The sequence below is a fragment of the Pelodiscus sinensis genome, chromosome 30 (genome assembly GCF_049634645.1).
Source record: "Pelodiscus sinensis isolate JC-2024 chromosome 30, ASM4963464v1, whole genome shotgun sequence".
Lineage (NCBI taxonomy): Eukaryota > Metazoa > Chordata > Testudines > Trionychidae > Pelodiscus > Pelodiscus sinensis.
In genome coordinates, this window is record NC_134740.1 from 13,797,440 (window position 1) to 14,076,157 (window position 278,718).

General features: G+C 49.5%; 24 protein-coding genes and 1 long non-coding RNA gene across 27 annotated transcripts in view; 15 read left to right on the forward strand and 10 right to left on the reverse strand.

The window, feature by feature from the left end:
• The first annotated feature begins 2,777 nt into the window (after positions 1 to 2,777).
• On the forward strand, positions 2,778 to 9,726 carry LOC102463938 (olfactory receptor 10A4-like). Its single transcript, XM_075912188.1, has 2 exons — positions 2,778 to 3,396; positions 8,711 to 9,726. The coding sequence occupies exons 1-2, from the start codon at positions 2,778 to 2,780 to the stop codon at positions 9,724 to 9,726; spliced, it is 1,635 nt and encodes a 544-aa protein (XP_075768303.1).
• A 6,534-nt stretch (positions 9,727 to 16,260) lies between these two features.
• On the forward strand, positions 16,261 to 17,226 carry LOC102443449 (olfactory receptor 10A4-like). Its single transcript, XM_006112286.2, has one exon. It carries the CDS (start codon positions 16,261 to 16,263, stop codon positions 17,224 to 17,226), a length of 966 nt encoding a protein of 321 aa, XP_006112348.2.
• Positions 17,227 to 27,726: 10,500 nt separating this feature from the next.
• On the forward strand, positions 27,727 to 28,695 carry LOC102443701 (olfactory receptor 10A4-like). Its single transcript, XM_006112287.2, has one exon. It carries the CDS (start codon positions 27,727 to 27,729, stop codon positions 28,693 to 28,695), a length of 969 nt encoding a protein of 322 aa, XP_006112349.2.
• Positions 28,696 to 35,723: 7,028 nt separating this feature from the next.
• On the forward strand, positions 35,724 to 38,074 carry LOC102443939 (olfactory receptor 14A16-like). The gene has a single exon (XM_006112288.3). The coding sequence runs from the start codon at positions 36,908 to 36,910 to the stop codon at positions 37,850 to 37,852; it is 945 nt and encodes a 314-aa protein (XP_006112350.3). The 5' UTR covers positions 35,724 to 36,907; the 3' UTR covers positions 37,853 to 38,074.
• Positions 38,075 to 44,143: 6,069 nt separating this feature from the next.
• LOC142821313 (olfactory receptor 14I1-like) lies at positions 44,144 to 45,314 on the forward strand. The gene has a single exon (XM_075912189.1). The coding sequence runs from the start codon at positions 44,331 to 44,333 to the stop codon at positions 45,312 to 45,314; it is 984 nt and encodes a 327-aa protein (XP_075768304.1). The 5' UTR covers positions 44,144 to 44,330.
• Positions 45,315 to 51,947: 6,633 nt separating this feature from the next.
• LOC102444169 (cytosolic phospholipase A2 gamma-like) lies at positions 51,948 to 141,347 on the forward strand. 3 transcript variants are annotated; one of them, XM_075911983.1, is made up of 17 exons: positions 51,948 to 53,081; positions 55,530 to 55,634; positions 55,971 to 56,084; positions 57,814 to 57,956; positions 59,408 to 59,606; positions 61,443 to 61,560; positions 64,967 to 65,107; positions 66,194 to 66,247; positions 66,758 to 66,820; positions 67,910 to 68,029; positions 68,481 to 68,606; positions 69,614 to 69,733; positions 70,126 to 70,248; positions 71,825 to 71,920; positions 72,898 to 73,049; positions 138,957 to 139,125; positions 140,265 to 141,347. In XM_075911983.1, the coding sequence occupies exons 1-17, from the start codon at positions 53,019 to 53,021 to the stop codon at positions 140,432 to 140,434; spliced, it is 2,076 nt and encodes a 691-aa protein (XP_075768098.1). In that variant the 5' UTR covers positions 51,948 to 53,018; the 3' UTR covers positions 140,435 to 141,347. The 3 variants fall into 3 exon arrangements, with proteins under 3 accessions (XP_075768098.1, XP_075768099.1, XP_075768097.1); XM_075911982.1 differs by lacking the exons at positions 138,957 to 139,125; positions 140,265 to 141,347 and adding exons at positions 73,679 to 73,853; positions 75,410 to 76,065 and having other exon boundaries at positions 52,411 to 53,081; XM_075911984.1 differs by lacking the exons at positions 69,614 to 69,733; positions 70,126 to 70,248; positions 138,957 to 139,125; positions 140,265 to 141,347 and adding exons at positions 73,679 to 73,853; positions 75,410 to 76,069 and having other exon boundaries at positions 51,950 to 53,081.
• LOC102456630 (cytosolic phospholipase A2 gamma-like) lies at positions 80,210 to 105,169 on the forward strand. Its single transcript, XM_075911859.1, has 19 exons — positions 80,210 to 80,553; positions 83,428 to 83,573; positions 83,911 to 84,024; positions 86,427 to 86,569; positions 87,943 to 88,141; positions 90,092 to 90,200; positions 91,338 to 91,478; positions 92,754 to 92,807; positions 93,236 to 93,298; positions 94,273 to 94,396; positions 94,994 to 95,115; positions 96,110 to 96,229; positions 96,617 to 96,932; positions 98,132 to 98,225; positions 98,430 to 98,516; positions 99,105 to 99,177; positions 99,890 to 100,044; positions 100,716 to 100,884; positions 102,516 to 105,169. Exons 2-19 carry the CDS (start codon positions 83,490 to 83,492, stop codon positions 102,683 to 102,685), a joined length of 2,337 nt encoding a protein of 778 aa, XP_075767974.1. The 5' UTR covers positions 80,210 to 80,553; positions 83,428 to 83,489; the 3' UTR covers positions 102,686 to 105,169.
• Positions 113,798 to 130,187, forward strand: LOC112547289 (cytosolic phospholipase A2 gamma-like). The gene is made up of 12 exons (XM_075911860.1): positions 113,798 to 114,136; positions 117,389 to 117,500; positions 117,838 to 117,951; positions 119,773 to 119,915; positions 122,150 to 122,348; positions 124,343 to 124,460; positions 125,647 to 125,787; positions 127,764 to 127,817; positions 128,310 to 128,372; positions 129,107 to 129,145; positions 129,733 to 129,903; positions 130,147 to 130,187. Exons 2-12 carry the CDS (start codon positions 117,405 to 117,407, stop codon positions 130,185 to 130,187), a joined length of 1,179 nt encoding a protein of 392 aa, XP_075767975.1. The 5' UTR covers positions 113,798 to 114,136; positions 117,389 to 117,404.
• Positions 130,373 to 133,172, forward strand: LOC142821172 (uncharacterized). Its single transcript, XR_012898104.1, has 3 exons — positions 130,373 to 130,387; positions 132,547 to 132,758; positions 133,053 to 133,172. It is a non-coding gene; the product is annotated as an uncharacterized LOC142821172 (long non-coding RNA).
• Positions 141,348 to 145,647: 4,300 nt separating the features above from the next.
• On the forward strand, positions 145,648 to 147,444 carry LOC102444643 (olfactory receptor 6N1-like). Its single transcript, XM_006112291.2, has one exon. The coding sequence runs from the start codon at positions 146,042 to 146,044 to the stop codon at positions 146,990 to 146,992; it is 951 nt and encodes a 316-aa protein (XP_006112353.2). The 5' UTR covers positions 145,648 to 146,041; the 3' UTR covers positions 146,993 to 147,444.
• An 8,051-nt stretch (positions 147,445 to 155,495) lies between these two features.
• Positions 155,496 to 156,449, forward strand: LOC102444874 (olfactory receptor 6N1-like). The gene has a single exon (XM_006112292.2). The coding sequence runs from the start codon at positions 155,496 to 155,498 to the stop codon at positions 156,447 to 156,449; it is 954 nt and encodes a 317-aa protein (XP_006112354.2).
• A 3,732-nt stretch (positions 156,450 to 160,181) lies between these two features.
• Positions 160,182 to 165,517, reverse strand: LOC102445114 (olfactory receptor 6N1-like). Its single transcript, XM_075912190.1, has 3 exons — positions 164,576 to 165,517; positions 161,572 to 161,646; positions 160,182 to 160,256 (listed from the first exon to the last, which is right to left on the reverse strand). Exons 1-3 carry the CDS (start codon positions 165,515 to 165,517, stop codon positions 160,182 to 160,184), a joined length of 1,092 nt encoding a protein of 363 aa, XP_075768305.1.
• Positions 165,518 to 173,620: 8,103 nt separating this feature from the next.
• LOC106732628 (olfactory receptor 6N1-like) lies at positions 173,621 to 175,008 on the reverse strand. The gene has a single exon (XM_014578081.3). The coding sequence runs from the start codon at positions 174,943 to 174,945 to the stop codon at positions 173,995 to 173,997; it is 951 nt and encodes a 316-aa protein (XP_014433567.2). The 5' UTR covers positions 174,946 to 175,008; the 3' UTR covers positions 173,621 to 173,994.
• Positions 175,009 to 184,689: 9,681 nt separating this feature from the next.
• Positions 184,690 to 185,616, forward strand: LOC102445369 (olfactory receptor 6Y1-like). The gene has a single exon (XM_006112294.2). The coding sequence runs from the start codon at positions 184,690 to 184,692 to the stop codon at positions 185,614 to 185,616; it is 927 nt and encodes a 308-aa protein (XP_006112356.2).
• A 7,415-nt stretch (positions 185,617 to 193,031) lies between these two features.
• Positions 193,032 to 194,170, forward strand: LOC102453658 (olfactory receptor 9S13-like). The gene has a single exon (XM_006122745.2). The coding sequence runs from the start codon at positions 193,244 to 193,246 to the stop codon at positions 194,168 to 194,170; it is 927 nt and encodes a 308-aa protein (XP_006122807.2). The 5' UTR covers positions 193,032 to 193,243.
• A 3,740-nt stretch (positions 194,171 to 197,910) lies between these two features.
• LOC102453900 (olfactory receptor OR9H1-like) lies at positions 197,911 to 199,124 on the reverse strand. The gene has a single exon (XM_014573445.3). It carries the CDS (start codon positions 199,072 to 199,074, stop codon positions 198,127 to 198,129), a length of 948 nt encoding a protein of 315 aa, XP_014428931.3. The 5' UTR covers positions 199,075 to 199,124; the 3' UTR covers positions 197,911 to 198,126.
• An 8,924-nt stretch (positions 199,125 to 208,048) lies between these two features.
• On the reverse strand, positions 208,049 to 208,996 carry LOC102454139 (olfactory receptor OR9H1-like). Its single transcript, XM_006122746.2, has one exon. The coding sequence runs from the start codon at positions 208,994 to 208,996 to the stop codon at positions 208,049 to 208,051; it is 948 nt and encodes a 315-aa protein (XP_006122808.2).
• Positions 208,997 to 216,969: 7,973 nt separating this feature from the next.
• LOC102454373 (olfactory receptor OR9H1-like) lies at positions 216,970 to 217,914 on the forward strand. The gene has a single exon (XM_075912239.1). The coding sequence runs from the start codon at positions 216,970 to 216,972 to the stop codon at positions 217,912 to 217,914; it is 945 nt and encodes a 314-aa protein (XP_075768354.1).
• A 10,651-nt stretch (positions 217,915 to 228,565) lies between these two features.
• On the forward strand, positions 228,566 to 231,362 carry LOC102454621 (olfactory receptor 6B1-like). The gene is made up of 2 exons (XM_006122748.2): positions 228,566 to 229,467; positions 231,206 to 231,362. Exons 1-2 carry the CDS (start codon positions 228,566 to 228,568, stop codon positions 231,345 to 231,347), a joined length of 1,044 nt encoding a protein of 347 aa, XP_006122810.2. The 3' UTR covers positions 231,348 to 231,362.
• Positions 231,363 to 235,892: 4,530 nt separating this feature from the next.
• Positions 235,893 to 236,906, reverse strand: LOC102454884 (olfactory receptor 12D1-like). Its single transcript, XM_075912191.1, has one exon. The coding sequence runs from the start codon at positions 236,904 to 236,906 to the stop codon at positions 235,893 to 235,895; it is 1,014 nt and encodes a 337-aa protein (XP_075768306.1).
• Positions 236,907 to 243,578: 6,672 nt separating this feature from the next.
• On the reverse strand, positions 243,579 to 244,520 carry LOC102455142 (olfactory receptor 12D1-like). Its single transcript, XM_006122749.2, has one exon. The coding sequence runs from the start codon at positions 244,518 to 244,520 to the stop codon at positions 243,579 to 243,581; it is 942 nt and encodes a 313-aa protein (XP_006122811.2).
• Positions 244,521 to 249,667: 5,147 nt separating this feature from the next.
• On the reverse strand, positions 249,668 to 250,609 carry LOC102455388 (olfactory receptor 12D1-like). The gene has a single exon (XM_006122750.2). The coding sequence runs from the start codon at positions 250,598 to 250,600 to the stop codon at positions 249,668 to 249,670; it is 933 nt and encodes a 310-aa protein (XP_006122812.2). The 5' UTR covers positions 250,601 to 250,609.
• Positions 250,610 to 259,033: 8,424 nt separating this feature from the next.
• LOC102455632 (olfactory receptor 12D1-like) lies at positions 259,034 to 259,975 on the reverse strand. The gene has a single exon (XM_006122751.2). The coding sequence runs from the start codon at positions 259,973 to 259,975 to the stop codon at positions 259,034 to 259,036; it is 942 nt and encodes a 313-aa protein (XP_006122813.2).
• Positions 259,976 to 268,200: 8,225 nt separating this feature from the next.
• LOC102455874 (olfactory receptor 12D1-like) lies at positions 268,201 to 269,142 on the reverse strand. Its single transcript, XM_075912077.1, has one exon. It carries the CDS (start codon positions 269,140 to 269,142, stop codon positions 268,201 to 268,203), a length of 942 nt encoding a protein of 313 aa, XP_075768192.1.
• Positions 269,143 to 277,984: 8,842 nt separating this feature from the next.
• LOC102456126 (olfactory receptor 6N1-like) overlaps positions 277,985 to 278,718 on the reverse strand; it is a 1,092-nt gene continuing 358 nt past the window's right edge. The window contains exon 1 of the mRNA XM_006122752.3: positions 277,985 to 278,718. This exon is cut by the window's right edge and continues 358 nt beyond it. Within this exon, the coding sequence (XP_006122814.2) occupies positions 277,985 to 278,718 (734 nt within the window).

The following is a 278,718-nucleotide window of genomic DNA, read 5'->3' on the forward strand; positions in this document are numbered from 1 at the left end:
AGAATCATAGGACTGGAAGGGACCTCGAGAGGTCATCGAGTCCAGCCCCCCGCCCTCAAGGCAGGACCAAGCTCCATCTACACCATCCCTGACAGATGTCTATCTAACCTGTTCTTAAATATCTCCAGAGAGGGAGATTCCACCACCTCCCTTGGCAATTTATTCCAATATTTGACCACCCTGACAGTTAGGAATTTTTTCCTAATGTCCAATCTAAACCTCCCCTGCTGCACTTTAAGCCCATTACTCCTTGTCCTGTCCTCAGAAACCAAGAGGAACAAATTTTCTCCTTCCTCCTTGTGACACCCTTTTAGATATTTGAAAACCGCTCTCATGTCCCCCCTTAATCTTCTTTTTTCCAAACTAAACAAGCCCAGTTCATGAAGCCTGGCTTCATAGGTCATGTTCTCTAGACCTTTAATCATTCTTGTCGCTCTTCTCTGTACCCTCTCCAATTTCTCCACATCTTTCTTGAAATGTGGCACCCAGAACTGAACACAGTACTCCAGCTGAGGCCTAACTAGTGCAGAGTAGAGCGGCAGAATGACTTCACGAGTTTTGCTTACAACACACCTGTTGATACAACCTAGAATCATATTTGCTTTTTTTGCAACAGCATCACACTGTTGACTCATATTCAACTTGTGGTCCACTATGACCCCTAGATCCCTTTCCGCCATGCTCCTTCCTAGACAGTCGCTTCCCATCTTGTATGTATGGAACTGATTGTTCCTTCCTAAGTGGAGCACTTTGGGATGGGTTTCCAGGACACGGCAAGCGAGGGGTATGGAGAGGAGGCACCATAGCACAGACTCAACACGGGGGGCAGCGGGTGCAGGGAGCAGCGACACTACAGAGCGACCCCTCAGGGCAGTTGCCGCAAGAAAACAGTGGCCACCTGCAGATGGGGCTCTCCACCCTGCTGCCCACCAGACCAGGAAAGTGCCCCCCTACCTCAACCTCCGCACCCCCAACCCTCGGCCACATTGCCAGACAGGGTTACCCCTGCCACCTCCCCCTACTCCTCTATACACTGACCCCAGTTGAATTCTCCTGCCCTCAGAGTCAAAGTCCCCTATCCTGGACTAAGGAAAGCAACCCACTGCCTCCCCAACACCACTCACAGGTGCCGGGGCTCAGGACAGAGGATTGGAGATGTGGGAGGGTCATGACAGGGATTGGGCTGGTCAGGAGGTTGGTTCTGGGGGGCAGGGTCTCTGGCAGGGCAGTGAGGTGTAACGGTTAGAGCTGCTGGGAGAGTCAGAATTCCTGGGTTCTCAATGCAGCTCTGGGATAAGAGTCTGGGCATCAGGGAGCCATGAACTCTGAGGGTTGTTCCTGCCCCTGCCCTTGGCTCTACGTCGTGTTGCCTGGGCCAAGCCATTCCTACTTCTAAATGGGAAAAATGGTGCTGCACTTTACAAGAGTAAGTAGCACTCCAGCTTCCATCTGGAAACACACATGGCAATTGCGATGCTGACACAGTTTCCTGAGAAATGACGGAGCTAGTGACTGTTGGTTTGTTGTCATTCCAGTCCGGGCTGTTCTTCCTCCAAGGAACGAGATAAAAAATGTCCACCCGGGTCTTGCCTTCAGCAAGTAGATGGAACGACTCTTCCCAAACAAGGCAGACTATCAATGAATGTCTTAAACTGCCAGCTGTTCTATCAGTGATGTTTCTGGGTGTTTTGCCAAGTCTGCAATTGAAGCAAGTTCATGTTGTAGGTTTAATCATTTGATTTTTCCATACATGAGCAGAGAACCTGTACAAATACACAAGCTGAGTGAGTGGGTTCACATACCTCTCTCTCCCTCTCTCTCTCTCTGTCCATCCCATTTTGTCAAATCCACCTCACCAGGCACCTATCGGTCGATCTGTTGGTCTCTGAATCGCTCATTCTGAATTCAAACAATTTACCGAGCATTGGCCAGATTATGAGCTTCTCATCAGGGTGGTTGCATGTGTTCACACCAGGTGAAGTTCTGGTCCCATAATTTCATGGTGCCCACCAGAGTGATAGATGACCCCCAAATGTGGCTACCACCATGCCATGACTCTAGTCATTGTTTGTGGTGTTCTGTCAGTTTTCGTGTTTTCTCCTTCTCCCTCCTCTTTTCCTTCCTGCCCTCTGTTCTCCAACTCTCATTGTCCATGGAATGTGACTGGAAACATGATTTCTTATGGTGGGTCTTGTATTTGGATTGGAATAGACTCCTCTCAGTAGGTCTCATCTCTTCCAATAAGAGAGTCCATGCATTGTATCCCGCCACAGAGGAGCAGAATTTACCTCAACCCCTTCTCCACGGAACGTTCGCTCCTTTAATTCCTTCCATGTTCTCCTGTATCTAAACAGGGAGTCCAACTGCTTTGGAGAGCTCTGGAAATATCACTCACCTGCCCGCGAAAAGAATCTACAAGTGTCATGGCTGAAGTTGCGTAGCTTAATTCTACTTTTGCAGTGTAGACGTGCCCTTATTGTACACTGAGGGAAACCAAAACATTTTGGATGGGGGGATGAGAGAGGCAGGAATGGGTTTAGTTATTCACTAGTGCTTATGGGAGAATAACGTTTAATATTACACAGAAGGCCAAAATACATTCTTGTTTTCATCCTTCTGCAGGCTTCCCATTCCTCAAAGAGCTTCGAAAAGGTGGCTGGTTTTAGTTACAAGCGTCCCAAGAATAAGGAAACCAGGATGAATGGTTTGATTCACATCCATAGGTTTGGCAGATGTCAGATTCATCTCCAGTGTCTCTGTCTTTCTCCCACTTGCAGATGGCCTATTCTGAAAGCGACCCTGGCGAGAACCGAACCATCTCCAATGAGTTCATCCTGGTGGGGCTTTCCTACCTTAATGAGCTTCAGATCTTTCTGTTTCTGCTACATCTGGTTCTCTACCTACTTGCCCTGATGGGGAACCTGCTCGTTATCCTCCTGATAAAACACAACCCGTCCCTCCACATCCCCATGTATTTCTTCCTACTGAACCTGTCCTTCTTGGGAATCTGCTTCACCAACAGTATTTTCCCACAGCTGCTAGCTCACTTCCTGGTGGAGGAAAAGACCATCTCCTTTATGGGCTTTATGGCCCAGTTGTACATCTTCACAACCATGGGCCTCACAAAATGCTGCCTCCTCGCAGCCATGGCCTACAACCGCTACGTAGCCATCTGCCACCCCTTGTACTACATGGCCATCATGAGTGGCCAGGCATGTGCGCAGCTCATGGGAGCTTCATGGTTCATCGGCATCTCAGTGGAAGTAGCTCAGACCATGTGGCTCTTCAGCCTGCCCCTCTGCGGCTCAAACCACATCCACCACTTCTGCGACATCTCACCATTGTTGACGATAGCCTGCACCGACACATCCAAAAACGAGATCATGTCTTCGCTGGGTTGGTTGTGTTCATATTGGGCCCTTTTCTATCGATAATCCTGTCTTACATCCTCATTATCTCCACCATCCTCAAGCTGCTGTCGGCAGAGGGGAGGCGTAAAGCCTTCTCCACCTGCTCCTCCCACCTCATGGTGGTGACTTTGTTCCATGGACTGGCTCTTATCACCTAACTCGGGTTCAAGTAGAGCTCCAGCCCAGAGATGGATCAAATAATTGCCCTAATGATCGCAATTGTTATTCCACTGTCTAACCCCATAACATAGTCTCTGAAGAACAAAGAGGTGAAGGGAGCCATGAGAAAAACAATGTCAAAGAGCATCTCTGCTCACAACCAGAGATGTTGGAGAAGGAAAAGTTATTGAGAACATGGGGACTGAGGGAAAGTCATAAACATTTTGTCGAATATCTCTCAATGTCCCGCACTTTGGCAATAGAAATTTCACCGTTCAATGAGTTTCACCTACAGAGACCTGGTGGGAAAATGGAATGAGGTTCTTTGGCTGCCAAATGAACCCATATTTTAAATATCTGTTCTGTGCGAAAACACGATAAAAACTTCTGACCAGATTTAAACGTCATTGCTCAATCAAATGGGGGAGCACTTAGCCAAAGTCATGTCCCAATTCTACGGCTTTGGAATTTGATATATCAAAGTAAAATAAATAACTGGAAATAGGAGACATTTGGTAAGACGTTCACCTCAGTTTATTCAAATACAAACCTGTTTACCAGAATTCAAAACCAAGAAGATTTGAACCTGCTTCTTCTTTTCCTGCTCTGGGTGTCTTTGGGTTGCACCCATTTCCCCAAGACTCTTCAGTATAATTGGCTGATTTATTTAAGATGATGATATGGGCAAGATTTGTAACATGGCATGTGGCTGGTTTAGTTTAGCCCTGCCCCATTGCTCACCGCCCCTTAGTGCCAGGCCGGGTCATTGGGATCCACCCGCACAAGACCGTCCTATTGCGCCCTCCCGGCCCATCCCCTCAGCGCCCCCTAGTGCCAGGCTGGGGCATTGGGATCCACCCACCTGAGACCGTCCTACAGAACCCTTCTGGCCCAGCTTTGTCAGTCAGTGACCCTATGGTGGGGCATTGCCAATAGCATTGGTCAAGTCACATCATGGCTCTGAGCTAAAAGGGGACACAGTCAGAGACACAGGGACTTAAAGCCATGATCCCTGGGGGTTGTTCTTGCTTCTGCCCCTGACTCTGTGTATTTTGTTGCCTTGGGCAAATCATTCCTCCTCCTAGAAGAAAAGAATGCCATTCAGTTGAGCATTCGGTAAATCCCTTCACGATTTTCATCCAGGAAACACACATGAGAATTGTGCTGGTGGAACAACTCCCTGTGACATGACAGACCGTGGGGAGTTGTGCTTTGTTGCTGTTTCAGGCCATGTGCTTCCTCCTCCGAGGAAAATTACGAGACCTGTCCTGTGGGGACTAGGTCCCAGAAGGTCTTGAATGCAATAAAAGCCCCTTTGTTGCCTTCAGCACATCCAGCGCCTGCAGCGAGGAGATGGAGCCGCTCTTCTCAAACAAGGTAGGCCACGGATCAGTAACGAAACCCCCCAGCCATTCGCCAAGAGACACCGATTGGCATTGGGCCCCCCTTCTCGAAAGGGAGTCAGGTTCTGTCATTGGTTTCCTTATCTGAATTTCCCATACATGAACAGAAAACCTTAGTGTGTGTCTGAAGTCATGGGCTGTGTGTGTTCATATCTGTCTGTCTCTGTCTATCTATCTGTGTCTCTGTCTATCCCCATACACCCCCTCTGTCTGTCTGTCTGTCTGTCTGTCTGTCTGTCTATCCCCATTCACCCTCTCTCTCTCTCTCTCTCTCTGACTGTACATCTGTCTGATCTATCTGTCCATTAGTATATCTATTGATTTCTTGGTCTCTGAAACTCTCATTCTCCATTCAAATCATGTAATAATCATGGGTCAGCTCGAGGTCTTGAATTTGGGGTTGTATGCTAATTTACTCTTGGGGAAGTTTAGTTCCCATAATTCTATGCCCCCCCCCCCAGCATGATAGAGGAGCCATAAACCGGTGCTTATCACATAAGATGTTTCTTTTTTGTAGTTGTGCTGGTAGTGGTGGTGTTTCTTGCTTCTCCCTTCTCTCATCTGTACTTACCTGCCCCCCACCACCCCTGCCTCCTCAACCCTGCTCCTCATCTGTTGAATCAGTGTGGCAATGGCTGTTTCTTGAGGTGGGTCCTGTATTTGGACCTGAATACAGTCGGCTGGGTGCGCTCAGCCTGATCTTTTCTAATAGAGGTGTCCCCACCTACAATCTATCCAGGCACATTCTCTGCCCCAACAGGTAAATGTCATCTCTTTTACCTGAGTTTACCTCAGCTCTACATGGATTGAGTTTAACTTTCTATCCCATGCTTCTGTTTATACATAGAGTAACCTGAAGCTTTGAAGAGCTCTGAAAATATCCCCAGGCTGCCCTCAGCAAGAGTCAAGACAGTCCTCACTTCCTAATGGTGAGTAAATTTCTCCATTTATTCAGAGCTGGTCGAAATGTCAGCCAATGGATGAAGAAATAAACCAAAATCCATTCAGAAAAATGTGAATATTTTCCATGAGAGAACATGGATGCTGACGGCAGCTTTCACTCTCCCAGTCGATTTTATATTGACGCTACTGAATCGAAATGAGGATTGTTCCCTGTTTCCACCTAGTCATCTCTAACCTGATTCTGGCCTGCATATTTATACCTGCCTCTGGAAATTTCCACTACATGCATCTGACGAAGTGGGTCTTTGCCCACGAAAGCTTATGCTCCAACACTTCAGTTAGTCTCTAAGGGTACGTCTAGACTACAGGCTTACATCAACATAAGTTTTGTCAACAGAATCTGTCGACAAAGCTTCTGTTGACAAAGAGCGTCTACACTACATTCAGTTCTGTTGACAAAGCAAGCTGCTTTGTCGACATAACAGTGTGGACGCAAAGGACAGTTTAGATGCAATAATGAGGTTTACCAGCGTCGACAAAACTACTGAGTTCTGTCGACGTTATGTCGACAGAACTCAGTGGTAGTGTAGACGCAGGTTTAGTTTTGTTGACAAAAGTCCACTTTTGTCGACAAAACCCTGTAGTCTAGACACACGCTACGGTGCCACAGAACTCCTCGCTGCTTTTGCAGATTCAGACTAACACGGCTACCCCTCTGATACATAATTCCCTTTTGTTTTACAGTGTTCTATGCACCACCCATAGCATGGTGCATCACCAGAGTTTTCTTTGACTGTTTTATTTAGTTTTCTTGCATTGATTGCATTGGAATGTGTGTGTGAGATTGTGTTGTGTGTGTTGTGTGTGTCATTTAGAGGAGAAATGTCCTTTGGTTCTGACAGGGTTTCAGATAGCAGGCGATCTCAGGTTCCATGTCTGGAAATGCTGGCTTAATACGTATTTTCTCTCTGTCGGTCCCATGTTCCCATTCAGTAGCTCACTATTATTTGACACTTTCCATTGGGAGCCCCACTCTGAAGGAGCTAAAGGTGTCAAAATACAATATTGGTTGTTTCTGAGTTTTTGTTTTCACTCTGTCACTTCACTGTCATGCCCGTTATCATGAAATTTTCCCTTGGCAAATGACCTTGAAGTAAAACCTCTGTGGAAAATGTCTCTTGTGTTGTAAGATCTTCCTTGCTGTAAAATTCTCTATATCAAAGTCAGAGGAGAAATACCTGGAAACAGTGTAAACCAGGAGAAGTTTGTCTATACCTATTAAGGTGTTAAGATTTATATCAGCTAAAGAACTAGCCCTATGTCTACTTTTTCGTATCTTGAGAGATACCAGTGCTATGATAGAGGGATGACTTGAAAGGTTCGGTAACATTTAGGGGACGACGAACATGTAATGATGCACAAAATGCCTCAAATCCCTCATTGTTGTCAACATTCATGATTCTTCTCATTCTTCAAGGGCTTCAGACATATTGGGCTCAGAAGGATGCGGTTACTTATATGAGTTGTTGCTACCATGGGAAAACTTGCCTTAGTGCTGTGTAACATTCAAATGAAGGTAGAATTTGCCCTTCTTTGAGAAATCGTATTTTGTGAATGTGGCTATAGATTATCAGAAGGAAGGAAGGAAGGAAGGATTGATTGAAGGTGTGTGAAGAAAGGAAGGAAGGAACCTTCAAGAATTTTCAAATAGATAGAAGGAGAATGTGTTTGAAAAGGAAGACTACTGTCCTTGATATGGGAAACTGGTAGACCTCTAGGCTGCATCTAGACTGGCATGATTTTGCGGAAATACTATTAACGGAAAAGTTTTCTGTTAAAAGTATTTCCGCAAAAGCGCGTCTAGATTGGCACAGATGCTTTTGTGCAAAAAGTGCTTTTGCTCAAAAGCATCCGTGGCCAGTTTAGACGCGATTTTGTGCAAGAAAGCCCCAATCACCATTTTAGCCATCGGGGCTTTTTTGCACAAAACAGTTCTTCTCTGTCTACACTGGCCCTCTTGTGCAAGTGTTCTTGTGCAAAAGAGCTTTTTCCTGAGTGGGAGCATGAAAGTATTTGCGTAAGAAGCACTGATTTTGTACATTACAAGGTCACTGCTCTTGCGCAAATTCAAGCGGCCAGTGTAGACTGCTGGGAAGCTTTTGCACAAAATCTTGCCAGTCTAGATTCACCCCCTATGTTGCTATAAGCTGATGTGACACCTTTAGGCCTGGTCTACACTAAAGGAGAAAGTTAATTTCAGATCCTAGAATCACAGAACACTAGAACTGGAAGGGACCTTGTGAGTTCATTGAGTCCAGTCCCCTGCCCTCACAGCAGGACCAAGCAACTCCAGATACATTAATTACATAGGTGGAGTCAAAATATTTTACATGATGCTTTGGCACCATTCACACAGCGGGAGGTCTAGGGGAGCACATGATCCCATCATTTCTCTTTGTCCTTGTGAGGAGCAGGCGTACCAGTGCCAATGCGAGTGCCCTCTCAATTCGAATTAGCGTGTCTTCCCTAGGCCTGCTAATTTGAACCCAGGAAGATCGACTGTGGTGGCATTAATCTCCGTAGTGTGGACAAGACCTTAGCATCAGTTCATTAGATCCCCATCTGTAATAAATCAATGGTAGTTCATCTCTTCAGCGGATCGACTTGGCCAAAGTTCATGGACATCTAGCAACACCAGTGTGCACTTGATGTTGATTGGGTGCTGGTACCTATTTCTATACAGAATTGTCAGCAGGTTTTTGTCAGACGCGTGGGAACAGAGAGGAAACCAGTGTGCATTGATTGGTTCACATGCTCATGTTCCATATTACTTAGATTCAACTCCATCGTCTCTTTCTTTGTCACCCCTACAGACGACCAGCTCTAAGAGCGACCCTGGCGAGAACCAGACCATCTCCGATGGGTTCATCCTGGTGGGGTTTTCTTACCTTCATGAGCTGCAAATCCTTCTGTTTCTGGTGCTTCTGGTCCTCTACTTGGTCATCCTGATGGGGAACCTGCTTGTTATCCTCCTGATAAAGCTCAACTCCTCCCTCCACACCCCCATGTATTTCTTCCTGGTCAACCTGTCCTTCTTGGGAATCTGCTTCACCACCAGTATTTTCCCACAGCTGCTGGTTCACCTCCTGGTGGAGGACAAGACCATCTCCCTTGCTGGCTGCGCAGCCCAGATGTATGTCATGACCATCATGGGCCTCACAGAATGCTGCCTCCTCGCAGCCATGGCCTACGACCGCTACGTAGCCATCTGCCACCCCTTACACTACACGACCATCATGAGTGGCCGGGCATGTGCGCAGCTCATGGGAGCTTCATGGTTCATCGGCATCTCGGTGGAAGTAGCTCAGACCACATGGATCTTCAGCCTGCCCTTCTGTGGCTCCAATCGCATCCACCACTTCTTCTGCGACATCCCACCAGTGTTGAAGATGGCCTGTGCCGACACATCCAAAAATGAGATCATGGTTTTGACTGTGACAGTTGTGTTCATATTGGGTCCTTTTCTATTGATAATCCTGTCCTACATCCTCATTATCTCCACCATAATCAAGTTGCCGTCGGCAGAGGGGAGGCGTAAAGCCTTCTCCACCTGCTCCTCCCACCTCATGGTGGTGACGTTGTTCTATGGAGTGGCCCTTATCACCTACCTGGGACTCAGGTCGAGTTCCAATCCAGACAGTGATCAAGTGATTGTCCTAATTAACATAACTGTGGCACCTCTGTCAAATCCCATAATATATACTCTGAGGAACAAAGAGGTAAAGGGAGCCTTTAGGAAAACAGTAGAGAAGATCATCTTTTCCCACAGCTGGAGGAAGAATGAAAACTAGAGTTAGATAAATGGGGGGGGGGGAATGTGAGGGAAATTCATAAACATTTTATTGATTTAATCTCAATGACTCTTTAACCTGCTGGAAATCGGTTGGGAAAATGGAAACGAGAATCTTCTGGTTGCAAAATAACCCAAATATGAAATATCTTTTGACCAGACTCAAGTCTGTTTAGCGTCCTGTTTCCATAGCTTCCAAATTTGTATTTTGAAAGCCAAAACAGAGCTCAGAACGAGAAACATCACATGAATCGTTCACCTTGGTTTGTGGAAATTTAACAGATTTTATCAATATCCCTAAACTTGAAAAATGCCAACTCTCCAGAAAAGTCCATTTGGGTGTTTCCTTCTTCTCATCTGGCTGTCCAGGGCAGCATTTTAGGTTTTGGGTTGATTGGTTTCGGGGTTTTTTTACTGTCTCTTCATTGCTGTATGCAAGTGTTTTCTCTGGTTAATTGTTAGTAACATTCCGCATAGGAATGGCTTCCTATATAAGACTTGGACAGACCATTCAATGCTTCGCTTCATCAGGTCACATGCCAGGTCTGGGAAATGGTTCTTGGCTTCCATGGCATTTTGCACAGGTGTGGAGGGTTATGCTGAACAATTTGGGCCGGCCCGGCCCCAGGCACATGGCACATGTGCTGTGCCGGTCCCAGGCACGTGGCGCATGGGTGGCCCCTGTCCTGGGTTTGCGGCACATGCCGGTGCCAGCCCTGGGCGTGCGGTGCATGTTCGGCCCCACCCCAGGGTGCGTGGCCTGTGCATGGCCCCCCCTGGGCGCCCAGCCCATAAGCGGTCCCACCCTCATGCGCCCGGCAGCCCCAAAAGGTTGGGGACCACTGTGCTAGCAGATCAGGGTGCGTTGTGTAGATTTCCTCTGGGGCACTTGGCATTGGCCACAGTCAAAAGCCAGGACACAGGGATAGATGGATCTTTGGTCTGACTCAATATGGCTGTTCTTTTGTTCTTAGTCATTGATTAAAAGGCTGTAAGGGACCAGTTTAATAATCCAGCGTAACACAGGGCAGAAAATTTCACCTGGGGACTCCTGAGGCAGAGAAGTGCGGTGCGTATTTTAGATGACACCTGTAAAATAAATGTTGTGTTAAAGATTCATATAGCAACAATATGATCCATCCATGTATGATAACACTGCACCCAATGCATTCGTGTATGGTACATATCGGTATGACTAGATGATGATAAAACACATTTCTATATTCTGGTCATGACAAATACGACTCTATTTGCTTGTCTACCTATCTTCCTTCCTCTATATAATAAATGACCTTGGTCTCTAGGTCAGCATTTTCCTGATGATATGCCCTCTTTCCCTGAATAACCCTATAGTCTCTCTCACTCTTAGAGTGTGTCTGTGAGTCTGTGAGTCCATTGGTACAAGAAATCCTCTTAAACAGTAAGAGCTGGAGCCACCACATGTGGAAGGCATCTTCCTCTTACCCTAACTTAAACCAAGGCTGGGGTTTGGCTGCAGCAGGACAATGGGAAGTGCCTGGAATGGGATGGGTTTCCAGAACATGGCCAGGGTGGGGCCGGGAGAGGAAGCGCCATACTACAGATGCACCACTGAGGGGCAGAGGAGGCAGGGAGCAGTGACCCTGTAGAGCGCCCCCTGGGGGCAGGTGACGCATGAAAACGGTGGCCACCTGCAGATGGGGCTCTTCACCCTGCTGCCCACCGGACCAGGAAAGTACCCCCATTCCTCAACCTCTCCTCCCCGGGCCTCAGCCACACACCAGATAGGGGAACCCCTGCTGCCACCTGCCCCCTGCACTGATCCCAATGGAATTCTCCTGCCCCATAGCTGGGCCAGGGAAATCAACCCACTGCCTCCCCAACACCACTCACAAGTGCAGGAGTCAGGGCAGGGAGCTGAGAGGTGTGGGGGTACTCAGGGCAGGGGGTTGGATGTGTGTGGGGGGGGCTCATGACAGGGAGTGGGTCGTGTAGGAGTCAGGGCAGGAGGTTGGGTCCTGGGGGTAGGGGCTCTGGCAGCACAGTTGGGTGTAGTGGTTAGAGCCGGTGGAGCTGGGAGTCAGAGCTCTTGGGGTCTCATTGTGGCTCTGAGACAAGAGTGGGGCCCGAAGTTGGAGTCTCAGGGAGCTCTGAGCCCTGCTAGACAAACACAGGGCCCCACTCCTGACCCTTCCCAGTGAGTCCCACCGCAAGGTCCAGATGGAGAACACACAGTGGTGGTGGTGTTGGTCAAACCGTCCTGTGACACGATGGGCCCTGGTGACTGTTGTTTTGATGCAGTTTCGCTGGTCTTCCTCTGAGGAACATGCCGAGAAGTTTCCTGCAGGGACTTGATCCCAGAAGCCTGCGAAGGAAATAAAAACCCGTCCGATTCCTCCTGCCGTCCAGCGCCGGCAGCGAGCAGATAGAATTGCTCGCCTGCAGCAAGGTAGGTTACACATCCAGGCCTTACGCCCTCAGTCAGTCTCTCCTGAACTGAGGCCCATCGACGCTCTGCCCCCGTCCACTCAGAGAGCAACTCCTGTCAGTGGGTTCTGCGTTAGAATTTTCCATGTGTGCATAGAGAACCTCAGTGTGTGAGTGTGTGTGTGTGTGTGTGTGTGTGAGTGAGTGCGTGGCTATCTATCTATCTATCTATCTATCTATCTATCTATCTATCTATCTATCTATCCCCATACACCCCCTCTATCTATCCATCCCAAAACACCCCCTCTATCTATCTCTCTCTCCCCATACACCCCATCTTATCTATCTAGCCCCACCCCCATCTATCTATCTAGCTATCTCAATACACCCCCTCTATCTGTCTGTCTGTCTGTGTAAAGCAACTTGGCAGTCCATCTATTAGTATATCTATTGTCCAAGGCTACATCTAGACTGCAAGCCTCTTTCGAAAGAGGCTTCTTCGAAAGATACTGTCGAAAAAGTTTCTTTCGGAAAAGAGCATCTAGACAACAATCAGTACTTTCGAAAAAGCAAGCTGCTTTTTCGAAAGAGATCCCCTAGGCAGTCTGGATGCTCTTTCGAAAAAGCACAGTTTGCATTACATAGCGCCTTTTTTCGAAAGAGCACTTTTGAAAAAAGGTGTTATTCCTCGTGAAATGAGGAGTACCACTGTCGAAAGAAAAGTTGCGTTCTTTCGATTTACTTTTGAAAGAACGCGGCTGTAGTCTAGACACAGGGGAAGTGTAGACCCTGCAGTCTAGACACAGCCCTAGTGGATTGGGGATTTATCTTTCTGAATTCAGCTAATGACACAGTCCTGGGGCAGGTCATGAATTGGACTTGAGGGGTGCGATGCTCATTTACACCGGGTGAAGTGCTGGTCCCGTTTCCACTGTGCCCACCAGAGTGTCGGAGGAGCACCCGACAGACTCCTCGCCGTGCCATGGGTCTGTTTGGTATGTTCCTTGGGGCCGGGCTATTCTCGGTAGCTTCCCCCTCTCTCTTCTTTATTGCCCTCTGATCCCCCATCCTCATCCTTTGCAGCTGAGTAGAAATGATGGGGTGTTTTTAGTTGATCCAAACCCAGTTGTTTGGGAGGTCCAGGGTCTGTTCACTTCTAATGAGACAGTCCTGGATCCTGCCACAGCCCATGTCCTGTACCTGATGCCTAAGAGGGACAGTGAGGCCTCCTTCAGCTCAATGTATCTCAGCCCTCTCTCTTTCCCTGATTCCAGAGGGGAGCCGTGTTAGCCTGTTTCACCACAAACAAAGAGGAGTCCAGTTGCATTTTAAACACTAGGGCTAAGTCTACACTGGCATGATTTTCCGAAAATGCTTTTAACGGAAAAGTTTTCCTTTAAAAGCATTTTCAGAAAAGCGCGTCTAGATTGGCAGGATGCTTTTCCGCAAAAGCACTTTTTGCAGAAAAGCGTCCGTGGCCAATCTAGACGCGCTTTTCCACAAAAAAGCTCCGATCGCCATTGGGGATTTTTTGCGGAAAACAGTCCTGTGCTGTCTACACTGGCCCTTTTGCGCAAAAGTCTTTCGGAAAAAGACTTTTGCCCGAACGGGAGCAGCACAGTATTTCCGGAAAAGCACTGACAATCTTACATGAGATTGTCAGTGCTTTTGTGGAAATTCAAGCGGCCAGTGTAGACAGCCGGCAAGTTTTTCCGGAAAAGCAGCTGATTTTCCAGAAAACTTGCCGGCTGTCTACACTGGCCACTTGAATTTCTGCAAAAGCACTGACTTCCTACTGTAAGAAATCAGTGCTTTTTGCGGAAATACTATGCTGCTCCCGTTCGGGCAAAAGTCTTTTTCCGAAAGACTTTTGCGCAAAAGGGCCAGTGTAGACAACAGAGATTTCTTTTCCGCAGAAAAGCCCCAATCGCGAAAATGGTGATCGGAGCTTTTTTGCGGAAAAGCATCCTGCCAATCCAGACGCTCTTTTCCGAAAATGCTTTTAATGGAAAACTTTTCCGTTAAAAGCATTTCCAGAATATCATGCCAGTCTAGATGTAGCCTAACAAATGTATTCGCTTCAGAGGGGGAGCTAAGAGAGCCTGTAACTGGAAAAACGTAAGCAACAACAAATAATCTGGCAGCACCTTAGAGACTCACAACACATGTAGATGGGATTATGAGGGCGCAGCCCACTTCTTCAGATGACTGGAGTACTAAAAGTATTAGAGCGTCAATGCCACCAGACTCCTTGTTGTTCCTTCACAAAAGGTGCCCTTCTTTAACTGCTTTTGTATTCTCCTGACTATAGATAGAGGGGCAGACGCCGTGACGAGCTCAGAAAATATCACCCTAAGTGGCAGGGACAAGAATTGACACAAACCATATTGCTAAAGGTGAGTGAATTTCTCCATTTTTTTAGACCTTGGCCAACGGTCAGCCCACAGAGAAATAAATCAAAACCAGCTCTGAAAAAAATGTCTTTGTGTCTGTCCCCGCTGTCCAGGATAAAACACTGATTTCAATTTTCCTTTCAATGTCGTTTTGACTCGTGTGAATCGAAATTTGTGGGGTTCGTATTTCAACTTTTTACATCGATACCGGGTGAACACAAATATCGGAATGTGAAAAGTTCCCAGGAGATGGAAATTTAATTTCCCAGCCACATCTCGTGTACCAAAATGGTTGTGGTGAAGTACTCACAGATGTCAACATAGGTCAGACTAAAGGTCCATCCAGCCCGGTGTCCTGTCTGCCCACAGCGGCCAATACCAGGAGCCCCAGAGGGAGTGAACAGAACAGGGAATCATCAAGTGATCCTTCTCCTGTCACCCCTTTCCGCCTCCGACAGAGGCTAGGGACACCATTCCTACCCATCCTGGCTAATAGCCACTGTTGGATCTAACTTTCATGAATTTATCTAGCTCTGTATTGAATCCTGTTAAGGTCCTGGCCTTCACATCCTCTGGCAAGGAGTTCCACAGGTTGACTGTGCGCAGTGTGAAGAAACACTTCCTTTTGTCTGTTTTAAACCTGCTACTTATTCATTTCATTTGGTGATCCCTAGTTCTTATATTTTGGGAACAAGTCAATAACTTTTCCTTATTCACTTTCTCCGTACCAGTCATGAATCTATAGACCTCTCTCCTATCCCCCCTTAGTCTCCTCTTTCTAAGATGAAAAATCCCAGTCTTTTTAATCTCTCTTCATATGGGAGCCGTTCCAATCCCCTCATCATTTTTGTTGACCTTTTCTGAAATTTTTCTAATGTTAAGATATCTTTTTTGTGATGAGTCGATCCCATTTGTACGCAGTATTCAAGATGTGGGCATATCATGGATTTACACAGAGGCAATAAGATGTTCTCTGTCTTGTTGTCTAGCCCTTTTTCAATGATTCCTAATGTTCTCAAACATTTAGTGAAAAACATCATTTTACAACATTCATTATGCTTTTCATTCTTCAGTACCAACATTTCACACGTGTGAGTCGCCCTCACTTATGTGAGTTAGACGAGAATGCTTGTGTTCGTCTACCTGTTCTGGTGATCAAGATACAGGGGAAATCAGAATTCACCCTAGGAAGGAAGTATGGAAGATAGAGGCAGTGTATGTATGTAGATAGATAGATAGATAGAGGAGGTGTGTGGGGAGTGATAGAGGAGGTGTGTGGAGAGAGAGAGAGTGGAGAGGGTGTATGGGAATGGATGCATAGATAGATGGAGGGAGGAAGGGAGGGGGAGTGTGGGGGAAGGAAGGTGAATTTTTATGTACATAGAAAAAGATTGTCTATAAAGAGGACACTGGGATACCTGCAGTGCTAGCGTACATTAACATAGCTCCTTGTGTGTCAATGTGTACTGTTGTAAATTAAATGTTGTTTCCCTAGTAACACACTAAAAATGTCTCAACGTGATCCTCATTGGCATCGGTTGATTGACAGCAGAACGACTGCAGCAGTTTCTGCATGTTGGTGATTGGGCCCGGTTACACGTTTACGTACGGAATTGCAGACGGTTTAAGCCAGAAGCATCCCAACGGAAAGGAAACGGGCAGGAATTGAATTCACGTGCACAGGTTGGGTATTCAAAAGACTCCATCAAATGTCTCTGTCTTTGCCACCCCTACAGATGACATCTTCACAGAGCGACCCCGGCGAGAACCAGACCATCTCTGGTGGGTTCATCCTGGTGGGGTTTTCCTACCTTTACAAGCTTCAAATCCTTCTGTTTCTGGTGCTTTTGGTCATTTACCTGGTAACCCTGATGGGGAACCTGCTCATTATCCTGCTGATAAAGCTGCACCCCTCCCTCCACACCCCCATGTATTTCTTCCTGGTCAACCTATCCTTCTCGGAAATCTGCTTCACCACCAGCGTGGTCCCTCAGCTGCTGGTTCATCTCCTGGTGGAGGACAAGACCATATCCTTTGCGGGCTGCGCAGCCCAGATGTACGTCTTCACCATCATGGGCCTCACAGACGGCTCCCTCCTTGCGGCCATGGCCTATGACCGCTACGTGGCCATCTGCCACCCCTTGCACTACACAACCATCATGAGCGGCCGGGTGTGTGCACAGCTCCTAGGAGCTTCATGGACGATCGGCATCTCGGTGGAAGTAGCTCAGACCACGTGGATCTTCAGCCTGCCTTTCTGTGGCTCCAACCGCATCCACCACTTCTTCTGCGACATCCCACCCGTGTTGAAGATGGCCTGTGCCGACACATCGAAACACGAGATCATGGTCTTGACTGTGTCTGTTGTCTTCATGGGCCCTTTTTTCTTGATAATCCTGTCCTACATCCTCATTATCTCCACCATCCTCAAGCTGCCCTTGGCAGAGGGGAGGCGTAAAGCCTTCTCCACCTGCTCCTCCCACCTCACGGTGGTGACTTTGTTCTACGGAACAGCCCTCATCACCTACCTGAGACCCAAGTCTAGCTCCACCCCAGAGAATGATCTAATGATTTCCCTCATGAACACGGTTGTGTCACCAGTGTTGAGCCCCATAATATACACGCTGAGGAACAAAGATGTGAAGGAAGCCTTTAGAAAAACTGTAGCAAAAAGTATCTTGTCCCACAACCAGACAACTTAGAAAATTAGTTAGTTAATAAGGGCCATTCATAAACTTTTTGAATTCCTCTCTCTGTCCCTCACTTTCTAAATTTAAATTTTGACATTTGAAAGATGTTGACCTGTTCAATACATGTTGAGGAAATGGGAAGAGAAACATTCGTTACCAAAAATCCTACAAATTTTCATTCTCGAAATTTTCATGTAAATTTCACACAAACTTTTGGCCAGATTTAAACTTGCTCCCTAAGTCAAGGGAGAATATTTAGTCCAAGAAGTGTCCTGATTTTAGATCTTCAAAACTTGAAAAGTGAAAGCAAAGAATGAGAAACTTTTCATACAATGTTCACCTCCGTTTCTGCAGAATTTTAATACTTGGAAAAATTCCAGTCGGTTGTATAGAAAATTCTATTTAGCTTCTCCTATTCCTTTTCTGTCAGTCCAGGGCATCATCTGAGGTTTGTTGTTGGGTAGGGTTGATGGGGTTTTTTTTTTTTACTCTTTCTTGATTGCATTTCCTTAATTCTCAATCTGACCTAATTTTCTGTAACGTTTCTCAGCACTTATGAAGGACTTCCTACAGAAGACTGTGGTAGGTCTTTCAATGCCTAACCTGATCAGGTCACAAATGGCTCCCGGAGACGGTTCTTGACTTCATTGGCATTTTTCTTGTGTCCCAAGGTCCATGCTAACAGATCAGATTGTAAAATCAGAGTAGATATCGTAGATTCATTGATTAAATGTCCATAAAAGAGCATTTTGATGATCTAGTTTGACATGGTGCATAACACAGGTCTGTTAATTCTTGACTCAGAAAGGCACTGAACCTACTTTGCATTACATCCATAAAATAATAGCTACGTTAAAACCAAACCTAACTACAGGACGTTCTCTCAATGTACAACCCTATCTATCCATCCATCCATCCATCCTTCCTTCCTTCCTTCCTTCCTTCCTTCCTTCCTTCCTTCCTTCCTTCCTTCCTTCTTGTAAAGCCATGTGACGAAATGCCTTTCTATATCTTTACAGTGAGAAATATTATTCTGTTTGCCTCTATTACTGGATGTTTATAATACATACTGGCTGTGTCTAGACTGGAATGATTTTCCACAAATGCTTTTATTTCCATTAAAAGCATATGCGGAAAAGAGCGTCTAGATTGGCACGGGCGCTTTTGCGCAAAAGCACTTTTTGCGGAAAAGCGTCCGTGCCAATCTAGACGCGGTTTTGCGCAAGAAAGCCCCGATCGCCATTTTCGCCATTAGGGCTTTTTTGCGCAAAACAGTTTTTAGCTCTCTACAGTGGCCCTCTTGTACAAATACATTTGCGCAAGAGGGCTTTTTCCCGAACGGGAGCAGCATAGTATTTGCGCAAGAACACTGACAATCTTACACGAGATCGTCAGTGTTCTTGCGCAAATTCAAGCGGCCAGTGTAGGCAGCTGGCAAGTTTTTCTGGAAAAGCGGCCGCTTTGGTGGAGAAACTTGCCAGTCTAGACGCAGCCCTGGTGTCAGGGTCAAGCCAGAGGAGTACACAAGTGTGGTGGAGGGGAAATATATTAGCCCTAGATTGCGTAAGTCTCTGTTCCCGGTGTATACTAACAAGGGTGAGTCCAGAACCAGCCAGAACTTTCCAGAACCGATCAGGGCCATTTGCACCTGGAGACAGTAAGGAAGTTTCCAGAGTCAAATGAGTCAGACTCGTCAGAACCAGTTTCAACTGGTTAAAAGACACCTTTTCAATGAGCTCAGGTATGGAGCTTTTTCCTTGTGCTTATGAGTGTGGCCTGGGCCTTGGTCCTTCTCCATTCAGCTCAGCTCACAAACAGGCTCCATTTGCAAAAGGGCTGAGGTCTCCCTGACATCCGTGGGAGACGCAGGTCTCAGATGCTGCTGTAAATTAGACCCAAAGGTTTGACCCATGTCTGGAGAGGGAACAAAACAATCCCTCAGTGGGAGCAGAACTTACACTCCTGAAGGGACCTTCCATGGAGCGCAAAACGATGCTGTAATCCCTTTAGATGTTACCTCGCAAGATTTCCCCACTGAACTGGCACCGGAGTTTTCATCTTTGGAAGAACCCCCACAAGATAATCACTTCTGCTCCTCCAGGGCTACTTTGCTCTTAGAAGCTTTGTCTTTGCAATTCCAAAACAGGAATGATTTATATTGTTCGGATAAGAATGGCCAAAGGTCCATTCATCCCAGTGTCCTGTCGTCCAACACTGGCCAATGCCAGGTGCCCCAGAGGGAGAGAACAGAACAGGGAACCATACAGTTACCCCTCCCCTGTCACCCATTCCCAGCCTCTGACACACAGAGGCCAGGGAAACCATTCCTACCCATCCTGGCTAATAGCCATTGATGGACCTAACCTCCATGAATGTATCTAGTTCTTTTTTTGAATCCTGTGAAAGTCCTGGTCTTCACAACATCCTCTGGCAAGGAGTTCCACAGGTTGACATAAGAACATCAGAGGGGCCAGGCAGCATCAGACCAATGGTCCATCTTCCCAAGGTCCTGTTTGCTGACAGTGGCCAATGCCAGGTGTCCCAGAGGGAGGGAACAGAACAGAGAATCCCTCCCCTGTCACCCATTTCCAGACAAATCATTTCTGTGTTTGCTTTATCCCAAGCACTCATGGTCACCTCTCACTGGTGGGTTTCATGTTGTCAGGTCATCACAGAGTTTCGGAACGAAAAGGGACCTTGGCATCGTCTCTTCTACGTTCCTTTGTCTCATTTTAGCCGTGCAGCGAATCGAACATAAAAAAAAAAAGAATTGGACTTGGGGTTCCGGACCACAGAAATGGAGGCATGTCTGGGATGTAGGATGTATGTATGTAACACTTTCAAATGGATGATTAGGCAGGAAGGCAAGAACAACTTATGCAAATAGCAACTCAATACATCTGTGAGTGTACGTACATAATCAGGCAAAAATGATCGTAAAATAGAAGGGAAAGGATCAAGGGGTGAGAAATTGGTAACAGGAACATAGGAGACCCACAGGTCTAGACTTAAAAAAATTGCTTAGAAAGACCATGTGGATGAGGTTTATTTTATTATTGGTGAGAGAGGCAGAAATTGGTCCAGCAAAAGATATCGCCTGATTCGCTTTGCCTCTCTAGTGTCCATGGACCTAGACAGCTACAACAGCCCTGTGTACAAGAATAGCTTGAACAGTTAGCACCAGTAGGAGTCCTTATTACATGAGGAGTAATTGCTCAACGAGTTGGCATAAAGAACTAAACCAACAGTGACCTCACGTCCTAAAATATCACTCGACTCCATTTGTTTTTGACACAAACACAAGTGTTGCAAGCAGAAGAGAGGCAACCCCAAGGGAAGGAGGTATGTTCTGCATGTGTGTGTATGTGTGTGTCCCTCACCCCTTGCTGGAAGGGAAGAGGCACACTCATGTGTGTGTATGGGCCACTGCTTCTCTTGTGAAGACCTCCATGGACTCTTCAGTGACCAAGGGAGGTCTGGAAGGACCTTTCAGAGGTTCAGGTCAGCATCACGTCTGAGGGCAGAGCGCCTCTTCCTCTTCCCCCTCCCACTGCCCAGGGTCCCCCGAGCACCATGCTGGGCCCTGTGCTAACCAGCGATTCTGATGGGCGCAGGCCCACAGCCGAGCAGGTGGGGCTGGGAGTCAGAGCTTCTGGGGTCTCGGCACGGCTCTGGGACAAGATGGGGCCAGAGTCTGAGCCTCAGGGACCTGTAGCCAGGAGCCCTGGAGGTTCCCCTGCCCCTGACTCTGTGTGTTGTGTTGCCTGGGGCAGATCGTCCCCCTTGCTAGACACAGAAATGACCCCAGTGAGTGAATCCCAGGGTGACGGTCCCCTAGAAAACACACAGGCTGGTGACACAGTTCCCAGAGAAACAACGGACCCCAAGGAATGTTGTTTTGCTGCAGTGCCAGGCGGGGCTGCTCTCCCTCGGCAGCATGTCACAAGTAATTGCCTGCCGGGACTAGGTCCCCGAAGCCATTGAATGAAATAAAACCCCCTCTGGTGCCTTTACAACACACAGGGCCCGCAGCCCGGGGATGGGACCAATCTCCTCCAACAAGGTCGGCTAGAAATGAACGGCTCAAACCCTCAACCGTTGTCCCGCTGTGGTGTGTCAGGCTTTGGACCCCGACTCCAAAGGGAGAAAAATCACGTCATTGGGTTAGTCACCTGAATATTCATCATGTACAGAGAAACTTAGTGTGTCACTGGGCATATGGGTTGTCTTTGTATTCACATCTATCTATCTACCTATCTACCTATCTATCTACCTACCTACCTACCTTATCTACCTACACATCCAGCTAGCTAGTCAAATCGTTCTGGTAGTCTATCTGTTATAATATCAATTTATCTATTGGCCTCTGAATTTGTCCCAGCCGTGTGTGTGTGTGTGTAGGGCGGAGGAGGGGGGGAGGTCATGAACTCAACTTCAGGAGTTTGATGTTAATTTGCACCGGGGGAATTTTTGGTCCCAGATTTCTATGGTGGCCCCCAGAGTGAGCGATGAACATCAGATATGTTCAAAAGCGTGCCCTGGTTCAGTGCATCGCATTTGTTGTTGTGTATTTCTGACTTCTCCCTCCAATCATCCTCTGTTCCCCAACCACGCCCTCCTCCTTTGCCCCTGAGTGGAAATGGTGCTTCTCGAGGTGGGTTTTGGGTATGGGTCTGAACTCTGGGTGGAGTCAGTGGAACCTCTTCTAATGAGGGGGTTTCGGGTCAGGATCCCAGCATGACCCACACTCTGCACCCAGTCCTCGCAAGTTTAAAGGTGGCTCTTATAGCTGAGTTTACCCCGAACCTCTCTCCACAGAACGTATTCTTAGCTGCTGTCCTGTCCTCCTCTGCACAGACGGTGTGTCCACATGCCGTGAAGAGCGCTCTAAGTAACCTATCACTGCCCGTGGCATGAATCAATAGCGACTTTATTCCTAAAGGTAAGTCAATTTCTCCCGTTATTTAGAGCCAGTCCACACAGCCACCAAATAAAAATAAAAATCCCTTCTGAAAACAAGGTTTTACCCAGATGTTAGCAGGTTTTATGTCCTCCCACCTCCTTTGGGGCCCTGTATTTTACTTTATCTATAGTTATTTATTGTGTTTTAAAAAATGTTGTCACCCGCCTCGAATATTTCTCTGTAGAGAGGCAGGGTAAAAATGTGTCTGTTCTCATAGGGTATGTCTAGACTACAGGGTTTTGTCAACAGAAGTTTTGTCGACAAAAAGCATCTAAACTACATCCAGTTCTGTCCACAAAGCAAGCCGCTATACTGTATAATGGGCATTAGGGGGCAGCAGAGGGTGGGATGGGGAAGTGGCGGCTATACTGTATAATGGGCACTAGGGGGCAGCAGAGGGTGGGCGGGGGAAGGGGCGGCTATACTGTATAATGGGCACTAGGGGGCAGCAGAGGGTGGGTGGGGAAGGGGCGGCTATACTGTATAATGGGCATTAGGGGGCAGCAGAGGGTGGGATGGGGAAGTGGCGGCTATACTGTATAATGGGCACTAGGGGGCAGCAGAGGGTGGGGAGGGGAAGGGACGGCTATACTGTATAATGGGCACTAGGGGGCAGCAGAGGGTGGGCGGGGGAAGGGGCGGCTATACTGTATAATGGGCACTAGGGGGCAGCAGAGGGTGGGTGGGGAAGGGGCGGCTATACTGTATAATGGGCATTAGGGGGCAGCAGAGGGTGGGATGGGGAAGTGGCGGCTATACTGTATAATGGGCACTAGGGGGCAGCAGAGGGTGGGGAGGGGAAGGGACGGCTATACTGTATAATGGGCACTAGGGGGCAGCAGAGGGTGGGGAAGGGGCGGCTATACTGTATAATGGGCACTAGGGGGCAGCAGAGGGTGGGGCGGGGAAGGGGCTATACTATATGATGGGTTTTGGAGGTACCTGTGGGTACATCTACACTACTTCGTTATTCTGAAACAATAAGGGGAGTGTCCACACAGCAAACCTGTTATTTCAACATTATTTTGAAAGAACGGGTTTCTTATTCCAGAACAATAAACCCTCATTCCACGAGGAATAACAGCAATTTCACAATAACGGCAGTATGGACACTCCATTGCTGCTATTTTGAAATCGCTCCTCTCTGGGGCCTCTCAAAGTAATTACTTCCCAGTGCCACCTGGATCTCTAAATCGAGGTAGTGCATCCACATTTGGGGAGCCTGCCTTGGACTCATTTTGAGGCTTCCCTGTAGTGTGGCCGTGCTATTTCGAAATATCTTTTTTGGGCGTTATTGTTCCTAAATAACTTATTTTGAAATACCCTTGTAGTGCAGACACACCCGGGGGGAGGGAGGGGGGAGAAACGGGCAGGGGGCGGCTGCATGTGGGAGCAGCTTGCTTTGTCAACAGAACTGGATGTAGTCTAGACGCTCTTTGTCTACAGTATCTGTCGACAAAGCCTGCTTGTCCACTAGACAAGCGGGTGTCGCAGACCTTCCCACCGTTAGCAAAGCTGGCTGCTATGTTCCTCTGGAAAGCGCACAACAGGATGACCGCCCAGCTTCCTAGGAAGTGACTCGCCTCATTAATTTGCTAGAGCTGCAGTGTGAGGCAGCATTGCTCTTCCTCTGAGGACTATCATAGCCAATGCCCTCCAGGGACTGGGTCCCAGCAGCCAGCGAGTGCAATAAAAACCCTTCAGTCCCCTCAGTACGTCCAGCGCCTGCAGCGGGAAGGTTGCATGGCTTTTCCCCAGCAAGGTGGGCGATCAATGAGTGACCGAAGCCCCAAGCTTGCAATGGCACGAAAATCATGTCGGTGGGTTCTTCATTGCCACCCTCGGTGCTTGAATAGAGAACCACGTTGTGTGTCTGAGCACACGGGTTGTGTGTGTGTTCACATGCATCTGTCTGTTTATCTGTCCCCACACACCCCTCTGTCCATCCATCCATCCATCCATCCATCCATCCATCGCCACACATCCTATCTAGCTATCTATCTCCATTTATGTCTTGTTCTCTGAATCTATCATTGTGCATTCTACTAATTTCACAATCATGTCTCAGGCCATGGGTTTGCTGGGCTAACTGTCCTAGGGGACGTGCCTAATTCTACTGTGCCCACCCGAGCGGTAGACGAGTGCTAAACTTGCCCATCTCCATGCCGTGACTCTGTTCATTACTTTTGTTGCTGGCAGTGTTCTTGCTTCTCCCTTCTCTCCTCTCTTCCCCAATCCTCCTCTTCCTCCACTGAATCAAAGTGGAAGTGTTGTTTCTTGAGATGGGTCTAGTGTTCCGATCACAGTACGGTCGGTTGGGTGGGTTTTCACTGGTCTGCTCTTGCGGCCACACCTCAGATCTGACCATGGTGTATGCATCTGGTCAAGATGTAGTCTCTGGTCTCTTTTACCCAAATTTACTGTAATGTGTGCTTCTCTAACTGCCTTCATGTTCTCCTGTTTATGAACAGAGTGTCTAGATGCCTTGAAGAGCTCTGGAAGATATCAGTCCATTGCCGGTGGCAAGAACATATAGAGAGACCTCATGCCTAAAGGTGAGTAAATGACTCCATCTATTTAGGGCTGGTCCCAATGTCCGCCAACAAATCAACTATATAATTGGGGGAGTCTGTCTGTGTGTCCGTCTGTGTCTGATTGGTCAAGAACTGCTTCTAAATGGGAAGAGCTGGGACCGCCAAATTCGGTAGGCAGCTTTCTCATATTGTAACGTACAGCGCGGTCAGGGCTTGGTTGTGCCAGGACAAAGGGATGTGGCTGGAATGGGATTGTGTCTCCGAGAACCCTACAGAAAAGAGACAGAACCACCAAGCAGGCGAAAGGGGCTGGCTGGGACGTTCCCTCCCCCCCCTCCAGGACTAACCTAGCCTCCCACCCCCTATGCTACCTTCTTGAAGAGAACAGGGGCTAAAACGCCAACCTTTCCCCACCAATTCGTATGGGACATTACTGGCTGTTCCCTTTCAGGGAACGAGGGGAAAGTGCCCAGTTTGCTGCATTCCTCATGCTAGCTCAGGAGCCTAAGAGGCAGAGGAACCTGGACCTGCTCCAGCTGGGGAAAGTGCACCACTCCCCTGGCTTTGCCTGCTGCAGTGGCCCTGGAGAGGCGCGTCTCACCTGTCCCCAAGCTGCTGCAGTGAGAGAAGGCTGGAGTGGTTCTCTTTCCATGGGGCAGCCTGCATCCTGAACCCCTCCTCCCCCTCCCCACCCCAGAGCCACGCAGCGTGTAACTTTTCATTTTATTTAAAAAAAAAATCCACCAAAAATGAATTGAGTTAAATTAAATTAAATTCAATCTTCTAGTAAATCAATCAATCCAAGTCCCTTCCCAGTCAATGATTGCCTCTATAGCACTGGTTGCTACGAGAAAACACGGATGTGGGCGGCATTTTTCAATGTTCCGTTCCATTTCGTATTCCCTCTTCTGAATCGAAACGAGGGCTCTCGGTGTGGCAACTTTTTCCAGACAATTCAGGCGGAAACCAAATTTCAGACTATGGGAAGTTCCCATCAGGTGGGAATTCTATTTCCCAGCCAGCTTTGCATTCACCCCAATGGTTGCGTCAAGCGAGGCATTCGCCAACATCAATGTTGCTTCCCCAAATTAGCTCTTACGAGAGACCGAAGAATTCCCACCTCTTCTCCAGGTCTCCCTGCTTGGAGAATGTCACTGCCTTTTATTTTACGTGCTGTGCCCTTTGCAAAGTGTACTGCCCCGTTTGGCTTTGGTGGTTCGATTTTATTTTCGCAGGGGTGGGGGGTGTCTGCTGCACCCAGTTTGAGGGGATGAACCCTTTCCTCTGTGTGTGTGCGTCCATCCGTCCGTCCACAGGAGCTGTGTGTTTAATCTGCCAGAAAATGGTCCTATGGTTATGACAGAAGTTCGGGGATCGGGAGATCTCCGTTCCCATTTCTAGAGAGGCTAATTCAGTGTGTAAACACAGTCTCTTCTCTCAGTCATTCCCACTTTCCCATGATTATTTGACACATCACATTGAGGGCTCCATTTTGAAGGCGCGTAAGGTGTGCAAAATATTATCTACGGCTTTGCTCTGTTTTGTTTCAACTCTGTCACTTAAGAACATCAGAGCACCCAGACTGGTCAGACCCAACGTCTATCCTGCCCAGTGTCCTGTCGGCCCACAGTGGCCAATGCCGGGTACCCCAGAGGGAGGGAACAGAACAGGGAACCATCCAGTAACCCCTCCTCTGTTACCCATTCCCTGCTTCTGGCAAACAGAGGCCAGGGACACCATCTTTGCCCATCCTAATTGCCATTGATGGACCTATCATCGATTAATTTATCTAGCTCTTTTCTGAACCCTGTTAAAGACTTGGTCTTCACAACCTCCTCTGGCAAGGAGTTCCACTTCACTGTCATGCCAGTTACTATGAAGTCCCTTGCTAACAAATCACAAATGCCTTTTTTTAACCATAGAACTGGAAGAGACCTCAGAAGGCCATCAAGTCCAGCCCCCTGCTCTAGGCAGGACCAATCCCAACTAAATCAACCCAGCCAGGGCTTTGTCGAGCCAAGACTTAAACACCTCTAGAGATGGAGACTCCACTACTTCCCTAGGGAACCCATTCCAGTGCTTCACCACCCTCCTAGTGAAATAGTTTTTCCTAATATCCAATTCTTACTTTCGAGGACCTTCCTTCCTGTGAAATTCTTTCAAGAAAGGTCATAGATCAATGACCAACAACTGGTCACAGCTTTTTCTGTGACGATGGAATTGTTTGGATTTGCAAAAGCTAAGGCCGCTAGGTCTTTTTGGTAGACTGAGTGAAAACAATTCATTTAAGATGATGATATGAAAAAGGAAGGAACAGTTTAAATGTTTCTTCACTATTTAGGGATGGATAATAGTTGGTAGTACCGTTGTAAAGTGATTGGTAACTGCAGTGAGAATACTTGCATTAGTGGAACTACTGTGGTGATTAGTACAAGTGAGATCAGACTGTGCCGTCGTTTGTGAAATTATATTTGGGGAACATGGCTGTAAATATTCCCTGAGGGAGTGAGAGAGGGAGGGAGTAAGAAAGGGGGGGGAGTTAGTCAGTTACTTAGTAGGCTGTTTAGTTGGCTGTCTAGTTAGTTGTTTAATTAGTTTAATTAATTTTTTCCTTTCTGAATGTTCCTGGAAATAGAAAGAAAATGTGTTTGAAAATGAAAAAATAGAAGTCCTGAAATGGTGAATTATTATATCTCTACTACTGGGATAAACTACTGTAGCTTTAAAGTCAATGTATCTGATTCCCATCTGTTCTAAATCAGCTGTAATTCCACTGGTATCAAAATGGTCATTTCTCCAACTCATGCACACTGGCCTCGCTTGACTGACATAAAAACTGCTCGGCTGGTTTTTGCTTGATGACAATTGGGCTCCGTAACATATTTCTATGCACATTCACAGCCTGTTTTGGTTTGAAGCATCTGAACCGAACTGGAAACCAGTCTGGATGGTTGGATTTGCATCCAGATGGTTGGTATTCCAAAGATTCAGACTCTGTCTTTGCCACACCTACATATGGCCCGTTCCGAGAGCGACCCTGGCGAGAACCAGACCATCTCCGGTGGGTTCATCCTAGTGGGGTTTTCCTATCTTCACAAGCTGCAAATCCTTCTGTTTCTGGTGCTTCTGGTCACCTACCTGGTCATTCTGTTGGGGAACCTGCTCATTATCCTCCTGATAAAACTGAACCCCTCTCTCCATACACCCATGTATTTCTTCCTGGTCAACCTGTCCTTCCTGGAAATGTGCTACACCACCAGTGTCTTCCCTCAGCTGCTAGTTCACCTCCTGGTGGAGGAAAAGTCCATCTCCTTAGTTGGCTGTATGGCCCAGATGTTCATAATCCATATAATGGGCCTCACGGAATCCTGCCAGCTTGCAGCTATGGCCTACGACCGCTACGTGGCCATCTGCCACCCCTTGCACTACACGACCATGATGAGCAGCCAGGTGTGTGCATGGCTCATGGGAGCTTCATGGCTCATCAGCATCTCGGTGGAGGTAGCTCAGACCACATGGCTCTTCAGCCTGCCTTTCTGCGGATCCCACTGCATCCACCACTTCTTCTGTGACGTCCCACCCCTGTTGAAGCTGGCCTGCTCCGACACATCCAAAAACGAGATCATGCTCTTGACCGTGTCAGTGCTGTTCATCATGGGCCCTTTCTTGTTGATACTCCTGTCCTACATCCTCATCATCTCCACCATCCTCCGGCTGCCGTCGGTGGAGGGGAGGCGTAAAGCCTTCTCCACCTGCTCCTCCCACCTCATGGTGGTGACTTTCTTCTATGGAACGGCCCTTTTTACATACCTGGAGCCCAAATCTAGCTCCAGCCTAGAGAATGATCTAATGATTTCCCTCATAAAGACAATTGTGATATCATTGTCAAACCCCATTATATACACTCTGAGGAACAAAGAGGTGAAGAGAGCCTTGAGAAAAATCTTAGAGAAGAGCCTCTTTTCACACAATTGGAGAAATTAGAGAATGAAATTTAAATTCTCCCATTTAAAACAAGGGAATGACGGAAGCGTATAAACATTTTGCTGAGTTTTGCTTGATAACCATTACTTTAAATTGAATTGTTTGCCATTTGAAACACTTTGGCTTGTTGTAAACCTGTCCAGAAAATGGGAAGATAAACTTTTGTTAAATAAACTAGCCCTAATTTTACATGTCTAAATTTTCATGGACATTTGATAGAATCGTTTGATCATATTTCAACTTAATTGAAAATTCACATTGGAATATTTAGTCCAAGTAGTGCTCTGATTTTGCATCTTCAAAAATTGAAATATCAGAGGAAAAATGCTTAAAATATTTTTATTTTTGTGCAACAGTGTTACACTCGACCCCAAACCCCCCGGATTTCTTTCCGCGGTACTCCTTTCTAGAAAGTCACTTCCCATTTCATATGCGTGCAACTGACTTTTCCTTCCTACATGGAATTTGTCCATTACAGTTACTTGGTCCTTATTGTATTTCATCCTATTTACCTCAGATCATTTCTTCAGTTTGTCTGCGGCAGTGTAGACACAGGTATAGTTTTATCGACAAAAGTCCACTTTTTTCAACAAAACCCTGTAGTCTAGATACACCCTTAGAGACTAACAAAAGTATATAGTATCATGAACTTTCATGGGCAAAACCCACTTCTTCAGATGAACTGGAGTAAAAATAACATAACTGGGTATTTTATAACAGATAAGAAAGAAGTAAAAAGTGCCTGTCAATTGTAGGGCTGGTGCTAATGAGGCTAATTAAGAGGGCTGGAAAAGTCCCATTCTTAACGTTTGATGTAAAAATGAAGTGTTAAAAGCAGGGGAGATTGGCTTTGTAATGTGACATTCAGTTAAAGTCTTTGTTCAAGCCCAGGGAAACAGTGCCCAATTTGCAGATGAATGTAAATTCTGTGTTCTCTCTCTGTGTGTCATTGGCTGGTGAAATTCCTTTGTAGACGAATGACTCCATTTCAATCCATGTTTCAATGCCCAACCAAGTTACAATGTTCCCGTCCGGGTTTCTCTGTGTGACCATTCCTGATGTCTCATGTATGTCCATGTATCCTTTGCTGCGCAGATGGTCCGGTTTGGCCAGTATCCATGGCAAAGGGGCATTGCTGGTGCTTGATAGTGTAGATCACATTTGAGGGTGTGCAGTTGTATGAGCCGTTGATGGGGTTGGGTCCTCTGATGGTGTCGCTTGTGTAGATGTGTGCACAGAGTTGGCAGTGGGGTTTGTTTCAGGGGTAGGTTCCTGGGCGAGTGTGTCTGACCTGTGGTGTATGGCTGCTGGAAAAGACTTGTTTCAGGTCAGGGGTGAGGATTGGCCTGTCTCCCAAGGCCTGAGAGAATGAGGGATTGTTTACCATAATACAAAAGGGAGAAGAAAACAAGAACGTAAAAAAACCCAACAACACTGAGTCCCGTGGTTCCTTATAGACTAACAAATGTATTTGGGTAACAGCTTTTGTGGGTTGGAACCTGCGTTGTCTGATTAAGTGAGTTCCAGCCCATGAAAACTGGTGCCCAAAGAAATTTGCTAGTCTATAAGAGTGTGTCTAGACTACAGGGTTTTGTCGACAAAAGTGGACTATTGTCGACAAAACTATACCTGCGTCCACACTGCCTTTGAGTTATGTCGACATAACGTCGACAAAACTCAGCAGTTTTGTCGACGTATGTAAACCTCATTCTACGAGGAATAACGCCTTTTATCGACAGAGTTCTGTCGCTAGAAGGCATTATTGCATCTACACTGTCCTTTGCGTCCACACTGTTATGTTGACAAAGCGGCTTGCTTTGTCGACAGAACTGGATGTAGTCTAGACGCTCTTTGTCGACAGAAGCTTTGTCGACAGTATCTGTTGACAAAACTTCTGTCAACAAAACCCTGTAGTCTAGACACACCCTAAGGTGCCACTGGACTCCTCCTTGTTTTTCTCAAAACAGACTAACACTCTGACCCCTCCAGAACTTGTTTATGCTTTTTATTGCTGTCATTTATTAAATTTGCAGGAAAAATGGAAGGACACAAAATAGACGTCAGCGACTCTTGCTGTTTCGTTTCCTCTCCCCAAGCAGAACTATCTCATTCTATGAATGCATCCTCCAGATGTTCTTCATCGCCAGCGCTCTAGTTGGTCTCCTCCTGGTAATGGCTGCTGATTGGTACATAGACATCTTTAAGCGATTACAAAACTCAATTTTTATGAAGCAGGGTGTGCCCGGGGCTGGTGATCAGGGCATGGTTGGGTGGATTAACTCACTCTTTTGCTCAGATTGGATTGCTCCTCTCGTTAGCATTCTGTAGTCCAAAAGTCCTGGGCAATTTTTACTGTGAAGTCCCTCAAGTTATCAAACTGGCCTGCACCAATAGTCACATGGTTGAGTGGCTGGTGATCTCTGGTGGTGGGGTGTCAGACACAGTAATCGCTATCCTCTTTTTCATTCCCTGTACCATCATCTTAGTCAAGATAAGCACACGCGTCACAGAAGGGAAGGACAAGGCTGTGCCGGACCGAGGAGCTCAGGTCATAGTTGTGAGCTTAATACTCATAACTTTGATCTCCATCTATGCTTGGCCCTTCCAGAAATTCAGCTCAGAAAAGTTGGCCTCAGTCATCACCTCAAAGCCGAACGCAATGAGCTACAAGTTGGACCTCCCTGGTCCGTCTCACTCAGGACCTGGCCAGTCCTAGATGAGGGAGTTTTCTGGACCAGGGAAGACCTGGGAGAGGAGGCACCTCTCCATGAGCTCCGGCAGCCCCACCAGCCCAAGAAGATCCAGGAGCAGCCCTGTGGATGCTTGCGGCCTCACTAGCTGTGAGCTGTGCAGCCACCCTCTTCCTGGCCCTGCTGACTGTTGTGGAAGCAGGCTCTTTGCTGGCCAGGCCTCTCGCGCGTATTGCCATCCTAGCAAAAGGTCAACTTCCCCTTGATGAAAACCCTTACACTATGTAACTTAGAGGTCAGCGACAAACAGGAACCAAAACCAGACATAAAAAGTTCATGTAAAGTTCATGCTGGTTGTGCTGACTGTGTCATGCCCGATAAGGCAGAAAAGGAAAAACAGGAAACCATCTCACCCCTGTCACTTAGCAGACAGGGTCACAAAAAGTGCGCAAAAGCTCTCTCTATAAAACAGCTTCCCCTCCTGTATCAAATTGAGGAATCCCAAATAAACATTGGATGGCGGAATATGAGCCAGGTCCGAGGACTGATCACCCGAGGGCCACCTCCCGCTCACCGAACCAAACGAGTTCCTGTAGAGCGTAACGTATCCCAAACATAACGAATAGCAAATATGTTGTTGTTGTAGTTTGTGTGTCTGTTAAATGTAAGTATTGTTATCTGACATTGTTTAGAGGTATTGTTAAGTAGTAGTGTTAAAAGTTTTAGGTAAACGATTAGTCTTATAAGTAAGACTGATGTAAATGTAAGTGTTAATAAACCCTAGTCCCTTGTTAACAACTATTGGGATTTAGAGAAATCTCAAAGAATTTTCTTCACTGTATTGCATTTTGCTTATTGGACATTCTAATAATTATTTAGTGCCTACGTATGTAAGAAATTGATAAAATCATAATTTATACGTAGAAGCCCTTTAATAAAAGTTTAAAAGATATTTAGTAATAGTTTGCCTGTTTCTGCGCCTTCCTGGGACTAGCCACATTTCCGAACCTTTTACTTTAAACCAAAGCTGTGTACTCTGGTGCCCTTTGGGCTCTGCTGCCCTGCCGGTCCCACCAGCTGGCTTTGCTCCCAGCAACCTCTGTGCTGGGGCCCTCAAGTCCAGCAACATCTGTGACTGGTCTCACAAGTTCCCAGCCTACAGGGAACACTGGTTCTCACTCCAGAATGTAACTAGTCAATAGTTGGTCATGGGGTGGCATTAAAACCAGAGCATGGGGGCTTTCGATTGGCCGTGGCACCCATCAATCTCAGCGACCTCAGGGAAGGTGGATGGGAAAATGAGTTGGAGGCAGAACGGACCGGATGGGGGGGAATGGGAAGCTAGATACTTCTTTCTCCCTGGGGGCACAGAAGAGACCAATCTCCCTCCCCAGGGCTGTCAGCAGCCAGATTTCTCCAATGTGGTCTGTCTTTGGTACGCAGATGCCTGGGGTCTCATGTCAGGCCTGCCTCTTCCCACAGGGGAACCAGTGACCAGCTCCTAATGGTCTGCGCCATTGAGGGATCAGACCTAGGCCCATTCATTAAAGCTTCCCTTAAGTGTTTTCACCTGATCCTCCTGGGTGTGAATGACTTGACTTTAATGGAGTTACTCCTGTTTGGTACCATATCAGTGAGATCAAAATCAAACCAATGTATTTCCACGTTCCAACGTGTCACGTATAGCTCCTTGTCCCACACATGTTGGGTTTCATTTTCCATTGCCTGGCATCTCAGGGAATTGCTTGTATTGGTGTAAAATTATCTGTAAAAGGGGTATCAAAGGCTCCCCTTGTGACCCAATAGCTTTTCACACCTACTTGGCACAGGTGAGAGAGTCTAAGATTGAGCGGAGCCATTCTTCGAAAGAACACTGTGACCTCACTGCCTAATTTTGTGTAGTGGTCAGGAATTATTATCTTTTGCCCACATTCTCCCCCATGTGGTCTGCCAGGAAAGGGCAGGCAACCTTCCCTCTTATGCTGAGTATTAACCATAAAGAAAGCCACACCACAGAAATAATTTTATCTGGAATGAATAAGAGATGCTTCATGGGACCTGCATCCCAAAGGACTGTGACGGAGCATTACTACAGGGCCTTGCAGAGGAGCAAAGACAATATATCCCTCTTCTCACCTCAGCCTCTCTCTCTGATGTCACTCCTTTGTCAGAAGCAAATAAAGATGCAAGTGAATCCGTTCATGGACTGCATATTTTGTTTATGTACTTGATAAAAATTCATGGGTTGCAAGGTGGGACAGGCATCCTGCGGAACATCACGGCACCCGAAAGTCGCTTATTTTTCCTGGTACGATTTCATATTCATTATGGGATGGGGGATTTTCAAAGTGGGATTGGAGCTTAACTCTTATTTGAATGGTAACACAGATTGAAATGTTTTTTGTTGATAGTCCAGGATGTAGAGTGACTTTAGTTAGTGATTACTAGTGATGGAGATCTGGATAGGTTTAGCAGATAGATAGAGGGGGATGTATGATAGATAGAGGAAGTGCATGGGGATGGATGGATGGATGGATGGATAGATAGATAGATGGGGTGTATGGGGATAGATAGATAGAGGGGGAGGTGTGGGGATAGATAGATAGAGGGGGATGTATGATAGATAGAGGAAGTGCATGGGGATGGATGGATGGATGGATAGATAGATAGAAGGGGTGTATGGGGATAGATAGAGGGGGAGGTGTGGGGATAGATAAAGGGGGAGGTGTGGGGATGGATGGATGGAGAGAGAGAGAGATGGGGGTGTATGGAGAAAGACAGTGTTTTTTAGAGAGAGAAAAGAATAAAAACTACTGTTAAAAATGCCTTAATTACAATTAATTTGATTTCCTACAATGTGTTCTTCGTGTACCCTATCTCAAGGGTTTCTTGCTCATGTGGGTAGCTCTGTGTGAACTGGCTTTTGCCGCAGTACTTTATTGTTCAGTGATCAGTAGAACCCAGCAATAAATACAGAAATTTGGGCCTCATGCTTAAATTTTCGAAGTGGAAGGGAAATACAGAGCCTGATTCATCCCAGGTGTAAACCTCCTTAGTGACTAACACTAAGGCTGCATCTAGACTGGCAAGTTTTTCCGCAAAAGCAGGCGCATTTGCAGAAAAGCTTGCCAGCTGTCTACACTGGCTACTTGAATTTGTGCAAGAACACCGATGATCTAATGTAAGATTGTCAGTGTTCTTGTGCAAATACTATGCTTCTCCCGTTCAGGAAAAAGCCCTTTTGCACAAATGGTGCTTTCTTGCGCAAAACCGCGTCTAAATTGGCATGGACGCTTTTCTGCAAAAAGTGCTTTTGCGCAAAAGCGTCCATGCCAATCTAGACGCTCTTTTCTGCAAATGCTTTTAACAGAAAAACTTTTCAGTTAAAAGCATTTGCGGAAAATCATGCCAGTCTAGACGTAGCCTAAGGGTATGGAGAAACTTTAAAAACAACCACTAGTCCAGTAGCACCCTAAAGACTAACGAAACATGTAGATGGGATCATGAGCTTTTCGTAGCTACGATATACCTCTCTGAAACTAAGGGTATTGTTTGTTAACTCACTAGTTTTGTGCCAGACAGTGGGGTTATTACTAAATTTTGACTTTCAAGGAAAAAGCAAAAATTCAAAATTGTTTAAAAAGTTAAGAGGTCAATAACCCACCCATCCTCATAAAGCGATGACATCTACTAAATATTTTGGAGGGTTTGTCTGGTTCATCAAGAACTCTTCTTGAGTGGTAAGAGCACGAAATTCAGCACACAGCTTCCTCTGACACTATCTTATAGCAAGGTCAAGGTTTGGTTGTGCCAGGAATACAGGGTGTGCCTAGAATGGGATTGCTTGTCAGAAAGCCAAACAGAAAAGACAGAATCACCAGGCACAGTCCTCAAAACTGAGAGAACTGAGCGAATGTTGAAAGAGACTTGAATGAAGATGAGCCAGGAAAATAGGATGACGCTGGAATAGGATTGCTTTTCATTAAACCTTACAGAAAAGAGATAAAGTGGAGAAATTTAGAGGGGGGCTCCGTTACAGCTAAATGAATACTTGAGATTTGAAAATGAGAAATCAATGTTGTTGGAAACCAAATTGACTTTAGCTCCTTTTTTGTCAAAACATAGCAAACGGAAAGGAAAAAAAACTGGATGGAATTCCCATTTTAAATAATTTACTAAAACAAAAGTACAAATTTTAACAATCTCTTTTTCAAGAAATCGAAAATAAAAATTAATGTCATCAAAAGAACACCGTATTTTTGAACAATGCAATCATTGAAATAACGCGTGTGCGTTTTCCCCAAAAAATACGTAAGTGAGTTAAAGACCCGAGCAATGCTGAATAAATCTGCTAGTAACACAATACACACATAACAAATTTACAAATAAAAATAAAATAAAGGTTTATTCAAAAAATGCAGGGTGGGAATTTTTTACCTCTCCTACCGATCAGCTTGAAGCAAGGCTGTGTTTTCAGAGAATAAAAACTCCCATGAACCGACCAGTCCAGCATTGTCTACATTTTTTTGACAATCTGCTCGCTCCCTCTGGGTCCACTGGTATTGGCCACTGTCAGCAGACAGGACACTGGACTTGATGGACCATTGATCTGACCGAGTCTGGCCATTCTTATGGCTTCATCCTTTAAGTATCTAAACAGGAGATATCAGATGCTCATCTTTTTTGTAAATCAGATATAGAGTATTTTTTTGAGATTCGGTGGCTCTTCTAAACCTAGCTGTGAGCTTGGATCTCAGTGGACCATCATAAAGTATCATGAATTATTCTTATTGAATCGTGGACTCATAGAATACTTCCACAGAGAACTGGAAGGGACCTCGAGAGGGCATCAAGTCCTGTACTCTGCCCTCACGGCAGGACCAAGCACCATCTAGATCATCCGTGACAGGTTTCTATCTAACCTGCTCTTAAACATCTCCAGTGATGGAGATTCCACAACCTCCCTGGGCAATTTATTCCAGTGTTTAACCACCCGGAGACGTAGGGAGTTTTTCCAAATGTCCAAACTCAACCTCCCTTGCTGCAATTTAAGCCCATTGCTTCTTGTTCTATCATCAGAGTTCAAGCAGACCTTGTAATACGCTTTTGGATACTTGAATGCTGCTATCACGTCCCCTCTCAGTCGTCTCTTTTCCAAACTAATTGAACCATTTTTCTGTTCAAAAGCTTCAGTAGCCCAGTTAGTCTGTACAGAAAAACAACAACAAATGGTCTGATAGCACTTTATAGACAAACAAAACACGTAGATGGTATCATGAGCTTTCGTGGGTATAGCAGTGGGAATATTTTAAGTTTCTTTTTCATTTAACTTCCTTATGAGCGTTCCGTGAAGATAACAGACAGCAGGTTATGACCTTTGTTGGCAAAGTACCCCATAAAAGTCAGGTTCTAGGACATACTTCATCTACATTGGGATGTTGAAACAAATATCAACACTTTTCCTTCTACCTGCACTTTCCTGATGGCTTTTCCTCATCTCACCTTTTCTCACCAGATCAGACATGGCCAACCAAACCTCTGTGACAGAGTTCCTTCTCCTGGGATTTTCCAACATCCACCAGCTGCAGATTTTACACTTCCTTTTCTTCCTGCTTGTGTATGTAGCAGCACTCGTGGGGAACTTCCTCATCATCGTCATTGTGACCCTCGACCACCATCTCCACAGCCCCATGTACTTCTTCCTCAAGAACATGTCCTTCCTCGACCTCTGCTACATCTCCGCCACCGTTCCCAAGTCCATGGCCAATGCCGTCATGCAGCGTCACTCCATTTCTTTCCACGGTTGCTTCCTACAGTTGTTTTTCTTCATCACGTTCGGGACAGCAGAGTTGGCTTTGCTGACAGTCATGGCATATGACCGCTACTTGGCCATCTGCAGCCCACTGAGATACAGGATAGTCATGAACAACAGAGTATGTGCCCAGATGGTTGCTGGGTCTTGGCTTAGTGGGGCATTGTATTCAGTGTTGCATGTGGGTAACACGTTCCACTTACCCTTTTGTGGGCCCAATATTGTCCATCAGTTCTTCTGTGACATCCCACCCCTCCTGGAGCTCTCTTGCTCTGACACACAACCCAACAAAGCTCACAACATTGTCCTGGCCCTCTGTTATGGCTTTATCTGTGTCGCCTTTATCCTGGTGTCCTATGTTCATATTTTCAACACTGTCCTGAGAATCCCCTCTTTGGAGGGCAGGTCCAAAGCCTTCTCCACCTGCCTGCCCCACCTGTCAGTGGTCTCCTTGTTCGTTGGTGCTGGATTCTTCATGTACATGAAGCCAAACTCTAGCTCCCCTTCCGTTCAGGACATGTTGGTTCCTGTGCTCTATGCTGTCGTCCCACCAGTCCTCAACCCTGTTATCTACAGCTTCAGGAACAAGGAGATCAAGGCTGCACTGAGAAACGTGAAAAGACGGGGATGGGATCTAGCTGCACGTTTCCGGTAACCTGCTCCAAAAAATTCAGAAAAGCATCGCAGAAGGGAACCAGATACTATAGCGGACACATGCACCCTGCTCTAAGCCCCCTTGCCAACTCTGCCCACACATCTACACAAGCAACACCTGCACAGGACCAACCCATGTCAGCCACCACGTCAGGGCTCATGGAACGGCACATCCACCCATGTGATCTGTGCCATCAAGCAGCAGCAATGCCCCTCGGCCATGGATAGCAACCAGACTGGACAATCTCTGCGCCAAGGAGAAAGGGACACACACAAATCGGACATCAGAAATGGTAACACCCAGAAACCTGGAGAGGAACCTTTTAAGCTATCTGGACACTCAGAGTGCATCTACGCTGCACCGTTATTTCAAGAGAACTAGCGTTGTTTGGAAATAACAATGCAAGCGTCTACACAGCCATTCCATTATTTTGAAATAATTTCGAAATAATGGCCGACTTATTCCAAAATCTGTAAACCTCATTCTACCAGGAATAATGCCGTTTTCAAAATAGCTATTTCAAAATAAGGTGTGTGTAGACACTTAGCTGCGACTATTTCGAAATAGAATGGCACTGGTGAGGGGCTAAGTTATTCCTCTCCAGTGCCTTCTGGGGCTTTAAATTGAGGTAGCACCTCTACATTAGGGGAACCTGCCTCGGACTGATTTTGAGGCTTCCCTGTAGTGTGGACGTGCTATTTCTAAATAAGATATTTGAGTATGTCTAGACTACAGGGTTTTGTCGACAGAAGTTTTGTCGACACATACTGTCGACAAAGCTTCTGTCAACAAAGAGCGTCTAGACTACATCCAGTTCTGTCGACACAGCAAGCTGCTTTGTTGACATGACAGTGTGGATGCAAAGGACAGGGTAGATGCAATAACGCCTTCTATCGACAGAACTCTGTTGACAAAAGGCGTTATTCCTCATAGAATGAGGTTTACATACGTCGACAAAACTGCAAATCCAAAGTTGTTGACATAACTCAAAGGCAGTGTGGATGCAGGTATAGTTTTGTCGACAAAAGTCCACTTTTGTCGACAAAACCCTGTAGTCTAGACACACCCTTTCAGAATAACTATTCCAAAATAGCTTATTTTGAAATTGATGTGCAGTGTAGACATACCCTCTGTGATGGATTTGAAAGTAGCTACCCTGGTACAAAAAGAATTTCAAAACCCAAAAGGCGACAGCTGAAGTGGAAATCCTTTGCCAATCCAACACTATCATTGCCAGATTGAATAAGGCTCTCAACTGGTCAACACACTACAAAGGCCATTTTCCCTCTCTGAATAGTCACATCTCCATGCCAAATGAAAGGAATGACCCACTTCCAAATCTTGACTTCATTAGCCTCATTCACGCAAGAAACCACTTCCTTATAGAAACCCCTGATATGTATCCTCCACTCCAATTCATCCGATGAAGTGGGATTTTCCACGAAAGCTTTGGCTGAATAAATCTGTGAGTCTCTAAGGGGCTACAAGGTTCCTTGTTGGGTTTTTTTTTCCAGACACAGATTAACAGGGTGACTTGTCTGTGACTTTTCACCAAGGGAAGGATGAGGTTGAGTTTAGGACAGGGGTGGGCAATCGTTTTCAGGGCGGGGGGCACTCCAAGGATTTTGTAGGTGGACAAGGATGGCGCTTTTCTGGGACAGAGGGTGGGTGCAGCAGGGAGCTCAGGGTAGGAGACTGGGATGCAGGAGAGGGAGTGGGCTCCGAGAGGGAATTGGTGAGAAGGAGCCGAGCTGTGATCTAGGACAGGGGATTGTGGTGTAGGGTCCGGGAGGGGGCAGGGTGCAGATGTGGATTGTGATGGGGGGGGCACAGGTTCTGGGAGGGAGCTGTGACCTAGGGGAGGAGGGGTGCAGAGGGTTTGGGCGGTGGCCTGGGGTAAGGAGTTGGGTAGCTGGAGGAGGTGGGTGCCAGCCAAAACAGCTGGGGGCTCCCTCCATGTGCTTCTGGGCTCCACACATCCCTGGACAGAGGGGAGGGAGACTCTGCATGCAGGCCCCACCCCCTGGCCAATCACTGCAGCTCCCATTGGCCAGGGGAGCATGGTGGAAAAAACTGTTTTGAGCTGCATTGGGCTTCAACTGCCCGGTTCTTTCCTTCCCCTCTCTGTCTCTGCGTGGGCTGGCCCCCAGGGAAAGCACAAAACCCTCTGGCCTGGAGGAGCCATGCCCTGCGTGTGTCAAAGTCCCGCACAGCTCTGGCCTGGGGAAGAGTCTCTGCCCCTCAGCTAAGCTCTGCAGTGGTGAGGGGGAGCTATTCCCAGCCTGTTTGTGCCCTCTCCCCACAGTGCCCCAAGCAGCGGTGCTTAGCATCCTCTTCACATGCTGCCCCCATCCTAGATCTTTTCTGGGAGATGTATGGGGCGGTTCTGCCCCCTACTCAACTTCCTCTGCGGAGCCAGCTCTCTGGCCGGGCTCTTGGATGCCCTGAAGGCAGGGTCCTGCTGCTCAAAACGAGTCATTTAATCAGGCGTCCCGTATTCAGGGTAGGGAAATACAGCCACCCCACATGCGAGTGAGAGTCCCCTCTCGGCCTGTTTGCTTTGGGTGCTCTCAGACCACGAATCCCCGGGCTGAGAATATGCCCCATGCAAACTACACGGTGGGCTGAGAACCAATTGTGTGGGAAATAGTTTGTCCTAATCTCCATCCTAGACCTCCCCCCACTGCAACTTGAGCCCATTGCTCCTTGTTCTGCCCCCACTGAGAACAGCCTCTCTCCAGCCTCTTTGGAACCCCCCTGCAGGGAGTTGCAGGCTGCTCTCAAATCCCCCCTCACTCTGCTCTGCAGACTGAACAAGCCCCAATCCCTCAGCCTCTCCTCGAAGGTCGTGTGCTCCAGCCCCCCCCAATCATTTTGGTCGCCTCCGCTGGACCCTCTCCAAAGCGTCCACGTCCTTCCTGTAGTGGGGGGCCCAGAACTGGACACAATACTCCAGGGGTGGCCTCCCCAGTGCTGAATAAAGGGGAGCAATTGCATCCCTAGATCTGCTGGCAACACTCCTCCTAATGCACCTCGATATGCCATTAGCTTGCTTGGCTACCAGGGCACCCTGGTGATTCATCTGCTCATGGGACCAGGGTGTGAATTGTGTCCTCTTGCCCTTTCAAATGCCCAGTTGGGCCCTGGGCCTGTCAGGCCTTGTTGAGACAATGGTGTGTTTTGGATTAACAGCTGGGGTTTCACCTCTGGGCCCCTGCTTCCGAGCGAGGGAGTCCCTCCTGCCCTGAACAATTAGCCGAGGATAAATCCCCAGCCCAGCCCGTGGTGCTGAAAGCCAGCGGCACACGGCCCGGCAGCAAAGAGCAGCCAGTGGGGCCCTCCAGCATGGTGCCCACACACCAGAGCCATCCTGCGGAGCAGGCTCAGCTGCAGTGGCAGAAGAGGGGTTCCAAGCCCTGACAGGTATCTCCAAGTCATCTTACTGCAGCTGCATCGGTGGGAGACACACCTCGGTGAGGCCACTCTGGCAGGGTGGGGATCTTACAGCCTGGAGAGGGGAACTGAGACAGCTGGGCCTTTGGCATCACAATACAACAATGATGTAGATAGATAGATAGATAGATAGATAGATAGATAGATGGGGTGTCTGGAGATAGATAGATAGATAGATAGAGGGGGGTGTGGAGATAGAGGGGGTGTGTGTGGGGATGGATAGATAGATAGAGGGGGTGTATGGGGATAGATAGATAGATAGATTAGATAGAGGGGGGGTGTGGAGATAGAGGGGGGTGTGTGGGGATAGATAGAGGGGTGTGTGTGGGGATAGATAGATAGATAGATAGATAGATAGATAGATAGATAGATGGGGTGTATGTAGATAGATAGAGGATATGGGATAGGAAGATAGGCTGGCTGGCTAGCATTGGAAGACGGAATGCATCACAACTGGAAAGAAGAAGACTTCCTGCCCAGTAAGTTTGCTATTCCAATTACATCTGCTTGGGTATTAATGTAGAAGAAAAATGTATGAACCTCAATATGAATTATGATCTGAGGTCTTTGTCTTGAGTTTAATCAAATGGCTCGACCAGAAGATTTCCAGCCTTCTGGGAAATGCTGAGTTTTGAAACCCGTTGGGGACAAGTCAAGTTCTTCCGCTGAAAGCCGCACATGTGTCGGTGCCTCTTAGGTGTTAGTAGGGAAGCAGGCACCTGGTGAGACCCAAACTCTGTAGCGGAAACAGCCAGAGCTCTCTACACATCATCAACAAAATGTCATGATAAGCCTGAAACATGCAAGGCAGCGGGGGGGATATGGGCACCACCTAACTAGAACACCTTTTCAATGGGCGTCTTCCGACCGCCACCAAGCCCAGTTCTGTGTCAAAGCAAGAGTGGTCCAAGTTGAAATGTTGCGAGGGGGCCCAGATCCTGGAAGGGTGGGTGAGACCGGCCTAAGGAAATCAAGCAGGTCAGGGAGAGAGTCAAGACAGGATTCCAAATCCACAGGTAGCCGAGGCAGATGGAAACACGGCGGGTCCTGGGTACTGTGAATCTGTTTGTAGCTGAGGAGCAGGCTCTTTGGGGGGAGGGAAGCGGGGGGAAGAAGCCAGCGATATGGACACTGGGTGGGTCCAAGAAGCATTGTCTCGAAGGGTGGGGATCGGGCGATGTGGGTGTATTTTAGTGCTTCTGTTTCCTGCCCCTGTTGTCCACCAGGGACTGGGTTAGGTTGGGATGGTAATTTGCTCCATCCGTTATACAACGCTGGAAGACTTACCCGGCGTGGCTCGGGTCCTGGCCTCAATTCCTGTTGGGTTTTTTGGAGGGAAAACAAAATGCAAATGTCTTGGCTTCCTTTGAATGACTGCTCTGGGGCAGGGCTGGGGAGGAAGGGTGTGGGACGCAGACGAGAGACAACCACCCTGGCCACTCACGGCAGCAACTCGGGGCCGGGGGGAGAGAAGTACCTCTCCATGGCTACCGCAGCTCCAGCGGGCACCACTTGGGCAGGGGGGCATGCCCCCAGCTGGGGCAGGCCTAGGTTAGGCTGGATGGGGACACGGAAGGACTGCTTGTCCCCCAGCACCATTTCTGGGGCAGCTCTGGTTGGGTGCCATGGCTGGGACAGGAGGCATCCCCTCCTGGTGTCCTAGCATGGAGAAGACGCAGTGAGGGGAGGGGGCAGAGGTGGAACCCATGCTGCGCCCCTGCCCTCCCTCCAACCCTGACTCAGTTCTGCCGGTTTTGAGGACGGCGCGCGCTCTGGGGATTGTCATAGAACTGTAGAATGCAAGAACTGGAAGGGACCTCGAGAGGTCACCATGCCCCGTCCCCTGCCCTCCCGACATCTCTTTTCTGTTTGGTTTTAGGAGACGCCGTCCCATTCCAGGCACCTCCCAATGCCCCGGCACAATCCTCACCCTGGCTTTACGTTTCGATGCGAGCGAAGATGCGTATCAAGTGTGGGTAGCCCTCGCTCATACCATCATGGGGATGGGGGCGTAGTGGGACACCCAGGGGGGCGTAGTGGGACACCCAGGGGGGCGTAGTGGGACACCCAGACAGGCTGTGATGACGTGGGGATTTCATTCACTCAGTTCTGTCGCATGTGAGTGTTACTGTCCTGTGGTAACCCCGGGGGCGTGCCTCAGTTTCCCTGAGTGCTTTACTAATATCTAGATGGTGGTGGGAATGTCAGTTGGACAGATTCTCTCACAAAATGGGCAACACCTTTCTAACTGGAGCCTGGGAGGGGGGGCGATCAGGTAGTATCCTTTGTCCTGGAAGCAGAACAAAAGCCTGGGGCCAGGGCCAGCTCGAGCCATTCCTGCGCCCTGGGCAGCAGGTGTGCGATGCTTGCACAGCTCCACCCCTGGGTGCACAGCACATGTGCGGCGCCCCCCCCCCCCCCCCGGTGCACTGCACACCTTATAGCTGCCATCGGGCTTCCCCCATAGGTTGGCACCCTCGGCAGCTGCCCGGCTAGTCCCCCTCCTTAATCCAGCCCTGCCTGGAGGAAGGGCAGGGCTGGGACCAGGAGCTGCATGGATGCCACTCTTGGCTGTCTTGAGGGGCAGGGTCAGGGCCCCTAGTTCTCAGCCCCCCTCTTCCCAAGATGGATGGTACAGGATGCTCCTGGTTCCTGTGCTGACAAGTCTGTTCTACGCCGTGTCCCTGTCGACTAATTACCCTCCTGTGCTCCCAGCCAGCTGAGAGTCCCGTCTGGCTACAGATGGACGGACAGGACCTGTGGACACCCCCGCACTTTGGTGACACAGACAGACTCAAATGTAGAGTAGATTTCCTCAAGCCAATCCCTGGGCCAGATCCTCAGACGGTGTAAAACCACCCAGAAATGTTGGGAGCGACGGCCATGTGCGTTGATGGGCTAACATGCCTGACTAATGGCCTGGTTGTCAGAGGAGAGGTGCCGTCACCTCGGGTAAGACGGGACCCTGGATCCCAGTCTTTGTTTTTTCCCTCCGCAGCCATCCCACCATGTGCTGAGGGAGAAAATGTCCAACCAAAGCTCCATGGCTGAGTTCCTGCTCCTGGGGTTCTCCGACATCCGGGAACTGCAGATTCTGCACTTCGTGCTGTTCCTGGTTCTTTACCTGGCCACCCTGGTGGGGAACCTTCTCATCATCTCAGCCATTGCCGTCAACCGCCAGCTCCACACCCCTATGTACTTCTTCCTGGGGAACCTGTCCCTCCTTGACCTCGGCTCCATCTCCGTCACCGTCCCTAAGTCCATGGCCAACTCCCTCCTGGACATCCGCTCCATTTCCTATGTGGGATGCGTCGCCCAAGTCTTTCTCTTCGTCTTCTTTGCTGCAGCCAACTTTGGCTTGCTCACCGTCATGGCCTACGACCGGTACGTGGCCATCTGCCAACCGCTGCACTACGAGCGCGTGATGAACCGGACAGCGTGTGTCCGCTTGGCCGCCGGCGCCTGGCTCACTGGTCTGGTCTACTCTGCTCTGCACACCGGGAACACCTTCTGGTTGCCCCTCTGCCAGTCCAACGTCATTGACCAGTTCTTCTGTGAACTCCCCCAGCTCCTCAAGCTCTTGTGCCCCGGCGCGTACCGCAGCGAAGTTGGCGTGCTGGGCTTTAGCGCCTGCTTGCTATTAGGCTGCTTCGCTTTCATCGTCGTGTCGTACGCGCACATCTTCTCCGCGGTGCTGCGAATCCCTTCCGGGCAGGGCCGGCACAAGGCCTTCTCCACCTGCCTCCCCCACCTCATCGTCATCTCCTTGTTCATCTGCACTGGCACCTTTGCCCACCTCAAGCCCCGCTCCAGCTCAGCCCCAGGACTGGATCTGGCGGTGGCTGTGGTCTACGCCGTGGTGCCGCCCATGATGAATCCAGTCATCTACAGCATGAGGAACAAGGAGATCAAAGCGGCATTGAGAAGGCTAACAGTATGGACATTATTCACCAGAAATAACATGCTCTGGCTTTCTCCCATGCCCGTGACTTTATTCTGGCTTTTGTAATAGCAGCATTCAAGTATGAGAACATTCATTCTCTGGGAAAATCACATGCAAGGAGCGTACATGATCGCGAAACTCCAGTCCAACTCCGATTAAGTCAATGGACTCTCGGTTGAGTTCCACTAGTGCGTACGCGATACTAGCACTCCAGTCCAACTCCACTTAAATCAACAAAGTTTGTCGGGTTCCAGCAGGGTAAATAAAGTCAGGACAGATCCATTAATCCATTGTGAGGGTTGTATTGGTACCATCATCATGTTGTGAGAGCCCCTTGCACATTAAATTGGTAGCTAACGCAATGTCTTGAGTCACCTTTGTTGAGTGTTTGCTTTTCTCTTTCCGGGAGTGGAAAGTTTAATGTTTTTGTTTGGAATCTGTGATGTTTTCTTTCCTTGATTGTCTCTGCTTTTTTGTTTTGCTGGTGGAGCTGTTTGGGGTGAATTGAGAAGCGTGGGGTATGTTTGCTTAGAAAAAAATGTTTGTTCTTGCCATCCACTAGAGGGTGTTGAGATGTAAACACTTTGATAGGACTTTCCATGAGAGCTCAATTTTTCCCATACTGACCAAGGGACAGGAAAGGGAATCTGCAGGTGTAGGAATGGTTGAATTCCAGCTGGAATGATGATTTTAATAAGAACATGAGAAAGTGGGTCAGACCAAAGGCCCATCCAGACCAGTGTCCTGTCTGCCCACAGTGGTTAACGCCAGGTGCCCAGAGGGTGTGAATAGAACAGGGAATCATCCAGTGATCCCTCCCCTGTATCCCATTCCCAGCCTCTGAAAGAGATAGATGGAGGGGGTGCGTGTGGATGGATGGATGGATGGATAGATTAGAGGGGGTATGTGGGGATAGATAGATACATAGATAGAGGGGGTTTATGGGGATGGATGGATAGATAGATAAGAGGGCATGTGTGGGGATAAATAAAACAAAAAATAGGACTATGTAGCACTTTAAAGACTAACAAGATGGTTTATTAGGTGATGAGCTTTCGTGGGCCAGACCCACTTCCTCAGATCAAATAGTGGAAGAAAATTGCCACAACCATATATACCAAAGGATACAATTTAAAAAAAATGAACACACATGAAAAGGACAAATCAAATTTCAGAACAGAAGGGGAATGGGGGAAGGTAAATGTCTGTGAGCTAATGATATTAGAGGTGATAATTGGGGAAGCTATCTTTGTAATGGGTAAGATAATTAGAGTCTTTATTGAAACTTAGGCGTAAAGTGTTGAATTTAAGCATGAATGACAGTTCAGAGGATTCTCTTTCAAGTGTAGTCTTAAAAGGCCTTTGAAGCAGGATGCAGGTAATCAAGTCATTGAGACAGTGTCCTTTCTGGTTGAAATGGCAAGAAACTGTTTTTTCTTTGTGATCCTGTCTGATATCTGTTGTGTGGGCATTAATCCTTTGGCGAAGACAGATATTCAAAATTAAGTTTTCCTGAATCCAAATGTAGTGTCTGGCTGTTTCTACCTGGGAACCTCTGACTCATTTTGGAAATCAAAATTAAGACACCAAGCCATATCCTTAGATAGTCACTGCCCCCCTTATACCCACACTCCAGTGACTCCCTGTCGCCCATTCCCAGCTCCTGACACACAAAAGCCAGGGACCCTTCCCTGCCCAGCCTGGCTAATAAGTATTGATGGGCGGATCTAGTGAAGAAGTCCATGGATTTACCTAGTTCTCAGTGGAATCCTGTTCTAGTTTTATAGTTTGGGCCCTTCGCCCATCTCCTCAGAAAAAGGTCCAAAGGTTGATTGCAAAGAAATCATCCCATTTGCTTGTTTAAAACCTGCAGCCTATCAGCATCTGTGTGTGCTTTCCTGTGCTCCATTAGTGCTGGAATGAATAACATTTCCTTGGTCTCTTTTCCCCACACCATTCCTGATTTTCTAGCCCTCTAACAAATCCTTCCCCCACCCCCCATCCCGCCCTTTCGTCATTTCTTGTCCTAGCTGAACAGTCCCAGTCTTGTTAGTTTCTCCTCCGATGGAAGCTGTTCCTCACCCCTCCTCATTTCGGTGGCCCTTTCTGCATCTTTTCCAAATCCAACTTTTATACTTTTAAATGGGGTGACCGTGTCTGTACACAGTATGTGGGCGCCGTGACTTTACAGAGAGGCGGTTTGATATTTTCTGTCTTATTATCTATTCCTTTCCTAATCACAGAATCCTAGAACACGAGAACTGGGAGGGACTCGAGAGCCATCGACTCCAGTCCCCTGTCTGCACGGCAGGACCAAGCACCGTCTAGACCATCCCTGACAGGTGTCTGTCCAACCTGCTCTTCAGGGGAGATTCCACAACTTCCCTGGGCAATTTATTCCAGTGATTAACCACCAGGACAGGCAGGAAGTTTTTCCTAATGTCCAACCTCAATCTCTCTTGCTGCAGCTTAAGTCCATTGTTCCTTGTCCTGTCCTCAGAGGCCAAGGAGAACAAGTTTTCTCCCTCCTCCTTGTAACACCCTTTTAGATACCTGAAAAGCGCTCTCATGTCCCCTCTGTCTTCTCTTTTGTAAACTAACCAAGCCCAGTTCTTTCAGTCTTCCCTCCTAGCTCATGTTCTCCAGACCTTTCATCATTTTTGTTGCTCTTCTCTGGACCTTCTCCAATTTCTCCACCTCTTTCTTGAAATGCAATCCTCCAACCGAGGCCTAACCAGCGCAGAGCAGAGCGGAAGAATGACTTCTCATGTCTTGCTCACCCCACTCCTGTTTATGCCGCCCAGAATCAGGTTTGCTTTTTTTGCAACAGCATCCCACTGTTGGCTCAAATTTAGCTTGTGGTCCGCTAAGGATTCCCAATATTCTGTTTGCTTTCTGACTGCCATTGCACACGGAGCAGATGTTTTCAGGGAACTAACTACAGTGATTCCAAGCTCTCTCGATTGAGTCATGGCAGCTAATTTGAACCTTATCTTTTTTGTTTGTACAGCAAGGATTGTATTTCCCCAAGTGCATTAATTTGCATTTATCAACACTGATTTCCATCTGCCCTTGTGTTGCCCAATCACCCAGTTTTGCGAGGTCCCTTTGTAAACTCTGCCCAGGCAACTTTTAACTATTTTATGTAATTTTGTATCATCTGCAAACTTTGCCAACTCTCTGTTTACTCCTTTTTCAAGACCATTTATGATTCGTTGAGCAGCTCTGGTTCCACTACAGATCCCTGGAACCCACCACTAGTTACCTCGCTCCACTAGTTATTCCTACCATTGTGGAATGCAGTGTAACAGTTAACTTGAACTCAGGACTTAGTTCGAGTTAACGTTTGACTGCCGCCTGTAGCCGTGGGCTGTTAGTTCGGTCTAAGGGGATTTAAAAATGACGCCCGGACGGGAAGATGCAAATAAAGCCCGGGGTATGTCTACACTACAAAGTTAATTTGAACTTACAGCCATTATTTCTAATTCACTTTAATAGCATTTACACAGGCAAACCGCTATTTCAAAATAAATTCGAAATAACGGAGCCCTTATTTTGAATTTGGTAAACCTCATTCTGCAAGTAGTAACGCCAAATTGGAAATAGCTATTTCGAATTAAGTATTGTATAGACACTTCATTCGAAATAGGAGGCCTCCGGCCCTTCCCAGGGAGCCCTGGTGGCCACTCTGGGCACAACCACGAAAACTTCCTCTCCTCTCCCCCAGCCCCGGAGCCATTAAAGGGGTAGACCCTGGCCACAGGGCCTGTGCCAGCTCCAAGCCTGCCAGCCCAGAGCCAGCAGTGACCAACGGGGCCCAGTGGCCCCAAAATAGGAGCCAGCAAGCCACTGGCAGCCAGCCCTCCACCGCTCCCCAGGAGCAGTCTGCCAGCTCCCAGGAGCCTGCCAGGGGTCGGAGAAGGTGGGCGCCTTCCTGGTGCAGGGTGGAGATCATCGACCTTATTCAGGTTTGGGGGGGATGCCCCCAATGTCCATGATCTCCGCACTAGATGGAGGAACGTGGCCGTCTATGGCAGGAGAGCTGCCAGCCTGGCCACCAAAGGCCACATGCAAACCCAGGAGCAGGTTTGCATGAAAGTCAGGTTGGTCCGCTGAGACCCCCAACCCTGAGCTTCCCCTCCCCCATCTTTCCCTTGCTTCCCCCTTCCAGCTCTCTCCTCCCAGGTTTCCCCCTCCCCTCTCCCACCCTCTCTCTTCCCCTCTCCCACCTCCTTTTCCCAGTCTCCCCAGAGGTCCACCCGCCCCCCAGTTTTGTTCAATAAACCCAGTTTCTATTTTTGAACATACGTGTCTTTTATTTGACATCAGGAAGGGGGCTAGGGAGGGGTAAGTGGGAGGACGTGAGGGAGGAATGGGGCAGGAGACCCCAGTGGGGAGGGCCAGGGAGGCTCTGAAGGCTCCTCGGGGTGGACGCTCTCCCTCAGGGCCTCCTGGATCCTGACAGCCCCCCGATGAACCCCCCGGATGGCAGCCTGTGTCAAGTGCAGCTGGGCTGATGACAACGACCACACGAGATGCACCGGCGTGCCCAGGGGCAGCTCTGGCTCCATGTGGCCGAGTGCTGTGGTGTCCCGAGTGCGGGCGCTCAGGGCATTCCAACACAGGACTGCTTTGCTGTCCCTCATCGAGGCAGACAAGCAAGCAGGGAACCCTGAGAACTGTCTGTCTGGGGTGGGTCCCTTTAAGCACGGAGCTCAGTTAGCCTCAGGCAGCAGCTCCACACACTAAGTCCCAACCTGATGCCCTGCTGGCACTGGTTCCAGCCAGCCTTAACCCCGGTTCAGGGTCCGCTCAGTGTGGACGCGCTATTTTGAAATAGCAAAATGCTATTTTGAAATAGTTTCTGTGTGTAGATGTGTTATTTTGAATGAGCTTAATTAAGTTAATTCGAAATAGTGCTGTAGTGTAGACATACCCCGGGATATTTAAATCCCGGGCTTCATTTGCAACTTCAAATGCCTCCATTAGCCTCCTTAGTTCGAACTAGGGGGCTGGTGTAGACATACCCTTAGACTCTAAGGTGCTGCTGGACTATTTGTTTTTTTTTGTGAGTTGTTCCAGTTACTGACTAGCTCCCCCTCTGAAGCGTCTGCTAATTGTGCTAGGGCTGGATTTCTTCTACCCTGCTTGCTAAGAGTTAAAACTGCGAGTTGGGGCTGGCCATGTGGAGGAAGCATTTACCTTGCTGGACTTGAGAACCTGAGATGCAAAGGAAATTGCCCAACCGACGTGAGAAGGGAGGGTCACTTGTGGCTTTGTTTAGGAGCATTGTGTGGGGTGTTTTCCCAACTCAACGCCACGCAACTTCCTTCCCCTTTTGTTAAGGGTTTTTCTCTGCTCAGACTTCCTGCTTGCAGGTGGGGAGGCATTGCCTCTCGGACGTGCCCGGGACTGCGTGTGAATTTCCCAGGTTACTTGGTGGGGCTTGTGCCAGCTCTGTGTTGGATGGATGGAGAGGAACCCCTAAATATTGGACCCAGCTCTGGCTGCTGCTGGTGCTGCCTGGCAGAAGGGTTACACAAAGCCTCCTAAGAACAGGGAGTAAACTTGGTTCCTGAGAACTGGCCGTCCGGACCCTGACCTCCCTATGAACACACCTCCTTCATGTGGTTTACAACAAAACGACTCTTTTGTTATTAAACATTAACAAAGGTAGTCAGGGGGAGGGAGGCTGAACTGGGACGGGGGATTAGGACTGGGAGGAGTGGTGGGGCAGCTTGCTGAGCCCCATTGGGGCGGGTGGGGTGTGGCTAGGGACCCCATAGGGGTGAGCAGGAGGGGCAGCTGGAGCCGGGGTCAGGGCCAGCGGGGAGGCATGAGGAGTGGCCGTAAGGGGCCATAGGCGTGGCCGTGGGGAAGGGAGGGAGCCGGCGGATGACAGGGTGGGCAGATGGGTGGGCCGTGGGTATTGGAGGGGGGTAAAAGGGTGAAAGGCAGGAGGCGGCTGTTCCCTCACCAGGTCACTCCAGGTCTGTGTTCAGCCGGTGGGCCAGGGTGGCATGGATGTCACGCATCACCCCGATGTGCTGACGCATCAGCTCCTCCCCAGGCCTGGCTTGTCTGCGGATCCCTTGGACTGTGGAAGGTGGCTGCCGTGGCGTGGTGCGGACCTCCGTCCTGGCTGGTCCGGCTGTGGAGAAGACACAGAGAGCAGCGGTCAGTCCTCCCTGCACGCACATGCCCCGTGGCCATGGCCTCCTATGTGAGCAGCCACCGCACCCGTCCACAGCCCGCAGGAGAGGATGCCCCGGTGGAAGGCCGTGTGTGGTCGGCCCAGCCCTCCCCGTGTCACAGGGGCCCCGAGGTGGCCAGAGAGCCGTGCTACCCTGGTTTTCGCACAAAGACGGCCATGTTTGCGCAAAATCTTTGTAGTGTAGACGTAGCCTGAGTGTGTTTCAAGAGAAGAAAAAAACCTCTCTCAGAAAATCATAGAACACTAGGACTAGAAGGGACTTCGAGAGTCATCAAGTCCAGTCCCCTGTCCTCATGGAAGGACCCAGTACTGTGTAGACCATCCCCGATAGACATTTATCTAACCTGCTCTTAAATATCTCCAGAGATGGGGATTCCACAACCTCCCTGGGCAATTTATTCCAGAGTTTGACCCTCCTGACAGTTAGGAACTTTTTCCTAATGTCCAACCTAAACCTCCCTTGCTGCAGTTTAAGCCCATGGCTTCTTGTTCTGTCCTCAGAGGCCAAGATGAACAAGTTTTCTCCCTCTTCCTTGTGACACCCTTTTAGATACTTGAAAACTGCTACTATGCCCCCTCTCAGTCTTCTATTTTCCAAACTAAACAAGCCCAGTTCTTTCATTCTTCCCTCATAGCTCATGTTCTCTAGACCTTTCATCATTGTTGCTCTTCTCTGGACCCTCTCCAATTTCCCCAATCATGTGGCGTGTTTTAAAGCTTTCTTTCTTTCTTTCTTTCTTTCTTTCTTTCTTTCTTTCTTTCTTTCTTTCTTTCTTTCTTTCTTTCTTTCTTTCTTTCTTCTGGGAAAGGAAAGAAGGGGAAAACCTCACAATGAAAAAGGCAAACACAACCTCTAGACCTTTAACCATTCTTGTTGCTCTTCTCTGGACCCTCTCCAATTTCTCCCCCTCTTTCCTGAAATGTCTGAACCCACAAAATGGAATTCAATGACGTCCAGAGCCAAACCCTACCCACCACTGAAATTCACTGGCAAATTTCAACAAACACCAATTTTCTCCTGGGGTCTCTTCCCCACTCTCCTGGAGTTGTCCAGCCCCCTCAGGATGGGAGTCAGATCGGACGGATGCTGGGCGTCCATCACGCCGCTCATCTGGAGAAGTGGGCTGTGCCCACGAAAGCTCATGGTCCCAGCTCCATGTTCTTTTTATCTTTAATGTGCTACCAGCCCATTGGTTGTGAAGTTTTCCTGTTCTAGTTACAGACTAACTCGGCCACCCCCTGAAGCTCTAGTCTAGAGGGAAACATCCTTCTCCTGTACCTTGCTCTTTGGCAGCTCTTGTCTAGCGAGACGTGGGCACCAACACCTCCCCCTCCCATCTGTGCAAAAAGCCGACCCATTCTTCCAACTTGTGATAACAGAAAAGGAGCAGCACTTTACAGCTCCTTGCATCTCTACTCCCCACGACCCTGGCTGATTATCTCTCTTCACTCCCAGTTCCTAGGAATTGCTTGTGACTGGCTCCATGGGCTGAGTGCCAGATCCACCTGCCCGACCAAACCAAATATAACTGGTCCCGGAGCAGGACAAGGCTCAGATGCTTCCATCCCTGCAGGGATCCCCGTCCGTCTCTTCCACCGGAGTCCCAGCCCAGCACACGGTGAGTGAACGACCCTGTCGGGGGGCCAGGAGAAATTCCCAATGGTCGGCCTGAGGGTCGCCTAAAGTTCTGAATTCTAGAGGCTCAAGGTAAAGCGGCGAGGAACCGAGAGTCCTGGGCTCTCTCGCAGGGGGCCCCTAGACGACCCAGACTATAGGAAAAACATTTGCCAAATGGCTCTGCGTCTTGTGCCTTTTTCTCATTGTTTTGTCGGACGAGGCTTTTCTGAAATTTCACCCGTCTCCACGGGGCCGAGTTTGGGAACAGCCTCCTCTGTCGGAAGGAATGAAGAAAATAGGGGCTTCCCCCCCCCCCCCCAAAAAAAGAGGAAGAGCAGATGCTTTTTTCTGGATGTGGTGGAGTTTTTCTGGGATGCCTCTGGTATCCCGGAAAAACTGCGTAATCTAGACCCAGCCTGGGAGAGGAGCAGGCTCGAGTGGTTAGAGCAGGGGATGGGAATGAGGACAGACCATGACACTGGCAGTGGGAGTAGAGGGCTCAGCTGAGCCCTGTGGCAGGAGTTCCCAGTGGTTGGGCTCTAACCTACGGGCTCAGGGACTCTCAGCACTGGGCGCGGGCGGCTGGCCCAGGCCACATGGGAGGGAGACGCGGGCACATGGCAAAGTGCCACCGTACCGGGGACGGAGCCAGACTCAGCAGGGATGGTCTCAGGGCGACTCTCAGCCTCCCTAGCTGGGCAGAGCTGGAGCGACTCCCCCCAGAGCTCCCTGGGTCGCTGGGGGACACACAGACACCTGGGCTGCGCCGGCTGGGGGCCGCTGGCTGGGCTTGCCATGGGACCGGGGGAGTTAGGGACCCTCTGGGATTTGGGCACCTTCCTCTGGAAGGCCCTTCGAATCCTAGATCCGAGCCCAGCTACCGACTTCGAAAACTCCAGGCAGGGGCTGCGGGGAAGGGCAGCAGCAACAGGGAAAGATTCAAACGCAGGTACTCAGGGTTGAGGGGGACCCGTCACTGGGGCCAAACAGCAGCCCCTCCTCCACTCCGCCCCTCAGTGCCCTTTATACAGATCTCGCAGTGATGGCTGAGGGGCTGGGGCAGTGGACGGGCAGTGGGTGCAGGTGATACGGGTGGGAGGGAAACAGTGACCCCGCGGGAGGGCAGGCGGGCGGGCAGGGGAGGGGACTTCCCACCCACCCTCTGCTGCCCCCTAGTGCCCCTTACACAGTATAGCCGCCCCTTCTCCACCCCACCCTCTGCTGCCCCCTAGTGCCCATTATACAGTATAGCCGCCCCTTCTCCACCCCACCCTCTGCTGCCCCCTAGTGCCCATTATACAGTATAGCCGCCCCTTCTCCACCCCACCCTCTGCTGCCCCCTAGTGCCCATTATACAGTATAGCCGCCCCTTCCCCCCACCCTCTGCTGCCACCTAGTGCCCATTATACAGTATAGCCGCCCCTTCCCCACCCACCCTCTGCTGCCCCCTAGTGCCCATTATACAGTATAGCCGCCCCTTCCCCACCCACCCTCTGCTGCCCCCTAGTGCCCCTTACACAGTATAGCCGCCCCTTCTCCACCCCACCCTCTGCTGCCCCCTAGTGCCCATTATACAGTATAGCCGCCCCTTCTCCACCCCACCCTCTGCTGCCCCCTAGTGCCCATTATACAGTATAGCCGCCCCTTCTCCACCCACCCTCTGCTGCCCCCTAGTGCCCATTATACAGTATAGCCGCCCCTTCTCCACCCCACCCTCTGCTGCCCCCTAGTGCCCATTATACAGTATAGCCGCCCCTTCCCCCCACCCTCTGCTGCCACCTAGTGCCCATTATACAGTATAGCCGCCTCTTCCCCACCCACCCTCTGCTGCCCCCTAGTGCCCATTATACAGTATAGCCGCCTCTTCCCCACCCACCCTCTGCTGCCCCCTAGTGCCCATTATACAGTATAGCCGCCCCTCCCCCTCCCACCCTCTGCTGCCCCCTAGTGCCCATTATACAGTATAGCTGCCCCTTCCTTCCCACCCTCTGCTGCCCCCTAGTGCCCATTATACAGTATAGCCGCCCCTTCCGCACCCACCCTCTGCTGCCCCGTAGAGCCCATTATACAGTATAGCCGCCCCTTCCCCCACCCTCTGCTGCCCCCTAGTGCCCATTATACAGTATAGCCGCCCCTTCCCCACCCACCCTCTGCTGCCTCCTAGTGTCCATTACACAGTAAAGCCGCCCCTTCCCCGCCTCTCACTCTTGTTCTCCTATTTCCCATATACTACATTTATATTTGGAAAGTGGAACCTCTAAACTCACCGTGGTTGGGGCTTGCTTTCCAGTTTGAGGTTCAGTAGGATTTGGGCTCCTAGCTCTTTTATTTCCCCTTTTCAATTCCCGCTCAATATCCCAATGTTCCTATATTCAACATTCCTTTTCTATGAAATAGTTACAGACAGAAGAAAACAGCGTTCTGATTTGTCCTCTGCCCTTTCTTCTAGACGCTCCTTAAAGAGACCGTTTGTCTCTTCCAGAAGAATTCCACCTCCCCTCAGGGTCCTCAAGGAAACCTAGAAGAAGCAGTGAAAATGTCTGAGTCAGGGAAGGTAAATTATTTGTCTGATGAGAAATGTGTTGTGTTCAGCCCAGAGTTGCTTTTGTTCTATTTGACCAAATTTTTACAATTTTTAGACTGGGTTCAACTCAAACTGGTTCCCTCTCCCCTCCTCCCCGCAACTTCTCAGAATGTCCAGTGAATGGGAAAATTGATCCTTTGCCCAGTTCTGCCTGGGATCTTGGTGAGGTCTCTAGGCATGAGGCGAACATTAAGAGGGAATTTCAGAGGCACCTGTGCCAGCTGCACCCATCCCCCATATCTCTACTCTCTGGCAGCCTTTGAAGAGATCAGTTGGGGGATTTTTTTGTCTTTTTATTTTTGGCAGGATGACGCTGTCCGGTTCTCCCTGGAGCTGTCAGCGGGCGAGAGGGAAGCCAGTGGGAACAGAATGGGGCAAGTCCGGAGCTATCTCCAGAGCCTTGGTATTGCCTGTAATGAGGTAGGCCTCCGTCATGCCCTACAGCGCTAAGGAGAACGCTCTAGCCCGTCAGGCAGGGCTGTGGTGATTGAGGTGCCTGGTTCAGTGGCAGGAAATCCCTCACAAATCAGGCCCCATGGAGGGGCTCCCCATCCAGCGTGACACTCCCGAACCGCAGGGGGGCAGCCCGTGGCCACAGACATCCACCGCTTCTATCCTTTGGCCTTCACTGCTAGAGGCACAAGCCCTGACACATGCCGCCAGAGGGGTCACATGCTTGTAAGTGCCATATCGGGCTTTTGGGAAACCAGGGGAGACAACAGCCTCTGCAGGGCCCTTGGCAAACTGGGATGGGGTGGAGCTGGCTCTGACCCCTCAGAAGGGGCGGAGCTTTTGGCTGAAGGGGCAGGGGCAACCTCCACTCAGGACCTCCCAGAATGCATTGTTCCACCCAGAGGGCCATTCATGCTCCCCTGCCCTTGACCTCCCTCCCCCATGAAGCTTCAGCAGCTCTGTCTCTCCAGGCAGCCCTAAGCGCTACCCAGGGCTCCGGTGGCGCTTTAAAGGTCCCAGGGCTCCGGCCACCCTGCTGTCACGGTATCAGCAACAGCAGCCAGCAGCACTGGGCCCCTTGGAATCACCAGGCCCTGCCATGTGGCTGTGAAGCCAGACCATGCCTGCAGCAGAGGACAGATGGAAAGGGGCCATTAGAGCCATCCCGGGGAGCATAGAGGGACAGGGAGCTGGGTTGAGTGCGCTATTGCTCCCTGACTGATTGCTCAGATCAGTAATGGATGGGGATTGTGTAACATGCTTCCTGCATGCATCACAGCGCCCTCTGCTGGTTGAACTGCACGGAGGGTAAAAGCCAACTACTGCTGCCTACCTGCTGTGGTGCCTCTCTTACTGACATGGTGGAGCTGTGGGGAACCCCCCAGGAGAGTTACCTAGCATTACAAAGTGGAGGCCCTGGAAGGAAGGGAGCTCTACACACCCGACATACCTGAGGGACGTCTCCTCTCTTTGGGCCTTGCAGATCCAGCTTAAGAAACTTTCCCTGCTTCCTCCTCACAGCCGTCTTCTCAAGGGAGAGTGACCTGGAGTTTTTTTGGTGCTGAAGAGTCGGTCTCTCTCTAGTGCTCATTGTCCGTTAGCGCATTAGTGTCGCAACGGGCTGACTTTGCATTCAATGCCTCTTGGATGAACAATTTCTGTGTTGTGAAAAAATGTCCATCATGCACAAAAAATTAATTTCAACACAAACATTTTGAAATTGAGGGGGGTAGGCAGGCAACGGGGGAATCATTTCGGAGGGAGGGAGGGTTTGAAGGTGGATACCTCCTAACTTTTGGATGAATAGTTCAGTCCCTCCAAGAAAGAAAGAGCCAAATTTAGAGCAACAAAAATCATTTCCTGAGCAGCTGCCCTTCCTCCATTTTGGGGGCACAGAGACGAGTCCTTCTACATGACACATTTGTTTCAAACAGATAGACAGCTATGGCGCCTGTAAATCATGGGGACCAAAGGTCATAGCCACAGAGGACACTAAAAAGCTCTAGTAAATCTGAGCCAGATTCTATGTCTAATGGAAACCAAAGGGAGTTAGGAACCCGCATTGCTGAGGGGTTTTCAAGCGCCCTCCAAGCCCTCACATGCATCCCTTTCTCGAACGGGTCTGTAACCAGAGCTGGGTACCAGAGAGGCCTCGGTGTTCTTCCTTCATTTGTCGTTTTCTCTTCCCCTTTCCCAGGAGACCATGCCCAATATTGCCGTGCTAGGATCGGGCGGGGGTCTGCGGGCCATGATCGCCCTTCTGGGAACCTTGGCGGAGATGCAGAAACAAGGCCTGCTGGACGCCGTCATGTACCTGTGCGGGGTGTCGGGATCCACCTGGTAGGTGCCGGTCTGTAGAAGGGTGAATGAACCACTCTTCCTGAAGAGTTGGAACATTCTTATGATGATTTAGCCCTGAACGTTTTCCATGTGTTGTGAGTGACGTCTTCAGAAGCACCTGGGGTGTGTCTATTCTATACTCCGGGAGCATGGGGGTAATGCATTCAATTCCGGCCCCCACCCTACAGAAAGTATGTGGGGGGGGCAGATCTGGAGTATCGTGTCCAGTTTTGAGCTCCACATTACAGAAAGGATGTGGGTGCACTGGAGAGGGTGGAACAGAGAAATGCAGAAATGATTTGTGGGCTGGAGCACAAGACCTATGAGGAGAAGCTAAAAGATCTGGCCTTCTTTAGTCTGCAGAAGAGAAGAGTGAGGGGGGATTTGAAAGCAGCCTTCAACTTCCCGCAGGGGGGTTCCAAAGAGGCTGGAGAGAGGCTGTTCTCAGTGGGGGCAGATGGCAGAACAAGGAGCAATGGGCTCAACTTGCATAGGGGGAGGTCTAGGTTGGATAGTAGGAAAAACTAGGTAGGTGGGGAAGCACTGGGATGGGTCCCCTAGGGAGGGGGTGGAATCTCCATCCCTAGAGGTGTTTAAGTCCCGGCTTGACCAAGCCCTGGCTGGGGTGACTGAGTTGCGATTGTCCCTGCTTTGGGCAGGGGGCTGGACTCGGTGACTCCCGAGGTCTCTGCCCACCCTGGGATTCCATGATTCTCCATCTGAGCACGCTTTACTTTTAGTAGCTAGGTCATCGACAGCAGCAATCATTTTGGTCGCCCTCCACTGGACCCTCTCCAAATGCACCCACATCCTTTCTGTAGTGGGGGCGTTTGGGAGGAGCGGGGACAGAACTGGACACAACACTCCAGATGTGGCCTCACCACAGCTGAATAAAGGGGAATAATCACTTCTCTGGATCTGCTGGCAACGCTCCTCCTAATGCACCTCGATATGACATTAGTCTTCTTGGCTACAAGGGCGCCCTCTTGACTCATCCTCAGCTTCTCCTCCTCTGTCCCTCCCAGGGCCTTTTTCTGCCAAATTGCTGCTTAGCCAGTCATTGTCCACCCTGTACCAATGCCTGAGATTCTTCCGTCCCAAGGGCAGGACTCTGCCCATGTCCTTGTTGAAGCTCGTCAGATTTTTTTTGGCCCAACCCTCCAATGTGTCTAGGTCACTCTGATCCCTTCCCTCCAGCGTATCTACCTCTCCCCCCAGCCTTGGCTTTCAGCAGAGGGTCTTGGCTCTCTCCCTGTGACTGGCATGAATTTCCTAGTGGCCATGGTGACAGGCAGCCACGGATGGATTTCTTGTGAAGTCACAGCAGTGTTAGAACTTGCCCGGATGATCGTTCTGCCTGGGAAACAGAAGGTTGGAGATGAAAAGGGGGAGGGAGGTGCCCTCTTCTACGTCCTTAGTCTCAGCCGCACCCCTCTCTGGTTCATTCCAAGGTGCATGTCAACTCTCTACAACGAGAACAACTGGGCAAAGAACATAGAGGGCTTGGAAAAAGAGCTGTGTGAAAAACTTTCCAAGGATACCTGTCATATTAGGGAAGAGTTTCGTTTGTTGAAACAGGCAGCTGAAGATGAACTTTTCTCTCTGACCGATGTGTGGGACACTTTCTTTGTCTATAGTGTATTGAAACTGGTAGGTTTGCATGTAAATCCAGAGTCTCTCTCTCTCTCTCTCTCTCTCTCTCTCGGCAGTACTTGGGATTCAGGAATAAAAGAGTGGAAGGATGAATAACTCCTGCTCACATTTTAAATTTTTCTGACCCCTCCTGGTAATTTTGTAGGCCCCAGCCTCTTCCCTGGAGCTGCCAAAGATCACTGTGGTATTTCCATTTCTAAAATGAGGCCTTCCAGTCTGTTTAAGGGATTTGGAGACCCATTTCCCAGTAAAACTCTTGGGAATTTGGCCCTTTGGTTGTTTGTGAGAATCTAACCCTGGCATCTGATCCCCAAATCCGTGGCTTTCTGGAATGTAAATTGATATAAAAAAGAGCTAAAAGGAATGAAATTCTCAATCATACTCTTGAATTTTGAACAAAGGGTTCTTCTATCTTGCAGGGAAAAAAATGCTTAAATTTCAGGTCACTTTTTGGAGATGGGATTTTTTTCCCCATTAGCTAAACTTCCCAACAAAATCCCATTGCAAAACAACAAGTTGAAATGTTTCAGTTCAAACAGGCCCAAACAAAGCATTTCAACTTATTTGCTTTTTTTTACCTCAGATCAAAGAATTTGCCACATTGGACCCGAATTTTTGAGTAATTTCAGAACTCCAAAAATATTTAGTGTTGGTTGAATTTACTACTCACAAAAAAATGTTGTGACTGGATTTTCCACTCCCTAATTCCTAGTAATTTGAATGTAATTTAAGTAATGGAGCTGGAAGTGTAGTTCTTATATGGAGGAGACTCACCTATGTGAGGTTTGAGCCTCTCCCCTTTGCCACGCCAGCTACACTGATATACTTATAGTCTTAACACTTGGTATTTCCTCAAAGAGATAAGCAAACTGTTTTTTTCCAGCGTAGTCATGTCCTAAAGCAGTGTTTCTCAACCAGGGGTCTGAGTACCCTTAGGAGTACTTGACAGATGTCTGGGGAGTAAATCAACATAACTGACATTTGGAGAAAACTGAATTTTTGTTTTAAGTTTTACAGCGCTTGATTATTTTTGTATTTTTTACACTCAAAAATTTCATCACTCCCCCAGCTATGATTAAGTTGTTCAAACAAATGTGTTGCAATGGTAGAAATTTTTTGTATTTGTCTGAAAACTATAGGTACAGGGGGTACTTTTTTTTTAAGGGTACTTTATATATATATATATATATATATATATATATATATATATATATATATAAAGGTTGAGAAACACTGTCCTAAGGCACTGACCTTGCTTAGCTGCTTTTGAAAAGACCTTTAGGTTCTGCTTTGCATCGTTAGGTGCCAAATACTTTCCAAACTCTGGATCTAATTCAGTTAGGCCCATTTGAAAATCTCCACTATGGTCTATACAGCCTTGCTTGTTTATCTGCACAGCGCATGTTAGAAGGAGGGAAAAATGATGAAGACAATGGTAGTCTTGGTGAAAAGGGTTTAATTGGCAGCCTGAACTAATTACAGGTTGACCCTCGCCAGTCCAGAACCCCTAGCTGGATGTCCACTTATCATAGGTGGGGCCAAGTTTCCAACGGTCTCATCAACTTTGTTTACAGCTACCAAGCCTGGCTCTCAGTGTTCTGTGCTGTTGTTATTTAGCTCTAATTTACCTCAAAATGTTTTCTAAGAGCTTAGCAAGCAGAGGAAGTGTTGTTCATGCTGCTAGACCATATTGACCTCCCATGGTAAGGAAAATTCTCTGGTTCGGAACCAAGCGCCAGACTACAGAGGCTCAATCTATAGCAAGGAACAGAATTTCTAGCAACTTCACCAAAACTTTTCTTTTTCGGCACTAATCAATTCTCACCTTTCCAGCATGATCCAACCAAGTTATCTCAACACAATGATGCCTCCACAAAAGGAACTAACCCTTACCCCATCTATGCAGCAGTAGAATATAGCAAATTGAGTAAAGAAGGTAAAACAAGCTCAGGTAAAGAAATGTGGATTTTTTTCATACACCTCTCCAGTCTCTCTCCCTAAGTTTCAATCACATTTTTATTACCCCCATTGCCAGAATGGTTATTGATGTTCTTCAATAAGTCAAAAAAATGGAAATTTCCCATGATTATTTCAACAGTGACGTTGAAAACAAAGCAAATGTCTATTAAATACACTTTTTATAAATGGCCCAATGTGTTTAAGAAAAGAATCTGGAAAAGGAAAAGAAGTTGGGAAACTTCAGAAAATGTGACATTGTTTTCCCCTTTTCGATGGGCTCTACCGTTAAACGTATCGTTTTTAGATTTGACTCGTTATGATGCGTTTTCCCTTTCCACCTTTCTATGGAGTGAGGGATGGGTTGGTGAAGGGGCCCCACACCAAGAAGGATTCTGGGATGTGCAAGGACAGGACATGATGGCTTAGGAGGGAAACACTAGGAGGAGGAGGTCACAGGAGAAAATGACCATGGACGAAAGAAAAGACTGAAAAATGGAATGGAGTAAATAGATCAGAGAGGAAGGGGGATTGAGAACTTATTGCCCTCGGACAAAAAGGGAACAGAAAACTGGCCCTTCAAAGGGGCCATTTTACATGCCACTTGGAGAAGTTTCAGAAAAGGGCAACCAAAATACTTAGGAATTTGGAACGGGAGCCATATGAAGAGAAATTAAAGAGATGGGGCCTTTTCAGCTTAGAGAAGAGGAGACTATGGGTGTGTCTAGACTACCTAGTTTTGTCGACAAAAGTGGACTTTTGTCGACAAAACTATACCAGCGTCTACACTACCGCTGAGTTCTGGCGACATAACGTCAACAGAACTCAGCAGTTTTGTCTACGCTGGTATACCTCATTTTACGAGGCATAACGCCTTCTGTCGACAGAACTCTGTCGACAGAAGGTGTTATTGCCTGTAACACTGCGTCCAGACTACGGAATTCTGTCGACAAAGCAGCTTGCTTTGTCGACAGAACTCAATGTGTCTGGATGCTCTTTGTCGACAGAAGTTTTGTCGACAGTATCTGTCGACAAAACTTCCGTCGACAAAACGCGGTAGTCTAGACGTACCCTATAGGGGAGGTCTATAAAGTCATGACTGCTGTGGGGAAAGTGAATAATTATTTACTTGTTCCCATTACACAAGAACTAGGGGTCACCAAATGAAATTAATAGCAGGTTTAAAACAAACCAAAGGAAGTTTTTCTTCATGCAGCGCAAAGTCAACCTGTGGAACTCCTTGCCAGAGGAGGTTGTGAAGACCAGGGGTCAAATAAAGAGCTAGGGTATGTCTACACTACAAAGTTAATTCGAACTAACAGACGTTAGTTCGAATTAACTTTGCTAGGCGCTACACATGCAAACTGCTAGTTCGAACTTAATTCGAACTAGCGGTGTGCTTAATTCGAACTAGGTAAACCTCATTCTACAAGGACTAAGCCTAGTTCGAATTAAGTAGTTCGAATTAAGGGCTGTGTAGCCACTTAATTCGAACTAGTGGGAGGCTAGCCCTCCCCAGCTTTCCCTGGTGGCCACTCTGGGCACCACCAGGGAAATTCTTCTGCCCCCCTCCCGGCCCTGGAGCCCTTAAAGGGGCACAGGCTGGCTACGGTGCCCGTGCCAGGTGCAAGCCTGCCAGCACCCAGCCAGCAGACCCTGCATCTGGCACGGGATGAGCCAGCCACCCGCTGCCACCCAGCCCTCCGCCTCTTCCCGGGACCAGGCTGGCGGCTCCCGAGAGCCTGCCCAGGTCTGCAAGAGGTCGGAGCCCGCCTGGGCTAGTGCGGACATCATGGACCTCATCCATGACCTCCGCACTAGGCACAGGAAAGCGGCCGTCTAGGGCAGGAGAGCTGCCAGCCTGGCCATCCAGGAGCAGGTTGGCATGAAAATCAAGGGGGTCCACTGAGACCCCCCGACCCTGAGCCCTGAGCTTACAATGGCCGTCCTGGGTCAGACCAAAGGTCCATCTAACCCAGTAGCCTGTCTGCCGACAGCGGCCATCCCTAGGGACCTTGGAGGGGGTGGACCGAAGACAGTGACCAAGCCATTTGTCTCATGCCATCCCTCTCCAGCCTTCCACAAACAGAGGCCAGGGACACCATTTCTACCCCCTGGCTAATACCACACCATGGACCCAACGTCCATGACTTGATCTCACTTCTCTTTAAACTCTGTTCTAGTTCTAGCCTTCACAGCCTCCTGCAGCAAGGAGTTCCACAGGTTAACTATTTGCTTTGTCAAGAAGAACTTTCTGTTATAAGTTTGAAGCCTGCTACCCATTCATTTCATTTGGTGTCCTCTAGTCCTTCTATTATGGGAACTAATGAAGAACTTTTCTTTATGCACCCTCTCCACCCCACTCATGATTTTATAGACCTCTATCCTATCCCCCTTCAGTCTCCTCTTTTCTAAGTTGAGAAGTCCCAGTCTCTTTAGCCTCTCTTCATATGGGACCTGTTCCAAACCCCTGATCATTTTAGTTGCCCTCCCCTCTCCCACCCTCTCTCTTCCCCCCTCCCATCTCCTTTTCCCAGTCTCCCCCAGTTTTGTTCCATAAAAAGAGTTTCTATTTTTGAACACATTTGTCCTTTATTTTGTACATCAGGAAGGGGGGCTAGGGAGGGGTAAGTGGAAGGAGGTGAGGGGGGAATGGGGTACGAGCCCCCGATGGGGAGGACTGGGGTGGCTCTGTGGGCTCCTCGGGGTGGAAGCTCTCCTGAAGCCCCTTGATTGACCCCCCCATCCGGATGGCAGCCTGCGGCAAGTACAGCCGGGCTGATGGCCGAGTGCTGTGATGTGCCGAGTGTGGGCACTCAGGGCACTCCAAGCCAGGACTGCTTTGCAAGCGGGGAACCCCTGAGAACTGTCTGTCCGGGATGGGGGTCGGGTCCCTTTAAGCACAGCCCTCAGCTAGCCTGAGACAGCATCTCCACGCTCTAAGTCCTAACCTGATGCCCTGCCGGCACTGCTTCCAGCCATCCTTAACCTCGGTTCAGGGTCCACTTAATGTGGACATGCTAGTTCGAATTAGCAAAACGCTCATTCGAACTAGTTTTTAAGTCTAGATGCGTTAGTTCGAATTAGCTTAGTTCGAATTAACTAATTTGAACTAAGTTAGTTCGAATTAGCGCTGTAGTGTAGACAGACCCCTAGATAGATTCATGGAGGTTGGGTCCATCAATGGCTATTAGCCAGGACAGGCAGGGCCTCTGTTTGACAGGGGCTGGGAATGGGTGACAGGGGAGGGGGGTCACTGGATGGGTCCCTGTTCACTCCCTTTGGGGCACCTGGCGCTGGCCATTGTTGGGAGACAGGACACTGGGCTGGACGGGCTTTTGGTCTGACCCCCCCCGGCCGTTCTTACTTTCTCATGTTCTTTCCCTCTCTCTATTTCCTAGGGCCCTGGTTTGAATACACCCCCCATGAGTCTGGCCTCTCTGGCCTGGGGGCATTCGTGAGCACTAAGGCCTTGGGAAGCAAATTCCACGGTGGGACTCTGAGAGAACAGAAGGAAGAGAAACACATCGGCTACTTGCAAGGTGAGTCGCGAAGTCCCTTGATTCCCACCTGTCAGGTGGAGCTGGCAGTGGGAAGGGCTCGGTGCAATACCTGGGGCTCCTGTTTCACAGTGGGACAGAGAACCAGCTCGAGTCTTTACCCTGAACGTTACACAGCACCCCTGGGTGCAGCTCAGAGGCAAAACGTCCCCTCTCCCATGCACCCAGCCGGTGTCGAGCAGAGAGAGCCCCACTGTCGGGATTCGAGCACATCTGACCACAAGCAAAACTCTCCCTCCAAAGTCCATGGGGGGTCCTTGGGCACCGATCCCCACCCTGTCCCACAGACCGATGTCCCTCTAACGCACCCCTCCCTCCTCTTCCTCCGCACCCCGCTCACAGCCACTGCCCGTGGCCATCGGAGACCCAGAGTTCAGTGGTGCACCCGCACGAGTTCCCCTCCCCCTGAGAAGGGGCAGGAGGAAAATGCCAGGCCATGTTCACCCCGTCGCACTGCTGTCACCTCCTCTTTCCAATGGTCCTTTTCATAGAATCAATTTTGAGGGGGAAAAAGTATTTGTGGATGCAAAGAATCCCAGAATCCTAGGGCTGGCAGAGACCTCAGGAGTCATCAAGTCCGGCCCCCTGCCCAAGGCAGGACCAACCCAACTCAACCATCCCAGCCAGGGCTTGGTCACGCCAGGACTTAACCACCTCTAGGGATGGAGACTCCACCCCCTCCCTAGGGAACTCAGCCCAGCGCTTTACTACCATCCTCGGGAAATAGTTTTCCTAGGGGATATAATAAAGTCATGACCTGTATGAAGAAAATGAAAGAGTTTTTCCTAATCTCCAGCCTAGCCCTCCCCCGCTGCAACTTGACACCATTGCTCCTTGTTCTGCCACCTGCCACTACACAGGAAAACGTTTGCCAACCTCTACTTAAAATAACCGATTTCAGTCAGGACCAATGAGTGAACCAAGTTGCAAAAGCACATAGCCCATCGGAGTTTGATCTGCCAGCGCCCACTGGGCTTTTATACCAATGGTCCACCATCTCAGGAGAGCCCTATGATGCCATCGTAACTCCACAGAGGCAAAATCAGGACTTTTCCTTTTTATTTTCAGGTCTCTGGGGAAGTGCCCCTGGAAACATGAAGGAAAACATACACTTTTTACTAGGTACTGACATTTCTGCCTATTGAAGGTAGGGTCGGGCCATCCGTTGAGTTGGAACAGGTCCCTCATGGAAGAGCCACCCCACCATTCTGTAGCAATGGTCCCAGTTCCTTACCATTCACCCCAGTGACCCCGTCCGCTGCCACCAGTCACTGCATTGGTAGCAGCATGATTATGAGCATTCAGAGCTGGAATATTTCCATTTCAGTTCAAAATCTTGACTTTTTTTGAACTCCCGTTTGAGATGAAAACAAATTTCAGAATGTCCAAAATTTCCCATGCAAGTTCTGTTCTCTTGGCTGCTCTCCTTGTTTCCAATGGAACCAATGGTATTCAGTTACACCAGCAGAAGCCAGATCAAAATCAGGTCCTTGACACCTAGATTGAACACAAGCACAACTCCGTGCTGCATTTCAAACCCCTAATGAGATTTCCTAGATTACACGGTTCAGTAACTCACAGTAGTTGTGAGAAACAACTCCTAACGCGTGTGTTTTGTTTTGTTTTTCTGAGATCTTATTAAGAAAAAATTCCAAAGTCTGAAAAAAACCCGGAAACATGCACATTTTGCAGCAGGTAGGTCATTGCATTTCTGGCAGGTTTTTCTTTAGCCTGAGGACTGCTCAAGGTCCTTTCTAGTTCGAGGGCACTATGGTGAGAGAGACTCCTTAGCCCTATCAAACTAGGGGTTGTGAGTTCAAATCTCACTAGGGGCTGCTCTTTGGGAGGTTGTGTCATCTCCATCGTTATTGATATTTAAGAACAGATTAGATAAATGTCCTCACTCAGCATGTTCCAAATTACCGTCAAAATTCATCCATTCCAAAAGCTTGTCAACAATTTAAATAGTGATCAACTGGCAGTAAGGAAAGTATCGTCAGGCCTACTGGGAAGTCATGACCAGCCCTAATCCCGAAGTCCAGTTATTAACGTCTGCCCGCCACACAACTTGTACCCAATGGAACCGAATTCTTCAGGCGCACTGAGAGTCTGCAAGATGAAAATCCTTTCCTTGGCGAGATCCAGCCACTGCAGCTGGATACGTGGATTGATCCCACCGTGCACAAATTCCCTCCCTAGAGCGGGCTCAGCTGCCGAACCCAACCGAGCTCACAGCTGAGCCTGTGCGGGGAATCCCTCCCTTCCCGTCACCGCTGGGAGCTCTGGGAAACCCAGCAACGGCAAGTCGGGCAGCGGGGCTGTGGTTATGTCTCCCCCGCCGCCGCCTGGCCGAGGGAGGGGGCATTTCCTGTAGAGCTGAGGGTCCAGGACCAGACGGGGGTGTGGCTAGTCGTGGTGGCTGCATTTACTCCAGGCTGCCCACACAACCTCTTCAAAGCTCAGACCCCATCAAGCAGCACCGGCCCCGATCCGTCCGAACTCCCTTTTTTCATACAATAAATGCAATTGGGAGCTGCTCTGGTCAGCCCCAGGTGGCTGGCGCTGTAAGCCAGGGGTCAGGGACAGGAGAGCTTCCCTGGGTGTGCCTGATGTACCACGTACAGACACACTCAGCAACCAGGGCTCTGACCCTCCACGGGCTGTTGTATCCTGGCGCCCAGGGGACTTTGGGGTCTGGCGGCATCAGACTTTCCCCTCTGCACCTCTGGGACCACCAGGATTAACAGCAGCCTGGTGGCCACATCATGTCCTTGATCCTTCCAGCTCCTCACTCTCCTTCTGACCATTGCGAGGGCGCTGGCCTCCTCCTGGAGCTTTACAAACAAGGCTCAGCCGGGGAAAACTGCGAGGAAGTCTTCAGGGAGCTAAAGCAAGTGCTGAAAGGCAAGTGGATCGACAGGGCTAGATTGATCCCCGTTCCTGTGTCTAATCATGTAGATGGGATTTTCAAATCAGGTTGAAAGTCTCTTTCCTTTGACGCCTTAGGTAATGTCAGATAGCATGAATTACTATGAATGAATGAATGAATGAATGAATGAATGAATGAATTAAATGCTGAATGAATGGATTGCTGAATGAATGATTGAATTGCTACATGCTGACAATATCCCTGTTTGCCCATATTTCCAAAAATTCCCATGGCCACTTGGATACACACAGGTTCAGGTTTGCAAAAGGGCCTGAGAAAATTTGACCCCTAAATTCTATTGCTTTTTAGTGACCCCCAAAACTGCATTTGCACCCATTGAACATCCTGTTGAGCTCTAGAACATATTGAATGAGCCTCCCATTGCTCATTTCAAATCTAACCTAATTTTTCCCGTTCTCTGAGCAGTTAAGAAAACCAAGAATTCCTACCTGAAGTGCAGTCAGGTGCATGAGGCCTGGAAATTTAAGACGTGGGAAGAAAGAAAGGCAGAGTTCACTGCACTCATCAAGGATTTTAAAACTGATCTTCAAGGTGAGTTTTACAGACTCTGCTGTCCCTTAGACGGGGCACTCCAAAGACAGACAGCATCTGGACTTTGCAAATTATTCCTCCAGATGTGGGAGCCAAAGCACCAGATGTGTCCCACGTGGGAGAAAAAAATGGTCATTTCACTATTTCATCTTTCTGAGTGTTTCAGTTCTTACTTCTTCTCTTCCTCCCCCCCTCCCCCCAACTTTAAGAGGTAAAGGCAAAAAGTGATGCTCATTCGTCCAGTAAAATAGCGGCCTTTCAACATTGTGCCCGGCCATGAAGAGGAAAGTAAATCATTTTTCATCTTCTAGGAATACGATTTTAAAAAGCATTTATTCTGCATTTATTTATTTTGATTTCTGTTAGGAAACAGGAGTCTGAGCACCTTTGCAATCATCTAGCAATGTGGGGGCCATTCAGCCCAGCTCTTTGGCCGGCCTGGGGGGCGATAGTGAAACCCATACTAGTGACCGAGCCAAGTCCATTGTCATGGGTTCAAACACATCGGGGCTCTGGGCTGTCTGGCTACTGACGACTATTAATACACTTTGTTTTACAATACACCTGGTGCAGTTTTTTATCGCAGCCTGTGCACTTTGGGGGCTTCCGTGACATATATTGTGCTAGCTCCCTGCGCTGAGCCAGCATGAGTTACTGAGGGAGCCTACAAAAATGCACACAGCCGAACGTTTATCATCCATGATTGAGCAGGATTAGCCTGAATTTAGTACATCCCTGTCCCAACCTACTGCCCTGGTCAGTCCCAGGTGGCTGGCACCAAGTGTTGGGAGAGGGGAGCTCTAACCATTACACTCCTCGCACGGGTGTGCCTGAAGTACCACGTACAGACACACTCAGCAACCAGGGCTCTGACCTCCACGGGCTGTTGCATCCTGGCATCCAGGGGACTTCGGGGTCTGGGAACATCAGACTTTCCCCTCTGCACCCATGGGGCTACCAGAATTAACAGCAGCCTGGTGGCCACATCACGTCCTCGTTCCTTCCAGCTACTCACAGTTCTTCTGGCCACTGCTGGGGTGTCGTCCTCTTCCTGGAGCTTCACATGCAAGACTCCGCCGGGAAAGACTGTGAGGGAGTCTTCAGGGAGCTAATGGAAACCCACAGAGGCAAGTGGATCGGCGGGACTAGATTTACTGCCTGTTCCTTTGTCTAATCATGTAGGACGGGATTCTCAAAGCCTATTGGCTGTGGCGTCATAAGTAATGTCCCAAGTCATGAATTGCAGAATGAATGAATGAACCGCAGAATGAATTGCTCCATGCTGACAATATCTGTGTGTTTGCCAGTATTTCCACAAATTCCCGTGGCTGGTCCAGTACACACAGGCTCAGGTTTTCAAAAGGGCCTGAGGAAATTAGAACCCTAAAACCTATTGCTTTCTAATGGCTGCCACACCTGCCTTAGCCCCCTTTGAACATCCCTGTGCCCCGAAACGGATCCAATGAGCCTTCTATGACTTAGCTCCCATCTAAGCTCATTTCACCCATTATTTATGCAGAAGGTATCAGAAATCATCACCTGATGAGCTGTGACCTGGCTTCATTCCCATACTGGAAGATCGTGACAGAAGGATTTTGGGAGATAGCTCACTTCATCTGGGAATGTGAACAGGAAGCTGCAGGCAAGTCTTGTACAAACGTTGGTCACTTAGATGGGCTTCCAAATTTCCAAATTCCTGCTTCACATGCAGGAGCAAAGAACCAGAGGTGTCTAAAAGGGAGAAAATTGATGGTTTCACTATTTCCCTGTGTAATTCAGCATTTCAGGCATTTCAGTTTTCTTCCACTGGTTTCCCCCTCATATTAAGGGGTAAAAATAAAATGCTAAAATCACCACGATCTGGTTAAAGGGTAGGATACAAAGATTCATAGAATCACAGAACACGAGCACTGGAAGGGCTCTTGAGAGATCATCAAGTCTAGCCCCTGCACTCACAGCAGGACCAAGCACCGTCTAGATCAGAGGTGGCCAACCCACTTAACAGAGAGCTGAAACAGCTGGGGAAAAAATGCAAAGAGCCGCACCAGAATTGTTGAGCAAAAAAACCCCAAAAAACAGGAGACTGCCCCTTTAAGAAACAAACTCAGGCGCCATTTTGAATTGACGCCCCAGTGAATACAAAAGCTGGGGGAGGGGGCAGAAGAGGCTTTGCGAGTCACAGGTTTGAGGGAGAAGAGCCGCATGTGGATCATGAGCTGCGGGTTGGCCACCCTGGTCTAGATCATGCCTGACAGATGTTTATGTAACCTGCTCTTAAATATCTGCAATCATGGAAATTCCACAGCCACCCTCGGCAATTTATTCTGGCAAGGAGTTCCACAGGTTGACTGTGCGCTGTATGAAGAAACATTTCTTTTCATTTGTTTTACACCTGCTACCTCTTATTTTCAATTTGTGATCCCTAGTTCTTATGTTATGGAAACAAGTAAATAACTTTTCCTTACTCATTTTCTCCATACATGTCCTGATTTTACAGACCTTTATTATATCCCCCAGGAAAAGCTATTTCCCTAGGCGGGTGGGGAAGCGCTGGGCTGGGTTCCCGAGGGAGGGGCTGGAATCTCCATCCCTAGGGGTGTTTAAGTCCTGGCTGGACCAAGCCCTGGCTGGGATGATTGAGCTGGGTTGGTCCTGCTTTGGGCAGGGGGCTGGACTCGATGGCTCCTCCAACCCTCAGACTCTATCGTTCTATGAAATGTTACCACCTCTCTCTTTCCCCACTCTCGATGACTCCCGAGGTCTCTGCCAACCCTGTCCTTTCTAAGCGGACAAGTCCCATCACCGTTTGTTCTGACTCACCTCACTTCCCCCCATGGGGCTGCAGCTGGGCAGAGGCGATTGTGTTTCCTGGGGGAAGGGAATTTAAATGTCCAATTTCTTGGGAAAAGACCCTGCCCCCTCAAGTTCCCCCTGACCCCAAACAGATTTCGGCCCTGTCTGGTCACTGCTCACCCAGCGAGCCCCTCTCCCGAATGCTGCTCTTTCCTCAAACCTGCTCCCCATCCCACAGCCGCTCATCTCAAAACTGGCCCTCAGTGATACCAGTGGAAATACAAAGAAATGCCTCTGACTTTGCCCCTCCCACCATCTAGCGTCCATGTGGGGGAAAGCCAAATGTGTCCACAGATTCCTTCCAGCTTTTTGTTTGACTTGACGTTCCCCTTTGGGTCTCTTTCCCCTTGTTCTTGACTTCCCAGGATTCATATGGAGCGTGGCGAATCTCTTGTGGAAAATGGCACGTTGCCTCTGCACCTGGACGTGGGGCACCACCCCCAACTTCCTCTACGGAAGCGGTGAGAAACCTCCATTGGACTGGCCCTTTCCACGTGGGGCCCTACCCCCGTGGCACCATGACTGTGGGCAGCAGAGAGTGGGGTGTGGGGGGGAGAGTGCTGGGAAAGGCCTGGGGGAGGGGCAACAATCTTATAGCCCCGAAAACTCTATGAAGATAAGGTCATGAAACGTCTCACAAATTTTGTCTTGTAACCTACCTATCGCCCCATTTCTGTGGCCATACGATCCGAGGGCCTGTTGACAGCTATGAACAGCCCGCAAGGCCAAGCAATGTTTTTATTTCCGTGTTACTGAAGGTGAACTGAGGTGCCAAACCACAAAACGATCGTGTTTAGGTCACAGAACAAGGTGGGTGAGGGCTACAGCAGGTATCACAGATGTCTGGACGTCCCTGAGCTCCAGAGCGGGAAGAGAAGGGTGGTAAAAAGGGAATTTCTGCTTTTGGTGCCAGCGAACTTTTCTGAATATTGGGTCTGGTTTGGTTTGCATTCTCCTGAGAGCTGGGGTGGAAATGTTATTTTCCTGGTTTTATTAGAATGAAATGTCAAAGTGTCCCCCATCCTCTTTAAGGCAGGAGAGCACTGGTCCATGAGTTACAAGGTGGGCAGAACAGGAGCATCCCAGTGATTTGCTCTCTGTTTATTCCCCAAAGGAGACACTCACTCAGCTTCCAGACACTTCCTGGAGCTTTGAAAGGGGAGGGGCACAGGCCTGCAGGGCAGCAGAGATCACAGAACACTGAGCAGAGCCAACAGGGTAGCATTGTGGGATACTGGCGGAAGCCAGTTCTCTTGACAAAACAAACAGCAGAGTCCACACTGGCTCTTTAATGATGATAAAGGGAGGGAGACAGACATCTCTCATGGGGATGGAAGTTTTTTGTTGCAAAACTGGGTGTTTTTCCCAACAAAAGTTGCATGTTTTCAAGGGAGTTTAATCCTTACATGAAAACAAGACCTGGATGCATTTTTCGCAGATAAGGCCCATGTCACTGGCTTGACCAACAAATTAATCTACTTGATCGATGCCGGCCTTTGTAACAATTCTGCCTACCCGCTGGTGCTGCGCCAAAAGAGGAATGTGAAACTGATCCTCTCCTTTGACTTCAGCTCGGGGGATCCCTTTGAGGTAACGTCTATAGTTTGTGATGTCGCCCAAAGCCTGAACTGCGATACAGTAGAGCACAAGCCATAGAATCGTAGAATCCTGCAACACTAGCGCTGGAAGGGACCTTGAGAGGTCATTGAGTCCAGTCCCCTGCCCTCACAGCAGCACCAAGCACTGTCTAGACCATCCCTGACAGGTGTCTGTCCAACCTGCTCTTAAATATCTCCATCCACAACCTCCCCAGGCAATTTATTCCAGTGTTTCACCACCCTGAGAGGTAGGAAGCTTTTCCTCATCTCCAACCTCAACCTCCCTTGCTGCAGTTTCAGCCCATTGCTTCTTGTTCTATCTGCAGAGGCCAAGGGGAACAATGTTTCTCCCTCCTCTTTGTGACACCAGCCTGGGAGGTTTTGAATCCCACAGCCATAGTGTAAGTGCTGTTACACAACGATTCTGGCTACAGGGATGTGGCAATTGGGTCGTGCCTGGGGAGGTCCTGTTAGTCAGTTCCATAGAGGCTCCTTGGAATGCTTGTGTCTCTCAGGTTAGGTGCACCTCTAACGCTCTAGCCTGGCCACAGTAGCGGGATCATACGATGCGAGTGGAAATGCTGATGGTTTATTTTACAATCTCTTTTCCCTCCTCCCCAGACCATCAGGAGAGCGTCCGAGTATTGCCAGGAAAATCAGATCCCATTTCCCCCGGTAGATGACAAAAAGTTTGACAAGAAAGACCGAGACAAGCCCTCCAGTTGCTACATCTTCAAGGGCAAGACAGGTCCCACCGTCATGCACTTCCCGCTCTTCAACACAGAAAACTGCCCTGGTAAGTGAGTCGATCTTGTGTTCTTCTGCCACTCTGCGGGCTGGATTCCCTAAGGAACGAGGTGCCTCATTGCTGGGTTAGCCACCGCCAGGACAGAATCCCTGCTCAGAGGGGCCACCAGACTCTGCTGTCCCATCCCAGGCTTCCAGAGGTGCGAGCGGGGGAAGGGGGACAGTTCTCTGCCTCCCCTGGCTGCAGGAGGATGTGCTGAGTGGAGGCCAGGAGGATCGGCCCTGGGCCTGTTATCAGACAAATGCTGGAAGATTTCCCGGCGTTGCTGGGTACTTCAGGGCAGGGGGCTATGGCTGCGGGGGTGCAGGAATCAGGGCAGGGTGGGTGGGCTCAGGGCAGGAGTCTACGAGATGTGGGGAGGCTCAGGGCAGAGGGTGGGGGTGCAGGCGTCAGGGCGGGGGGGAGGGCAGAGGGCAAGATCCAGGACAGAGAAGGGAGATGTCAGGTTGGGTGGCTGAGACGTCATGGGGTGGTGGGGGAAGGGTTACTGGGGATGCCCATGGTGCCTTCTCTTGGAGGCCAGCACTGTGCTACCTTGGCAGGTCTTTGTTAGCGGAAGGTGCAGGGCTGGGCTGGCTGGTCCCCCTGGGTGACTCCCCATGGTGGGATGGGGCTGGGCTGGCCGCCCCCTCCAATCAGCAGCTCCTGCGGGGGGCAGCACTGCTGCTTGAGGGGGCTGTTGGCCAGTGGCCCCCCCCCCTTTCTGGCACTGTGGCCGAAAGCTGGGGAGGGATTTGGGGGCAGGACGCCACTTACCCAGGCTGGGGGTCTGCAGCATGGAGAGCACCGACCCCAGCTGGCCCCTCACTGCCGGGTGCGGCCGCTGCCCTGTGGTCACTCTGCAGTGTAGCTCTCCCCTGCGCTCGCTGCCCCCTGTGGTCAAAACCTGTCACTGCTCTCAGGCCCCTCCCTTTCTGTGTTGGGGAAAACAACCCCATTCCAGGCACTTCCCATTGTCCTGGCACAACCAAACCCTGCCCTTGCTGTACAGTAGGATGAGAGTAAACTGCCAACCACATTTGGGGATCCTAACTCTTATAATTTAGGAGGAATTCCTGAACACACAGACTCACAGACAGCTGGAGTCACAGACAGACGGACAAATATACAAACTCTCTAAAATACATAGAGAGATGATAATGTCACTAGTTCTCCAGTCACATGTTTCTTTCTTTGTTTGTTTTGTGTGTGTATGTGTGTGGGGAGGAGGGGAATTAGGAAAAACCTTTTTAACATCCTGGTAGTTTTGCTGTGGAATGTCTTCCATGGGATGTAGGAGAATCCCCAAGAGCTGGTTTAGGAACAGGTTGGAGAAACCACCCTTCAGGGTTGGGCTAGATTCAGTTGGTCCTGCCTCAGCGCAGGATGCTGGAAGAGATGTCTCCCAAGCTCCTTTTCAGCCCCACATTTCTGTGATTTTACGAAAATATCAGGAGTTGCTCCCCCGCCTCTTCATGTGCGTGGTTCTATGCTGTTGGGTGCCAGTAAAGTATATAAAAAAAACCGCTGTTCTCCTCTCTTCTGCACTTTCCCACCTCTTTTAGGAGAAAACGAGATAGAGCAGTCCAGACAGAAGTTTGCCACCATACATATGTCTTACAAAGAAAACGATATCAAAGAACTCCTCGCCAAAGCGAAGAATAACGTATCCTACAACCAGAAGACGATTCTGGAGGAAATCAAGAAGATTGTGTCCTTGCCTCCCTCTAAAGAAAGACAGGAAACTTAGAGAGAGAGAGAGAGAGAGAGAGAGAGAGAGAGAGAGAGAGAGAGAATGATGATTATTAGGTGAATAAATATATCAATAGTAGTTAACGGTAACATAAACGGATCATCTCAAGGTCATCCCACTTGAAGAAGTAGGTTTTGCCCAGGAAAGCTCATGATACTATATATCTACGTACATGAATTTGATATTCTCTAAGGTGCAACAGAACTACTTGATAGAAATGTAGCCATGTTACTCTGGTGTAGCTGAAACAAAAGTTCTGTATTTTGTTACAGAACTATTTGTTATTTTCTAAATAAATTCATATGCAAAAGCTATGAAACGTAGATAGAATTTACATGTTGGTTTGTCAATGTTCACACACCAGACACATCGTGATGCTGCCGAGACCATTCAGATATGAAGGGCTTTTTCTTCAAATGTATCCTCACCCCACACTCCAAAAAAGAGTTCAGCTCCTTCACGCTTGCTATCTGGTCACCCTACATCCCTTTCACGCAGACACTGTCACTGTGCACAATGTTAACATTGCAGCTGCCTGGCAAGTACATGTCTCTGCAAGATCTCTCTGTGGTTTCTCATAGTTTACAGAAGGAAATAAGAAAGGAGTTTTGTGGTGAGTGGCGAGGCATCTAACAATCTCATTTACACCCTGGGTAGATGCGGAGTAACTTCACGGCAGCTCACAATGTTCCTCCATCCCCAGAGGTGTTCAAGTCCCAGCTTGACCAAACCCTGGCTGGGATGGTTGAGTTGGGTTGGTCCTGCTTGGGGCAGGGAGCTGGACTGGATCAGCAGGAGCAAGAATTCCTGCAGGACCAGGGAAGGGAGCGTGAACGTGTCGGACCATGGGCTGTAGGAGGAGAGGGAGAGAGTCCAGCGCCAACGGGCCCCAGGGCAGCACTGAGAAGACATCCCTTTCTATGGCCCTGGGACGTAGCTGGGAGAACCCACATCCTCTGGCTACAGAAGGCAGAGAAAGTGCTCTTCCAACGCCAAATTCAGATTCCTGCGCAAGGCCCTGGCCCCTGCCCCTCTGCGCCCAACACCTGTGCCCAGGCTGCTGAGTAGAACCATGATGTCCAGATCCCACAGGAAGCTCGAGGAGACATCAGTCTGTCGTGGAACCCAAATGCCATGGCAGCCGTGAGCGAACCACGGGCGTCGGGAGCCTGCCCCACAGCTCTGGGGGTCTCTTGCAGCCAGCACAGGACCATGGCCGGGGGGGAGTGATGGGGGGGGGATATCTGGACACCAGCTTTTCTGGGAGCCAGTTCCGGAGCTTGTCTCTGACGTGCACGAGGGGACGGGCAGAGCCCAGGGCAGAGGGGACAGAGATGGCAAATTGGAGCCGGGTCCTTGAGAGACGCTGTAACATGAAATCTCATCGGGGCCATTCTGCGCCGTGAACGGGACCAGAATGCACCAGCCGCTTGGCCCGGGTGTCGTTTCAGATTTTGGTGGGGGAGGGATGATGTGTCCATATAACCCCGTCCATGCATCCCCCTCCACATCTCTTCCCAGGGGTCGCTACGGCCCTTGAGAATGCAGGTAGCACGGCAACTGGCTGGCAGGAGCACGTTATCTCATTCCGTTATCACAGAGAGGAAAGGAAATAAACATGAGACCCACTCAGCCCTACCCCCGATGTGCTCTGACGGCCTGTGGCCAGTCACTTCAGGGGCACTGGTTAGGCTTAAAATTGTAATGGGAATTCTTACTTTTTGGAGAGAGAGACAGACCCTGTCAGGAAGGGCAGCAGGGTCTAATGGTTACAGCGAAGTGGGGCAGGGGCAGATACGTCTGGGTTCTATGTCAGAACATCAGAGCGGCCAGACGGGGTCAGACCAAAGGCCCATCCAGCCCAGTGTCCTGTCTGGACACAGAGGCCAGAGCCAGGTGCCCGGAGGGAGGGAACAGAACAGGGGACCATCCAGTGACTCCCTGTCGCCCATTCCCAGCCCCTGACACACAAAGGCCAGGGACCCTCCCTGCCCAGCCCGACTAATAAGTATTGATGGGCCGATCTAGTGGGTAAGTCCGTGGCTGCATCTACTTCTTACTGGAATCCTGTTCTAATTGTATAGTTTGGGCCTTTCCCCAGCTCCTCGAAAAAAAGTCCAAAGGTTCACTGTAAAGTAACTTATAAAGTAAGTACTTATAAAGTAACTTATTAATTAACTATAAAGTAACTTAGTAATTAACTATAAAGGTTAACTATATAAAGTAACTTATTAATTAACTATTAATTAACTATAAAGTAACTTATTAATTAACTATAAAGGTTAACTATAAACAAACTTTTGTTTGTTTAACACCTGCAGCCCGTACATATCTGTGTGTGCTTTCCTGTGCTCCATTAGTGCTGGAATGAATAACATTTCCTTGGTCTCTTTTCCCCACACCATTCCTGAATTTCTAGCCCTCTAACAAATCCTTCCCCCACCCCCCATCCCGCCCTTTCGTCATTTCTTGTCCTAGCTGAACAGTCCCAGTCTTGTTAGTTTCTCCTCCGATGGAAGCTGTTCCTCACCCCTCCTTATTTCGGTGGCCCTTCCTGCACCTTTTCCAAATCCAACTTTTATACTTTTAAATGGGGTGAGCGTGTCTGTACACAGTCTGTGGGTGCCGTGACTTTACAGAGAGGCAGTTTGATATTTTCTGTCTTCTTATCTATTCCTTTCCTAATCACAGAATCCTAGAACACGAGAACTGGGAGGGACTCGAGAGCCATCGACTCAAGTCCCCTGCCTGCACGGCAGGACCCAGCACCGTCTACACCATCCCTGACAAGTGTCTGTCCAACCTGCTCTTCAACAATATCTCTAGGATGGAGAGTCCACAACCTCCCCAGGCAACTTATTCCAGTGTTTCACCAGGCAGGAAGTTTTCCCTAATGTCCAACTTCAACCTCCCTTGCTGCAGCATAAGCCCATTGCTTCTTGTCCTGTCATCAGAGGCCAAGGAGAACAAGTTTTCTCTCTCCTCCTTGTGACACCCTTTAAGAAACTTGAAAGCTGCTCTCATGTCCCCTCTCAGTCTTCTCCTTTCCAAACTAACCAAGCCCAGTTCTTTCAGGCTTACCTTCTAGCTCATGTTCTCTAGACCTTGAATTATTCTTGTTGCTCTTCTCTGGACCTTCTCCAGTTTCTCCACAGCTTTCTTGAAACGCGGTGCCCAGAACTGGACACAATACTCCAGCTGAGGCCTAACCAGCGCAGAGCAGAGCGGAAGAATGACTTCTCGTGTCTTACTCACCACACTCCTGTTCATGCTGCCCAGAATCAGGTTTGCTTTTTTTGCAACAGCATCCCAGTGTTGGCTCCTATTTAGCTAGTGGTCCGCTAAGGATTCCCAATTTTCTGTTTGCTTTCAGACTGCCAATGCACACGTGTTTTCAGGGAACTAACTATAGCGGTTCCAAGATCTCTCGCTCGAGTGGTGGCAGCTAATTTGAACCTTATCTTTTTTGTTTGTACAGCAAGGATTGTATTTCCCCAAGTGCGTTACTTTGCATTTATCAACACTGATTTCCATCTGCCCTTGTGTTGCCCAATCACCCAGTTTTGCGAGGTCCCTTTGTAAACTCTGCCCAGGCAACTTTTAACTATTTTAAGTAAGTTTGTATCATCTGCAAACTTTGCCAACTCTCTGTTTACTCCTTTTTCAAGACCATTTATGATTCGTTGAGCAGCTCTGGTTCCACTACAGATCCCTGGAACCCACCACTAGTTACCTCGCTCCACTAGTTCTTCCTACCCTCCCCCCATCTTTCAAGTGGGGGACCTGGCCATGTTTTCATGATGATCTGATGAGCCCTTAGTTGATTGAATGACCAGCCCTTTGAAATCTTGCTCGCTCCTCTGCCTGGACTGGTCTGACCTGTTTCTCCCCCTACTCCACTGTTCAAAGAGTGGAGCTAAGAAGGCTTCCTTAGGTGCCTCTGTCTTATGTGAATTGTCAAATAGTCCTGTAGCACCCCAAAGAATAAGAACACTTGTAGACGGGATCGTGAGCTTTCGTGGACACTCAGATGAACCCTCTGGGCATCTGAAGACGTGGGCTGGGCCCATGAAAGCTCGTTTTCCCATCGACATGTGTTGTTAGCCTTTGTTAGGATGTTGTTAGTTAGGATGTAAGAACCTGAGGGGCAAAGGACAGTGCCCAACCGACATGAGCTGAGATGTTTACTTGTGGCTTTGGTTATGAGCCCTGGGTGGGGTGTTTTCCCAACTCAGTGTGTAGTCAACCTGTGGAACTCCTTGCCAGAGGAGGCTGTGAAGGCTAGGACTATAACAGAGTTTAAAGAGAAGCTAGATAATTTCATGGAGGTTAGGTCCATAAAAGGCTATTAGCCAGGGGGTAAAATGGTATCCTTGACCTCTGTTTGTCAGAGGCTGGAGAGGGATGGCAGGAGACAAATTGCTTGATCATTGTCTTTGGTCCACCCTCTCTGGGGCACCTGGTGCTGGCCACTGTCGGCAGACAGGATGCTGGGCTAGATGGACCTTTGGTCTGACCCAGTACGGCCGTTCTTATGTTCTTATGTAGTGTCCCGGCCCACCATACCCAGAAGAATCTGGAGGCTGGAGACTAGCTCGGCGTGGTGGGACGGGCTGGTCCTGGAGCGGTGGGACGACCAGCAATGGGTGCAAAACTTCCCCACGCAGAAGGTCACCTTCCAGGAGCGCTGTGGCTGGCTTGCCCCTGCCGAGCAGCACTTCATAGCCGGTTCCATCTCCGCTCTCCACCACCCCCGGCAGGTGATCTCCTTTCACTCCCCGCTCTTAGAAACCCCGTGACTGGCTTTGTTGGCCGTGTGCCACATCCTGTATCCCTCTGGCTGCCTGCCCAGCCAACCCCATATAACTGACCACGGCGCAGGACGAGGCTCGGCTGCTTCCACCTCTGCAGGGATCCCCGTCCGTCTCTCCCGCTGACGTCTCACCCCAGCACACGGTGAGTGAACGACCCTGCCAGGGGGGCAGGAGGAATTCCCAATGGTTGGTCTGAGGGTCGCCTGAAGTTCAAGGCTCAAGGCAGAGCAGCGAGGAACCGAGAGTCCTGGGCTCTCTCGGAGGGGACCCCTAGACTACCCAGTTCTACAGGGAAAACATTTGCCAAATGGCTCTGCATCTTGCGCCTTTTTCTCATCGTTTTGTCGGACGAGGCTTTTCCGAACTTTCACCCGTCTCCACGGGGCCGAGTTTTGGAACAGCCTCCTCTGTCGGAAGAGCCCTTCTCCCCTGCGCAGCGAGGAAGACTGGGGCTTCCAAAAGAGTGAGTCTGCTCTTCCTCAAAAAAAACAAAGCAGAAGAGCAGATGCCTTCCCTGGACGCAGTGGAGTTCTGGTATCCCCGAAAAACTCCAAAATCTAGACCCAGCCTGGGAGAGCAGCAGGATCTAGTGGTTAGAGCAGGAGCTGGGAATCATAACAGCCCATGACGCCGGAAGTGGGAGCAGAGGACTCAGCTGAGTCCTGGGGGAGGAGTTCCCAGCTGTTGGGCTCTTACCTGCCGGCTGCAGATGCTCTCGGCACTGGAGGGCGGGGAAAGGGGCAGGCTGGGCCAGGCCCTATGGGACGGAGACTCCCAGCTCGGGACGCCGGCACATGGCAAAGTGCCACCGTACCGGGGACGGAGCCGGGCTCGGCAGGGATGGTCTCAGGGCGACTCAGCCTCCCGAGCTGGGCAGAGCTGGAGCGACTCCCCCCAGAGCTCCCTGGGTTGCTGGGGGGGGGACACAGACCCCCCCGGAGCCCAGCGCCTGGGCTGCGCCGGCTGGGGGCCGCTGGCTGGGCTGCCACGGGACCGGGGGAGTTAGGGACCCTCTGGGATTTGGGCACCTTCCTCTGGAAGCACCTTCAAATGCCAGCTCAGAAAACTCCAGGCATCGTCTGGGGGCCAGACGGGGAGGGGAAGCAGCAACAGGGAAGGATTCAAACCAAGGGGGACCCATCACTGGGGGTCATTGACATTTCTATACAACAGCTGCCCCTTCCCCCACCCTCTGCTGCCCCCTAGTGCCCATTATACAGTATAGCTGCCCCTTCCCCCCACCCTCTGCTGCCCCCTAGTGCCCGTTATACAGTATAGCTGCCCCTTCCCCCACCCTCTGCTGCCCCCTAGTGCCCATTATACAGTATAGCCGCCCCTTCCCCCACCCTCTGCTGCCCCCTAGTGCCCATTATACAGTATAGCCTCCCCTTCCCCCCACCCTCTGCTGCCCCCTAGTGCCCATTATACGGTATAGCCGCCCCTTCCCCGCCCCCACCCTCTGCTGCCCCCTAGTGCCCATTATATATATTATACAGTATATAGAAGCACTGAGAATCATAGAATCAGAGAATCACTCGGGTGCGTTTACACTGCAGGCTAATTTCGTAATGAAATCTTCTGGAAGAAATCTTCCGAAATAGCTTTTAAAAGGTTTGTTCCTTTACGAAGCTTAATAGAATTTTACATGTGTTTGTTAAAACACAGGAGGGAGAAATAAACTTCTCTCTGAGCCACCGCTGTACAGAATAAGGGGAATATAAACCAGCGGTTACTCACCATTGGAGGTGTTTCTGCAAGTTAATATTGAAACCACTCTGGAAATGTTTCTAGTGCATGTATCTTCAGATGGGCTTGTCTTTTAAGTACTCATCCCTGTGCAAAATGTCACCTAGCTTTCACCTGAATTTGTTAAACCATGAGGAAGAAGCAGCCTTCTTCTTTCTGGCCCACACATGCACAGATGTTATTTCTGCAAACACCCACATTGCTGTAAAAGCGCGCAGCTTCCAGTTCTCCCCCCTAAGAAATAGAGAGAAACATTTCTAGACATTGTTTGATTGGTAGGCCCTTCTTTTCATGTGCCTGTATATTTATACCTGCCTCTGGAATTTCCACCTCATGCATCTGACGACGTGGGTCTTTGCCCACGAAAGCTCATGCTCCAATACATCTGTTAGTCCATAAAGTGCCACAAGACTCCTTGTTGTTCATATATAGTTTGTTACTGAGGTTTTGACCGTGGTCTGTCTGTCTGCAGGTTTTTCACTGAAACGCAGATGTAAAAGAGCTAAATCATGGGGAAATACCTGGGGACTGGTTTTTTAGATAAGAACAAGATGGTTCAAGGGAGGGGAGGGGGCGGAGTAGAGGGAGACAGTTCTGGTTTTAAAAAAAGACGTGGGTATTGTGATGCAGATTGGTCCAGCACACAGGTGGGATAACTACCCCCGTGGTGCTGTGAGCCTCTGTCTTTCCCCGGACGGCCTCAAGGGTAAGTTAGCTCTTTGTCCCTCCTTCCCTGCCCTGCTGCTTTTCTGTACTTAGCAATTTTTCACCCACAGCCCCTCTTTACCATCTGGCCTTTCCTCTCTTTCAAGGCCCTTTTTAAATGTCTTGTGCTCTTTTAATATTTCAAAAGAACTCTCTTCTTTACCTTCCCTCATACGGACGAGTGAAAGTTTTTGACGTGTTTCTCTACCTGCCTTGACATAAGACTCCCCGATGAAGTTTTCTATCGAGTGCTTTCTAAACAATCTCCACTTCATAAAATAGTTTAAATATTTTCTTCTGTCGAGGGAGGGCAGAACATAAGGGGGCATTAAAACCTTTCAAAAGCTGTAACATGACGCATGCTGTCAAGCTACGTACTACCTTTATATTTGGAAAGTGGAACCTCTAAACTAACTAAGCTCAATGTTAGTTTGTTTTCTTTTACTTTTCCAGCTTGAGGTTCAGTGGGATTTGGGCTCCTACCTTCTTTATTTACTTTTTCAATTTCTGCTCAATATCCCAATGTTACTATATTCAATGTTCCTTTTCTATGAAACAATTACAGAAAGAAGAAAACAGCTGTCTGATTTTGCCCTGTCCCTCCCATCTAGACACTCCTTCAAGAGTATGTGCTGCCGGAAGAAATCCATCTCCCCACAAGCTCTGCAAGTAAACCTGGAAGAAGCGGTGAAAATGTCCGAGTCAAGGATGGTAAAGTATTTGTTCGACGAGAAGTGTGTTGTGTTCAGCCCAGAGTCGCTTTCTTTCCATTTGACCAAACTTTTTACCATGTTTGAATCGGGTTCAACTCAAACTGGTTCCATCTCCCCTCCTCCCGCAATTTCTCAGAACGTCCAGTGAACACAAAAATTGATCTTTTGCCCAGCTCTGCCTGGGATCTTGGCTGAGATCTCTAGGCATGAGATGAATATTAAGAGGGAATTTCGGAGGGTCCTGTGCTAGCTGCACCCATCCCCTGTATCTCCACTTCCCGGCAGCCTTTGAAGAGATCAATTGGGAGATTTTTTTGGCTTTTTATTTTTGGCAGGATGACACTGTCCGGTTCTCCCAGGAGCTCTCAGAGGGCGAGAAGGAAGCCAGTGGGAACAGAAAGGGGAAAGTCCAGAGCTGTCTCCAGAGCCTTGGTATTGCCTGTAATGAGGTAGGCCTCCGTCATGCCCTACAGCACTAAGGAGAACGCTCCAATACAGTGGTCACCAACCAGTCAATCGGGATCAACCAGTAGATCTTGGAGCCTCTGACTGGGGATCCTGGCTGGTTTAGCCAAGAGGCTGTCAAGTATCAATACTTCAGATGCCTCTCCCGCTCTGCGGTGCGTCTCCTGCCCTTTGCCTTGGAGCTGCCCTCAGGAGCCTCCTGCTTTCTGTGCAGGGGAGGGAGAAGGGGGTGCTGATACCAGGGTGCCCTGTCCCTCTCTGTATCCTGTCTCCACAGAGCAGAGGGACTCGGAGGGAGTTTGCTGGCTGCTTTGGGGAGTGGTGTGGAGCCTGCCTTAGCCCACCAGCCGGGAACCACCTGAGATAAGCAGGGCCCAGCTGGAGCCCACATCCCGAAACCCCAATCCAAGTCTAGAACCACTCCTGCACCCCAAACCCCTGCCTGAGCCCCCAGTACACCTTCCTCCAAACATACTCCTAGAGCCTGCACCTAGAACCCCCCCCATGCTAACTGCCTGCCCCAAACTCAGCTCAGAACCCCTCTCTCACTCCAAATCCCTTAATCCAAGACCAGAGCCTGCACCCCAACCCTCTGTCCCGCCTGGTGAAAGGGAAGGAGGATGGGGGAGGGAGGGAGGATGGATTGAGCCGGGGAGGGGCCTCGGAGAAGAGGCACAAAGCAGGCAGGACAAGGGTATCTTGGATGGCTCTTACATTCAAAGAGTGATCTCGTGCTTGAAAAGGTTGGAGACCGCTGCCCTAGTACCTCAGCCAGGGGTGCAGTGATTGAGGTGCATGGTCCAGTTTCTGCAGGGCCTTCGGTGAGCTGGGATGGGGTGGGGCTGGCTCTGACCCCTCAGAAGGGACGGAGCTTCGGGCTGAAGGGGCAGGGGCAACCAGCACTCAGGACCTCCCAGAATGCATTGTTCCACCCAGAGTGCTGTTCATGCCCTCCCTCCCCGCAGCCCTCAGCAGCTCCATCTCTGCAGGCAGCCCTAAGAGCGACCCAGAACACTCTGCACAGGGCTCCGGTGGCGCTTTAAAGGTCCCAGGGCTCCGGCCACCCTGCTGTCGCTGTATCAGCAGCAGCAGCCAGAATCACTGGGCCCCTTGGAATCACCAGGCCCCAGGGAAATTCCCCCCTTTGCCCCACAGGCCTGTCTGGGGCTGAGGGCTCCAGGTGCACAGGTATTCAGTGAGTGCTCATTGAAGACTTTCTGCTGTGTGATTGTGAAGCTTGACCATGTCTGCAGCAGAGGACAGATGGAAAGGGGCCATTAGAGCGAGAGAGAGCTGGGTGGAGTGAGCTATTGATCCTTGACTGACAGATTGCTAATACCAGTAATGGATGGGGATTGCGTAACATGCTTCCTACATGCATCACAGCGCCCTCTGCTGGTTGAACTACACAGAGGGTAAAAGCCAACTACTGCTGCCTACCTGCTGTGGTGCCTCTCTTACTGACATGGTGGAGCTGTGGGGAACCCCCCAGGAGAGTTACCTAGCATTAAAAAGTGGTAATCCTGGAAGGAAGGGAGCTCTACACACCCGACACACCTGAGGGACGTCTCCTCTCTTTGGGCCTTGCAGATCCAGCTTAAGAAACTTTCCCTGCTTCCTCCTCACAACCGTCTTCTCAAGGGAGAGTGATCTTAGTTTTTTTGGTGCTCAAGGGTCAGTCTCTCTACTGCTCACTGACCCTGTTAGCGCATTATTTCCACAACGGGCTGATTTTGCATTCAATGCCTCTTGGATGAAACCTTTCGATTTTGTGAAAAAATGTCCATTACGGACAAAAAATTAAAATTTCAACCTTAAAATGTTGATCTTAAGGGGGTAGGTAGGCAACAGGAGTATCATTTTTGGGTTTTGGAGGTGGCCACTCCCTAACTTTTTGATGAACAGTTTGGTTCCTCCAAGAAAGAAAGAGCCACATTTTATAGGAATAAAAATCATTTCCCGAGCAGCTGCCTTTCCTACATTTTGAGGGCACAGAGACGAGTCCTTCTACATGACACATTTCATAGACTCATAGAACCATAGAGCTGGAAGAGACCTTAGAAGATCATCAAGTCCAGCCCCCTGCGCTAGGCAGGACTAATCCAAACAATTTGTTCCAAGATACAAACAGTTATGGCTCCTGTGAATCATGGAGACCAAGGGTCATAGACACGGAGAACAGTAAAAAGTTCTAGTAAGTTTGAGCCACATTCCATGTCCAATGGAAACCAAAGGGAGTTAGGAACCTGCATTGCTGAGGGGGTTTCAAGTGCCCTGTAGGCCCTCACATGCATCCCTTTCTCGAACAGGTCTGTAACCAGAGCTGAGTACCAGAGAGGTCTCGGCGTTCTTCTTTCATTTGTCATTTTCTCTTCTCCTTTCCCAGGAGACCATGCCCATTATCGCCGTGCTAGGATCGGGTGGGGGCCTGCGGGCCACGATTGCCCTTCTGGGAACCTTGGTGGAGATGAAGAAGCAGAGCCTGCTGGATGCTGCCATGTACCTGTGCGGGGTGTCGGGATCCACCTGGTAGGTGCAGGTCTGTAGAAGGGAGAATGAACAACTTTTCCTGAAGAGTTGGAGCATTCTTATGATGATTCAATCCTGAACATTTTCCATGCGTTGTGAGTGACGTCTTCAGAAGCACATAGGGGTGTGTCTACACCATACTCTGGGACCATGGCGTAATGCATCCAATTCCGGCCCCCCACTACAGAAAGGATGTGGGGGCATTGGAGAGAGTCCAGCAGAGGACAACAGAAGTGAAGAGGGGGCTGGAGCTCATGACCTACAAGGAGGGGCTGAGGGATCTGGCCTTGTTTAGTCTGCAGAAGAGAAGAGCGAGGGGGGATTTGAGAGCAGCCTTCAACTTCCTGAAGGGAGGTTCTAAAGCAGCTGGCGAGAGGCTGTTCCCAGTGGTGGCAGGTGGCAGAACAAGGACCAATAGGCTCAAGTTACAGTGGGGGAGGTCTAGGTTGGATATTAGGACAAACTAGGCGGGTGGGGAAGCACTGGGATGGGTTCCCTAGGGAGGGGGTGGAATCTCCATCCCTAGAGGTGTTTAAGTCCCATATTGACCAAGCCCTGGCTGGGGTGACTGAGTTGCGATTGTCCCTGCTTTGCGCAGGGGGCTGGACTCGGTGACTCCCGAGGTCTCTGCCCACCCTGGGATTCCATGATTCTCCATCTGAGCACGCTTTACTTTTAGTAGCTAGGTCATGGACAGCAGCAATCATTTTGGTCGCCCTCCACTGGACCCTCTCCAAATGCATCCACATCCTTTCTCTAGTGGGGGCGTTTGGGAGGAGCGGGGACAGAACTGGACACAACACTCCAGATGTGGCCTCACCAGAGCCAAATAAAGGGGAATAATCACTTCTCTGGATCTGCTGGCAATGCTCCTCCTAATGCAGCCCAATATGCCATTAGCCTTCTTGTTGACTCATCCTCAGCTTCTCCTCCTCTGTCCCTCCCAGGGCCTTTTTCTGCCAACCTGCTGCTTAGCCAGTCATTGTCCACCCTGTACCAAAGCCTGAGATTCTTCCGTCCCAAGGGCAGGACTCTGCACTTGTCCTTGTTGAACCTCCTCAGAATTCTTTTGGCCCAACCCTCCAATTTCTCTAGGTGACTCTGATCCCTACCCTCCAGCGTATCTACCTCTCCCCCTAGCCTTGGCTTTCAGCAGAGGGTCTTGGCTCTCTCCCTGTGACTGACATGAATTTCCTAGTGGCCATGGTGACAGGCAGCCACGGATGGATTTCTTGTGAAGTCACAGCAGTGTTAGAACTTGCCCGGATGATCGTTCTGCATGAGAAACAGAAGGTTGAAGATGAAAAGGGGGAGGGAGGTGCCCTCTTCTACGTCCTTAGTCTCAGCCACACCCCTCTCTGGTTCATTCCAAGGTGCATGTCCACCCTCTACAAGGAGAAAGACTGGGCAGAGAACATAGAGGACTCGGAAAGACTCTTCATTGACCAAATTTCCAAGACTTCCTGGCATATTAAAGACGAGTTTGATTTGGTGATAAAGGCAGCTGAAGATGAACTCTTCTCTCTGACCGACGTCTGGGTCGCTTTCTTTGTCTGTAGTGTATTGAAACTGGTAGGTTTGCATGTAAATCCAGAGTCTCTCTCTCTTTCTCTCTCTCGGCAGTACTTGGGATACAGGAATAAAAGAGTGGAAGGATGAATAACTCCTGCTCACATTTGAAAGGTTTCTGACCCCTCCTGGTAATTTTGTAGGTCTCAGCCTCCTCCCTGGAGCTCCCAAAGATCACTGTGATATTTCAACATTTCTAAAATGAGACCTTCCAGGCTGTTTTAGGGATTTGGGGAGACATTTCCCATTAAAACTCTTGGGAATTTGACTACTCAATCCTTTGGATGTTTGTGACAATCTCACCCTAGCATCTGATCCCAAAATCCTGGGCTTTCTGGAATGTAAATTGATGTGAAAAAGAGCTAGAAGGAATGAAATACTCAATCACACTCTTGAATTTTTATCAATGGGCTCTTCTATCTTGCAGGAAAAAAAGGCTTCACACAGTCCAGTAAGTGGGAGTTGAAGTTAGAGAAATTCAGACTCTAAAACGTCTATTTTTGACAGTGAGGGTAATTGACTATTGGAACAATTTATCAAGTTTTATGGTGGATTCTTCAGCACTGACCATTTAGGATTCATTATTTATTTTTTTCCAAAAGATTATTTAACCTAAAATTATTTTCATAAATTTCAAGTCACTTTTTGGAAATGGGATTTTTTTCCCTATTAGCTAAAGTGGCCAGCAAAATTCCATTTCAAAATACCAAGTTGGAATGTTTCATTTCAAACAGGCCCAAAGAAAGCATTTCAATTTTTAATTTGCATTTTTTTCTCAGATGAAAGAATTCACCACATTCGACCGAATTCATGAGTAATTTCAGAACTCCAAAAATATTTGTTTTGGGTTGAATTTACTACTCACAAAAAATGTTTCGCCTGGATTTACCTAATTCCTATTAATTTGAATGGAACTTAGGTAATGGAGCTGGAAGCGTAGTTCTTACTTAGAGGAGACTCATCTATGTGAGGTCTGAGCCTCCCCCTCTGCCACTCCAGCTACACCGATATTCTTATCATCTTAATAAACGGTATTTCTCTCAATCGGATAAGCAAACTGTTTTTCTCCAGCATAGACATCTGTTAAGGCAGGGTTTCTCAACCAATGGTATAAGTACCCTTAGGGGTCCTTGAGAGACATCTCGGGGGTACGTTAACACAACTGAAATTTGGAGAAAACTGAATTTTTGTTTTAATTTTTACAGCACTTGATTATTTTTGTACTTTTTACACCCAAAAATGTCATCACCCACCCGGCTACAAATAAGTTGTTTAAACAAATGTGTGGCAAAGGTAGAATTTTTGTGTGTGTGTCTGAAAACTGTAGGGACTGGGGGTACTTTATGAAAAAAAAAGGTTGAGAAACACTGTCTTAAGGCACTGACCTTGCTTAGATGCTTTTGAAAAGCCCTTTAGATGCTGCTTTGCATCGTTAGGTGCCAAATATTTTTGAAACTGGGTCCAATTCCCTTAGCCCATTTGGAAATCTCCAGCATAGCCTGTAAAGACTTGCTTGTTTTTTCAACACAGTGCATGCTAGAAGGAGGGGAAAATGATGAAGATGATGGTAGTCTCGGTTTAAATGGTAGCCTGAACCAATTACAGGTTGACCCTCGCCAGTCCAGAACCCCTAGCTGGATGTCCACTTATCATGGGTGGGGCCAAGTTTCCAACGGTCTTATCAACTTTGTTTATAGCCACCAACCCTGTCTCTCTGTTCTGTGCTGTTATTTAGCTCTAATTTACCCCGAATTGTCTTCTAAGAGCCCAGCAAGCAGAGGAAGTGCTAGTAATGTGGATAGACAATATTGACCTCCCGTCGTCCGGAAAATTCTCTTCTTCGGAACCAAGTGTGTTGGACTGGAGAGGTTCAATCTATAGCAAGGAACAGAATTTCTGGGAACATCACCAAAACTTTTCTCTTTCGGCACTAATCAATTCTCACCTTTCCAGTATGATCAGACCAAGTTATCTGAACACACAGATGCCTCCACAAAAGGGATTAACCCTTACCCCATCTATGCTGCAATAGAAATTAGCAAATTGAGTAAAACAAACCCAGGTAAAGAAATGTGGATTTTTTTCATACCTTTCCAATCTCTCCCTAAGTTTCAATCACAATTTTATTACCCCCATTTCCAAAATGGTTATTGACGTTCTTCATTGTCCACAAAAAAAAGTAAAAAAACCAAAAATGTCCCATGATTATTTCAACAGTGACGTTGAAAACAAAGCAAATGTCTATTAAATACACCTATTATAAATGGCCAAATGTGTTTAAGAGACGAAGTTGGGAAACGTCAGAAAACGTGACATTGCTTTTCCCTTTTCGATGGGCTCTACCGTTAAATGCATCGTTTTTAGATTTGACATGTTATGATGCATTTTCCCTTTCCACCTTTCTTTGGACTGAGGGATGGGTTGTGAAGGGGCCCCACAGCAAGAAGGATTCTGGGATGTGCAAGGACAGCACATGATGGCTTAGGAGGGAAACACTAGGAGGAGGAGGTCACAGGAGAAAATGACCATGGACGAAAGAAGAGACTGAAAAATGGAATGGAGTAAATAGATCAGAGAGGAAGGGGGATTGAGAACTTATTCCCCACGGACAAAAAGGGAACAGAAAACTGGCCCTTCAAAGGGGTCATTTTACACACCACTTGGAGAAGTTTCAGAAAAGGGCAACCACAATGGTTCAGAATTTGAACGGGAGCCATATGAAGAGAAATTAAAGAGATGGGGCCTTTTCAGCTTAGAGAAGAGGAGACTAAAGAGGAGGTCTATAAAGTCATGACTGCTGAGGGGAAAGTGAATAATTATTTACTTGTTCCCATTACACAAGAACTAGGGGTCACCAAATGAAATTAATAGCAGGTTTAAAACAAACCAAAGGAAGTTTTTCTTCATGCAGCGCAAAGTCAACCTGTGGAACTCCTTGCCAGAGGAGGTTGTGAAGACCAGGGGTCAAATAAAGAGCTAGATAGATTCATGGAGGTTGGGTCCATCAATGGCTGTTTGCCAGGCTGGGCAGGGCTGGTGAATCGGATCACTGGATGATTCCCTGTTCTGTTCCCTCCCTCTGGGGCACCTGGCGCTGGCCACTGTGGGCCGACAGGACACTGGGCTGGACGGGCCTTTGGTCTGACCCCCCCCGGCCGTTCTTACTTTCTCATGTTCTTTCCCTCTCTCTATTTCCTAGGGCCCTGGTTTGAATACACCCCCCATGAGTCTGGCCTCTCTGGCCGTGGGGCATTCGTGAGCACTAAGGCCTTGGGAAGCAAATTCCAGGGTGGGACTCTGAGAGAACAGAGGGAAGAGAAACACATCGGCTACTTGCAAGGTGAGTCGCGAAGTCCCTTGATTCCCTGCTGAGCGAGATGTAACCGTCCTGCCATGGGGGTTGGCAGTGGGAAGAGCTCGGTGCAATATCTGGGGCTCCTGTTTCACAGTACAACAGAGAACCACCTCGAGTCTTTACCCTGAACATTACACAGCACCCCTGGGTGCAGCCCAGAGGCAAAACGTCCCCTCTCCCATGCACCCAGCTGGTGTAGAGCAGAGAGAGCCCCACTGTCGGGATTCAAGCACATCTGACCACAAGCAAAACTCTCCCTCCAAAGTCCATGGGGGGTCCTTGGCCACCATTCCCCACCCTGCCCCACAGAATGACGTCCCTCTAACGCACCCCTCCCTCCTCTTCCTCCGCACCCCGCTCACAGCCACTGCCCGTGGCCAGAGGACACCTCTGTCCTGCTGTCTCCTCTGCTTCCAATGGTCCTTTTCATAGAATCAATTTTGAGGGAAAAAAAAGTATTTGGAGATGCAAAGAATCAGAGAATCCCAGGGCTGGCAGAGACCTCAGGAGCCATCGAGTGAAACCCCCTGCCCGAAGCAGGACCAACCCAACTCAACCATCCCACCAGGGCTTGGTCAAGCCAAGACTTAAACACCTCTAGGGATGGAGATTCCGCCCCCTCCGTAGGGAACCCAGCCCAGCGCTTCCCCACCCTCTTAGGCTGTGTCTAGACTGCAGGCTTCTTTCGAAAGAGGCTCTTTCGAAAGATCGCGTCTAGACAGCAGGCGGATCTTTCGATAGAGGAAATCCGCTTTTTCGAAAGAGAGCACCCAGCGAGTCTGGATGCTCTCTTTCGAAGACGGCCTCTTTACATTGAAGAACGCCTTCCTTCGAAAGAGGAACTTTCGAAAGAAGGCGTTCTTCCTCGAGAAACGAGGTTTACCGCCATCGAAAGAAAAGCCGCATTCTTTCGAAATAATTATAATAATAATTTCGAAAGAACGCGGCTTGAGTCTGGATGCAGGGGAAGTTCTTTTTTCGAAAGAACCCCTGAGTGTGGACACGGCTTTAGAGAAATTGTTTTTCCTAATCTGCAACCTAGACCTCCCCCATGGGAAAACGTTTGCCCACCTCTACTTAAAATAACCGATTTCAGTCAGGACCAATGAGTGAACCAAGTTGCAAAAGCACATAGCCCATCGGAGGTTGATCTGCCAGCGCCCCCTGGACTTTTCTACCAATGGTCCACTGTCTAGAGAGGGTCTTGATGCCATTGTCACTCCACTGAGGCAAATCAGGTCTTTTCCTTTTTATTTTCAGGTATCTGGGGAAGTGCCCCTGGAAGCATGAAGGAAAACATAAAATTTTTACTAGGTACTGACATTTCTGCTTATTGAAGGTAGGGTTGGGCCATCCGTTGAGTTGGAACAGGTCTCTCATGGAAGAGCCACCCCACCATTCTGTAGCAATGGTCCCAGTTCCTTACCATTCATCCCAGTGACACCGTCCCCTGCTACCAGTCACTGCATTGGCACCAGCATGATTTCAGAATGTCCAAAATTTCCCACAACGTGGAAATTCTGTCCTCTTGCCTGCTCTCCTCCCGAATTACACCAGCGGAAGCCGGACCAAAATCAGGTCCTGGACACCTAGCTCAAACACAACCCCAAATTTAATGAAAAAAATGACTCCACCTCACATTTCAGACCCTGAAGAAGATTTCCTCAATTACACAGTTCACTAACGCACAGTAGCTGTGAGAAACAACTCCTAACGCATGTGTTTTGTTTTGTTTTTCTGAGATCTTATTAAGGAAAAATTCCAAAGTCTGAAAAAAACCCGGCAATGTGCACATTTTACAGCAGGTAGGTCATTGCATTTCTGGCAGGTTTTTCTTTAGCCTGAGGACTGCTCAAGGTCCTTTCCAGTTCTAGGGTGCTATGGTGAGATAGACTCCATAGCCCTGTCAAACTAGGGGTTGTGAGTTCAAATCTCACTAGGGGCTGGCCTTTGAGAGGTTGTGGAGTCTTGTCAGAATGATCAGTTTCTTGTGGAAAGTTTAAAGGATGACCAGCTGGCAGTTTTTAATGCAGGAAGTGCTGTTAGGAAAGTATCGCCAGGCCTGCTGGGAAGTCATGACCATCCCGAAGTTCAGTTATTAACGTCTGCCTGCCACAGAACTTGTATCCAATGGAAGAGAATTTCTGAGACGCACCAAGAGTCCGCAAGGGGAAGAACCTTTCTCTGGGGAGATCCAGCCACTGCGCATTGGCAGGGTAGAGTGAGCTCCAAGTTATCTACCCACCATTGCCATCTGACCCCAGGTGGAGTTTCTGGGAGAGGACCCTGAGCATCTGCTGGAGGTGGAGTTATGGGAGAGGAAGAGAAATGTAATGCCAATGCAAGTGAGGGCTGGGGGGAAACCAAACAGGGTGCTAAATAATGAGGCAGACAGGTGAGGAGGACTGAACATCTTGGCAGGCAGGGTGGGCCTCAGGGCAGGCCAGGGCAATTAGATGGTTCGAATGGGCTGTTTGCATCTCCCAAGAGGTCTCTCAGGTTCTGTGGTTCTCGGACGTACGTGGATTGATCCCACCGTGCACAAATTCCCTCCCTAGAGCGGGCTCAGCCGCCGAACCCAACTGAGCTCACAGCTGAGCCTGATGTACCACATACAGACACACTCAGCAACCAGGGCTCTGACCTCCACGGGCTGTTGCATCCTGGCGCCCAGGGGACTTGGGGGGGTCTGGCAACATCAGACTTTCCCCTCTGCACCCATGGGGCTACTAGGATTAACAGCAGCCTGGTGGCCACATCATGTCCTTGATCCTTCCAGCTCCTCACTCTCCTTCTGACCATTGCGAGGGCGCTGGCCTCTTCCTGGAGCTTTACAAACAAGGCTCAGCCGGGAAAGACTGCGAGGGAGTCTTCAGGCAGCTAAAGGAAGTGCTGAAAGGCAAGTGGCTCAGCGGGGCTAGATTGATCCCCTGTCCCTGTGTCTAATCAAGCAAGACGGGATTTTCAAACTGGGTCCAAAGTCTCCTTCCTTTGGAGCCTTAGGAAATATCAGATAGCATGAATTGCTTTGAATGAGTTGCTAAATGAACGAACGAACGAAGTTAGTGGGCGAATGAACGAATGAATGAATGAAGTTAGTGGGCGAATGAACGAATGAATGAATGAATGGAGTGGGCAAATGAACGAATGAATGAATGAAGTGAGTGGGTGAGTGAATGAATGAACGAATGAATGAATGAAGTGAGTGGGTGAATGAATGAATGAATGAATGAATGAATGAATGAATGAATTGCTGCATGCTAACAATATTCTGGTGCTTACCAGTATTTCCACAAATTCCCGTGGCCATTCTGATACACATGGGTTCAGGTTTGCAAAAGGGCCTGGAAAATTTGACCAGTAAATCCTATTGCTTTTGAGTGGCCACCACAACTGCATTTGCACCCGTTGAACATCCCTGAGCTCCAAAGCATATTGAATGAGCCTCCCATTGGTCGTCTCAAATCTAACCTAACTTTGCCCATTCTCTGAGCAGGTAGGAAAACCAAGAGTTCCTACCTGAAGTGCTGCGAGGTGCATAAGACCTGGAGTTCAGCGACGTGGGGGAAAAAAAAGGCAGTGTTCACTAAACTCATTGCGGTTTTTAAAACTCAACTTCAAGGTGAGTCTTCCAGACTCTGCTGTCTCTTAGACAGACGGTGTCTGGACTTCCCAAATTATTCCTCCAGATGTGGGAGCCAATGCGCCAGATGTGTCCCATGTGGGAGAAAAAAATGGTCATTTCACTATTTCATCATTTCGAGTGTTTCAGTTCTTTCTTCTTCTCTTCTCCCCTCCCCCACTTTAAGAGGTAAAAGCAAAACATGATGCTCATTTGTCCAGTAAAATAACGGCTTTCAACATTGTACCCGTCCATGGTGAAGAGGAATGCCAGGAAAGTAAATCATTTTGCATTGTCTTGGAGTAAGTTTTTAACAAGCATTTATTCTTCATTTCTTTATTTTGATTCCTGTTAGGAAAAAGGAGTCTGAGCACCTTTGCAAACATCTAGCAATGTGGGGGCCATTCAGCCCAGCTCTTTGGCCGGCCTGGGGGGCGATAGTGAAATCCATACTAGTGACCGAGCCAAGTCCATTGTCATGGGTTCAAACGCATCAGGGCTCTGGGCTGTCTGGCTATTGATGACTATTAATGCACTTTGTTCCACAATAAACCTGATTCGGTTTTTTATCAGAGCCTGTGGTCTTTGGGGGCTCCCATGACATGTATTGTGCTAGCTCCCTGTGCAGAACGGGCATGAGATACTGAGGGAGCCTAAGAAAATGCACGCAGCCAAATGTTTATCATCCCTGACGGAGCAGGGTTATCCTGAATTTAGTACACCGCTGTCCTGGTCTGCTCCAGGTGGCTGGCGCCATAAACCAGGTGTTGGGGGAGGGGAGCTCTAACCATTACACACCTCCTTCTCCAGGTGTGCCTGATGTACCACGTACAGACATATTCAGCAACCAGGGCTCTGACCCTCCACGGGCTGTTGCATCCTAGTGCCCAAGGGACTTTGGAGTCTGGGGACATCAGACTTTCCCCTCTGCACCCGTGGGGCCACCAGGATTAACAGCAGCCTGGTGGCCACATCATGTCCTCGTTCCTTCCAGCTACTCACTGTTCTTCTGGCCACTGCTGGGGTGTCATCCTCTTCCTGGAGGTTCACATGCAAGACTCACCTGGGAAAGAATGCGAGAGAGTCTTCAGGGAGCTAATGGAAACCCAGAGAGGCAAGTGGATCGGTGGGACTAGATTTACTGCCTGTTCCTTTGTCTAATCATGTAAACCTAGTGCCTGTGATGCCGTAGGTAATGTCTGATGTCATGAATTGCTGAATGAATGAATTGTTGTCAACAAATGAATTGTGGAATGAATGAATGAATTGCTGCATGCTGACAATATCTGTGTGTTTGCCAGTATTTCCACAAATTCCCGTGGCTGGTCCAGTACACACAGGCTCAGGTTTTCAAAAGAGCCCGAGGAAACTAAAACCCTAAAACCTATTGCTTTTTAGTGGCTGCCACACCTGCCTTAGCCCCCTGTGCCCTGAAACTGATCCAATGAGCCTTCTATGACTTATCTCCCGTCTAAGCTCATTTCACCCATTATTTATGCAGAAGAAAGTATCAGAAATCATCACCTGACGAGCTCTGACCTGGCTTCGTTCCCGTACTGGAAGATGGTGACAGAAGGATTTTGGGAGATAGCTCACTTCATCTGGGAATGTGAACAGGAAGCTGCAGGCAAGTCTTGTACAAACGTTGGTCACTTAGACGGGCTTCCAAATTTCCAAATTCCTGCTTCACATGTGGGAGCAAAGGACCAGAGGTGTCTAAAAGGGAGAAAATTGATGGTTTCACTATTTCCCTGTGTAATTCAGCATTTCAGATGTTTCAGTTCTTTCTTCCACTGGTTTCCCCTTCAGATTAAGGGGTAAAAATAAAATGCTAAAATCACCACGATCTGGTTAAAGGGTAGGAAACAAAGATTCATAGAATCACAGAACACGAGCACTGGAAGGGATCTTGAGAGGTCATCAAGTCCAGTCCCCTGCCCTCACAGCAGGACCAAGCACTGTCTAGATCAGGGGTGGCCAACCCACTTAACAAAGAGCTGAAACAGCTGTGGAAAAACTGCAAAGAGCCGCATCAGAATTGCTGAGAAAAAAAAGAGGCTGCCCCTTTAAGAAACAAACTGAGGCTTTTTGTTCAATGGCTGCCATCCTGGGCACCATTTTGAATTGCCACCCCAGTGAGCACAGGAGAGCCGATTGCTGGGGAGAGCTGGGGGGGGGGCAGGGGTCATGCGGGGGAGCTCAGGAGAGGATTTGAGAGTCACTCGTTTGGGGGAGAAGAGCCGCATGTGGATCATGAGCTGCGGGTTGGCCACCCTGGTCTAGATCATGCCTGACAGATGTTTATGTAACCTGCTCTTAAATATCTGCAATTATGGAAATTCCACAACCACCCTCGGCAATTTATTCTGGCAAGGAGTTCCACAGGTTGACTGTGCGCTGCAGGAAGGAAAACTTTTTTTTATTTGTTTTTAACCCGCTGCCTATTATTTTCAATTTGTGATCCCTAGTTCTTATGTTATGGAAACAAGTAAATAACTTTTCCTTACACATTTTCTCCATACATGTCCTGATTTTACAGACCTCTATTATATCCCCAGGAAAAACTATTTCCCTAGGCGGGCGGGGAAGCGCTGGGCTGGGTTCCCGAGGGAGGGGCTGGAATCTCCATCCCTAGAGGTGTTTAAGTCCGGGCTTGACCAAGCCCTGGTGGGATGGTTGAGTTGGGTTGGTCCTACTTCGGGCAGGGGGCTGGACTCGGTGACTCCTGAGGTCTCTGCCCGCCCTGGGATTCTCGGATTCTCCTTTCTAAGCTGAAAAGTCCCATCACCGTTTGTTCTGACCCACCTCACTTCCCCCCATGGGGTTGCAGCTGGGCAGAGGCGATTGTGTTTTCTGGGGGAAGGGAATTTAAATGTCCAATTTCTTGGGAAAAGACCCTGCCCACACAAGCTCCTCCTGACCCCAAACAGTTTTTGGCCCTGTCCGGTCACTGCTCACCCAGCGAGCCCCTCTCCCGAATGCTGCTCTTTCCTCAAACCCCATCCCCATCCTGTAGCGGCTCATCTCAAACCTGGCCCTCAGTTTTACCCATGGAAATGCAAAGAAATGCGCCTTGTTGTGGGGCGGAGGGAGAGAGGAGGGTTCTCAAAGTGCTGAGTTCAAAGCAGTTACTCTGCCAGGGGCACTAAGCTACCTGGGGGCCTTTGGATCCACAAAACCCATCTCTGCCCACCCACCGATGTTCAAGGGGGGAAAGGCCGAATGTGTCCACAGAGTCTTCCCAGCTTTTTGTTTGAATTGACGTTCCCCTTCGGGTCCCCTTCCCCTTGCTCTTGCCTCCCCAGGATTCATAGGGAACATGTCGAATCTCTTGTGGAAAATCGCATTCTGCCTCATCACCTGGACGTGGGGCACCACCCACAACTTCCTCTACAGAAGCGGTGAGCAACCTCCTTTGGACTGGCGCTTTCCACGTGGAGCCCTACCCCCGTGGCACTATGACTGTGGGCAACAGAGGGTCAGGTGCGGGGTGGGTGAGAGTGCTGGGGAGGGCAGCATTCCTGTAGCCCTGAAAGCTCTGAGAAGATGTCATGAAATCTCTCACAAATTCTGTCTCTTTTAACCTACCTAACGCCTCCTTTCTGTGGCCATATGCCCCAAGTTCCTGTTGACAACTCTGAACAGCCGGCAAGGCCGAGAAATGTTTTTATTTCCGTGTAGCTGAAGGTGAACCTCTGGGCACAGTTCCGGTGCCTAAAAATGTCAATAGACACGGAGGGTTAATGGGAGTTAGACACCTGGGCTCAGATTGTTAAAGGTATTTAGGCGCTGCATCCAAGCAGGTTCGGCACCTAACTCCCACTCATTTCGCTTGGAATGAGGGGCTTGTCGGTGACCGGAATGGGGCAGCCCTGCCTACATAGGGTTGCCAGGTGTCTGGTTCGGTAATTGCACCTTCCATCTGATAAAAAACAACAGAAAATACCGGACATGTAAAATGTTGGGTATTTTCTGTTTTCCTCTGCCAGAAGGCCAATGGGGACATTTCCCACCACCATGTCTGGCAAGGGCGGGGGGACCGAGGAGTGTGGGAATTTAAAGGTACAGTGACTTTTTTTTCTTTGCTCAACAAAATTTTTTCCCAGTGTGTTTTTTTTTGGGGGGGGGGTTCAGTATATTTTGTTAAACCATCTGGCAACTCTAATGCCTAGTGGTTGGAGCAGGAGTCATGCCTAGTCTGAGCTGGTGTGAAAAGCCCGGGGCCGGTGTTGAGGGTTGAAAGCAGCGTCAGAGGCCAGGCATCCGCGCCGGTGACCTGGAGCAGGGCAGGATGGCTGCCAGGCTGCGGCTCTTAGGCTGTATCGACACGGAGAACGTTTGGAGACGAAGATGCTGTCAACAGGCAGAAGTGAAAATCAGGCAACCTGGTTTTTTTGCCTCCCATTGTCGGCATTTCCTGGCCATGTGGCTAGCTCCCCTGGTGAGAAAGCAAAGCATTGTGGGTAAGCATCTCACAGGGCAATGTGGAAGGAAGGCAGATCTCATCCCTATGCTTCTAGGGATTCCCTCCTAGCTCTGCGAGCTCTCAGTGCTGGGAAAGTCAAGGCAGCCCAGCTGTCTCCCCAGCCCCCGCCTAGCAGCAGCAGCCGGCCTGTCGCTGAGTTCCTAGACAGGCAGAACAGGAGCATCCCAATGATTTGCTCTCTGTTTGTTCCCCAAAGGGAGCTGCTCACTCAGCTGCCAGACACTTCCTGGAGCTTTGAAGGGAGTTTAATCCTCACCCGAAAACAAGACCTGGGTGCATTTTTTGCAGATAAGGCCCAAGCCACTGGCTTGACCAACAAAAAATTAATCTACTTGATCGACGCCGGCCTTGCTATCAACTCCGCCTACCCCTTGGTGCTGCGCCCACAGAGGAACGTGAAACTGATCCTCTCCTTTGACTTCAGCTCGGGGGATCCCTTCGAGGTAACATCTACAATTTATGTGATGTCGCCCAAAGCCTGAACTGGGATAGAACAGGGCAGAAACCACAGAATCGTAGAATCAGAAACTCATAGAATCGTAGAAACCTAGAACACTAGAGCTGGAAGGGACCTCGAGAGGTCAAGTCCAGTCCCTGCCATCCCTGGCTTCACGGCAGGACCAAGCACTGTCTAGACCATCCCTGCCAGGTGTCTGTCCAGCCTGCTCTTCAATATCCCCAGAGATGGGGATTCCACAACCCCCCTAGGCAATTTATCCCAGTGTTTCACCACCCGGACAGGCAGGAAGTTTTTCCTATTGTCCAACCTCAACCTCCCTTGCTGCAGTTTCAGCCCCTTGCTTCCTGTCCTGTCCTCAGAGGTCAAGGGGAACAATGTTTCTCCCTCCACCTTGTGACACCAGCCTGGGAGGTTTTGAATCCCACAGCCATAGTGTAAGTGCTGTTACACAACGATTCTGGCTGCAGGGATGTGGCAATCGGGTCGTGCCTGGGGAGGTCCTGTCAGTCAGTTCCATAGAGGCTCCTTGGAATGCTTGTGTCTCTCAGGTTAGGTGCACCTCTAACGCTCTAGCCTGGCCACATTAGTGGGATCATACGATGCGAGTGGAAATGCTGATGGTTTATTTTACAATCTCTTTTCCCTCTTCCCCAGACCATCAGGAGAGCGTCCGAGTATTGCAAGAAAAATCGGATCCCATTTCCCCCGGTAGATCCCCAGGTGATTAAGGACAAAGACAAGCCCTCCAGTTGCTACGTCTTCAAGGGCAAGACAGGTCCCACCGTCATGCACTTCCCGCTCTTCAACATGGAAAACTGCCCCGGTAAGTGAGTTGTGCTCGTGTTCTGCTGCAACTCTGCGGGGTGGATTCCTCATGGTACTTAGGTGTCTGATTGCTGGATTAGCCACCGCCAGGACAGAATAACTCTGGGCATCACAAAATCCCTGCTCAGAGGGGCCACCAGACTCTGCTGTCCCATCCCAGGCTTCCAGAGATGTGAGCGGGGGAAGGGAGACAGTCCTCTGCCTCCCTTGGCTGCAGGAGGATGTGCTGAGCAGAGGCCAGCAGGATCAGGCCCCGGGCCTGTGCTCTGACAAACGCTGGAAGATTTCCTGGCGTTGCTGGGTGCTTCAGGGCAGGGGGCTATGGCTGCGGGGGTGCAGGAATCAAGGCGGGGTGGGTGGGCTTGGGGAATGGGGTCAGGGCAAGTGTCTAGTAGGTATGGGGGGCTCAGGGCAGGAGTCTACGATATGTGGAGAGGCTCAGGGCAGAGGGTGGGGGTGCAGGAGTCAGGGTGGGGGATGGGATGTGGGGAGAGGGCTGAGGGCAAGATCCAGGATGGAGAAGGGAGATCTGAGGCCGGGTGGCTGAGAGGTCATGGGGGGGGCACTACCAGGCCTGCCCATGGTACTGAGGGTGGTTCTACTCCTCCTCTTGGAGGCCAGCACTGTGCTACTTTGGCAGGTCTGTGTTAGTGGAAGATGTGGGGCTGGGCTGGGCTGACTGGTCCCCCCAGGTGACTCCCCATGGTGGGATGGGGCTGGGCTGGCTGCCCCCTCCAATCAGCAGCTCCTGAGGGGGCAGCACTGCTGCTTGAAGGGGCTGTTGGCCAGTGGCCACCCCTTTCTGGCACTGTGGCCGAAAGCTGGGGAGGGATTTGGGGGCAGGAGGCCACTTACCCAGGCTGGGGGTCTGCAGCATGGAGAGCACCGACCCCAGCTGGCCCCTCACTGCCTGGTGTGGCCGCTGCCCTGTGGTCACTCTGCAGTGTAGCTCTCCCCTGCGCTCGCTGCCCCCTGTGGTCAAAACCTGTCACTGCTCTCAGGCCCCTCCCTTTCTGTGTTGGGGAAAACAACCCCATTCCAGGCACTTCCCATTGTCCTGGCACAACCAAACCCTGCCCTTGTGTTAAGTTAGGGTGAGAGGAAGCTGCCTCCCACATTTGGGGATCCTAGCTCTTATAATTTAGGAGGAATTCCTGAACACACAGACTCACAGACAGCTGGAGTCACAGACAGACGGACAAATATACAAACTCTCTAAAATACATAGAGAGATGATGATAACAGCACTAGTTCTCCAGTCACATCTTTGTTTGTTTGTTTGTTTTTTGTGGAGGGGGGAGACTAGGAAAACCTTTTTAACATCCGGGTAGTTTTGCTGTGGAATGCCTTCCAGGGATGGAGGGGAATCCCCAAGAGCTGGTTTAGGAACAGGTTGGAGAACCACCCTTCAGGGTTGGGCTAGATTCAGTTGGTCCTGCCTCAGCGCAGGATGCTGGAAGAGATGTCTCCCAAGCTCCTTTTCAGCCCCACATTTCTGTGATTCTATGAAAACGTCAGGAGTTGCTCCCCCGCCTCTTTAGGCGCAGGGTTCTGTGCTTTTGGGTGCCAGAGAAGTGTACAAACAAAACCGCTGTTCTCCTCTCTTCTGCACTTCCCCACCTCTTTTAGGAGCAAACGAGATAAAGCAGTGCAGAGACAAGTTTGGCACCACAAATATGTCTTACTCAGAGAAAGATATGGAAGAACTCCTCACCAAAGCGAAGAAGAATGTATCCAACAACGTGGATAAGATTATGGAGGAAATCAAGCAAATTGTGTCCTCACTCACCCCCAAATAATTTTAAAAACACATCTCTTTTTGTTCGGGAAAGACAGAAAACTGGATGCAAGGATGGATGGATGGATGGATGGAGCGTGGGGATAGATAGTATATGATGATTATTAGATGAATAAATATATCAATAGTAGTTCATGGTAACATAGATGGATAATTTGAAAATCATCCCACTTAAAGATGTGGGTTTTGCTCAGGAAAGCATGTTATACTATATATCTATGTACATGAATTTGTTAGTGTTTAAGGTGCCACAGGACTTCTCATTAATTCATAGATAAATTCATATGCAAAAGTTATGAAACGTAGATAGAATTTGTAAGACACTTACACATACATGTTGGTTCGTCAGTGTTCATGCACCAGCCTCCTTGGGTGACAACACAGCGTGATACTGCTGAGACCATTCAGATACGAAGGGCTTTTTCTTCAAATTTACCCTCACCCCACACTCCAAAAAAGAGTTCAGCTCCTTCACGCTCGCTATCTGGTCACCGTACATCCCTTTCACTCAGACATTGACGCTAGCAAGTACCCGTGTCTGCAAGATCTCTCTTTGGTTTCTCCTAGTTTACGGAAGGAAAGGAAATAAGACAGGAGTTTTGTGGTGAGCAGTGAGGCATCTAACAATCTCATTTACACCCTGGATAAATGTCGAATAACTTCACTGCAGCTTATGATGTTTCTCCATCCCCAGAGGTGTTCAAGTCTTGGCTTGACCAAGCCCTGGCTGGGATGATTGAGTTGGGTTGGTCCTGCTTTGGGCAGGGGGCTGGACTGGATGACTCCTGAGGTCTCTTCCAGCTCTATGGTTCTATGATTCACAGGGAGGTTAGACCCTGGACTGCTATTTACAATGCTGAGGTTTTTTATTGCTATTAACTTCCAAATTATTTTTTGTGCCATGTGTAACAATAACCCTTGGCAATCCTCTTCCTTCTGCGTGATGAATATTCAATAAATAAACTGGAATGCCCTGTCATTTTTCACCCCATGTGCCTCATCGCTAGCAATAGCCAACCCTTGCTCTACCACCTTCGGAGGGCTGCCCAGTAAGCGAGAGCACAAAGGACTGCACTCCGTTTCGGATCCCCTCGCTCACACGGACTTGCTGCTTTACACCACAAGGCCTTTCAGTGGCACTGTTACTCGAGGACAGCGCGAGGGGCGGAAGTCCGTGGGAGTTGCATCAAACAGGGAGGAACCCTGGGGCAGTTGCTACAGGGCAGTGAAATACTCAGGCTGCTGTGGAGAGAGATGGACACGGGAGAGAAAGAGGCCTCAGCTCTGGTCAATAACTGTATCTGGGATTTTTATCCAGCTTTGGAGGGTGTGACACGGCCACAGAGACAGTGGTGCTTGTGAGTTACAAGGATCCTGCAGCAGAGGTTTTGTAAGAATGCAAGTGTGTTGTCGAGTCCAACCCCTGGCCCAACGCAGGATCAGAACGTTGTATCAGGGTCTTCTTAGAATCCTAGAATCCCAGGGCCAGCAGAGACCTCAGGAGTCATCCAGTCCAGCCCCCTGCCCCAAGCAGGACCAACCCAACTCAATCATCCTAGCCAGGGCTTGGTCAAGCCAGGACCTAAAAACCTCTAGGGATGGAAATTTCACCCCCTCCCTAGGGAACCCATCCCAGTGCTTCCCCACCCGCCTAGGGAAAGAGATTTTTCCTAATCTCCAACCTAGACCCCCCCACTGCAACTTGAGCCCATTGCTCCTTGTTCTGCCCCCACTGAGAACAGCCTCTCGCCAGCCTCTTTGTAACCCCCTTTCAGGGAGTTGAGGGTTACTCTCAAATTGCCCCTCACTCTTCTCTTCTGTGTGAAAGGATGTGGTAAAGCCTACCCAGAATGCCAAATGAGCACTAAGTTAGTGGTAAGCAAAGGAAAGGAAGCATTGGTAGGATACAGGAGACAAACAAAAAACCAGAATTTGATTGGATGACCAATAATAACCCCGCTTTTCGGGAAGTAAAGTAACACAGTCTGCAATAACCCCAAATGGAGCAGATAAAAGTCTAAAGGGCAAAAATAGACGCAAAAAGACTGATGTCAGCATAGTCAGGCAAGTGGAAAAATGTATATGAGGTTGGACGGAATCAGATTTGGATGGATGGGTTGAGAATCCCAAAAGCCGGGTCTGATCAACCAAGTGGTTCCCTCCCAGGGGAACACCAGTCATAAGTTGCAACCAAAAATCTGAAAGGAAGAATAAAGAAAAGAATATCTCCTGAATCTAAACAACGCTTCTCTCTGTCTGACTGTGAGTATTATATATTTGACAACTCCACTAACTGTTAAAAAGGTACATCTGGAGGGTTTTAGCTGCAGGAGGAGTTATTTCTTGCTTTTTAACTGTACTGTTTTTCGATTTGTATATGTATGTTATGCTGTCTTAAAAGAATCAAAGATAATGGATTGTTTTCAATGAAAAATTACTTATAAAAGTAAATTGGAAAATAAAAATCTTTGTTTAACCCTAAGAAGAAGTATTCCTGTCTGTGGTTTGAAATCCTTCAAAGAACCAAACACGGGTTACTGAGATTCTGCTGAATGAACAAGCCCCAATCCCTCAGCCTCTCCCCATAGGCCATGTCTTCCATGTTGGTTGTCCTCCTCTGGACCCTCTCCAATGCATCCACGTCCTTTCTGTAGTGGGGGGCCCAGAATTGGACACAATACTCAAGATGTGGCCTCACCAGAGCTGAATAAAGGGGAATAATCATGTCTCTGGATCTGCTGGCAATGCTCCTCCTAATGTCGCCTAATATGCCGTTAGCCTGCTTGGCTACAAGGGCGCCCTGTTGACTCATCTCCAGCTTCTCATCCACTGTAATCCCCAGGTTCTTCTCTGCCGAACTGCTACCTAGCCAGTTGGTCCCCAGCCTGTATCAGTATTTGGGATTCTTCTGTCTCAAGGACAGGACTCTGCACTTGTCCTTGTTCAACCTCCTCAATTTTCTTTTGGCCCAATCCTCCAATGTGTCTAGGTCACTCTGATCCAGGTCCCTCCTTTCCAGTTTTTTCTCTCTGCTCCCTCTTCTCCCCTGCGAGTCACAATTTGCTTAGGGTAAAAACAAAATGCTGCCGTCCCAGAGTCCTCTGAACTCAGCGCTGCCAAAATTGTCCACTTCTTCAACGTGTGGCACCCAAATCTGGCTGATTCATCTGCTTCCTCACCCATGGCAGAGCAGACCAATCCACCTCCCAGCTATGAGAAGACGCTGGTGACCAAGTGGGGATTTCTGAAATATTTTCTGAGGCCTAAGTGTGACTGTGGTTTCCTTCCACACGAGAACAACCCCATTGGGGGGGAAAAGATGGAGTTGCTCTCAGGACAGCGCATACAGCGAGCGTGTGTGTCGCATTCTCTCTGGAATGGATGGTTATGAAGAAGCTAACAGAAATGGATCCAGATCGAAATGGGCCAGAGAGTCCTGGGTTTCTCATCTTGTCTCTCAGGGGCAGAACACCCTTTCCAGTTGGCTGTCATCTGCAAACGTTACAACAAATAGCATGCAAGATGCCTGTGTATGGATGGGCCTTCTCCCTCCCTCTCTCCCTCTTTCCCACCTCCTACACTCCCTCAATGTATCGATGATAATAACTTCAGAATAACATGTCAGAATAAATCAGGCCTATGCATTAACATAAAGGAAGAACAGCTGCACATGTAACGAACTAGGGGTCACCAAATAAAATGAATAGGTAGCAGGTTTAAAACAAACAAAAAGAAGTTTTTCTTCATGCAGCAATCTGTGGCACTCCTTGCCAGAGGATGCTGGGAAGAACAGGGCTTTTACAGGGTTACATAAAGAGAACTAGATACATTCATGGAGGATAGCTGCATCAATACTTATTAGCCAGGATGGGCAGGGATGTTGTCCCTGGCCTCTATTTGCCAGAGGCTGGGAATGGGCGACAGGGGAGGGGTCACTGGATGGTTCCCTGTTCTGTTCCCTCCCTCTGGGGCACCTGGCATTGGCCGCTGTGGGCCGACAGGACTCTGGGCTGGATGGGCCTTTGGTCTGACCCAGTCTGGCTGTTCTGATGTAATTTAGCAGCAGGCTGCTCTATGTGCTTGGTCCAGACTCCTGCAGGAGCTGGGATCTTCTGCACATCACTGGTGTCAATTCCCAGGCAGGCAGCTGTCTGAGGAGAGCTGGGTGCCCACAAGGTAGCCACCTGCCCAGAAATGCCCATTTCTAGCACTGAGCGATGTCACACCTGGGCCAGGAGCTAAGAGGATCTCAGGATACAGAGTTGAATTGTCCACGCAGTGGCTCAGACGTGGTGCCCAACTAACTGCACCAGAAACTGGCGTGAGAGAGATCTCAGCGAGTCCCTCTTTGTGCGGCACTGACTTCTCCAGGGCTTGGGAATTGCCGTACACGGCTGACGTGGGGAACACGGTTGGACAGACCCTTCCGGGACTGTGGGAGCATTGAGGACACATGATGGTGGGCTGGCAAAATCCCCATCGTCAATGCCAAAGAACCAGAACAGCTCTCCCCGGATCCCAGCTGGCGCCCTGTTCTCTCTGCCGGCCGCAACGCACAGAACATCGTGAACCATTCAGGTACAGCGGTAGAAGGGTCACCCCCCAGGAGAGCAGAGGGAAATGAAGAGGGGACACACAGCCAGGAGGAGGAACCACCTGCCTCCTCTCCAGAGTGAAGGAGAGCCTGTTCTGGAGGAACAGGGAAGAGTCGCTGAAGGTCTCACCTCATCAAAGCCAGGGGAGGTACAGGAGGAATGAGTGTGCTCCACAACGGGCGTGAAGGTGATGGAGAGTCACCTCTAACCCCAGGGCCTTGGCTGGCTGCCCTGACACCAGCACTTGGAGGCTACAGCATCACGTCCACCTCCTGCGGCAGCGTTGCTCCATGCTACCGCTCCATCCTGGCAAAGCAACACCCGGGGGAACCACGGTCACATGGGGCCTCTCAGTGGATCTGTGCCAAGAGCAGCCCACCCACTCTGCACGGACCCACACCCCGAGGGTCGCAGCTGTCTGCTCCCAACCCAGCCCTCTCCTTGACGTGGGAGGCCACCTTGGGTTGTCTGGAAGGACGACCTCTTTGCCATGTGTTACCACGGTGGATGAGGTTAGCTGGCAACGTTGACTATAGGTTCTCTTTGGGAACCAATCCCATGGGGCTACCAAACATATAGAGGTGACTACGACACGGCACCCGGAGAACCGAGATGGGAGGCGGGTAATCTGTGTATCGGGCAGGAATTCATATTGGGACATTAAACAGAAGACCAAGAACAAGGTGACAAAAGCGAAGAAGAAAATGACGACCCCTCTCTCTCTCTCTCTCTCTCTTGGTGTCATTCTCCTCTCGCGTATCCAGTTTTCAAGCCGTGCATCGCTATTGGCTGCAGCCCAGCTATTCCTGATTTATTCCGCAGTAAGTCAGAGCAGAATTGTTTCCTAATTAACTCCTCAAGATGCTGAAATCTCTGTTTGATTTCCTGTGTTACCTCCAGTACTGTAAGTCGTTAGTAAGTGTGTAAATTTTCTAATCTTGGGGAAGTGGAGGAAAGGGAGAACAACAGACGGTGGAGGATCTGGATTGGAGGGGGACAGGGAGGAAGGTGGGCAGGGACGGCGTACAAGAGCTGCATCCCAGGCATTCATGGACAGTTTTTGAAAATTACACTTAATCTTTCCGAATGTGTGAGGTCCTTCTGTTTCTGCATCTTCCCTGCTCCCTTGCTGGCCTGTCAGCCAGGACGCTGAGCCAGGGCAGTTTGGGGACTCAACTGTGCTACAAAGACCAGAAAGAGCCAACAACTTACACACTGGGCAGGAACGGGCTGCGAATCCCAGTGATTGTGGAACCAGAGGACACGCTCACGAGAAGGAGCTTTCGCTACCAATGGATGTTCTTGTGCGTGGGGTGCTGGCTGGAGTTTGTGGGTGCTGGCTCCATTGTCTGTCTGTGTTGGTTTCTGTGCAGATCGTGCTGTGCTGGGACATGTGTGCAGATAATTGTGTGTGGTGCACAAGGGATGTGTGTTCTGCTTGGGGACTGGAAGTGGCTGGGGGTGGTTGAGGGCAGCATGAGAGGTAGATACGCTTTGGGTGGGGGTTGTCTTACACTGACTGAAATAGGTTGGTCGGGGGCTGTGCTATTGGAATTATTGTGTGAAATGGTTGTTATTGTGAAGGGGGTTGTGTTGATTTGTTCCCCTTCTGGATGTTCCCTTTTTTCACGCCCCCAGCAAATGTCATTCCTCAGCTCATTGGGTTTTCTGTCTCCTGCTAAGTGTCCTTCACTCCCTGCCTCAGCCTTTCGGGTGTGGTCCCGATGTGTCCGAGCTGTTCTTCTGTCCCCTTCCTCTGCTCTTTGCCCGGGTCTCCATCCTGCGCGGGATTCCTTCGGGGTTTGCAAGCTGCAGAAAGAGACACCATCCCGGAATGGTATTAGAGTGAATTTCACCAAGTCAGTCCTGGGCACCGTTTGGAATTTCGACCGAGCCTGCCCTGGTTTTCCACTGAAATTTTCTCTCAGTGGCTATTCAGCGAATACACCCCTTGAAATTTCTGCCAGCATTTCACAATCCTGACCTGCTGCACTCTGTATGAGGTCATAATTCTCAGATGGGCTAATTATCTTCTTGACGGGTTAGTGTCTGTTAATTCCATTAGGTGAGCCCTACTTCTTGGGTGCGCGTAGACAGGCAAGATTTTGTGCAAAACCGGCTGCTTTTGAGCAAAATCTCGCCAGCTGTCTAAACTGGCCGAGAATTTGTGCAAGAACACTGACACTCTCGCTTGGGAAAAAGCCCTCTTGTGCAAGAGAGTCCAGCGCCAATGGCCCCAGGGCAGCACCAGGAAGACATCCCTTTCTATGGCCCTGGGACGTAGCTGGGAGAACCCACATCCTCTGGCTACAGAAGGCAGAGAAAGTGCTCTTCCAACGCCAAATTCAGATTCCTGTGCAAGGCCCTGGCCCCTGCCCCTCTGCGCCCAACACCTGTGCCCAGGCTGCTGAGTAGAACCATGATGTCCAGATCCCACAGGAAGCTCGCGGAGACATCAGTCTGTCGTGGAACCCAAATGCCATGGCAGCCGTGAGCGAACCACGGGCTTCGGGAGCCTGCCCCACAGCTCTGGGGGTCTCTTGCAGCCAGCACAGGACCATGGCCGGGGGGGGGGGGAATTGATGGAGGGGCTGGGATATCTGGACACCAACTTTTCTGGGAGCCAGTTCCGGAGCTTGTCTCCGACGTGCACGAGGGGACGGGCAGAGCCCAGGGCACAGAGGACAGAGATGGCAAATTGGAGCCGGGTCCTTGAGAGACGCTGTAACATGAAATCTCATCGGGGCCATTCTGCGCCGTGAATGAGACCAGAATGCACCAGCCGCTTGGCCCGGGTGTCGTTTCAGATTTTGGTGGGGGAGGGGTGCTGTGTCCATATAACCCCGTCCATGCATCCCCCTCCACATCTCTTCCCAGGAGTCGCTACGGCCCTTGAGAATGCAGGTAGCACGGCAACTGGCTGGCAGGAGCACGTTATCTCATTCCGTTATCACAGAGAGGAAAGGAAATAAACATGAGACCCACTCAGCTCTACCCCCGACGTGTTCTGACGGCCTGTGGCCAGTCACTTCAGGGGCACTGGTTAGGCTTAAAATTGTAATGGGAATTCTTACTTTTTGGAGAGAGAGAGAGAGAGATCCTGTCAGGAAGGGCAGCAGGGTCTAATGGTTACAGTGAAGTGGGGCAGGGGCAGATACGTCTGGGTTCTATGTCAGAACATCAGAGCGGCCAGACGGGGTCAGACCAAAGGCCCATCCAGCCCAGTGTCCTGTCTGGACACAGAGGCCAGAGCCAGGTGCCCGGAGGGAGGGAACAGAACAGGGGACCATCCAGTGACTCCCTGTCGCCCATTCCCAGCCCCTGACACACAAAGGCCAGGGACCCTCCCTGCCCAGCCCGACTAATAAGTATTGATGGGCCGATCTAGTGGGTAAGTCCGTGGCTGCATCTACTTCTTACTGGAACCCTGCTCTAATTGTATAGTTTGGGCCTTTCCCCAGCTCCTCAAAAAAAAGTCCAAAGGTTGATTATAAAGTAATCGTTCCTTTTGTTTGTTTAACACCTGCAGCCCATACATATCTGTGTGTGCTTTCCTGTGCTCCATTAGTGCTGGAATGAATAACATTTCCTTGGTCTCTTTTCCCCACACCATTCCTGATTTTCTTGCCCTCTAACAAATCCTTCCCCCACCCCCCATCCCGCCCTTTCGTCATTTCTTGTCCTAGCTGAACAGTCCCAGTCTTGTTAGTTTCTCCTCCGATGGAAGCTGTTCCTCACCCCTCCTCATTTCGGTGGCCCTTCCTGCACCTTTTCCAAATCCAACTTTTATACTTTTAAATGGGGTGAGCGTGTCTGTACACAGTATGTGGGCGCCGTGACTTTACAGAGAGGCAGTTTGATATTTTCTGTCTTATTATCTATTCCTTTCCTAATCACAGAATCCTAGAACACGAGAACTGGGAGGGACTCGAGAGCCATCGACTCCAGTCCCCTGTCTGCATGGCAGGACCCAGCACCGTCTACACCATCCCTGACAGTGTCTGTCCAACCTGCTCTTCAGTGGAGAGTCCACAACCTCCCCAGGCAACTTATTCCAGTGTTTCACCACCCTGACAGGTAGGACGTTTTTCCTAATGTCCAACCTCAACCGCCCTTGCTGCAGCATAAGCCCATTGCTGCTTGTCCTGTCCTCAGAGGCCAAGGAGAACAAGTTTTCTCTCTCCTCCTTGTGACACCCTTTAAGAAACTTGAAAGCCACTCCCAGCCTGGCCTGCAAACACCCCCACTCTGAACCCCCTTCTTCTGCACTGGGGATGGAGAGGGGCCCCGTGGGCAGGGTAGGGGGCTGGGAGTGAGGGCTCCTGGGGTCTGTGCCCAGCCCTGGCAGGGCAGTGGGGTGTAATGGTCAGAGCAGGTGGGGCTGGGAGTCTGAGCTCCTGGGGTCTCATCACGGTTCTGAGACAAGAGCGGGGCCCAGAGACTGAGCCTCAGGGACCTGCAGCCATGAGCCCTGGGGGTGTCCTTGCCCCTGCCCCGACTCTGTGTGTTGTGTTGCCTGGGACAGATCATCCCTCCCGCCAGACAAACAAGAGTCACAGAATGTACCACAGCCAGTGAATCCCAGGGGGACTGTCACCTAGAAACACACGTGGGGACAGGGGGGATGATGGTGCAATTCCCTATGAGGTGACTGGCCTGGGGAACGTTGTTTGGTTGCAGTTCCAGGCGGGGCTGCTCTTCACGTGGGTACTGGGCAAGACACGTCCACTGAGGACTTGGTCCCAGAGGCCCAGGAGTGAGATAAAACCCCTGCTCCCTTCCGCAAGTCCAGCGCCTGCCGAGAGCAGAGGGAACCGCTCCTCCTAGGCTCCGCACGAGCAACTTCAACCCTGGATAACTCTCTCTTGGAAGCCACTCGGTGCTGTGCCCAGGGTTTGCAACTGGAGCACAGTCATGTTATAAAAATATAAGAACATAAGAACGGCTGTACTGGGTCAGACCATCTAGCCCAGTATCCTTCCCTTCTAGCTCATGTTCTCTAGACCTTGAATCATTCTTGTCGCTCTTCTCTGGACCTTCTCCAGTTTCTCCACAGCTTTCTTGAAATGCGGTGCCCAGAACTGGACACAATACTCCAGCTGAGACCTAACCAGCGCAGAGCAGAGCGGAACAATGATGTCTCGTGTCTTGCTCACAACACTCCTGTTCATGCCGCCCAGAATCAGGTTTGCTTTTTTTGCAACAGCATCCCACTGTTGGCTCCTATTTAGCTTGTGGTCCGCTAAGGATTCCCAATTTTCTGTTTGCTTTCAGACTGCCAATGCACACGTGTTTTCAGGGAACTAACCATAGCGGTTCCAAGATCTCTCGCTCGAGTGGTGGCAGCTAATTTGAACCTTATCTTTTTTGTTTGTACAGCAAGGATTGTATTTCCCCACGTGCGTTACTTTGCATTTATCAACACTGATTTCCATCTGCCCTTGTGTTGCCCAATCACCCAGTTTTGCGAGGTCCCTTTGTAAACTCTGCCCAGGCAACTTTTTACTATTTTAAGTAATTTTGTTTCATCTGCAAACTTTGCCAACTCTCTGTTTACTCCTTATTCAAGACCATTTATGATTCGTTGAGCAGCTCTGGTTCCACTACAGATCCCTGGAACCCACCACTAGTTACCTCGCTCCACTAGTTCTTCCTACCCTCCCCCCATCTTTCAAGTGGGGGACCTGGCCATGTTTTCATGATGATCTGATGAGCCCTTAGTTGGTTGGATGACCAGCCCTTTGAAATCTTGCTCGCTCCTCTGCCTGGACTGGTCTGACCTGTTTCTCCCCCTACTCCACTGTTCAAAGAGTGGAGCTAAGAAGGCTTCCTTAGGTGCCTCTGTCTTATGTGAATTGTCAAATAGTCCTGTAGCACCCCAAAGAATAAGAACAATTGTAGACGGGATCGTGAGCTTTCGTGGACACTCAGATGAACCCTCCGGACATCTGAAGACGTGGGCTGGGCCCATGAAAGCTCGTTTTCCCATCGACATGTGTTGTTAGCCTTTGTTAGGATGTTGTTAGTTAGGATGTAAGAACCTGAGGGGCAAAGGACAGTGCCCAACCGACATGAGCTGAGATGTTTACTTGTGGCTTTGGTTATGAGCTCTGGGTGGGGTGTTTTCCCAACTCAGCGTGTAGTCAACCTGTGGAACTCCTCGCCGGAGGAGGCTGTGAAGGCTAGGACTATAACAGAGTTTAAAGAGAAGCTAGATAATTTCATGGAGGTTAGGTCCATAAAAGGCTATTAGCCAGGGGGTAAAATGGTATCCTTGACCTCTGTTTGTCAGAGGCTGGAGAGGGATGGCAGGAGACAAATTGCTTGATCATTGTCTTCGGTCCACCCTCTCTGGGGCACCTGGTGCTGGCCACTGTCGGTAGACAGGATGCTGGGCTAGATGGACCTTTGGTCTGACCCAGTATGGCCGTTCTTATGTTCTTATGTAGTGTCCCGGCCCACCATACCCAAAATAATCTGGAGGCTGGAGACTAGCTCGGCGTGGTGGGACAGGCTGGTCCTGGAGAGGTGGGACGACCAGCAATGGGTGCAAAACTTCCCCACGCAGAAGGTCACCTTCCAGGAGCGCTGTGGCTGGCTTGCCCCTGCCGAGCAGCACTTCATAGCCGGTTCCATCTCCGCTCTCCACCACCCCTGGCAGGTGATCTCCTTTCACTCCCAGCTCTTAGAAACCCCGTGACTGGCTTTGTTGGCCGTGTGCCACATCCTGTATCCCACTGGCTGCCTGCCCAGCCAACCCCATATAACTGACCACGGCGCAGGACGAGGCTCGGCTGCTTCCACCTCTGCAGGGATCCCCGTCCGTCTCTCCTGCTGACGTCTCACCCCAGCACACGGTGAGTGAACGACCCTGCCAGGGGGGCAGGAGGAATTCCCAATGGTTGGTCTGAGGGTCGCCTGAAGTTCGAGGCTCAAGGCAGAGCAGCGAGGAACAAAGAGTCCTGGGCGCTCTCGGAGGGGACCCCTAGACCACACAGTTCTACAGGGAAAACATTTGCCAAATGGCTCTGCATCTTGTGCCTTTTTCTCATCGTTTTGTCGGACGAGGCTTTTCCGAACTTTCACCCGTCTCCACGGGGCCGAGTTTTGGAACAGCCTCCTCTGTCGGAAGAGCCCTTCTCCCCTGCGCAGCGAGGAAGACGGGGGCTTCCAAAAGAGTGAGTCTGCTCTTCCTCAAAAAAAACAAAGCAGAAGAGCAGATGCCTTCCCTGGACGCGGTGGAGTTCTGGTATCCCCGAAAAACTCCGAAATCTAGACCCAGCCTGGGAGAGGAGCAGGATCTAGTGGTTAGAGCAGGAGCTGGGAATCATAACAGCCCATGACGCCGGAAGTGGGAGCAGAGGACTCAGCTGAGTCCTGGGGCAGGAGTTCCCAGCTGTTGGGCTCTTACCTGCCGGCTGCCGATGCTCTCGGCACTGGAGGGCGGGGAAAGGGGCAGGCTGGGCCAGGCCCTATGGGAGGGAGACTCCCAACTCGGGACACCGGCACATGGCAAAGTGCCGCCGTACCGGGGACGGAGCCGGGCTCGGCAGGGATGGTCTCAGGGCGACTCAGCCTCCCAAGATGGGCAGAGCTGGAGCGACTCCCCCCAGAGCTCCCTGGGTCGCTGGGGGACACACAGACCCCCCGGAGCCCAGCGCCTGGGCTGCGCCGGCTGGGGGCCACTGGCTGGGCTGCCACGGGACCGGGGGAGTTAGGGACCCTCTGGGATTTGGGCACCTTCCTCTGGAAGCCCCTTCGAATGCCAGCTCAGAGCCCAGCTACCGACTTCGAAAACTCCAGGCATCGTCTGGGGGCCGGACGGGGAGGGGAAGCAGCAACAGGGAAGGATTCAAACAGACGGGAACCCATCACTGGGGGTCATTGACATTTCTATACAACAGCTGCCCCTTCCCCGACCCTCTGCTGCCCCCTAGTGCCCATTATACAGTATAGCCGCCCCTTCCCCCCACCCTCTGCTGCCCCCTAGTGCCCGTTATACAGTATAGCCGCCCCTTCCCCACCCACCCTCTGCTGCCCCCTAGTGCCCATTATACAGTATAGCCGCCCCTTCCCCACCCACCCTCTGCTGCCCCCTAGTGCCCATTATACAGTATAGCCGCCCCTTCCCCACCCACCCTCTGCTGCCCCCTAGTGCCCATTATACAGTATAGCCGCCCCTTCCCCACCCACCCTCTGCTGCCCCCTAGTGCCCATTATACAGTATAGCCGCCCCTTCCCCACCCACCCTCTGCTGCCCCCTAGTGCCCATTATACAGTATAGCCGCCCCTTCCCCACCCACCCTCTGCTGCCCCCTAGTGCCCATTATACAGTATAGCCACCCCTTCCCCCCACCCTCTGCTGCCCCCTAGTGCCCATTATACAGTATAGCCGCCCCTTCCCCACCCACCCTCTGCTGCCCCCTAGTGCCCATTATACAGTATAGCCGCCCCTTCCCCACCCACCCTCTGCTGCCCCCTAGTGCCCATTATACAGTATAGCCGCCCCTTCCCCGCCCAACCTCTGCTGCACCCTAGTGCCCATTATACAGTATAGCCGCCCCTTCCCCGCCCACCCTCTGCTGCCCCCTAGTGCCCATTATATATATTATACAGTATATAGAAGCACTGAGAATCGTAGAATCAGAGAATCACTCGGGTGTGTTTACACTGCAGGCTAATTTTGTAATGAAATCTTCTGGAAGAAATCCTCCGAAATAGCTTTTAAAAGGTTTGTTCCTTTACGAAGCTTAATAGAATTTTTCATGTGTTTGTTAAAACACAGGAGGAAGAAGTAAACTTCTCTCTGAGCCACTGGTGTACAGAATAAGGGGAATATAAACCGGCGGTTACTCACCATTGGAGGTGTTTCTGCAAGTTAATATTGAAACCACTCTGGAAATGTTTTCAGTGCATGTATCTTCAGATGGGCTTGTCTTTTAAGTACTCATCCCTGTGCAAAATGTCACCTAGCTTTCACCTGAATTTGTTAAACCATGAGGAAGAAGCAGCCTTCTTATTTCTGGCCCACACATGCACAGATGTTATTTCTGCAAACACCCACATTGCTGTAAAAGCGCGCAGCTTCCAGTTCTCCCCCCTAAGAAATAGAGAGAAACATTTCTAGACATTGTTTGATTGGTAGGCCCTTCTTTTCATGTGCCTGTATATTTATACCTGCCTCTGGAATTTCCACCTCATGCATCTGACGACGTGGGTCTTTGCCCACGAAAGCTCATGCTCCACTACATCTGCTAGTCCATAAAGTGCCACAAGACTCCTCGTTGTTCATAAATAGTTTGTTACTGAGGTTTTGACCGTGGTCTGTCTGTGCAGGTTTTTCACTGAAACGCAGATGTAAAAGAGCTAAATCATGGGGAAATACCTGGGGACTGGTTTTTTAGATAAGAACAAGATGGTTCAAGGGAGGGGAGGGGGCGGAGTAGAGGGAGACAGTTCTGGTTTTAAAAAAAGACGTGGGTATTGTGACAGAGATTGGTCCAGCACACAGGTGGGATAACTACCCCCGTGGTGCTGTGAGCCTCTGTCTTTCCCCGGACGGCCTCGAGGGTAAGTTAGCTCTTTGTCCCTCTCTTTTGAGGCCCTTTTTAAATGTCCCGTGCTCTTTTAATATTTCAAAAGAACTCTCTTCTTTACCTTTCCTCATACGGACGAGTGAAAGTTTTCGACGTGTTTCTCTCTCTACCTGCCTTGACATAAGACTCCCCGATGAAGTTTTCTATCGAGTGCTTTCTAAACAATCTCCACTTCATAAAATAGTTTAAATATTTTCTTCTGTCGAGGGAGGGCAGAACATAAGGGGGCATTAAAACCTTTCAAAAGCTGTAACATGACGCATGCTGTCAAGCTACGTACTACCTTTACATTTGGAAAATGGAACCTCTAAACTAACCAAGCTCAATGTTAGTTTGTTTTCTTTTACTTTTCCAGCTTGAGGTTCAGTGGGATTTGGGCTCCTACCTTCTTTATTTACTTTTTCAATTTCTGCTCAATATCCCAATGTTACTATATTCAATGTTCCTTTTCTATGAAACAGTTACAGAAAGAAGAAAACAGCTGTCTGATTTTGCCCTGTCCCTCCCATCTAGACACTCCTTCAAGAGTATGAACACTTGTATGTGCTGCCGGAAGAAATCCATCTCCCCACAAGCTCTGCAAGTAAACCTGGAAGAAGCGGTGAAAATGTCCGAGTCAAGGATGGTAAAGTATTTGTTCGACGAGAAGTGTGTTGTGTTGAGCCCAGAGTCGCTTTCTTTCCCTTTGACCAAACTTTTTACCATGTTTGAATCGGGTTCAACTCAAACTGGTTCCATCTCCCCTCGTCCCCCAATTTCTCAGAACGTCCAGTGAACACAAAAATTGATCTTTTGCCCAGCTCTGCCTGGGATCTTGGCTGAGATCTCTAGGCATGAGACGAATATTAAGAGGTAATTTCAGAGGGTCCTGTGCTAGCTGCACCCATCCCCTGTATCTCCACTTCCCGGCAGCCTTTGAAGAGATCAATTGGGGGATTTTTTTGGCTTTTTATTTTTGGCAGGATGACACTGTCCGGTTCTCCCAGGAGCTCTCAGAGGGCGAGAAGGAAGCCAGTGGGAACAGAAAGGGGAAAGTCCAGAGCTGTCTCCAGAGCCTTGGTATTGCCTGTAATGAGGTAGGCCTCCGTCATGCCCTACAGCGCTAAGGAGAACGCTCCAGTACAGTGGTCACCAACCAGTCGATCGGGATCTACCAGTAGATCTTGGAGCCTCTGACTGGGGATCCTGGCTGGTTTAGCCAAGAGGCTGTCAAGTACCAATACTTCAGATGCCTCTCCCGCTCTGCTGTGCGTCTCCTGCCCTTTGCCTTGGAGCTGCCCTCAGGAGCCTCCTGCTTTCTGTGCAGGGGAGGGAGAAGGGGCTGTCTGGGGCTGAGGGCTTCAGGTGCACATGTATTCAGTGAGTGCTCATTGAAAACTTTCTACTGTGTGATTGTGAAGCTTGACCATGTCTGCAGCATAGGACAGATGGAAAGGGGCTATTAGAGCGAGAGAGAGCTGGGTGGAGTGCACTATTGATCCTTGACTGACAGATTGCTAATACCGTAATGGATGGGGATTGCGTAACATGCTTCCTACATGCATCACAGCGCCCTCTGCTGGTTGAACTGCACACAGGGTAAAAGCCAACTACTGCTGCCTACCTGCTGTGGTGCCTCTCTAAGGGTACGTCTAGACTACAGGCTTCTGTCGACAGAAGTTTTGTCGACAGATACTGTCAACAAAACTTCTGTCGACAAAGAGCGTCTACACTACATTCAGTTCTGTCGACAAAGCAAGCTGCTTTGTCGACATGGTAGTGTGGACGCAAAGGACAGTTTACATGCAATAACACCTTCTGTCGACAGAAGGCGTTATGCCTCGTAAAATGAGGTTTACCAGCGTCGACAAAACTGCTGAGTTCTGTCAACGTTATGTCGACAGAACTCAGCGGTAGTGTGGACGCAGGTTTAGTTTTGTCGACAAAAGTCCACTTTTGTCGACAAAACCCTGTAGTCTAGACACACCCTTACTGACATGGTGGAGCTGTGGGGAACCCCCCAGGAGAGTTACCTAGCATTAAAAAGTGGTAATCCTGGAAGGAAGGGAGCTCTACACACCCAACACACCTGAGGGACGTCTCCTCTCTTTGGGCCTTGCAGATCCAGCTTAAGAAACTTTTCCTGCTTCCTCCTTACAGCCGTCTTCTCAAGGGAGAGTGATCTTAGTTTTTTTGGTGCTCAAGGGTCAGTCTCTCTACTGCTCACTGACCCTGTTAGCGCATTAGTGCCACAACGGGCTGATTTTGCATTCAATGCCTCTTGGATGAAAACTTTCGATTTTGTGAAAAAATGTCCATTACGGACAAAAAATTAAAATTTCAACCTTAAAATTTTGATATTAAGGGGGTAGGTAGGCAACAGGAGTATCATTTTTGGGTTTTGGAGGTGGCCACTCCCTAACTTTTTGATGAACAGTTTGGTTCCTCCAAGAAAGAAAGAGCCACATTTTATAGGAATAAAAATCATTTCCCGAGCAGCTGCCTTTCCTACATTTTGAGGGCACAGAGACGAGTCCTTCTACATGACACATTTCATAGACTCATAGAACCATAGAGCTGGAAGAGACCTTAGAAGGTCATCAAGTCCAGCCCCCTGCGCTAGGCAGGACTAATCCAAACAATTTGTTCCAAGATACAAACAGTTATGGCTCCTGTGAATCATGGAGACCAAGGGTCATAGACACGGAGAACAGTAAAAAGTTCTAGTAAGTTTGAGCCACATTCCATGTCCAATGGAAACCAAAGGGAGTTAGGAACCTGCATTGCTGAGGGGGTTTCAAGTGCCCTGTAGGCCCTCACATGCATCCCTTTCTCGAACGGGTCTGTAACCAGAGCTGGGCACCAGAGAGGTCTCGGCGTTCTTCTTTCATTTGTCATTTTCTCTTCTCCTTTCCCAGGAGACCATGCCCAATATCGCCGTGCTAGGATCGGGCGGGGGCCTGCGGGCCACGATTGCCCTTCTGGGAACCTTGGTGGAGATGAAGAAGCAGAGCCTGCTGGATGCTGCCATGTACCTGTGCGGGGTGTCGGGATCCACCTGGTAGGTGCATGTCTGTAGAAGGGAGAATGAACAACTTTTCCTGAAGAGTTGGAGCATTCTTATGATGATTCAATCCTGAACATTTTCCATGCGTTGTGAGTTACGTCTTCAGAAGCACCTAGGGGTGTGTCCACTCCACACTCAGGGAGCATGGGGTAATGCATCCAATTCTGGCCCCCCACTACAGAAAGGATGTGGGGGCATTGGAGAGAGTCCAGCAGAGGACAACAGAAGTGAAGAGGGGGCTGGAGCTCATGACCTACAAGGAGGGGCTGAGGGATCTGGCCTTGTTTAGTCTGCAGAAGAGAAGAGTGAGGGGGGATTTGAGAGCAGCCTTCAACTCCCTGAAGGGGGGTTCCAAAGAGGCTGGCGAGATGCTGTACTCAGTGGGGGCAGATGGCAGAACAAGGAGCAATGGGCTCAAATTGCAGTGGGGGAGGTCTAGGATGGATTTCCCTAGACGGGTGGGGAAGCACTGGGATGGATTTCCTAGAGAGGGGGTGGAATCTCTATCCCTAAGGGTACGTCTAGACTACAGGGTTTTGTCGACAGAAATTTTGTCGACAGATACTGTCGACAAAGCTTCTGTCGACAAAGAGCATCTAGACTACATTCAGTTCTGTCGACAAAGCAAGCTGCTTTGTCGACAAAACCCTGTAGTCTAGACACAACCCTAGATGCAATAACACCTTCTGTCGACAGAACTCTGTTGACAGAAGGCGTTATGCTTCGTAAAATGAGGTTTACCAGCGTCGACAAAACTGCTGAGTTCTGTCGACGTTATATCGACAGAACTCGGCGGTAGTGTAGACGCAGGTATAGTTTTGTCGACAAAAGTGGACTTTTGTCGACAAAACTCTGTAGTCTAGACACACCCTAAAGGTGTTTAAGTCTCGGATTGACAAAGCTCTGGCTGGGATGATTGAGTTGGGTTGGTCCTGCCTTGGGCAGGGAGTTGGACTCGATGACTCCTGAGGGCTCTGCCAACCCTGGGGTTCTCTGATTCTATGATTTTCAGTGCTTCTATATCCTGGGAAATTTCCCGAATTTGGGGAGTTTTTGAGTAAAATGTGTCAAAATGGGAAATTGAGAATTTTCTTGAAATCTGTTAAATCCTGGGAAATTTTCAATGAAATTAAATTTTTGGTTCATTTTGTCGTTCCTTTGGAATAAACATTTGCGGACAAGTCAAATTCATCTAAATATGCTCTCAATTGGTCAACGTTGTCACGTGACTTTTACCCTCTGTCATTTTGTCTAAAAAGTTCAGCTTTAATAAAATTATATTTTTAATTATAGGGAGCATCATGTAATCATTAAAATTATTGTCATATATTTCGAGTTAATAGTTATATATGTCAAAATAAAAGTAATAAAACCAATGACTTAACTATACATAAAATAGCCTTTATTACATATAAAAAATAATCTGGGAATTTTTCATCAGATTTGGGAAATTTTTAGCACTGGCCTGGGAAAAGTTGGCAACACGATATAGAAGCACTGATGATTCTCCATCTGAATAATCTTTAACCTTAGTAGCTTTGGTCATCGACAGCAGACATCAGTTTGGTTGCCCTCTGCTGGACCATCTCCACTGCATCCGCATCCTTTCTGTAGTGGGGGGCCCAGAACTGGACAGAATACTCCAGATGTGGCCTCACCAAAGCCGAATAAAGGGGAATGATGACACCTCTGGATCTGCTGGCAATGCTCCTCTTAATGCACCCCAATGTGCCATTAGCCTTCTTGGCTACAAGGGAGCCCTGTTGACTCATGTCCAGCTTCTCATCAATTGTAACCCCCAGAGCCTTTTTCTGTAGAACTGCTTCTTAGCCAGTCGGTTCCCAGCCTGTACCAATGTTTGGGATTCTTCCATACCCAGGGCAAGACTCTGCACTTGTCCTTGTTGAACGTCGTCAGATTTCTTTTGGCCCAACCCTCCAATTTCTCTAGGTCACTCTGATCCCTACCTTCCAATGTATCTATCTCTCCCCCTAGCCTTGGCTTTCAGCAGAGGGTCTTGGCTCTCTCCCTCTGACTGGCATGAACTTCCCAGTGGCCATGGTGACAGGCATCCATGGATGAATTTCTTGTGAAGTCTCAGTGGTGTTAGAACTTGCCCGGACGATCGTTCTGCATGGGAAACAGAAGGTTGAAGATTAAAAGGAGGAGGGAGGTGCCCTCTTCTACATCCTTAGTCTCAGCCGCACCCCTCTCTGGTTCATTCCAAGGTGCATGTCAACTCTCTACAAGGAGAAGGACTGGGCAGAGAACATAGAGGGCTTGGAAGGACGCCTGCGAGACCAACTTTCCAAGAATTTCTGTGATATTATAAAAAAGTTGAATTTGGCAATACAGGCAGCTGAAGATGAACTCTTCTCTCTGACCGATGTGTGGGAAATTTTCTTTGTCTATAGTGTATTGAAACTGGTAGGTTTGCATGTAAATCCAGAGTGTGTGTCTCTCTCTTTCCCCCCCTTCCCCTTCCCCTTCCCCCCAGTACTTGGGATTCAAGAATAAAAGAGTGGAAGGATGAATAACTCCTGCTCACATTTTAAAGCTTTCTGACCCCTCCTGGTAATTTTGTAGGTCTCAGCCTCTTCCCTGAAGCTACCAAAGATCACTGTGGTATTTCAACATTTCCAAAGTGCGGTCTTCCAGGCTGTTTATGGGATATGGAGACACATTTCCCATTAAACATATTGGGAAATTGACTACTGAATCCCGTTGGTTGTTGGTGACAATCTCACCCTAGCGTCTGTTCCCCAAATCCTTGGCTTTCTGGACTGTAAACTGATGTAAAAAAGAGCTAGAAGGAATAAAATTCTGTCATACTCTTGAATTTTTAACAGTGGGCTCTTCTATCTTGCAGGGAAAAAAAGGCTTCACACAGTCCAGTGTCTGGAAGTTGAAGTTAGAGAAATTCAGACTCTAAAACATCTATTACTGACAGTGAGAGTAATTGACTATTGGAACAATTTATCAAATTTTATGGTGGATTCTTCAGCACTGACCATTTTTAAATCATTATTGAATTTTTTCCAAAAGATTATTTAACTCAAAACTATTTTGATATATTTCAGGTCATTTTTGGAGTTGAGATTTTTTTTCCCCATTAGCTAAACTTCCCAACAAAATTCCATTTCAACACAAGTTGGAATGTTTCATTTCAAACAGGCCCAACAAAGAATTTCGACTTTTTATTTGCATTTTGACTCAGGTGAAAGAATTCACCACATTTGACTCAAATTTACAAGTAAATTCAGAACTCCAAAAATATTTGTTTTGGTTGAATTTACTACTCACAAAAAATGTTTCGCCAGGATTGACCACTCCCTAATTCCTAGTAATTTGAATTTAATTTAAGTAATGGTGCTAGAAGTGTAGTTCTTATATGGAGGAGACTCACCTATGTGAGGTTTGAGCCTCTCCCCTCTGCCACTCCAGCTACACTGATATTCTTATCGTCTTAACACATGCTATTTCCTCAAAGAGATAAGCAAACTTTTTCTCCAGCATAGACATGTCTTAAGGCAGTGTTTCTCAACCAGGGGTACGAGTACCCTTGGGGTACTTGACAGATGTCTGGGGGCATGTCAACACAACTGAAATATGGAGAAAACCGATTTTTTGTTTTAAGTTTTACAGCACGTGATTATTTTTGTACTTTTTACACCCAAAATTTAATCACCCATCTGGCTACGATTAAGTTGTTTAAACAATGTGTTGCAATGGTAGAAACAGTTTTGTGTCTGAAAATATAGGTACAGGGGTACTTCTTTTTATTTTTATTTTTATTTTTGATAAAAAAACGGTTGAGAAACACTGTCCTAAGGCACTGACCTTGCTTAGATTCTTTTGAAAAGCCCTTTAGATGCTGCTTTGCATCGTTAGGTGCCAAATATTTTCAAAACTCTGGGTCCAATTCCCACAGGCCCATTTGAAAATCTCCACAATGGTCTATACAGACTTGCTTGTTTGTCTGCACAGTGCATGCTAGAAGGAGGGGACAATGATGATGACGATGGTAGTTTCGGTGAAAAGGGTTTAATTGGCAGCCTGACCTAAGTACAGGTTGACCCTCACCAGTCCAGAACCCCTAGCTGGATGTCCACTTATCATGGGTAGGGCCAAGTTTCCAACGGTCTCATCAACTTTGTTTGCAGCTACCAGGCCTGGCTCTCAGTGTTCTGTGCTGTTATTTAGCTCTAATTTACCCCAAACTGTCTTCTAAGAGCCCAGCAAGCAGAGGAAGTGTTGGTGATGCTGTTAGATAATATTGAGCTTCCATGGTCAGGAAAATTCTCTGGTTCAGAACCACGTGTGCCAGACTGGAGAGGTTCAATCTATAGCAAGGGACAGAATTTCTGGGAACTTCACCAAAACTCTTCTCTTTCAGAACTAATTAATTCTCACCTTTTCAGCATGATCCGACCAAGTTATCTCAACACACGGATGCCTCCACAAAAGGGACTAACCCTTACCCCATTTATGCAGGAATAGAAAAGAGCAAATTTAATAAAGAACATGAAACAAGCCCAGGTAAAGAAATGTGGATTTTTTTCATACACCTCTCCTGTGTCTCTCCTTAAGTTTCATTACCTCCTTTACCAAAATGGTTATTGATGTTCTTCATTGTCCAAAAAATATTTAAAAAAAAATTTCCCATGATTATTTCAACAGTGACTTTGAAAACAAAGCAAATGTCTATTACATACATTTTTGATAAATGACTCAATGTGTTTAAGAAAAGAATCCTTTCTGGAAAAGGAAAAGAAGGTGAGAAACTTCAGAACGTCTCATTGTTTTCCCTTTTTTGATAGGCTCTACCATTAAATGTATCATTTTTAGATTTGACTCGTTATGACACGTTTTCCCTTTCTACCTTTCTTTGGCTTGAGGGATGGGTTGGTGAAGGGGGGGGCTGGATATGCAAGGACAGCACATGATGGCTTAGGAGGGAAACACTAGGAGGAGGTGGTCACAGGAGAAAACGGAATGAAAATGACCTTGGATGAAAGAAGAGACTGAAAAATTGAATGGAGCCAATAGATTGGAGGAGAGGTTGGATTGAGAACTGATTGCCCTCAGATAAAAAGGGAACAAAAAGTTAGCACTTCAAAGGGGCCATTTTACACACCACTTGGAGAAGTTTCAGAAAAGGGCAACCAAAATGGTTAGGAATTTGGAACGGGAGCCGTGTGAAGAGAGATTAAAAAGACTTGGACTTTTCAGCTTAGAGAAGAGGAGACTAAGGGGGATATGAGAGAGCTGGTGTGGACAAAGTGAATAAGGAAAAGGTATTTGTTTGTTCCCGTAACGTCACAACTAGGGGTCACCCAATGAAATTAGTAGGCAGCAGGTTTAAAACAAACCAAAGGAAGTTTTTCTTCATGCAGCACGCAGCCAACCCGTGGAACTCCTTGCCAGAGGATGTTGTGAAGACCAGGACTTTAGCAGGGTTCAAAAAATAGCTAGATAAATTCCTGGAGGACAGGTCCATCAATGGCTATTACCCAGGATGAGCAGGGAGGCCTCTGTTTATCAGGGGTTGTGAATGGGCAACAGGAGAGGGATCATGTGATGGTCCCTGCTCTGTTCATTCCCTCTGGGGCACCTGGAACTGACCACTGTGGGCCGACAGGACCCTGGGCTGGATGGGCTGTTGGTCTGACCCCACCTGGCCGTTCTTACTTTCTTATGCTCTTTCCCTGTCTATATTTCCTAGGGACCTGGTTTGAATTCACCCCCCACGAGTCTGGTTTCCCTGGCCTGGGGGCATTTGTGAGCACTAAGGCCTTGGGAAGCAAATTCCAGGGTGGGACTTTGAAAGAACAGAGGGAAGAGAAACACATCGGCTACTTGCAAGGTGAGCTGCAAAGTCCCTTGATTCCCAGCTGAGAGAGATATAACTGTTCTGCCAGGGGGGGCTGGCAGTGGGAAGGGCTCGGTGCAATACCTGGGGCTCCTGTTTCACAGTACGACAGAGAACCAGCTCAAGTCTTTACCCTGAACATTACACAGCACCCCTGGGTGCAGCTCAGAGGCAAAACATCCCCCCTCCCATGCACCCAGCTGGTGTCGAGCAGAAAAAACTCCACTGTTGGGATTCGAGCACATCTGACCACAAGTGAAACTCCCCCCAACAAAGTCTATGGGGTTTCTTCGGGCACCATTCCCACCCTGTCCCGCAGACCGACGTCCCTCTAACGCACCCCTCCCTCCTCTTCCTCCGCACCCCACTCACAGCTCCTGCCCATGGCCAGCAGAGACCCAGACTTCAGAGGCGCATCCGTACAAGTTCCCCTCTTCTTGAGAAGGGTCAGAAGGAAAACGCCAAGCTGTGTTCACTTCATCTGTGACGGACCGGGCCGGATCTGGGCACAGCTGAGGGCGTCCACTCCGGGCGAATTGGTCAAATTCGGGGCTCCTTACAGCCCCAGACTGGAGACCATTCCAAACAGGGCACAAAGCAGTCCCACAGAGCAAAACCCCTCGGACATCCCAGCTTTCTCCATGCCCCAAAAAGCCCCAGGTCTGACCACAGGTGAGGGGTTATAGAACCCGATCTCACCTACCCCAAACGGGTGGTCCAGCTCCCAAAAGACCAGCCACACGTAAGACCAAAAGACCAGCCAGCTCCCAAAAGACCAGCCACCAGTCAATTTCACTTTGGATCTTACCCACAAGATCATGCTGAGGCAGTCCTTTAGAATCTAACATCTAAAGGTTTATTAAGAAGAGAAAGAAATGCATGAGAGTGAGGTTGTGAAGGAGAATACATTACAGCCATCGAATCCCCCAGTTCTCGATACAGGCTCTTCGCAGAGCAGTTATAACTGCTGGCTTAAAAGTCTCTGGTGTACATCCGATGTCAGGATGGGTCCATGGTTCTTTCTGACCCGCTGTTCCTCGCAAGGCTGCATCTGGGATCAGGAGCTGAACTGAAGACAAGATAGAGATTGCCACATGGCATTTTATATCCATCCTTGGTCTCTTCCAAGTTGGAGCAGGTGACATGGCCCATTGGCCTATCCTTCTGTCCTAAGTCAGCAATCACTATTCTGGCTGGTCTGCAAGTTCCAGACACATTCCTCAGGTGTGTGTTGGCACCTGGAGATTCATTGTCCCGGGAGCCTTGCTAATTAGCACAGTCACTGGCTGAACATACTTTGCCCATTGCTCTGCCTCAGACAGAGAATTTTCCAGTATCAACACAGAGTCCATATTTATAACTCCACAGACAGAAACTATACAAGTACATGACAAGCATATACAGAACCAGTAGATCATGAGCTTTCATTTAACACCTCCCATGGCCCCCTTGGGATAGACGTTGGGGCAAACAGTGATCTTTAAAATCCAATAACGTGACCCCATCACACTGCTGTCTCCTCTGTTTCCCATGGTCCGCCCCCCGCCCAAAGCAGGACCAACCCAACTCAACCATCCCAGGCAGGGCTTGGTCAAGCCAGGACTGAAACACCCCTAGGGATGGAGATTCCACCCCCTCTCTAGAGAACCCATCTCAGTGCTTCCCCACCCACCTAGGGAAAGAGTTTTTCCTAATCTCCAACCTAGACCTCCCCCACTATAACTTGAGACCACTGCTCCTTGTTCTGCCACCTGTCACTACATGGGAAAACGTTTGCCCACCTCTACTTAAAATAACTGATTTCAGCCAGGACCAATGATTGAACCAAGCTGCAAAAGGACATAGCCCATCGGAAGTTGATCTGCCAGCGCCCACTGGACTTTTCTACCAATGGTCTGCCATCTAGAGAGGGCCTTGATGCCATCGTCACTCCACTGAGGCAAATCAGGTCTTTTCCTTTTCATTTTCAGGTCTCTGGGGAAGTGCCCCTGGAAGCATGAAGGAAAACATAAAATATTTATTAGGTACTGACATTTCTGCTTATTGAAGGTAGGGTTGGGCCATCTGTTGAGTTGGAACAGGTCCCTCATGGAAGAGCCACCCCACCATTCTGTAGCAATGGTCCCAGTTCCTTACCATTCATCCCAGTGACATTATCCCCTGCCACCAGTCATTTCATTGGCAGCAGCATGATTATGAGCATTCGGAGATGGAATATTTATATTTCAGTTCACCAAGATCTTTTGAAATTTTGACTTTCAAATGTCCAAAATTTCCCACACGGTAGAAATTCTGTTTTCTTGGCCACTCTCCTCCCGAGTTACACCAGCGGAAGCCAGATCAAAATCAGGTCCTTGACACCTAGATCGAACACAACCCCAAATTTAATGAAAAAAAAATGACTCCGCCTCACATTTCAGACCCCGGACGAGATTTCCTAGATTACACGGTTCACTCACTCACATTAGCTATAAGAAATGACTCCTAATGCCTGTGTTTTGTTTTCCTTTTCTGAGATCTTATTAAGGACAAATACCAAAGACTGTGTAGAGAACGGCAATATGCACAGTCTATAGCAGGTGAGTCATTGCATTTCTGGCTGGTTTTTCTTTAGCCTGAGGACTTCTCAAGTCCTTTCCAGTTCGAGGGTGCTATGGTGAGGTAGACTCCATAGCCCTGTCAAACTAGGGGTTGTGAGTTCAATTCTCAGGAGGGGCTGCTCTTTGGGAGGTTGTGGCATCTCCATCATTAGAGATATTTGTGGGCAGGTTAGATAAATGTCCTTAAAATCAGCACTCATCCATTCCAAAAGCTTGTCAAAATTATCTGTTTCTTGTGGAAAGTTTAAAGGATGACCAGCTGGCAATTTTTAATGCAGGAAGTGCTGTTAGGAAAGTATCGCCAGGCCTGCTGGGAAGTCATGACCAGCCCAAATCCCAAATTTCAGTTAACACCTGCCCGCCACACAACTTGTTGCAACGGAAGAGAATTCCCAAGATGCACCGAGTGTCCACAGGGGGAAGAGCCTTTCTCTGGGGAGATCCAGCCACTGTGCATTGGCAGGGTAGAGTGAGCTGCAAGTTATCTACCCACCATTGCTGTCCAACGCCAGGTGGAGTTTCTGACACGGGGACCCTGAGCATCTGCCGGGGGTGGAGTTATGGGCGATGAAGAGAAATTTTAACCCGATGCAAGTGAGAGCTGGGGGGAAACCAAACAGGGTGTTGAATAATGAGGCAGACAGGTGAGGAGGATGAATATTTTGGCAGGCAGGGCAATTAGATGGTTCTAATGAGCTGTTTGCGTCTTGCAGAAGGCCTGCGAGGTCTCTCAGGTTCCGTGGTTCTCAGAGGTACGTGGATTGATCCCACCGTGCACAAATTGCCTCCCTACAGTGGGCTCAGCTGCCGAACCCAACTGAGCTCACAGCTGAGCCTGTGCGGGGAATCCCTCCCTTCCCGTCACCGCTGGGAGCTCTGGGAATCCCAGCAACGGCAGGTTGGGCAGCGGGGCTGTGGTTATGTCTCCCCCGCTGCCGCCTGGCCGAGGGAGGGGATATTTCCTGTAGAGCTGAGGATCCAGGACCAGACGGGGGTGTGGCTAGTCGTGGTGGCTGCATTTACCCCAGGCTGCCCACACGACCTCCTCAAAGCTCAGACCCCATCAAGCAGCACCGGCCCAGATCCGGCCGAACACCTGATGCCAGAAGCCAGGTGCCAGGGGGAGAGTTGACCATTCCATGCCTCCTCCCACAGGTGTGCCTGATGTACCACGTACAGACACACTCAGCAACCAGGGCTCTGACCCTACACGGGCTGTTGCATCCTGGCACCCAAGAGACTTTGGGGTCTGGCGACATCAGACTTTTCCCTCTGTGCCCATGGGGCTACCAGGATTAACAGCAGCCTGGTGGCCACATCATGTCCTCGTTCCTTCCAGCTACTCATTGTTCTTGTGGCTACTGTCGAGGCGTTGTCTTCTTCCTGGAGCTTTACATGCAAGGCTCAGCCGGGAAAGACTGCGAGGGAGTCTTCAGGCAGCTAAAGGAAGCGCTGAAAGGCAAGTGGATCAACGGGGCTAGATTTATCCTCTGTCCCTGTGTCTTATCACGTAAGCTGGGAATTTCAAATGGGATCCAAAGTCTCCTTCCTTTGGCGCATTAGGTAATGTCAGATGGCATGAATTGTTTTGAATGAGTTGCTGAATGAACGAATGAATGAATTGCTGCATGCTAACAATATCCTGGTGTTTGCCAGTATTTCCACAAATTCCCATGGCCATTCAGATGCACACGGGCTCAGGTTTGCAAAAGGGCCTGAGAAAATTTGACCCCTAAATCCTATTGCTTTTTAGAGGACACCATTATTGCATTTGCACCCGTTGAACATCCCTGAGCTCCAGAACATATTGAATGAGTCTCCCATTGGTCGTCTCAAATCTAACCTAATTTTTCCCGTGCTCTGAGCAGGTGAGAAAAGCAAGACTTCCTACCTGAAGTGCTGTGAGGTGCATGAGGCCTGGACTTCAAAGACGTGGGAAGAAAGAAAGACAGAGTTCACTCAACTCATCGTGGTTTTTAAAATTGAATTTCAAGGTGAGTCTTACAGACTCTGCTGTCTCTTAGACGAGGTGTTCCAAAGAGAGATGGTGTCTAGACTTTCCAAATTATTCCTCCAGATGTGGGAGCCAAAGCACCAGATGTGTCCCACGATGGAGGAAAAAAATGGTCATTTCACTGTTTCCCTGCATAATTAATCCTTGGTGAACTTCAGCACAAAAAGGAAGCTTACAAAAAGTGGAAACTTGGACAAATGACCAGGGAGGAGTTTAAAGGTCTAGCTCGAGAATGCCGGGGGGTTATCAGGAAGGCGAAAGCGCAATTGGAATTGCGACTGTCTAAGGATGTGAAGGAGAACAAGAAAGGTTTCTACAGGCATGTCAGCAAGAAGAAGGTGATCAGAGAGGGTGTGCGGCCCCTACTGGATGAAGGAGGTAACCTAGTGACAGATGATGTGGGGAAAGCTGAAGTACTCAATGCTTTCTTTGCCTCTGTATTCACGGACAAGGTCGGCTCCCGGACTAATGCGCTAAGTGACGCAAGATGGGATGAAGCTGGACAGCCCTTGGTGGGTAAAGAACAGGTTAGGAACTATTTAGAAAAGCTAAACGTACATAAATCCATGGGTCCGGACTTAGTGCATCCGAGGGTACTGAGGGAGTTGGCAAATGTCATTGAGGAGCCTTTGGCCATTATCTTTGAAAAGTTGTGGAGATCGGGAGAAATCCTGGATAATTGGAAAAAGGCAAACGTAGCGCCCATCTTCAGAAAAGGGAAGAAGGATGATCCAGGGAACTATAGACCACTCAGTGTTATCTCAGTCCCTGGAAAAATCATGAAAGGGATGCTTAAAGAATCCATTTTGAGGCATTTGGAAGAGAGGAAAGTGATTAGGAATAGTCAGCATGGATTCACAAAGGGCAAGTTGTGCTTGACCAATCTGATTAGCTTCTATGATGAGGTAACTGGCTCGGTGGACATGGGGAAGTCAGTGGATGTGATATATCTTGACTTTAGCAAGGCTTTTCATACGGTCTCCCACAATATTGTTGCCAGCAAGTTAAGGGAATGTGGATTGGATAAATGGATGGTAAGATGGCTAGAAGGCCAGGCCCAGAGGGTAGTGATCAACGGCTCGATGTCAGGATAGCGGTCTGAGAGGGGATATGATAGAGGTCTATAAAATCATGAGTGGTGTGAAGAGGGCCGATAAAGAAAAGTTATTTATTAGTTTCCTAAATAGAAGAACTAGAGGACACCAAATGAAATTAATGGGTAGCAGGTTTAAAACTAATAAAAGAAAGTTCTTCTTCACACAGCGTGTAGTCAACCTGTGGAACTCCTTGCCAGAGGAGGCTGTGAAGGCTAGGACTATAACAGAGTTTAAAGAAAAGCTAGATAATTTCATGGAGGTTAGGTCCATAAAAGGCGATTAGCCGGGAGATAAAATGGTGTCCTTGGCCTCTGTTTGTCAGAGGCTGGAGAGAGATGGCAGGAGACAAATCGCTTGATCATTGTCTTTGGTCCACCCTCTCTGGGGCACCTGGTGTTGGCCACTGTTGGCAGACAGGATACTGGGCTAGATGAACCTTTGGTCTGACCCAGTACAGCCGTTCTTATGTTCTTATGTTCATTTTGTATCTTCTCAGAATATGTTTTTAATATGCACGTATTCTTCATTTATTTATTTTGATTCCTGTTAGGAAAAAGGAGTCTGAGCCCCTTTGCAATCATCTAGCAATGTGGGGGCCATTCATCTTAGCTCTTTGGCCAGCCTAGGGTGCAATAGTGAAACCCATACTAGTGACCGAGCCAAGTCCATTGGCATGGGTTCAAACGCATCGGGGCTCAGAGGCTGTCTGGCTACTGATGACTAGTAATGCACTTTGTATGACAAGAAACCTGACTCGGTTTTTTATCAGAGTCTGTGGTCTTTGGGGGAACCCATGGACTGTGTCTAGACTGGCAAGTTTTTCCGCAAAAGCAGCCTGCTGTCTACACCGGCCACTTGAATTTCCACAAGAACACTGACTTCCTACTGTCTGAAATCAGTGCTCCTCCCACGGGTGTGCCTGATGTACCACGTACAGACACATTCAGCAACCACGGCTCTGACCTCCACAGGCTGTTGCATCCTGGTGCCCAGGGGACTTTGGGGTCTGGCAACATCAGACTTTCCCCCCTGTTCCGTCCAGGTACTGATTGCGCCTGTGGTCACTGCCGAGGCGTCATCCTCTTCCTGGAGCTTCACATGCAAGTCTCAGCTGGGAAAGACTGCGAGGGAATTGTGAGGAAGCTAATAGAAATCCAGAGAGGCAAGTGGATCGGCGGGACTAGATTTACTGCCTGTTCCTTGTCTAACCATGTAAGCCGGGAGTCTCAAAACCTACCGGCTGTGGTGCCGTAGGTAATGTCCAATATCATGAATTGCTGAATGAATAAATTGCTGAATGAATGAATGAATTGCTCCATGCTGATAATATCTGTGTGTGTGCCAGTAGTTCCACAAATTCCCGTGGCTGGTCCAGTACACACAGGCTCAGGTTTTCAAAAGGGCCCGAGGAAATTAGACCCTAAAACCTATGGCTTTCTGCCACACCTACCTTAGCCCTTTTGAACATCCCTGTGCCCCGAAACGGATCCAATGAGCCTTCTCTGACTTATCTCCCATCTAAGCTCATTTTGTCCTTTATTTATGCAGAAGAAGGTATCAGAATTTCTTACCCGAGGTGCGATGATAAAGATTTGTTCCAGTATTGGACAATCGTGGCAGAAGGATGTGGGGAGATCATTGAATTCATCTGGGAATGTGAACTGGCAGTTGCAGGCAAGTCTTCTAGAAACATTGGTCATGTAGACGGGCTTCCAGATGTTCAAATTCCTGCTTCACATGTGGAAGCAAAGAACCAGATGTGCCTAATAGGGAGAAAATTGATTATTTCACTATATCCCTGCGTAATTCAGCATTTTAGACATTTCACTTCTTTCTTCCACTGGTTTCCCCTTCAGATTAAGCGGTAAAAATAAAAAGTTAAAATCACCACGATCTGGTTAAAGGGTAGGAAACAAAGATTCATAGAATCACAGAACACGAGCACTGGAAGGGCTCTTGAGAGATCATCAAGTCCAGTCCCCTGCCCTCGCAGCAGGACCAAGCACCGTCTAGATCAGGGGTAGCCAACGCACTTAACAAAGAGAGCAGGAACAACTGTGGAAAAACTGCAAAGAGCCGCATCAGAATTGTTGAGGAAAAAAAAGAAGGCTGACCCAGGGATGGATTGCACCCTCAGCAAGTTTGCGGATGACACTAAGCTGGGGGGAGAGGCAGATACGCTGGAGGGCAGGGAGAGGGTCCAGAGTGACTTAGACAAATTGGAGGATTGGGCCACTAGAAATCTGATGAGGTTCAACAAGGACAAGTGCAGAGTCCTGCCCTTGGGACGGAAGAATCCCAAGCATTGGTACAGGCTGGGGACCAACCAGTTAAGTAGCAGTTCTGCAGAAAAGGCCCTGGGGGTTACAGCGGATGAGAAGCTGGTGACGAGTCACCAGGGCTCCCTTGTAGCCAAGAAGGCTAATGGCATATTAGGTTGCATTAAGAGGAGTATTGCCAGCAGATCCAGAGATGTCATTATTCCCCTTTATTCGGAACTGATGAGGCCACATCTGGAGTATTGTGTCCAGTTCTGGGCCCCCCACTACAGAAAGGACGTGGACGCATTGGAGAGGGTCCAGCGGAGGGCGACCAAAATGATTAGGGGGCTGGAGCACATGACCTATGAGGAGAGGCTGAGGGAGTTGGGTCTATTTAGTCTGCAGAAGAGAAGAGCGGGGAGAGGGATTTGAGAGCAGCCTTCAACTATCTGAAGGGAGGTTCCAAAGAGGCTGGCGAGAGGCTGTTCTCAGTGGTGACAGATGGCAGAACAAGGAGCAATGGTCTCAAGTTGTGGTGGGAGAGGTCCAGGTTGAATATTAGGAAAAACTATTTCACTAGGAGGGTGGTGAAGCACTGGAATGGGTTCCCTAGGGGAGTAGTGGAGTCTCCATCCCTAGAGGTGTTTATGTCTCGGCTTGACAAAGCCCTGGCCGGGTTGGTTTAGTTGGGATTGGTCCTGCCTAGAGCAGGGGGCTGAACTTGACGACCTTCTGAGGTCTCTTCCAGCTCTGTGGTTCTATGATTCTATGACCCTTTAAGAAGCAAGCTTAGGCTTTTTGTTCAATGGCCACCATCTTGGGCACCATCTTGAATCACTGCCCCAGTGAACACGGCGTGGGGGGGAGGCAGAGGCCGTGGGGGGTCCCAGGAGGGGCTTCTCAAGCTGCATTTTTGGGGGAGAAGAGCTGCATGTGGCTCATAAGCCGCAGGTTGGCCACCCCTGGTCTAGATCATGCCTGACAGATGTTTATTTAGCCTGCTCTTAAATATCTCCAATTATGGAAATTCCACGATCACCCTAGGCAAGGAGTTCCACAGGTTGTCTGTGTGCTGCATGAAGAAAAGCTTCTTTTGCTTCTTTTAAACCCGCTACCTATTATTTTCAGTTTGTGATCTCTAGTTCTTAAGTTACGGAAACAAGTAAATAACTTTTCCTTACTCATTTTCTCCATACATGTCCTGATTTTACAGACCTCTATTATCTCCTAGGAAAAACCATTTCCCTAGGCGGGTGGGGAAGCACTTGGCTGGGTTCCCTAGGGAGGGGGTGGAATCTCCATCCCTAGAGGTGTTTCAGACCCGGCTTGACCAAGCCCTGCATGGGATGGTTGAGTTGGGTTGGTCCTGCCTTGGACAGGGGCTGGACTCAATGGCTCCCAAGGCCTCTGCCAGCCCTGGGATTCTAGGATTCTCTTTTCTAACCTGAAAAGTCCCATCACCGTTTGTTCTGACCCACCTCACTTGGGCTGCAGCTGGGCAGAGGTGATTGTGTTTCTTGGGGAAGGGAATTTAACTGTCCAGTTTCTGTGGGAAAAGACCCTCTCTCCACGAGTTCCCCTTTACCCCAAGCAGTTTTCGGCCCTGTCTGGTCACTGCTCACCCACTCCTGAATGCTGCTCTTTCCTCAACTCCGCTCACCCTCCTGTAGCCATGGGAACGCAAAGAAACGCCTCTTGTTGAGCCGGGAGGAGGACTCCATAGTGCTGAGTTCATAGCAGTTACTCAGCTAGGGGCACTAAGCTACCTGGGGGCCTTTGGATCAATAAAACCCGTCTCTGCCCACCCATTGACTACTGTCCATGGGGGGAAAGGCCGAACCTGTCCACAGATTCCTCCCAGCTTTTTGTTTGAATTGACGTTCTCCTTCGGGTCCCCTTCCTCTTGCTCTTGCCTTCCCAGGATTCATATGGAGCGTGGCGAAACTCTTGTGGAAAATCGCATGCTGCCTTTGCTTCTGGACGTGGGGCACCACCCACAACTTCCTCTACGGAAGCGGTGAGCAACCTCCTTTGGACTGGCCCTTTCCACGCGGGGCCCTTCCCCCGTGGCACCATCACTATGGGGAGCAGAGAGTGGGGTGCGGAGGGAGACCTCTAGGGAAGGCCTGGAGGAGGGGCAGCATTCTTATAGCCCCAAAAGCTCTGTGAAGATAACATCATGAAACATCTCACAAATTCTGTCTCTTGTAATCTACCTATCGCCCCATTTCTGTGGCCATATGATCCAAGGGCCTGTTGACAGCTATGAACAGCCCGCAAGGCCGACCAATGTTTTTATTTCCGTGTAACTGAAGGTGAACTGAGATGCCAAACTACAAAACGATCGTGTCTAGGTCACAGAGCAAGGTTGGTGAGGGCTACAGCAGGGATCACAGATGTCTGAATATTCTTGTGCTCAAGAGGGAGAAGAGAAGGGTGGTAAAAAGAGAATTTCTGCTTTGGGGTCCAACAAACTTCTCTGAATATTTGGTTTTCTTTGTTTTGCATTCTCCTGAGAGCTGGGAAGCTGGGGTGGAAATGTTATTTGCCTGGTTTTATTAGAATGAAATTTCAAAGCATTCCCCATCCTCTTTAAGGCTGGTCCATGATTGTCAAAAAGTGTTTTATTTTCAGCGGGAAAAGATTGTTTGTGAAAATCAACGTTTTCACACACACAAAAAACCCCAAACCAAACCAAAACTCTGTCATGATTTTCCAGCAAAGTCTTGCAATGAAATTGCGCTCACGAGAAACAGCAAATGAATGGTGCAATTGAAACAACTTTGAAATCTCAACTCATTTTTTTGGCGGTGGAGCAGATATTTTTCTTTTTTGACCAGCTCCCGTTGCCTTTCTGAGTGTTTCTGAGATGTAAATAAAAGGGACTCCATGTGGAAACTGAAAGGAACATGGGGCGGGGGTTATGTGGACAGGCGATTGGCAGCTGGGAGCCAGGGTCAACGCTGAGCGTTAATACGAGTCGGAATTTGCCCTGGGTCGGATCTTCCAAATAAGGCAGCCGGGTTCTGCGAGGATGGAAACTGACCAACCCCTGGTTGGAATCCCTATTTATGGACAATGCCCACAAGCCGCTGAGCCAGTTTGGAGGCTAATTTCTTGATTTTAGAGCTGAGGGTTTTCAAGGAACTTCCAGGCATGGTTCTGGTGCCTACAGATATCAATAGACACGTAGGGTTAATGGGAGTTAGACACCTGGGCCCAGATTGTTAAAGGTATTTAGGCGCTGCATCCAAGCAGGTATGGCGCCTAATTTCCATTCATTTCACTTGGAATGAGGGCCTGTCAGTGACCACTATGGGGCAGCCCTGTCTACATAGGGTTGCCAGGTGTCCGGTTTTCACCCAGACCGTTTGGTAATTGCACCTTCCATCTGGTAAAAAAACCCGGAAAATACGAAACATGTAGAATCTTGGGTGTTTTCTGTTTTCCTCAGACAGAAGGCCGGTGGGGACATTTTTGCCCTGTTGCATCTGGTGAGGGTGGGGGGAGTGAGGAGCGTGGGAATTTAAAAGTGCAGCGACTTTTTTTTTTTTTTTTTTGCTCAACAGAATTTTTTTCTGCCACGGGTTTTTTTTGAGGGGGAGATTGTTTGGTATTTTTTGTTAAGCCATCTGGCAACCCTAATACCTAGTGGTTGGAGCAGGAGTCATGCCTAGTCTGAGCTGGTATGAAAAGCCCGGGGCCGGTGTTGAGGGTTGAAAGCAGCGTCAGAGGCCAGGCATCAGAGCCGGATGACCGCCAGGATGACCGCCAGGCTGCGGCTCTTAGGCTGTATCGACACGGAGAATGTTTGGCGACAAAGATGCTGTCCACAGGCAAAAGTGAAAACTGGTCAAACTGGTTTTTCTGCCTCCCATTGTCTGCATTTCCTGGCCACGTGGCTAGCTTCTCTGGGGAGAGAGAGAGCAAAGCAGTGTGGGTAAGAATCCCACAGGGCAGTGTGATGGGAAGGCCGAACTGATCCGTGCACTTCTTGAGATTCCCTGGTGGCTCTAGGAGCGCTTGGTGCTGAGGAATGTCCAAGGAACACGGCCACCTCTCCAGCCCGCCTGCGGCTGCAGCAGCTGCCCCGTCGCTGGGTTTCTAGCTGGGCAGAACAGAAGCATCCCAATGATTTGCTCTTTGTTTGTTCCCCAAAGAGAGCCACTCACTCTGCTGTCAGACACTTTCCAGAGCTTTGAAGGGGGAGGGGCGCTGGCCTGCAGGGCAGCGGAGATCACAGAACGCCAAGCAGAGCCATCACAGCAAATACTGTGGGATACTGGTGGAAGCCAGTTCTTTTGACAAAACAAACAGCAGAGTCCACACTGGCTGTTTGTCAGCAATAAAGGGAGAGACACAAAAGTCTTTCACGGCGTGGAAGTTTTTTGTTGCAAAACTGGGTGTTTTTCCCAACAAAAGTCGCATGGCCATGTAAATGCTCTCACTGTTTTCTCAACAAAAGGCAGTTTTTGGTGACAAACATGCCAGCGTAGACAAGGCCTTAGACTATTAAGCTAGCCCAGAAGCAGGCTAGTTGCTGGTCCTTATTCCTGACAGGGCCTTAGGAAATTCCACGAGGAATTTAATCCTCACCTGAAAACAAGACCTGGATGCATTTTATGCAGATGATGCCCAAAACACTGGCTTGGCCAACGAAGAATTAATCTCCTTGATCGATGCCGGCATTGCAATCAATTCCGCCTACCCCCTGGTGCTGCGTCCAGCAAGGAACGTGAAACTGATCCTCTCCTTCGACTTCAGCTCGGGGGATCCCTTCGAGGTAACGTCTGTAATTTATGTGATGTCGCCCAAAGCCTGAACTGAGATAGAGCAGGGCACAAATCATAGAACTGGCAGGGACCTCGAGAGGTCATCGAGTCCAGTCCCCTTCCCTCGTGGCAGGACCAAGCACCATCTAGACCATCCCTGACAGGTGTCTGTCCAACCTGCTCTCAAATTTCTCCAGGGATGGAGATTCCGAAACCTTCCCTGGCAACTTATTCCAGTGTTTTACCACCTGGACAGGTAGGAAGTTTTTCCTCATGTCCAACCTTGGTTCCTTGGAATGCTTGTGTCTCTCAGGTTAGGTGCACCTCTAACGCTCTAGCCTGGCCACATTAGTGGGATCATACGATGCGAGTGGAAATGCTGACAGTTTATTTTACAATCTCTTTTCCCTCCTCCCCAGACCATCAGGAGAGCGTCCGAGTATTGCCAGGCAAATCGGATCCCATTTCCCCCGGTAGATCCCCAGGTGATTAAGGACCAAGACAAGCCCTCCAGTTGCTACATCTTCAGTGGAACGGATACTCCCACCGTCATGCACTTCCCACTCTTCAACACAGAAAACTGCCCCGGTAAGTGAGTCGTTCTGCTGCAACTCTGCGGGCTCCACAGGTCTCAGAGCAGGGGAGGGTTACCAGGACTGCCCGTTGCACTGAGGGTGATGGTTCTCGAATGGCGGCTCCTGTCGGAGGCCAGTACTGTGCTACCTTGGCATTTCTTTGCTAGTGGAAGGTGCGGGACTGGGCTGGCTGGTCCCCCCCTGAGGAGACTCCTCATGGTGGGATGGGGCAGGGCTGGCCACCCCCTCCCGTAAGCAGCCCATCACGGGGGCAGGACTACTGTTTGAACGAGCTGTTGGCCAGTGTGCCCCCCCTTTCTGGCACTGTGGCCGAAAGCTGGGGGAGGGATTTGGGGGCAGGAGGCCACTTACCCAGGCTGGTGGTCTGCAGCATGGAGAGCACTGACCCCAGCTGGCCACTCAGTGCCTGGTGCGGCTGCTGCCCTGTGGTCACTCTGCAGTGTAGCTCTCCCCTGCGCTCGCTGCCCCCTGTGGTCAAAACCTGTCACTGCTCTCAGGCCCCTCCCTTTCTGTGTTAGGGAAAACAACCCCATTCCAGGCACTTCCCATTGTCCTGGCACAACCAAACCCTGCCCTTGCTATAAGTTAGGGTGAGAGGAAGCTGCCTAACAAATTTGGGGGTCCTAACTCTTAAAATTTAGGAGGAATTCCTGAACACGCAGACTCACAGACAGCTGGATGGACTTACAGACAGACAGACAGACAAATATACAAACTCTCTAAAATACATAGTGAGATGATGATAACGTCACTAGTTCTCCAGTCACATCTTTGTTTGTTTGTTTTTTGTGGAGGGGGGAAATTAAGAAAACCTTTTTAACGTCCCGGGTAGTTTTGCTGTGGAATGCCTTCCAGGGGATGTAGGGGAATCCCCAAGAGATGGTTTAGGAACAGGTTGGAGAACCACCCTTCAGGGTTGGGCTAGATTCAGTTGGTCCTGCCTCAGCGCAGGATGCTGGAAGAGATGTCTCCCAAGCTCCTTTTCAGCCCCACATTTCTGTGATTCTATGAAAACGTCAGGAGTTGCTCCCCCGCCTCTTTAGGTGCAGGGTTCTGTGCTGTTGGGTGCTGGAGAAGTGTATAAACAAAACCGCTGTTCTCCTCTCTTCTGCACTTCCCCACCTCTTTTAGGAGCAAACGAGATACAGCAGTGCAGAGACAAGTTTGCCACCATACGTCCATGCTACGCAAAGGAAGATATCGAAGAACTCCTCACCAAAGCGAAGAAGAACGTGTCCAATAACCTGGATAAGATTCTGAAGGAAATCAAGCAGATTATGTCCTCGCCCACCCCCAAATAATTTAAAAACCATTCTCTTTTTATTCAAGAAAGACAGAAAACTTGGGGATGGACGGACGGGCAGGCGGGCAGGTTTTGCCCAGGAAAACTCATGATACTATATATCTACATACATGAATTTGTTGGTCTCTAAGGTGCCACAGGACTACTCATTATTTTATAGATAAATTCTTATGCACAAATTACAAACGTAGATAGAATTTGTAAGATACTTACTCACACATGTTGGTACATCAATGTTCACGCGCCAGCCTCCTTGGTTGACAACATCGTGATACTCCCGAGATCATTCAGATACGAAGGGCTTTTTCTTCAAATCTACCCTCACCCCACACCTCAAAAAAGAGTTCAGCTCCTTCACGCTTGCTATCTGGTTACCCTACATCTCTTTCGCGCAAACATTGTCACTGTGCAAAATGTTAACATTGCAGCTGTGTGGAAGTATGTGTGTCTGCAAGAGCTCTCTGTGGTGTCTCCCAGTTTTGGGAAGGAAAGGAAATAAGAAAGGAGTTTTGTGGTGAGCAGTGAGGCATCTAACAATCTCATTTACACCCTAGATAGATGTGGAGTAACTTCACTGCAGCTGATGATGTTCCTCCATCCCTAGAGGTGTTCAAGTCCTGTCTTGACCAAGCCCTGGCTGGGATGATTGAGTTGGGTTGGTCCTGCCTTGGGCAGGGGGCTGGACTTAATGACCCCTGAGGTCTCTTCCAGCTCCATGATTCTATGATTCACAGGGAGGTTAGACTCTGGACTGCTATTTACAATCCTGAGGTTTTTTTATTGCTTGTTAATTTCCAAGTTATTTTTTGTGCCATGTGTAACAATAGCCCTTGGCAACCCTCTTCCGCGAGATGAATACTCAATAAATAAACTGGAATGCCCCGTCACTTTTCACTCCATGAGCCTTGTCGCTAGCAATAGACCAGCATTGCTCCACCACCTTCGGAGGGTTGCCCAGTAAGCGAGAGCACAAAGGACTGCACTCCGTTTCAGATCCCCTTGCTCACACGGACTTTCTGTTTTACATGACAAGGCCTTTCAGTGGCGCTGCCAGCTGCAGTGCACAGAACATTGTGAACTCTTCAGGTACAGTGGTAGGAGGGTCACCCCCTAGGGGTATGTCTACACTACCCCGCTAGTTCGAACTAGCGGGGTAATGTATGCATACCGCACTTGCTAATGAAGCCCGGGATTTGAATTTCCCGGGCTTCATTAGCATAAGCGGGGAGCCGCCATTTTTAAATCCCCGCTGCTTCGAACCCCGTGTAGCGCGGCTACACGGGGCTTGAACTAGGTAGTTCGGACTAGGGTCCTATTCCGAACTACCGTTACTCCTCGTGAAACGAGGTGTACCGGTAGTTCGGAATAGGCACCCTAGTCCGAACTACCTAGTTCGAGCCCCGTGTAGCCGCGCTACACGGGGTTCGAAGCAGCGGGGATTTAAAAATGGCGGCTCCCCGCTTATGCTAATGAAGCCTGGGAAATTCAAATCCCGGGCTTCATTAGCAAGTGCGGTATGCATACATTACCCTCCTAGTTCGAACTAGGAGGGTAGTGTAGACATACCCTAGGAGAGCAGGAGGAAATGAAGAGGGGACACACAGCCAGGAGGTGGACAAGGGTGAGGATTCACCTGCCTCCTCTCCAGAGTGAAGGAGAGCCTGTACTGGAGAAAAGGAGGAACAGGAAAGAGTCGCTGAAGGTCTCACCCCATCAAAGCCGGGGGAAGTACAGCGGGAATGAGTGTGCTCCACAACGGGACGTGAAGGTGATGGAGAGTCACCTCTAATCCCTGGCCTTGGCTGGCTACCCTGACACCAGCACTTGGAGGCTGCAGCCGCATGTCCACCTCCTACGGCAGCGCTAGGCCTCCATGCTACCTCTCTGCCCCGGTAAAGCAACACCCGGGGGACCGCCAACACACGGGGCCTCTCGGCAACTCTGTGCCAAGAGCAGCCCAACCCGCTCTCCACTGTCCCACACCCCGAAGGTCGCAGCCGTCTGCTCCCAACCCATCCCTCTCCCCTACGTAGGAGGCCACCTTGGGTTGTCTGGAAGGACGACCTCTTTGCCATGTGTTACCACGGTGGATGAGGTTACCTGGCAACGTTGACTATAGGTTCTCTTTGGGAACCAATCCCACGGGGCTACCAAACACATAGAGGTGACTGTGACACGGCACCCGGGGAACCGAGATGGGAGGTGGGTAATCTGTGTATTAGGCAGGAATTCATATTGGGACATTAAACAGAAGATAACAAAGACGAAGAAGACAACGACACCACTCTCTCTCTTTAAGTGTCATTCTCTTCTCCCATAGCCAGTTTTCAAGCTGTGCATCACTGTTGGCTGCAGCCCAGCTATTCCTGATTTCTTCTGGAGTAAGTCGGAGCAGAATTGTTTCCTAATTAACTCCTCAAGATGTGGAAATCTCCATTGCATTTCTCGTGTTACCTCTGGTACTGTAATTCGTTAGTAAGTGTGGAAATTTTCTAATCTTGGGGAAGTGGAGAAAAGAGAGAAGACCAGGGCCGTTTGGGAACTTAGAGGTGTTACAAAGACCCAAAATAGCTAACAACTTACAAACTGGCCAGGAACAGGCTGCGAATCCTGGTGATTGTGAAACCAGGGGCCATGCTCACGAGAAGGAGCTTTCACTATCGATGGACGTTCTGGTGCTTGGGGTGCAGGCTGGGGCTTGTGGGTGCTGGCTCCATTGTCTGTTTCTTTATGTTGGTTTCTGTGCGGATCGTGCTACGCTGGGACATGTGTGCAGATAATTGTGTGTGGTGCACAAGGGTTGTGTGTTCTGCTTGGAGACTGGAAAGGGCTGGGAAGGATTCTGAGGGCTGACAGAGGAGCAGCACGAGAGGTAGTTATGATTTGTGTGGGGGTTGTCTTACACTGACTGATATAAGTTGATTTGGGGGGGCTGTACTATTGGAATTTGTGTGTGAGAATTGTTTTATTGTGAGGTGGTTGTGTTGATTTGTCACCATTCTGGATGTTCCCTTTTTTCACGCCCCCAGCGAATGTCATTCCTCGGCTCATTGGGTTTGATGTCCTTCATTTTTTGCCCTTCACTCTGTGCCTCAGCCTTTCGGGTGTGGTCCTGATGTGCTGAGCTGTTCGTCTGTCCCCTTCCTCCGCTCTGCCTGGGGTCCCACCTTGCGCGGGATTCCTTCGGGGTTTGGAAGCTGCAGAATGACACATGGAGTCACCACCCTGGGATCGTATTAGAGTAAATTTCACCTAGCCACTCCTGGGCACCGTTTGGAACTTCGACCGAGCCTGCCCCGGTTTTCCCACGGAAAGTTTCTCTCTGTGGCTATTCGGCAAATACACCCCTTGAAATTTCTGTCAGCATGTCACAATCCTGACCTGCTGCACTCTGTATGAGGTCATAATTCTCAGCTGGGCTAATGATCTTCTTGACGGGTTAATGTCTGTTAATTCCATTAGGTGAGCCCTAGTTCTTGTGTTATGGGAAAGAGGAAATAACACTTCCTTCACTTTCTTCACACTGGTCGTGGTTTTATAGACTTCTACCATATCCCCCACTTAATCGTCTCTTTTCCAAGCTGAGAAGTCCAAGTCTTTCTAACCTCTCCTCACAAGGTAGCCGTCCTGCTCCCCTAATCATTTCTGTTGCTCTTTTCTGAACCTTTTCCAATGCCAAGAGATCTTTTTGGAGAAGGAGCTGTCATACCTGAACACAGTGTCCAAGATGTGGGTGTAACGTGGATGTGGAGAGAAGCAATATGATATTGTCTGTCTGATTCTCTATCTCTTTCTTAATGACTCACAGCAGTCTATTTGCATGTTTGACAGCTGCAGCACATTGAGTGGCTGTTTCCAGAGAAGTGTCCATGGTGACTCGAAGATTCTCTCTTGCGTGGTAATAGCTATCTCCGTCTCCATTATTGTCCAAGTAGAGTTGGGATTATGTTTTTCAACGTGTATAACTCTGCATTTTCCAACACTGAATTTCATCCGCCATTGTGTTGCTCTTTCTATCCTCTGCATTCTCCTTTGAACTTCAGTACCTTGAATAATTTTCTATTGTCCACATATTTTTCTACTTTGCTGTTAATCCCTTTCTCTTGATCATGCATGAGTGTGCTGAAAAGCCCTCATCCCAGTATTGAGTCCTGGGAGATACCGCTATTTACCTCTTTCTATTCCAAAACCCGGCCATTTATTCCTTCCCTTTGTGTCCAGTTACCAATTGTCACTTCCTTCCGGATGCTCCGTCCATGGGGCGCTGTGCATCCCACCGCTGCCACCAGCATCACTGAAGTCACCGGGTCCTGCACCCCCCTCCGCAGTGAGAGGAGACTCAGCCAGCTGGTAGAAGAGGAGGATTATTATTTAACTGGGACACAACGCAGAGCAGACTTTTCAGTCCAGAAACTCAGAAGCCGTGAGTACAATCCATCTTGGGAAAGGAGGGCCCAAAGCCAGTACCTTGTGTCACTCTTTGCACCCAACGCCCTCACCCTCCCCAGATGAACTCCCGTGCCCTGCATCCATGTGTACTCGGTAGGGCTCCCTCAGCGTCACTCCCGAATGTCCCATCACCATATCGTTACTGGTGCAGTGTCCCAGGAACGTGTGGCACACACGGGGGGTTCGTGTAGGACAGAACTCACATGCACCATTAGCACCGGTCCCAGCCCCGTGTCCGAGCCGTCGGTGAGCACCATGAAGGGTTTGTCAAAGTCTGGCTTCACCAGCACCAGAGCTCTGGTCAGGGCTTCCTTCAGTGCACAGAGAGCCCCTGGCCCGGCTCGGTCCAGCCCACCTCGCCAGGTTCCCCTTTCTCACACAGCTCTGTGATGGGGGCGGTGATGCAGCTAATGTGGGACCCAAGCTTCCAGCAAGGCCCCACCATCCCAATACAAGACTGGACCTGCTTCTTAGTCTGGGGAACCGCCCAGTCTGTCATCCCCTCCGCCTTGGCTGGCTCGGGTTTTAAGCAGCCGCTCCCCACCTTATGGCCCATGTAAGACCCCTCCGCCATCCCCACCTTGCACTTCTCAGCCTTTATAGCCAGGCCAGCTCCCTGCAGCCGGCCCAGCACTTGCTAGTCCTGGGACACTTGGTCCTGCTAGGTCCACCAAAAGACAGGAATATATTCAATGTACGCGAGGGCGAAACTCTCCATCCACCCCTCAGCGCTGGTCCACCAGGAGCTAGAATTTGCTTGAAGTCAAAAGGCAGGATCAGGAACTCATAGAGTCCCACAGGGGTGATGAACGCCGATTTCGGCCTGGCATGAGAGCCCAGTGGCAGCTCTCAATAGCCCTTAGTGGGGTATCTCTGCCTCTCAGCTCCGACATGGCCTCCTCATGCTGCCGCTGTCTCTCCCGGCCCTCGCGTTCACTCTCACATTCCTGCCACTCCATCTCATGGTCCTGCATCCTTAGTTCTCATTTGATTTCCAGCCACCGCAGCTTCACCGAGGGGAAACCCAGCTTTTATGAACCTCTGCTGGCCAAGTGCAGCCTGAGGCAACCCACAGAGAGAAGTTGAACCAGCAATGCTGACTGTTTGAAATGGAAGCTGGATTCTACAGGGAAGAATTTGTTTTTCTTTCCCATAGATGAAATCCACGGCAAAAAAAGTCCAGGGGAATCAAACGACCTTCACGGAGTTCATCCTCCTGGGGTTTGGGGATCTCCTTCAGCTGCAGCCCTTTCTCTTCTTCTTCTTCCTCATGATCTACATGGCGACCCTGGCTGGGAACCTCCTCCTCATCGTGCTGGTTGTGGCTGACCAGCACCTCCACACCCCCATGTATTTCTTTCTCGGGAATCTCTCCTGCCTGGAGACCTGCTACAGCTCCACCCTCCTGCCCCGGCTGCTGGCCAGTCTCCTGACCGGGGAGAAAACCATCTCAATGACTGGGTGCATCACTCAGTTGTATTTCTTTAGCTCTCTGGGAAGCCTAGAATGCTGTCTCCTCTCCGTGATGTCCTATGACCGGTACCTCGCCATTTGCAAACCGCTGCACTACACGGCGCTAATGAATGGCCGGTTGTGCCTCCAGCTGGTGGTCGGGTCATGGCTCGGTGCCTTTGTGTCTGTGGCCTTCTTAATATCTCTGTCACAATTAACATTCTGTGGGCCAAATGAAATTGACCATTTCTTTTGTGATTTCAGTCCAGTTCTCACACTATCCTGCAGTGACACCCACTGGTTGAAGGTTGTGGCCATCGTACATTCCTCCGTGTTCACATTCCCTCCTTTCCTCTTGACCCTAGCATCCTACATGTGTATCATCGCCACTATCCTGCGCATCCCGTCCACCAGCGGGAGGCAAAAGGCCTTTTCCACCTGTTCCTCCCACCTCATCGTGGTAACCCTTTTCTACGGGTCCCTGGTCATTGTCTATCTCCTCCCGGACTCTGATGTGCTGAGGGATTTACACAAAGTGTGCTCCGTTTTCTATGGGGTCCTGACCCCCCTGATCAACCCGCTGATCTACAGCCTCAGAAACAAGGAAGTAAAGGAAGCCTTGAGAAAAGCTCTCCTTCGATTTTTCATCTTTTAAATAAACGCAGGGATTGTAAGCAACACGCAGAACCTACAGTTGGCGTCAGGACGTTGTAATTCTGCGAATCATCTATCTATACAGTTTAGAAATATGTATCAGTCTCTGTCTGTCCATGTGTGGGTCCGTTGTCTTTTCCAGAACTCGTGAATGGTAGAACTAAAACCATCACATTTGGTATGAAGTTTCTTCTTCCCCTCAATTAAACCAGTGTCAGGGTTTGGTTGTGCCAGGATAACAGGTTATGCCTGGAATGGGATTAGTCTCCGTCTCACAGAAAGGGAGGGGTTTGATTGAAGGGGTGTTATACTGCAGAATTCCTACAGGGGACAGCGAGAGCTGGGAACAACTATATCCTGGGTTGCCTGCACTCTGTATATCTCAGAGCAGATATCCAGCAAGAAGACAGGATGTCACATGCATCAGCTGCATTGCTCAGATCGTTACCTGAAGTCATTTTTTAAAGAATAAATGAACAATGTCCATGCTATTTCCGTGCCTTTATTTTTTTTAAAAAAGGAAAGAAAACACGAAGGAAAATGGAGGCTGGAGCAAGGGGGTTGAAGGGTAACGAGAGGCAGGGGGTGGGTGGCTTAGCATAGAGGGTTAGGAGGTGTAGGGGGTTCAAGGTAGTGAATGGGGTTTAAGGGCAGGGGGAAGGACGTGTGTGGGGCTCATAGGGAAGGAGTTGGGAGGTGCATTCCTCATGCCAGGGGGCTGAGAGGTGGGGGGGCCACTTGTGATGGTGAGGGTGGGGCTGCCCTGGTGATGGCTTCTCCCACTGGGGTCTAGGGCTGTGCTCCCCAGCCCGTATCTCACCCCAGAGAGGACTGTATGCTTGTCCAGTTGAGGTTGGGGCTCAAAAGGCTGGCCCCAGCCTGCAACTGCTGCCCCATGGCCTGCAGCTTGTCAGGGGGTGGGGCTCTACAGGTGATCTGGGGAGACATGTTGCTTCTGGAGCTTGCCCCCAGCCTCCAGTGCCCCCCCCCCCCCCCCCGTGACCTGCAGGCTGTGGAGGTGAGGCCAACCTGCAAGAAGTCAGAGGTGCAGGATCCAGGTGCTGCTCTCAGCCTCCTTAACTCTCCCCCCATCCCATCTGTCCTGCAGGTTGTTGGGAGGGGGGAGGCTTTGGGGCTGACCATCAATGGCCCCTGCATGGCCTGAAGGCTGTCTGGGGTGTTGAGATGTTCGGGGATGCCTCATCCTTTAGTGGCCATGGCCTACAGGCTCTATGGCAAGGGTCCAGGATCCAGGGGCTGCCCCATCTCCAGCTGCCCCCCACAACTTCTGGCTCCAGGGAGGAGTCCATCTGGGGAGGGGCCAGGCTCTGGGGTTTCCCCCTTCCCGCTGCCCCCAGCAGCCTGCAAGTTCTCTCCAATCACAGAACCATAGATGATCAGGACCAGAAGAGACCTTGTGAGTCACTGAATCCATCCCAATGCCCAAAGCGGGACCAACCCCAACTCAATCATCCCAGCCATGGATTTGTCAATCCGAGACTTCAATGCCTCTAGGGATGGAGATTCCACCTCCTCCCTAGGGAACCCATTCCAGTGCTTCCCCACCCGCCTAGGGAAAGAGTTTTTCCTAACGTCCAACCTAGACCTGCCCCACTGCAACTTGAGCCCATTGCTCCTTGTTCTGCCACCTGCCACCACTGGGAACAGCCTCTCTCCAGCCTCTCTGAAACCCCCCTTCAGGGAGCTGAAGGCTGCTCTCAGACTAAAAAATCCCAAATCCCTCAGCCTCTCATCACAGGTCAAATGCTCCAGCCATTGAATCATTTGCATCACCCTCCACTGGCCCCTCTCCAATGAATCCACATCCTTTCTATAGTGGGGGACCCAGAACTGGACACAACACTCCAGATGTGGCCTCACCAGAGCCAAATAAAGGGGAATAATCACTTCTCTGGATCTGCTGGCAATGCTCCTCCTAATGCAGTCTAATAGAGCAATCCGCCACTCCCATACAGGTCCAGATGTTCTACCTTTAGGTTCATGGAGAGGCCTGATTTGTTCTGACGTGTTACTCTGAAGTTAATTCCATAGCGACATTGAGGGAGCATACGGGGTGTAAAGAGGGAGGGAGAAGGCCTATCCATGCCCACGTGTCTAGCGTGCTAATTGTTGTAACGATTGCAGATGACACCAACTGGAAAGGGTGTTCTGCCTCCGGAAGGCAAGATGAGGAACCCACGAGTGAATGAGTCTCCAGCCCATTTCGATCTGGGTCCATTTCCGTTAGCTTCTTCCAGACAGGATGCAACACACATGCTCTCTGTAGGCGCTGCCCTGAGAGCAACTCCATCTCTTTTGCCCCACCGGGATACGTGTAGGGAAACCTCAGACACACTTCGGCCCCAGAAAATATTTCAGAAATCCCCACTTGGCCACTGGCATCTTCTCATAGGGATTCGATGAGAGCTGGGAGGTGGATTGGTCTGCTCTGGCACTGTGAGGAGGCAGCCAGATTTGGGTGCCACAGATTGAGAAGTGGACAACTTTGGCAGCAGGGTGTGGGAAGGATCAAGGAGTGGCAGAAATGTTTTCCTAAGGACTTGTCCTGCAGCAGATTGTGACTGGAAGGAGACAAGGGGGAGCAGAGAGAAGAAATTGCAAAGGAGGGATGTAGATTAGAGAGACCTGGACTCATTGGAGGATTGGACCAAAGGAAATCTGAGGAGGATAAACAGAATCCAGCCCTAGGGACAGAAGAATCCCAAGCATTGCTACAGGCTGGGGACCGACTGGCTAAACTGTGGTTCATAGAAAAGGCCCTGGGGATTGCAGTGGATGAGAAGCTGGAGATGAATCAACAGGGCGCCCTTGTAGCCAAGAAGGCTAACGGCACATTGGGGTGGAGTAGAAGGAGCATCGCCAGCAGATCCACAGAAGTGATTAATCCCCTTGAGTTGTCGACTTGGCCATGTTATCAAGATGGCTGAGGTTGCCTGGCAACGTTGACTGTAGGTTCTCTTTGGGAACCATCCCCATGTGGTCACCAAAGCATATAGAGGAGATTGCAACACGGCGCCCGGAGAATGAAGCCAGGAGGGTGATAATCTGTGTGTGTGCAGGTGCACTGGGCAGGAATTTACATTGGGACATTGCACAGAAGAAGAAGAAGAAAGTGAAGACAAAGGAGGAGACGAAGAAGGAGACGAAAAAGACGACACCTCCTGCCTTTTGTTGCTATTCTCCTCTCTCTTGTCCCGACTTTCAAGCCGTGCATCTCTGTTGGCTTCAGTGCAGCTATTCCCGATTCATACGGTGGTAAGTCAGAGCACAACTGTTTCCTAATTAACTCCTTAAAATGCATCTGTGTTTGATTTTTTATGTTAACTCAATGCAATTTTCAGTGTTATATTATTTGCATTGTGGTGACTTTCCCAACAATTTTCAATGTGCCTATTTAGTTAAATTATTTGTATCGCGGAGATATTCCCTACAAAATGAAACTAGTGGGACAATTGAAAGAAAGTAAGTAAGTCGGTCGGTCGGTTGGTCGGTCAGTCTGGATGGGAGGGCAAGACAGGGAGGAAAGGGAGCAGGAGAGGGGAAAAGCGACGCACATTCCAGGTTCCATCCATGAATGATTCATGGAGTGAATTGCTCAAAACTGGGGAGAGTTCCTTCCTCTTCTGCGAGTTAGCTGCCTTATCCACTGACTCACTCCAGTCCCTGCAGGAAATTCTGAGCCCTTCTCTGGGAGTTGAAATCCCGTGGTGTCTCACAAGGGTCGCTTGTGCAAATGGGTGTGTGTACCTCTGTGTGAGTGTGTCACTTGGTTGTAGAGCGAATTCCTACATGCTGGGTGCTAGCTTCATTTCTCGGTTTAAGGGGTTCGGATTATGGGCACGGGATGAGCCACGTTGTAACAGTTCTTAGATGAAAAACTTCCTTCCATACATCCTTGGGTTGCTAAATCAAGTTGTCAAATGCAACCTCGAGCTCTGCTTTGTGGCATTATCAGGAGAGTCCCAAGGAAGTGAGGTTCAAATAACAAGCCGACACAGCTGGGCTTTGAGCAGCAAATCGCTCCTGCTCGGCAGCAGGGTGATTAATAACTTTAGGAGGTGACTTTTCAGGTGGCTTTGGAGATCAGTAGATCCTCTAGTAGGTTGGTTCGGTTTAAGAGTATTAGAAGGGCCACTTGGTTAGAGCAAGGGTCCATCTAGCCCAGAGAATGAGATTGTCTTCCGGGACCTGATCTATCCAAGGGAAAATTTTAGTTAGGGAAAAAAAGGCCCTGGGGATTGCAGTGGGTTAGAAGCTGGAGACAGGGCATCCTTGGAGCCAAGAAGGCTAACGGCATATTGGGCTGCATCAGGAGCAGCATTGCCGGCAGAAGTAGGGAAGTGATTATTCCCCGGAGGCCACATCTGGAGTATTGTGGCCAGTTCTGGGCCCCCCATTACAGTAAGGTTGTGGACGCATTGAAGAGGGTCAAGCAGAGGGCAACCAAAATGATTTGGCGGCTGGAGCACGTGATCTACAAGGAGAGGCTGAGGGATTGGGGCTTGTTCAGTCTGCAGAAGCGAAGAGTGAGGGGGGATTTAAGAGCAGCCTGCAACTACCTGAAGGGGGGTTCCCAAGAGGCTGGAGAGAGGCTGTTCTCAGTGGAGGAAGAGGAGCAATGGGCTCAAGTTGCAGTGGAGAATGTCTAGGTTGAAGGGTGGGAAAGCACTGGGCTGGGTTCCCTAGGGAAGTAGTGGAGTCTCCATCCCTAGAGGTGTTTAAGTCCCGGCTTGACCAAGCCCTGGCCGGGTTGATTGAGTTGGGATTGGTCCTGCCTAGGCCAGGGGACTGGACTCGGTGACCTTCTGAGGTCTCTTCTAGCTCGATGGTTCTAGGATTCTATGATGACTCTTGAGGTCTCTGCCCACCCTGGATTCTATGATAATGACATGAACAGAGCAATGATCCAACCTGGAAGCCTGTAACTTCCAGTTTTAACAGGATCACTTCCTGCTTCTAATCACGTCTTTGACTTGGTTGCTGAGCCACGGCTTACGTTCGTTATCTTGTTACGGGGCTTTTCGATTTTTTAAAAAATTTTAAATTTTGCATTTAATTTGACCCATTATTCCGGTGTGTGCGCGCGCGCGCGCGCGTGTGTGTGTGTGTGTGTGTGTTAAATCCATGCAGCTTGCAGGCTCTCTGGGGACTGTTCCTTTTAGTGTTTGACCCACCAGTATCCTCTGTTTTATGCAGCCCCTCTTTCTAAACCTAAAAGCCACTGTGGTGGCCTCTCTAGTGCCCCACTCAGGTGTAACATTTCATTAATTAATGGGTAGCAGGTTTAAAACTAATAAAAGAAAGTTCTTCTTCACACAGCGTGTAGTCAACCTGCGGAACTCCTTGCCAGAGGAGGCTGTGAAGGCTAGGACTATAACAGAGTTTAAAGAGAAGCTAGATAATTTCATGGAGGTTAGGTCCATAAAAGGCTATTAGCCAGGGGATAAAATGGTGCCCCTGGCCTCTGTTTGTCAGAGGCTGGAGAGGGATGGCAGGAGACAAATCGCTTGATCATTGTCTTCGGTCCATCCTCTCTGGGGCACCTGGTGCTGGCCACTGTCGGCAGACAGGATACTGGGCTAGATGGACCTTTGCTCTGACCCAGTACGGCCGTTCTTATGTTCTTATGTTTATGTTCTTATTATGGGGTCGCTGTTCTCGAGTGCATGAGTCACGTTCACAGCTCCTGCCCTCCACTTAGGACTAAGCCCAGGCCTGCCTCTCCTCGTGCGGGTTCCAGGACTGGACGCTCCAAGCTGTCCTGGTGCCAAGAAACTTTCTCTCCGCACCCCGCCCAAGGGGACGTGTGGATATAAGGAGAATGGGAATCCTCCACGTTCCTGGCATTTTCTATGGCCACCTCTAGACTGGAGCGCCTTTCCGGGATTCCCCAACAACGTCCTTCTTAAGGAGATGGGTCTAGGCAATTTCCCTGCTCTTTCCAATGGGTTGTGGACTCCCCAGCGAGTGATTCTAGTGCCCCATGGTTCCCAGGAACAACCCCTTCCATGCTTCAGCCTCCTTGAGCCTCACAGCCCTCTATTTCCTTGAGATGACACTCTCTTGGGTTAAGCTACAGATTTAGTTGGATTGGTCCTGTCTTGGGCAGGGGGCTGGACTTGATGACCTCGTGAGGTCTCTTCCAGCTCTAGGATTCTATGATGCTATAAGATACAGGCTCCTCCACCCCCTGGAACCCTTACTGGCCTTCAACGTGCCTGGCTCTAGCTAGTCCCTCTTCCTTCAGCTGCATCTCAAACACTTACTGCCACATGCTCTGTCCACAGGGTGCAGCACATCCCACCGCTGACGCCAGGGTCATAGAATCATAGAATCCTAGGTCTGGAAGAGACCTCATGAGGTCATCAAGTCCAGCCCCATGCCCAAAGCAGGACCAACTCCAACTCAATCAATGCAGCCAGGGCTTGGTAAAACCGAGACTTAAAAACCTCTAAGGATGGAGATTCCACCTGCTCCCTAGGTAACCCATCCCAGTGCTTCACCACCCATCTCGGGAAATAGATTTTCCTAATATCAAACCTAGACCTTCCTCACTGCAACTTGAGACCATTGCTCCTTGTTCTGCCATCTGCCACCACTGCAAACAGCCTCTGTCCAGCCTCTTTGAAACCCCCCTGCAGGAAGTTGCAGGCTGCTCTCAAATCCCCCCTCCCTCTTCGCTTCTGCAGACTGAACAAAGTCAGATCACTCAGCCTCTCCTCATAGGTCATGTGCTCCAGCCCCCTCATCAGTTTGATCACCCTTCATTAGACATTTTCCAATGTGTCTACATTGTTTCTATAGTGGGGGGCCCAGAACTGGACACAATACTCCAGATGTGGCCTCACCAGAGTCGAATAAAGGGGAATAATCACTTCCCCAGATCTGCTGACAATGCTCCTCCTAATGCCCCCTAATACGCCATTAGCCTTCTTGGCTACAAGGGCGCCCTGTTGACTCATCTCCAGCTTCTCATCCGCTGTAACCCCCAGGTCCTTTTCTACAGAACTGCTACTTAGCCAGTCGGTCCCCAGCCTGTAACAGTGTTTGGGATTCTTCCCTCCCAAGTGCAGGATTCTGCACTTGCCCTCATTAAACCTCCTCAGATTTCTTTTGACCCAATCCTCTAGTCTGTCCTGGTAACTCTGGACCCTCTCCCTGCCCTCTGACCTATCTACCTCTCCCCCTAGCTTAGTGTCATCTGCAACCTTGCTGAGGGTGCAATCCATCCCCTCAGCCAGGTCATTAATAAAAATGTTGAACAAAACTGGTCCTAGAACAGATCCTTGGGGCACTCCACTAGAAACCGACCGCCAACCTGACATCGAGCCATTGATCACTACCCATTGGTCCTGACAGTCTAGCAGCTTCCCATACATCTTATAGTACATATATCCAATCCATAATTCTTTAAGAGTATGTCTACACTAGCCCCTAGTTCGAACTAAGGAGGCTAATGTAGGCATTCGAAGTTGCAAATGATGCCCAGGATTTAAATATCCCAGGCTTTATTTGCATCTTCCCGTCTGGGTGACATTTTAAAATCCCCTTAGTCTGAACTAACTGCCCGCGGCTACACGCGGCAGTCAAACGTTAACTCGAGTTTAGTTCGAGTTAACTGTTCCACCTCGTGGAATTAGGTGTAACAGTTAACTCAAACTAAGGACTTAGCTGAAGTTAACGTTTGACTGCCACATGTAGCTGCGGGCAGTTAGTTTCGAGTAAGGAGATTTAAAAATGGCGCCCGGACGGGAAGATGAAAATAAAGCCTGGGATATTTAAATCCTGGGCTTCATTTGCAACTTTGAATGCCTACTTTAGCCTCCCTAGGTTGAATTAGGGGGTTAGTGTAGACATACCCTAACTTGCTGGCAAGAATATTGTGATAGACCGTATCAAAATCTTTGCTAAAGTCAAGGTCTATCACATCAGCTGGCTTTCCCATATCCACAGAGCCAGTGACCTCATCATAGAAGCTAATCAGATTGGTCAGGCATGACTTGCCCTTAGTGAATCTATGTTGGCTATTCCTGATCACTTTCCCCTTTTCCAAGTGCTTCAAAATGAATTCCTTGAGGGTCTGCTCCCTGATTTTTCCAGGGATTGAGGTGAGGCTGAATGCTCTGTAGTTCCCTAGACTGACGGTCTTCCTTTTTTTAAAGATGGACACTACATTTGCCTTTTTGCAATCATCCACAATCTCTCCTGATCTCCACGAGTTTTCAAAGATAACGGCCAAAGGCTATAACTGAGGTGATCACCGAGGTGTCACTGAGGTGTGCGGAGTCACCGACCTCTCCACCTCCATCCGCCGTCAGATGTATCTGTCAGCCAGCACAGAGAGTTTATTAGCCCAAAGGGGACACAGCGTAGAGCAGACTTGTCGACATGGCTGCCGATGCCTCAAAGAAGTCTCATTGTTTGTGGTCACATTTGGATGCAGATGGACTCTAAAGGGCAGAATTCCTTTTTCTTACCCATAGATGAAACCCACGGCAAAGAAAGGCCAGCAGAACCAAACGTCCTTCACGGAGTTCATCCTCCTGGGCTTTGGGGATCTCCCTCAACTGCAGCCCTTTCTCTTCTTCCTCTTCCTCATGATCTACATGGCGACCCTGGCTGGGAACCTCCTCCTCATCGTGCTTGTTGTGGCCGACCAGCGCCTCCACACCCCCATGTATTTCTTCCTGGGGAACCTCTCCTGGTTGGAGACCTGTTACAGCTCCACCCTCCTGCCCCGGCTGCTGGCCAGTCTCCTGACCGGGGAGAAAACCATCTCAGTTACTGGGTGCATCACTCAGTTATATTTCTTTGGCTCTCTGGCGGGCGTAGAATGCTGGCTCCTCTCCGTGATGTCCTATGACCGGTACCTCGCCATTTGCAAACCGCTGCACTACATGGCGCTAATGAACGGCCGGTTGTGCCTCCAGATGGTGGTTGTGTCGTGGCTCGGTGCCCTTGTGTCTGTGGCCTTCTTAATATCTCTGATGTCAACATTAAGGTTCTGTGGTCCAAATGAAATTGACCATTTCTTTTGTGATTTCAGTCCAGTCCTCACACTATCCTGCAATGACACCCACTGGTTGAAGGTTGCGGCCGTCGTACATTCCTCCGTGTTCACATTCCCTCCGTTTCTCTTGACACTGGCGTCCTACGTGTGTATCATCGCCACCATCCTGCGCATCCCCTCCACCAGTGGGAGGCAAAAGGCCTTTTCCACCTGCTCCTCCCACCTCATCGTGGTAACCCTTTTCTACGGGACCCTGATAGTTGTCTATCTCCTCTCGGACTCTGATGCACTGAGAGATTTACACAAAGTGTGCTCTGTTTTCTATGGGGTCCTGACCCCCCTAGTCAACCCGCTGATCTACAGCCTCAGAAACAAGGAGGTAAAGGAAGCCTTGAGAAAAGCTCTCCTTCGATTTTTCACCTTTTAAATAAACGCAGGGATTGTAAGCAACACGCAGAACCTACAGTTGGCGTCAGGAAGTCCTGATTCCGCGAATCATCTACCTATACAGTTTAGAAATATGCATCCGTCTCTGTCTGTCCATGTGTGGACCCATTGTCTTTTCCAGAACTTCTGAATGGTAAGAACTAAAGCCACCAGATTTGGTATGAAGTATCCTCTTCCCCTCAATTAAACTATTTCTAGGGATCGATTGTTCCTGGAAAACGGGAAGTGCCTGGAATGGGATTGTTTTCCATCACATGGAAAGGGAGGGGGCCGATTGGAGGGATGTTATTCTGCAGAATTTCCACAGGGGACAGTGTGGGCAAGGCCTTTTCATGTAGCCTAGATCAGTTGTTTCCTACCTTTATAACCACAAAGACCCTTTTTCAATTTAAATGCAATGTATGATCTACCTCCAACCCCAATACCCTCGCCCATCTTCCTTCCTGCTGCTTCTTCGAGGCCTCCCCCTGCTCATTCGATCCCTCTTCCTCCCCCATCCTTACTCACTTTCATCAGGCTGGAATAGGGGGTTGGGATGCTGGTTCTGGTCTTAGGCCCAGGGGTTTAGAGTGTGGGAGAGGTTCTGAGTTTAGTCCAGGGTGGGGTATTAGAGTCCAGGAGGGGCTTCAGGGTGCAAACTCTGGGAAGGAGTTTGGGAGCAGGGAGACTCAGTTCTTGGGGAGGAGTTTGGATGAGGGGATGTTGAGGACTGGAACAGGACTTCAGGAAGCAGGCTGTGGCTGGACACCATGTAACTGAGATGGTGCTGTTAAAGTCCTGGCCTTCACAACATCCTCTGGCAAGGAGTTCCACAGATTGACTGTGCACCGTGTGAAGAAAAACTTCCTTGTGTTTGTTTTAAACCTGCCGCCTGTTAATTTCATTTGGGGACCTCTAGTTTTTATGTCATGGGGACAAGTCAATAACTGTGTTCTCTGTCATATCCCCCTTCGTCTCCTCTTCGTCTCCACACTCTGACCCGGGAGGTGTGCATGTTTGTGTGTGAGAGAGAAAGTTCTGCCCCATACTGGACAAAAATCGACCTGCTTTGAATGTGTGTATGTTTCTATTTTTGGCCCAGGTGCTGTGCTTTTCAGAACCTGCCATCACAATTTTTACCAGACAGACACAATCATATGCCTTTAGCAGGAGTCAGGGAGTCAGAGACTCCCGGATCCTAATTGCAGTGAATTCCTCTGTAATTTTTGGCAAGTCTCTTAATGTCATGTGCCTCATTTTCCCCACCCGTTCCTTGGACATTCTGATACTCGCTGACCTCCCAGCTGACCAAAGGGCTTTGACTTCTGAAAGTGCAATGCATTGGTGTCAGTTTTTCATAGAATCATAGAATACTAGGACTGGAAGGGACCTCGAGAGGTCATCGAGTCCAGTCCCCTGCCCTCATGGCAGGACCAAATACTGTCTAGATCAACCCTGATAGACATTTATGTAACCTGCTCTTAAATATCTCCAGAGATAGAGCTTCCACAACCTCCCTAGGCAATTTATTCCAGTGTTTGACCACCCTGACAGTTACTTTTGACCCCAAGTATCACAGCCACAAGACAAGGAGCAAGGCTGGGGTTTCACAGGACTTTAGGAGAGTTAGGTGCTCAAATCCCTTGAACACCTCATTCCATTAGGAGCCATTTGAAATTCCCACCCTTAGACCTGAGCAGGAAGAGCTGTGCAGAGATGCACGAGGAGTCATTGAGCTAGGAGCAGGCTGCGTTCTGAGCTATCCATGCTGTACCTGAGCGGATACTCCCATGGGTTGCAAACAGAGCCAGTCCAGATGTAGGAAAGCTCTCTCCTGCAGTGCCCTTTCACTGCTGATCTTCAATTTACTGCCCACACGCACACCTATAAATGTCCCCGTTCTATCAGCTTCCTCGAGGACCCATGAGGACAAGTCTATCAACACAGCCTGGCCTGAATGTTTCATCCCCTCCATCAACAGACGCTCGAGCTGCGGGAAAAGCAGCCAGTGACATTGATGGCCGTGTTCATTAGAGGTTCCAGGCAAAGGAAGATGGAGTGTGAAGAAACTTTGCAGCAGTTCCCTGAGTAATCCTCTCCTCCAAATCACTTACAACCCCTCCCAGCTTGGGATCATCTGCAAACTTCATAAGTGTCCTCTCTATGCCAATATCTAAATCACTGATGAAGATATTGAACAGAACCGGTCCCAAAACAGACCCCTGTAGAACCCCACGTAAGATGCCCTTCCAGCAGGATTGTGAACCATTAATAACTACTCTCTGAGTACAGTTATCCAGCCCGTTATGCAACCACCTTACAACAGCCCCTTCTAGGTTGTATTTCCCTAGTTTATTGACGATTGATACAGTCTCATGAGGGAGCGCATCAACTGCCTTACTAAAATGTAGGTATACCACATCTACCACTTCTCCCTTATCCACAAGACTTGTTGTTCTATCAGAGAACATTTATTGATAAGAATATCATGTGAGACAGTATCAAACGCCTTACTAAAGTCCAGATATACCATGTCCACCACTCGTCCCTTATCCACAAGACTAGTTATTCTATCAAAGAAAGCCATCAGATTGGTTTGACATGATTTGTTCTTTACAAATCCATGCTGGCTGTTCCCTATCACCTCATTATCTTTAAGATATTTGAAGATGGATCCCTTAATTATTTGCTCCATTATTTTCCTGGCACAGAATTTAAACTGACTGGTCTGTAGTTTCCTGGGTTGTTCTTATTTCCCTTTTTTATAGATGGGCACTAGATTTTCCCTTTTCCAGTCTTCTGAAATCTCTCCCATTTTTTCATGACTTTTCAAAAATAATAGCTAATGGCTCAGATACCTCTTCAATATTCTAGGATGCATTTCATCAGGCTCTGGTGACTTGAAGACATCTACATTTTCTAAGTAAGTTTTAACTTGTTCTTTTCCTATTTTTTATTTTGCACCCACCCTATTTTCACTAGCCGTCGCTATGTTAGGATTACAGTCATCACCCACCTTCCTGGTGAAAACTGACACAAAGAAGTCGTTAAGCATGTCTGCCATTTCCTTGTTTTCTGTAATTGTTTCTCCCTCCTCGCTGACCAGTGGGCCTACCCTCTCCTTGGTCTCCCTCTTGCTTCTAGTATATCTATAGAATGTCTTCTAGTTACCCTTTATGTCAGTAGTTAGTTTGCTTGTTATGTGCCGTTGCCCCTGCATTGCTTGCTTAGATTCATCCTTTGTAATTTGACTAGTTTCCACTTTTTATATGATTCCTTTTTGATTTTTAGATGATTCTAACATCTGCCGGTTAAGCCAGGGTGGTCTCTTGACAGATTTCCCTGTCTTTTCTACACAGTGGAATATTGTACCCTTAATAATGTCCCTTTGAAAAACTGCCAACTGTCTTCAGTTATTTTTCCTCTCCGGGCAGGGTATAAGGTGCTCGTATCAGGAGGTGGAGCTGTAGGAATCAGGGTCTAAGCTTGGGAGATGTGAGCAGCTCAGGACAGGGGGATCAGGGTGGAGAAGTCAAGGCAGGGGGTAGGGGGTCTCAGTAAAGGGCGTGGTGGTGCAGGAGTGAGGGCAGGGAGCAGTGACTCAGGGCAGGAAGTTAGGTGAGTTTGGAGGTTCAGGGGTGGGGTGATGGAGTCAGGGAAGAGTTTTGTATGTTGGGGGGCTTGGTGCAGAGGGTGGAGGTTGGCAGTTGGGACAGGGGCGGGGTTGTATGGTTCAGGACAGGGGGCTGAGAATCAGAGATGTAACTGTGGGCTCAGCACATGGAGTCAGGCCGTGGGACTCGGCGGTCTAGGGGGAGCAGGGCAGGGGGCTGGTTGCTATAGTCAGATGAGGGGGTGTCGGGCTCAGGGCAGGGTTCTGTGTTGGGGGTTAAGGGCATGGAGTGGACATGCATCATTCTGGCAGTGGGTAGAGGTCTCAGGGCAGTGGTTTGAGTGTAGGGGTGCTTAGGGCAGGCTGTGGGGGGTAGGAGTGAGGGCAGGGAGCTCTTGGGGGTTCAGGGAAGGAGTTGGGGAGTCTGGGCAGGGGGTGGAGGCTGCTGGAGCCAGGGCGGAGGTTGGGGTGCTCAGGGCAGGGTGATTGTTCTGTGGGAGGCTCAGAGCAGGAAGTGGGGGTGCAGGATTCATGGCGGAGGGCAGAGGCCACAGGGAAGGGGGCTGGGAGTTGTGGGAGGATCAGGGGAGGGAGTGCCATTTAGGAGTCAGGTCAAGGGGTGGAAGATGCAGGAGTCAGGACAGGAGTTGGGAGGCTCATGGCAGGGGTGGCGGGCTCAGGGCAGGGGGTTGGGTGTGTGGGAGGCTGGGGGCAGGGAGTGGGGGTGTAGGAGTCACAGAATGGGATAGAAGTCTCAGGAGAGGAAGTTGGGTGTGGGTGGGAGTCACTTACTGCCTGATGCTCCATGCACCGGGTGCAATATATCCCACTGCTGCCACCAGTGTCACGGAGGTTTGGGGAGTCACTGGGCCCTTCACCCCCATCCACCGTTGGATGTGACTCTCAACCAGCACGTAGAAGGGAAAGTTTATTAGTCGACAAGGACACAGCATTGCCCAGACTTGTCAGCTCAGACACCAGAATCAGTCAGTACAATCCATTAGATGGTGAGGGGGGCTCAGATCTAAGGCCTCCGCTCCCCATCTCTGCATCCCCAGGCAGCAAGATTAACTTGCTCATTCAGAAGCCTGTCCCCGCCCTGGTGCACTGCACAGGGAAACTGAGGCACACGGGGTAATAACAGGACAGTAGAAATCACATGCAACGTAGCAAGTGAACAGAGCAAATACAATCCCACACAAAACAGACATAAGACTCTCTCACAGAGAGAAAGCCATTGCTTGCCATTTCAGCCAGACTGACCATTCCTTCGATGACCTTAAAACGTGCATATTGCTTCAAAGAGACTTTAACTCCAGACTTCAATGAGAAGCTTCAGAATTGTCATTCATGCTTAAATTTGACACTTTGGCTACGTCTAGACTGGCATGATTTTCCAGAAATGCTTTTAACGGAAAAGTTTTCTGTTAAAAGCATTTTTGGAACAGAGCGTCTAGATTGGCATGGACGCTTTTCCGCAAAAGCACTTTTTGCAGAAAAGTGTCCGTACCAATCTAGATGCGCTTTTCCGCAGAAAAGCCCCGATCTCCATTTTCGCAATCGGGGCTTTTTTGCAGAAAACAAATCTGAGCTGTCTACACTGGCCCTCTTGCGCAAAAGTTTTGCGCAAAAGGACTTTTTCCCGAACGGGAGCAGCATAGTATTTCCACAAGAACACTGACAATCTTACATGAGATCGTCAGTGCTTTTGCGGAAATTCAAGCGGCCAGTGTAGACAGCTGGCAAGTTTTTCTGGAAAAGTGGCTGATTTTCCGGAAAAACTGGCCAGTCTAGACACAGCCTTTATGAATGGGTTTAAACAAAGAGTCTAATTATCTCACCCATTACAAAGATAGCTTCCCCAATTATCACCCCTATGTCATTACCACACAGAAACTAACCTTCCCCCCTCACCTCCACTCTGCTCTAAAATTTGATTTGTCAATTTCACATGCGTTCATTTTTTTGATGGTATCACTTTGGTATATATGGTTGTGCCAATTTTCTTCCACATATTGATCTGAGGAAGTGGGTCTGGCCCACGAAAGCTCATCACCTAATAAACCATCTTGTTAGTCTTTAAAGTGCTACATAACTCTGTCTTTTGTTTCTCATTCCTCCCCGGCTTTTATGGGGTGAGTCTTTCATCAACTCTTCCCTGTTCCTCCTTTTCTCTGTTACAGGCTTTCCCTCACTCTGGAGAGGAGGCAGGCGTTTCCTTAATCTCCTTAACCTCCTGGCTGTGTGTGTCCCCTCTTCATTTCCTCCTGCTCTCCTGGGGGGTGATCTCCCATGACAATGCAAGGTTCATACCATACTGTGCACTGTGGCAGGCAGGGACAACATGGGACGTGTGTGGAGACGTTCCAGCACATCGGCATCAGACCTTTCCCGTGCAATGAATGTGTCGGCCAGCCACCACACGTCTTGAATTCTGAGCCTCTCCAGTGGGTGTGAGCTACGTCTGGCAACCCCCAACCCTTTGGAAAATGGAGCACTTGGAGGGACTCACTGAATTCTCAGAAAGGAAAATGTCCAAGGAAGTTAAGTGAGCTGTACAGATGAGACGCAAGGTGGTGGCCACTGTCGGCAGACAGGCTACTGGGCTAGATGGACCTTTGGTCTGACCCAGTACGGCCGTTCTTATGAGGTGCCAGGATACACAGACGATTGGTTTTAGACCTTATGCCCTAAGCCCTTATCCCTCAAAATTACTGTAAAAAAGGTTCATAGCACTCCTAGAACATCGCTCAGCTCTAGAAACTTGTCCTATTGCTGAGTGCAATTGGCATTTCTGAGCATGGTCCAGCCATGCTGACTCCCAGCTCTCCTCTTTGGTGGAGAAGTGAGTCAATGTACGGCCAGCAAGGGGCTGAAACTGCAGCAAGGGAGGTTGAGGTTGGACATTAGGAAAAGCTTCCTACTTGTCAGGGCAGTTAAGCACTGGAATAAATTGCCCAGGGAGGTTGTGGAATCTCCATCGCTGGAGATATTGAAGAGCGGGTTGGACAGACACCTGTCGGGGATTATCTTGACCAGGGCTACTCAACATATGGTCCATGGGCCGTATGTGGCCCAAGGCCAATTTATTTGCGATGCAGTTTGGGGTTATACGGGGCTCAACACACGGCCTACAGGTGGGAGCCAAAACAAAATAATCGTCATTATAATGGTCTTGTGTTCATATGAGTTTTAATAGTTATATTCCTGGCTTGTCATGGCTCATTCAAAGTGCTGTAATTTGGGTGAAAATCGGGTAAATATTGCATTGTATTAATATCAGTAGAATTGACTTACATGGGGCCTGTGTGCTGCGTAGTCTTGTCTTAATCTTTGTATGCATGCCTGTCAATGTGAAAGAATCAATTTGCATATATTTGCATGTATATTTGCATGTATATACAACTACACTTAAGCTGCGGCCTTCAACATGTGCTGTGAGTATCAGTGTGGCCTCTGGGGCTTCCAAAGTTGAGTAACTCTGATCTAGATGATGCTTGGTCCTGCCGTGAGGGCCGGGGACTGGACTTGACGACCTCTCGAGGTCAGTTCTAGTGTTCTGTGATTCTATGTGAATATACACTGGTGATGTGTGGTAGATTCCAGCTCTCTGAAGAAAGATGACCAAGCAAATAAAGCAGCCTCCACTAACTTAAATGTGAAGACGCACTTGTAGGCCAATGGGGAGGACCAAGTACAACGTATTCCGAATCTCAAGATTCGACTGAATTCTTCTTACCATAGAGCTGCATTCAAACCAACTGTCTGCAACTATAGCCCCGGATATTGTGAAGTGCACACTCTAGTCCAGTTTTAAAACCACTGGGGGGGGGGGGGTGTCTAGACAACAGGGATTGTTTGAAAAAACTGGACTTTTTTGGATAAATGTTTACCTGCATCTAGACTGCAGCCACACTCTTTTGAAAATAAATCAAAAGAACGTGGCAGTTTTTTGGACCACGGAAAACCTCATTTTACAAGGAAGAACGCCTTTTTTTCAAAAGTGCTCTTTCAAAAAAAGGTGCTATGTCATGCAAACTGTGCTTTTTTTGAAAGAGAGCATCCAGACTGCCTGGTTGCTCTCTTTCAAAAAAGTGGCTTTTTCGAAAGTACTGGTTGTCGTCTAGAGGCACTTTTTCGAAAGAGGCTTGCAGTCTAGACATAGCCTGGGCGCAAAGCAAGAGAAGACAGATGCTGAATTTCTCAAGGGTTTTGTTTGAATTGATGTATTCTCAAGGCCGAATGGAATTACTGACTTGTAAATACATTCACCCTCAAAGGAGGCTAATCCAGGTTCAGAGAGGATGCCCAGTATTCTTTAGAGCTTAGTGTGGAAACGAGGAGGGTGGTGAATATCTAAAGCGGTGGCATGTTGTCTTCATTTTCCTCCAAAACCAGTCAGATGGCCACAGGTAGGCAATACCCAGATGCTACACATGGATTCACAAAGTTCTGATAATAACAAGTACATATGTATTATGTATGTAAATTCCTGTATTTGTTTAACGATAAAAAAATCGAAGGAGAACTTTTCTCAAGGCTTCCTTTACCTCCTTGTTTCTCAGGCTGTAGATGAGGGGGTTGACCAGTGGAGTGAGGACTCCGTAGAAGACAGAGAAGACTTTATTGAGGTCCCTCAGGGCATCAGACTCTGACACCAAATACACCATGATCAGGGTCCCATAGAAAATGCTCACCACGATGAGGTGGGAGGAGCAGGTGGAAAAGGCCTTTTGCCTCCCGCTGGTGGATGGGATCCGCAGGATGGTGGAGATGATGTACACGTAGGAAGCCAATGTCAAGAGAAATGGAGGCAGGGTGAAGATGGAAGAGGATACAAAACTAGCAACTTTCACCATGTAGGTGTCAGTACAGGAGAGTTTTATTATTGGACGAAAATCGCAGAAGAAGTGGTCAATGGTATTGGGGCCACAGAATGTTAATTGTGACATCATAAAGACAAAGACGGAAACAGACACGAAGCCACCTATCCACAAGCCAGCCACCAGCTTGAGGCACAACTGGCCATTCATTCGCGCCGCGTAGTGTAGTGGTTTGCATATGGCGAGGTACCGGTCATAGGACATCACGGAGAGGAGACAGCATTCTGTACCAGCCAGAGAACCAAAGACATATAATTGTGCGATGCAGCCAGCAACAGAGATGGTCCTGTCCCCCGTCAGGAGACTGGCCAGTAGCCGGGGCAGGATGGTGGAGCTGTAGCAGGTCTCCAGGAAAGACAGGTTCCCCAGGAAGAAGTACATGGGGGTGTGGAGATGCTGATCAGCCACCACCAGCGCCATGATGAGGAGGTTCCCAGCCATTGTTGCCAGGTAGATCACCAGGAAGAGCAGGAAGAGGAGACCATGTAGTTTAGGGAGGTCTCGAAATCCCAGCAGGATGAATTCCATGATGGTGGTTCCATTGCCCTCGGGTATGTGTGTCGTGGGTTTCATCTAGGGGCAATAATACAAATTTCACAATTGAGAATCCAACTTGTGTTATGCTTAAACGAAGCACATGAGATCTTTTATAGGGGAAACGGCAGTACGCCGCATTGATTGAGAATACAACAGTTGCATATGCTTTTCAATCACACACAAACACCATGCATACACAATCCTGCCAGATGATGTCATAGTTACCAATCCAGAGTCTGTGTCAATCTAGCGGCCAGCTAGATCGAACACAGGGGGGAACCTTTGTTGGTCGCAATCCGATGCTCCTCTGGAGATGGTGTCTTGGCAAGACGAACCCAAAGTTCCATAGCAAAGCACCATGCTTTTATCATCCTTTTCTCTGTTGAAATCCATGGATCCCGCTCTGTGAGCTTGTGACTGGAATGCTATCTTGTTGATGCCAATCATTCCCAAACATCTCTTGACAGCTCATACTGTCCTGGATTGAATCAGTTGTTTTCAGGGGTGCCCACCCTTCACCGTTAGAGCCGTCAATTTTGCCAATCTGATCAATTCTCAGCCTACGCACTGATGGTTTCTCTGACACCGGTATGTCTTCCCAGTCTGTCTTTTACAGTTGGTCTTCACCTCACATTCTCCCCCTTCTCTCTTGACCATCTGACTCTAACAACAACCTTCACATCCTAGCTCATTCATGCAAACAGTCTTTCTCAAAGGTAAACAGCAAAATCAAAACAATTCACATCAAAGGCCCTGGCCTTCAATATTTCTAATCTCATTTACATAGTCACAATACCCAGAACTCTGTCTCTTTACTCACTATACTTTAAAACAAGGAAATATAGGAGATATATACTTAACTAAAGAATGTAACTTATTACAATATTAAGTATGATTATATATTACCTTACATTGCTATATTACTAACCCTAAACTACAAATATAAAAAGAATAAAACTTTCAGTTCCAAAACTTCTACCTGTTCGTCACCAACCCAATGGATGAGCCAAGTCGCCAGACAGTGGAGGCATTTGGGGCAAATGTTTCAGAAAAAGGCTCAAGTTCATTAACACTGGAATGTAATTACTTATAATTGAACACGTCACCCTCAATACTACAGTATTCCTGCCAGCATAAAGGATAAATGGACTACCGGGTGGGTGGATCACTGGACTCAAAGGGTCGTGATCAACGGCTCGATGTCTGGTTGGCAGTCAGCTTTAAGCGGAGTGCCCCAAAGGTCGGTTCTAGGGCCGGTTTTGTACCAGGACCCCTTAACTCTATACATTGGAAGAAGTGGGTTGTGCCCATGAAACCTCATGATGCCATCTACATGTTTGTTAATCTCCAAGGTGCTGCAGGACTATTCGCGGTTTATTACATTTTTTCATTTTTATGAATGACCCGGATGAGGGGATGGATTGCACCCCCAGCAAGTTGGTAGATGACACTAAGCTAGGGAGAGAGGTAGATACACTGGAGGGCAGGGATAGAGTCCAGCGTGACCTAGACATGTTGGAGGATTGGGCCAAAAGAAATCTGAGTTGGTTCCACAAGGGCAACAGAGTCTTTCATGCTGTCCAATGGTATGGCAGGTCCTGCAGAGGAAAGCCACCTTGAGGCAGCTAACAATAACAGAGGAGCCTTTCTGGAAGGTGGCTAGGGAAATAGCAGGACCCTTCAGTTAAGTCACATGGTCGGGGAAGAGGTACATCCTAGTGATGGTAGATTTCACTACTTCATAGAACACTAGGACTGGAAGGGACCTCGTGAGGTCATCGAGTCCAGTCCCTGCCCTCATGGCAGGACCAAATACTGTCTAGACCATCCCTGATAGACATTTACCTACTTTTAAATATCTCCACAGATGGGGATTCCACAACCTCCCTGGGCAACTTATTCCAGTGTTTGACCACCCTGACAGGTAGGAACTTTTTCCTAATGTCCAACCTAAACCTCCCTTGCTGCAGTTTAAGCCCATTGCTTCTTGTCCTGTCCTCAAAGGCCAAGGAGAACAATTTTTCTTCCTCATTCTTGTCACACCCTTTTAGATACCTGAAAACGGCTTCATGTCCCCCCTCAATCTTCTCCTTTCTAAACTAAACAAACCCAATTCTTTTAGCCTTTCTTCATAGCTCATGTTCTCTAGACCTTTCATCATTCTTGTTGCTCTTCTTTGGACCCTCTCCAATTTCTCCACATCTTTCTTGAAATGTGGTGCCCAGAACTGGACACAATACTCCAACTGAGGCTGAATCAGTGCAGAGTAGAGCGGAAGAAGGACTTCTCGTGTCTTGCTCACAGCACTCCTGTTCATGCCTCCCAGAATCACGTCTGCTCTTTTTGCAACAGTGTCGGAAGCACGAAGAGGTGGGGATTGCAGTCTCTTTGTTGTCTGCCCTGTGAGTTCTTCTGTCCTGGGGCAACACCTTTTGCCTGCGATGGAGAAGAAAGGGCAGAAAAGGAGATTGGGGCGAGGCTGCTAGGCATGGGGGTTAGTCTTGGGTGGTTGGGGCAGCTGGAGGGTCCTGGGTCTTGGCTCTGGGCCCCCCTCTTCCCAAGATGGATGGGCCTGTCTGGGCTTGTCCCTGGGCTGACAAGTCTGTTCTACGCTGTGTCCATCATCTAATAACCATTCTGTGCTCCCGGCTAGTTGAGGGTCACATGGATGAGAGTGGGGGGGGCAGTGTCCGGTGGCTCCCCACCCCTAGGGACACTGGCCATCCGAGCAGGATGGTGCTAGACACTGTGAACAGCTCCGGGAGATTAGAGAGACCATACACCTAGGAAATGCCACGAACGTGGAGGATTCCCATTGCCCTCATATCAACACGTCCCCTCGGGCGGATACAGAGAAAGTTTCTTGGCACCAGGACAGCTCCTTGGAGCATCCAGTCCTGGAAGCTGCATGAGGAGGGGCAGGTCTGGGCTTAGTCCTAAGTGGGGTGTAGGGGCTGTCAAGGTGACTCATGCACTCGGGAATAGCGACCCCAAGATAATGAAATGTTACGTCCGTGTGTGGCACCAAAAAGGCCACCGCAGCAGCCGTTAAGTTTAGAAGGGGGGGCTGCACCAAATGGAGGACACTGGTGGGTCAAACACTAAAAAGAATAGTCCCCAGAGAGCCTGCAAGCTGAATGGATTTCACACACACACACACACACACACACACACACACACACACACACACACACACACACACACACACATCGGAATAAAGGTTCAAATTAAATGCACACCCAAAAATTAACAACTCAAAAAGCACCGTAACAGGATAACTCACGTAAGCTGTGACTCAACAACCAAGTCAAAGACGGGATTAGAGGCAAGAAGTGATCCTGTTAAAACTAGAAGTTCCAGCCTTCCGGGCTAGAATCATTGTTCTGTTCACTTTGTTATCATAGATCCCAGGAGCCAGAAGAGACCTCAGGAGTCACCAAGTCCAGCCCCCTGCCCAAAGCAGGACCAACCCAACTCAATCAGCCCAGCCAGGGCTTGATGAAGTCGGGACGTGAACACCTCTAGGGATGGAGATTCCACCCCCTCCCTAGGGCACCCATCCCAGCGCTTCCCCACCCGCCCAGGGAAAGAGTTTCTCCTAATCTCCAACCTAGACCTGCCCCATTGCTCCTCATTCTGCCATCTGCCACCCCTGAGAACAGCCTCTCTCCAGCCTCTTTGGAACCCCCCTGCAGGAAGTTGAAGGCTGTTCTCAAATCCCCCCTCACTCTTCTCTTCTGCAGACTGAACAAGCCCAAATCCCTCAGCCTCTCCTCATAGGTCATGAGCTCCAGCCCCCGAATCATTTTCATTGCCCTTCACTGGACCCTCTCCAGTACGTCCACATCCTTTCTGTAGTGGGGGGCCCAGAACTGGACACAATACTCCAGATGTGGCCTCACCAGAGCTGAATAAAGGGGAATAATCACTTCTCTGGATCTGCTGGCAATGTTCCTCCTAATGCCTCCCAATGTGCCATTAGCCTTCTTGGCTGCAAGGGCGCCCTGGTGACTCATCTCCAGCTTCTCTTCCACTGGAATCCCCAGGGCCTTTTCTGCAGGACTTGCTCTAACCAAGTGGCCCTTCTAATACTCTTAAACCGAACCAAACTCTTAGAGGATCTTCTGATCTCCAAAGCCACCTGAGAAGTCACCTCCTAAAGTCATACGTATCTCTGCTGCTGAGCAGGAGCGATTTGCTGCTCAAAGCCCAGCTGTGACGGCTTGTTATTTGAACCTCACTTTCTTGGGACTCTTCTGATAATGCTCAGCCCCTGCTCATAATCTGAGCTCCTCAAACAATCAAGAGATGCAGCCAGCATCCAACATTTCAGAATTCGCTCTACGACCAAGTGACACGCTCACATAGAGGTGCGCATCCTCGTTTGCACAAACGACCCTTCTGAGACAGCACGGGTTTTCACCTCCCAGAGAAGGGCTCAGGCAGTTGCCTACAGGAACTGGAGTGAGTCCGTGGACAGGGCAGCTACAGAGCAGGTCCCGTTTAGAAGAGGAAGGAACTCACTCCAGTTTTGAGCAATTCACTCCATAAATCATTCCTGGACGGAACCTGGGATGTGCCTCGGTTTCCCCCACCAGCTCCTTTCCCTCTCTCTCTTGCCCTTCCATCCAGACTTTTCAGTATTTCTTTCTCTCTGTCCATTGTTGCAGTAGTTTTATTTCATTGGGAAAGTCACCACAATACAAATAATATAACACTGAAAACTGCATTGAGTTAACATGAAAAATCAAACAAAGATGCATTTTAAGAAGTTCATTAGGAAACAATTCTGCTCTGACTTACCACCGTATGAATCGGGAATCGCTGCACTGAAGCTAACAGAGGTGAATGGCTTGAAAACTGGGGAAAGTGTGTTGGTGTCGTCTTTGTCTTCGTCTTCGCCTTCTTTGTCGTCGTTGTCTTCTTCTGTGTAATGTCCCAATATAAATTCCTGCCCAATGCACCTGCACACACAGAGATTATTCCCCTCCCAGCTCCATTCCCCGGGTGCCACATCACAACCTCCTCTATATGCTTTGGTGCTTTGGGGATAGTTCCCAAAGAGAACCTACAGTCAACGTTGCCAGGCAACCTGAGCCATCTTGGTAACATGGCAAAGAAGCCGACACTTCTCTGGATCTGCTGGCAATGTTCCTCCTAATGCAGCCCAATGTGCCATTAGCATTGTTGGCTACAAGGGCACCCTGTTGACTCATCTCCAGCTTCTCACCCACTGCAATCCCCAGGGAATTTTTTTGCCGAACTGCTGCTTAGCCAGTCGGTCCCCAGCCTGTACCAATGCTTGGGATTCTTCCATCCCAAGGGCAGGGCTCTGCACTTGTCCTTGTTGAACCTCATCAGATTTCTTTTGGCCCAACCCTCCAATGTGTCTAGGTCAGTCTGGACCCTCTCCCTACTTTCCGGTTTCTTCTCTCTGCTCTCCTTTGCCCCTCACCGATCATAATTTGCTGCAAGATGAGTCCTTAGCACTAATTTTCTGCCAGTCCTTGGTCCTTCCCACTCACTGCTGCCAAAGTTGTCCACTTCTTCAACTCATAGCACCCAAATGTGGCCGTTCCATCTGCTTCCTCTCCAGACTGGAGCAGACCAATCTGCCTCCCAGCTCGCATCAAATGGATATGAGAAGACGTTAATGCCCTAATGGCGATTGTTGAAATATTTTCTGAGGCCTAAGTTTGCCTCAGGTTTCCCTACATGCTTTGTGACAATCCATTGGGGAAAAAGAGATGGGGTTGCTCTCAAGGCTTAGAACTAATAAAAGAAAGTTCTTCTTCACACAGCGCACAGTCAGCCTGTGGAACTCCTTTGCACAGGAGGCTGTGAAGGCTAGGACTATAACAGAGTTTAAAGAAAAGCTAAATAATGTCATGGAGGTTAGGTCCATTAGCCAGGGGATAGAAGTGGTGTCTTTGGTCCACCCGCTCTGGGGCACCTGGTGCTGGCCACTGTCAGCAGACAGGCTACTGGGCTAGATGGACCTTTGCTCTGACCCAGTATGGCCGTTCTTATGTTCTTAAGGCTGCCTAACAGACATAGGTGTGTGCGTGTCCTGTCCTGTGTGGAATGGATGGTTGTCAAGAAGCTAACGGAAACTGACCCAGATCAAGTTGGCCCGAGGCTCAGTGACTCCTGGGTTACTCATCTCACCTCCCAGGGGCAGACAATGCTTTCCAGTTGGGTGTCATCTGCAAACTTTGCAACAATTAGCACATGAGATGCGTGACTATGGGCTTTCTCCTTCTAGCTTTCCCTCCCCCTGCACTCTCTCAATGGACCTATGATATTAACTTTAGAACAACATGTCAGAACAACTCAGGAATTTCCATTAACCGAAAGGAAGAATATCTATACGTGTTCCTTAATGGCAGACTGCTGCATTGGGCTGCAGTAGGAGAGTTGCCAGCAGATCTACAGAAGTGATTATTCTCCTTTATTTGGTGCTGGTGAGGACACATCTGGAGCATTGTGTCCAGTTCTGGGCCCCCCACTATAGAAAGGATGTGGATTCATTGGAGAGGGTCCAGCAGAGGGCAACAAAAATTATGAGGGGGCTGGAGCACATGACCTACGAGGAGAGGCTGAGTGATTTGGGTTTGTTCAGTCTGCAGAAGAAAAAAGTGAGGGGGGATTTGAGAGCAGCCTGTAACTCCCTGAAGGGGGGTTCCAAAGAGGCTGGAGAGAGGCTGTTCTCAGTGGGGGCAGGTGGCAGAACAAGGAGCAATGGGCTCAAGTTCTGGAGGGGGAGGTCCAGGTTGGATATTAGGAAAAACTCTTTGCCTAGGCGGGTGGGGAAGCACTGGGATGGGTTCCCTAGGGAGGTGGTGGAATCTCCCTAGAGGTGTTTCAGTCTCGGCTTGACCAAGCCCTGGCTGGGTTGATTGAATTGGGGTTGGTCCTGTTTTGGGCAAGGGGCTAGACTCAATGACTCCTGAGGTCTCTTCCAGTCCTGATCTTCTATGGTTCTGTGATTGTATGGATGTATTTTCTTGAGTGAGCGACTCTTCCCTTGACTGATCCTAGAAGAGGCTCAGGGAGACCCACCAACCATGTGAGGAGGTCATGAGGTCTATACTAGATTGCGTCTGTCAGGCTGCGCATCAGTGAGTCCCTTTTGGGGGCAGCTGCAGCACCAAGAAGGTGGCCACCAAGGCTGGGGCTCTGCCATCTTACTTGCCAGCACACTGGTAGGGAGCCCCCCTCCGCCCCAAGCCCAAAGCCTGCAGGCCATGGGGGAGGAGGCACTGGAGTGGGGGCAGCCCCTGCGCCGGCCCTCCACAGAGAACCTTCCCCAGACATCCTGCAAGGCAGCTGGAGGTGTGAGCCATCTCTGGATCCTGGCCCCTTGACCCACAGCCTGTTGGCTGCCGGAGGAGCCGCTGGAGGACGAGGCAGCCCCTAGAGCCTCAGGACCACCAGACAACCATCAGGCCATGGAGGGGCCATTGAAGGTCAGCCCCAAAGCCACCCTCTCCCCAACAGTCTGCAGGACATTTTGGAGGCCGGCAGCAACACCTGAAGCCTGAACTCTGGCCTCACCTTGACCTCCACAACCTGCAGGCCACGGGGGGGGGGGCCACTGGAGTCTGGGGATGAGCTCCAGAAGCAACGTCCCCTCACCCCTGCCAGATTACCTGCTTAGCACCACCCCCCTGAACGGCTGCAGATGGAGGCTGGGGCCAGCCTGCAGAGCCCCAACCTAACTGGATACTCCCTTCTAGGAGGAGCCTGCACTCTGGGTAGAGCAGTCCCAGCCCCTCAGGATGAGCCGCTGGCCAGGGACCATGGCACTGGACCACTGGGAGGAACCATCACCAAAGCAGCACCACCCATGCCATCAAGAGTGGCCCTGGTAAGCCCCCCTCGCTCCCAGCCCCCTGCCCTAACTCCTGCACCTCATACATCCTTGAACCCCGCATACCTTCCAACCCTCTGACCTAAGCCACCCACTCCCTGCCTCCCCTTCCCCCCAAAACCTTCATTTTCCAAAAAATACCATCACTGCAATGCAGCATGTACATTTTTCATTTATTTAAAATATGACTTCTGTTAACAACCCGAGCGTGTGACATCCCTTCTTTTTGCTGGACATCTGCTCTGGGAGTCACAGAACCTAGGCTACATGAACTGGCCAGGATAGAACTGTACCCAGCCTGCGCTGTCCCCTGCAGAATCTCTGCACTATAACATCCCTCCAACCAACCCCTTCCCTTTCCGTGTGACGGAGAACAATCCCATTCCAGGCGCTTCCTGTTTGCCTGGCACAACCGAACCCTGACACTGGTTTAATTAACGGGAAGAGGACGCTTCATACCAAATGTGGTGGCTCTAATTCTACCATTCAGACGTTCTGGAAAAGACAGTGGACCCACACATGGACAGACAGACAGAGACGGATGCATATTTCTAAACTGTATAGATAGATGATTCTCCGAATCAGGACTTCCTGACACCAATTGTAGGTTTTGCGTGTTGCTTACAATCCCTGCGTTTATTTAAAAGGTGAAAAATCGAAGAAGAGCTTTTCTCAGGGCTTCCTTTACCTCCTTGTTTCTGAGGCTGTAGATCAGCGGGTTGATCAGGGGGGTCAGGACCGCATAAAAAACAGAGCACACTTTGTGTAAATCCCTCAGCACATCAGAGTCCGAGAGGAGATAGACAATGACCAGGGACCCATAGAAAAGGGTCACCACGATGAGATGGGAGGAACAGGTGGAAAAGGCCTTTTGCCTCCCGCTGGTGGATGGAATCCGCAGGATGGTGGCGATGATACACACGTAGGACGCCAGAGTCAAGAGAAATGGAGGGAATGTGAACACGGACGAATGTACAAAAGCCACAACCTCCAGCCAGTGAGTGTCACTGCAGGATACTTCAATGATTGGACTGAAATCACAAAAGAAATGGTCAATTTCATTTGGCCCACAGAATGTTAATTGTGACACAGGTATTAAGAAGGACACAGACACAAAGCCACCGAGCCACGACCCAACCACTAGCTGGAGGCACAACCGGCCGTTCATTATCGCCGTGTAGTGCAGAGGTTTGCAAATGGCGAGGTACCGGTCATAGGACATCACGGAGAGGAGACAGCATTCTACGCCTGCCAAGCAACAAAAGAAATATAATTGCGTGATGCACCCAGTAACAGAAATAGTCCTGTCCCCCATCAGGAGACTGGCCAGCAGCCGGGGCAGGATGGTGGAGCTGTAGCAGGTCTCCAAGCAGGAGAGGTTCCCCAGGAAGAAATACATGGGGGTGTGGAGGTGCTGGTCAGCCACGGCAAGCATGATGAGGAGGAGGTTCCCAGCCAGGGTCGCCATGTAGATCATGAAGAAGAAGAAGAAGAGAAAGGGCTGTAGTTGAGGGAGGTCCCCAAATCCCAGGAGGATGAACTCCGTGAAGGTTGTTTGATTCCCCAGGCCTTTCTTTGCCGTCGGTTTCATCTGTGGGAAAGAAAAACAAATTCTGCCCTGTAGAGTCCATCTTCCATTGCAAAACAGTCAGCATTTCTGGTACAACTTCTCTCTGTGGGTTGCCTCAGGACCCACTCGGTCAGCAGAGGTTTATAAAAGCTGGATTTCCACTTGGTGCACCCGCGGCAGCTGGAAATTGAAAGAGAACTTAGGTTAAAGGAACTGGCGGACCATGAGAAGGACCACTAGGACCAGACCAGGAACACTAGGACCATGAGATGGACTACCAGGACCGTGAGAAGGACCATGACGAGGACCGTCAGGACCAAGACAAGGACCGACATGACCGTGAGAAGGACCATGGGATGGAGTGGCAAGAAAGTGAGAAGGAACAAGAGGGCTGGGAGAGACCGTGGCAGCATGAGCAGGACATGGGGGAGCTGAGAGGCAGAGAGACCCCACCGAGGGCAGGTGCCATTGGACTCATGTGCCAGGCTGAAATCGACATTTATCACCCCGTGGGGCACTATGAGTTCCTGGTCTTGCCCTTTGGTCTCAGGGTGAAGGAGGGGACGGGGGCACCTGCCACGTTCTAGCGCCAGATGTACCAGCACTGAGGCGGATGGAGAGTTTGGCCCTGGCGTACATTGAAGATAATCCTGTCTTTAGCCAGACCTGGCAGGACCAAGTGCCCCAGGACTGCCATGTGCTGGGCCAGCTGCAGGGAGCCAGGCTGGCTATAAAGGCTGAGAAGTGCAAGGTGGGGATGGCGGAGATGCCTTACATGGGCCATAAGGTGGGAAGCGGCAGCTTAAAGCCCGAGCTGGCCAAGGCAGATGGGACCAGAGACTGGGCAGTTCTCCAGACTAAGAAGCAGGTCCAGTCCTGCATTGGGATGGTGCTCCATCGCCGCCCCCATCACAGAGCTGTGTGAGAAAGGGGAGCCTGACAAGGTGGGCTGGACTGAGCCAGCACCAGAGCTCTGGTCAGGGCTTCCTTCAGTGCACAGAGAGCCCCCGGCCCGGCTAGAAAATAAGACAGAGACTATCATATTGCCTCTCTCTACATCCGTGCTATGCCCACATCTTGAATACTGTGTTCAGATGTGACAGCTCCATTTCCAAAAAGATCTCTTGACATAGGAAAAGGTTTAGAAAAGAGTCACAAAAATGATTAAGGGAGCAAGATGGTGTCTGTGTGAGGAGAGGTTAAAAAGACTTGGACTTCTCAGCTTGGAAATGACATGGTAGAAGTCTATAAAACCATGTGGAGAAAGTGAAGAAGGAAGTGCTTTTTACTCTTTCCCCCAATGCAAGAACTAGGGCTCACCAAATGAAATTAACAGTCACTAACCCGTCGAGAAGATAATTAACCCATTTTAGAATTATGACCTCATACAGAGTGCAGTAGGTGAGGGTTGTGAAATGCTGAAAGATATTTTCAGGGGTGTATTTGTCTAATAGCCACAGAGAGAAACTTTGCATGGGAAAAACGGGGCAGGCTCGGCCGAAGTTCCAAACCATGCTCAGAACTGACTTGGTGAAATTCGCTCTAATAAGATCCCCGGATGGTGACTCCATGTGTCATTCTGTAGCTTGCAAACTCCAAAGGAATCCCGCGCAAGGTGGGGACCGGAACAAAGAGCAGAGGAAGAGGACAGAAGAACAGCTCAGACACATAGGGACCACATCTGAAATGCTGAGGCACACAATGCAGGATGCAACAGGAGACACAAAACCCAATGAGCCAAGGAATGACATTTGCTAGGGGCATGAAAAATGGGAACATCCAGAAGGGTGACAAATCAACACAACCGCCTACACAATAAAACAATTCTCTCACACAAATTCCAATAGCACCCCCCCAGATCAACCTATATCAGTCAGTGTAAGACAACCCTCACCCCTATCGTACCTCTCATGCCTCACCTCAGTCAGCCCTCAGAAACCCTCTAGCCGCTGCCAGTCCCCAACGAGAACACACATCCCTTGTGCACCACACACAGGAATCCGCACACATGTCCCAGCGCAGCTCAATCCACACAGAAACCAACACAGACAGACAACGGAGCCAGCACCCACAAACCCCAGCCAGCACCCTGAGCACCAGAACATCCACCAATAGTGAAAGCTCATTCTCGTGAGCATGGCCCCGGTTTCACAATCACTAGGATTCGCAGCCTATTGCTGGCTACTTTGTAAGTTGTTGACTCTTCTGGGTCTTTGTAACACAGCTGAGTTCCGAAATGACCTGGCCGACAGGACAGTGAAAGAGCAGGGACGATGCGGAAACAGAAGGACCTTGCACATTCGGAAAGGTTAGGTGTAACTTTCAAAAACCATCCATGAATTCCTGGGATGTGGCTCTCATACCCTGTCCCTGCCCACCTTCCTCCCTCCCACTCCCCCATCCAGATCCTCCACCGTCTGTTCTTCTCCCTTTCCTCCACTTCCCAAAGATTAGCAAATTTACACACTTACTAACGACTTACAGTACCTTAGGTAATACGAGAAATCAAATGGAGATTTCCACATCTTGAGGAGTTAATTAGGAAACAATTCTGCTCCAACTTACTGTGGAATAAATCAGGAATAGCTGGGCTGCAGCCAATATTGATGCTCGGCTTGAAAACGGGGTACGTGAGAGGAGAGGGACACCGAAAGAGATAGAGGTGTCGTCGTCTTCTTTGTCTTCGTCTTGTGTTTAATGTCCCAATATAAATTCCTGCCCAATACACAGATTACCTCCCTCCCAGCTCTGTTCCCCGGGTGCCGGGTGGCAGTCACGTCTATATGCTTCAGTGGCCACATGGGATTGGTTCCCAAAGAGAACCTACAATCAATGTTGCCAGGCAACCTCATCCACCATGGTAACACATGGGAAAGTGACCTTCCAGACAACCCAAGGTGGAGTCTTACATCGGGGAGAGGGATGGTTTGGGAGCAGATGGGTGTGGGACAGCAGAGACCGAGCAGGCTGCTCTTGGCATGGAGCTGCTGGCAGGCCCCATGTGTTGGTAGTCCTCCGGGCTCTGCTTTGCTGGGACTCAGTGGTAGCATGGAGGCCTGGCGCTGCCGTGTGAGGTGGACATGAGGGAAGCCAGCCAGGGAAGCCAGCCAGGGGCCCCGTGGTGAGAAGTGACTCTCCATTACCTTCATGTCCCATTGCGTAGCACACGTATTCCCCCTGTATCTCCTCCAGCTTTGATGGCATGAGACCTTCATCAGCCCTTTCCTATTCCCCCTTTCCGCTGTTATCGGCTCTACCTCACTCTTCTGCATGCTGGGGAGAAGGCAGATAATTCCTCACCCTCTTCTGCATCTGGACTGCCAGCTGTTTTGACACTGCCATAACTGTTTTAATGTTTTGGTATAAATGAACCAAATGGCCATGGGCCACTATGTTTCAAAACTCGTGGCAGTTGGGGGAGGTGTCTGATGATTGGAAAAAGGCAAATGTAAAAAAGGGAAGAATGATCCAGGGAACTAGACTGGTCAGCCTCACCTCAGTCCCCAGAAAAATCATGGAGGGGATCCTCAAGGAATCCATTTTGAAGGACTTGGAAGAGGGGAAAGTGATAAGGAATAGTCAAGGCCAACCTGATTAACTTCTATGACGTGATACTGGCTCTGTGGCTACAGGGAGGTCAGTGGATGTGATATACCTTGACTTTAGCAACGCTTTTGATACGGTATCCCACAATACAGCCAGTCCCCGAGTTGTGAACGGTTGAGTTACGACTGTTTGCATTTATGACCAAAGTGGTCGTAAATGTGGTCCCTGAGTTACGAACGCGATCCGCGCTTACAAACAGCGCAGTCGCCATGTAACTCAATGTGGTCCGAGTTGCGAACATTTTGAGTTATGGCCAAGTGTTTGGTCTGTAACTCATTTGTAACTCGGGGAGAGGCTGTTTTCTTACCAGCAAGTTAAGGGAGGATGGACTGGATAAAAGGACATTACGATGGATAGAAAGCTGGCTAGACCCAATAGGTAGTGATCAATGGCTCGATGTCTGGCTGGCGGTCAGTTTCTAGCGGTGTGCCCTAAGGATCTCTTCTAGGACTGGTTTTGTTCAACATCTTTATTAATGTCCTGGATGAGGGGCTAGGTTGCACCCTTTTCAAGTCTGTGGATGACACTAAGCTAGGGGGAGAGGTAGATACGCTTGAAGGCAGGGAGAGGGTCCAGAGTGACCTAGACAGAGTAGAGGGTCGGGCCAAAAAAAATCTGATGAGGTTCAACAAGGGCAAGTGCAGAGTCCTGCCCTTGGAACGGAAGACTCCCAAGCTTTGTTACAGGCTGGGGACCTGAGTAGCAGTTCTGCAGAAAAGGACCCGGGGGTTACAGTGGATGAGTAGCTGGAGACGAGTGAACAGTGTGCCCTGGTAGCCAAGAAGGCTAATGGCGTATCGAACTGCATTAGTAGGAGGACTGCCAGATCTAGAGAAGTGATCATTCTCCTTTATTTGGCACTGAGAAAGCCACATCTGGAAAGCTGCATCCAGTTCCTGTCTCCCCCTCCCTCCCCGAAAGGATGTGGATAAATTGAAGAGGGTCCAGCGGAGGCGACCAAAATAATTCGGGAGCTGGAGCACATGACCTACGAGGAGAGGCTGAGGGATTTGGCCTTGTTCAGTCTGCAGAAGAGAAGAGAAGAGTGAGGGGGGATTTGAGAGCTTCCTGCAGGGGGTTCCAGAGAGGCTGGAGAGAGGCTGTTCTCAGTGGTGGAAGGTGGCAGAACAAGGAGCAATGGGCTCAAGTTGCAGTGGGGGAGGTCTAGGTAGGATATTAGGAAAAACTCTTTCCCTAGGTGGGCGGGGAAGCGCTGGGCTGGGTTCCCTAGGGAGGGGGTGGAATCTCCATCCCCAGAGGTGTTTAACTTCCAGCTTGACCAAGCCCTGGCTGGGTTGATTGAGTTGGGTTGGTCCTGCTTTGGTCAGGGGTCTGGACTCGATGCTTCCTGAGGGCTCTGCCTGCCCTGGGATTCTTTGAAACTTGTGTGTGGTGGGGGGAAGTGTGCAGCCCCCCTTGCCCCTTAAAATGGTGCCCATGGCTCCACTCCAGTTGACCCCACAGCAGGTGATCTGCCCCATGGACGCCAATGCAGCCAGTTTGATTGGCACCAGCAGGGGAATCCAGCCCACATGTTTCCATGATCCTCTAGGAATCCGTTGGCCTTGGAGGCACCTCTGTTGGGTTCTGCTGAGGTTCCCAAAGCTGCCGAAAGGTCCTCGCCATGCCTGAGGGGCCTGTACTTCCCTCCCAGCCCTTCCAGAGCTCCACCATCGCCTGAGTCCTGCTCCGGCCCTGCTCCTCCCTCTCTCTCCCAGAGCTGAGACCCCAATGAATCAGAACAGGCGCAGCCTACTAGGTATTGAGCACCTGTGCCGACAGATGAGTTTGTTCGCAGTGTGCTTGCTTCCAACGGGTCCCCTCCAGGGACACCGACGGCAAATAAAGAGACACACACATACCGGCACCGGCATCCTTCATGTACCTGGTGCTGAACTTTGCTGTCCAGACCCACTCTGCTCTCCAGCTACTCCATGTTTGAAGGCAAATTTTCCTTCCGTGGCGAGGTGTGTTTTACCAACTGTCCCGCCTGCTAGCTCTGAAACTTCAGTATGGATTAGGCATGTGGGGAAACTATGTACGGCTGCATTTACCCAGGCGTAACTTTCAATAGGCAGGATTCATAGAATCATAGAGCTGGAAGAGACCTCAGGAGCTCATCAAGTCCAGCCACCTGCCCAAGGCAGGACCAACATCAACTTGATTCTTGAAAGGACACTCTGGAACCAGATGCCTGCAATCAACAGCAATCGTATGAGACTTGGAAGCCAGGTGGTGTGCTTGTCCCAGGTATGCGAGAGACAAGGTGGCGAAGTGATATCTTTTATGGGGAGATAGAGGCGCTTGTGAGTTTGCACAGAGCTTGTCTGCAGGCTGGGGAAAGGGACTCCAAGCCAGAATGAAATGCAAAGGGAAGAGATTGTTCAGCGTAACTACCTAGCACGTGTTTTCAGGGACCCGTTAGCCTGCTCCCACCCCTCCCTTCCTAGAGGGAGAAGGAAGTGGATGTAGAGATGGTGGTTGGATGGTGTTTGCAGACCCCCATAAAAAGTCCCAAATTCAACATCTCTATTCAGATTGGCTATGTCCACACAGCTGTGCTATTTCTGGAGGTGTCCCAAAATAGCTATCCCGTGTCTTATCAGCACACCCGTTATTTCGCAAGATAAGGGGCATGCTATTCCAGCGTCCCTGTCAACCTCGCTCCACAAGGAAGAAGGGACGTTTTGGAATAGGGGGTGATTTCGAGTTAAATGAACAAATAAGCTATTTCGAAATAAGATCAAAATAAGTTATGTGATTTGCATAGCTATGATTCTGGGCGGCATTAACAGGAGTGTTGTGAGCAAGACACAAGGAGTCATTCTTCCGCTCTGTTCTCTACTGATTCGGTCTCAGCTGGAGTACTGTGTCCAGTTCTGGGCACCACATTTCAAGAGAGATGTGGAGAAATTGGAGAGGGTACAGAGAAGAGGAACAAAAATGATGACAGGTCTAGAGAACAGCAGCTCTGAGGGAAGACTGAAAGAACTGGGTTGATTGAGTTTGGAAAAGAGAAGACTGAGAGGGGACATGATAGCCGTTTTCAAGTATCTAAAAGGGTGTCACAGGGAGGAGGGGGGGAAATTGTTCTCCTTGGCCTCTGAGGACAGGACAAGAAGCAATGGGCTTAAACTGCAGCAAGGGAGGTTCAGGTTGGACATTAGGAAAAACTTCCTGTCAGGGTGGTGAAACACTGGAATACATTGCCCAGGGAGGTTGTGGAATTTTCATCATTGGAGATATTGAAGGGCAGGCTGGACAGACACCTGTCGGGGATGCTCTAGACGTTGCTTGGTCCTGCCGTGAGGGCAGGGACTGAACTTGATGACCTCTGAAGTCCCTTCCAGTTCTAGTATTCTGTGATTCTATCTGTCTGTCTGTCTATCTATCCCCATACATCTATCTATCTGCCTGTCTCTCTGTCATCTGAGGCTTTGTCTACACTATGGCTGTGTCTACACTGGGCCACTTATTCTGGAAAATCAGCCGCTTTTCCGGAATAAGCTGCGAGCTGTCTACACTGGCCCTTGAATTTCTGGAAAAGCGACGACGCTCTACTGTACAAAATCAGCCGCTATTCTGGAAAAACTATTCTGCTCCCGCTCGGACATAAGTCCTTATTCCGGAACACTGTTCCGGAAAAGGGCCAGTGTAGACAGCCCAGTAGTCTTTTCCGGAAAAAAGCCCCGATCGCGAAAATGGCCAATGTAGACGCTCCTTTTCTGGAAAAACTGAAAACGGAATAGTATTCCGTTTTAAGCATTTCCGGAAATTCATGCCAGTGTAGACACAGCCGATGACTTTTTCCGCAAGAGGCAATGCAAAGGAAGCGTGGATTAGCATTTTCTTGTGCTTCTTTTGCATCCTAATTTGCCTGAGAGCATAAGGATCTTGCGGGAAAAGGGGTTTTTGCACAAAACAGCCATGGCCATACTGCCTGTTTTAGCGCAAAAACCCCTGAGCACAAAAACAGAACGAAAAAGATTATGCGAATGAAGCACGAAAAAATGCCAATCCACGCTTCCTTTGCATTGCCTCCTGCGGAAAAAGTCATAGCGTAGACATAGCCTGAGAGAAAACAAGGACAGAACAGGTGCACGCAGGAGGCATTCAATTTCGTTAGCAAATGAATCACATTGCCCGTGACAGTGTGTAAGACCAGACAGAGCCTAAGAAACTTTGTGCATGAATCCAAAGTATTGTGACTGATGCGGCCTGCTTGATACTGCGAATGTGTTCAGTGACGAGGGAGTTAACGACCCAGAATGAGGCTATTTCAGCTCATTACGAATTGCTTGTCACCACCGGTCGTTTCTGTAATAAGGACTGGGCTGCGGGAATCGTTAGCATATTGATTAGTGCATGGGACGGTGCATCTATCTACTCTCCCATATGCAAGAACTCTTCTAATGAATCCTCTCCTGTAAATATTCCACAGAGGAAAAGTTTGGCTACAGCTGGACTGAAGGAAATGCCTCCCTTGGCTGCATTTTGACACCTCATTGAAATGTAAGTTTCCCTGACGGGGGTCTGGGATTTGCAAAGGTTTCTATTCTCACTCCTCTCCTCCTTGCCAGCCAAAGCCCCGTAGGCATAGACACTTGGCCTAGTAATGTGCTGGCCTGGTAGCCACAGAGCGGGTAACATTCCGCAAACGAGGGACCTCAGAAAATATTGGAAAAAAAATATCCTAACTTTTTAGAAACTTTTCTTTACTCTCTACTGGATGGAAACTGAGATGTCCCTTTCCTTTCCCCTTCCTTTGATGTTCTCTCCCACCCAAAAAAGCTGCAACATGAGCCAATTGCTCCTTGTTCTGCCATCTGCCGCCACTGAGAACAGCCTCTCTCCATCCTCTTTGGAACCCCCTTCCGCTTACTGAAGGCCGGCAGCCAATTCAACTGGCATCCTCTGGGCACCTACCTGCCGGCACCGAGTCCAGTGGCAGTTGTGGGCATTGCACTGGAGTCCGGAACTGGAATTTAGGCAGCCAAGCCCAGATATAGAGACCTAAATATGGCCTGTAGGTGCCCGATTCCTTCGGTGGGCTAAGCCATGGGCGCCTGACTTTCAATGCACCGTTGGGTCGTCTTGGCAAGAGTTGGAGAGGCATTGAAGTACCTAAAGAAGCAAAGAGATGCTTAAAGGCATTTTGAAAAGCACCAAGGTGCCTAATTCCCTTTGAGATCTCACTGTGCTAGGTGCTGTACAAACACAGAGCAAAAAGATGGCTTCTGGCGTGAAGAATCTCCAATACGAGTCCCTCTTGTCTAATCAGAGCCCAGTGGTCTTTGGTGCAGGGACAATACATAAGAATGGCCACACTGGGTCAGACCAAAGGCTCATCTAGCCCAGTGTCCTATCTGCCCCACAGTGGCCAATGCCAGGTGCCCCAGAGGGAGGGAACAGAACAGGGAACCATCCAGTGACCCCCTCCCCTGTCGCCCATTCCCAGCCTCTGACAAACAGAGACCAGAGACACCATCTCTGCCCATCCTGGCTAACAGGATGGACCTAACCGCCATGTATTCATCTAGTCCTGGCCTTCACAACATCCTCTGGCAAGGAGTTCCACAGGTTGACTGTGCGCTTCATGAAAAAAAACTTCCTTTTGTTTGTTTTAAACCTGCCAACTAATCATTTCATTTGGTGACCCATTGTTCTTCTGTTATGGGAACAAGTCAATAACATTTCCTTCTTCACCTTCTCCACACCTGCCATGATTTTATAGACCTGCTGTAACTCCCTTTAGTCTCCTCTTCTCTAAGTCCCAGTCTTTTTAATCTCTGCTTATCGGGCACCCGTTCTGAACCCCTCATCATTTTTGTTGCCCTTTTCGGAACCTTTTCCAATGCCAAGAGATCTTTTTGGAGATGAGGTGACCACATCTGTACGCAGTATCCAACATGTGGGCGTCCTATGTTTTTAGGTAGAGGCAATACAATATTCTCTGTCTTATTCTCTATCCCTTTTTTAATGATTCCTAAAATTCTGTTTACTTTTTTGACTGCCGCTGCACACGGAACGGATGTGTAAAGTCCAGCACAATGGGGCCGCCCTCTTGGGTTGGGGCCCAGCTGTTCTCCACGGGCTGGAATTAGACTAATCGTGATTGAATTCACCACAGGTGGGGCAGGAAGGCGTTGCCTGGAAGGGATGGATGAAGGAAACCAAACCCACGTCAGTCACTTCTTTCTGCTGGGATTCACCACGTCTGCCGGGCATCAGCGACTCCTCTTCTCGGTCTTCCTCCTGGCCTATTTGCTAACGCTGATGGAAAACATCGTCATTCTCCTCGTCATCCGGGCCAAACCCCGCCTGCACAAGCCCATGTACTTCTTCCTGGGCAACCTGTCCTTCCTGGAGATCTGGTACGTGACGGTCATTGCGCCCAAGATGCTGGCCGATTTCATGACCCCGGATAAGCGCATTGCCTTCCAAGGGTGCATGGCGCAGCTGTATTTCTTTGTGACCTTTGTGTGCACGGAGTACATCCTCTTGGCTGCCATGGCCTATGACCGTTGCGTGGCCATTTGCAGCCCCTTGCGGTACCCGTCCATCATGAGCGGTAGGTTCTGCGCCCAGCTGGCGGCTGGCTGCTGGGTTTGTGGCTTAGTCACAGCCACCATCAAGCTGAGCTTCATTGCCCGGCTCCGGTTCTGCCACACGGACGCCATCAACCACTACTTCTGTGACATCTCCCCCCTCTTGAACATCTCCTGCTCCGACTCCTCCCTTGCCGAGCTAGTAGACTTCATCCTGGCCCTGTTGGTCATCATGGTGCCGCTGTGCATCGTGGTCACCTCGTACGTTTGCATCCTCTTCGCCGTGCTCCGGATGCCCTCGGCTCAGGGCAGGCACAAGGCCTTCTCCACCTGCAGCTCCCACCTGGCCGTGGTGGTTTTGTTCTACTCCACCACCCTCTTCACCTACACCCGCCCCAAAGCCATGTACGCTTACAGCTCCAACAAGCTGGTGTCGGTGCTGTACACCACGGTGGTGCCCCTCCTGAACCCCCTCATCTACTGCCTCAGGAACAAGGAGGTCAAGGATGCACTGAGGAAGGCAATTCTCAGCTCCTAGATAAGGACCGCCAGGGAAGAGGCCAAGCTACTGATTAGTCTGACGGGTGGCACGTTGCATGCACAAGCGGCCATGGGTTCCAACGCTGGGGAAGATGGGCTGGAGGTTCAGACGTGAGGTCTCAGTGGGCAGGTAGCTCCTTTTGGCACCTTGTAAATCATACTCCATGTTCCTGCCGGAACTTTGGGGCAGTTCTGAGGCAAGACTGTGTGTCCCGTGAGATGTGTTGAAAATATATCGATTCCGGTACTGGTGTGTTTTGACAGAAAATTGGCTTTTTGACAAAAAAAATTCGAAATGCCAAATTTTGGTGGAAAATTTTGATTTTCCGGAACCCTCCATCCCCAAATGGTTGAAAAAACAATGTATTGAAAATACGTTGGCGGTGTCTCATGGGATTTTAGTTCAGTTTCCTTACATCCCCATTCTCCTCAGCTACATGGAGAAAAAGGTTTCCCTAATGTAGATGTGCTATCTCGATTTAGAGTGCCAGGAGTCACTGGGGAGGAATAACTTAGAATGGCCATGGGGAGGGGCTATTTCAAAATAGCACAAATGGAGCATCTTCACTCACCTTATTTCGAAATAACTATTTTGGAATAGGCATTATTCCTCGTAGAATGAGGTTTACAGATTTTGGAATAAGCTGTCCATTATTTCAAAATCTGTGTAGACGCTCGCATTGTTATTTCGGAATAACGACCATTATTCTGAAATAACACTGCGGTGTAGACATACCCCTCATTAAGTTCTGGTCTACACTGGCGAGTTATTTCAGAATAACGCCCCTTATTTTGAAATAACGAGCTGTGTGTCCAACGGCTGGTTATGTTGAAATAATGGCTCTTGCTTTCTGTGAGAAATAATACGTATTTCAAAATAATTATTTTAAAATGGCAAGAGTGTGGACGCTGCTGCTTTTTCGAAATAACTACTCCCCAAAGTCATGCAGAGTAATTACTCCCCATTGCTTGCTGGGGCTCTAACAGCAAGGTATCACATCTACCTTAAAGGGGACTGCCTTGGACTAATTTTGAGGCTTCTCCATAGTGAGGACATGCTATTTTGGAATAGTTATTTTGGGAGGGTATGTCTACACTACAGCTTTATTTCAAAATATCTAATTTTGAAATAGTTATTTCGAAATATCTTATTTCAAAATAACACATCTACACTGATTGGACGCAGAATTATATTTAAGGCCAGCCGGGACTGGTTCTGTCAGGGCATCAGGTCAGAAGTTATCTTGTGGCCAGGGCGGCCAGCAGGGCACCCTTGGAACGTTTGGAGGCCCCCTCTTCCGAAATAAGCATCTATGCAGCACTTATTTCGAAATAGGAATTTCAGAATTGGCGCTATTCCTCGTGGAATGAGGTTTACCAATTTTGAACTAAGCCCTCCACTGTTTCAAATTAATTGCGAAATAGCAGTTGGCTTGTGTAGACGCTAGGAAAGTTATTTTGAAATAACGGCTGTTATAAAATAATTTTGCTGTGTAGACATATCCGGAGTAATTATTTTGAAATAAATTCCTAGTGTAGATAGGCCCCAGGTTATTCTCCCCAACTATACCATATCTCCCATGATGCACCATAAATGGGAACTCCCATGGTGCAATTGCCTCCCATGACTATTTAAGAAACCTGTGGTAGGTGTAATCCAAGAAGGGAGCCTGGGCTATAGATGCATTGAGGCAACTAAATTACATGTGACACTCGGGTTGTTTGGCCCAAAAGACAAACTTTGTCATGGGAAACAGATGAAATTAATTTTTGTCGTTGGAAAAAAAATCTAATTTTCTGATGAGTTCTACTCAATATCTAAAACCCCCTGAAAAATCAAACCCAGGGTGTCCGAGGTCAGCCTTTCACACGCTAGGGAACCTGCCATTCATGAACATGTTGACTTTACTGCCTCTCTTCTCCAAAGTCACATCCGTCAAATGGCAAAGACCCTACCATTAGCTATGGTTCCAAAGAGAGGATGCGCTGGAAGATGCGGGATGAGTGGACATGCTTGCTACAATGGCATGTCTCATTGCTGAGATGCCTTTGAAAAGAAAGAACATGTCTGACCTTTGGGGTCCACACCAAGAGGCCGCCCAGATAATGAGGGAGGCTGGTAAGAAGAGTGAGCAGAAATATACTGAGCAAGCGTAACACTTATCCAGGAGCAGAAAGATGGTCTTGTATTTAATTTGCTGGAACTGTCCCCAAGACCACGGGGGTCAATTCTCAGTTCAAGGTGACCTTGGAGAGTTCTTTGAAACAGGGACATTTCAAAGCCACCTAAGACAGCAGAACAAGGAGCAATGGTCTCAAGTTGCAGTGGGGAGGTCTAGGTTGGATATTAGGAAAAACTATTTCCCTAGGAGGGTGGTGAAGCGCTGGGATGGATTACCTAGGGAGCTGGTGGAATCTCCATCCCTAGAGGTGTTGAAGTCTCGGCTTGACAAAGCCCTGGTTGGGTTGATTTAGTTGGGATTGGTCCTGCCTTGGGCAGGGGACTGGACTTGATGACCCCCTGAGGTCTCTTCCAGCTCTATGATTCTATGAAGACAATGAGGAGAACGGGAGAAGGCTGTTTTATGAGGAGCTTGTGCTCCTAAATCAGAAGAACTTATGCTCCTAAATCACTTGAGCGTTTAAAAAAAATCCTACTCCAATTTTTATTGGTTTTCAATTGTGTTTGAATACTAAATTCACCTTTTTGCATGTCAAATCGCCACCAAATTCCTTTGTAAATCTTAGATCAATGTTTCCATGCTTCTGTCTATCAAACAGGACTAATGACAATTCCTTTCCTGCCCTGTGCATCTCCTCTGAGCCATGAAGAGCCAATCATTGTGGATCTACACAGTGCCCGGAACAGGGCTCTAGTCTCATATCGAACCTATCGGCGTTACTGTACTGTAGTAATAAAAGAACCTTTCTTTGTCAACTTCATAAAAATGCACCTGTGATGACGTCTAGCAGCAATTACAGTGATCACAGTGCACCAAACCAAATCAGCACTACACATTTCTCAGCAAAGGCTTGCAAAATGTTTGTCGGACCCTTCTGTAGCGGCTGGCCTGCAAAAGAGGTAACAACCTACTACTCTGCTACCTGGTAGATTTACTCCTTTCGTTGAAGTGTTCGAGGGCTGTGCTCTCAGATGGATAATCCAGAATTCAAAGTTCACTGGTGATGATGTGGCTCCATTGTAGCTAATCTCATGCACCAGACTTAGACTAGAGAAAAATGGGTGGCCAAGAATTTCCCATTTAAATGGTTTGCCAATGGGAAATTGGAGTTTCATCCAAATGATATTTTCTCCAACAATTCAGATAGTTACTAAAAAAGGTTTAATGCCCCCCAAAATGAAGCGTTTTTATTTTTCCAGCCAAACACCCAAATATTTCTATTCACAGTGGCACCATCGTGCCTCTTAAGAGTGGTCATTTGTGAGCCTCCATGAGCAGGGGTCTGGAGCCAGAAGGCATCTGTACACCACCTCTGTACAAGGAGAAAAACTGATGCCTCCAGAGATGTGTAGACCAGCCAGAGAATGTAGTCCCAGGTGAAACAGGGATGCATAAAGTGTTGAGCCTACAATGATGTTTCTGAGGCCACACTTCCCAGTTTTGAATATCTTGCTTTTTGGATACTCCAAAAAAATCATTGTTTGCCCAACTTTTCCATGGAGGTGGGAACGACACCCATCACAGGTCCTGCCCCGTAGAAAGCCTCCAGACCCGGTCTCCATACCAACAGGTTGTGTCCTGTCCTTGTTGCAATCAAAGCTGCAATCAAACCAGTCCACGAAGGTGAAGAACCTTTAACCCACCAGAACTATTCAAGCCAACTTCTTTACTTGGGAGAAGACAAACTTAAGAGCTAAGCCTCGGCATGGTCAAGAAACCTGTTGGACTGTCTAGTGGGTGTGAGGGGGGACGGTTTATGGCCCTCCTGGGTCACTTCAGGTGAGATTTTTAAAGGTATTTTGGTGTCTGAAGATGCTGCCAGGCACCTAGACACATTGTAGAAGCACTTACCTATTGAACTGGGCACCACATTTCAAGAAAGATGTAGAGAAATTGGAGAAGGTCCAGAGAAGAGCAACAAAAATGATGAAAGGTCTCGAGAACATGAGCTAAGAAGGAAGGTTGAAAGAATTGGGCTTGTTTAGTTTGGAAAAGAGAAGACTGAGAGGTGACATGATGGTGTACCTAAAAGGGTGTAACAAGGAGAAGGGAGAAAAATTGTTCTCGGCTTCTGAGTACAGGACAAGAAGCAATGGGCTTAAACTGCAGCAAGGGAGGTGTAGGTTGGACATTAGGAAAAAATTCCTATTTGTCCAGGTGGTGAAACACTGGAATAAATTGCCTAGGGGGGTTGTGGAATCTCCATCTCTGGAGATATTTAAGAGCAGGTTGGACAGACGCCTGTCAGGGATGCTCTAGATGGTGCTTGGTCCTGTTGTGAGGGCAGGGGACTGGACTTCATGACCTCTCGAGGTCCCTTCCAGTGTTCTATGATTTCCTGGTCACATCAAAATGATTTTAACATGCATTAGGCAGCTATGTGCATTCGTAGGTCTCTTAATCCCTGGTTGTGTGACACAAGAACCCTGATAGAGGGGGGACCCAAACTTTGGAGTCCAAAGTCCAAAGCTAGAGATCTAACCACAGACTCCTGCTTAGTTCCACGTGGGTAGCTGCTTACCAATCATTCCAAAATGTAGCAGGCAGAGAGCAAATTCCCCAGTGGCATCTGTTTCTGCTACAGCACTAAGCATTCTTGGTTTCTTAGTTCTCAAAATGACCACGTACGTATCACATATGATCTATGTGTGGAAAGCCTCGTTAATTGTCTGCTTCAAGAACAAGTCCGATGGGAACAGGAAAGGCTTTTTAAAAAGCACCCTAAGGGCGAGTTAGCAAAACACACCGGGTTGCTCATGCTGAATCCAAGGAAGGTGCTGCTGTATTTCACGGTGTCTTACAGCACAATAAACAACGCTGAGCTGCAGTCAGAAATCTAACCGCAAATGGCTGCAGGGGGGAAAAACTTATTTTTTTCCTCTTCAGTAAGAAATTGGTGAGACCAAGGAAGTGTGTTTGGTCGCTGTTTTGCTGCTTTATGACTTCTGGATGTTTCAATACTCAGCGTTTGGGGGGGGGGGTATTTTTTCTCACATTTCTGCAGAGCCAATTAAAAGAAAATGAAATCAGACCGGTGCATTAGCTGTAAATCCCCGCAGAGGTGGATACATCTGAAAAGTAAGTCATTCTAGTGTCATCTGACCACGTCATGCAGTCCTGATGGATTGGTAGTGACAAGACGTATTTGTCCTTCTTGCGGGGGGAGGCAAGTAAGTTAGGAAAGGCAGGGACTTCGTTTGAAATGACGGCTTGTGGGGAAAGAGAGACACGGGTTCGGCAGTAGAGTCAGAGAATCAGATGAGGGGATGCATGAGAGGCGCTTCTGATGTCCCTGATGCTCATTTTACACCAGACCTGGATGCTGACCATCCCGGGGAAACACTGGAACAACACTGGAGTTAGGCGCAAGTGGTCCTGTGGCACCTTCGAGACTCTATAGTATCAGGAGTTGCCGTGGGCACAACCCACTTCCTCAGCTGGGGGTAGAGAGAGTAGAATGAGTCCTGCTGACCTCAGTGGAGTTCCTCCCGATTTGCATTGAGGTGGGTGAGAGGAGAGAACCATTGATCTCAATACATACCCTATCCTGGATAGTCTCTGTTCCACTGCCCTTCACATCGGTTCCCCATTCACACTGGGCTCAGCAAGGGGGACAATTTGGAGCCTTTTTCTCCTCTTTCAAAGGAGGGGTCAGGAAGGGATCTTTGGACCTGTAGCAGGTAAAGGATGTTATAGGTAGGAGAAGATTTGGATTGGTTTGGGCTAAACGCTTGTGAGGCCTCAGATTTCTGCCAGCATGGACAGCAAAATGATCATGGGGTCGGTTATTGTAAAAGTGTAGGAGATGTCGGTTAGCTAATAGATTTCAGCCTAACTTGCTACCAAATGTTCACATCTATCTATCTATCTATCTATCTATCTATCTATCTATCTATCTATCTATCTATCTATCTATCTATCTATCTATCTATCTATCTATCTATCTATCTATCTATCTATCCCCACACACCCCTCTATCTATCTATCTATCTATCTATCTATCTATCTATCTATCTATCTATCTATCTATCTATCTATCTATCTATCTATCTATCCCCATACACCCGTTCCTGAGGTGTTTTCCCTCTATTTCCTTTTCAAATCCCTTTCTCTTTACTTCCTTTTACTTCTCTTTTTTCTAGCCATTTTTATGTAATATATTTATTTATATGTACATTTTTAATAGACAAGTATCAGAGGGGTCGTCATGTTAGTCTGAATCTGCTTAAACAACACGGAGTCCTGTGGCACCTTCTAGACTAATAGATGTATTGGGGCATAAGCTTTCATGGGCAATGACCCACGTCGTCAGATGCATGTCGTGGAAGTTCCAGAGGCAGGTATAAATATACAGGCACAGGAGAAGGGAGTACCAGTCAAGAGGAAGGCCAGAGATAATGAGGTCAATTCAGTCAGGGAGGATGTGGCCCACTTCTAGCAGCTGATGTGGAGGTGTGAACACCAGTTTGTCTAGACTATAGGGTTTTGTCTACCAAAGTGGACTTTTGTCGACAAAACTCTACCTGCATCTACACTGCCACTGAGTTCTGTCAACATAACGTCAACAGAACTCAGCTGTTCTGTCAACGGCGGTAAACCTCATTCTATGAGGAATAACGCCTTTTGTCGACAGAGTTCTGTCGACAGAAGGAGTTATTGCATCTACACTGTCCTTTGCATCTACACTGTCATGTCAACAAAGCGGCTTGCTTTGTCGACAGAACTGGATGTAGTCTAGACGCTCTTTGTTGACAGAAGCTTTGTCGACAGTATCCGTCGACAAAACTTCTGTTGACAAAAGCCTGTAGTCTAGATGTACTCCAAGAGAGGAGAAACTGCTTTTGCAATTGACTAGCCATTCCCAGTCTTTGTTTAATCCTAAACTGATAATGTCACATTTGTAAATGAATTGTAGCTCTGCAGTTTCGCTTTGAAGCCTGTTTTCGAAGGGGTTTTTTGTTGCAGGATGGCTACTTTTAAATCTGTTACTGTGTGTCCAGGGAGATTGAACATGTGCCTGTATATTTATATTTGCCTCTGGAATTTCCACGACATGCATCTGACGAAGTGGGTCTTTTCCCACGAAAGCTTATGCTCCAATAAATCTGTTAGACTATAAGATGCCATGGGATTTCTCGTTGTTTATTTTTAATAGAGTTTTGGTGGCTTGGTGAAGCCGTCTCCTTCATTCCCATCCCCTTTTCTACTTCCAGGTCCAGCCGGTTCCCAGCACGATGAATTAGGCGCGTGGGTGTTTGCTTGTGATGCAGAAGCATGACACTCAGGGGGAGCCGGAGTGGTTTTTCTGCCGAGAATTGCAGCGGGTCCTTCTACAGTTGTGTCTGCCGACAGCGAGTGAGTAGGGTAGGGTGACCAGTGCTCATTGCAGAAACCACATTCTTCCCCCATCGTCTCTGCTTTCCTCCGTACCCCAAGGGAGCCATGGAAAACTGCAGCGCGGTGACTGTGTTCACCTTGGAGGGCTTCGGAGGTGAAGTGCAAGTCTTCCTCTCTCTCCTCTTCTTCATTCTCTACAGCGTCACCCTAGCAGGCAATGTCGGCATGATCACCATCATCAGCCTTGACTCCCGGCTCCACACCCCCATGTACTTCTTCCTGAAAAACCTCTCCTTCCTGGACCTTTGCTACTCCTCCGTCATCACCCCCAAAGCCCTGCTGAGCTTCTCAACAGGGCGCCGGGCCATCTCCTACAATGGCTGCGCCACCCAAATGTTCTTCTTTTCTCTCTTCGGTACCACCGAGGCCTTCTTCCTGGCCGCCATGGCCTACGACCGTTTCGTCGCCATCTGCGACCCCTTGCGCTACCCAATGAAGATGTCCAAGTGGGTGTGTCAGGTCTTGGTGGTAGGCTCCTACCTCTCTGGCTGCCTCAACGGCAGCATCCAGACAGGCTTCACGTTCCGCTTGTCCTTCTGCGGCTCGGGGAAGATCGACCACTTCTTCTGCGATGTCCCCGCTGTGATGAACGCTGCCTGCTCCGACACCGCCGCCAACGAAATGGCGATGCTGGTCGTGTGCGGGCTCATCATCGTGAGCACGGGCTTGGTCGTCCTGATCTCCTATGGCTACATCCTCACCACGGTCTTACGGATGCCCTCTGCCGAGTGCCGGCGCCGCGCCTTCTCCACCTGCGCCTCCCACCTGGTGGCTGTGAGCTTGTTCTTCGGGACGGTCTTCTTCATGTACGCTCAACCCGGGGCCGTCGCCTTCCCAGGTCAAAGCAAAGTGGTTTCCGTGTTCTACACCGTCGTCATCCCCATGCTGAACCCTTTGATCTACAGCTTGAGGAACAAGGAGGTGAAAGAGGCTCTGAGGAGACAACTGAAAAAGAAAGGGTTTTCCCGCTGAGCAAGGCTGCTGAGCAATCGGTCAGCGATCGGGATGGATGGGAATGGGTATCAAGGACAGGGGAATTCCCACAGGCATCTGCCATTGAACAACGGTCTCAGCTGGGGAATATTATGAGGAAAGGCAGGGACTTTCAGTGGAACCGAAGGGAATTAGGCACCCAACTGAACTTCCCACACCCTTTGACTCCTTTGAGAATCCCACACACCATGCAAGGGTGAGGAATCGGAGGCTCGCCTCTAAATCCCTTGGGAGAAGATCTCTCTCCAACGTGGGAGGAATGGTTTTGTGGTGAAGATATTGGCCTGGGATTTGGGACATCTGGGGTCGATTTCTCGCTCTGTCTGGTGCCTTGGCTGAGCGGTTGATGGGTTTTGGTGCTCAATGCTCATGGACTTGAATACGATTGTGGTGTTCAAACCACTTAGGCAGCTTTGAAAATCGCCCCCTTTTTTCGTCAGTTTCCCAAGTGTAAAATATAGTTAGTCACACTTTTTCTGGCCCTATCTATTTACATAGTTCCTTTTATGGGAGAACAAGCTTTTCACAGCCACGTGTCTTTGCAGCATCTGGGACTAGGGAGGAAGGCAGAATCTGTTGCCATTGCTAATATGGGAACTTTGAACTCTGGAGATGCAGGGACAGGGAAGGCTGACAGATAATCCAGAGGGAAGGAAATCCACCTCATGATTTCACTTTGCATGGTTGTTTTCCCGTTCCCGCTGAACTTTGTTGGACTCGTCTTACTCCTTCCAATTGATGCTTCACTGTATCCTAAGCCAGCCAAGACTAATTCACACTCAACAGCCAGTCTGGGCTGTCACAGAATCCCTCAGTGAGCGTCACCCCCCAAAATTCCATGTAGGCATCAGTGCAGCACCAGGGAAACTGAGGCATGCACACACAGCATCACCACAGGATGGCAGAAATCCCATGCAACTCAACAGAGCAAGGAGAGTGAACGCAATCCCCCATTTTTAAGAGCAGGTTGGCTAGACATCTATCCGGGATAATGTAGAAGATGCTTGGTCCTACCATGCGGGTGGGGGACTGGCCTCAATGAGCTCTGAACGTCCCCTCCAGTTCTAGTTTTCTATGAGTCTGTGATTCATCTCAGAAATAAACGATGGGACTTCGGGTACTTAGCCACCTAGGGACATATTTGTATTTAGGCGGTGAAAGAGGCCGATGGGAAGTATTTGGAAAGCTCCGAAAAAGAACTGACTCAGGTCAAATGGGATGAAATAGATTATGATATTTAAGGGGAAAGACACACTCTTCATGATGTCCCTCATCATAAAAGGCCAAATTCCACACCATGGCCAGTCCACTTGTGTGCTGAAGTTCGAGGGTTGGGATTGTTTGACTCTTTGTCTGTTCCTTGGGTGGGGAAGGATGTTGCGGGAATTCATTGCAATAGTGTTGACCATGGGCTTGCTGTTCTTTGTTTGGACGTGCTTTTCCTTGTGCAGGGGAGATGTGTGCGGGGCTTGTGAACAGATGAGAGAGAAGATGCCAGCAACAGATGGATCTCACTGGGAAAAAGAGTGAAAAAATGAAGGTGCCAGTTTCACCTTGTCCTGGTTAAAAAGATGGAGACATTTCAGCTCAGGAAAGAGGAGCCTAAGGGGGGATATGATAGAGGTCTATAAAATCGTGGCAGGTGTGGTGAAAGTGAATAAGGAAAAGTTATTTACTCATTCCCATCACATAAGAATGAGGGGTCAGCAAAGGAAATGAATAGGGAGCAGGTTTAAAACAAACCAATGGACGTTTTTCATCATGCAGCACAAAGTCAACCTGTGGAACTCCTTGCCGGGGGATGTTGTGAAGACCAGGACTTTAGCATAGTTCAAAAAAGAACTAGATAAATTCATGGTGGTTAGGCCCATCAATGGCTATTAGCCCGAAGCCGAACACGAGAATCAACTCCTCTAAAAGGGAGGAGCGTGCTGGGAGACTTTGGGGTTGTTCTGGAAAAACAACAGAGAATCAACATGAGAATGCCTTCAGGGCCAGCCCCCACTCGTGTTGTGCCTAGCTGGCCGCTGGACTGACTCGAGCAATGATAAGGATTGGTCACTATAAAAGCAGCTGGAGAATCTTTTGGGAGCTGTGTGTGTGTGTCTGTGTCTGTTTGTCTGACTTCTTGTGTGTCTGTTTTTGTGTGTCTTTGTGTGTCTCTGTCTTTGTATGTTTGTGTGTGTGTCTGTCTTTGTATATGTGTGTCTCTGGGTGTGTGTCTGCATATTAGGCTGCATTAAGAGGAGCATAAATTCCCACAGATCCAGGGAAGTGATTATTCCCCTTTATTCAGCACTGGGAAGGCCGCATCTGGAGCGTTGCGTCCAGTTCTGGGCCCTCCCACAGGGCGGCGTCCACCCACCTCCCGGTGCCTCCTGCTGGACCCTGTGGGAATTAGCTCCCAGCCCTGAAGCGCCCCCTTCTGGCTGGTGTCACTCCTGCTGGTACCATCCTAGCTCAATGCACCTGCACTTTGGGGTCCTCCCGTCCTGGACACTCCTCCGATCCACCTACCCCCACCCTGCTGCAATGACCCACAGCCAGGGCCATCTAGCCCCTGCCTCGGGGCCAACTGCAGCCTGGCACAGCCACTCCTTATTGGCAGGGGTGGGGACCTGCTGCCTTTGCCTGCCCTGGAAGCCTCTCTGCAGCCTTCGTGCTCTCAGGCCTTGCCTCAGACCTGCCCAGGAGTGAAGCCAGAGCCCCCTAGCTCTGCCGGCCTCTCCCCAGCCCTGCCCAGTTTCAGGAAGCCTCCAGCATCCCTGGCAACCAGGCTCTGCCTGCCTCCTCCCCGCCCCCCCAGCTAGAGGCAGAGTGTATCTGTCTACGCCCCTCTGGGAGCCCTTGTTCATACAGCCCCAGCTGGGCCCGAATCAGCTGTCCCTGCCCTCAGCTGTAGGTGCCAGAATCCCAGGCCTCACCCAGGGCTGGGTTTTATCCCTAACGAGTCAGCGTGGGGCAGACACCCACCCCAGACCCCCCACTACAGGAAGGATGCGGATGCATTAGAGACGGTCCAGCGGAGGGCGACCAAAATGATTGAGGAGCTGGAGAACATGACCTACGAGGAGAGGCGGAGGGACTGGGGCTTGGTTAGTCTGCAGGGGTCTGGCTAGACTAAAAGTTTTTGTCAGAAAAAGATACGCAAAACGCGCCCCACAATTTGCATACTTTTTCCCTATTCTTATGTCGGAAGAGGCTTCTCTAATATTTGGCCCATCTAGATTGGGCCAAATGTTAGGCAAAAACCCGTCTTTTGATAGGAACACAGGGGCTTCCGAAAGAGCACGTTTGCTCTTCCGCAAAAAAAAAAAGCATTCCCTGGATTGTGGCGGAGTTTTTTCGGGCTTCTGTATCCTGAAAAACCCCACAGTCTAGCCACACCCCAGAAGAGAAGAGTGAGGGGAGATTTGAGAGCAGCCTCCAACTCCCTGCAGGGGGGTTCCAAAGAGAATGGAGAGAGGCTGTTCTCGGGAGGGCATACGGAAGAACGAGGAGCAATGGGCTCAAGTTGCAATGCGGGAGGCCTAGGTTGGATATTAGGGAAAACTCTTTCCCTAGGCGGGTGGGAAAGCGCTGGGCTGGGTTCCCTAGGGAGGGGTTGGAATCTCCATCCCTAGAGGTGCATAAGTCCTGACTTGACCAAGCCCTGGCTGGGATGGTTGAGTTGGGTTGGTCCTGCTTTGGGGAGGGGGCTGGACTCAATGACTCCTGAGGTCTCTGCCAGGCCTGGGATTCTAGTATTCAAAGGGGTACCACAAAGTCCCCCAATCTCCTGTGTCATCCCACCCAGCTGGAGAAAAACGACAATGCAAACCAGTGAAAGCTTTGCCAGAAAATGTTTATTTCACCTTCTTGGGTTGAGTTCCAATTCCAGAAGTCGACGCAAGCCCTCACCAGGCAGGTGTGACCTGCGTGCTCCAAGGCAAGCTTCATCCCTCCCACGATTTCCTCCCCATCGTCCTGCCCCAGGCGTCTTTCACTTCCTTGTTCCGCAGGCTGTAGATGAGTGGATTCACCATGGGGATGATGAAGGTGTAGAAGACAGACACGGCTTTGCGAGGGTAGAGCGAAGACACCCAAGTGGGCTGGGCGTACATGAAGGCCGTGGAGCCGTAGAAGATGCTCACCGCGATCATGTGGGAGGTGCAGGTGGAGAAGGCCTTATGCCGGCCTTCGGTGGAGTGGATCCGAAGGATGGTGGAGATGATGTAGACGTAGGAGACGAGGACGACCAGAGAGGTGCTGCCGATGACGAAGCCACACAAGGTGAACATCACCAGGTTGTTGACATACGTGTCGCTGGTGGCCAGGTTAATCAGCGGTGGGCCATCGCAGAAGAAATGGTCGATCTCCCTCGACCCGCAATAGCGCAGCGAAAACGTGAAGCCGGTTTGCACCATGGAGTTCACGCAGCCGCTGAAGATGGAGCCGGCCACCAGCCGGACGCAAAGCCACTTGGACATGGTGACGGGGTAGAGGAGCGGGTTGCAGATGGCCGTGTAGCGGTCGTACGCCATGGCCGCCAGCAGGAACCCCTCGGCCGTGAGGAAGACCGAGAAAAGGAAGAACTGGGTGGCGCATTCGTTGTGGGAAATGGCGTTGCTCCCCACCAGGAAGCTGGCCATGGCTTTGGGGGCGATGGTGGTGGTGAAGCAGAGGTCCAAGACCGACAGGTTCATGAGGAAGAAATACATGGGGGTGTGAAGACGAGGGTTGGAGCAGATGAGGAGGATCATGCCGGCGTTCCCAAGGACTGTGATCATGTAAATCAGCAGAAACGCCACCAAAGGGACCAGCTGGGCTTCCGGGCCATTCCCGAAACCCAAAAGGATGAATCCCCCCCGAGCTGTGCAATTATCCGCTCTCACCGTCTCCATGGCTGGCGTTTCCTTGAGAGGAAGGGAGCAAGACCAAGGTTAAAAAAGAACCCAACGGGTAATGTGCATTTCAGGTCTCACCAAAAATAGGGAGCAGAGCTCTTGCCAGAAAGACACTGGGCTAGAAGTTTGCAAATTTGATCCTTTTCTATATGCTCCCCTAAAGCAAATCTCTTTGCCTGGGATTTTCTAAGATGTCCAAGAAACCCCCAGTGATCCTCAAAAGGTTTCAGTCACTGTAACTTTCAGGGTCTTGGGAGAACTTACAGCTGTTTTATTTCCGCCTCTCGGCGTCCCTGTCGGAAAATTAAGCTTTCGGGAATTCCCTATCTCAGAACGTGCTAAGAAGATCAAGCCATGGAGGGTTTGGAAGGTCTCAGATGGTAGCCCAAGTGAGGCACCGAAAAGTAGCTTAGGAGGAATTTTGGAAAAGTCAGCTGGCTCCTTTATTCTTGGGTGGAAATTGGAGCCTTAAGAGATGAAATTGAAAGCAGAAAAGTTTATTGCTTCACTGTAAGCAGATCAAAGCTGGTGCGATCCAAACTTAACCCCTTTATAATAAAACAGGAACCAATTTGCGCATTTTGGAAAGTGCTTTTTCAAGATCCTCTACAACTGAACTGAAATTCAAAGCATGAGTGAAACAACCTCTCCTTCCATGAGAAACCCACTGATTTAGTACTCCAGTTCTAATACTCCAGTCATCTGGAGAAGTGGGTTGTGTCCATCTACATGTTTTGTTAGTCTTTAAGGTGCTACTAGATTATTGGTTGTTTTTTAAGTTTTTCCATTGATTTCTAGAAAGAGTAGGAAAAGTAGGGGATTTCCGGATATTAGAGACATCTTTATTTTTGCAGTGAAAGGCGTAGCAAGAACGCCTGTTTGGAAGAGAAAGTCCAGTGAAAGATTGGGGGCTTTAAATATGAATTAAAACAGTATATGGACAAAGATAATGACTAATCCCTTTATTATTTCTTTTCCTGGAAGATTTCAGGGGTGGAATTTCAGAACTTTTACTTTCTTAGGGTGCATCTACACTGCACTGTAACTCAAAATAAGATACGCAGTTTGAGTTATGCAAATTGTGTCTCTTATTTTGATGCTATTTCAAAACAGCTTATTTCGTCATTTGGCACTTGTCTGTACAGTGCCAAATTTGGAAATAAAGCGCTTTTCCGAAACACCCCTTACTTCCAGAAGGAGGGTTACAGGGATGTCAGAATAGTAAGCCTGAAAAACAGGCATGCTGTGAAGACGTGGGATAGAAATAGCGTTGCGGTGCAGACATTCCCATACAGAATATTGTCGTAATGCTAGTCACATTAAAGGGACATTTGCCTGCACAAGACTAGAACAGGGTCTTAATAAAAGTTTTATGAGGAGCTACTTTCTGGGAGCTAAAAGCTCTTTCGAGAATTGTTGGATACCCGAGTTTAGTACCAGATTCTCACACCTTTGCTCCATAATACAGCACCGTATGTATTTGTGCATTTCTGTTGTTCCACTTACCAGGTAATTGTGCATCACACTCAATTATCGAAGCTGTAACTTTCCCTGGAGCCTAAATCCCATGGAGCCCAAGCTAACTATTCTTAGAGCCGGCTGACCCCTAAAGGGTCTTTCTGTCTCATAAAACCTCCTAAATTCTCCTTGAATGATAATTGTTCCTCCGTTTTAGCCCCCACCCCAACCATCTCAAAGACCTTAGACCTAATCATGAACATGCTGTTGTCAACCCAGTAAATAGGAGGTTGCAGTAAATGACTCGCTCTGAACAAGGACGTTCATTGCCGCTGTATACGGCGCTGGAGAAACCACGGATGTGTCCCTGCTATAGCAGGATACTTAGAATATAGACAATGGGGCAGTGGTGAGAGAGACTGATTGAAGGTCTCATGGTCAACTAATAAAGGAGGCCGATGTGTTTAGTTGAGTCAAGAGGTGGATGGAAATGATTTAATCATGTCTGTACATGCTGTAGGGCAGAGGAGGACTTTTTGGTGACCACATCAACACTGAGAGATCATGGCTACCCAGTGGTCCTCCATTCCTGCCAAAAAGTTGCAGCCATATCAGAGAAGAGTCCCAGAAATCACGTGAGAGCTTAAAAAAACATTTGTGGCAGTGGGACATAAAGACCACCTCTTTAAGTGATCAAAATGAAGATCAGGTTGGGGGTGAGGGGGATGACTCGATCACCATGTGTAAGCCAAGGAAGACTATTCTGGGGATTAAAGGTATCTTTATATTTGCAGAAAAAGGCAACAAGAAGAGAAACCAAAAAATTCAATACAAAAATAAGGTAGATGCTTTTAAGAATGACAGTTGTTAATTGTTGGGGGCAAAGAGCCACAGGAAACAGGAGACCCTCTGTTTCCCCTCGTTTTTAAGTAAAGACCTGGTGCCTTTCGGGAAGACGCTTTAATAAAAAAAGCAAATTGAACGGGGTGAAATTCCCTGGCTAGCATTATAGAGGTCATTTCTGGCCTTGAAATCGGTGAACCTCTGAGGTTTTGTTACAAGTGCAAGTTATTTAGTGTTATTCACAGATGCCTAGGGCAGACGATAGCACGGTGACCACCACACCTGGTGTGTAGAACACAAGGGAGACGGCGACTCCTAAATAATTCCCAGGACAGATCAATCAGAAAAACATCTGATTTACAAAAACGGCCGGTGAATCCGCCACACCCCTGACAGGTTGCCCCTATCTGGAACCCCACCGGCCAGGCAGGAAGAAGGAAGGGCAGGGAAGGGCCTTTCTAGCTTCTCGACTCTTACAGTGTTTCCGAGCCTTGTTTGCCGTCAAGAGATGCGGTTCCGGCTGGGCTGTGTGTCTCACCAGCCAGCTCATCGCCTGGGCTGTGGTCGTTCTTAGATGTCGCTGATGTCTGTAGGTTCTGTCTGGCCCCCGGGCAGTGGGCTGCCGGGGAAGGAGAAGGTCTCGTTCATCCAGCCTTGAGCCTTCGGCCAAGATGTAATAGCATAGGGCGGTGACTCGCCCATGACAAGGTTTTTAAAGTCTATTGTCTTTGCTTTCCCCTCCCTCCCAGCTCCACCTGGGAGTCCCAGGACAAATCAGAACCGGCGTTCGCTCCTGAGTCACTGGGCTTCACAATCGGCAGGGGGAGTGAAGTCACCTTGAGCTAAATCCGGAGGCTTGGAGAGCGATTTACACCCGGGAGAGGAGAGTCAGACACTCCGTCTGCAGCCTGAGATACGCCCCATGGGAGGCGGGGAAATTAGATGGGTTGGTCTCCGCATGCAAAGCGGTGGATTTTCTGTTCCTGGAAGGGATGAATTGAACTCTGAGAATTAGGCGTTGGGTTTGTTTCCTCATCTTCCATTCTCCCTGGAGCATGAGTTCATATCACCTAAACATGAGGGGCAATCAAAACATGATTTTTTTCATGGAAAAAAATTAAGAAGGTCTTCAAGAAATGCCTTTTGGTTTTCTGGCATCTTCAGTTGAAAATCACAGCTTTCAGTTTCTCAATGGACATTCAGTATGTTCTGGGGGCTGTGGAGGGAACCTCCTTTTCTGCCCCACTTGAATGAGCCGGAGGAGATCATGTGTAGGACTTTCTTGCTTGGAAAATTTCGGCCAAACTGCTTTTTGCATTTCTGTAAGGATATAGGAACGGCCCAGCTCGGTCACCCAGCTCTGGGCTACGCTTGGGCGTTATTTCGAAATAACTCCCCTGCGGTCGAATTGATAAGCAGAGTGAGCATGCTACCAACCTCGTTATTTCGAAATGACAGGCTGCTGATTTCAAAATCTGTCCTCTTGCTTTCCTCAGGGACTACTGCTCATTCCGAAAGAGTTATTTCAAAATAGAGGCAGTGTAGACGCGCCGGTGCTGCTATTTCAAAATAGCTGCTCCCCAGAGTCATTCGAACATATTACTCCCCAGTGCTTCCTGGGGCCCTAAGTCAACGTAGTGTGTCCACACTTAATGCGCCTGCCTCGGACGAATTTTGAGGCTTTCCTCTAGTGGGGATGCACTAGTTTGATTTTGTAAAATCGGGAGGTATGAAGTCGAATTTTGTTACTTTGACATAATTCCCTAGTGTAGACATGTCCTCATTGTCTCCTCCAGCATCGTGGCCAGTTCTGTCATCCCACGATCTTCTAAGTCCTGTACCATCATGTCCCATTGGTAATCATCCTGACACCAAGTTTCTGTGCCATCTGTCCAGCCCATAGCCTCCTTTAATTCCTACCATTCAAACTCTCCTATCTCAGTAGTTTCTCTGGCAAAAGGAGGCAGCATTTAGTGGTCTGCGTTCAAGGGATGTAGCTGAATGGGACTCGTTTCCCTCTGGCTGTTTCTCTTCACCCCAAGCTGTGCATTGGCCTCAAGTCTCTCAGGCCTGGTCTACACCAGCTCTGGTGTGTCACACTGAGCCACTGTTCCGTCTCCATTCTGAGACGCTGGCGGGAGCCCTCGCTCCGGTCGACTTCCCATGCTCTGCACAGAATGAGGAGTACACAGCGCTGATGGGAGCTGCCTTCACCATTCGATTTAGGGGCCTACACTAGCCCCGCTCAATTGAACACCAGGGCTGTGTCTACACTGGGCCACTTATTCTGGAAAATCAGCCGCTTTCCTGGAATAAGCTGCGAGCTGTCTACACTGGCCCTTGAATTTCCGGAAAAGCAACGACGCTCTACTGTACAAAATCAGCCGCTATTCCGGAAAAACTATTCTGCTCCCGCTCGGGCATAAGTCCTTATTCCGGAACACTGTTCCGGAAAAGGGCCAGTGTAGACAGCTCAGTAGTCTTTTCCGGAAAAAAGCCCCAATCGCGAAAATGGCAATCGGGGCTCTTTTCCGGAAAAGCGCGTCTACATTGGCCACAGACGCTTTTCCGGAAAAAGGGCTTTTCCGGAAAAGCAGCCTGCCAATGTAGACGCTCCTTTTCCGGAAAAACTGAAAATGGAATAGTATTCCGTTTTAAGCATTTCTGGAAATTCATGCCAGTGTAGACACAGCCCAGATGATCGACCTCCTGAGGGTCAATCCTCTCCATAGTATAGACACGCCCTGAGAGAACGGAGACTCTTGTGAAAATCTCCCACAAGGAGATGACTTGGGGGACTTGGAGATTCCTCTCCGGAGTCCAACACCTCTTTTCCTAGTACAACAGGATGCCAAGTCCCCAGCGCAATTGACCGGATAGGAATATGTTCTGTTGAATTCGTTCTGTCGAGGGAAAGCTGCCTTAGGACCTGAATTCCCATTCCTCGGAACATGCTGAAATTAAAAGGCCAGCAATTGGGATGGATGGGAATGGGTACCAATGATAGGGGAATTCCTACAGGGCTCTCCCATTGAACAACAGTCTCAGCTGGTGAATATTATGAGGAAAGGCACGGACTTTCAGAGGAACCTGAGGGAATTAGGCACTCAACTGAGCCTCCCACACTCTTTGACTCCTTTGAGAATCCCACACACAGTGCAAGGGTGAGGAATCGGAGGCTCGCCTCTAAATCCCTTGGGAGAAGATCTCTCTCCAACATACAGTCATAGAATCATAGAATACTAGGACTGAAAGGGACCTCGAGAGGTCATCGAGTCCAGTTCCCTGCCCCCATGGCAGGACCAAATACTGTCTAGACCATCCCTGATGGACATTTATCTAACCTGCTCTTAAATATCCCCAGAGATGGGGATTCCACAACCCCCCTAGGCAATTTATTCCAGTGTTTGACCACCCTGACAGGTAGGAACTTTTTCTTAATGTCCAACCTAATGCCCAACATGGGAGGAATGGTTCTGTGGGGAAGATATAGGACTGGAATTAGGGACATCTGGAGTTGATTTCTCGCTCTGTCTGGCGCCTAGGCTGAGATGTTGATGGTGTTTGATGCCCAATGCTCATGGTCTTAAATACAATTTTAGTGTTCAAACCACTTAGGCAGCTTTGAAAATCTCACCCTTTTTTCCCTCAGTTTCCCAACTGTAAAATACATTCACACTTTTTCTGGCCCTTTCTGTTTACATGGTTCCTTTTTTGGGAGAACAGGCTTTTCACGGCCACGTGTCTTTGCAGCATCTGGGACTAGGGACATAGGTGGAATCTGTTGCCATTGCTAATATGGAAACTTTGAACTCTGGAGACGCAGGGACAGGGAAGGCTGACAGATAATCCCGCAGGAAGGAAGTCAGCCTCGTGATTCCACTTTGCATGGTTTGCCCGTTCCTGCTGAACGTTGTCGGCCTCGTCTTACTCCTTCCGATGGATGCTAATATCAAAGTCCCATAGAAATTGTCGCTGAGGGGCGGCGAGCCACCGGGCCCTACCTGCATCCAGACATGCCTCTCAGCCAGTATCACAGAAGGGTTATTAGTCCACAGGGACACAGCCTAGAACAGACTTGTCAGCACAGGAAATAGGAGCAGCCCATGCCATCCATCTTGGGGAGAGCCCTGGGCCCCAACCCTGTATCCTAAGCCAGCCAAGACTAACTCATGCTCAGCAGCCAGTCTCAGTCCTGCAGGCAGCACCCTCCCCCCGCCCCCCCTTCTCCTTTGTCGAGCTTCCCATGGCAAAAGGGGTCATGTAGCTGCCATTGTATTTGTTCTGTTTTATCCCACTTTTAATATCAATATAGATTCGGACAAGCTGGCAATGCAACGTACCTGCAGAAATATGGTAGCTGGTAACGGTTTGGATTTATTTTGTTATTTTCCAAAAGATGCATGAGGCACAAATGTTGCGGGCGATGTGATGGGGTATTCTTTTTAATTCTGCTCAGAATCACATCTATCAGGGATGGTCTAGACGGAGCTTGGTCCTGCTGTGAGGGCAGGCGACTGGACTCAATGACATCTCGAGGTCCCTTCCAGTTCTAGTGTGCTGTGAGTCTGTGATTCCAGAAGTAAACGATGGGACGTTGGGTACCTAGCCACCTAGGGCCATATTGGTATTTAGGCAGCTAAAGAGGTCGATGGGAAGTATTTGGGAAAGCTCCAAAGAAGAACTGAATCGGCTCAAATGGGACGGAACAGATTCTGACGTTTAAGGGGAAAGACACCCCCAGATGTCTCTCATTCAAAGGCCCAATTCCACCCCACAGCCAGTCCACTTTTGTGCTGAGGATCGAGGGCTGGGATTGTTTGACTCTTCGACTGTAACACTACACTGCTCCTTGGGTGGGGTAGGATGTTGCAGGAATTCATTGCAATAGCGTTGACTATGGGTTTGCTCTTCTTTGTTTGGACGGGCTGTTCCTTGTGCAGGGGAGATGTGTGTGGGGCTTGTGAACAGATGAGAGAGAAGATGCCGGCAACAAATGGACCAATGATAAGGATTGGTCACTATAACAGCAGCTGGAGAATCTTTTGGGAGCCGTGTGTGTGTGTCTGTGTGTGTGACTGGCTGGCTCTGTGTGTGTGTGTGTGTGTGTGTGTGTGTGTGTGTGTGTGTGTGTGTGTGTGTGTGTGTCCCCTTAAGTAAATAGCATATTGGGCTGCATTAGGAGGAGCGTTGCCAGCAGATCCAGAGGTGTGATTATTCCCTTTTAGTCAGCTCTGGGGATGCCACATCTGGAGCGTTGCATCCAGTTCTGGGCCCTGCCAGGGGGTGGCGCTCACCCCCATGGCGCCTCCTGCTGATTGCTTTGGGAATTAGCTCCCTAGCCCTGGTGTCACCCCTGCTGGTACTGTCCTAGCTCAGTTCCCCTGAACTCTGGGGTCCTCCCCTCCCATGGAACCCCAATGCCTCTTACACCCGCCCTGCCTCAGTGGCCCGCTGCCGGGGTCATCCAGCACCTGCTTCAGGGCTAACTGCATCTGACAAGGCCACTCCACATTGGCAGGGGGTGTGGGCCTGCTGCCTTTGCTTGCCCTGGCTGCGTCTTGGCTTGCCCTAGTGCCCTCAGGCCCTGTCTCCAGACCTACAGCCACGGCAAAGCACCGCAGCCTCATTTGCCTTTCCCCAGCCCTGCTCTGTCCCACAAAGCCTCCAGCCTCCCTGGCACCGCACCCCAGACCCTCACCCAGGGCTGGGTTATACCCCTAAAGAGCCAGCATAGGGCAGACACCCATCCCAGACCCCCCTTTACAGAAAGGGTGTGGACGCATTGAAGAATGTCCAGTGCAAGGCAACCAAAATGCTGAGGATGCTGGAGCACGTGAGCTAGAGGTGAGGAGGAGGGCTTGTTTAGTCTGCAGAGGTACGGCTAGGCTACTCCACATTTTGCATTCCTTTTTTGGATTCTTTTGTCGGAAGAGGCTTTTCCAACATTTGGCCCGTCAAGACTGAGCCCAATGTGAGAAGAGCCCCTCTTTCAAAAGCCGCCTCCTTCATCGTACAAAGAGGAATACAGGGGCGTCTCAAAGAGCGCGTTTGCTCTTCTGCCAGAAAAAAGCGGAAGAACAAAAGCGTTCCCTGGATGTGGCAGAGTTTTTTGGGGATACCACAGCCTTGCCGTACCCCAGAAGAGAAGAGTGAGGGGGGATTTGACAGCAACTTTCAACTTCCTGAAGGGGGACTCCAAAGACGATGAAGAGAGGTTGTTCTCGGGGTGGCAGAACAAAGAGCAATGGGCTCAGGTTATAGTGGGGGAGATTGGGGTTGGATATTAGGAAAAGCTATTTCCCTAGGCGGGTGGGGAAGCACTGGGATGGGTTCCCTAGGGAGGGGGTGGAATCTCCATCCCTAGAGGTGTTTAAGTTCCGGTTTCACCAAGCCCTGGCTGGGATGACTGAGTTGGGGTTGTTCCTGCTTTGGGGAGGGGGCTGGACTCAATGACTCCTGAAGTCTCTGCCAGGCCTGGGATTCTAGTATTCAAAGGGGTCCCCCAATCTCCAGTGTCATCCCACCCAGCTGGAGAAAAATGACAATGCAAACCAATGAAAGCTTTGCCAGAAAATGTTTATTTCACCTTCCTGGGTTGAGTTCCAGTTCCAGAAGTCGACACAAGCCCTGACCAGGCAGGTGTAACCTGCACGCAACAAGGCAAGGTTCATCCCTCCCACGATTTCCTCCCCATCGTCCTGGCCCAGGCGTCTTTCACTTCCTTGTTCCGCAGGCTGTAGATGAGTGGGTTCACCATGGGGATGATGAAGGTGTAGAAGACGGACACGGCTTTGCGAGGGTAGAGCGAAGACACCCAAGTGGGCTGGGCGTACATGAAGGCCGTGGAGCCGTAAAGGATGCTCACCGCGATCATGTGGGAGGTGCAGGTGGAGAAGGCCTTGTGCCGGCCTTCGGCGGAGCGGATCCGGAGGATGGTGGAGATGATGTAGAAGTAGGAGATGAAGACGACCAGAAAGGTGCTGCCGATGATGAAGCCGCACAAGGTGAACATCACCAGGTTGTTGATGTACGTGTCGCTGGTGGCCAGGTTAATCAGCGGTGGGCCATCGCAGAAGAAATGGTCGATCTCCCTCGACCCGCAATAGCGCAGCGAAAACGTGAAGCCGGTTTGCACCATGGAGTTCACGCAGCCGCTGAAGATGGAGCCGGCCACCAGCCAGACGCAAAGCCACTTGGACATGGTGACGGGGTAGAGGAGCGGGTTGCAGATGGCCGTGTAGCGGTCGTACGCCATGGCCGCCAGCAGGAACCCCTCGGCCGTGAGGAAGACCGAGAAAAGGAAGAACTGGGCGGCGCATTCATTGTGGGAAATGGCGTTGCTCCCCACCAGGAAGCTGGCCATGGCTTTGGGGGCGATGGTGGTGGTGAAGCAGAGGTCCAAGACCGACAGGTTCATGAGGAAGAAATACATGGGGGTGTGAAGACTAGGATTGGCACAGATGAGGAGGATCATGCCGGCGTTCCAAAGCACCGTGATCATGTAAATCAGCAGAAACACCACAAAAGGGACCACCTGCGCTCCCGGGCCATTCCCGAATCCCTGCAGGACGAATCCCTCTTGAGCCGTGCAGTTATCTGCTCTCACTATCTCCATGGCTGGCGTTTCCTTGGGAGAAAGAGAGCAAGACCAAAGTTAAAGAAGAACCCAACGGGTAATGTGTATTTCAGGTCTCACCAAAAAAAGGGGGCAGTGAGGAGCTCTTGCCGGAAAGACACTGGGCTAGAAGTTTGCAAATTTGATCCTTTTCTATATGCTCTCCCTAAAGCAAATCTCTTTGCCTGGGATTTTCTAAGATGTCCAAGAAACCTCCTGTGATCCTCAAAAGGTTTCAGTCATTTTAACTTTCAGGGTCTTAGGAGAACTTACAGCTGTTTTATTTCCGCCTCTCAGCGTCCCTGCCGGAAAATTAAGCTTTCAGGAATTCCCTATCTCAGAACGTGCTAAGAAGATCAAGCCATGGAGGGTTTGGAAGGTCTCAGGCGGTAGCCCAAGTGAGGCACCGAAAAGTAGCTAGGGAGGGATTTTGGAAATGAGTCAGGTGGCTCCTTTGTCCTTGGATGGAAATTGGAGCCTTGAAAGTTGAATGTGAAAGCAGAAAAATTTTTTGCCTCACTGTAAGCAGATCAAACCTGGGGCAAACCAAGCTTTATCCCTTCCTAATAAAACGGGAGCCAATTTGTGCATTTTGGAAAGTGATTTTTCAAGATCCTCTACAACTGAACCAGCTTCCCTGCATGTCTGAAATTCAAAGCATAAGTGAAACAACCTCTCCTTCCATGAGAAATCCACTGATTTAGTACTCCAGTTCTAATACTCCAGTCATCTGAAGAAGTGGGTTGTGTCCACGAACGCTTTGATACCATCTTCATGTCTTGTTAGTCTTTAAGGAGCTACTAGACTATTGGTTGTTTAAGTTTTTCCACTGATTTCTAGAAAGAGTGGAAAAAGTAGGGGAGTTCTGGATATTAAGGAAATATTTAGTTTTGCAGCGAAAGGCATAGCAAGAATGCTTGTTTGGAAGAGAGAGTCCAGTGAAAGATTTTGGGCCTTAAATAAGAATTAAAACAGTATATGGACAAAGATAATGACTTATCCCTTATCTTAGCGTGCAGCTACATTGCATCGGAACTCGAAATAAGAGCTACGCAAATTGCATCGCTTATTTAGATGCTGTTTTGAAATAGCTTATTTCGTCATTTGACACTGTCTGTATAGTGCCAAATTTGGAAATAAAGTGCTGTTCCAAAACATCCTTTACTCATAGAATGAGGTTTATAGGGACATTGGAATAGGGAGCCTGAAATAATGGGTATGCTGGGAAGACACGGGATAGCAATTTCGGGATACTCCAGTATCCTGAAATAGCACTGCTGTACAGACGTACTGATATAGAATATTGTCGTAATGCTGGTCACATTAAATGGAGATTTGCCTGCACAAGACTAGAACAGGGTCTTAATAAAAGTTTTATGAGGAGCTACTTTCTGGGAATTAAAGCTCTTTCGAGAGTCATTGGATACTCGTGTTTAGAATCGGATTCTCACACCTTTGCTCCATAATACAGCACCGTATGTATTTGTGCATTTCTGTTATTTCACTACCAGGTAATTCTGCATCACACTCAATTGTCAAAGCTGCAACTTCCCCTGGAGCCTAAATCCCATGGAGCCCTCGGAGCTAGCTGTTCTCAGAGCTGGCTGAGTCCTGTAGGGTCTTTAGATATGGTAAAACCTCCTAAATTCTCCTTAAATGCCAATTGTTCCTCCGTTTTAACCCCCACCCCAACCATCTCAAAGACCTTAGACCTAATCATGAACATGCTGTTGTCAACCCAGTAAATAGGAGGTTGCAGTAAATGACTCGCTCTGATCAAGGACGTTCATTGCCGCTGTATACGGCGCTGGAGAAACCACGGATGTGTCCCTGCTTCAAGCAGGATACTTAGATTATAGACAATGGGGCAGTGGTGAGAGAGACTGATTGAAGGTCTCATGGTCAACTAATAAAGGAGGCCGATATGTTTAGTTGAGTCACATCGGTGGATGGAAATGATTTAATCATGTCTGTACATGCTGTAGGGCAGAGGAGGACTTTTTGGTAACCACCCCAACAATGAGAGATCATGGCCACCCAGTGGTCCCTCCATTCCTGCCGAAAAGTTGCAGCCATATCAGAGAAGAGTCCCAGAAATAATGTGAGAGCTGGAAAAAATGTTTGAGGGAGTGGGACATACAGACCACCTCTTTATATGATCAAAATGAAGATCGGGTGCAGGAGGACCAAGAAAGACTATTCTGGGGATTAAAGGTATCTTTATTTTTGCAGAAAAAGGCAACAAGAAGTTTAAGTAAAGACCCAATGCCTTTCAGGAAGACGCTTTAATAAAAACATAAATTGAATGGGATGAAATTCTCTGGTTGGCATTATAGAGGAGATGAAATTGGAATATTAAATGGCCCATTCTGGCCTTGAAATCGGTGAACCTCAGATGTTTTGTTACAACTGGAAGTTCTTTAATGTCATAGATTCACAGATGCCAAGGGAAGACGATAACAAGGTGACCATCACACCTGATGTGTAGAACACAAGGGAGACGGCGTCTCCTAAATAATTCCCGGGACAGATCAATCAGAAAAACATCTGATCTTGATTTACAAAAACGGCCGGTGAAACCGCCACACCCCTGACAGGTTGCCCCAATGTGGAACCTCACCGGCCAGGCAAGAAGAAGGAAGGGCAGGGAAGGGCCTTTCTAGCTTCTTGACTCTTACAGTGTTTCTGAGTCTTGTTTGCCATCAAGAGATGCGGTTCCAGCTGGGCTGTGTCTCTCACCAGCCGGCTCATCTCCTGGGCTGTGGCCGTTCTTGGATGTCGCTGATGTCTCTAGGTTCTGTCCGGCCCCCGGGTGGTGGGCTGCCGGGGAAGGAGAATGGCTCGTTCATCCAGCCCTGAGCCTTCTGCCAAGATGTAATAGCATAGGGCAGGGACTCGTTCCCCACAAGGCTTTTTAAAGTCTATTGTCTTTGCTTTCCCCTCCCTCCCAGCTCCACCCGGGAGCCCCAGGAGAAATCAGAGCCGGGCGTTCGCTCCTGAGTCACTGGGCTTCGCAATCGGCAGCGGGGGGTGAAGTCATCATGAGCTAAATCCAGAGGCTTGGAGAGCGATTTAAACCCGGGAGAGGAGAGTCAGACACTCCGTCTGCAGCCTGAGGCGCGCCCCAAAAGGGGGGGGGGGGGCGGAATTAGAAGAATTGGATTCTCTGTTCCCAGAAGGGATGAATTGAACTCTGAGAGTTAGGTGCTGGGTTTGTTTCTTCATCTTCCATTCTCCCTGGAGTGTGAACTCATATCAAGTAAATATGAGGGGCAATCAAAACATGATTTTTTTCCTGGAAAAAAATTAAGAAGGTCTTCAAGAAATGCCTTTTGGTTTTCTGGCATCTTCAGCTGAAAATCGCAGCTTTCAGTTTCTCAATGGACATTCAGTATGTTCTGGGGGCTGCGGAGGGAACCACCTTTTCTGCCCTACTTGAGTGGGTTTGAGTAGATCATGTGTAGGACTTTCTTACTTGGCACGTTTCTGCCAAACTGCTTTGTGCATTTCTGTAAGGATATAGGAACGGCCCAGGGCGGTCACCCAGCCCTGGGCTACACAAAATAGCCCCCCTTCGGTCAACTTGATAAGCGGAACGTCCATGTAACCAACCCCGTTATTTCGAAATGACAGGCCTCTGATTTTGAAATCTGTCCTCCTGCTTTCCTCAGGGACTACCGCTCATTCCAAAAGAGTCATTTCGAAATAGAGGCAGTGTAGATGCGCCGGCGCTGCTATTTCAAAATAGCTGCTCCCCAAAGTCATTTGAACATATTACTCCTCAGTGCTTCCTGGGGCTCTAAGTCGAGGTAGCACTTCCGCATTAACGAAGCCAGCCTTGGACAAATTTTGAGGCTTCCTCGTAGTGGGGATGCGCTAGTTTGATTTTGTAAAATCGGGAGGTATGAAGTCAAATTTTGTTACTTTGACACAATTCCCTAGTGTAGACGTGCCCTTGTTGTCTCCTCCAGCGTCATGGCCAGTTCTGTCATCCCACGATCTTCTGGGTCCTGTATCATTATGTCCCACTGGTAATCATCCTGCCACCAAGTTTCTGTGCCATCTGTCCGGCCCATAGCCTCCTTTAATTCCCACCATTCAAGCTCTCCTATCTCATTAGTTTCTCTGATATAAGGAGTCAATATTTAGTGGTCTGCGTTCAAGGGATATAACTGAACGGGACTCGTTTCTCTCTGGCTGTTTCTCTCTAGGCCCAAGCTGTGCTTTGGCCACATGTCTCTCAGGCCTGGTCTACACAAGACCAGGCATGTCGCGTTAAGTCACCACGGCATCTCCATTGTGAGAGGCTGGCGGGAGCCCTCGCTCTGGTTGGTTTCCCGTGCTGCGCACAGAATGAGGAGTACACCCTGCTGGCGGGGCTGTTCTCTCCATTCGATTTGGGGGCCTACACTAGACCCACTAAATTGAATGCTAGATGATCAACCTCCGGAGGGTTGAACTTCTCCATAATGTAGACACGCCCTGAGAGACCGAAGGCTCTCGTGAAAATCTCCCACAAGGAGGATGGCTTGGGGGACCTGGAGATTCCTCTCTGATGTCCAACACTTCTTTTCCTAGTACAACCGGACACTGTTTGGACACAAGTCCCCAGCTAAATTGACCGAATAGGAATATGCTCTGTTGAATTCGTTTTGTCGAGGGAAAGCTGCCTTAGAACCTGAATTCCCATTCCTCAGAACATGCTGAAATTTAAAGAGAAGAAAAAAGGGACAAATTCCACCCCCCGTACTCAGCAGGACAACCTGCATCCGTAAGCCCTTCTCAGTGTGTGTCTACACTAGCGAGAAGATCAAGGTTGATTTTCTAGCGTTCAATTTAGGGGGTCTAGTGTAGACCCCCTAAATTGCATGCTGAGGGCAGCCCAGATTGGTGTCTGGAGCTTTTCGTTCTGCAAGGAGTAAGGGAAGCCGATGGAAGCATGTGCTCCGATTGACCTCCCACTGTGTTGACTCCACTATGGCTTGACTTAAGGTAAATCGACACCAACTACACATTTGGCGTAGCTGGAGTTGCCTATCGTAATGCACCTGCCTGGCCTAGTGCAGACCAGGACTAAGAGGGCGTGTTCATTAGGGGAAGGTGACTTTATGGCCCGAAGTCCCAAACTACTCTGAGTTCAACGTGAGCCCAATAGTTAGTCTGGAGACATCACTGTCCTCAGAACAGAGCGAAAAAAAAATGAATCACGCTTGAAGTTCTGGTCCTGGGGATGCACCTGGGGACCATGTCCCGGAGGGTCCTGGAACCAAGAAGAAAGACGCAGTGAAGTCGGAGCTCACTTCTCAGAGGTGAGGGAGCAGGCGAGATCGCTGGGGCAAAAGGGACTTCCCGGCCTGTGGATAACACGGTAAGGGCCACAGGAATCCCGGCGCGCGGGTCCGGGGTGAAAATGTTGGCTGTCCACCACATCACAGCAGATCCGCTTTGCAAATGCTTGGGTTGAGTGGTGGCCGATGAGATGATCCGCTGGTGGCAAAGAACATGCCTTGCAAGTTGAATGGAGCTGGGGGGGTATGTTGATTTCAGGCTTCTGCTGGAGACCGAGGGGAAAGTCTGGTGACATGTGGATTATCAGCTGTGTTGTGTGGAATAAGGAAGGGGCAAGGAGCAGAGAAGACTTTTCCTTCAATTCCAGTTGCAAAGATTTGAGGTGCAAGTTAGTGAGGAAGTGCCCTGAAGCTGAAGGGTCCTAAAACATCGCTCTGGTTTCTGTGTTTTGTTGTAAGAGCCCGTCCGACCTTTCATCCCCCACTGAAAGTTTTTGGTTTCCATTGAAAAACAGGAGCTGTGCATTGGAAAACTTACTTACAGAAAGGGGAAGGGGCATGATTCTTGCGGAAAGCTAATCCTTTAAGGGAACATTTTCATACAACTGAAACTCCACTCATCTCCAAGGGGACAAAATTACGACCCGTTCTAATTCTTAGAACTGTTCCAGTAGCACCGGCAGTAAGGAACCGGGTGAGGGACTGTACAAGGCACTGCGTGAAAACGGGAAGGAAAGGTCTCCAGGTGAATCATGGGGGAGCTTTGTTATACAAAAGCCGGGGAGAGAAATTGGAAGCTGCCTTGGTGAGCAGACTGGACAAGGGAACCGGGAGGTAAACGGTGAGGAGCTGGGTAGGAAAGCTATTGCTGGGAGCTAGTCCAGTCCCCTGATCTCACGGCAGGACCAAACACCATCTAGACCATCCCTGACAGGCGTCTGTCCAACTTGTCTCCAGGGATGGAGATTCCACAACCCCCCTGGGCTACTTATTCCAGTGTTTCACCATCCGGACAGGTAGGAAGTTTTTTCTAAAGTCCAACCTAAACCTCCCTTGCTGCAGTTTAAGCCCATTGCTTCTTGTTCTGTCCTCAGAGAATTCAATTGTTTAATATAGTTTCCAGAGAAAATATCAGAGTTTTTTTACACATTTGTATTAATTTCTATCAATTTAAACAGCTGCAGTTGTGGGCCATTATGGGAGTTCGAAGAAAGGAGTTAGACTGGAATTATTTAATGACAGGACAGATGGACATGTTAGCAGTTAAAGCTTCAGGACTGTGGAAAAGCAAATTGTGGGTCCCCCATGTCAAAGTGTACAAAAGAGACACCCTTAAATCACGTGCTGGGAAGCTCTCAAGCCGTGTTTTTCTGACTTTGTCCGGGGGCGGATTTCGATGGCGACGGAGGGGAATGAGGTTTGTGTGTTTGCTGTCAATTTCCTGTGAAAGTCCTATCAGCTCAAGTCTAGCGGGATGTATAAATACAAGGCAGTGAATGAAAGTTGCACAAGGAAATTTTATCCTGGATTTTCCTAAACTGGGAGAGAGACAGAGTTACACTCAAGTTTAATCACAAACTCTTGGGCTTAATTCTTAATCCTCGTAATTCTCCCTTCTAGTGTGGACTGAAGGTCGTGTTTCATAGAATCCTTGAACTGGAAGGGACCTCAAAAGGTCATCGAGTCCAGTCCCCTGCCCTCATGGCAGGACCAAGCAGCATCTAGACCATCCCTGACAAGTGTCTGTCCAACCTGCTTTTAAATATCACTAGTGATGGAGATTCAAGAACCCCCGTAAGCAATTTATTACGGTATTTAACCAACCTGATAGTTAGGAAGGTTTTCCTAATGTCCAACCTAAACCTCCCTTGCTGCAGTTTAAGCCCATTGCTTCTTGTTCCATCCTCAGAGGCCAAGGAGAATATTTTTTTTCCTTCTTCCTCCTTGTCACACCCTTTTAGCTACTTGAAACTGCTCTCATGTCTCCTAGGAAGGTTGTGGAATTTCTGTGTCTGGAGATATTTAAGAGCAGCTTAGAAAAATATCTATTGGGGATGGTCTAGACAGTACTGGGTCCTGCCATGAGGGCAGGGGACTGGACTCGATGACCCCTCGAGGTCCCTTCTAGCCCTAGTATTCTATGATTCTCTCCGTCTTCTCTTTTCCAGACTAAACACACCCAATTCTAGACCTATTTTCCACTTTCTATACAACCTTTTTATTGATGTTTAGAGCATCCAAGATCTCCTGGTTAAGCCAAGGTGGTCTCCTGCCAGACGTCCTGTCTTTCCTACTCAGTGGAATGGTTCGCTTTTCTGCCCTTAAGCGTGTCCCTTTGGAAGAGACAGCTGGCCATCTCGTATGGAGCACTGTGCTGCTCCGTGGCTCTCAGGGAATAAGGCCATGATTAAGTGTGGCAGAATCTTGCCCTCCGTGAGCAAAGACATAAATCAGTCTCGCACGGGAAAATGAATAAACGTGGGCCCGATTGTAGAAAAGTCGCCATTTCTAACAGGCCTCGCAGAGAGATGTGTTAAGAAGAGATTTAAGGGCATTTAATGACAAGGGCTCAGCCTACTTTTATGAAAGCCCGCGGGGCATCTGCCTTCATTTCCAATGGATGAGCAACCAAAAGGACCCCTTGTTCCCTTTTGTAATGGTTACCGTGTTTCTTTCCCCAAGGAAATGGAGCCAACGAAGGCGCAAAACCATACAGCACTGGCAGACTTCGTCCTCCTGGGGTTTGGATGTGGTCTGGAGCCCAAGATGGGCCCGTTCGTGGCGTTTCTGGTGATTTACGCAATAACCGTGCTGGGCAACGTCCTTCTGGTCTTCCTCATTCGGGTCAGCTCCCGCCTTCACACCCCCATGTACTTCTTCCTGATGAACCTGTCGCTCTTAGACCTCTGCTACTCCTCCACCATCGCCCCCAAAGCCATGGCCACCTTCCTAGCCGGCAGCCAAACCATTTCCTTCCATGGGTGTGCCATCCAGTTCTTCTTCTTCGGTGTCTTTGTCACCACGGAGACATTCCTGCTGGCGGCCATGGCCTACGACCGATACTCGGCCATCTGCAGCCCGCTCCTCTACCCTGTCGCCATGTCCAAACGGGTTTGCCTCCAGCTGCTGGTGGGCTCCTATGTTTGTGGCATCATAAACACCATGGTACAAGCCACCTTCACCTTCACCCTGCGCTTCTGTGGGTCTAGAGAGATCGACCACTTCTTCTGCGACATTCCCGCCTTGCTCTCCCTCTCCTGCAGCAACACAGCCACGAACAAACTGGTGCTCTTTACGCTCTCCAGCCTTATCCTTGTGAGCACCTCCATGGTCATCCTTGTCTCCTACGCGTGTGTCATCACCACCATCCTCCAGATCCGCTCCACCGAGGGCAGACAGAAGGCCTTCTCCACCTGCACCTCCCACATGGTGGCTGTGGGTGTCTTTTACGGGACTCTGACTTTCATGTATGCCCAACCCAGCTCTTTCATCTCTCTGGCCCACAGCAAAGAGGTGTCTGTGTTTTACACCCTGGTCATCCCTATGTTGAATCCCCTCATTTACAGCCTGAGGAACAAGGATGTGAAAGAAGCCTTGCAAAGAACCTTTGGATCAATGATGCTAAAATAATAACTTGGGTTACAGGAGGCAGAGAACAGAGACAAAGTCTGTGGCTCATCTAAAGGTTTTCCATTCTGCCTTGTTTCCTATCTATAAGGAGTCCCATAAAAAGTGGAAACTAGGACAAATTATAAAGGATGAATTTAAGCAAACACAGGAATACAGGGGCAAGATTAGAAAAGTAAAGGCACAAAATGAGCTCAGACTAGCTAGAGACATAAAGGGTAGCAAGAAGACATTCTATAGATATATTAGAAGCAAAAGGTAGATCAAGGACAGGGCAGGCCCACTGCTCAGTGAGGAGGGAGAAACAGTAACAGGAAATATGGAAATGGCAGAGGTGCTTAATGATTTTTTTGATCTGGACTTCACCAAGAAGTCTGATGATGAAGGAATATCTAACATAGTGACTGCTAGTGGGAATGGGGTAGGTTTAGAAGATAAAATAAAAAAAGAACAAGTTAAAAATTCCTAGAAAAGTTAATGTCTGCAAGCCACCAGGGCGTAATGAAATGCATAACAAATGGGGCTCTCCAGGGGTCTGATTTGGGACCAGTTCTGATACATAACTGATTTAAATATTGGCATGGAGAATTTAGATGGTGGCATAGAGAGTATGCTTTATTAAGTTTTCAGATGATACCAAGCTGGGAGAGGTTGTACGTGCTTTGGAGGATGGGGTCATAATTCAAAATGATCAGAACAAACTGGAGAAATGGTCTGAGGTCAATAGGATGAAGTTTAATAAAGACAAATGCAAAGTGCTCCGCTTAGGAAGGAACAATCCATTTCACACACACAGAACGGGAAGTGACTGTCCAGGAAGGAGAACGGCAGAAAGGGATCTAGGGGTCCGAGTATACCACAAGCTAAACATGACTCAACAGTGTGATGCTGTTGCAAAAAATGCAAACCTGATTCTGGGCTCATGAAAAGGAGTGTGATGAGCAAGACACGAGAAGTCATTCTTCTGCTCTGCTCTCAGCTGATTAGGCCTAAATTGGAGAATTGTGTCCAGTTCTGGGCACCACTTTTCAAGGAAGTTGTGGAGAAATTGGAGAGGGTCCAGAGAAGAGCAACAAGAATGATGAAAGGTCTAGAGAACAGAAGCTATGAGGGAAGACTGAAAGAACTGGGCTTGTTTCATTTAGAAAAGAGAAGACTGAGAGGGGATATGAGAACGGCTTTCAAGTATCTAAAAGGGTGTCACAAGGAGGAGGGAGAAAAATATTCTCCTCGGCCTCTGAGGACAGGACAAGCAGCAATGGGCTTTTGCTGCAGCAAGGGAGGTTTAGGTTGGACATTAGGAAAAACTTCCTACCTGTCAGGGGGGTGAAACACTGGAATAAGTTGCCCAGGGAGGTTGTGGAATCTCCATCTCTGGAGATATTGAAGAGCAGGTTGGACAAACACCTGTCAGGGATTTTCTGGATGGTTCTTGGTCCTGCCGTGAGGGCAGGGGACTGGATTTGATGACCTATCCCCATACCACTCTCTCTCTCTATCTATCTATCCCCACACACCCCCTCTGTCTACCTATCTGAGCAGACTTTCTTCAGTTAATCAGTGACTGTGATCTCCAACCTGGCCGCTCTGTGAGTCCAACACCTCTTACCTTCCCATTGCATTTAGGGCATGGCTTTGCTTAGGTGTTGTCTTCTCCTTTAGCCCAGAAGTACTCAGCCACCCTTTGCCCCAGGCCCTGCCCCAGTGCACCACCTTCCACAAACTCCTACCCCCGTCCTGCCACATTCCACTCCTGCTACTCCTGTGGCTGCCCTTGTCCCCTGGGTCTGCCCCGCCCCTGCTCATCCCCCTGCCTCCCAAAGCCTCTTCTGCATAGAGAAAGAGCTGTTCATAGACCCATAGAATCCCAGGGCTGGAAGAGACCCCAGGAGTCATTGAGTCCAGCCCCCTGCCCAAAATAGGGCCAACCCAACTCAATCATCCCGGCCAGGACTTGGTCCAGCTGGGACTTAAACACCTCTAAGGGTGAACATTCTACCCCCTCCCTAGGGAACCTAGCCCAGCGCTTCCCCACCTGCCTAGGGAAAGAGTTTTTCCTAATGTCCAACCTAGACCTCCCACACTGCCACTTGAGCCCATTGCTCCTCGTTCTGCCACCTGCCCCCACTGAGACCAGCCTCTCGCCAGCCTCTCTGGACCCCCCTGCAGGGAGTTGAAGGCTGCTCTCAAATCCCCCCTCGCTCTGCTCTTCTGCAGACTGAACAAGCCCCAATCCCTCAGCCTCTCCTCATAGGTCATGTGCTCCAGCCCCGAATCATTCTGGTCGCCTCCACTGGACCCTCTCCAATGCGTCCACGTCCTTCCTGTAGTGGGGGGCCCAGAACTGGATGCAGAACTGCAGGTGTTGTCTCACCAGCACTGAATAAAGGGGACTAATCACTTCTCTAAACCTGCTGGCAACGCTCCTCCTAATTCACTCTAATTATCCATTAGCTCTCTTGGTTACAAGGGCGCCCTGTTGACTCATCTCCAGCTTCTCATCCACTAGGTTCTTTTCTGCTGAATTGCTGCTTAGCCAATCGCTCCCCAGCCTGTACCAATGCTTGGGATTCTTCCCTCCCAAGGGCAGGACTCTGCACTTGTCCTTGTTGAACCTCCTCAGATTTCTTTGGGCCCAATCCTCCAATGTGTCATGGTGGCCAGGAGGCCCTGGGAGGAAGGAAGAAGCATTGATGAGCGGGGCTTCCAGTGGACCAGAGACCCAGGAGACCATCGCCTGCCGATGGGTGTTGAGCACCCGTTAATTTTTCTTTGCGGGTGCTGCAGCCCTGGAGGCCTATGTGTATGGCACTAGACTGAAGCCGTCATTTGTCAATGGGAGAGAGCAGGGTCATCCCACCTCCCCAAATGGCAGTCACTCTGTTGGTCGTGCCTCTGACATAGCCCCGTCTGCGTGAGGGTAGGTCAGTACCAGTGGGGTTTCCACGCCCCAGAGACACAGAGCAATATCAATCCAGGTCCGCAGGGGGCCACACCGATGTGCCAAGTGACACCGAGCACAGAGAGGAGCAGATGGAGAAGTCGTCGTCATGCATCAGAAGAACTGGAACATTATCACCTAAACCCCCGCATGTATCCCAGTACCGTCCGATCCCTCGTGCTAAGGGACCTGTGCTGAGTTTGGGGGTCCAATAGAGAACCACAGATACCTAGAACTGGAAGGGACCTCTAGAGGTCATCAAGTCCAGTCTCCTGCTCTCACGGCAGGAGCAAGCACTGTCTAGCTCATCCCTGACACGTGTCTGTCCAACCTGCTCTTCAGTATCTCCAGAGATGGAGATTCCACAACCTCCCTGGGCAATTTATTCCCATGTTTCACCACCCCGACAGTTAGGAACTTTTTCCAAATGTCCAAGCTCAACCGTCCTTGCTGCAGTTTAAGCCCATTGCTTCTTGTTGTATGATAAGTGGAGGACCAAGCACAGGATACAAAAGAGGCCCTTCCCCAGTGTGAATAAACTAGGGTATGTCTACTCTACCACCCTAGTTCGAACTAGCGGGGTAATGTAGGCAACCGGAGTTGTAAATGAAGCCCGGGATTTGAATTTCCCGGGCTTCAGTTGCATATTGCCGGGCGCCGCCATTTTTAAATGTCCGCTAGTTCGGACTCCGTGCCCGCGGCTACACGCGGCACGAACTAGGTAGTTCGGATTAGGCTTCCTATTCCGAACTACCATTACTCCTCGTGGAACGAGGAGTAGACATACCCCAAGAGACATAGACATAGAGCAGTGAAGCCCCAGGATACAAGTCTGGCTAGCGACAGAGCTTGGAATGGACGTGGCATAATAGCCAGCCCAAAACTTCTAAACATCTGAGCATCCCAGGAGCCAAGATGTGTGTCCCTTCTGCCAGGGCACGGCAAACAGGTCTCCTGAGTCATCTCCCCAGAGGTCAGGCAAGTATTTGGGTGGCACAGACTGAAGATATAGGCTCCATCTATAGCCCCGGCACAGATAGGGGAGCCTCAGTCATGGAATCACCAAAAAGTACCTCAGAGATATTCTGCTACTCGTTCTGGGCCACCCCGTCAGAGCCATCCTTCTGGATCAAGTCTTCAGATTCAACCTAACACGTGAACAGTCTTATCTCAGTTGCTGGTTCCCCAACATTGAGATTCATAGATGGTGAGGCCAAGTCGGACCATTGTGTAGCACTTTCTAGAAAATGAGCATTATACAAGTTCAACCTCTCTAATCCGGCACTCTTTGGTCTTGACTGGTGCTGAACCAGAGAAATTGCCAGACCACAGAAGGTCAATATTGTCTAGCAGCATGACCAACGCTTCCACTGCTTCCTGGGCTCTGAGAAAACATTGAGGGGTAAATTAGAGGTAACTAACAGCACAGAACACTGAGAGCCAGACCTGGGGGCTGTAAACAAACTTTATGGGGTTGCAGGAAGTTTGGCCACACCCATGCTAAGTGAACATCTGGCCAACTAAAATAATAGACTCATAGAGCTAGAAGAGACCTCAGGAGGTCATCAAGTCCAGCCCATGGCCCAAGGCCGAACCAATCCCAAAATCATTCTGGATGACGGGTTTCTAGACCAGAGAGTTCTGGATTAGAGAGGTGCTACCTGTATTATCAGCATTTCACGGAAAACGATTTTCTTTCAGATTGTTGTCATTTGGAGTTTTTTAATAAAAATGCCCCAATTAAAAATGCAAACCTAGTTTTCAGCTTTCGGATGAAAAAGATGTGTGTTTCTTTTTGTCGAGGAAAACAGAAAGGCCCGCAAAGTGCTGCCTTTTGTGGGAAGCCCACTTGAAACGAAGACGTTTCAATAAAAAAAATTCCAACCAGTTCTACCATTACATCGGCTAGGCCAGCGTTTCTTAACCAGTGGTACCAGTCCCCTTAGGGGTACTCGAGAGACGTCTGGGGGGTACGTCAACACAACTGAAATTGGGAGAAAACGGAATTTTTGTTTTACGTTTTACAGCGCTTGATTAGTTTTGTCCTTTTTACACTGAGAAATTTCATTGCCCACCTGTCTACGATGAAGTTGTTTAAACAAATGTGTTGCAACAGTAGAAAAAAAAATGTGCATCTGAAAACTGTAGGTCCTGGGGGTACTTAGAATTTGTTTAGGGGTGCTTTATTAAAAAAGGTTGGGAAACATTGGTCTAGTCTGACAGGGGCATGCAAAGGGGGCTCTACCATGGTGGTAGCAGCAGCCGGAACCATAGGCCCTTTTAAATCACTGCCAGAGCCCAGCATGGCATGCTCCAGCAGAGGCTGAGGGCTTCCTGGAGGAAGCTCGGCTCTTCCACCTGAGGCCCCGCCCCTTGCAGGGAATGTAGAACTTGCCCCCACTTGATCAGGGGCCTGGTGGTCTGTCATACCCCCCTCCCCCCCCACCTTAGTCTGAGCTCTTTCATAAGCCAGGCTGTACTGTGTACAGATGTGGTCTCCTCACCTCCAAAAAGACATTTTTGCCTGGGAAAGGGTTCAGAAAAGGGCAACTAAAATGATCAGGGGTTTGGAACGGGTCCCATATGAAGAGAGGCTAAAGCAACTGGGACTTTTCAGTTTGGAAAATGGGAGACTGAGGGGGATATGATAGAGGTCTATAAAATCATGAGTGGTGTGGAGAGGGCGAATAAAGAAAAGTTCTTCATTAGTTCCCATAATAGAAGGACTAGAGGACACCAAATGCAATTAATGGGTAGCAGGTTTAAAACTAATAAGTGAAAGTTCTTCTTCACACAGCGTATAGTTAATCTGTGGAACTCCTTGCCAGAGGAGGCTGTGAAGGTTAGGACTATAACAGAGTTTAAAGAGAAGGTAGATAATTTCATGGAGGTTAGGTCCATAAAAGGCTATTAGCCAGGGGGTAGAAATGGTGTCCCTGGCCTCTGTTGTCAGAGGCTGGAGAGGGATGGCAGGAAACAAATCACTTGATCATTGTCTTGGTCCACCCCCTCCGGGGCACCTGGTGCTGGCCGCTGTCGGCAGACAGGATACTGGGCTAGATGGACCTTTGGTCTGACTCAGTACGGCCATTCTTATGTTCTTATGTTCTTAGTTTCTCACTTGCGCCCGACCTATGGATGTCCAGCTTTGACTTATTGTTAATAAGTTCCCTTAAGGACGACTATCCCATTGAGGCTGCTTCTGAATTCCCTCTCCTACCCAAGCAATTTAGACCCATTAATTAACATCTGGGGAAAATACCCATCAGGCTTTAAGGACGACCCAATGGTATTTAAATCCAGGATTGTAGCTTTGGACAGAGACACAACCCCAGGCAAATACGCACTGAAGGAACATCCCTGGCATGACTGTTGAATGAGAAACTTTCCCTGGGAGCAGGGAGGTGATGTTTGGGGCATGGACACAACCTCTGATTTTTTGCAAGGGTGTGAAGGCTACTGGCAGGTCTACTGTAGGAAAACAGATGATCCAGCGGTAAGAAGAATGGAAACACCAGCCATCCGGAGGGCCGCATGTATGTTTGCAGGGTTCTGCTCGTCCCAGCAACACCAAAATAGTTAGTATTGCACCTCTGGGGTATACGCCAGGAGCTAGGGGAAGAAATTCTCAACCACAAGCCCCAGAAATTGGAGCACCCTTCTGCAGTCGGTTCGAGGAAGCCCCCCACACGCATCCCTGTTGGACTCTCCATGACATGTTCTGACCTGAAGAGCAAAGAGGTTGGGACTCATGAAACTCGGATGAACTATTGACGGAGCTTCTGGCTGGTTTGATTGTTTTTCTAACACCGGGGTATCGTGGCGGCAGCGGGTGGGACATTCTAATTAGACAAGGAGGCAGAAGTGTCTTTAAGACAGACAGATGGACAGAGAGAGGGGAGGAGACTGGACTCACTGCCTGAAAGCTGAAGACGTTTGCAAGTTATACTACGTATTTGCTCCTTCTCAGCACCCAATTCAGGCGCCTTTTGTAGCAGTGCAAGGTGAGTGCAAATTATAAGGACACTTCATAATACATAAAGGAGGGTAGAACACCTGGCTATCAGAGAAGAGCAGCAAAATGATGAAAGGTCTCAAGAACATGCGTTATGAGGGAAGATTAAAGAATTGGGTTTGTTTAGTTTGAAAAGGAGAAGACAGAGAGGGGACATGAGAGCGGTTTTCAGGTATCTAAAAGGGTGTCATAGGGAAGAGGGAGAAAACTTGTTCCCCTTGGCCTCTGAGGACAGGACAAGAAGCAACGGGCTGAAACTTCAGAAAGGGAGGTTGAAGTTGGACATTAGGAAAAACTTCCTGCCTGTCGGGGTGGTGAAACACTGGAATAAATTGCCCAGGGAGGTTGTGGAATCCCCATCTCTGGGGATATTGAAGAGCAGGTTGGACAGACGCCTGTCGGGGATGATCTAAACAGTGCTTGGTCCTGCCATGGGGGCAGGGGACTGGACTCAATGAACTTGCAAGGTCCCTTCCAATTCTAGTGTTCTGGGATTCTGTGATTTTGTCTCTCCCCCTGCCCCATACACTCTATCTATCTATCTATCTATCTATCTATCTATCTATCTATCTATCTATCTATCTATCTATCTATCTATCTATCCCCACACACCCCCTCTATCTATCTATCTATCTATCTATCTATCTATCTATCTATCTATCTATCTATCTATCTATCTATCTATCTATCTATCTATCCCCACACACCCCCCTCTATCTATCTATCTATCTATCTATCTATCTATCTATCTATCTATCTATCTATCTATCTATCTATCCCCACACACCCCCCTCTATCTATCTATCTATCTATCTATCTATCTATCTATCTATCCCCTCACACCCCCTCTATCTATCTATCTATCTATCTATCTATCTATCTATCCCCACACACCCCCTCTATCTATCTATCTATCTATCTATCTATCTATCTATCTATCTACTACTACTACTACTACTACTACTACTACTACTAATAATAATAATAATAATAATAATAATTAATAATTAATAAATATCCTAGGCCTGGCAGAGCCCTCAGGAGGCAGACAGTCCAGCCCCCTGCCCAAAGCAGGACCAACCCCAACTCAACCACCCCAGCCAGGGCTGTGTAAAATGTGAAATGATTCATTTTAGGAAAGATAGAAAATATGGCAAAAGACCAGCTTGGCTTAACAAGGAGATCTTGCATGATCTCAAAATAAAAAAGGAGTCATATAAAAAATGGAAACTAGGACAACTAACAAAGGATGAATATAGGCAAGCAACACGGGAATGCAGGGGCAAGATTAGAAAGGCAAAGGCACAAAATGAGATCAAACTAGCTACAGGCATAAAGGGAAACAAGAAGACCTTTTATAAATACATTAAAAGCAAGAGGAAGACCAAGGACAGGGTAGGCCCACTGCTTAGCGAGGAGGGAGAAGCAGTAACAGGGAACTTGGAAATGGCGGAGATGCTCAATGACTTCTTTGTTTCGGTCTTCACCGAGAAGTCTGGAGGTGTGCCTGACGTAGTGAATACAAGCAGAGAGAGGGTAAGTTTAGAAGATAGGATACACAAAGAACAAGTTAAAAATCACTTAGGAAAGTTAGATGTCAGCAAGTCACCAGGTCCTGATGAAATGCATCCCAGGATACTCAAGGAGCTGATAGAGGAGGTATCTGAGCCTTTAGCTATGATCTTTGAAAAATCATGGCAGACAGGGGAGATTCCAGAAGACTGGAAAAGGGCAAATATTGTGCCCATCTATAAAAAGGGGAATAAGAACAACCCAGGAAATTATAGACCGGTCAGTTTAACGTCTGTCCCAGGGAAGATAATGGAGCAGGTAATTAAGGAAATCGTATGCAAACACTTGGAAAGTAATAAAGTGATAGGGAATAGCCAGCATGGGTTTGTGAAGAACAAGTCATGCCAAACTAATCTGATAGCTTTCTTTGATAAGATAACGAGCCTTGTGGATAAGGGAGAAGCGGTGGATGTCATATACCTAGACTTTAGTAAGGCATTTGATACGGTCTCGCATGATATTCTTATTGATAAACTAGGCAAATATAACTTAGATAGGGCCACGATAAGGTGGGTGCATAATTGGCTGGATAACCGTAGTCAGAGAGTTGTTGTTAACGGTTCTAAATCCTGCTGGAAAGGGATAACAAGTGGAGTTCCTCAAGGGTCTGTTTTGGGACCCGTACTATTCAATATCTTCATCAATGATGTAGATATTGGGATAGAGAGTACGCTTATTAAGTTTGCAGATGATACCAAACTGGGTGGGGTTGCGACTTCTTTGGAGGATAGGGACATAATTCAAAATGACCTTAGCAAGTTAGAGAAATGGTCAGAGGTAAACAGGATGAGGTTTAATAAAGAGAAATGCAAAGTGCTCCACTTAGGAAGGAACAATCAGTTCCATACATACAAGATGGGAAGCGACTGTCTAGGAAGGAGCATGGCGGAAAGGGATCTAGGGGTCATAGTGGACCACAAGTTGAATATGAGTCAACAGTGTGATGCTGTTGCAAAAAAAGCAAATATGATTCTAGGTTGTATCAACAGGTGTGTTGTAAGCAAAACTCGTGAAGTCATTCTGCCGCTCTATTCTGCACTAGTTAGGCCTCAGCTGGAGTACTGTGTCCAGTTCTGGGCGCCACATTTCAAGAAAGATGTGGAGAAATTGGAAAGGGTGCAGAGAAGAGCGACAAGAATGATTAAAGGTTTAGAGAACATGACCTATGAAGCCAGGCTTCATGAACTGGGCTTGTTTAGTTTGGAAAAAAGAAGATTAAGGGGGGACATGATAGCGGTTTTCAAATATCTAAAAGGGTGTCACAAGGAGGAAGGCGAAAATTTGTTCCTCTTGGTTTCTGAGGACAGGACAAGGAGTAATGGGCTTAAAGTGCAGCAGGGGAGGTTTAGATTGGACATTAGGAAAAAATTCCTAACTGTCAGGGTGGTCAAATATTGGAATAAATTGCCAAGGGAGGTGGTGGAATCTCCCTCTCTGGAGATATTTAAGAACAGGTTAGATAGACATCTGTCAGGGATGGTGTAGACGGAGCTTGATCCTGCCTTGAGGGCGGGGGGCTGGACTCGATGACCTCTCGAGGTCCCTTCCAGTCCTATTATTCTATGATTCTATGATTCTATGATTTGTTTGACACTTTTTTTCCCCTTTTTTGATTTCTTGAATTTTTTTTAAATGCGGTTGGGGTCAACTCCAAATTTTTGGACCACCCAGATCCATTATTCTCACAGCTGCTCTTTGTCTACGCAAAACATTTGACAGTTTTTAACATTTTTTTTTCATTTTCTTCAAAACCCAATCTTTCCATAATAGTGAATATTGTGGTGATTTCTTTTTCTTTTGATTCAAATTGATTTTCAAGAAGGTTTTGAAAGATCATTTAAGCTCTCTTGGCAACAGCTATGAGAATAATGGATTTGCCAGGGTATTTGCTGTCCCAAAAAGTGGGGAAAAATCATTTGGGGTTGACTCCAAACATGTTTCATTTTCCCTTTGACTGTTTTAGAATGATCTGGTTTTTCATCTTGGCATTCTTTGGCTGTGACTCTTGTAAATTACTTAGACCGCTGGACGGCTCTGTGTGCTTGACCCGTTACCCAAAGGCACATACTCACTGACTTGCTTTTTCTCTTCCTTTCACATCTGCAGTTATCAAGCTGGACGCCAGGATGGAGAACCAAACCGGCCTCCGGGAATTCATCCTCCTGGGTTTCCCCACCCAGCTGGAAGTCCAGGCTGTGCTCTTCCTGGTGTTTTTGCTCACCTACGTGCTGACGGTCACCGAGAACGTGGTCATCATCCTGGTGGTGAAACAGAACCGCCAGCTGCACAAGCCCATGTATCTCTTCCTGGGGTCCCTGTCTTTCCTGGAGATCTGGTACATCTCCGTCACCCTGCCCAGGCTGCTGGTGGACTTCTGGTCTGAGAACAAGGGCATCTCCTTCCCCAACTGCATGGCTCAGCTCTACTTCTTCATCTCCCTCATGTGCACCGAGTGCGTCCTCCTGGCCGTTATGGCTTATGACCGTTACTTGGCCATCTGCCACCCGCTGCGCTACCCGGCCATCATGACCCACCAGCTCTGCCTACAGCTGGCAGCGTTCTCCTGGGCCGGTGGCTTCTCCATCTCCCTGATCAAGATATATTTCATCTCGCAGCTGACGTTTTGCGGCCCCGGGGTCATCAACCACTTCTTTTGCGACATCTCCCCGGTGCTCAACCTGGCCTGCACTGACATGTCGGTGGCAGAGATGGTGGACTTTGCCCTGGCATTGGTCATCCTACTGCTGCCACTAGCTGTGACGGTCTTGTCCTACCTGTGCATCATCGGCGCCATTGTGCGCATCCCCACCGCCCAGGGCAGGAGGAAGGCTTTCTCCACGTGCGCCTCCCACCTCACCGTGGTCATCATCTTCTTCTCAGCCACCCTCTTCATGTACGCCCGGCCCCGGAAGATCGACCCCGCCAACCTCAACAAGGTGGTCTCCATCTTTTACGCCGTGGTCACCCCAGCCCTGAACCCCCTGATCTATTGCCTGAGGAACAAGGAAGTGAAGGAGGTCCTGCGGAAAACCTTGGAGAAGAACTGCTCCTTGGCCCATTGGAGAGGCATGGACTCATAGCAACGCAGGCCTGGAGGGGCCCTCAAGAAGTCGTCAGGTCCGACCCCAAGCGATGAGGCAGGGACAGGCATATAACTCCACCTCTTTAGGATTAGAAAGTTGGCCTAGCAGCTTGAGAAGTTGGGTCAGGCTCTGGAGACTCTGGAGCTATCTTTGTATTGGGTCACTCTAGAGCAGTGGTTCCCACCTCGTTTCAGTCCATGGACCACCAGGCCAATCAAAAAATTGTAGAGGGCCACCTCCTTTTTGAGACATGATAAAAAAGAGCAGACAACAAACATTTTGGTTTGAAATTTATTTCTTACTAACAGATTTTTGGTGCCTGCCCACGCCGTGTGACTTTGGACAATGTTCCTGTGGACCATCGAAAAAGTCACCATGGACCACCAGTTGAGAACCACAGTTCTAGAGGGTATCGCTTCACTGCACTCTAAAATTGAAATACGATATGCAATTGGCACTATGCTATTTTGAAATCTGGCACATCTACACGGCGCCAAATTTCAAAATAACGCAAAGTTTCGAGACATCCCTTATTCCTCGTGGAATAAGATGTTCAACCACATTTTTTTCCACAACTCTTTTTTCACTCGTCTTTCCATAGAAAACTGCACAAACCCCCCTAAATACCCTCAAACTAGGCAATGTCTTTATTATTTTCAGCCAACGCGGGGAAATATTCTGGCCAAAGCGTGAAATCGTGCCTCCTTGCATGGAGATATTTGGATTTTGAAGTCTTGTTGCAGGGCCTCATACGAGTTAGACGGTGGGTGCGTCACGTCCAGTCTCCTCTATAAATTGGACTCGCCAACCGTACTTCTGTTAGCAGGGGCTGAACTGCTGCTTGCTGTCAGCCAGCTGAAAGGAGGGGTGGGTGTGCCCACTACAGTTGTTTAGCTCTGCAAGGTAATTAACTGTTAACTGTTGACATGTAAATACAGCTCAGGAGAGAATCCGAGGTGTGGCTATGGAAATCCCATTCAGCCAGGGCTGATGGAAGGTCAGTGTTGGAATGGAATGTGGAGAATTGTAAATAATTTGGGACTGTTGTGGGGGTCACTAATCATGCTACCCCGAAACGTGGGAACTGTAAAACATGCCACCAGTGCTTGCAGGAGAGACACCACCATCATGGCAAGAGGTCTCGGAAGAACAAGCCTCCCCCCTTCCACAGTTGAGTGGACAGAGCTGGGGAAAAGGGTTAAAGGGTTTGAGTCAGCCTGGGTCACACCTGCCAGGTGTGAGCTATAAGACTGGCCCCGCCTGCACCTTTCCCCCTTTGTTTTAAGGACAGACCTAAAGCAGACTCCCTGAGGAGCCTTTTCTTTTGCTAGTGAAAGCTGGATTCATTTGCCAGTCCAGCTGGTGGCTAAAGAGTTGAAATCACTGAGCGCTGAAATCATGGGTTTGGCTGAGTGCCAGACCTATTGCAGCCAGTGAAGTGGCGGCAACCAGTAGTGTGGCGTGAAGCAGTGGCAGGCGAGGCACAGCCATCAGCTGCGTGGCGTGGCGTGGCATGGAGCGGCAGCAGGAGAGGACCGGCAGCAGCGTGGCGTGGCGTGGCGTGGAGCGGCATGGCGTGGCGTGGCATGGAGCGGCGTGGCGTGGCGTGGCGTGGAGCGGCGGCAGGCGAGGACCGGCGGCAGCGTGGCGTGGAGCGGCGGCAGGCGAGGAGCGGCCATCGGCGGCGTGGTGTGGCGCGGTGGCAGGTGCCCAGCAGAGCGTCCAGAGGCGTGGGACGAGACAGCTGGTGGAGCGTGGCGGAGTTTCGTATAAGGTGCCTCCTATCTATCCCCCCACCCCCATTTCTACCCAGGTTGGGAGGTGAAGCCCTGCGGGTGAACTTTGGGACTCTGGGTGGCACGGACCAAGGACAGAGACTTTTGGGGTGTCGGACTCTTTGGACCTCGGGCGATTCTTGGCTGGGGTGGGGGCTTGGCTCATGTTTGGGTTCTGAACTCTGTTTGTGGTGTTTTCCCCAAGTTAATGCCGTATGACTTCTCTTTCTGTTTCATTAAATGTTTCTTTCCTACACTCAGACTCAGTGCTTGCGAGTGGGGAAGCATTGCTCTGAGAGGCACCCAGGGGTGCGTGAATTTCCCAGATTACTGGGTGGGGGCTCGAGCCGGTTCTGTGTGAGATGGACCCCAAGATATTGAACCCAGCCCTGGTTACTGCCAGGCCTACCCGGCAGAAGGGTTACACTTAGAATCCTAGAGTCCCAGGGTGGGCAGAGACCTCAGGAGTCACCGAGTCCAGCCTCCTGCCCAAAGCAGGACCAACCCAACTCAACCATCCCAGCCAGGGCTTGGTCAAGCCGGGACTTAATCTCCCATAAAGCACTGCAGCTTCCATGATACCACTGCCTGATCCAGAAAGTCCAGCCGTTGGGATTCTCAAGGAAGCCCAAGGGAGTTAGGCACCTGAGTCCTTTGGAAATCTCTTGGAAGCCGGGCACTTCTGCTGAAGAAGGCCCAGAAGGGACAGCGATGAAAGCAGCCCCGAGAAGTGAAGAAATAATTCAGCTCAGAGGCGTCTTTCCCCTCGGGCGAGGAGGCCACACGAGGGTCGTTTGGCTGGGGCTGGCGTAAGAGTATCGGCCTCCCGCCTGCAAAGGCTTTGTGATGTGAACGGCCCAGGCTCACGGGACAGGAAGGAACCCTGCGGACCTGTCCCTTGCAGTCATGCGGGGGCTAGTGATCATCTAGACGATGGGCGTCCGTCTAACCCGCTCTCCAAAATCTCCGAGGAGGGAGCTTCCGCAGCCGCCTTAGGCAGAGGTGGTGGGTCGGGGGGTCCTTCCCAGGGATGGGCCGGGATAACTAAGAGAAACTTCTTTCGCCACACCCCACCTCTTCCCCCAGCCGAGGAGGCCCCAGAGAGTCTGTTCCCCAGGCTGTGCTGCTCCGGGGGAGGGGCAGACTCGCCCCCACGCCCCCGGCATCAAGCAGAGTGACCATCACCCTTGCTACTGACTGAGCTGAGTCCCTCGTAACGAGCCCGCAAGCGTTAGCTGAGCTGTAGCCCTCTGACTGGGCTCGCTGGAGCTTGAGGTATTTAGACTCCTAAAGCCCATGGAAATAAATGTGACATCGGCTCCTAAATGCTTTTACGTATCTGGACCTAAGTGACTTGGGCACCTAGGATCCTGAGTCTTATTGAAGGTCATGTGGGCCAGCCACCAACTGACCAGATGATCACAGGTATTCAGGGGCCTAAAGATGCAGCTAAGCGCCTCTTGGCATTTTTAAAGGGCTTAGGGTCCAGATCCTGCAAGTGATTTAGGCGCCTAACCCCCAAACATTCAATAGGAATAGAGCCCCTTCAGGCACTTGGCCCTGGGAATCTGAAGCCAAGGGGAGTCAGGAGCCTGCGTGCTTATAACATCTTTCCTTTGGGCTCCGCGGTCCTGGTGGACGTTTCACTCGTTGAACGTATGTTTCCTGCACCCTGATGCAGTGCCCAGGGTAATGGGGTGGCAGGTGGTGAGTGGCGCCCCCACTACAAACAAACCCCAGTTCTTTGGGCTCAGTGCGAAATGCAGGGGCGGGGGAGGGGTCGTGGTTTCACACTGGATTCAGTTACGGGCCTGCAGCAACTGGCCGATTAGCTCCGAACTGACCAGCGATGGGGGGATCCGCCATTGATCCGCCAGCTTTGTCTCTGGTGTTCCCAGCTGGGAACCAGCCGGCTCATTTTGTCTAATGAGATCCCTCCGGACGTGCGCTGCTGCTTTCTGTCTTTGGCAGGCAGGCAATTAGCCTAATGACCTGGCTGCATTCCCACAGCCTTAGACGCCAGGAAAACCTCTGCCTCCGTGAACAGCCAAACACACACGGCCCTCGGATTTGTGTTTGGTTTCCTGTCTATCGGGCCTCGGCTGCCCCAGGACAACGGAGCTCAGAGCAATGAGTCCCTGCGTAATACATGGGGTAAATACAAGGGTACAGACAAGGATTTTAATTCAATCATTACAGCTCAGACAACCTCCCTACAATTCTAGTCTTGGCTCCAGTTCTTATTCACCTCCCGTTTGTTACCTCGGAGGAGCACAGGAAATTATCATATGGTCACCTTCTTACCTTGCATTATTATTATAGGGATCCTTGTGAGAAAGACAGAACAAAAACCCATCCCTAATCTATCGGAGAATAACAAACAAAACCACAAATACACACTATTAGCTGTGACAACACATTATGTATAGGCCTATATAAGTCCTTACTACTATTTTGACCACACAAGAAGAATGTGTGGGATGTATTGGAATTGTGCCAGTCTCTGCAGAGGTTCTACGTTCCTAAGGGAGTTAGGCACTCTACTCTTACTGTTAGTCATTAGGATCCGAAACGGTGTCTTAGCTGAAAATCCCAGTCTGGATGAATTTCCTCCAGCGTGTGATCCAATACAGGCATTAGACAAAAGGAATCAATAGAGGAAATAAAATTTTTTTCCAATGGGAGGTTGGGGTTGGACATTCGGAAAAACTTCCTACCTGTCCGGGTGGTGAAACACTGGAATAAATTGCCTAGGGGGGTTGTGAAATCCCCATCTCTGAGATATTTCAGAGCAGGTTGGACAGACGCCTGTCAGGGATGGTCTAGATGGTGCTTGGTCCTGCCGTGAGGGCGGGGGACTGGACTCAATGACCTCGCAAGGTCCCTTCCATTTCTAGGATGATACGAGTCTATGAATTCTTGGTGTGCTGCTGGCAATTAAAGTCGTTGTGGGGAATTTGGCTTGTTTATTTTGCTCCAAGTCGGTATCTACTCAATGCGATGTTCACCCCTATTTCCAAATTCAGTTTCCAACTGGAAATTCTGATCTTTTTTTTTTCTGTGCATTTCAAAAAAGATCAGAATGCATCATATGTGGGAAGTTTGTCAGACCTGGCCCTTTAGGGAAAACAATTTGAAGGCTTAACGCCCTGGACGGGGTTGCAAAGAGGTTGGAGAAAGACTATTCACAGTGGTGACAGATGGTAGAACATGGAGCAATGGTCTCAAGTTGTGGGGGGGGAGGTCTAGGTTGGACATTAGGAAAAATGATTTCCCTAGGAGGGTGGGGAAGCACTGGGATGGGTTACCAAGGGAGGGGGTGGAATCTCCATCCCTAGAGGTGTTTAAGTCCTGGCTGGACAAAGCCCTGGATGGAATGGTTGAGTTGGGTTAGTCCTGCTTTGGGCAGGGGGCTGGACTCGATGACGCCTGAGGTCTCTTTCAAGAGTAGGATTCTGTGAATCTATAAAGATGCTACGCATGAAGAGGACTATCTGCCTCTTAGAGTATGTCTACACTAGCCCCCTAGTTCGAACTAGGGAGGCTAATGTAGGCATTCAAAGTTGCAAATCAAGCCTGGGATTTAAATATCCTGCTCTTGATTTGCATCTTTCTGTCCGGTTGCTATTTTTGAAATTTACAAGTCCGGACTAACTGCCCACGTCTTCACGCGGCAGGGACCCGGTAGTTCAAAATAAAGCCCAGCGACCGTCTGGGAAGATGCAAATCAAGCGCGGGATATTTAAATCCCGGGCTTGATTTGCAACTTCGAATGCCTACTTTAGCCTCCCTAGTTCGAACTAGGGGGCTAGTGTAGACATACCCTTAGAGATTTTTCCATGGTTGGTGGCATGGAACCAAAGGGGGCAGATAAAAACAGGCCTGGCCCTTGGGGACAGTGGCACACGACGAAGGCTTGGGCAATAATTTTTGACGGGGGGAGCGACTCCCAAGATTTTGGTAAGCGGTTGAGGGCCGCTCTCTTCATGGTATGAATGCAGGAAATGCGGGGTGTAGGAGTGCAGAAGGCAACTTGGGATGAGGGACTGGGGTTCAGGAGGTAGACTGGAGTCTGGGAGGGAGTTTGGGTGAAGGAAGTGGCTGTGACTGGGGCTCAGGGTTTTGGAATGTGACCTAGGGTAGATGGGGATTGAGATCTGGGGTAGGAGATCGAGGTGTCAGGGAGGGAGTACGAGTTTATGTCAAGTAGCGGGGCAGGCGTGTGGGGCAGAAGGTCGCCTTCCTGTAGAGCTGAAGAGTTGCAGAGCTTAAAATGTTTCTGTCTGCTTGGCCATGTTCATGAGTGAGTGAGCAGCCTGTTTCATGGCTGCCTGTTATTCAAACAAGCAGCCTCCATTGGCTAGTGTCTGTCCAAAAACCCGCCACTGAGATTATGCTGGAGCAGTGTCTGAATCTTCCCCCCTCCCCGCCGGACTCCATTAGAAAGCGCCCCTCAGCAGCATTTCTGAGCGGTGTGTGGGGCGTCAAAGCAAGCAGCGAGCCTGCCTGGGGCTTGGTGAGCCAGATCCGGCCTGCGGGCCATGTTTTGCCCAGGCCTGTCCTAGTGTGACACCAGAAAGGATAAATAAATGGTTCTAAAAGTTGGTGGATCGACAAAAAGGGCAAGGCCTAAAACATAACTGCAGGGCTTTGGGTTCCACATCCTGCCTCCCTTTAAAGGGAAAGCCCTTTCTGTTCAGGGATTTCTTCAGGGCGGATTTCACCTCCTCGTTCCTCAGGGTGTAGATCAGAGGGTTGAGGACGGGGGTGACGATGCTGTACATGAGGGTGGGGATCATGTCTCTTTCGGAGGAGACCCCGGGAGAGGCAGCGATGTAGTTCCAGAGGACCGGCAGGTAGAACAGCGACACCACGGTGAGGTGGGAGGTGCAGGTGGAAAAGGCCTTTTTCCGGCTTTCCCGCGACTGGACCTTCAGGAGGAGGAAGGAGATGATGTAGAGGTAGGAGAGGAGCGTGAGGATGAAGGAGCTCAGACCGAGGACCGCGGCATCCACATTCACAAGGATCAGGTTGAGGCGGGTGCTGCCGCAGGCCAGGTCCAGCAGGGGTTTGATGTCGCAGAAGAAGTGGTGGAGACGATTGTGGCCACAAAACGGCAGTCGGGATGCCAAGACCGTGGTTATCAGGGCGTGCATGCAGCCGGTGGCCCAGCTGGCCACGGCCAGGAGCAGGCAGGCCCACGGGCTCATGACCAGCCTGTAGCGCAGCGGGTTGCAGATGGCCACGTAGCGGTCGTAGGACATGACGGCCAACAGGATGGCCTCGCTGCTGCCCAGGAGGTGGAAGAAGTGGAGTTGGGCCAGGCAGCCGGCGAAGGAGATGGCCTGGTGCCCGGAGAGGAAGCCAGCCAGCATCTTGGGCACGGTGACGGTGCAGTAGCAGATGTCCAAGCAGGAGAGATTGCCCAGGAAGAAGTACATGGGTTTGTGGAGCCGGGGCTCGGCTAAGACCACCGCTAAGATGGTTCCATTCCCCAGCAGGCTGGCCACGTAGAGCAGGAGGAAGAGAGGGAAGAGGAAAAGCTGTTGCCCCTGGAGGCTGGTCAGGCCGAGGAGGATGAAATGGCTCACTTCTGTGTGGTTCTCCATCGCTGGGGAGGTGAGAGAGGAGAAAGAGGGTGGTTCTCTGTTATCTCCCCAGACGTCCCGGTTTCCAAAGCACAGCCCCATATGGACACCTCCCAGCTGCTGTCCTGACTTCTATCTTGAAAATTAGCCAATGGTCCCACGTTTTTGTCAGCCTCCTCCCGTCACTACTCTTGAGTCCTGCTGCTGGCCAGATCCTTGCTCGCCAGCCGCCCGCCCACCCCTGAGTGGGGGGGGGTCCCGGGGTTGACCATGGGGGTGGGCGTGCGAGGCTGGTGGGCCAATCCCCCCAGCCCTCCGCTGGCTCATCAGTGCTGCGTGCCCCCCACTCGGCCTGTTTCCAGCCAACACTGGTTGTGGGGGCTGGTCACGCGTCACCTCTGCTCCCCCCTCCATTAGCCCTGTCCATGACCCCCCCCTGCACACAATCCTCTCTCTGCAGTGCCCCCTCACCCCCTCAATCCTCCTGCTCCACCATGGCCCCCCGCAGGGTGTGTCCCGCTCCCAGCGCTGTGCGGAGAACCAGCCCCGGGTCGGGTCTTTCGGCTCAGCATCCTCGCTGGCCAGCTCCTTCCTCCCCCACTGCTTCTAGCTGGGCTGCCTCCCAAGGAAAGATCCAGACCCCTTGGCTCAGGAAACTGGCATGTGTCAAAGCCCCAGACTGTGCTTGCCTGGGGAAGAGTCTCTGCCCCCTCCCCAGCTGAGCAGTGCTGTGGGGGGAGGGAAGCTATTTCCAGCTTGTTTGTGTCCGAAACCTGCAGGTTCCCTTCCCACACGGTTTCTGCCCTAGGTCCTGCCCCCTGGGGTGTGGGGCTGTTTTCACCCACCCCGGCTGAGTCCCCTCTCTGGCCGGGTTTGCTGGAGCCCCTGCAGCCAGTTCCCCGGGGCGCAAGGCACCCTTCGGACTTAACCCCTTCCTGCCCGCACTATTGCCAGGGGACAGCCGTGGCTGGGTTGTGTCGGTGGCCAGCAGAAACCTGGAGGTGTCAGCTGCCTTTCTGTGGGCTTCTAGCCACAGGGCGAGGGGAGGAGGGAAGAGCTGACCTGTGCAAAGACACGGGCTGGGTCGTCCCTACCCTCACCTGCTCCCAAGCTGCCCCTCCCACCACCATGCTCTGGGGGGAACCCCACAGAATTTTGGGGGACGGGCTCCCTGCATGTTGCCTGAAGGAGACACAGCTCAAGGTACCAGGAGAGATGGGTCTGTCTTCTAGACTGGAAAGCTCTGGACAGGGAGATTTGGATTATATTCGTCGCCCACCCCCATGCTTGTGTAGGACAGGAGTGTGTGTGTGTGTGTGTGTGTGTGTGTGTGTGTGTGTGTGTGTGTGTGTGCGCGTGTAACCTCTCCCCATGCAAACCTTAACGAATAGGAGGTGACTAAAAAGACTCCACCTGCCCAGTAATTCCTTTTAACCAGGGCTCAGTCCATCAGAGGTTAATTTGCATATTGGTGCTGCATGGTTCTGATCGATTGCCACGGAACTCGCTTGATTACAGAAATTTTAGCAGGTGTCCCGTATTCAGCCGAGGGACATTGGGTCACCCCACACTAGCTGCCTAAATACCGTCACCAATCTGACCCTAGGTGCAGTTCTCGTCTGTTTGTCCTCTGCTGTGGATTTACTGTTGTCACTTATGCTAGTGGGGAGAGGGAGGAAAAAGCTGCCGGGTCCCCATTCAGCCAAGGGAAATAGGGTCACCTTATATCTACCTATCTAGAGCGATTGGGTGTGTGGCTGCATTGGTGAACATTTGAAAAGAAGGAGATGCCAGATGCCTTGGCAACCTTAACTCTACCCTGGTAACCTTAACTCTGCCCCTTGTGCAGCCATCTAGTTCACTCCAAAAAAGCAAGGATTGTGTGGGAGAAAATGGTGCAGCTACATTCATTCCCACCTTGCATCCACATCTCCATGCTAACTTGGCTTCAGCCAGCATGTTGCCAATAGCACAGGAACTATGCTACCACAGGCGAGGGCAAACAGCAGGAGGAGCTAAATGACCCCAAATATTTGGAGTCTGAGTAGGATTGTACAGTTGGTGACTAGCCTCCTGCCCAGGCTACTGCAGTGATGCTGTTATTTTAGAGCTAGTGTGGGGATGTCTATGTGAGCTGAGATTTGCACCCCAAGCTCCAAGTGTGGTTCCTGTGAGGCAACAGGGTGCCCTTGCAACCAACAGGGCTAACCATGAATTAGTAGGAGCATCGCCAGCTCCTACATTGCCCAGGGAGGTTGTGGAATCTCCATCTCTGGAGATATTGAAGAGCAGGTTGGACAGACGCCTGTCAGGGATGGGCTAGACCAGTGCTTCTTAAACTTTTTAAGACAAGGAACACCACGGATTTCTTTGTTGAGCAAAAAAAAAAAAAAGTTCACCTGCCCCTTTAAGGGCAGCCATTTTGAACTCTGTTATTTTGAACACAATTTAAGAAACACTGGTCTAGATGATGCTTGGTCCTGCCATGAGGACGGGGGACTGGACTTGATGACTCTCGCAGTCCCTGCTAGTTCTAGTATGCTATGGTTCTATGATCTCCTTAAAGACCAGCCACTCAAATTCACTCAGCCTAGTATTTGGACCACTCGAATTTTGATACAAGCACTTAAGGGTGGGTCAATATTTAGTTGTCTGCCGGATGGGACCCTTTCATTTGACTGTTTCCCTTTCAGCTCTTACCACGACTTTATCAGCATCTCGCCTCTCTTCATCACTAGAGTACCGAGACGCCCCGTTAATTAACCCTCTACTACGAGACGTCTCTGTCCAAACTGTCTGCTCCAAAGGACCCGTCCACATTCCCCCAACCTCTCGCTCAACAGCTCCTCTGTGATCTTTTGCATTTTAATTTTCCTTTGCAAACATTTTAGTTCATAGACTTTAAGGCCAAAAAGGACCATTAGGGTCCTTGCCTAACCTCCTGTAGCTCACCACCAAACGTTACCTACCCACTCTTGTAATAGACCCATGATTTACACGTGTCCTGATTGAACGGCTTAAAATGACTGAGACTAACAGAGAATCTGCTACTTGCTCTAGTTTAAACAAGCCGCCCCACAGTACACGAGAGAGCCAAAAAAACCCAGAGTCTCTGCCAATTTGATCGGGAGAGAAATTTTTCCTGCACCAGGTACAATGATATTTTTGCCCCTTTCTCCACTGTTCCAATATCTCTCGTGTTGCTGCTGCTGGTCCAAAAATCAGGAGTCATCTCCTGTGGACACCGTCCAACGGCAACCAGAATGAAAAGCAAAGTTGGAGAGACTGAGAAAGGCATGGAAAAAAGGAGAAGAAAGGAAGCTAGGAAGGAAGGAAGGAGGAATGCTGATTTCCAAGCCTAAGAACTCTCTGAGATTTTCCCTCTGCAGATAAAGACACGGGAATTGTTATAATATCTTTGTTCTGTATCATACCTGAGTACACGGGAATGCCGCTTCAAGCTGAAATAGAAAAACGGTGTAGGACGAAGTCCGCTGGGGGGAAATTTCAGAGATGAGTAAACTGCTTGCTCCGCAAACCTTGATGGCCGTGGAGGTGAGACAGGTTTTTATTAGTCACACCCACATTGTGAGCAGAGAAATTTCCTTCCATCTGACACTTCTTCTGGGACCGAATCGTGGCCTCACTGGAGAATTTCCAGCTGGAAAGCAAACAAGACCAACATTTCCTGGAAAGATGGAGTCTACCAATTTGGGAGGACAAGAACTGATGGAAAAGCATGAAGAATGGCAAATATTTTGCTACTATTTTTCACTCGCCAACCTTGTCAATTTCATTAACCAAAAGTTCCTTTTTTTAAAAAGTAAGAAACACCTCTATCTGCACTGATTAGCCTCAGTGAGGGTGTGTCTACACTGCACCGTTATTTTGAGAGAACTAGCGTTATTTAAAAATAACAATGCACGTGTCTACACAACCATTCCATTATTTCGAAATTATTTCGAAATAACCGACGGCTTATTCCCAAATCTGTAAACCTCATTCTACGAGGAATAACGCCTATTCTGAAATCCCTATTTCGAAATAAGGCATGTGTAGATGCTCCATCGCTGATATTTTGGAATAACTCCTCATCAGGGCCATTCTAAGTTCTTCCTCCCCAGTGCTGCCTGGGCGTCTACATTAGGTAAGCTGGCCTCAGAATAATTTTGAGGCTTCCCTGCAACGTAGATGTGGTATTTTGGAATAACTATTCTGGAATAGCTTATTTCAAAATAGCTGTGCAGTGTTGATGTACCCTTACAGTATTCTGTCCAGTTCTGGACACCATGTTTCAGGAAAGAGGTGGAGACATTGGAGAAGGTCCAGAAAAGCAACAAAAATTATTAAAGGTTTAGAAGAAATGAGTTGTGAGGGAAGACTGAAAGAACTGGGCTTGTTTAGTTTGGAAAGGAGAAGACTGAGAGGGAACGTGATAGCAGCTTTCAAGTACCTGAAAGGCTATTACAAGGAGGAGGGAGAAAAATTGCTCTTGGTGACCTCTGAGGATGGGAAAAGCAGCAATGGGCTTAAATTGCAAGGGAGGTTTCGGTTGGACATTAGGAAAAACTTCCTAACTATTGGGGTAGTTAAGCACTGGAATAAATTGCCCAGGGAGGTTGTGGAATCTCCATCACTGGAGATATTGAAGAGCAGGTTGGACAGACACTTGTCAGGGATGCTCTAGATGGTGCTTGGTCCTGCTGTGAGGGCAGGGGATGGGACTAGATGACCTCTGAGGTCCCTTCCAGTTCTAATGTTCTTTGATCCTATTCTAGTAGCGGTTGCGGATGGAAGGGGCATGAGGTGAGAATGAAGCTATCAGGTCGCATGACAATCAATGACTTTCAGTGGGCATTTGCCATACAAGATAACCGATGGATGAGCATCTGAAGAGAACTGACTAGGAGTAAATCTGGCTCTGACGTTCGGGGCTCACAGCGTATTTCCATGGCTATTTCGGCAATGGAAGAGGCAGATACGCCCTTCCACTTCGCTGCACGTCGGCCTCTCTGGACTCCAGACCTTCTGCCCTATTGAACAAACCATTCTGCATTCTAACTCTGTCCTCCCACGTTCCTGGAGCCTCCTCTCTCGATGCCAGCTGCAAATTGGAAGGTCACTCCTTCTAAGGCAGTAGTAGAAACACTGTAGGCCAGACCCCTGTGCGACTCTCCAGGAGTCGTCCGGCCAGGCTGACCGTGATTCTCTGACAAACTGTGAAGAACAGGACTGTAATAGGGCTCAAAAAAGAGCTAGATAGATTCATGGAGGTTGGGACCATCAATGGCTGTTAGCCAAGATGGGCAGGGATGGGGTCCCCGGCCTCTGTTTGTCAGAGGCTGGGAATGGGTGACGGGGAGGGATCTTCACCCATTGTGAGTGGTGTGGAGAGGGTGAATAAAGAAAAGTTATTTATTAGTTCCCATAACAGAAGAACTAGAGGACACCAAATGAAATTAATGGGCAGCAGGTTTAAAACTAATAAAAGAAAGTTCTTCTTCACACAGCACATAGTCAGCCTATGGAACTCCTTGCCACAAGAGGCTGAGAAGGCTAGAATTATAACAGAGTTTAAAGGGAAGCTAGATACATTCATGGAGGTTAGGTCCATAAAAGGCTATTAGCCAGGGGATAAAATGGTGTCCCTGGCCTCTGTTCGTCAGAGGCTGGAGAGGGATGGCAGGAGACAAATCACTTGATCATTATCTCCGTTCCACCCCATCCGGGGCAGCTGGCACTGGCCACTGTCAGCAGACAGGCTACTGGGCTAGATGGACCTTTGGTCTGACCCAGTCTGGCAGTTCTTAAGTATTCTTTGAAAACTAACTTTCAACCAGTTATGCTCACATCTTACAGTCATTCCCTGTGGTCCCTAGTCCATGGTTTGGGGATGTGGCCACCAAGAAAGACTGTGTCAAATACCTTAATGAAGACAGAATATTTCACATCTACTGTGTCCCCTCCACTAAGCCAGGAACTTCATCAAAGAAGGAAATGAGCTTGCTTTGACACTGAGGTGGTGCCGGGTCAGAATGTAAAGGTTTCACCCCACCCCCCTCCCGAAAACTCTTCCCCAATGTGTTGCCAATGGCTTCTTGTTCTTGACCATCCGTGCTGGCTCTAACCTCAATTTGATGACTATTATAATTATAGAGAAAATAAATCGAAGAATTTCACATCCAAACTTTAATTTCTGGAATTACATAAACAGGGCATCCATTTAACCTTAACTCTGCCCTATTACAGAGTTTTCCAACTTCCCAGAGAGTCAAAGCTGAGTGAAATATTATGCATGGGTACCATTTGAACAATTGTGTTTATTTTATGTCATTAACAATCATTCTCCCTTGGTCTCCCCCACATTATGTCTTTAACTCCAAGTTACTCCAACAGCGGACAGTAAAATGAAGTTAAGGTTAACAGTATATGTCAGTAACGTAGGAATAAACATATTACAAAGACGTTATAATTTCTCCCCAAAGGATCAGAGGGTAATCACCATTATAATGAAACAAAATCCAAATATTTAACAAGAAATGGCATTTGTGTTCCTACGTAATCTTATTTCTGCCCTGCAGTGACGCCAATAAGGGAAAATTAGGTGAAAAAAGTAAAGTCATATTGTGTTTAAATAAATCTCTGTGTCCACAAACATTAAAATATTGTAATTGTTTTTCCCCTTCATTTAATTCATGTCCTTCTAGGGAAGAGTTTTCGCTTTAGGACTTTTTTGAGTGCTGATTTCACCTCCTCGTTCCTCAGAGTGTAGATCAGAGGGTTGAGGACGGGCGTGACGATGCTGTACATGAGGGTGGGGATCATGTCTCTTTCGGAGGGGAAACCCGGCGAGGAAATCATGTAGTTGCCAAGGACCGGCACGTAGAACAGAGACACCACGGTAAGGTGGGAGGTGCAGGTGGAAAAGGCCTTTCTCCGGCTTTCCCGCGACTGGACCTTCACAAGGAGGAAGGAGATGATGCAGAGGTAGGAGAGGAGCGTGAGGAGGAAGGAGCTCAGGCCGAGGACCGCGGCATCCACGTTGAGCAGGGCCAGGTTGAGGTGGGTGCTGCCGCAGGCCAGGCTGAGCAGGGGTTTGATGTCGCAGAAGAAGTGGTGGACGCGGTTGGAGCTGCAGAAGCGCAGCCGGGAGGCCATGACCGTGGTCATCAAGGCATGGAGAAAACCAGTGGCCCAGCTGGCCGCGGCCAGGAGCAGGCAGGCCCGCGGGCTCATGACCACTGTGTAGCGCAGCGGGTTGCAGATGGCCACGTAGCGGTCGTAGGCCATGACGGCCAACAGGATGGCCTCGCTGCTGCCCAGGAGGTGGAAGAAGTAGAGTTGGACCAGGCAGCCGGCCAAGGAGATGGCCTGATGCTGGGAGAGGAAGCCAGCCAGCATCTTGGGCACAGTCACGGTGGAGAAGCAGATGTCCAGGCTGGAGAGGTTGCCCAGGAAGAAGTACATGGGGGTGTGGAGCCGGGGCTCGGCTAAGACCACCGCTATGATGGCCCCGTTCCCCAGCAGACTGGTTGTGTAGAGCAGGAGGAAGAGAGGGAAGAGGAAGTACTGTAGCTCCAGGACATTGGTCAGGCCAAGGAGAACAAACTCCCGCACCTCTGTCTGGTTCTCCATCGCGGGGGGCTGGAACGGAGAGAGACACAAGAATCGTTCCAATTCGTATTCCAACACGCACTTTCTACCCACAGTCTCAGTGGATCTGGCGGTTATTACGTCCCCTCCCAGTGTTGTGATGAGTTCGTATTTCCTTCCACAGGCAGGGAAGGGCGGCAGAGAGAAGCCAGGTATTAGACACACGTCTCCATTGATTTTTTGAGTGTAAAGTTACGCACTTGAAAGTAAGGACATGTCAGAACAACTGCTACTCCCCATGCAACCGCCTCCCCTTCTGCATCCATCCCATGCCCCGAGGAAGGCAAGAAAACAGTATCTGTCAATGGCATGAAATCCTGTAATATCACGCGTAGGACCAAAGGGGCTGAATGCAATAGCAACTATACACCTGGCATGTCCTAACCACCTAGGGTGGAGGAGACTTTGACGCCTAATTGACACTTCTGTACGTAGGTTGGAACTTTTTTTTGGCATGAATTCTATGATGTGCCGCTCTAATGAAGATATGAAAGACACGCAAACTTTCATTTCTGGAATTACATAAACAAGGACTCTATTTCGCCTTAACTCTGCCTCACACCGAATTTTCCCACTGCCCAGAGAGTCAAAGCTCCATGAAATATTATGAATAAGGAGATGGTGGAGGCCAGGACTTTAACAGGGTTCAAAAAAGAGCTAGATACATTCAGGAAGGAGAGGTCCACCTATGGCTATTAGTCACGATGGGTAGAGAGGTTCTGGTCGCTCTCTTTGGGGCACCTGGCATTGGCCACTGTGGACAGACAGGACGCTGGACTGGATGGACCATTGGTCTGACCCAATGTTCTGATGATTTGAGTAATTGTATTGATTTTCTGTGATTATTGATCATTCGCCTTTGGCTCTCCCGATTGTGTTTCTAACTCAAAGAGTCTCCAACAGCAGATACACAGATCCAATGGAGTTCTGGCTTAGCCTTGTGTTCTGCAGCCAAGACTCCTGCTGCTTGGTCAGTAGCTGGTGTCAGGAGAAGACTCTAACGGAAGAGGACGGGGCATGCGGGATGAGGCCTGGGGCAGGGGCATAGAGACAGCTGGGGAAAGACCAGAGCGATTCTCTTTCTTCCTGCCCTTCCACCCCCAATGCTCAGGCAGCAGGAAGAAAGTCCATTACCTCAGGCACCGCTGCTTCCAAAATCCAGAAACCCGCTCATATCGTCTGCGCACCATGCGGCTGATTATCGAACGAAACCGAGAAACCGGATGGAGCGAGAGAGGAGTGGAAAAAAAAGAACTCTCCCGAAGAACGATACGACAGGGAAGGAAGACGGAGAATTGCAGCGTCTGAGTGCACGCTGCTGTTTTGCTTCTCTGGAGAAAGAAGAGTGGGATTGTTATAAACTCTTCAGTCCCGTCACGTACCCAAGTCAACTGGATTCCTCTTGAAGAAAAAAATATAACAACAAGGAGGGTTGAAATGTGAAAATTAAAAGCGGCTCAGACTCTGCACAGAAAGCTTATGTGACCAAGCCTCCTTTTTATCATCGGCACGGTCTGAAGTGCCACCTTCCCAGCTGGGAAATTGCTCCCCTCCGGCAGCTCTTCTGGGACCCCGTTCTCGAGTCAGCAGAGGATTGGGTGTTTTGAAAACAAAACAAGACTGGTTCTTGCTGGAGACACTGGAGATCGGCAATAGCGTGAGGACCGGAGTCGGTTGAAACACAGAAAGAAGAGCAACTGATTTGCAAATAATTTCATGAGCGGAATTAGCCCCAATTTCTCTACCCAGCATTTGAGCCCTGCAGTTATTTGAGGTGAGAGATTAGGAAAAGCCACCTGCTCCTATTAAAAGCAAGGGATATGATTGAAAGTATCAAAGTACTGAAGAAATATTAATGCCCAGGTCTTATTAAAATTGCTGACTCCCATTGACAGGTAGATCCACGGGCCTCCTTGAAAATTCCAGATACACTGAGATCGACAGAAACCAGAACTGAGGTCAAAGCACCCGAACAGAACTAAATTTGGTAAACTCCATCTCCAGAGCTCATGGGTTACAACATATTTCCAAAAATATTTAGGCACCTACTGATGCAGCTGAACACCCACTGGGTTTTCCACAAGGTCCTAAGTGAGTTAGGCACCTGGCCCCGTTTGCGCTCACCTAACGTTGGTACCTGGCAACATAATGGAGCAAATGATCAAACCGTCAATTTGGAGGCATCTCGTCTGGATTTGTGGAGGACGAAGTTGTCATACTGACAGGGTAACATCTCTCTCGGCCGGGATGTCCAGCAACTTCCATGGTCCAGTAGGATCATGGACATCGCTGGACTAGAGTGTCTTGGTGGAGAGTAGAGACAGTGGTCTACCCCGGCACAGTGGTCTACTCCGGAGTGGTCTACAGTGGTCTACTCCGGCAAGGCCTGGAGCCCTGGGACTTTCCCCCCACTCCCTAATTTGGCTATATAATTGCCCTTCTTTGTTTCTCTAGGATCTCACCATCTTCGGAGAGCTCTCATAGATAACCACTCATGGTACTGAAACGGCTCCAGTTCGTTCTCGATGTATTCTAGGATGGCGTCCATGAGTCCTTGCCGACTTCTATTATCTAACCTCCTCTTCTGCATTGGATGGAGATCCTTCCCCTTTGTTGCTAACACTAAGGGGATGTCTACACCGCAAAGTTCTTTCACGAGACCAGAGGTGTCCCGAAATAGTGACCCCGCGTCTTTTGTACACGTTCACAATTTCGAAATATAGCGGAAGCGTTATTCCGCCATCCCTGTAAACCTCGTTGGACGAGGAGCGCGGGATGGCTTGAAAGAGTGCAGTATTTCGAAATTTGGCGCTGTGTAGAGCATCGTGACAGCCAAATGACGAAAAAAGCTATTTCAGAATAGACTCAAAAAAAGCTATGCAATTTGCATAGCACAAATTGCGCATCTTGTTTACAGTGTAGATGCGCTCTAATTGTGTGACGCCTCAGTGGCTAGACATACCAAGGGGCTTTAGGCACCCACCTGACACTTTCAGCACCTAAATCCCAGAATCTGGCCTGGTCAGGTCTGTGAAACCCCCTCCCAGCAGTGGGCAAAAACAGGAGATGCCTAAATTTGAGTGCAAAAAACTTGGGCATCTAAGTTCCCCGGGCATCTAAAGTTTCTTCCTTTGGGCAGGCAAACTGCAGCCTTAGGCTATGTCTAGACGGCAGCCCTCTCTCGGCAGAGGGATGCAAATCAAGCACTTCAAAAGTGCAAATGAAGCCGGGATTTAAATATCCCATGCTTCATTTGCATAAACATGGCTGCCGCTTTTTTTTTCGAAACGGAGCTTTTTCGAAAAATAATCCGGCAGTCTAGACAAGGATCTTGCGGAAATACAACTCTTTTTTGAAAGATCCCTTTTCCATTAAAAGCATTTGCGGAAAAGAGCGTCTCGATTGGCATGGACGTTTTTCCACGAAAGCACGTTTTGCGGAAAAGCGTCTGTGCCAGTCTAGACGCGCTTTTGCGCAAGAAAGCCTCGATCACCATTTTCGCAATCGGGGCTTTTTTGCACAAAACAAATCTGAGCTGTCTACACTGGCCCTTTGGTGCAAACGGGACTTTTGCCCGAACGGGAGCAGCATAGCATTTCCGCAAGAAGCACTGATTTCAGACAGTAGGAAGTCAATGTTCTTGCGGAAATTCAAGCGGCCAGTGTAGACAACTGGCAAGTTTTTCCGCAAAAGCAGCTGCTTTTGTGGAAAAACTTGCCAGTCTAGACACAGCCGGGGTGTCTGGGAACCTCCCTCGTGACTTTTAGACCAGTGGTAACAGCACTCAATTGGGACATGAGAGACCAAGGTTCAAGTCCTCAACCAACTAAGCAGGAGAAGGGGTATAAACAGCAGCGTTCCTCGCCGCTCTGGGGCATGACGTAACCACGGGTTCACTGGGCGTAGGGGGTATCTCAACCCCTCCCATAGACACTGTTTCAGTTTGGATTGCGTAAGTAGGGGGGGGGAGAACAGAGGAGGGGAAACCTCTTCAGACAGGTTTGAATGATCCAAAATAAAGTAAGTGTCTAAATCCCAGAAGCTTAATTCAGGTTTGAGAAATCCCGATGTGTTCATTTCTAGAAATACATAAATAATGAATCAAAACAATGTTAATCCTGCTCTGTGGCAGAATTTTCCAAACTCACCAACATATTGTGCATGGACTATATTTCGATGATTGTATTAATGTCTGTGATTAATGGGCGTTCTCTCTTCCCCGCCATTGTGCTTCGAACTTAACGTTTTGCCATCACAGAAACTAAGATGGAGTTAATGTGTCGGATATATGTCAGTAATGTGGCGTAGGATACAGTCAAATATTTTTTTTATTTCTCCAAAATACTGATAGATTATCAATCATTAATGTTAAACAAAATCGGAATAGTTTATAAGAAATAAGTGACATTAAAGTACACACATAACCTTAACTCTGCCCCTTAAACAGATGAACATGAGAACATAAGAATGGCTGTACTGGGTCAGACCAAAGGTCCATCTAGCCCAGTCTGCTGACAGTGGCCAACACCAGGTGCCCCAGAGAGGGTGGACCAAAAACAATGATCAAGCGATTTGTTTCCTGCCATCCCTCTCCAGCCTCTGACAGACAGAGGCCAGGGACACCAATTCTATCCCCTGGCTACTTGCCTTTATGGGCCTAACCTCCATGAAATTATCTAGCTTCTCTTTAAATTATGTTATAGTCCCAGCCTTCACAGCCTCCTCTAGCAAGGAGTTCCACAGGTTGACTATGCGCTGTGTGAAGAACTTTCTTTTATTATTTTTAAACCTGCTACCCATTAATTTCATTTGGTGTCCGCTAGTTCTTCTATTATGGGAACTAATAAAAAACTTTTCTTTATCCGCCCTCTCCACACAATTCATGATTTTATAGACCTCTATCATATCCCCCCTCAGTCTCCTCTTTTCTAAACTGAAAAGTCCCAGTCGCTTTAACCTCTCTTCATATGGGACCCGTTCCAAACCCCTCATCATTTTAGTTGCCCTTAGATGAGGAAGGAGACGTATTTTTTAAATGGTGGGATGGTTTTAAAAACCTGTGGTAATCAAAGATGGAAGAGCTTCACTTGTAACTGAATGTGGTTTCTCTTCATTTAACTCATATCCCCTCAGGGAAAAGGTTTTCTGTTCAGGAATGTCTTCAGGGCGGATTTTACCTCCTCGTTCCTCAGGGTGTAGATCAGAGGGTTGAGGACGGGGGTGATGATGCTGTACATGAGGGTGGGGATCATGTCTCTTTCGGAGGGGAGACCTGGAAAGGAAATCATGTAGTTACTAATGGCCGGCAGGTAGAACAGAGACACCACGGTGAGGTGGGAGGTGCAGGTGGAAAAGGCCTTTTTCCGGCTTTCCTGTGACTGGACCTTCAGGAGGAGGAAGGAGATGATGTAGAGGTAGGAGAGGAGCGTGAGGAGGAAGGAGCTCAGACCGAGGACCGCGGCATCCACGTTGAGCAGGGTCAGGTTGAGGCGGGTGCTGCCGCAGGCAAGGTCTAGCAAGGGTTTGACGTCGCAGCAGAAATGGTGGACGCGGTTGGAGCGGCAGAAACGCAGCCGGGACGTCATGACCGTGGTCAAGAGGGCGTGAAGGAAGCCGCTGGCCCAGGTGGCCGCGGCCAGGAGCAGGCAGGCCCGCGGGCTCATGACCACTGTGTAGCGCAGCGGGTTGCAGATCGCCACGTAGCGGTCGTAGGCCATGACGGCCAATAGAACGGTCTCGCTGCTGCCCAGGAGGTGGAAGAAGTAGAGTTGGACCAGGCAGCCAGCGAAGGAGATGGCCTGGCGCTCAGAGAGGAAACCAGCCAGCAGCTTGGGCACGGCGACGGTGGAGAAGCAGATGTCCAGGAAGGAGAGGTTGCCCAGGAGAAAGTACATGGGTTTGTGGAGCCGGGGCTCGGCTAAAACCACCGCTATGATGGCCCCATTTTCCAACACATTGGCCATGTACAGCAGGAGGAAAAGGGGGAAGAGGAAAATCTGGAGCTCCTGGAGATCGGTGAGTCCGAGGAGGACGAAATCGCTCACCTCCGTCTGGTTCTCCATCGCCGAGGACGGGAGGGAGATGTGCTGTAGGGGAAGGAAACACAACAACCCTTGCAGTTTGCATTTCTAGCAGCACCTTGTTCCCAAAGGTTGCAGGGGACCTCCCCGTCATTGGATAAATCTTCCCAGGGAAATAGGTCACTCACTGGGTCTTGCCGTAAGGGCAGGGCACTGGACTCCATGACCTCTCGAGGTCTCTTCCAATTCTAGTGTTCAATGATAATGGGCAGCAGGTTCAAAACCAAAGGAAGTTTTTCTTCACACACACAAAAAAGCAAAACAAAACGCAGCGTTAACCTGTGGAACTCCTTGCCAGAGGATATTCGGAAGAGCAGGAATTTAACAAGGTTCAATAAAGAGCTAGATAAATTCCTGGAGGTTAGGTCCATCAATGGACATTAGCCAGGATAGGCAGGGATGGGTCCCTAGCCTCTGGAATGGGTGACAGGGGAGGGGTCACTGGATGGTTCCCTGTTCTGCTCCCTCCCTCGGGGACACCTGGCGCTGGCCGCTGTGGTCAGAGAGGACACTGGGCCGGGTGGACCTTTGGTCTGACTCCGTCTGGCGGTTCTTGTGTTGCTATGTTCCGAGGGCTGCTAAGGCTTGGTGCCCTCACTCTGCAGTTGTGGGAACGGAGCGAGAGGCAGTGAAATGTTTTCTCTCCAGCTGCAGCTGCAATGTTTTACTGGAGCCCTTGCAAGTAAGGGAACGCCAGCCACGCACAACGGCCCAGACACCTGTGAGGCGGCCCCTTGCGTCTCCAGCCTCTGCCCTGAACAAGGCAAGTGTCTGGGGGGAGAGGAGGCCTGAAACAGACACCCACGTACCACGGCCGGGTGCGTGGCCTGAGGCCTAGGCCGCAGGGGCCAAGACTTTGCCCCTAAAAAGCACAGGGAGGCTGAGCGAGAGGCAGGGCCTGCTCACAGGCTCCAGCAGGAGCAGGGCTGATGGGGTCACACACCAATTGGGACCAGGCCCAGGATGGGCGCATGTTCCAGAGGGGACGGGACAGAGCAGCTTGTGAGGAAACATCTCTGTACCAACGCACCCCACAGGCACACCCACAGATAGCAGACACACCCCACAGGTAGCAGAGACACCCCACAGGTAACAGACACACCCACAGGTAACAGACACACCCCACAGATAGCAGACACACCCCACAGGTAACAGACACACCCCACAGATAGCAGAGACACCCCACAGGTAACAGAGACACCCCACAGGTAGCAGACACACCCCACAGGTAGCAGACACACCCCACAGATAGCAGAGACACCCCACAGGTAACAGAGACACCCCACAGGTAACAGACACACCCCACAGGTAACAGACACACCTCACAGGTAACAGACACAACCCCACAGATAGCAGACACACCCCACAGATAGCAGACACACCCACAGGTAACAGACACACCCACGGGTAACCGACACACCTCACAGATTGCAGACACACCCACAGGTGAAAGAGAAACCCCACAAGTAACAGACACACTGCCCAGGTGAAAGACACACCCCAGATAACAGACACCCCCCACAGGTAACAGACACACCCACCGAAGCTCAGGAGAGGGTTTAAACCGACAGCATGTAAAGGTTATGGGTGGTACCCAGGTAACGTCAGTGGGCGGCAACCCAGGGGAGCTGTCTTGGTCCGGCCAAGGGGGCTGTACAAATCCCATGTTACTGACTGACTGAGTCACAGGACCCTAGAGCCCTAGAACCAGAAGGGACCTCGTGAGGCATCGAGTCCAGTCCCAGCCCTCACGACAGGACCCGGCACCATCTAGCCCATCCCTAACAGGTGTGTCCAACCTGCTCTTCAATGTCTCCAGGGATGGAAATTCCACAACCCCCCTCGGCAACTTATTCCCGTGTTTCACCACCCGGACCGGCAGGACGTTTTTCCCAATGTCCAACCCAGACCTCCCTGGCTGCCCCTTACAATGGAACGAGTCCGTCGTGACAAGCGCACCTGTGTGAGCCGAATTGTAGACACCTGGAAAAACCTAAAAAACCAGCCAATGGCCCTGCAGCCCCTTAGAGACTCACCAAAAATACTAGGGGCTGGCACCATGAGCTCCCGTGGGCACAACCCGCTTCTTCAGAGGTAGGACTACACAGCAGAGAAAGAGGGGAGACGGGGGGGAAAGAGACGAAACCCAAACTTGCCAAGTGAAGTGTGGGTATTCAGTGGGGCTGAGGAGATGTCTGGCCCCGGGAAACTCGGGCCGTGGTTCGTTTACAAGACACCTGGCTGGTGCCTTCGATCCTGCTCGGATTTTGTGGTCTGTGGGGGCTCTCCCCAAGACCACGTGCCCCCTCCCTCGTGTGTTAAGCTACCCCTGGAACGGCAGGCGCCAGTCCCTACTGGTGTTGCTGTAGCCACGCGAGGCCGTGGGGAGCAGAGGCATCATCCGGTCCCCACAATGGGATCTGGGACAGTTTCCATATGTGGCAGCCGGCCCATGTGCTCCTTGACCCCCCTGGCTGCCCGACTCTTTCCACCTGGGAACCACGCTCCCCTCTCCAAATGTGGACGGGGCCTGCGTGGTCCAAACTCAGTCCTGATGCAAACGCCCCAAAGAGCCGGCATTCGGGGTCCCAGGACACCAGGGCTATGTCTATCCTTGCGGGTTCTTACGCCAGAAATATGCAAATGAGGCTAAGTGTGGACTATCGCCGAGCCTCATTTGCATACCAAATGAGCCACGATTTTTGCAGAAGAGGCTCGTGCGCCAGAAGGCGCTGTCTACACCGCCCCTTCTCGCGCAACAGAACCCCTCTTGTGCAATGCCGTTACGCCGATTACTTTTCAGGAAGAACGGCGTTGCGCAAGAGGGGTTTTCTTGCGCAAGAAGGGGCCATGTAGACAGCTCCTTCTGGTGCAACAGCCTCTTTTGCAAAAATGGTGGCTCGTTAGGTATGCAAATAGGCTCAGCAATATTCCATGCTTAGCCTTATTTGCATATTACTGCTGCAAGAAGCCACGAGTGTAGACATAGCCTGGTGGTGTTTTCCCACTGCTGAGTTCAGTGTTTCACTCGGCAGCTTGAAAAATGTCCAGTCCCACAAGCGATTTGGTTGGGTTTGGGTTTTGGCCTCCGTTCTGTTACGTGTCATGGACTCTGGATACGGCCACGCTGTGGCTAAAAAGAAGTGGCCAGCCTGTGCGAGCTGGCTTGGGTTTGCGGGTCCGGGGCCAACATGCCGGTTTATTGAAACGTAGCTGTCGGGATTCGAGCTGGAGGGGGAAGCGTCCCAGAGATCAGGTTACAGCCCAAACTGGAACGGCTACACCGCAGTTCAACAACCCGGCAGCCCGAGCCTGGTGATACTGCATTAGCTGGCATAGGGTAGTTGTGGGGTTTAAATCTAGTGTCATCAACCTTTCGGACCAGAAAGGATCACAAAAATAATTGGATCTCACCTCCTGTGCATTGAAGGCTACTGACTCTCATTCACGTACTCCTGTTACACCGCTACCCTCTGGCTGAGTTTCTGACACCCTCAAATCATGGTTTAAAGACTTGAAGTTACTGAGAAATTCTCCACCGACGCTAGCTTAAACTGCAAACGACCCGTATCCCAGGCTGCTGAGGTAGGTGAAAAAATTGTCCTCGTCTCTACCAGTCTGCTGTGTGGGAAAATTCCTTCTTAATCCCAAACATAGTGGTCGGTTTCTCTTTCTTTCCACCCCTTCCATCCTCACCACTCTGGCTCCCAGGTAGTCCAGTACCTTGTGTGTTCTTGCTGCTGCTTCCAAGAGTCAGGAGTCAGCCTGGGTCCTCTGTAAATGAACCGACCGAAAACGGAACAAGAAAGAGAAAATGAGGAAATTGAGATAGAAATGTAGCCGTGTTAGTCTGGTGTAGCTGAAGCAAAATACAGGACTATGTAGCACTTTAAAGACTAACAAGATGGTTTATTAGATGAGCTTTCGTGGGCCAGACCCACTTCCTCAGATCAAAAAGCTCATCATCTAATAAACCATCTTGTTAGTCTTTAAAGTGCTACATAGTCCTGTATTTTGCGTGAGGAAATTGAGTGAGGGGATAGAAAGAAAGAAAGAAAGAAAGAAAGAAAGAAAGAAAGAAAGAAAGAAAGAAAGAAAGAAAGAAAGAAAGAAAGAAAGAAAGAAAGAAAGAAAGCAGAACATTCTGATGTTTTGCATCTCTGGATAAAGAAGCGTCAATTGTTATAAGCTATTCAGTTTCACAACATACCTGAGTACAGTGAATCCTTCTCCAAGCTGAAATAGTCTAACGCTGGGAGAAAGTATTTGGGAGGGGAGGGAAGGGGAAGGGAGTTCTCTCTGCAAACTGGGATGATTGTACAACTGAACTATCTTTTTATCATGGGCACGATATCAAAGCCACTCACCTTGTCAGCAGGAAAAGAGCCTCCCATCTGGGACAGAATCCTCCTACCCTCTGAGAATTTGGAGCTAGAATACAAATCATTAAGGCTTCCTGGAAAGGTTGCAATGGGCAAGGCTGTGAGCAGTAGAGTTATTTGAAAAGCATAAAGAAGGTCAACTGATTTGACCTAGACAAATTGGAGGATTAGGCCACAAGAAATCTGATGAGGTTCAACAAGGACAAGTGCAGAGTCCTGCCCTTGGGAGGGAAGAATCCCAAGCATTGGTACAGGCGGGGGACCGACTGGCTAAGCAGCAGTTCTGCAGGAAAGGCCCTGGGGGTTACAGTGGATGAGAAGCTGGAGATGAGTCACCAGGGCGCCCTTGTAGCCAAGAAGGCTAATGACGTATCGAGGGGCATTGCCAGCCGATCCAGAGAAGTGATTATTCCCCTTTATTCGGCGCTGGTGAGGCCACATCTGGAGTATTGTGTCCAGTTCTGGGCCCCCCCATTACACAAAGGATGTGGACGCATTGGAGAGGATCCAGCGGAGGGCGACCAAAATGATTAGGGGGCTGGAGCACATGACCTACGAGGAGAGGCTGAGGGATTGGGGCTTGTTCAGTCTGCAGAAGAGAAGAGTGAGGGGGGATCTGAGAGCAGCCTGCAACTCCCTGAAGGGGGGTCCAGAGAGGCTGGCGAGAGGCTGTTCTCAGAGGGGGCAGAACAAGGAGCAATGGGCTCAAGTTGCATTGGGGGAGGTCTAGGTTGGACAGTTGGAAAATCGATTTCCCTAGGCGGGTGGGGAAGCTCTGGGCTGGGTTCCCGAGGGAGGGGCTGGAATCTCCATCCCTAGGGGTGTTTCAGTCCTGGTTTAACCAAGCCCTGGCTGGGATGGTTGAGTTGGTTTGGTCCTGTTTTGGGCAGGGGGCTGGACTCGGTGTCTCCTGCGGTCTCTGCCTGCCCTGGGGTTCTAGGATTTGCCCAGGTTTCCACTAGCCAAGCTGCTCAGCATTGTGGGTAGCGTAGGGGTTCCCTACGAGAGGAGGAGAACCACCCGGCATGGGTCTGTTGTGGAGCGGTTGTAGAAGCCAAGCCTGTAAGCTGAGACCATCAATATTTCGGGAGGGCTGTTAATGGCCAGGCCTCTTTAAAACGAACGACATTCATTGGGAGTTGGGTGTGCAGGCCCCCACCAATACCAGACAGCTATACTCAGAACGACATTCTTAAGAACATGAGAATGGCCAGGCTGGGTCAGAGCAAAGGTCCATCCAGCTCAGGGTCCTGTCGGCCAACTGTGGCCAGTGCCAGGTGCCCCAGAGGGAGGGAACAGAACAGGGAACCATCCAGTGACCCCTCCCCTGTCGCCCATTCCCAGCCTCAGACAAACTTCTGAGTCTAGTTCTGAGGGACCCCAACCCTGCCTATCAATGAACCTAACCTCTATGGATTTCTCTAGGGCTATGTCTAGACTGCAAGCCTCTTCCGAAAGAGAGCGTCTAGACTGCACGTTGAACTTTCGAAAAAGCGGCTTGCTTTTTCGAAAGAAAGCATCCAGTGAGTCTGGATGCTCTCTTTCGAAGAAGCCCTATTTACACTGAAGAACGCCTTCTTTCGAAAGAGGAACTTTCAAAAGAAGGCGTTCTTCCTCGTGAAATGAGGTTTACCGCCATCGAAAGAAAAGCCGCGTTCTTTCGATTTAATTTTGAAGGAACACGGCTTGAGTCTGGACGCAGGGGAAGTTTTTTCGGAAAAAGGCTACTTTTCCCGAAAAAAACCCCTGAGTCTGGACACAGCCCAGCTCTTCCTTAAGCCCCGTTACAGTCCTGGTCTTAGATGCCTAAGGACAAAGAGAGCCAGTGGAATTTACTCCTACGTTAGGTGTCTTAGGCACCTAACGTCACTTCCGCCCCCTTGATGGGGAACCCGGCCGCCCAGAGAAGGTGTATCCAGGTGGCCTTATTCAGCAGAAAGCTGAGCCCAGGCCCTAGCCGGTTCGGCTTTCCGAGCCTCGCTTGGATTCCTCACGCAGATGTGTCACGCCGCAAATCGCGACTCGCTTTTCCGGTGCAAGAAGCCAGTAAGGTCGCGCTCCTCTGGATTGTCTCACCTTTGATCCGACCTCTCTTAGCACATGGCGCTGGCTGTAACACACCAGTGCTGCCTCGTCTTGCATGGCCCTGTACCACAACATTTGCCTGTTGTTGCCATAGTGTTACCCACTCGGCTCCTGATCTGGGGGGAGCTGTAGCTCTGACATATCTTGATTTAATTCCATTTGCGGTGCAGTATAAGCATGGAGCGTCCTTACTGCCATGCCGTGGCCTACCCAGCCGGTCCCGGCTTTGGACCTGAGTTGGCAATTCTTCCCTCTGAAGAGCAGTTCTTGCACTTTTGTTTATTGTGTTTTATCTTTCAGATTTCAGCCCTTGATCCCGCTTACCAACAGCCCTGCAAAGGGTTGGCGACGTCCTCTAGCGCAGAATCACCGGCACCTTTTATAACCGGCCTTCCCCCCGTCGTGAAGGGAAACATTGAATGACGCCAGACCCGTGTCTGTCCCCTGTGGGACGACTGTGAATGTCTGCCCAGTCCGACAGCGATTGCTTTCACCACTTCTGCAGTAATTTCATCTGCACACGCTTTCCTTCCAGGAATTTCATCTAGAAGCTTTCCCCCATTTGATACTGTCCCAAAAGACTATTTCAAAAGTCGTAATTAAATCAAGATTTGTCAGAGCTACAGCTCCCCCCATATCAGGGGCGGTAGGTGTAGGCAGGGGAAGGTACAGCCTTCCCAACCACCAGCCTGGCCCCGCCCCAGACTCCACCCTCAGAGGCCACCTGCCCTTCTTCCTCCCCATGGTGCTAGGATGAGGGACAATAGGGTTCCACTGGGGGCGGGGCCTGAGCAGAAGGGGCAGGGCTGGGGGCGGGGCTTGCCTCCTACAGCCATAATCCACCTGCCGCTCATGCCCCATATCCCTTAGGCCACCAACCCCGACAAAGAAGACCTGTAGAGTGGTTGGAGATGATGTGTTCATGACAAACCTGTGTTGGCTGTTACGTATCACTGAGATTTGATGTCTTTTTTAGTTACACAGGAAAGATGCACTGACGCTGAAGAAATTCCTTATTCGTGTTAAAGAAATCGAGATCATATTTTAATTTCTGAAATGACATAAATAGGGCTCCCATTACGCCTTCGCTGTGTCCTCTCACAGAGATCTGTCACTCCCCAAAGCATCACAACACATACTGGGTGTGTCTAGACTACAGGACTTTTTTCGAAAAAACGGTACCTGCGTCTAGACTACCCACCACGTTCTGTTGACAGTAAATTGACAGAATGGGGCGGTTTTGTCGACAGTGGTAGGCCTCGTTTTACAAGGAAGAATGCCTTTTTTCTTAAGTCATCTTTCGAAAACAGGCGCTATGGCATGAAAAGAGGGTTTTTTCGAAAGTCAGCGTCTAGACCCTCTTTCAAAAAAGCGAGAAGCTTTTTCAAAAAATCTTCATGTTGTCTAGATGCTGTTTTTCAAAAGAGGTTTTTTCAACAGTATCTTTCGAAACAGGCGTGCAGTCTAGCTGTAGCCTCAAATATTATGCAGAGGCAACAACTGAATAATTGTATTTGAATAAGCTTTTTTGGAAAAAGGCTTCTTCCTCATAGAAGGAGGTTAAGCGCCATCAGAAAACCCCCTCCGTTCTTTCGACTTTCTGTCAAAAAATTCAATGGCAGTGTGGCCACAAGTATGGTTTTTCCAAAAAAAAAAAAAAAACCAGCTGGAAGTTGCCTATCTCAGCAACTTCTTTATACTTGGCTTGCTGGTCTCTGTCCACTCTAGCTTGCCTGGAGGACTTCTCTTCTGCTCTTTTCCCTGGGGCTACAAAGATATTGTACTTCCCCCAAACTACACACAGGATATTCATCCTCGCAGTTAAAGAAAATCCAAACACCTGATGAGAAATGGGGCGACGCTACCCAAACAACCTTAACTGCGGAAACGCTTTCATTGTAATTGAACTTTCTCACAGAGCGGTATCTAAAAGGGGCCTTCAGTTAATTCAAATTCTTTTAGGGAAAAGGTTTCTACGCAGCAATTTCTTCAGGGCGGATTTCACCTCCTCGTTTCTCAGAGTGTAGATCAGGGGGTTGAGGACGGGGGTGACGATGCTGTGCATGAGGGTGGGGATCATGTCTCTTTCGGAGGTGAGACCCGGCGAGGCAATCATGTAGTTCCCGAGGACCGGCAGGTACAACAGACACACCACGGTGAGGTGGGAGGTGCAGGTGGAAAAGGCCTTTCTCCGGCTTTCCCGCGACTGGACCTTCAGGAGGAGGAAGGAGATGATGTAGCGGTAGGAGAAGAGCGTGAGGAGGAAAGAAATCAGACCGAGGACCGCGGCATCGATGTTGAGCAGAATGAGGTTGAGGCGGATGCTGTCACACGCCAGGCTGAGCAGGGGTTTGATGTCGCACCAGAAGAGGTGGATACGGTTGGAGCCACAGAAGCGCAGCCGGGAGGTCATGACCGTGGTTATCAGGGCGTGAAGGAAGCCACTGGCCCAGCTGGCCACGGCCAGGAGCAGGCAGGCCCGCGGGCTCATGACCAGCCTGTAGCGCAGTGGGTTGCAGATGGCCACATAGCGGTCGTAGGCCATGATGGCCAGCAGCACACCCTCGCTGCTGCCGAGGAAGTGAAAGAAGTGGAGCTGGACCAGGCAGCCGGTGAAGGAGATGGCCTGGGGCCCGGAGAGGAAGCCAGCCAGCATCTTGGGCACGGTGATGGTGGAGAAGCAGATGTCCAGGCTGGAGAGGTTGCCCAGGAAGAAGTACATGGGGGTGTGGAGCCGGGGCTCAGCCATCACCACGGTCACGATGGCCCCGTTCCCCAGGAGGCTGGCCACGTAGAGCAGCAGGAAGAGACCGAAGAGAGGCCGCTGAAGCCCCAGGTCATGGGTCAGGCCCAGCAGGACAAATTCCCTCACCTCTGTCTGGTTCTCCATGGCTGTGGGGAGAAGAGACAAAGCAGGAGAAAAGCAGATCCTGGTGCAGGTGGAATCCGCTGCCACTCAAGGGCTGATGCAACAGGCCGGGATGCTGCCCAGGAGTGTTTTCTGGCTGCTTCTGTAAGAGCAATCAGCACAGTCCCAGGGAAGGGAATAATTACAGAGCTCATAGAGTCCCAGGATGGGAAAAGACCTCAGGAGTCACTGAGTCCAGCCCCCTGCCCAAGGCAGGACCAACCCAACTCAACCAACTCAGCCAGGGCTTGGTCCAGCTGAGACTTAAACACCTCTAGGGATGGAGATTCCAGCCCCTCCCTAGGGAACCGAGCCCAGCGCTTCCCCACCCGCCTAGGGAAAGAGTTTTTCCTAATATCCAACGTAGACCTCCCCCACTGCAACTTGCTCCTCATTCTGCCATCTGCCCCCACTGAGACCAGCCTCTCTCCAGCCTCTTTGGACCCCCCTGAAGGAAGTTGCAGGCTGTTCTCAAATCCCCCCTCACTCTTCTCTTCTGCAGACTAAACAAGCCCAAATCCCTCAGCCTCTCCTCGTAGGTCTTGTGCTCCAGCCTCCAAATTATTTTGGTTGCCCTCCACTGGACCCTCTCCAATGCGCCCACGTCCTTTCTGTAGTGGGGCCCAGAACTGGACACAACACTCCAGATGTGGCCTCCCCAGAGCCGAATAAAGGGGAATAATCACTTCTCTGGATCTGCTGGCAATGCTCCTCCTAATGCGCACTAACGTGCTATTTGCCTTCTTGGCTACAAGGGAGCCTGTTGGCTCCTCTCTAGCTTCTTGCCCACTGAAATCCCCAGGGGCCTATTCTTCCAAATTGCTGCTTAGCCAGTGGTCCCCAGCCTCTTGTTACTAGGAGAGGCAAAGTCCTCCTCCTCTGTTCTGCTCAGGCCTCTCCCCCTTACTCCGCCTCTGCCCAGTCCCCGACATCCCAACTGTCTCCCTCCTCCTTTCCGTCCCCCTCCCTGCTCACCCCTTGTGGCCAGATCCTTCACCCAAATTGAGCCGATGACATTTTAAATGCCTTCCTCTTCTAAAATTCTTTCTTAAAGAAAATGGAGCGTGTTCCCCACTGCATGAGGACTGGACCTGCAGAAGGCACCAATTCGAAAGCACTGCATTTGGGAATCAAAACTCACCAGTCCCAGGTTAATGGCCGTTCCTTCACGAAGGCCAGAGATTCCCTTTGCAGCAACTTGGTCCTGAGGGCAAGTCAGCGTTTCTGCTGAATACAATGGTTAATATTATGAGAGTCACGATGCAGCCCTTCTAGGGTTTACATTTTCCTAAGCAGTGTTCCTACGCTGATTTTATATTTTAATTCAACACTGAAGCCTTGATAAAGTCACCGTTCTGGATTGCTACATATTTAATCTCGGTGAAACAAAAACATCTTTGGACAGAGAGCAGGACTCGATGACCTCCTGAGGTCTCTGCCCGCCCTAGGATTCTGGGCGTCTATGAGCCAGAGTGGTTTCATGCATTCATAATGTCCACAGCTTTTAGCAAAAGGGAACGCTAACGTTGATTGGCTGATCTCCATGAAAAGAGACGTGTTCATGGCATGTTGCCACATGTTTATGTTCAAACTAGGCTTCCAAAGATTTGAAGAAGAAGAACGGGTTTGGTTAAGCTATTGACTTGAAGCAAGGGGCCACTGAAAACTAGTTCAGCAAATAGTTATAGAATCATAGCATACTAGGACTGGAAGGGACCTCAAGAGGTCATCAAGACCAGGCCCTGCCCTCACGGCAGGACCAAATACTGTCTAGACCATCCCTGATAGACATTTATCCAACCTACTCTTAAATAGCTCCAGAGGTGGGGATTCCACAACCTCCCTGGGCAATTTATTCCAGTGTTTCACCACCCTGACAGTTAGGAACTTTTCCTAATGTCCAACCTCAACCTCCCTTACTGCAGTTGAAGCCCATGTTTCTTGTTCTATCCTCAGAGAAAGGAAAAACAAGTTTTCTTCCTCCTCCTTATGACACCCTTTTAGATACCTGAAAATTGCTTCATGTCCCCCTCACTCTTCTCTTTTCTATACTAAACAAACCCAATTTGTTCAGTCTTCCTTCATAGCTCATGTTCTCTAGACCTTTCATCATTCTTGTTGCTCTTCTCTAGACCCTCTCCAATTTCTCCACATCCTTCTTGAAATGCGGTGCCCAGAACTGGACACAATACTCCAACTGAGGCCTAACCAGCGCAGAGTAGAGTACAAGAATGACTTCTCGTGGCTTGCTCACCACACCCAGAATCATGTTTGCTTTTTTTGTAACAGCATCACACTGTTGGCTCATACTTAGCTTGTGGTCCACTATAACCCCTAGATCCCTTTCTGCCGTACTCCTGCCTAGACAGTCTCTTCCCATTCTGTATGTTTGAAACTGATTGTTGCTTCCTAAACGGAGCACTTTGCATTTGTCCTTATTAAACTTCATCCTGTTGACCTCAGACCATTTCTCCAATTTCTCCAGATCATTTTGAATTATGACCCTATCCTCCAAACACTTGCAACCCCTCCTGGCTTGGGATCATCTGCAAACTTAAGAAGTGTCCTCTCTATGCCAATATCTAAATCGGTAGAAAAATAATCAGTAAACTCCCTTGTCCAGCTATCTGGAAGAAAAGGGGGTGCTCTCTCTCTTCACCATGGTGATGAAGGGAGAAATATTACAGTGGGGAAGGACAAAAAGGACAGGATGACTTTAAAAGCAAGGGGTTTTGTATGACAGTAATTCAAATGAAAATGTGTCTGGTAGCTTAGTGAGGTCCTTTGAAGGATTTATTTAAATAAAAACCTATATGGCTGACGATCCCAGCATTTGAGGCTCACACTGCAAATCTTTGGCAACAAACTACTGAGCTACTTTGGACAGTTTCAGTGTTAGACAGGTAGCTCTGGCAGACTGGGAGGGTTTTCACTTTTAAGTTACTAGAACCGCTTGGGAGGAAGAGTCACCGGGCTGCAGTCGGCTGCAAGAGCCTGCAAGAAGAGTCGGAATAGGAAGAGTTCAAAGGTTGGGCACTAAGACCCAGAGACGGCAATGCCTCCTCTTGCCTCTAAGACTGCCGACTGGTCAGTTACCGGACTCTAGAATGGTTACTTTTACCTTGTATATGTTGGTTGGATCTACACATCTCTATCCACCCCCCTGGGGCCCTAAGGGAGTTGGGAGCCCAGCTCACATCGCATTCATTGGACACGCCCAGCGCAAATCAATAAAACCCTGATTAGCCATTCTTGTATTTTGCTAAAGCCGCTGAGACGGGGGCACCTGGACTTTGACTTTGCTGCGCTATGATTCATGGTCCCATTGACCCACAGAGCGAGGAAGCAGAGGTCTAAATCGTTAAGAGCGATCAATGGCTTCCTCTTGTCTTTGGGGATAAGAAGCGTTTGCAAAAATGTGTGATGAATAGGAAGGGGCAGATGCAGGCCACATGGGCAGTGTGGATCCCGAACCCCATAGCCCAGCAAGGTTTGTTCCAGAGCCTGGAAGAGAATCTAAAACAAGGACACCCATCTGGCCACCTTCCCTCCCCCAACTATGCTGCGGCTGCAAGATTACGTGGAAGATGGAGAACCATTTGCACTGGGAGAAATGGTTCTAGCTGGAAGAGATTCCCATGGGCTGCTGTAGGCATTGGGGTAGGGGAAGCCACATTGCGCCACGTTTTATTTAGCCGGTTAAAGTCTATGCAATACCTTGCATTTCCAATGGTACCCGATTCTGAACCTCTACGTTGACGCCACTTAAACTCACTTAAAATCCAGTTTTCTTTGGCCAGTAAAAGTATTTTAATGATTTATCGAAGGCAACACGTTTTTGATGGACATTAAGGGAGTCTACATGGGTTACAAAGGCCAGCACATTGGATAAGACGATGGACTAATGAATGAGCTTACTCGGATCAAGGGGGTCGGAAAGAAAGAAAGGAAGGGAAGGGAAGGGAAGGGAAGGGAAGTTAAACCATTATTTGTCCTACCTCAGGCCCTGTTCGTCTAGGAACTTCACGCACAAAGAGAATGAAACAAGCCCTGAACAGAAGAACAGACTGACCGGAAGGAGGCAGACAAAGGAACAAGGAGATGACGGTGGTTTTGTAGCCATCGGTGGCAGAGCTGGAAATAGAAGGGCTCTCCATGACCCCAGTATCCTACTCCCTGCACAGTGCTGTCTTGCAAACGTGATATGCTCTGGCTGTGACAAGAATGAGGGAGAAAACTTGTTCTCCTTTGCCTCTGAGGATAGAACAAGAAGCAATGAGCTTAAACTGCAGCAAGGGAGGTTTAGGTTGGACATGAGGAAAAACTTCCTACCTGTCAGGTGGTGAAGCACTGGAATAAATTGAAGAGCAGGTTGGACACCTGTCCGGGATGGTCTAGACAGGGCTTGGTCCTGCCGTGAGGGCGGGGGATGGGGCCTGATGACCTCCCGAGGTCTCTTCCAGTCCTAGTGGTCTATGAGTCTGTGACTCTACTCTGCTGCCGTGCATTTGAGGGCTCAGAGGGTGAAAACTGGGGTTTCCGTAGGCACCTAAGGGAGCTGGAATATCTCACCTGGGTTGACGCTCTGCTCCTGTTCCATCCCAGCTCAAACATGGGTGGCGTTTGCCCTCACAGCAGGAAGCTGGTGGCAGTGATTGACATGGATGCACGCTGAAGTGACGTACCCGGGAACGCCGTCCATTCAAACCGGACAGGGAGACCGCGTTCTGCGGGGCTTGAAAATTGGGACAGTTGTTCTGAGCCCCTGGCACGAAGGGGCCTTTTTATCACGTTGCCACTCGGACTCCCTGGTGGATCCCGTGGAAGAGGATGCTGAGAAACACAGGAGTGTGTCTGGTGTGCGCACAAACAAGCCCAGAGCACCCCCTGGAGATCAACGGCAAACTGGAATGTGTAGCCCAGAGCTGTAGGAAAAGCAAACACAGCTGGGGCCCTAAGGGAGTTAGGCGCCCAACTCACATTCCCAGTTTCAATCAATAAAACCCTGATTAGCACATGTTGTATTTTACCAAAGCTACTGAGTTTGGGGCACCCTGACCTTTAATTAGGTTCACCATTATTTATGGTCCAATTAACCCACAGATGGTGAAAGCAGATGGGACCATAAGAACGGCCAGACTGGATCAGACCAAAGGTCCATCCAGCCCAGTGTCCTGTCTGCCGACAGTGGCCAACGCCAGGTGCCCAGAGGGAGTGAACAGAACAGGGAATCTTCAAGCAATCCATCTCCCCTCACCCATTCCTAGCTTCTAGCAAACACAGGTTGGGGGTACCATTCCTACTCATACTGGCTTTAAGTATTGGTGGACCTATGCATATATTTAGGTTTTTTTAACTCTGTTAAAGTCCTGGTCTTCACAAAATCCTCTTGCAAGGAGTTTTTCCACAGGTTGGTAGAGCTGTCTGAAGAAATAGTTGACATTAGTTTGAAATTTGTTATAGTATCTACCAGAAGACTTATCCAGCATTGCTCAGGTCCTTCAGGAAGGGGGCCTTGGGTGTGGAGGAGTGCAGGACTGAGGGATGGGGGACTCTGAGCAGTGTGTGAGGGTGCAGGAGTCAGTGCAGAGAGGTGGGAGAGGGCTCAGGGTAGTAGCAGGAGGCTCGGGGAGAAGGTGGGGGCTCAAGGTAGACAGTGAAGAAGGCTGGCAGAGCATCCCTGGGACAGGCTGGGAAGGTTTTTGCTGCACAGCGTGCCGGCCGGCACTCACTGGGGCTGGCCCAGCGTGGTAGGGGACGTGCTGCCCACCCATCAGATTCTCCATGGGGCTGGCCCGGGATGGTAAGGGACGTGCTGCCCTCCCATCAGATTCTCCATGGGGCTGGCTTGGGTAAAGAGTGGCACAGGCATCCTATTGGCCTCTCCCTGGAGTCAGCCCGGAGGGGTCATGCACCATGGGGATAGACCAGGGTGTGGGTGGGGCTGCATGGCATGGTGGGCCAGGGCGGCCTGGGCTGGCAGGGGCTGTACGGTGGCCAGCAGATGTTCCCTGGGGCAGGCGGGAGTTCGAGGGACCGTGCAGCTGGCCACTTTCTGCCCCCTTGTGGTCATAGCTGAGTATCACTGTCCCGGCTATCACACCCCTTCCAGATATATCCCCTTGTCGTGGCACAACCGAACCCTGGCCTGGCTTTAAGCGAGCAGAAGAGGAAATTTCCTGCCGTATTTGGTGGCCCTCGCTCTTATAGCTTAGGAGGAGTTCTTGGACAAACAGCCGCACAGATGGATGGACAATCGGACAGACAGAGAGGTGCACATTTCTAGAAGAAGAGGGGGAGGAGGGTTGGATTCGGTGACCTCCAGAGGTCTCTTCTGTAACCAGTCGGACACGACCTCCCACTCCTCCTCCCCACTGGCTGGACATACCCCTCTGTTTTCGCCTTTTGCTTGACCCCTGAGCTCTTAGTCACGATTTATGTGAAGTCCTTATCATGCCTTTGGTATCTTAACCCATAGTATTTATATTGGGGCCTTTTCGCATGTCAAAAATTCAATTTATTGTAGGGGTTTGGTAACGTACCTAGAAACCACGTTGCTCATGAATATGCGTGTGACCTGTGGAATGTGTGTCGGGGGTTGAATGGGAAATACCCAACCAAAATGGCCGTGTAGGCTCCGTGATGTTTTAATGCAGACAAAGACCCTGGAAGCAGATACGTTCACCGAGAAGCAGCCAGAAAATCTCTCTCTGTCCTGGACAAGATGTCACATCCCAGAAGAGGCCTGAGACCAGCCTGGAGGAAGTGAAGCCGCCTGAAGATCCGAAGGGATCTCCCAAGGAACCTCATTGCCAAGTCTCGAGGAAGCGGACATCTGACCAGCATTGCAACCCCCAGTGAACTCACACTGACCCATCCAAACTGCCAGCATGACCGTAGTGTGTGTCTGTGTGTGTGGATCACCTTACTCTTAAGAATCGGTGTCAATAAATAATCCCGAAAGCCATACAGCTCCAGCCCACCTTTGTCCGGGTTTGGTCCTCAGCAGGTCTGAAGAAGTGCAACTTCTTCCAACCCTAATCTTCAAAGACAAGAAGAAGAGGAGCCAAAGCAACGCAGAGCTTCGGTGTCATATGGACATCTGTGCTAACTCATCCGCATCCAGTGACAAGCTAGTAAAGACACAACTGCTGGTGAAAAAACTTTGGGGCATCGTCTCTCTGGTTTCCTTGCTGTTGGCTTTTGAGATATTGGCCAGTTGTCTTGCTGGGCCAGATCTCTTGGTCTTCTCCAGCCCAGGAACAGAGCTCAAATCTTCCTCCTCTCCCTGCTCCCCTCTGCCCCCCCATCGCTGCCTCCCCAAAGACCAGTACGGACACTGAACCTCTTCAGGTCCAAGGAGAATGCAGTTTCAAGCCCGGCTTCTATGGAATCCACTCCCCAAACGGGAACGAACCCCAGATAATTCATCCAGCCAAGCCCCCTGTAACGATGGAAGGAGGCTTCCATCACTAGTTGCCCCCCCAGGTAACAATTATTTGCACTGGGCTTGAGAGTAAATAAAAGTGACACTCGGCATCACAACACATTCAACCATTATGCAGAAGCAACGACCCAATAATTGTATTTGAATAAGCTTTTCCAGAAAAAGGCTTCTTCCTCATAGAAAGAGGGTGACCGCCATCGGAAAACCCCCTCCGTTCTCTCGACTTTCTGTCGAAAAAACTCAATGGCAGTGTGGCCGCAAGTATTGATTTTCCAGAGAAACGCTGTAGGGTAGATGCACCCTTGGTCGGGTTGACTTGAGCTCCAGGGAAGAATTGTCAGAGCCTAGCCCAGCATCTCCTTTATACCCACTTGCTGGGCCTTGATTGGCTGCAGCAGAAGCAGCCACTCTAGCTTGCCTGGAGGACTGCTCTTCTGCTCTTTTCCCTGTGGCAGAGCATGGCAAGGTCACCAACCTCCAGCAGGGGTCTTTGGACCTAATCCACCCTGCCAAGGGGATAAACATAAGACAGGGATGTTCTACTTCCCCTCACGGTTAAAGAAAATCCAAACAGCTGATGAGAAATGGGACTATGCAACCCAAACAACCTTAACTGCCCTGGAGTGACACCGGACACGGGGGAAATTGAAAAGAAATGCAAAGGGTTTGTAAAAAATCTGTGGAGTCAAAAAGACAGAAATGCTTTCATTGTAACCGGACTTTCTCACAGAGCAGTATTTAAAGGGGGCCTTCCATTAACTCAGATTCTTTTAGGGAAAAGGTTTCTACGCAGCAATTTCTTCAGGGCGGATTTCACCTCCTCGTTTCTCAGAGTGTAGATGAGCGGATTGAGGACGGGGGTGACGACGCTGTACATGAGGGTGGGGATCATGTCCCTTTCAGTGGGAAGACCCGGCGAGGAAATCATGTAGTTCCCGAGGACCGGCAGGTACAACAGACACACCACAGTGAGGTGGGAGGTGCAGGTGGAAAAGGCCTTTCTCCGGCTTTCCCGCGACTGGACCTTCAGGAGGAGGAAGGAGATGATGTAGAGATAAGAGAGGAGCGTGAGGAGGAAGGAGCTCAGACCGAGGACCGCGGCATCCACGTTGAGCAGGGTTAGGTTGAGGCGGGTGCTGCCGCAGGCCAGGTCTAGCAAGGGTTTGACGTCGCAGCAGAAATGGTGGACGCGGTTGGAGCGGCAGAAACGCAGCCGGGACGTCATGACTGTGGTCAAGAGGGCGTGAAGGAAGCCGCTGGCCCAGCTGGCCACGGCCAGGAGCAGGCAGGCCCGCGGGCTCATGACCACTGTGTAGCGCAGCGGGTTGCAGATCGCCACGTAGCGGTCGTAGGCCATGACGGCCAGCAGCACACCCTCGCTGCTGCCCAGGAACTGGAAGAAGTGGAGCTGGGCCAGGCAGCCGGCGAAGGAGATGGCCTGGGGCCCGGAGAGGAAGCCAGCCAGCATCTTGGGCATGGTGACGGTGCAGTAGCAGATGTCCAGGCTGGAGAGGTTGCTCAGGAAGAAGTACATGGGGGTGTAGAGCCGGGGCTCAGCCATCACCACGGTCACGATGGCCCCGTTCCCCAGCAGGCTGGCCACGTAGAGCAGCAGGAAGAGAATGAAGAGAGGCCGCTGTAGCCCCAGGTCATGGGTCAGGCTCAGCAGGACGAATTCCCTCACCTCTGTCTGGTTCTCCATGGCTGTGGGGAGAAGAGACAAAGCAGGTCCTGGCTGACGGTAGCATCCACCGCCACAGCAAAGGTCCCGTTCCCGGTGCCACAGGCCGGGATACCGCCCAGGCGTGTTTTCTGGCTGCTCCCGTAAAGGCAGCCAGCGCAGTCCCAGGGAGGGGAAGAATTCCAGAGCTCATGGAGTCCCAAGGCCCTGAGGACGCATCAAGTCCAGCCCCCTGCCCAAAGCAGGACCAACCCCAATTCAACCATCCCAGCCAGGGCTTTGTCCAGCGGGGACTTCAACACCTCTAGGGATGGGGATTTCCCTCCCCCCCTCCAGGGAACCCAGCCCAGGGCTTCCCCACCCTCCTAGGGAAATCGTTTTTCTTAATATCCAACTTAGATCTCCCCCACTGCAAATAGAGACCATTAATCATCGTTCTGCCAGCCGTCAGCACTGAGACCAGCCTCTGTCCAGCCTCTCTGGACCCCCCTTCAGGGAGGTGCAGGCTGCTCTCAGATCCCCCCTCACTCTTCTCTTCTGCAGACTGAACAAGCCCCAATCCCTCAGCCTCTCCTCGTAGGTCATGTGCTCCAGCCCCCGAATCATTTTCATTGCCCCCCCCCCCCCCGCTGGCCCCTCTCCAATGCGTCCACGTCCTTTCTGTAGTGGGGGGCCCAGAACTGGACACAACACTCCAGACGTGGCCTCCCCAGAGCCGAATAAAGGGGAATAATCACTAGATCTGCTGGCAATGCTCCTCCTAATCCACCTCAATACGCTGTTAGCCTTCTTGGCTACAAGGCGCCCTGTTGACTCATCTCCAGCTTCTCTTCCACTGGAATCCCCGGGGCCTTTTCTGACAAAAGTCGTCTGCCTGGAGCCACATCCATACGCCGCCTCTGTACTGCTCAGCCCCCACCCCTCCCCGCTGTCTCCCTCCTCTCTTCCCTCCCCCTCCCTGCTCATCCCTTCCAGCCAAATCCCTCAACCAAATGGAGGAAATGACATTTTAACCCCCCCTCTTCTAAAATTCCTTCCTAAAGAAACTGGAGCATGTTCCACCGCATGAGGACTGGACCTGCAGAAGGCAGCCAGTTGAAAGCACTGCATTTGGGAAACAAAACTCCCCAGTCACAGGTTTCCGGACGTACCCTCAAGTGGGTCCGAGATTCCCTTTGCAAAAACTTGGTCCTGAGGAAAAGTCAATGGTTAATATTATGGGATACACGATGCAGCCCTTCTCGGGTTTACAATGGTTAATATTATGGGATACACGATGCAGCCCTTCTCGGGTTTACAATGGTTAATATTATGGGATACACGATGCAGCCCTTCTCGGGTTTACAATGGTTAATATTATGGGATACACGATGCAGCCCTTCTCGGGTTTACATTCTCTTGTGTAGTGTTCCTAAGCTGATGTTCTATTTTAAATCCACACTGAAGCCTTGATAAATTCACCATTCCAGATTGCTACATAGTCAAACAAAAACGTCTTTGGGAATGTGGCAGGACTCAATGACCTCCTGAGGTCTCTGCCCGCCCTAGGATTTTGGGAGTCTATCAGCCAGAGCGGTTTGGTGCGTTCATAACAACGTCCACCTCTTTTAACAAAAGGGAATGCTAACATAGGTTGGGCGATCTCCATGGAAAGAGACGTGTTCATGGCGTGTTGCCACATGTTTCTGTTCAAACTAGGCCTCCAAAGATTTGAGGAAGATTGAGAAGCAGGTTTGGTTAAGCTATTGATTTGGGGGGAAGGGATGTCTGAAAACTAGTTTGGCAAATAGTCAGCAGTAAAGAAAAGGGAACTTCCGGCTAGCTGGAAGAAAAGGGTGTGCTCTCTCTCTCTTCACCAGGGGCATGAAGGGAGAAATATCACAGCGGGACTGGACAGAAAAGATGGACAGAAGACTTTAAAAGCAAGGGGTTTTGTAGGACACTAATTCAAATGAAAATGGGTCTGGTAGGTTAGAGTTTGAAGGCTTTATTTAAATAAAAACCTGTATGGCTGAAGATCCCAGCGTTTGAGGCTACGCACTGCAAAACTTCAGCAACAAACTACTGAGCTATTTAAAGCAAAATTTAAATGCAGGCCCTGCAGACAAATTGCATGAATGCACAACTATTTCAGTCGGCACACTCAGCAGCTCGGGGGTTGCGGATGCTTGGGAATCACTTCCTTGTGGCTCTTTGGACACTTTCGGTGTTAGCCTGGTAGCCCTGGCAGGCTGGGAGGCTTTTTCACTTTTACGTTACTCGAACCGCTTGGGAGGAAAAGTCACTGTGGGAGCCTGAAAGAAGTCGGAATAGGGATAGGAAGAGTTCAAAGGTTGGGCACTAAGATCCATGGACGGCAATGCCTCCCCTTGCCACTAAGACTGCCGACTGGTCAGTTACCGGACTCTAGAATGGTTACTTTTACCTTGTATATGTTGGTTGGATCTACACATCTCTATCCACCCCCCTGGGGCCCTAAGGGAGTTGGGAGCCCAGCTCACATCGCATTCATTGGACACGCCCAGCGCAAATCAATAAAACCCTGATTAGCCATTCTTGTATTTTGCTAAAGCCGCTGAGTCGGGGGCACCTGGACTTTGACTTTGCTGCGCTATGATTCATGGTCCCATTGACCCCCAGAGCGAGGAAGCAGAGTTCTAAATCGTTAAGAGCGATCAATGGCTTCCTCTTGTCTTTGGGGATAAGAGGCGTTCGCAAAAATGCGTGATGAATAGGAAGGGGCGGATGCAGGCCATATGGGCAGTGGGGATCCCGAACCCCATAGCCCAGCAAGGTTTGTTCCAGTGCCTGGAAGAGAATCGAAAACAAGGACACCCATCTGGCCACCTCCCCTCCCCCAACGATGCTGCGGCTGCAAGATTATGTGGGAGATGGAGAACCGTTTGCACCGGGAGAAATGGTTCTAGCTGGAAGAGATTCCCATGGGCTGCTGTAGGCGTTGGGGTAGGGGAAGCCACATTGCGTCAAATTTGATTTAGCCGGTTAAAGTCTATGCAATACCTTGCATTTCCAATGGTACCCAATTCTGAACCTCTACGTTGACGCCACTTAAACTCACTTAAAATCCAGTTTTCTTTGGCCAGTAAAAGTATTTTAATGATTTATCGAAGGCAACACGTTTTTGATGGACATTAAGGGAGTCTACATGAGTTACAAAGGCCAGCACATTGGATAAGACGATGGACTAATGAATGAGCTTACTCGGATCAAGGGGGTCATCTTGAAAGAAAAAAGAAAAGAAAAGAAAAGAAAAGAAAAGAAAAGAAAAGAAAAGAAAAGTTAAACCATTATTTGTCCTACCTCAGGCCCTGTTCCTCTAGGAACTTCACGCACAGAGAGAATGAAACAATCCCTGAACAGAAGAACAGACTGACCGGAAGGAGGCAGACAAAGGAACAAGGAGATGACGGTGGTTTTGTAGCCATCGGTGGCAGAGCTGGAAATAGAAGGGCTCTCCATGACCCCAGTATCCTACTCCCTGGGCAGTGCTGTCTTGCAAACGTGACATGCTCTGGCTGTTACAAGGGTGTGACGAGGACGAGGGAGAAAATTTTTTCTCCTTGGCCTCTGAGGACAGGACAAGAAGCAAGGGGCTTAAACTGCAGCAAGGGAGGTTTAGGTTGGACATTAGGAAGAAGTTCCTAACTGTCAGGGTGGTGAAGCACTGGAATAAATTGAAGAGTGGGTTGGACAGACACCTGTCAGGGATGGTCTAGACGGTGCTTGGTCCTGCCATGAGGGCGGGGGATGGGACCTGATGACCTCCCGAGGTCTCTTCCAGTCCTAGTGGTCTGTGATTCTGTGACTCTACTCTGCCGCCGTGCATTCGAGGGCTCAGAGGGTGAAAACTGGGGTTTCCGTAGGCACCTAAGGGAGCTGGAATATCTCACCTGGGTTGACGCTCTGCTCCTGTTCCATCCCAGCTCAAACATGGGTGGCGTTTGCCCTCACAGCAGGAAGCCGGTGGCAGTGACTGACATGGATGCACGCTGAAGTGACGTACCCGGGAACGCCGTCCATTCAAACGAGACAGGGAGCGTGCATTCTGCCGGGCTTGAAAATCGGGGCGGTTGTTCTGAGCCCCTGGCACGAAGGGGCCTTTTTATCACGTTGCCACTCGGACTCCCTGGTGGAGCCCAATTTCAGTCCTGCTGGTGGATCCCGTGGGGGAGGATGCTGAGAAACACAGGAGTGTGTCTGGTGTGCACACAAACAAGCCGAGCGTGCCCCCTGGAGATCAACGGCAAACTGGAATGTGTAGCCGAGAGCTGTAGGAAAAGCAAACGCAGCTGGGGCCCTAAGGGAGTTAGGCGCCCAACTTACATTCCCAGTTTCAATCAATAAAACCCTGATTAGCACATGTTGTATTTTACCAAAGCTACTGAGTTTAGATTTGGGTCACCATTGTTTATGGGCCAATTAACCCACAGAGGTGAAAGCAGATGGAACCATAAGAACAGCCAAACTGGATCAGACTAAAGGTCCATCTAGACCAGAGTCCTGTCCTCCATCAATGGCCAATGGCAGGTGCCCCAGACGGAGGGAACAGAACAGGGAATCCGAAAGTGATCCCTCTCCTGACCCTCATTCCTACCTTCTAACAGTTTAGAGAATACAATTCCTACCCATCCTGGCTTTAAGTATTGGTGGACCTATGCATTTATCTAGTTATTTTTTTTGAACCCTGTTAAAGTCCTGGTCTTCTCAAAATCCTCTTGCAAGGAGTTCCACAGGTTGACACAGTGCTGTGTGAAGAAATAGTTGACATTAGTTTGAAATTTGTTATAGTATCTACCAGAAGACTTATCCAGCATTGCCCAGGTCCTTCAGGAAGGGGGCCTTGAGTGTGGAGGAGTGCAGGACTGGCGGGTGGGGGGCTCTGAGCAGTGTGCAGGGGTGCATGAGTCAGTGCAAGGGTGGCTCAGGGTATTGAGCAGGAGGCTCAGGGGAGGAGGTAGGGGCTTAGGGTAGACGGTGAATAAGGCTGGCAGATCAACCCTGAGGCAGGCTGTGGAGGTTTTTGCTGCACAGCATGCCGGCCGGCACTCACTGGGGCTAGCCCAGGGTGGTAGGAGACATGCTGCCCACCCACAAGATTCTCCATGGGACTGGCTCAGGGAAAGGGGGGCACAGGCCTCCTATTGGCCTCTCCCTGGGGTCAGCCCGGAGGGGTAATGCACCATGTTTGGTGGCTGCTCCATGGGGATAGACCAGGGTGGGGGTCGGGCTGCATGGCATGGTGGGCCAGGGACGGCCTGGGCGGGCTGGGGCTGTACGGTAGCCAACCCTGGGGCAGGCCGGGGTTGGAGGGACCATGCAGCTGGCCACTTGCTGCCCCCTTGTGGTCATAGCTGAGTATTACTATCTCAGCTATCACACCCCTTCCAGATATACAGGCAGTCCCCGAGTTACGCGGATCCAACTTATGTCGGATCCGCACTTACGAACCGGGCCGTTTCCCTGGTCTCCAGCAGACCAGGGAGAGGAAGCAAAGCCATGGAGCACGGGGGCAGCGGGACAGCCCAGACGTGCCGTGGCTGTCCTGCTGTCCTCGGGCTCCGCGGCTTTGCTCTGCTTTGCTCCCCGTCTCCCTGGTCTGCAGACCAGGGGGACGGGGAGCAAAGCGGCGGAACACGCGGGCAGCGGACAGCCCAAGGAGACAGGGAGCAAAGCAGAGCAAAGCCGCGGAGGGCTGTCCGCTGCCCGCGTGTTCCGCCGCTTTGCTCCCCGTCCCCCTGGTCTGCAGACCAGGGAGACGGGGAGCAAAGCAGAGCAAAGCCGCGGAGCCCGAGGGCAGCAGGACAGCCACGGCACGTCTGGGCTGTCCCGCTACCCCCGTGCTCAGCGGCTTTGCTCTGGACGCCTGTGGTACAGCAGCTGGGGCGCTGCCAGTTGGTCCCGTAGCGCCGCTCTGGGCGCTACTGGACCAACCAGGCAGCACCCCAGCTGCTCTGCCCCAGGCGTCCTGATTCAGCCACTGCTGGTCAGTTTCAGCAGCGGCTGAATCAGGACGCCTGGGGCAGAGCAGCTTGGGTGCTGCTGGGTTGGTCCAGTAGTGCCGAGGAGCGGCGGCGCTACTGGAGCAACCCAGCAGCACCCCAGCTGCTCTGCCCCAGGCGTCCCCAAGTCAGCCGCTGCTGAAACTGACCAGCGCTGACTACAGGAAGCCCCAGGCAGAGTTGCTCTGCCCCGGGCTTCCTGGAATCAGCCAGTTCCGACTTACATACAGATTCAACTTAAGAACAAACCTACAGTCCCTATCTTGTACGTAACCCGGGGACTGCCTGTAGTTAGCCAATTTCTTCCACACTACGGGATAACTTAAAAAAATAACATTTCCTGAATGATTTAGAGTTTCCATTATAATGTATTTTATAAGTTAGGGTTCTGAACAAAAAACAACTGCCATGAAATTTGGACAAGTTTGATTAAGTCTAGATCCAAACTTTGCTACTCAAATATGATCCTGTTAGTAATTCTTTACATGAAAATTGCAGCTCTCTGGACTTTTATTCAATACTTTTGATCTGGAATTATGCATTTTTTAAATAAACAGCAAGGTAATAATTTTAAGTGATACTACCACCATCTTCATCTCTCACACTTGGAGTATTCTACACCAATTGTATAGCAAAGTCTGTTATGTAGAATTCAACATTAGTTGCATATGCTTCTAAGAACATAGGAATTGCCAGGATCAGTATTATATGTATATATAAATAAAACACACACACACCCCTCTACATCCTGGATTGCAGGTCTAACCACTCCTGATTGAAATATACAACCAATGGTTTCCCAGACTGACTTAGGGCTGGGCAATTATTTTATTTAAATAAGGAACATGCATCATAATATGGGACTGCTAGCAACCTTATACAGGCAGTCCCCAACTTACGCGGATCCGACTCCGCACTTACGAATGGGGCTTTTCTCGCCCCGGAGCTCACGGGCGGCGGGTCGCCACCCCTGTCCTCCGGGGTGAGAAAAGCTTCTCCCGGTCTCCCTGGTCTGCTGGGGGGGTCCAGCAAAGCCGCTGGACCCCCCCAGCAGACCAGGGAGACAGGAGCAAAGCCACACGGGCGGCGGGGTCCCTCCGCCTATGCGGCTTTGCTCAGGTCTCCCTGGTCTGCTGGGGGGGGAGGGGGCGCAGCTAGTGTGCCCCCCCCCCCCAGCAGACCAGGCTTTTGTTGCAGGACGCCTCAGGTAGAGCAGCTGGGGTGCTGCCGGGTTGGTCCTGTGGGAACCTACTGGGCAGCGCCCCAGCTGTTCAGGCTCCAGATTCAGCAGCTGTTGAAACTGATCAGGCTGATTCCAGGAAGCTGGGGGCAGAGCAACTCTGCCTCCCGCTTCCTGTAGTCAGCCCCTGGTCAGTTTCAGTGGCAGCAGCTGAATCTGGAGCCAGTTCCGACTTACATACAAATTCAACTTAAGAACAAACCTATTGTCCCTATCTTGTACATAACCTGGGGACTGCCTGTATCCTGTTGTCCTGGCACAACCAAACCCTAGCCTGGCTTTAAGCGAGCAGAAGAGGAAGCTTTCTGCCGTATTTGGTGGCCCTCGCTCTTATAGTTTAGGAGGAGTTCTTGGACAAAAAGCCGCACAGATGGATGGAAATTCGGACTGATAAGAGAGGTGCACATTTCTAGAAGAAGAGGGGGAGGAGGGTTGGATTCGGTGACCTCCAGAGGTCTCTTCTGTAACCAGTCGGATATGACCCCCCACTCCTCCTCACCACTGGCTGGACATACCCCTCTGTTTTCGCCTTTTGCTTGACCCCTGAGCTCTTAGTGTTTACATTGGGGCCTTTTCGCATGTCAAAAATTCAGTTTATTGTAGGGGTCTGGTAACTTACCTAGAAACCACGTTACTCATGAATATGCATGTGATCTGTGGAGAGTGTGTGTCGGGGGTTGAATGGGAAATACCCAACCAAAATGGCCGTGTAGGCTCCGTGATGTTTTAATGCAGACAAAGACCCTGGAAGCAGATAAATTCACTGAGAAGTGGCCAGAAAATCGCTCGCTCTCCTGGACAAGATGTAACATCCCAGCAGAAGCCTGGGACCAGCTCGGAGGAAGTGAAGCCTCCTGAAGATCCGAAGGGATCTCCTAAGGAACCTCATGGCCGAGTCTTCGGGAAGCGGACGCCCGCCACCAGCAAAATCCAAAGTAATCCACACCGCACTTACACATCCATACTGCCAGCGTGACTGTGATGTGTGTGTGTGGCTCACCTTACTCTTAAGAATCAGTGTCAATAAATAATCCCAAAAGCCATACAGCTCCAATCCACCCTTGTCCGGCTTTATTCCTCAGTAGGTCTAAGGCAGTGCAACTTCTTCCAACCCTAATCTTCTAAGATCAGAAGAAGAGGAATCAAATCAATGCAGAGCTTCGGTGTCATATGGACCACTGTGCCAGGTCATCAGTGTCCAGCGACACGCACACCTTGAATACATTACCTAGTAAAGACACAGCTGCTAGTGAAAAAATCTTTGGGGCATCGTTTCTCTGTTTCCCTTGCTGTTGGCTTTTAAGATATTGGCCAGTTGTCTTGCTGGGCCAGATCTCCTGGTCTTCTCCAGCCCAGGAACAGAGCTTGAGATTAAATAAAAGTGACTTTATTAGGTACAAGCAGGAGGCTTTAAGTGGCTGCAAGTGCCCTTAATAGCAAAGGTAAATCAGCAGGCTAAAACCAAACCAAACCTTCACTTCATTGTCTCCCCAGGGAGAGGAAAGGAGGCCAAGAGCCACAGGGCATGGGTGTTAATCATTTATCAAATGCATTTCTAGAAGTTTGGAAGTTTGACTGGAACGTGACAGGAAGATACACACGGTTACACCACTGTTAGGAGACAACCGTCGACCAAGGACGCATTAACGTACAAAGGATCCGCTGAAATCGTATAATGCACCCAGCCTTCAAAACCTTGCTGATTTTCATTGTTCCCCCCTTTCCATCCATCCCGTCGCCTTATTGGACAGTCCCGCCTTTTAGGAGACTCGCTGCTTTCCTGGTGACCCGTCTCAAGGCGTCTCGGACCTCCTTGTTTCTCAGGCTGTAGATGATGGGGTTGAACAGCATAGAGCATGGAGAAGACTTTGTTTATCTCTGGTGAGTGGTTCCCAACGGGGGCCCCGTAGACCAGAATGACAGTCCCATAGAAAATACTAACGACCAGAAGGTGTGAGGAGCAGGTGGAGAAGGTTTTCTGTTTCCCCACGGTGGAAGGGATCCTAGAGACGGTCAATATAATCTTGTAATAAGAAGTCAGGGTCAGTAGAAATGGGAGAAGGCCCACACAGGCACAGATGATGAAAGACAGCGACTGGACGGCATGTGTGTCTGCACACGACAGCTTGAGCAGAGGCACAAAGTCACAAACGAAATGGTCGACTTCATTGGATGCACAGAACGGGAGCCGGGATGTCCAAACCACTGTGGCCAGGGGAGCCAGGAACCCGGTGACCCAGCACCCTGCTGTTAGCTGGAGGCAAACGTTGATGTTCATCATGGCAGCGTAGTGCAGAGGCTGGCAGATGGCGACGTACCGGTCGTAGGACATGATTG

What these genes read in the sequence shown, in the direction of transcription:
- LOC102463938 (XM_075912188.1), top strand. Translation starts at nt 2,778, where the DNA reads ATGGCCTATTCTGAAAGCGACCCTGGCGAGAACCGAACCATCTCCAAT. An exon ending in CGAGATCATGTCTTCGCTGG is followed by an intron (nt 3,397 to 8,710) that starts GTTGGTTGTGTT and finishes CATATTACTTAG; the next exon opens with ATTCAACTCCATCGTCTCTT.
- LOC102443449 (XM_006112286.2), top strand. Translation starts at nt 16,261, where the DNA reads ATGACATCTTCACAGAGCGACCCCGGCGAGAACCAGACCATCTCTGGT.
- LOC102443701 (XM_006112287.2), top strand. Translation starts at nt 27,727, where the DNA reads ATGGCCCGTTCCGAGAGCGACCCTGGCGAGAACCAGACCATCTCCGGT.
- LOC102443939 (XM_006112288.3), top strand. Translation starts at nt 36,908, where the DNA reads ATGGCCAACCAAACCTCTGTGACAGAGTTCCTTCTCCTGGGATTTTCC.
- LOC142821313 (XM_075912189.1), top strand. Translation starts at nt 44,331, where the DNA reads ATGTCCAACCAAAGCTCCATGGCTGAGTTCCTGCTCCTGGGGTTCTCC.
- LOC102444169 (XM_075911982.1), top strand. Translation starts at nt 53,019, where the DNA reads ATGCTTCCATCCCTGCAGGGATCCCCGTCCGTCTCTTCCACCGGAGTC. An exon ending in TTGGTATTGCCTGTAATGAG is followed by an intron (nt 56,085 to 57,813) that starts GTAGGCCTCCGT and finishes CCCCTTTCCCAG; the next exon opens with GAGACCATGCCCAATATTGC. An exon ending in TCTATAGTGTATTGAAACTG is followed by an intron (nt 59,607 to 61,442) that starts GTAGGTTTGCAT and finishes TCACCTTTCCAG; the next exon opens with CATGATCCAACCAAGTTATC.
- LOC102456630 (XM_075911859.1), top strand. Translation starts at nt 83,490, where the DNA reads ATGTGCTGCCGGAAGAAATCCATCTCCCCACAAGCTCTGCAAGTAAAC. An exon ending in GCTAATGGAAACCCAGAGAG is followed by an intron (nt 96,230 to 96,616) that starts GCAAGTGGATCG and finishes TTATTTATGCAG; the next exon opens with AAGAAAGTATCAGAAATCAT. An exon ending in TTTCCCCTTCAGATTAAGGG is followed by an intron (nt 96,933 to 98,131) that starts GTAAAAATAAAA and finishes CCCATCCTGTAG; the next exon opens with CGGCTCATCTCAAACCTGGC.
- LOC112547289 (XM_075911860.1), top strand. Translation starts at nt 117,405, where the DNA reads ATGAACACTTGTATGTGCTGCCGGAAGAAATCCATCTCCCCACAAGCT. An exon ending in TTGGTATTGCCTGTAATGAG is followed by an intron (nt 117,952 to 119,772) that starts GTAGGCCTCCGT and finishes CTCCTTTCCCAG; the next exon opens with GAGACCATGCCCAATATCGC. An exon ending in ACACATCGGCTACTTGCAAG is followed by an intron (nt 125,788 to 127,763) that starts GTGAGCTGCAAA and finishes TTTCATTTTCAG; the next exon opens with GTCTCTGGGGAAGTGCCCCT.
- LOC102444643 (XM_006112291.2), top strand. Translation starts at nt 146,042, where the DNA reads ATGAAATCCACGGCAAAAAAAGTCCAGGGGAATCAAACGACCTTCACG.
- LOC102444874 (XM_006112292.2), top strand. Translation starts at nt 155,496, where the DNA reads ATGAAACCCACGGCAAAGAAAGGCCAGCAGAACCAAACGTCCTTCACG.
- LOC102445114 (XM_075912190.1), bottom strand. Translation starts at nt 165,517, where the DNA reads ATGAAACCCACGACACACATACCCGAGGGCAATGGAACCACCATCATG. An exon ending in GAAAAGTTCTCCTTCGATTT is followed by an intron (nt 161,647 to 164,575) that starts TTTTATCGTTAA and finishes AGACAGCTCAGA; the next exon opens with TTTGTTTTCTGCAAAAAAGC. An exon ending in GGAAAAGCGCATCTAGATTG is followed by an intron (nt 160,257 to 161,571) that starts GTACGGACACTT and finishes TGCTCCCCCTAG; the next exon opens with ACCGCCGAGTCCCACGGCCT.
- LOC106732628 (XM_014578081.3), bottom strand. Translation starts at nt 174,945, where the DNA reads ATGAAACCGACGGCAAAGAAAGGCCTGGGGAATCAAACAACCTTCACG.
- LOC102445369 (XM_006112294.2), top strand. Translation starts at nt 184,690, where the DNA reads ATGGATGAAGGAAACCAAACCCACGTCAGTCACTTCTTTCTGCTGGGA.
- LOC102453658 (XM_006122745.2), top strand. Translation starts at nt 193,244, where the DNA reads ATGGAAAACTGCAGCGCGGTGACTGTGTTCACCTTGGAGGGCTTCGGA.
- LOC102453900 (XM_014573445.3), bottom strand. Translation starts at nt 199,074, where the DNA reads ATGGAGACGGTGAGAGCGGATAATTGCACAGCTCGGGGGGGATTCATC.
- LOC102454139 (XM_006122746.2), bottom strand. Translation starts at nt 208,996, where the DNA reads ATGGAGATAGTGAGAGCAGATAACTGCACGGCTCAAGAGGGATTCGTC.
- LOC102454373 (XM_075912239.1), top strand. Translation starts at nt 216,970, where the DNA reads ATGGAGCCAACGAAGGCGCAAAACCATACAGCACTGGCAGACTTCGTC.
- LOC102454621 (XM_006122748.2), top strand. Translation starts at nt 228,566, where the DNA reads ATGGAGAACCAAACCGGCCTCCGGGAATTCATCCTCCTGGGTTTCCCC. An exon ending in GTGAAGGAGGTCCTGCGGAA is followed by an intron (nt 229,468 to 231,205) that starts AACCTTGGAGAA and finishes GCGGCCATCGGC; the next exon opens with GGCGTGGTGTGGCGCGGTGG.
- LOC102454884 (XM_075912191.1), bottom strand. Translation starts at nt 236,906, where the DNA reads ATGGAGAACCACACAGAAGTGAGCCATTTCATCCTCCTCGGCCTGACC.
- LOC102455142 (XM_006122749.2), bottom strand. Translation starts at nt 244,520, where the DNA reads ATGGAGAACCAGACAGAGGTGCGGGAGTTTGTTCTCCTTGGCCTGACC.
- LOC102455388 (XM_006122750.2), bottom strand. Translation starts at nt 250,600, where the DNA reads ATGGAGAACCAGACGGAGGTGAGCGATTTCGTCCTCCTCGGACTCACC.
- LOC102455632 (XM_006122751.2), bottom strand. Translation starts at nt 259,975, where the DNA reads ATGGAGAACCAGACAGAGGTGAGGGAATTTGTCCTGCTGGGCCTGACC.
- LOC102455874 (XM_075912077.1), bottom strand. Translation starts at nt 269,142, where the DNA reads ATGGAGAACCAGACAGAGGTGAGGGAATTCGTCCTGCTGAGCCTGACC.